Source organism: Pseudophryne corroboree, chromosome 5 (genome assembly GCF_028390025.1).
Source record: "Pseudophryne corroboree isolate aPseCor3 chromosome 5, aPseCor3.hap2, whole genome shotgun sequence".
NCBI lineage: Eukaryota > Metazoa > Chordata > Amphibia > Anura > Myobatrachidae > Pseudophryne > Pseudophryne corroboree.
The window spans coordinates 73,648,197-73,936,554 of NC_086448.1; the positions used below are offsets into that span (position 1 = coordinate 73,648,197).

Consider the following 288,358-nt stretch of genomic DNA (forward strand, 5'->3'; position numbering starts at 1 on the left):
GGAAGATAATCTTCGAGGGGGGAGGCAAGATTCCGCAGGGATTAATTCGGCGCTGGGAGTAGATCAAAAACTCAAAAAAAAAAGGAAAAGTGGAAGTGTTGCCTATAGCAACTGATCAGATTCTAGCTCTTCTATACTGTATTATGTAAATGATAGCCGAAATCTGATTGGCTGCTCAGGGTAACACCTCCATCCCTGCGTTTCAGTTCCTGCATGTTTACCTATCTTAATCTTATATTCAGGTGTAAAAAACTGGGTTTCCATTAAATGATTTTGGAGCACCAGGATCTTTATTGAAAATTTACGTGTAATATTATGTGTATAATGTATATTGTCATTTGGAAATTAAACGTGGAGATGAATAATATGTTTAGATTTGTTAGCAGTATGTGAAACATAACCAAATACGCATCCTGAGCCCAATAGCAGCTGATTGGCTACATGCAGCAGGTAGGACATCCATTATGACATCACAATTTCTACAATTCATTGTGGACAGGATCTCACACCATGATGGGAAGGACTTGAATAGGTTGTGCCTGTACATCAGGGATTAGAAATCGAATGGCTTTAATTATATTTGTTATCGCCGTCATCTTCCTGACTGCACAAATCAATGCCTCAACAGGTAATGGATGCCTTACTTATATGTGTATGTGATTTAGGTATGCTTAACCAGTTCATTTTTAGTATTAGGTTCCTAGTATTTAGCAAGGAGCAAAAGACCCTATTGCCGGGGAGCCCTCTCTATCCAACGTGTTACCCGGGGGTGTTAAGTGTCTTTGCTGTATGAGGAAGCCTATTTATCAAGTACCGCCGCAATTGATAAGGCTATCTCTTTATTGACTTACGGGGGCAAAAGCATTTTAAAATACTTTGGGGCATATGTATCAAAGCTTGGAGAGAGATACAATAGAGCACAGGTTCTCAAACTCGGTCCTCAGGACCCCACACAGTTCATGTTTTGCAGGTCACCTGTAGATTTTTAAAATGTGACAGTTGGTGATACACAGTGCAGCTGCTGGGTGACATGGAAAACGTGAACTGTGTGGGGTCCTGAGGACCGAGTTTGAGAACCACTGCAATAGAGAGAGATAAAGTACCAGCCAATCAGCTTCCTAACTGCCGTGTTACAGGCTGTGTTTGAAAAATGACAGTTATGAGCTGGCTGGTTGGTTGGTAGTATGGGGTAAATGTATGAACATGCGATGCGGGCTGAAGTGGTTACAGCGCACGCTATGTGCGCCGGATACCGCTTCACCCATATGTACGATGGTCACTGTGCTGGTAAATGACCAGGGTGCTTTGCGCCCGGTGTCATTTTCATTGCGCAGTGTGTCTGTAAGGGGTGCGATGCCGCTACCTGATGTACGAATGGCCAGCTGTACAGGTGGCGGTTGGTACAGTCTCCTCTTTCCTTCGGCTCCTCTGTCTGGCAATGTGCTCCCTCTCCTCCCACGTGTCTGTATTTTTTGTTGTTGTTTTAATTAATCAATACACTTATGGGTGGTCATTTCGAGTTGTTCGCTCGCTAGCAGTTTTTAGCAGCCGTGCAAACGCTATGCCGCCTCCCACTGGGAGTGTATTTTAGCTTAGCAGGAGTGCGAACGAATGGATCGCAGAGCGGCTACAAAATAATTTTGTGCAGTTTCAGAGTAGCTTCAAACCTACTCAGCGCTTGCGATCACTTCAGACCATTCAGTTCCTGATTTGACGTCACAAACACGCCCTGCGTTCGCCCAGCCACGCCTGCGTTTTTCCTGACACGCCTGCGTTTTTCTGAACACTCCCTGAAAACGGTCAGTTGACACCCAGAAACGCCCTCTTCCTATCAATCACTCTGCGGCTGCCTGTGCGACTGAAAAGCATCGCTAGACCCTGTGTAAAACTACATCGTTCGTTGTAACAGTACGCCGTGCGTGCGCATTGCACCGCAGACGCATGCGCAGAAGTGGCGTTTTTTTGCCTCATCACTGCACAGCGACTGAATGCAGCTAGCGATCAACTCGGAATGACCACCATTGTTTCAGCTTGCAGTGGGAGCAAGGCAGCCGCCGTTACTAGAGAAGAGTCCCGGAAATCGTATTGCGCATGCGCTAGTAACAGATGAGCAATTCCCCATGGGAGAATATTCTAGCGCATGTGCAGGACTTTGGGGATTAGCCAAAAGGGTGAGGAGGTTCAGTTCTCCCAGAGTGGCGCATAGCGCATACACATATCGGTACAGTACAAGTTAATACATTGCGCCGATGCTCTTTGATCAGGACGAGAAGCGGGACCAGACACATAACGACCGTAGTCAGGAGGATAATACATTTACCCATATATCTCTCTCCAATCTTTGATATGTCTGCTCTTTGGAGTAAAGCTGACACTTTTTTTTTTATATATATATATATATATATATATATATCATAATACAGTTTAGATTATATTGGTTTCATTATTAAGATAGAAGAACCAAAATGTTTAAAATAAAAATGTATATGTTATATATAGACAGTGTTGTATATATGTGTTTTTTTTTATATGTGCTCAATAGTGGCTACATCCAATATGATTTATTTGCAGGAAAAAATATCTCCAACCCTGACTGGAACCGCTCCACTGATGAAGCAAACAGTGAGTCTGTATTGTTTATTAACCTTCCCTCAGCTGGCTGAATACAGGGGCCATTTACAAAAAGCCAATGCTCACTGGCTTTTAGTAAATGTGACAATTATATAGGAATGGGCCGTTGGATGTATTGCATGGTAGGAGTAGCAAAGATGGAGTAAGGGGGGAGGGGGTGGAGTTGTATTGCATGATGTGAAATAAAACTGTCGTTATAATAACCATGACGCAGAAGGTGAGGCCCTGTAACTGGGCCTCTCAGCAAATCCGGGCCTGATGGGGCGTGGGGAGGCAATAATGTTTTCTTTATCAGTTATGACACCTAGGTTTATATTTTTGTTTATTCTAAAGGCTCTGCAGTGTCTTACCGTACTCACGCGCTAGTGAAGCGCAGCTGGGACTCAGGTAGAGCAGGTGTTTTGTCTTTTCCTTGTTCTGAACCAATTGTCTTCATGCTAAAGTCTAAACTAACTTCCATTGCTGGCTTGCAATTGCATTATTACTCTATTAAAATGTACAGAATTCATATATAACGGGGTATTCATATCTCGCTCATTGGGACCCGTAGGACGCTCAAATATAACCGGACGCAACAGGCCAAGTACAGTCATCACCACATCTCCTACACAGTGCCCTGGGGCACGTGGGTAGGTGCAAAGTGCCCGGGCTCTCGGAGGACTTGGGAGTGCGTGGAACAATGCTGTGATCATATTCCCCCTCTGCAAGTGCCATAGAAAAATAGTCCATGATTGGCCACGCCTACTCCCGTGACCATGCTCCCCCAGCACCAGGCCCGTCCAATTCTTTGGCATCCATGACTGTGCCCTATGATGCTTTCAGCCCACCCCTGTGCAATACCAGGCCAACTGCCCCAATTACCATTCATTTTTCCCTTGGCGCACTGTATACAGTGGCTGTGAGCGATTGAGTAAAAAAAAAAAAAAATCAGATAGAACTAGTTATGTGAAAGCGCACACATGAATGCCACAGCATAAAAGGAAAAATCAACTTAAAAACAAAGGTGGAAATAGAAATAAAATAATTAGGAATAGCAATGTACACGTAAATACACTGCAATTGTATCAGGACCTAGTTAGCTTGTGCTCAGCATGGTGGAAAACACTGTGGAGTGCACTAGAGTCTCTCATGAATCCTGCTATCGGGTAAGTAACGGTTTTACCCAAGTTACCCTCAGGTTAACATGTCTACTAGCCAACTATACGGTCGCTTTGCAAACCGAAAGCAGGAAGATACTCTAGCACGCTCCAAAGTGCATTCGACCACGCGTTTCGCCACGGACAGTAACCAGTGAGCAATACTGTTCCAACAGTACTAACTAGATTTCTGTGCCCGGCCGAGCTGGATGCACACTAGGGGCTCTCCTGAGCTCTTAGAAAGAAAGTTTATTTTAGGTTTTTTATTTTACAGTGAGACCTGCTGGCAACAGGCTCACTGCATCGGGGGACTAAGGGGAGAAGAAGCGAACCTACCTGCTTGCAGCTAGCTTGGGCTTCTTAGGCTACTGGACAACATTAGCTCCAGAGGGATCGACCGCATGGAACTGGCCTTGGTGTTCGTTCCCGGAGCCGCGCCGCCGTCCCCCTTACAGAGCCAGAAGCAAGAAGAGGTCCGGAAAATCGGCGGCAGAAGACATCAGTCTTCACCAAGGTAGCGCACAGCACTGCAGCTGTGCGCCATTGCTCCTCATACACACTTCACACTCCGGTCACTGAGGGTGCAGGGCGCTGGGGGGGGGGCGCCCTGAGCAGCAATAAAAACACCTTGGCTGGCAAATATATCACAATATATAGCCCCAGAGGCTATATATGTGATAAATACCCCTGCCAGAATCCATAAAAAAGCGGGAGAAAAGTCCGCGAAAAAGGGGCGGAGCTATCTCCCTCAGCACACTGGCGCCATTTTCTCTTCACAGTGCAGCTGGAAGACAGCTCCCCAGGCTCTCCCCTGTAGTTTGCAGGCTCAAAGGGTTAAAAAGAGAGGGGGGGCACTAAATTTAGGCGCAATATTGTATATACAAGCAGCTATTGGGAAAAATTCACTGAATATAGTGTTAATCCCTAAATTATATAGCGCTCTGGTGTGTGCTGGCATACTCTCTCTCTGTCTCCCCAAAGGGCTGTGTGGGGTCCTGTCCTCAGTCAGAGCATTCCCTGTGTGTGTGCGGTGTGTCGGTACGGCTGTGTCGACACGTTTGATGAGGAGGCTTATGTGGTGGCAGGGCAGATGCCGATAAATGTGATGTCGCCCCCTGTGGGGCCGACACCAGAGTGGATGGATAGGTGGAAGGTATAAACCGACAGTGTCAACTCCTTACATAAAAGGCTGGATGACGTAACAGCTGTGGGACAGCCGGCTTCTCAGCCGCGCCTGCCCAGGCGTCTCAAAGGCCATCAGGGGCTCAAAAACGCCCGCTCCCTCAGATGGCAGACACAGATGTCGACACGGAGTCTGACTCCAGTGTCGACGAGGTTGAGACATATACACAATCCACTAGGAACATCCGTTACATGATCCCGGCAATAAAAAATGTGTTACACATTTCTGACATTAACCCAAGCACCACTAAAAAAGGGTTTTATGTGTGGGGAGAAAAAGCAGGCAGTGTTTTGTTCCCCCATCAAATGAGTGAATGAAGTGTGAAAAAGCGTGGGTTCCCCCGATAAGAAACTGGTAATTTCTAAAAAGTTACTGATGGCGTACCCTTTCCCGCCAGAGGATAAGTTACGCTGGGAGATATCCCCTAGGGTGGATAAGGCGCTCACACGTTTGTCAAAAAAGGTGGCACTGCCGTCTTAGGATACGGCCACTTTGAAGGTACCTGCTGATAAAAAGCAGGAGGCTATCCTGAAGTCTGTATTTACACACTCAGGTACTAGACTGAGACCTGCAGATAGTGCTGCTGCAGCGTGGTCTGTGACCCTGTCAAACAGGGATACTATTTTGCGAACATAAGAGCATATTAAAGACGTCGTCTTATATATGAGGGATGCACAGAGGGATATTTTGCCGGCTGGCATCCAGAATTAATGCAATGTCCATTCTGTCAGGAGGGTATTAGAGACCCGACACTGGACAGGTGATGCTGACTTTAAAAGGCACATAGAGCCTTATAAGGGTGAGGAATTGTTTGGGGATGGTCTCTGGGACCTCATATCCACAGCAACAGCAGGGAAGAAAAATTTTTACCTCAGGTTTCCTCACAGCCTAAGAAAGCACTGTATTATCAGGTACGGTCCTTTCGGCTTCAGAATAGCAAGCGGGTCAAAGGCGCTTCCTTTCTGCACAGAGACGAGGGAAGAGGGAAAAAGTTGCACCAGTCAGCCAGTTCCCAGAATCAGAATTCTTCCCCCGCTTCCTCTGAGTCCACCGCATGACGCGGGGGCTCCACAGGCGTAGCCAGTTACGGTGGGGGGCCGCCTCAAAAATTTCAGCGATCAGTGGTCTCGCTCACAGGTGGATCCCTGGATCCTTCAAGTAGTATCTCAGGGGTACAAGCTGGAATTCGAGGCGTCTCCCCCCCGCCGTTTCCTCAAATCTGCCTTGCCGACAACTCCCTCAGGCAGGGAGGCTGTGCTAGAGGCAATTCACAAGCTGTATTCCCAGCAGGTGATAGTCAAGGTGCCCCTACTTCAACAAGGACGGGGTTACTATTCCACACTGTTTGTGGTACCGAAACCGGACGGTTCAGTGAGACCCATGTTAAATTTGAAATCCTTGAACACATACATAAAAAAATTCAAGTTCAAGATGGAATCGCTCAGGGCGGTTATTGCAAGCCTGGAGGAGGGGGATTACATGGTATCCCTGGACATCAAGGATGCTTACCTACATGTCCCCATTTACCATCCTCACCAGGAGTACCTCAGATTTGTGGTACAGGATTGCCATTACCAATTCCAAACACTGCCGTTTGGACTGTCCACGGCACGAGGGTCTTTACCAAGGTAATGGCAGAAATGATGATACTCCTTCGAAAAAAGGGAGTTTTAATTATCCCGTACTTGGACGATCTCCTTATAAAGGCGAGGTCCAAGGAGCAGTTGTTGGTCGGAGTAGTACTATCTCGGGAAGTGCTACAACAGCACGGATGGATTCTATACATTCCAAAGTCACAGCTGGTTCCTACCACACGCCTACTGTTCCTGGGGATGGTTCTGGACACAGAACAGAAAAAAGTATTTCTCCCGCAGGAGAAAGCCAAGGAGCTGTCATCTCTAGTCAGAGACCTCCTGAAACCAAAACAGGTATCGGTGCATCACTGCACACGAGTCCTGGGAAAAATGATAGCTTCTTACGAAGCAGAATTCCATTCGGCAGGTTCCATGCAAGAACCTTTCAGTGGGACCTCTTGGACAAGTGGTCGGGATCGCATCTTCAGATGCATCGGCTGATAACCCTGTCTCCAAGGACCAGGGTATCTCTACTGTGGTGGCTGCAGAGTGCTCATCTTCAAGAGGGCCGCAGATTCGGCATACAGGACTGGGTCCTGGTAACCACGGATGCCAGCCTTCGAGGCTGGGGGGCAGTCACACAGGGAAGAAATTTCCAAGGACTTTGGTCAAGTCAGGAGTCGTCCCTACACATAAATATTCTGGAACTGAGGGCCATTTACAATGCCCTAAGTCTGGCAAGGCCTCTGCTTCAAAACCAGCCGGTACTGATTCAATCAGACAACATCACGGCAGTCGCCCATGTAAACCGACAGGGCGGCACAAGAAGCAGGATGGCGATGGCAGAAGCCACAAGGATTCTCCGATGGGCGGAAAATCACGTCTTAGCACTGTCAGCAGTGTTCATTCCGGGAGTGGTCAACTGGGAAGCAGACTTCCTCAGCAGACACGACCTACACCCGGGAGAGTGGGGACTTCATCCAGAAGTCTTCCAACTGTTGGTAAACTGTTGGGAAAGACCACAGGTGGACATGATGGCGTCCCGCCTAAACAAAAAACTAGATATTGCGCCAGGTCAAGGGACCCTCAGGCGATAGCTGTGGACGCTCTAGTGACACCGTGGGTGTACCAGTCGGTTTATGTATTCCCTCCTCTGCCTCTCATACCAAAGGTACTGAGAATAATAAGACGAGGAGTAAGAACGATACTCGTGGTTCCGGATGGGCCAAGAAGAGCTTGGTACCCAGAACTTCAAGAAATGATATCAGAGGACCCATGGCCTCTACCGCTCAGACAGGATCTGCTACAGCAGGGGCCCTGTCTGTTCCAAGACTTACCGCGGCTGCGTTTGACGGCATGGCGGTTGAATTCCGGATCCTAAAGGAAAAGGGCATTCCGGAGGAAGTCATTCCTACGCTGATAAAAGCCAGGAAAGAAGTAACCGCAAACCATTATCACCGTATTTTGCGAAAATATGTTGCGTGGTGTGAGGCCAGGAAGGCCCCAACAGAGGAATTTCAGCTGGGTCGTTTTCTGCACTTCCTACAGTCAGGAGTGACTATGGGCATAAACTTGGGTTCCATTAAGGTCCAGATTTCGGCTCTGTCGATTTTCTTCCAGAAAGAACTGGCTTCACTGCCTGGAGTTCAGACATTTGTAAAGGGAGTGCTACATATTCAGCCCCCTTTTGTGCCTCCTGTGGCACCTTGGGATCTCAACGTGGTGTTGAGTTTCCTAAAATCACATTGGTTTGAGCCACTTAAAACTGTGGATTTAAAATATATCTCACGTGGAAAGTGGTCATGTTATTGGCCTTGGCTTTGGCCAGGCGTGTGTCAGAATTGGCGGCTTTGTCATGTAAAAGCCCTTATCTGATTTTCCATATGGATAGGGCAGAATTGAGGACTCGTCCCCAGTTTCTCCCTAAGGTGGTATCAGCTTTTCACTTGAACCAACCTATTGTAGTGCCTGCGGCTACTAGGGACTTGGAAGATTCCAAGTTACTGGACGTAGTCAGGGCCTTAAAAATTTATATTTCCAGGACGGCTGGAGTCAGGAAAATTGACTCGCTTTTTATCCTGCAGGCACCCAACAAAATAGGTGCTCCTGCTTCTAAGCAGACTATTGCTCGCTGAATTTGTAGCACAATTCAGCTGGAGCATTCTGCGGCTGGATTGCCGCATCCTAAATCAGTAAAAGCTCATTCCACGAGGAAAGTGGGCTCATCTTGGGTGGCTGCCCGAGGGGTCTCGGCTTTACAACTTTACCGAGCTGCAACTTGGTCAGGGGCAAACACGTTTGCAAAATTCTACAAATTTGATACCCTGGCTGAGGAGTGCCTTGAGTTCTCTCATTCGGTGCTGCAGAGTCATCCGCACTCTCCCGCCCGTTTGGGAGCTTTGGTATAATCCCCATGGTCCTTACGGAGTTCCCAGCATCCACTAGGACGTCAGAGAAAATAAGATTTTACTCACCGGTAAATCTATTTCTCGTAGTCCGTAGTGGATGCTGGGCGCCCATCCCAAGTGCGGATTGTCTGCAATACTTGTATGAAGTTATTGCCTAACTAAGGGTTATTGTTGAGCCATCTGTTGAGAGGCTCAGTTATATTTCATACTGTTAACTGGGTATAGTATCACAAGTTATACGGTGTGATTGGTGTGGCTGGTATGAGTCTTACCCGGGATTCAAAATCCTTCCTTATTGTGTCAGCTCTTCCGGGCACAGTATCCTAACTGAGGCTTGGAGGAGGGTCATAGTGGGAGGAGCCAGTGCACACCAGGTAGTCTAAAAGCTTTCTTTTAGTTGTGCCCAGTCTCCTGCGGAGCCGCTATTCCCCATGGTCCTTACGGAGTTCCCAGCATCCACTACGGACTACGAGAAATAGATTTACCGGTGAGTAAAATCTTATTATTACGTTTGGATATCTGATACATGAACTATATTGAATGAATGTAAAAGTTTGAACTCTGCCTGTATAATTGCCCTAACATCCTTGTGCTACCACGGCTGGTATATTTATTTAAGAAATAAGTCTACTCTATGTACCACAGAGCCGGATTAAGAGGGGGACAAGGGGGCAGTACCCCAGGACCCCCCTGTCTTAATGTCCCGTCCGTCCCCCGGCTGAAGTTCTGCACTTCTCTAGTGCTGCTGCCTCCATTTTCTAGCCTCCGCTGCCAGCGGCAGCTCTCCTGGCAGCAGCGGAGGCTGGAGATTGTATGGATCAGTCCCCGACCGTGCCTGAGAGAAGGGGGAAGCTGTATGCACAGCCGCATGCGGTACCGCACTCCTTCCCCTGGCAGCGTGGTACCCTTCCTCCCTGGCAGCCTGTAGTCTTCTCTCCCTGCTGCAGCGTGGGGGCCCTCCCCCCGAAGGGCTCCTGTTGCTGGTGGTCGTTGGGGTGGAGAGGGCGAGCAGCGGATGCATCCGGGGTGTGGTTGCTGGTAGGAGGGCGAGAGCCCTGTCTTGGGTGTCCTGGGCCCCCTGAGGGCTTAATCTAGCCCTGACATACCATACCTATAATCAGTGACGTGCGTTGGGGTGAGGCAGAGCCTTTCCTGTCATACTAATGTATACACCAGAGTTTTGACTATATAAAGTATATGGAAAATACAAAGAACATATTAGAAATATATTCTTTGTATTATTCTAATCATTTTTATAGTTTAACTCGAGTAAAAAGTCTATGGCAGGTGAGCCAGAGCCTGACCTGACTACCTTATCCACACATCTCTGATCAATACTCACCAAATTTCCAGCTGTATATACTGCTGCACCTGTGTATTATACCCACATGTACTGTATATACTGCTGCACCTGTGTATAATGCCCACATGTACTGTATATACTGCTGCACCTGTGTATAATGCCCACATGTACTGTATATACTGCTGCACCTGTGTATAATGCCCACATGTATATACTGCTGCACCTGTGTATAATGCCCACATGTATATACTGCTGCATCTGTGTATAATGCTCACATGTATATACTGCTGCACCTGTGTATAATGTCCACATGAATATACTGCTGCACCTGTGTATAATACCCACATGTATATACTGCTGCACCTGTGTATTATGCTCACATGTATATACTGCTGCACCTGTGTATAATGCCCACATGTATATACTGCTGCACCTGTGTATAATGCCCACATGTATATACTGCTGCACCTGTGTATAATGCCCACATGTACTGTATATACTGCTGCACCTGTGTATAATGCCCACATGTTTATACTGCTGCACCTGTGTATAATGCCCACATGTATATACTGCTGCATCTGTGTATAATGCTCACATGTATATACTGCTGCACCTGTGTATAATGTCCACATGAATATACTGCTGCACCTGTGTATAATACCCATATGTATATACTGCTGCACCTGTGTATAATGCCCACATGTATATACTGCTGCACCTGTGTATAATGCCCACATGTACTGTATATACTGCTGCACCTGTGTATAATGCCCACATGTATATACTGCTGCACCTGTGTATAATGTCCACATGAATATACTGCTGCACCTGTGTATAATACCCACATGTATCTACTGCTGCACCTGTGTATTATGCTTACCTGTATATACTGCTGCACCTGTGTATAATGCCCACGTGTATACTGCTGCACCTTTGTATAATGCTCACATGTATATATTGCTGCACCTGTGTATAATGCTTACATGTATATACTGCTGCACCTGTGTATTATGCCGACATGTACTGTATATACTGCTGCACCTGTGTATAATGCCCACATGTATATACTGCTGCACCTGTGTATAATGCTCACATGTATATACCTCTGCACCTGTGTATAATGCCCACATGTATATACTGCTGCACCTGTGTATAATGCCCACATGTATATACTGCTGCATCTGTTTATAATTCCCACGTGTATATACTGCTACACCTGAGTATAATGTCCACGGGTATGGGTCGCTGGGTCGACCCAACTAAGGTCGACAGTCATTAGGTCGACCACTAAAGGTCAACAAGCATTAGGTCAACAGGGACACTAGGTTGACAGGTTAAAAGATCGAAATGAGTTTTTGGACTTTTTTTTGGTGTTGTTTTCTTCGTAAAGTGATGGAGTACCCCAATTAGTGCACCGTGTCCCCTCGCAGCTTGGGGCAAGGTGCCTCACTCTACTACCGCTGCGCTCAGCACAGGTTACCGCTCCCAATTGTAGTCCACGTGGATTGTAAAGTATGAAAAAGTACAAAAAAAACCTAATGTCGACCTTTTGACCTGTCGTCCTAGTACATGTCGACCTAATGATCATGTCGACCTAGTGTCCCTGTCGACCTAATGCATGTCGACATTTAGTGGTCGACCTAATGACTGTCAACCTAACGACCGTATCCCAATGTCCACATGTATATACTGCTGCATCTGTGTATAATGCCCACATGTATATACTGCTGCACCTGTGTATAATGCCCACATGTATATACTGCTGCACCGATGTATAGAGCTCACATGTATATACTGCTGCACCTGTGTATAGAGCTCACATGCATATACTGCTGCACCTGTGTATAATGCCCACATGTATATAATGCTGCACCTGTGTATAATGCCCACATGTATATACTGCTGCACCTGTGTATAATGCCCACATGTATATACTGCTGCACCTGTGTATAATGCCCACATGTATATACTGCTGCACCTGTGTATAATTCCCACGTCTATATACTGCTGCACCTGTGTATAATGCCCACATGTATATACTGCTGCACCTGTGTATAATTCCCACGTCTATATACTGCTGCACCTGTGTATAATGCCCACATGCATATACTGCTGCACCTGTGTATAATGCCCACATGTATATATTGCTGCACTTGTGTATAATGCCCACATGTATATACTGCTGCACCTGTGTATAATGCCCACATGTATATACTGCTGCACCTGTGTATAATGCCCACATGTATATACTGCTGCACCTGTGTATAATTCCCACGTCTATATACTGCTGCACCTGTGTATAATGCCCACATGTATATACTGCTGCACCTGTGTATAGAGCTCACATGTATATACTGCTGCACCTGTGTATAATGCCCACATGTATATACTGCTGCACCTGTGTATAATGCCCACATGTATATACTGCTGCACCTGTGTATAATTCCCACATGTATATACTGCTGCACCTGTGTATAATGCTCACATGTATATACTGCTGCACCTGTGTATCATTCCCACATGTATATACTGCTGCACCTGTGTATAATGCCCACATGTATATACTGCTGCACCTGTGTATAATGCCCACATGTATATACTGCTGCACCTGTGTATAATTCCCACATGACCCCTTGGGCTCATATATTGTGTGTAAATCTAGCTCTGGTACTAGCCAGTGCCTCCTCAGCCATTTACGTCACCGGACATCCCTATATTATTTGTTTCATACTGCAGGCTGTTGGCAGTAAAACATTATATGTATGATACATGGAAAGAACTCTTTTTGTGCAATTACTTGTGAACTTTTATGATCGATATTGCATGATTTGCAGGCATAACATACCTTCCAACTTTGTTCTCCTATGAAGAGGGACACATGCGCAGCGAAGCCATGCACGCTCTCGAAAAGGGGCGTGGTCTATAAAAGGGGGCGTGGCATTGTGCGAGCCATGCCCTGTTTTCGTCACTGAGGGGGCATGCCCAGCGCTCTGTGAGCCGCTGGCATGCCCTCTCTCCCACTGTCTGCACTGAATAGACGCTGTGCGCATGAGCCTCCCAACTGCGCCCCCCCCGCAGGTGGGACAGTGGCACAGCCCCCAAAAAAGGGACTGTCCCGCGAAAATCGGGACAGTTGGGAGGTATGGGCCTATTGCGCCTTTTAGCAAACCTAACTAGACCCTAACGTGATTGCAGTATATTTATTTTATTAATTATTTTTTTATTTTCTTAGTTCCACCTTTGTTTCTATAGCTTCATTTTCTACTATTTCATTAATAAATGTGTTGCACATTTGCATAACTAGTTCTATGTTATTGTGTTTCTCATTGCCCCATTTGCTCAGAGCAGGTTTATACGCATTCATTATGATATCCTGGTTGGCGGGATGCCGACGGTCACATGACTGACACCGGCATCCCGACTTTGAAGATCCCGATGTCGGAGGGGGTGAGTATTATAACTATCACTCCCCCTCCCTTCCCTTAACCCTCTAGGGGGGGAAGGCGGCTAGGGCTAAACCTGCACCCTAGTGCCTAAACCCCCCAAAGGCCCTAACCCTAAAAGTTACCCCGATCCTTACCTTTGGGATGGCGCCGTTCCACGTGTTTTGTCGAATATGCGGTCATTTTCGTTCCTTTTTGGGGGTCATTTTCACCCAATTTTACAAAAAAAAAAAAAAGCAAAAAGGCATGGCCAAAAAGTGATTAAAAAAATGGTCGAAAACGTCCGTAATTTAATACACAAGGTCGAATTAGTGGCATTTTTTCGGCTAGCCAAAAAAAAATTGCACTAATTGAATACCCCCTAGGCATCCAAATATTCCATATCCTTATCCCAGACTATGGGCGGGATGTACTAATGTACATCGCCGCCCTGCGCCACGATGCTGATCGCATATGTACTAACATATGCGATCAGCATTGCGGAGGACAGCTCTTCCGATAAGAGCTGTCCTCCGCGATGCGCAGCGGCAGCCTGACTTCTGGGATTCGGCCCCAGGAGTCAGTCTGCGCATGCGCTGGGTGACGGGGGCGGCCTCAGGGCATGCTGGGAGGGATCTGATCGGATCCCTCACACAGCGCCGCGGAGAGAAGCCCATAGGCTTCTATGGACTATCGCCAGCTAAAGCTGGCGTACCCCGCCGCGGCGCTGTCCTACCGGCCAGGGGTTAGTACATCAGGAAAATGCGGTAAACAGGGAGTTTACCGCATTTTCCGCTTAGTACATCCCGCCCTATAGGAGCAGCGCAGCTGAACACTCTTCTGTACCTCATCTGCCTAATAGCGGCTGTGCTGTGTGGGCACCGTGACACGTGCACACATCCAAATTTGTTCTACATGTTACATGTACCAATATGCTTCTACTCCACACACTTCTCAAGGTTTATCATATTCTTCTTTCTTTATTAATCAGTGATACCAAAACGTACCATTCTGGCGAAAGTCATGGTTGCCGGAACCTGTTTCATCTGCATAGCGCTGGTGGCTGGAGTCTGCATTTTCATTCGTACCTAGTAAGTTGCCAACGTCATCTATTCATTACCGTATATCACACTTTGAAGGACGTTTGACCTCTTACTCAAAGTGAATGGGCCACCTGAGTGTAGCAGAGGCAGCCATTTTGGCTCATGAATAGTTGGTCATCATTGGCCTCAATGAGGTTATTGGTTCCCATGAGAAGAGACATGTTTGTAGTCAGGAGGTGAAGTGAGAGCCTTGTCCCTGGATGGCGCCACCTGAGACGAAGTTCCTCCCTCCCCCCTTAGTCCTTCCTGTTCTCCGCCAGCACTGTTAGTTCGCCGCCCTGGTGGTGCAGTGAAAAGAGTGTGGCAGTGGACAAGCGGAGAAGATGCCCATAGCAACTAACCAGCTTCAAGTGTAGCATTAATTAATACAGGTACTACATTCTATAAAATGATACGTAAATGCTTACTGGTTGCTGGGGGCAACTTCTCTACTTGTCCACTATTTTTTCACTGCTTTATACATTTGCCCAGTAAGTTTGGTGCCGGTTGCATTGTGTACACTGTCATACATTCACAGATTCCCATTTATCTTTGCAATCCAGCTTGAAACATCATAAAGAGTACCAGTACATCCAACAAAAGGTGATGTCTCACATTCCGAAAATTAAACCACGATTTAAAGTCTTGAAGCTTAAGTCGAAAGCACTCCTTAAAGGCCGTAAACAAGGTAATAATCACTATCTTTTATTCAGATCAACAGACATGAGGAAAAAAATGTTTTACCTTTAAATGCGTCATCCTATGGTGGGTCTGTTCACAGATAAGAAATGAATAATAATGCTGATAGCATGTTGTGGTGACCCTACCTCCACATCCTGTGTGACCTAACCTTTGCCTGTATATTGGATGGGTGTAAAGACAAAGCGCACTTTCACAGCACCTGACAGCGGGCACCGTACTTTCACTCTCTATGGGAACCAGTATGCAGCTGGATGCGTGACCGGTCACAGAGTGTGAATCCAGGGCATACGTATAAAATAACAGACGTGTTTGTGTAATAATCCCTACCTACAACACTGTGTATACATTATGCTTGTTTACAGGTTCATTGTTGATCAATGACTTCTCACTAAGGGCCTATTATAAAATGTGTGGAGCCACTGTCCCTGCATGTGCATAATGATACATCCCGACAGCACTTAGGGGGACATTTACTAAGCAGTGATAAGAGCGGAGAAGTGAGCCAGTGGAGAAGTTGCCCCATCAACCAATCAGCAGCTCTGTATCATTTTATAGTATGCAAATTATAGATGTCACTTCTGTGCTGATTGGTTGCCATGGGCAACTTCTCCACTGGCTCACTTCTCCGCTCTTATCACTGCTTAGTAAATGTCACCCTTAATGTCTTATTGCAGCGAATGCTATGCACGACAGGGCTGGTTTCATATACTGTAATGACAAGAGGGGCCCACCTACGTGGTTACGTGTTATACGGTATAGTGCGGCCAGCTCAGCTTGGAATAGTCTGGTGTTGGTCACCAGGTGCACCATGGTCGTTGCCCATATGCTACAAGCCCATTCTTTAGCAATTGTGTCTGTTTAGTTAGCTGGGTGGGGACCATGGGTTTTATTTAATTTTTAGTCACTTATTTTTTAAACAAAGCACCAAGCTGTTAGGACGCAGCTAAAATACGCTTGTTAAGAGTAGTATCTGAAGATGCAGCCAAGTGTGACATCTCCTGTGGTCCTTCTGCACTTATATATGCATGCAGGGCTTCGGGGAGAGCTATCAGGCTCTGGTACTAGGGGTGTGTGGCCACCCCAGGAGTCTCTTTACATTCTCATCCTCCTTGGCAGACCCAGGGCCCCAGATGGTCTTGGGTCCTTTGCACCCACTTCCTCTTTGTCCTGGTACTCCTATATAGGGTGGCCAATCCGGGGACTGGGATCGTCAGGATTCCGGAATTTAGGCCTAAAATTGTCCGGGATTGGAGCTTCCAAACCTTTGGATTTCCGGATTAGTAACCCAATCCCGGGTATCCCAGGAATCCTGGGATTGATAATCTTTCAATCCCGATACACGGGATTGAAAATAAGGCCCAGGATTGGCCACCGTAGCCCTATATGCATGCCATCACTGTGCAGTGCTTTAGCTTGCCCTCTCCACGTCCATTTTTCCAGGGGCTAAGCTTGCCCTCTCCCGATCCATTTCTGCAGGCGCTATAATACGTTGCATCTAATTGTAAATATTGCTGCATTTTTGTGAGTGGGGGTAGAAAGACCTGCAAGTGCAACCAATGAAATCAAGCACACACTGCTTCCACATAAATACTATTAGTAATGTAGAAACGTTAAATGTATTATAACATTTTGTCATTACTCCGTTTGCAGAAGTTGTAAAAATGGAGGAAGGAACGGACATAAATGAGGAAGTTGAAGATGAGGAGCCTGAAGATGATGGAAATGGGAAACAATATGAATCAGAGGAGGAAGCAACAGAGGAGCCGGCAGGAAATGAGGAGGAAGCAACAGAGGAGCCGGCAGGAGATGAGGAAGAATTTGAAGAAAAATTTGAAACAAAAAAAGGCATTTTAGACAAACCGAGGATGGTGGAAGAAAAAACTAAGGCAATGATGGATGAAAATAATGACTATAAAGCAAAAGCAGACACTAAGCAAAGTAAGACAAGTGAAGAAAAGAAACTGAAAAAACCTGTGAAACTGGAAAAACCTGTGAAACTGGAAAAACCTGGGAAAGCTGAAGCAGGGAGCAAAGAGAAAAAGGTTTCAACAAAGTCTGCCAAAACATCTGTGGCAAGTGCGAAGGAGAAAGTCAAATCCATCAAAGTGCCACCCAAAGTGCCACCTAAAGTGCCACCTAAAGTGCAGAAACTGCAGCAAAAAACCATAAAGGTAAAAAAGGTTGAGAAAACAAAATCAAAGAAGGGAAAAACTGGCAAAAAATAGGACATAACTTATACAACACATTAAAAGTGTAAGTTATTATAATGTTTGTGTTTTTATTTCTCATATTGATAAAAACCATAATAATAATAATAATAATAATATATATTTAGAAAGCACTTTTCTACTAATAGGACTCAAAGGGGGTTATCTGGAGAGGAACGCAGATCTGCGTCCATCTACTCACATGCTGGGGGCCACCCAGCACAGGGCAAGGCCTGCCAAGCATGCGTTTGGCGCCTCCCCGCGATGCGTTTGCAATTTAATTGCGAACACATCGAGTAGAGAACAACCGCTGCCTGCACAACCTGGCTGCGCTTGCAGGCGGTCCGACACAATTTTTTTTTTATTCGGATCGGCTGCGTCCGGACACACCTGTGTTGTCCGGACTATACCACAGAACACCGTAACAATGCCCCATCCCCACCCGCAGCTGCCGCTGTCAATCATCTTGCGGACCCATCCTTCTGGGATGCGACTGCATTGTGAATGGTCGCGCACATGTACTTTGGCCAGTACACGTGCGCAGACCTGACGGACTTGCCCGCTGCATGCGAATGCAGCGGCTGCGTCCACTTCTCAATAACCCCCAAGGTGCTTTACATTTGCCTTTACAGCACAAAATACAAAACAAGCTTAACAGTAGATATTAGTTAAATCCATGACTCAACAGGAAAGTCTGGAGTGTATTTTGAAGGATTCTAGAGTGGGGGCCTCTCGCGCTGTGCGAGGAAGTGAGTTCCATAGAGTCTGAGCCACAAAGCTCTCGTCCCCTAGATGACTTAAGGGAGATTCTAGATGCTGCTGAAAGTCCTTCATCTACAGATCGCAGTAAGCGAGTGGGAGTATAAGCAATCAGAAGCTGCTTGAGGTGGATGACAGTCATTAGGTCGACATACATTGGGTCGACATGATCACTAGGTCGACATGTACTAGGTCGACATGGAAAAAGGTCGACATGATTTTTTCACATTTTTTTTCACTTTTTGACCTTTTTCATACTTAACGATCCACGTGTACTACAATTGGGAACGGTAACCTGTGCCGAGCGTGGCGGTAGTGGAGCGAGGCACCTTTCCTGAAGTCGCTCGCCATGCGAGGGGACACGGTGCACTAATTGGGGTTCCCTGTCACTTTTCATAAAACGACACCAAAAAAAGTAAAAAAAAACAATGTCGACCTTTTTCCATGTCTACCTAGCACATGTCGACCCAATATATGTCGACCTAACTCATGTCGACCTAATGAACCACACCCGCTTCAGGTACAGTGGCGTAACTAGGGGCCCGCAGCCCCTGCGATCGTTTGGGGGAGCGCAGGGCTGCGGGGCGCCCTAGCCGCCACTGATCTCTGCTGCCTGGGAAGGAGGGACACAGAGGGCACAGTGCGCGCCTTTCCTGTGTCCCTCCTGCGTCTCCGGCGGCAGCAGCGGGTCTATTAAATGAAGTACCCGTTCGTGAGCTCTGATTGGCTCACGAACCGGCACTTCATTTAATAGACACGCCGGAGACATAGGAGGGACACAGGAGAGGCGCGCGCTGTGCCCTCCGTGTCCCTCCTTCACAAAACAGTGGGGGAGCGGGGAGGGGAAGTTGTACCTGGCACTAGGGGGCATATGTGGCACTGGGGGAGCATATTGGCATAGGAGGGGCATATTGGCACAGGGGGGTATATGTGTGCCTGGCACTGGGGGTATATGTGTACCTGGCACTGTGGGGGAATATCTGGCATTGGGGGCATATGTGGCACTGGGGGTGCATATTTGGCACTGGAGGGGCATATTGGCACAGGGGGGTATATGTGTACCTGGCACTGGGAGAGGGGGCATATTTGGCACTGGGGGTATATGTGTTTCTGGCACTGGGGGGGCGCATGTTTGGCACTGGGGGCATGTGTGTACCTGGCTCTGTGGGGACATATCTGGCACTGGGAGCACAGCCCTAGCAACAAGCATTACCCCCTGGTTACAAGCACAACACCCAGCTCATGAAATCCCTGGCAACAAGCATTAACCCCTAGCAACGAGCATGACACCCAGTGCATGAAACCCCTGGCAACGAATATTACCCCCTGGCAACAAGCTTGAAACCCAGCACATGATACCTCTGGCAACAAGCATAACACCTACTGCATGAAGCCCCTGGCAACGAGCATGGAACCAAGAGCATGAAACACCTGGCAACGAGCAGGTAATTTAAAAGTAATTAGAAGCCTTACTGTAGGACTTAATGTGTATGGGCATTGCGGTGTGTGGCATAATGTATCACGGACATTGTAGTGTGTGTCATAATGTGTCACAGGCATTACGGTGTGTGGCATACTATATCACGGAATTGTATGTGGTATAATGTCTCAGGGGCATTGCAGTGTGTGGCATAATGTATAACAGGTATTGCGGTGTGCGGCATAGGATATATCGGGCATTGCGGTATTTGTCACAGGCATTACGGTGTGTGGCATACTATATCACGGGCATTGTGGTATGTGGTATGTCTCAGGGGTATTGCAGTGTGTGTCATAATGTGTCACAGGCATTACGGTGTGTGGCATACTATATCACGGGCATTGTATGTGGTATAATGTCTCGGGCATTGCAGTGTGTGGCATAATGTATAACGGGCATTGCAGTGTGTAGCATAGGGTATAACGGGCATTGTGGTATGTGTCACAGGCATTACGATGTGTGGTATACTATATCATGGGCATTGTGATATGTGGTATAATGTCTCAGGGTCATTGCAGTGTGTGTCATAATGTGTATCAGACATTGTATGTGCTATAATGTATCAGGGGCATTGCAGTGTGTAGCATAATGTATAACGGGCATTGCGTGGCATAATGTGTCACAGGCATTACGGCGTGTGGCATAATGTGTTGGGGGCATTATGGTGTGTGGCATATTGTGTCACAGGCATTACGGTGTGTGGCATAATGTGTTGGGGGCATTACGGTGTGTGGCATGTTGTGTAATGGGCATTATTGTGTGTGGCATAATGTCTAAGGGCCATTGCAGTATGTGGAATAATGTATACTGGGCAATACTATAAGGAGGAAAAATGACAAATAATGTAAGGGGCATGAATCAGGATTATTTTTTTCCTGTGGTGGCCAACGTCTGGGCGTGCAGGGTGCAAAACTGGGGTATAAGGTAGTCTTTTCCTGCAATGCCACGCCCCTTTATGCAAAGCCACGCCCATTTCAGCAAGGTCACACCCCCTTTTGCGGATTCATCACTGTACTGCTGACACTTATGGGGGGGGGGGGGGGGGCAGAGAATTTTTTGGCTTGGGGGAGAAAAATTTCTAGTTACGCCACTGTTCAGGTACCTTTGGCCCTGGTCATGTAGTGCTTTGAAACTCAGTAAAATGGTTCACCATCTTACCGGCAGCCAGTGAAGGGAGTAGAGGATGTGTGTTATGTGGCTAGAACGGGGCTGGTTGGGTAACAGCCTGGCAGCTGTGTTTTGTACCAGCTGTAAGTGGTGCAATTCTTTTGCTGTGAGACCCAGGTAGAGGGCATTACAGTAGTCTCTTTGAGATGATACAAATGCATGTATGACTTTTAGAAGATCTTCTGTGGGAATGAAATGCTTGATTCTGGCTATGGGGGTAATTCTGAGTTGATCGCAGCAGGAATTTTGGCCCTCATTCCGAGTTGTTCGCTCGCAAGCTGCTTTTAGCAGCATTGCACACGCTAAGCCGCCGCCTACTGGGAGTGAATCTTAGCTTAGCAAAATTGCGAACGAAAGATTCTCTAAATTGCGAATAGAAATTTCTTAGCAGTTTCTGGGTAGCTCGATACTTACTCTGCCACTGCGATCAGTTCAGTCAGTTTCTTTCCTGGTTTGACGTCACAAACACACCCAGCGTTCGCCCAGACACTCCCCCGTTTCTCAAGCCACTCCCGCGTTTTTCCCAGAAACGGCAGCGTTTTTTCACACACACCCATAAAACGGCCAGTTTCCGCCCAGAAACACCCACTTCCTGTCAATCACATTACGATCACCAGAACGAAGAAAAAACATCGTAATGCCGTGAGTAAATTACCAAACTTCTTAGCAAATTTACTTGGCGCAGTCGCAGTGCGAACATTGCGCATGCGCAATTAGCAGAAAATCGCTGCGATGCGAAGAAAATTACCGAGCTAACAACTCGGAATGAGGGCCAAAATTCCTGCTGCGATCAACTCAGAATTACCCCCAATGTTCTCAGATGAAAGAATATAGATTTGATTGTGGCTGAAATTTAAGTGTCATAGGCCCAAATTTATCAAGCCTTGGAGAGTAATAAATTGCACGGTGATAAAGTATCAACCAATCAGCCCATATCTGTCATTTTTTAAACACAGCCTGTAACATGGCAGCTAGAAGCTGATTGGTTGGTACTTTATCCTAGTGCAATTTATCACTCTCCGAGGCTTGATAAATCTGGGCCATAATTAGAAAAAAAACACAAACCTTCCCTAGATAACAATGACTGATCCTGGATTGTGATCATATCGGAGAGCATATTTCTGTAATCTTGTGCCGACCATTCCTCTCTCTCTCAAAAAGACATAAGGACGATGAGGGGACTGTCCTTTCATGCCACGCAAGTGGCATCAACACTTATGGGCGAGTAAAGTGGTCGGAAGATTTTTTCTTCTACGCTACTCCATGGCAGCCATTACTCTGGGATTTTATCCCTACCCCTAGGTTTTAGACAGGAAGTTTTTTCTATTTTAGGCTCCGCCCCTCTGGGAATATAGGTCCGACCGCCCTTGGCTTCCCCAGTCTTTTTTCCGGTCTCCATTAGGTAGTGACAGAGTAGTTGTTTGTTATTTTTTGCAAATATGAGGCTTACCAGGATTGTTCCCGGCCTAATGTGCCTCTGTGAGCCGCGGCTGGAAGGGGTTTGGCACCCGGGGCCCATGGAGGAGCATTGTAATCACTGCCTATGGCAGTACAAATGCTGATTGGCACTACTATAATTACTGCCTGTGGCAGTAGGAATGCTGCCAGCCACTGATAATGGATACTGCCTGTGGCAGTGGAAGTGCTGCTCACCACTGTGAGTTACCTGTAATGGATATATGGCATGTGGAAGTACAGGGCGCCCGCTGCCGCCAGGATGATTATTATGGCCCCGTGAAGTGATAAGTAGTGCCTCCGGCTCCCATTGCTGCTGCTGGCTTCTGAGATGCTGGAGCCTGGAGGGCGGAAGCGGCGCTGGATGCGGTGGGCGGAAGTGCGTGGCCGAATCCCGGAAGTTGCCGCGGATCGGTCTGCGCATGCGCCGCCCGGCAGCTGGGCTCAGAGGCTGATAAAGATGGCGGTCCACAGCTGAGAGTGAGACTGGGATCCTAGTATTAAAGGAAGCTGCAGTAGGAAAAATAAAAGTGCTGCAGGAGGATACAGTGGCTATGGATAAAGAAAGGTCTCCCTCTATGCCTACATGTGCCCAGGAATGGTAAGCAATCTCATTTAGGGCACTGATTATGTTATGTATTTAGGGTGTTTAGGATACTGTTCTGCTTTGGTTGCAGTGTGTCTGAAATTCCTAGAAAGAGAACATGTAAAAAGAAGCATAATTTGGCTTGTTCTGTATATCAAAAGAGCTTCTCTGGAGATAAACATAGCAAATTGTGTGATGATTGTGAAGCATCCCAGGGCCAATCTAAGCAGATCCAAGATTTTATGGAATGGATGAAAAAATCATTTGTAACAAAGGATGAATTAAAGGAGCTTCTGGGGGCTAAGAGGTCCAGGTCACAGACAAGTCTAGACGCTGCAGATGATTCGGATAGTCTTGTTGTATTAGATTATGCTGATAGTCCCTCTCCGGCAGAATCTGAGGAGGCTCAGGAGCCAGAAAGATCGTTTCATTTAGACATAGTTGATAGCTTACTCACGCACATGTATAGGGCTTTAAATCTTAAGGATGAAGCACAGGAGGGTGATGCTCAGGATCCTTTATTTGAAGATAGGATTAAGAAAAAAACGTTCATATGTTTGTAAATCCAGTCATCAGGACACAGAGACATGTGAGTTCACTGCTGTGCTTTTTATTCCATCACCAACTCCAGGCACACTGCACACTGGACCACCCACTTCCCAGCATCCCCCTGGTCCTAGGGACCATCACTAAAGATTCAGGCTTACACATGTTAGTAAGGGAGTATCTACAAATATTAAGCATTCTAATACACTAACATCACATCCTCTTTTTTTTAAAGATAAGCCCTATACACTTCAATGCAACAATTAACAACGTCATATTAAGAACATCATCTAACACGTTTCAATGAGTCTCTCAGGTCTGCGTATTTCCCGTTTGGGTCTTTCATACACAGTCTGTGTTTCATCGACCATGTTGGACCTTTCTAGAATCGTGGTTTGTTCACCATTATGAGGATCATCATACATGTCAGATGAAGGGTATTCTTCAGTCATGTTGTCTTCATTATGGTTAGGTTGAGATCTTAAATCCACCCGATTTCTTCTTACTTCCGTTCCACGCTCTGTACGTATAGTATAAGATCTTGGTGCTACTTGTGCTTGCACAATACCTTTCTGCACCCAAATACCTTTCTCGTGATCTCTGAGATGGACTTGGTCACCCGATTTTAGATCAGATAAGCTTTTTGCTCGCCTATCATGGAACAGTTTCTGTTTCGCCTGTTGACGTTCCTTACTCAGTCTGATCAACGCTGAGTTATGTATGTTAAGCAGTTCTTCATGTATCGGGAGATTTGCTCTAATCCTCCTTCCCATCAGCATTTGTGCAGGAGAAAGTCCATTCTGTAAAGGTGTACTGCGGTAGATTAAAAGACTTTTGTAGAAATCTTCTTTACCTTCTTGAGCTTTTTTCATGAGACTCTTTACAGTTTTTCCTGAACTGTCCACCAACCCATTTGAGCGTGGATAGTGGGGACTTGACGTAGTATGGACAAATTCCCACTCATCAGCAAATTGTCTAAATTCAGCACTGGAAAACTGAGGACCATTGTCAGTGAACACTTTCATAGGAACACCATGCCTTACAAAGATTGACTTCATGCAATTGATTACGGCTATACTAGTAGTTGTATGTAGTGTCTTCACCTCAGGGTAGTTAGAGTAATAATCAGTAATAATCAGTCACGACAATGTACGTTTTCCCATTACAATCAAACAAATCTGCGCCAACTTTCTGGTAGGTCTCTCTGGCACTGCGTGAGGACTCAGTGGCTCGACTTGAGTTGAGAAATAAACTTTTTTAAGTAAGTAATCATTCCTAGGAATCTTCTGACGTCGTCTTTGTTGTTAGGACGTTCCATGTTCACTATGGCTGATATTTTCCTTGGGTCTGGTTTTACACCTTGATCCGAGACCACGTCGCTCATAAAGGTAAGTGTATTCACGCCAAATTCACATTTGTCCTTGTTTAGCTTTAGATTCACTTTCTTGACAAGTTCCATTACTTGTCTCAATCTAGAATCATGTTCTTCCTTTGTAGATCCCCAGACAATAATGTCATCCATCATTGTTTCAACACCTGGAATATGTTAAAAAATCATGTGTATCTTTTTGTGATATACTTCTGGAGCAGACAATATTCCATATGGTAGTCGAAGAAATCTGTATCGACCTTCTGGTGTATTAAATGTACAAAGCTTTGAGCTGGCCTCATTTAGCTTCATTTGCCAGAATCCTGAAGATGCGTCCAATTTACTGAACCATTTTGCTCCCGCAAATTGCGACATGATTTCATCTCTGGTTGGTAGTTTGAAATGTTCTCGTTTAATAGCTTTGTTTACATCTCTGGGGTCTAAACATATTCTGAGTTGTCCATATTTCTTTTCAACAATTACTAAGGAGCTTACCCATTCAGTAAGCTCATCAACTTTCTGTATCACACCCAAGGCTTCCATGCAATTTAACTCTTGTTTCAGTTTTTCTGTCAGCGCAAACGGCACTTTTCTACAGGGGTGTATCACTGAAGAAATTTGCATGTCTATATTTATTTTATGCTCTCCAGGCAAACAGCCTAGACCTTCAAACAAGTCTATGTATTCTGTAAACATTGATTTGCAGTCATCTTCTACTTGTGATGTCACCATAAAAACTTTCTTTAGCAAGCTTAGTTTCTCACAGGAACTTAATTCTAGAATCGGTTGCACATTTTTATCCACAATCAGTAGAGATGTTTTAAACTGTTGTCCCTTATATTTCAGGGTCACTAAGCATGTACCTTTCACAGGAATTTCCTCCCCAGTGTACCCTGTAACTTTCACTTTGGCTGGATGAATTTTAGGTTTTACTCTAAAAGTCTTATACTCTTGAAACGATATTAAATTCACCTGCGCGCCAGTATCATGCTTAAAGGGAATGACAATCTCATTCACAGTTAAAGGGACAATACATTCTTTCTTATCTGCACTGCAACGTTCAATGCAATCCACAAAGAATTCCTCTGTTTGTTTAACAGTATGCACATTGGTTGTTTCCCTTTTCAGTTTACAGCATTTGGCAAAGTGATTAAGTCTATCACATTTCATGCATGTTTTACCATAAACAGGACACATTTTAGTATTGTGAGCATTTCCACATCTACTACACATTTCCTTATTAGACTGTGGCTTAGACTGCTTCATTCTTGAGAATGGAGGTTTGCTTGGCTCTGTTGTCTGCACTACATGTACATCAGCATCAGCTTCCTTGTGTAACGTTTTGGCTTGAAATCTAGTTATTTCTGCATATCTGCACATAGTCACTGCCTTTTCTAGTGTTAGGTCTTGCTCTCTCAGCAATCTCTCTCTGAGTCCATTATCAGGTATTCCACAGACAATACGATCTCTAATCAGTGAATCCTTTAAATCACCAAACTCACAGGTTTTACTGAGTGATTGCAGCTCTGTAACATACTGATCAAATCCATCTACAGACTTCTGATCACATGTGAAAAACTTATGTCTTTCATATGTCACATTTTTCCTTGGCACAAAGTAATCTTCAAACTTTTGCATTATATAAGATAGCACCATATTCTGCCCCTCATCAAACTGAAAACTATTATAAATGTCCAGCACATCCTCTCCTATCACATGGAGGAAAATGGATGCCTTTGTTTTGTCAGCCTCTGTATCAGCTCCACATGCAGCAAGATATATATTAAACCTTTGCTTAAATCTTTTCCAGTTTTCAGACAAGTTACCAGACATCAGCATGCCGGTTGGATGAGCTAGTTTATCCATGGTTACTCACTGTTTGAAGAGAGGAGCACACGGCAGGCTTTGCAGACACAGAGTATCACAGCCTTACAGACTGCTGCAGGATTCTTTCACACTCTGAGAGCACTAGCAGTCCACGTTAAACTTCTTCTGACACCATGTTTTGTTCATATGTTTGTAAATCCAGTCATCAGGACACAGAGACATGTGAGTTCACTGCTGTGCTTTTTATTCCATCACCAACTCCAGGCACACTGCACACTGGACCACCCACTTCCCAGCATCCCCCTGGTCCTAGGGACCATCACTGAAGATTCAGGCTTACACATGTTAGGGAGTGTCTACAAATATTAAGCGTTCTAATACACTAACATCACATGGCCGTACCTGGACGACTTGCTGATCTGTGCAAGTACGAGAGCGACTTTAATAGTAGCAGTACAGAAGACTCTTCAGATTCTTCAAGCTCATGGTTGGCTAGTGAACTGGAAGAAGAGCAAGATAGATCCAATGCAGGGCTTACAGTTCCTAGGAGTTTGGATAGATTCAAAGAAATACACGGTGGCGTTGTCAGAAGACCGATGCAAAAAAATTCAAGATCTCTTGTCCCTAGTTCAGGTAGAGGACAGTATTTCACTCCGCCTAGGTCTGACTCTGCATCTTGTGGGGATGTTGTCTTCTATGATAGAAGTAGTACCCTGGGCCAGGTGGAAAATGAGAACTTTTCAGTGGGACATAATCAGCGCGGTCCGTATAGGCAGAGACCTAGACCACAAGATAAAGCTCACTCGAGGAGCAAAGAAGTCCCTGGATTGGTGGATAGACCAGAGCCTAAGTCAGAGGTCAGTGTCCTTAGTGCAGCCCAAGTACGCTGTCTTGACAAAAGATGCAAGTGCCACAGGTTGGGGAGGTTATCTGTTAAATCACACCTGTCAGGGGTCATGGTCCACCCAGGAAAAACTCATGTCTTCCAACAAGCGAGAAATGAGGGCAGTGTGGAACTCGATACGTTGTTTTCAGACGCTGCTGGTGCAGTCTCATCTGAGAGTATTCTCGGACAATGTGACAGTCGTGGCATATTTAAATCAACAAGGAGGCACCAGAAGTCGAGATCTATGGGTGGAAGTAGCAAAGATTTTGGATTGGGCAGAACAAAACCTAAAGTCCTTAACAGCCCTTCATGTCCCAGGGGAATCCAATTTAGTGGCGGATTACCTGAGCAGACACGATGTATTACCGGGAGAATGGGAGCTAAATCCTCAAGTGTTCCACTTAATAACACAGAGGTTTGGGTACCCTCAGGTGGACCTGATGGCCACATCTCAGAATACAAAAGTGAAGCGATTCTTTTCAAGCTACCAATCCCCAAATTCCAGCGGGACAGATGCTCTCTCCCAGAGATGGAACGTCAGCCTCAGTTATGTGTTCCCTCCACTACCAATGATACCTCGAGTTCTACGAAAAATCAGAGAGGAGAAAGCGGTAGTTATAATAGTTCTACCCCATTGGCCAAACAGAGTGTGGTTTCCCACAATCCTCAGAATGGCGATACAGGGTCCATGGACCTTACCAATAGAACCAGAGTTACTGCGAAAAGGACCAATCTGCCATCCGAACCCGCAGAGTCTTCATTTGACGGCGTGGAAGTTTAACGGTCAATCCTGAGAAGTAAAGGCATTTCAGAGCAGGTTGTTACCTTACTTATGAAAGCAAGGAAGAATATTTCGTCAAAGTCCTATTATAGAGTGTGGAGAAAGTTTGTTGATTGGTTAGGGAATGATGTTGAAATCTCTACGGTTGAAGTCCCGCAGGTACTGCAGTTTCTAAGTGAAGGTTTTCAGATGGGTCTCGCAGTATCAACCATCAAGGTGCAAATATCAGCCTTAAGTATATTGCTGGATAGAAAACTGTCGGAGGATAACCTGGTGCAGAGATTCTGTCAAGCCATCAAGAGGGAACGTCCTAGAGTCAGATCAGTTATACCAACCTGGGATCTGAACCTTGTTCTGAATACGCTGATGGATTCGCCTTTCGAACCTCTGCGGGAAATCTCTTTAAAAATGCTAACCTGGAAGGTAGTTTTCCTCACAGCAATAACTTCAGCGAGAAGGGTTGGAGAACTACAGGCTCTCTGGGCTGAGGAGCCCTACTTGAATATTCTTCCAGATAGAATAATATTAAGGAATAATCCAGAATTTCTGCCAAAGGTAGTTTAAAACTTCCATATGAGCCAAGAGATCATTCTACCATCTTTCTTTTCATATCCAACGGATGATTACGAAGAGAGGCTGCATATGCTGGATGTCTCGCGGGCAGTCTCCATATACTTAGAGAGAGTGAAAGACTTCCGGAAAGTTAAAAATCTGTTCGTTTTACACTCTGGAGTCAAAAAAGGTGAATCGCCTTCTAAAAACACGATTGCTAGATGGATTACGGAATTGATTGCATTCACCTATCAAGAAAATGGCCGACCAGTTCCAGACCACATTAAGGCACACTCTACGAGGGCTGTGGCTACATCCTGGGCAAGAAGAGCGCAGGTGTCGATAAAAGAGATATGTACGGCGGCAACATGGTCGTCCATCCATACATTCACCAGACACTATGGCTTAGATGTCTCTGGTGGTCACTTTGGAGAAGCAGTACTGAAGGAAGCAACTGCATAAAAATTTACTTTAAGCATCATTTGGGCTCTGTGTGGTTTATTTCCCTCCCTACTAGGATGCTTTGGTATATCCCAGAGTAATGGCTGCCATGGAGTAGCGCAGAAGAAAGTAGCAAATTATACTTACCGATAATTTAATTTGTTCGAGATACTCCATGGCAGCCTAGTTTCCCACCTCGATATATCTTTGTTTTTTCTTAGGCTCCATCAAGGAGACACTCAAAAGACTGGGGAAGCCAAGGGCGGTCGGACCTATATTCCCAGAGGGGCAGAGCCTAAAATAGAAAAAACTTCCTGTCTAAAACCATGGGGTAGGTATAAAATCCTAGAGTAATGGCTGCCATGGAGTATCTCGAAGAAATTAAATTATCGGTAAGTATAATTTGCTACTATCTCCAAACAGAGCCGGCCCTAACCAATATGATGCCCTAGGCAAGATTTTGGCTGGTGCCCCCTAGCACCACCGCTAGTTCCACCTCTGACCCTGCACCCCTTTCCCAGCACCATCACCCCCCACCCATAGCAGTCCTTTTTTTTCCCCCCTACCCCCTGTAATTTAAATACAGTGTGCACATTTGGCGCACACCCCAAAAATGTATGTGTTTTTGCTGGCAAGGGGCATGGCCACACAATAGTACCCCCAATTCAAATTATGCCTCACAGTAGTGCAACTGTATGCACAATTTATCATACGATAGTGTCCCTTATTCACATTACATCACACAGTAGTACCACTTTACCTTATATACGTTACTTCTCACAGTAGTGCCCCTTATTCACATAACATCATACTGAATTGCTCCTTATTCACATTACACCACACCATATTGCTCTTTATTCTCATTACACCACACCATATTGCTCCTTATTCACATTACACCACACCATATTGCTCTTTATTCACATTAGGCCACACAGTAGTGCCTTTTTTTTTATACGTTACGCCACACAGTAGAGCACCTTATACACATAATGCCACAAATTGGCAATGCATTTATATAATACCACACAGTAATGCCCCTTACACATATGACACACATTATCAATGTCCTTATAAACATAATGCGCCTTACACATCATGCCAACCCTTGTTAATGCCCTTATACACATCATTTCCCTTACACATATGCCGCACATTATTAGTGCCCTTATACACATAAAGACACACATAGTGCCCCATACAAATATGTTACACATTATTAATGCCCTTATACACATAATGACACATAGTTCCTGGAGTGAGTCAACTGGCAGCTCTACTAACGTCGGGTGCCTATTTTTTTTTAATGAAAATGCATCTTATTTGCATTGCTATGTGGCTAGGATGCACAGGCAGCTAATGCTGATTAAAAGGATATGTGGCATGCCTATATACTGTGTGCGACTGTGGCTGTATCTGCATACGAAATGCTAAACACAGAATGTAGGCATGTTGCATATCATTTTAATCAGCAGAAGCTGCTTGTGCCATTAGGCATACCAGATGCCCTAGGCAATTGCCTAGTTTGCCTATGCCTAGGGCCGGCTCTGTCTCCAAAACATGTATGGTGTAATCTCTTGGTCTCCATGCTCTCTACAAGACGGAATAGAGAGGACAGAGTCTGCTTGGTAAATCTGATAGCATCGTATCTCCCATAGAAAACTATAGGGTCCCCAGCAGCTTTTGTAAATAGAGGTCCCTCCATATTTTGGGGTGATACTATAAATTTGCGGCTATCCTCCAAAACGGGTAATTTTGGGAAATATGCTGCAAATATTTAATGATCAGTAGGCCCCTAAGTGAGCATTAGTCCTGGCAGAAAACTATTGTCCTACAGAAAGTCAGGAGCAGTGGCCCTCATTCCGAGTTGATCGCTCGCAAGGCGATTGTAGCAGTTACACACGCTAAGCCGCCGCCTACTGGGAGTGAATCTTAGCTTCTTAAATGTGCGACCGATGTATGCGCAATATTGCGATTACAAACGAGTTAGCAGTTTTTGAGTAGCTTCAGACTTACTCTGCCTGTGCGATCAGTTCAGTGCTTTTCGGTCCTGGCTGACGTCATAAACACACCCAGCGTTCGCCCAGGCACACCCACCGTTTCCCCGGCCACTCCTGCGTTTTCTCCGGAAACGGTAGCGTTTCCAGCCACACGCCCCTAAAACGCCGTGCATCCGCCCAGTAACACCCATTTCCTGTCAATCACAATGCGAACGTCGGAGCGATGAAAAAGCCGTGAGTAAACTTACTTTCTTCATAGTAAAGTTACTTGGCGCAGTCGCAGTGCGAACATTGCGCATGCGCACTAAGAGAATTCTCACTGCGATGCAATGAAAATCTCCGAGCGAACAACTCGGAATGAGGGCCAGTGTGCAGAGCAGATAAAGCATTGTAGGCTCAGAAGTACAAGGGAGTGTAACAAAGCTCTGTCCAATCTCTCAGATCAGGGATCCTCCCTCCCCCCCAGTCCCAGCTCTCACTGTGTAATCTTTATGTAAGAATCCTATAGCAGATCACAGAGTCAGACTGACATGGGGAAACTGCTCAGTCTCACGCTCATCGGGCTCATCCTGGCCTTTCTAGGAGAACGGATCATACAATTAACGTAAGTTTTACTTTCTCTACAGTTGATGAAGTTCTGATAACCAGAGAACTATACAGGACGTCTTTCTATAGTATTTATATGTTCCCTAAGCAAGAGTAATATGTAGGTGTTTGTACTTTCTATAATCTCCAATAAATGGCTTATATCTCAGATAAAAATATATTAGGGCATATGTATCAAATCTGTTCCTGCGTTAAAAAGCATTTCAGAGGCTTTTTTCCTGCTTTTATTGTGTTTTTTTCCATCGTATGTATCGTATGATTTATCACATTGTTATTGCATTTTTATTGCATGCTTTAGGCGAATGCTAATGTATTCACAACTCTAGATATCACTGTATCAAAGGGGTTAAATCAAAGATGCCTCGTTCAGAGAAGAATGAAATTTAGGGTAACAACGTAGGCCGAGGAATATAATTTACAGTCATGATGAACTTTTTTATTAAATATATAAATATAAAAAATGTCATAACAATGCAAAAACAAATTACAAAAGCAATTGTTTATTGCAAACCAGCTCTACATTGATACATTTGCTGAAAACAAATCAAACTCAAAGACGCGACAATAGGCATTAATATCCTGATATGTACAGGTCTGTTTTGCGAAAAATGATACAACCTGTCCGTAGTGACAATTGCATCTAATACTGTGCATAGAGTTAAACAAATTGTGAAGTTGTTCCTAACTGAGAAATTGGGACATTTACAGCAACTGTAATTTCACACTGTGGGCTGTCCCTGGAAGCTAGAGACGGCAATTATGCAACATGATTATCTAACATACAGGTCTATTCACATTCTCAGTAAAGCTACTGTATTATGGTTATTCAGGTTTGTTAGCAAACCCAAAAAGTTAGCAACTGGCCAATACCATGTTGCACTGCAGGTGGTGCAGTGCAGATGTAACATGTGCAGAGAGAGTTAGATTTGGGTGGGGTGTGTTCAAACTGAAATCTAAATTGCAGTGTAGAAATTAAGCAGCCAGTATTTACCCTGCACAGAAACAATGGGCCTAATTCAGATCTGATCGCAGCAGCAACGGGAACGCAGATGCAAATGCATTTGCGCAAAACTCTGAACCCGGCCCACAATGCATCAGCATTACATTAAATGCACATGATAAGTACCAAAGTGCCCTGAAGTATCTGAATTGCTGCACAAACAAGACGAAGATATTATTTTTTGTTTGTTTGTTTGTTAAACACTGAAACATATGAACAGACTTCCTCAACAGTGTTTGTAGCATACTTTACATGTGTAAAACGGAATACATATGATTTCCCGGCAGACGGATGCCTGCTGTCACGGATGCCTGCTGTCACTATACTGACAGCGACGTCCCCTTCTGTCGGGATCCCGGCAGCACATTCCCTCGGAGGCTCGCTGCGCTAACCACGCTTCAGACCGGTATATTAACTGCATCCTGCGTAAAACAAGTATTCATTGCAATGTAATCTGACGTTTAAAAACTGTTGCTGCTGCTGCCAAGCCCACCATTGTCAGAAAGAGAATAGGGGGTCTTCATGGTAAAGCCGTAAGAGATTAGGGGGAAGGGAAGGTTGAAATGCAAGGTCCCCAAATATAAGGGAGGTCCTGCATTAAACGTGCTGATATTTAAATTTCCTTTTTCCAAAGATCTTGGTGGCAAACTTCACGTGTTGTGTGTGTTGTATTTCTCAGAAAGATTTAGGGGTATTTAGAGTGTACGGCAACCAGATTTTTCAGTGGCTACCAGAATTCTGGGGTCTATGTAATAAGCCTTGGAGAGATATAAAGTGGACAGAGATAAAGTACCAACCAACCAGCTCCTAACTGTCATTTTTCAAACACAGTCCGTAACATGGGTTGGGATTGGGAGAACTGCGTTTGGGTGACAGATTGCTGGCAGGGGAGGGGGGAGCGCAATGAAGCCACTTGCGGGCTCGCTGCACTCGCCACAGGTTCTGTTCCCACTCTATGGGTGTCGTGAACACCCATAGAGTGGGAATAGTCCCTGTTAGTCGGAATGCCGACTGTCGGGCTGGCTAGAGGTTCGGATTCCAGCATCGGAATAGTGACCGTCGGGATCCCGACCACCAGTCACATGATTACATTCCCGTGTAACATGGCAGTTAGGAGCTCATTGGCTTGTATTTTATCTCCGTCCACTTTATCTCCATCTTAAACTGGCCATACACTATACAATTATCTGGCAGATAATCCGTGGTTGGAATGAAAACCTGGTAATGGATGAGAGCAACTAACAATCGACCATTTGCTACCAAACACTGGAAAATAGACAAAACCTGTCCGTGATTTAACCAATTTGTATAAGCGCAGGTTTTGTCTATTTTCCAGTGTTTGGTCGATTGTTAGTTGCTCTCATCCATTACCAGGTTTTCATTCCAACCACGGATTATCTGCCATATACTGTCATTGTATAGTGTATGCCCAGTTTAAGGCTTAGTAAATAGACTCTACAGTCTGTACAAATGGCAGTTAGGAGCTGATTGGCTGGTACTTTATCTCTCTCCACTTTAGCTCTCTCCAAAGCTTAGTACATAGGCCCTCATTCCGAGATGATCGTAGCTGTGCTAATTCACATTGACATGCGGGGGGATGCCCAGCACAGGGCTAGTCCACCCCGCATGTTAGTGCCGCCCCCACCCCCCGCAGAAGTGCAAAGGCATCGCACAGCGGCAATGCCTTTGCACTTCCAGAGTAGCTCCCGACCAGCGCAGCTTTAGCGTGCTGGCCGGGAGCTACTCATCGCTCCCAGGCCCGCAGCAGCTGCGTATGACGTTATGCAGCCGCTGCGGGCCACTCCCCGCACGGTCCGGCCACGCCTGCATTGGTCGGACTGCGCCAACTAAATGGCGGCCAAACGCCGCCTTTCCGCCCCATCCCGTCCAGCGACCGCCTCTGCCTGGCAATCAGGCAGAGGCGATCGCAGCCCCGCTACGGCCCTCCGCTGCCTGGCATGCGCCGGCGCACTACGGCACCGGCGCATGCGCAGTGGGTACCCATTCGCTCGGCTGCGATAATAAGCAGCGAGCGAATGGGTCAGAATGACCCCCATAGACTCTATCTCTATTGTACAGAGGTCACTAAATTGCCCACGCCATGTTCCCAGTGATTTCTTTACTACGCATGCACAGGTCTTTAGGAAAATGGCATCTGCGCCATTTGCTCCTTGATTTCTGCAGCGCTGATGCCAAAGAGGTAAGTATAATTTCTGGGTGCAGAGTGGGGGCCCCCTAGGCCCAGGGGGCCATGGGCACTGCACACGCTGCATCCGTTATAGGCACAGCAATGCTTAATGGGATTTGCGAGAATAATAATAATTTTGAATCTTCAAGAGAGGCATGAAAGTTCATCTGTGAAAGCGCAAGCCCCCAGTGTAAATGGCGTATTGTGTAAATGGCGTATTGTGATGACAGACGCCTACTTCTGTGTAGCTGTACCTGGTTTTACAGGAAAGCGAATGGCCAATATGGCAGCATCTGTCAGGGTGAGCTAAGGGAATGCGGGTGTCCCGTGCTGAGCACAAGAGTACACACAAGGCACATTCATTTCCAGATTAATGGTCGGCAGTGACAATGTTGACAATTAGATGATACCACAATGTCGACAGTATTAAGTCAACATGGTGGTTCAAACTCGGCAGGCACCAGGTCAACATCCTCAAACTGTCGACAGGTTCATAATGTTGATGTCTGAAATGTTACCATGTGAAATGTTGACAGTTTCCGGATGCTGATGGTTAGGGTTAGGCACTGCTTGGTAGGGTTAGGCTACAGGCGAAGGTTAGACTTCTGGGGGGGAGGGGTTAGAGTTACGCACTACGTAGGGGTAGGGATGGGGGAGAAACACTTACCGGGACACTGCAGTGTTACCGAGAGAAAGTAAGTGCCACTAGACCGCCTTGGACGGTTTGACAATAGTTCATCATGTGGATGTGTCATCGGGGACACATGAGGATGTTGAGTTGACATGATCACTATCGACATGGTGAGCATGCTGACATTCTCACGTCAACCTAATGACTGTCGACACATTATACGCACCCAGCACAATTAAGGTAGACTTCCCTGCGTTGCGTAAGGTTACAGAATCATTTTCTCCTACCAAAAAGACAATTTTCCCAGCACCTCTGTGGTGCCAAAGATCAGCTGTCATCCCGGGGGCAAACGCAGGATTTCTACAGGGTCGGGGTACCCTGATGAGGATTTATTAAATTTATCAAAACGTTGGCTGCTGTATGGAATTTTATTACATGAGTGCTGCCGCTTCCTATGTGTATGCACGTGTATATGTGTTTCTCTATATATACACTATATAATAAAAGGCTACGACTGCTCCTAACCTACGTTATGTGCGCTGGTGGCCACTAGAGGCCGCCCCACAGATCAAATCTGCTGCTGCTAATATTAATACTGATCTGACTCCCACTTACTGCATACGGGGAGAGGTGGCCGAGGAGAGAGAAAGTGGGGGCAGGGGCAGATTGAAACTGAGAGAGAAAGAGAGAGGGCAGGAAGGTTGGGGCAGATAGGGACTGTGAGGAGAGAGAGGGGGGTAGTGGCAGATAGGGACTGTGGGGTGAGAGAGGGGGGAGGGGTTGGGATAGATAGGTACTGGGGAGAGAGTGGATATAGGGGCAGATAGGGACAGTGGAGAGAGATGCAGATTTTTTTCAATAAAGATACATCTGTGGTGCTGCCGCCAGCCACCACAGAGACACGGACACAAACACACACACACACACACACACACACACACACACACACACACACACACACACACACACGTACACTGCACCCTTCACCATATACTGCCCCTATATACACTGCAACCACATCCTCTTCCATATTCTGCACCCCCCACTATATACTGCCCCTATATACACACTGCACCCCCATGCCCCTCCATAAATTGCCCCCTATATACAGGGTACTCCCCTCCACCATATACTGCTCCCGCCATATACTGCATACTCTTCACCCCCTCCTCCATATACTATGCTGCAATCCCAGGTTACTTGCCATCCCGGGACTCAGCAACAAGTAGCAGCAGTAACCAGATGCAGGAACCACCAGACTGTCCCGCATCGCTCAGGCCTCTTACCAGTAGGGGGAGAAGGTGAATCAGTCTAGCAGGAAGGGGTCAGACCCTGTGTGGGGTGAGCAGGGAGGAGGAGGGGTCAGTGCTGGGACTGCAGGTGATGTGGGCGATAACCGTCTCAGCTGCTTTATATATACTGCGGACCAGTAAAGGGGCACGGTCCTGTGCTCGCCCCTCCCACACACACACACACACCCCGCACAGGCCATGTCCAGACCCCTCCAGCCACCTGCTGTTGGCTACTATTGCCCTCTACCCCCCGACTGGGTGGGAGCTATGTGGGGGTTGGTGAGCCTACCTACATGCCAGAACTGGTGAATATAGTGCAGCATCATTATAGCCTGCCCATTACAGATATACAGCATCTATCTATCTATCTATCTATATATATATATATATATATATATATATATATCTATATATATATATATATATATATATAAAAGGCTAACGCTACACACATTCACACAAACACACTCAGCATGACAGAGGTCCGAGCAGCAGGACTTCCAGAAACACAGCAGCTCCTGTGTGAGTAGCGGAACCTGTAACAGGACAAAAAAATGGTCACTGACAACAGTCATAATGACCTGTATACACTATACTACCAATGGATCCCCAACCGCTGTACCATGGCACACTAGTGTGCCGCCAGTGGTTACCTGATATGCCGCCAGAGATGCGCTGCCCGGGTGACGGCATGGAGTCTAGGGCTTGGGCAGCACTGACACTAGGGTTACCACCTCATCCCTTTAATTCTGGACACATATTAATTACACAGGTTCTGTGGCTGGCTGACTTCAAGACTCCATTTCACCTGGTTTTAATCAGCCACAGAACCTGTGTAATTAATGTGTCCAGAATTAAAGGGATGAGAATGTAACCCTAGCTGACACTCTTCCAAGGCCCCGCCTGTGACCTATGGCATTACGGCGTGACTCATAAATCAAGCATGCCGCCAACCTGCCAGCGCACCGCCAGCCAAGCCCTGCTCCTCAGAGCTCCGTGCTGCTCACGGATGTGTAAACTCCCACGGGCACTGCTGATGGAGGCAGAAGATAAAAGAAAGTCACGGTAGGGGGCCAGTGTATTTTTATTTAATTGCTGTGGTGGGACCAGGGGCGGATTAGGAACAAAAAGCGGCCCTGGAAAAATTTGTATTAGTGGCCCCACATGGGCAGCACCAGAGGTGTAAGGTCTAGCCATGGGCCATGGCAGCAGCACCCTCCCCCCAAGACTTTCCAGATAGTGGGCATGTCCGGCATCAAGGGGGAAGTTAAAAAGAAATGAAATTAAATTTTATGAGCACATTATATGATACACCTTCAGAATTTAGGAAACTATATAATTCTTTAGAAAGATATATTTTCTTGCTTATTACACCAACCATATCCCAATCACTATTCACTCAATCTTATATGTCAGCCAAGCAGGCAGACAGAGCATACACTAGATCATCTGCAAACACAGGCTAAGTGGCAAAGTAATTGTCATATATGCAAATTATTTAGCATCTTATTCATTATGTCTGTAAAAAGGACCACATGTCCTCAAACAAAACAGGCCCCACGGGGGCGTCGGCCCACCGGGAATCTTCCCTGTAAACCCTATGGCCAATCCGCCTCTGGGTGGGACAGTGTGTGTGGAATTGCTGTTGGAGGCTGTCACGGACCCCGGCCGCCTCACTCTCCGGATACACCAATCCGAGAGTTGCGCCAGCGCCGTGCAAATCTCCGCTGCCACCAGCAAAGACTTTTCAACGTATTGCGGACGTTGCAGGTGTCTTTAGCTTCACCTGTGATCACCAATCTCAATATCTCATGAAAACCATAGGTAACGTACTTCACTTGGCTTGACTTGGGTTCAAGAACACAGCAGTCAGATCTAATTATATGTTTATTATAATCAAGAAATATCTTCGGGTTTACAATGGTAAAAAGATTACAAAGAATATAAGGAGTTTAGAAAAGATATACAGATTACTAGCAGTCTCAAACAAAAAGAGAATAATTTCAGAAGCCTAACTTACTCAACCTTAGTTAGCCTTCTGTGTGGAGGGATCTCACAATGGAAGAGATATATATGGTGCATTCCCAGCTCCTGGCTGCTTCCCTCAGAGAATGAACAAGACAGTGTGTGTGTGAGGGACAGATATAGCCCCCTCATAGCTGCAGGCCCCCCACCCTTTCATTAACTCTCTCAATGCTGGGTACCTGAGCAGTAACAACCAGACTTTACTTGGTTTCACTTTCAACAACTGTCTTCCTTTTAAGTTTCAAGAGGTCAGGTTTCTTGGCCTGGCCTGGCTTGTGGTAATGTCGTTTATAGCTTCTTAGATAAGGTAAGAGCCATAAACTAACCTCTGGCTCTCCCACTATACATCAGTGTCCTCTACTCCCATATCTATGTAACTATGGGTTCATTTAAAGGACAGGTTGGAAACCATTTTGTGTCACAGACTCCATTACAATATACATGTAGACATTACATACAATTCTTATTTCGCTGGATACAAATTAATGTCCTATTTGTCACAGAGGCGGTTTCAGTGTGTGTGGAATTGCTGGTGGGGGCGGTTTCAGTGTGTGTGGAATTGCTGGTGGGGGGGGGGGGGTGTTTCAGTGTGTGTGGAATTGCTGTGGAGAGCCAATGTGTTTGTTTAATTACTGTGGGGGCCAAAGCGTGTGTGTTTTTCCTCATGGGGGACTGATAGTGTGCCTTAAAGTCTTGTTCGGTGTGCCACAAGTTGGAAAAGGTTGAAAATTACTAGTCTACTGTATTGGACAACATTGTACTGTATAGTGGTCACATGATGCAGAATTGTGCACTAGTCAAATGGATTCCATTTACAGGTCACAGGGTTACTGGCAGATGTTAGCTGGGCCAACTATCCACATGGGAATCTATGGTAATGCAATGTATAACATGGATCATCATGGAATGGATAATGTGATGGCTGTGGTGGTAAAGCTAAGATTTATCAAACCTTATAAAGAAGACAAGTGCAGAAGCTGCCAGGGCTGCCGAAAGCCTTGCCGGGCCGCGGTAATGGGGAGTGGGTCGTCAGAGACAGCGGGTGCGCATGCTGCACAGGGAGACACCAGTCCCCTATACGGTGGGCTCCTGGGCGGTGAGTGGCGGGCTGCAGCAGCGGAGGAGGAAGGAGCGGGCGGGTGCGATCGTGATGCGATCTCTCCCCCCCGCACATAACACAAGGGGAGAGAGGACTGACTGACTTCTGCCTCTTTCCCGGAGCCTCCTTTTCCTTGAACCATCTGAACACCCCAGTCTGTCCTCTGGTAACCGTGGCCATTTTGGCACAGAAAATAACTATTTTTATGTAAGTTGATACTTATTTTAACATTGCCTGTGACTCTATGGCCCAAATGTATTAAGCTTTAAAAAGTGATAAAGTGGAGACGGATAAATAGTTATAAATGAGCAGCCAATCAGCTTCGTTCTAACTGCCATGTGACAGGCTGTATTTGAAAAATGACAGGAGCTGATTGGCTGGTACTTTATCACTCTTTATCTGACTCCACTTTATCACTTTTTAAGGCTTAATACATTTGGGCCTATGGGCGGGATGTACTAAATGACATCGCCGCCCAACGCCACGCTTCCAATCGCATATGTACTTACATATGCGATTAGCATTGCGGAGGACAGCTCTTCCGATAAGAGCTGTCTTCCGCAATCCCCAGCGGCTGCTTGACTTTCGGGATTTGGACTCGGGAGTCAGTCTGCGCATGCGCAGGGTGACAGGCACGGGGCATGCCGAGAGGGATCCGATCGGATCCCTCACACAGCGCTGTGAAAAGACGCCAATAGGCTTCTATGGGGTATCGCCAGCAAAATATGGCGAAGCCCTCCGTGGTTCTGACCCGGCGGCTGGGGCTTAGTACATTCCGAAAATGCGGTAAATGGGAGTTTACTGCATTTTCCGTTTAGTACATACTGCCCTATATATGGTAGCTATGTGTTAAAAAATGTGATTCTAACCTTTAAGAAAGTTTTGCAGTTAATAGCTCTTATTGTGTTGACATCAGAGGTTATGTTAGCTGACTGCTAACTATGGGGTTAATTCAGAGTTGATCGTAGATTTGCAAAATTTAGCACATCTACGATCATTTACTCTGATATGCGCGGGCGCCGCCCAGCACAGGGCTAGTCCGCCCCGCATGTCAGGCCCTGCCCCCCCCCCCCTCCCCTCTTCCCCCTGCACAGGTACTAAAAGCATTGCACAGTGGCGATGCTTTTGTACCTGACAAGTAGCTCCCTACCAGCGCAGCTCCTGTGCGCTGGCAGGGGGCTAACCGCCGCGCCCCGGGTTGCAGCGGCTGCATGTGACATGTGACATCATGCAGCCACCGCAGCCCGCCCACCCAACGGTCAGGACACGCCTCCGTTGTCCGAGCCGTGCTCCGCCAACAGCGTTCTAACGCCTTTGTCATGCCCCCTCCCGCCCTGTGTCCACCTCTGCCTGTCAATCAGGCAGAGGCGATCGCAGCCCTGAGATGCTGATAACACCTCACTGGGCTCCTGGGGTGCGCACGCGCAGTACAGCCGCCGCGTGTGTGCACTCCACAAAGTAATTCAGACTGCGATCAGTATGCAACAGTATGTATTTCGGGATATAGTAACATTGCCAGCAGTCGGGATCCCGGCGATCAGGATACCAACGCCGGAATCCCAACCACTGCCAATGCCTACAGCTGGGATCCCAGCTAACAGGGGCTATTGAGAATAGAACCTGTGGCGAGCGCAGCGAGCCCGCATTGGGCTTTGTTGACCTTGCCCCTCTGCCGGCATTTTATCAGCCGGAATCCCAGCATCGGTATGCTGACTGCTGGGATCCCGGCCGACGGCATACCATACCCAGTGCTGCATTACACCTATGCTGACCTTCATTACCTTTAGCAGCTATTGATTGCATCAAGGGGGTCATTCCGAGTTGATCGTAGCTGTCCTAAATTTAGCACAGCTACGATCATGAACTTAAACATGCGGGGGGACGCCCAGCACAGGGCTAGTCCACCCCGCATGTCAGTGCTGCCCCCCCCCCCCCCCTGCAGAAGTGCAAAGGCATCGCACAGCGGCGATGCCTTTGCACTTCAAGAGTAGCTCCCGGCCAGCGCAGCTTTAACGTACTGGCCGGGAGCTACCCATCGCTCCCCGGCCCGCAGTAGCTGCGTGTGACGTCACACAGCCACTGTGGGCCACTACCCGCACGGTCCGGCCACGCCTGCATTGGCCGGACCACGCCCCACGAAATGGCGGCCAAATGCCGCCGTTTCTCCCCCTCCCGCCCATCGACCGCCTCTGCCTGTCAATCACGCAGAGGCGATCGTAGCGCAGCGACGGGCGGCCATGTCCCGGCGCACTGCGGTGCCGGCGCATGCGCAGTTCTGACCCGATCGCTACGCTGCAAAAAACTGCAGCGTGCGATCGAGTCAGAATGACCCCCTAAGTCAGGGCTGGCCAAACCGGTCCTCGAGATCTACCAACAGTTCATGTTTTCCAGGCCTCCTGGAGATCTGTAGAATGGTCAGTTAGGAAGGAATGCAGCACATCTTATTAGTAATGACTACACCTGTGCACCAGCTAGGTGGTCTGGAAAATGTGAATTGTTGGTAGATCTCGAGGACCGGTTTGGCCAGCCCTGCATTAAGTGTTTATACATCTTTGTATAAGGTCATTAGGCTGTTTTCTCTTCTGCTGAACCTGTATACCTTCTGAGGTTATTAGAGCCAATAACAAAGCTTTGTCTTCATCTTATCTGCAGTTTTATGATTTTCCAGATGTAACGCTCTTACACTAGTATAAAGTCTGTTTATATTTGAACATACTGTATAAAGGATTTTAGATCTAAGGTCTAAAATGCGAGGTACTCGATATCCCAGCTGTCGGGATTCTGGCGCTCTGCATACCGGCGCCGGGATACCGACAACTATTCTCCCTCTTGGGGTGTCCATGACACCCCTGGAGGATTAATAAATAGCGTGGCGCGCACCATGCCCGCAGTGTGGTGAGTGCAGTGAGCCCGCAAGGGGCTCTTTTGCGTTTGCCCGCTGCCGGCATTCCATCGATCGGGATCCCGGTGCCGGTATAACGTAGTACACCCGTCTAAAACACCCTTCTAAAACATTGCTTTCTTTAAATTTATCTTTAGCTCACCTGTGGGCTAACCGGCATGTGCATATATTCTCTCTGAGAAGCCTAGACGATCTCTTGCCTTATTAATTAATTTTTTGGCTAAACAAATATATTTCATGTGTGCATATAAGATCATGGATGCCTAATTTATACATTGTCTAAAAATTGGCTTGATGCTTGAGGCAATTTTCTCACTCTTGTTCTGATTTTGTATCATTATTATTATTATATAACAGTTTTCTCAAAAAAAAAAATTCTGATCTGCTACTATCTTTCTGTGGACTCTCATCCACGATTCAGGACGCACAGCGCCACTAAGGTGGCGTCTGTTGCGCCGTGTCTAACGTGGAAAGCAGATCCACATGTTATATCCTTTTTTCTTTCCTATATCCTTTACAATTCTTATATAGGTGCACTCTCATTGGTATACAGATCACATATTCTCCTCTACTATCATACCACGCTGCTAATGCCCGATCTCGTCCGATCTTGGAAGCCAAACAGCGTCGGGCTGGGTTAGTACCTGGAGAGGAGACTTCCTGCGAATACCCGGTGTTGTAGAGCAGGATTTATTTTCCTACTACATGAAATGTGACGCCAACAGCAGTATCACCGCTAATTCTTCCTTCTTTTCTCTCTTTTATTCTTTCTGTCATTAATTCAGCATCAGGCCACGACAATAATAGTTCATCTTTATGTGTGTACATGGTCTAACTGGTGACCAGCAAAGTGTACAGTATTGACCAATTAAAGTGGTCCTTTATAGATACACTAACCATCAATTTGACCCCTCCTCAGAGGCGTATCTAGGGTTTTTGGAGCCCAGGGCAAGATCAATAATGGCGCCCCCCCCCCCCCCCAAAATAAATAAATAAATAAAATAAAAATAATAAATAAATAAAATGATAATAATAAAAAAAAAAATACAAAAGGAAAGTACTGTATGTGCAGACGCCACCGGTGTCACTGTATATAAAGATGTCAGGGTGTGTATGTATAGATGTAGGTGCAGTGGTCGAAGTTGAATTTTTGAAGGCGGAATGAAAGAGTGCAGATAGCAAGTATGCGCGCGCCGAAGGTGCGCGCGCTCCAGAAAAGGGGCGCGGTCACTCAAAAGGGGCGTGTCCTTCAGTGTAGTAGGACCCCTTATACTATCTAGTACTGGTGCCCCTTTCACATTATAGCACACGGTATGAGCCGAAATTCACATTACCCCACACGGTATGAGCCGAAATTCACATTATAGCACACAGTATGAGCCGAAATTCACATTACCCCACACGGTATGAGCCAAAATTCACATTATAGCACACAGTATGAGCCGAAATTCACATTACCCCACATGGTATGAGCCAAAATTCACATTATAGCACACGTTATGAGCCAAAATTCACATTACTCCACATGGTATGAGCCAAAATTCACATTACCCCACACGGTATGAGCCGAAATTCACATTATAGCACACGGTATGAGCCAAAATTCACATTACCCCACACGGTATGAGCCGAAATTCACATTATAGCACACAGTATGAGCCGAAATTCACATTACCCCACACGGTATGAGCCAAAATTCACATTATAGCACATAGTATGAGCCGAAATTCACATTACCCCACATGGTATGAGCCAAAATTCACATTATAGCACACGTTATGAGCCAAAATTCACGTTACAGCACATGATATGAGCCAAAATTCACATTATAGAGTGAGGGGATCCTACCCCCAGAATTAACAAGGCCTGTGGGGCACTATGGTGAGGGGAGCCCACCCCCTTAATAGACTAATTGCAGAGTTTAGCAGCGGAAGGGCTGCAGCGGATTCTCACCCCAAGCTGCGGCGCTTCTGCCACCTCCGACACTCCACATCTTCGGCACCACCCGGGATGCAGAGCACCGCACCGGGTATGCACCCTTTTCAGTGTGGTCTGCTGCGCTCCGAAGGGGTTCTTCTTTCCTGCTGCAGGATCCCGATATGCGCCGTCCTCCCCGCTGTTACTGTCACGGCAAGCATTAGTATCGTTTACCGCAGAGGCCATTTACTGAGGCATATGTGTTAAACCTCGGGAACTGAGATGCCCTTCTCACCATACAGCTGTGTGGCCGAGCCGGGCGGGGGGACAGCCAGCAGCAGCATGGCGGATATCAGCAGCAGAGGGTGCGGGCTGTACATACTTGAGGCAGCTGGATATTCAACAGTGCTGAAAGCCTCCGGAGCCCGCACCCCCGGAGCTGCAGTACACCGGCAGAGGACACCCATCCCCCGAACCCTGCGTAGCCCAAAGCCGGAGATCGGCAGCATGTTGAACGTGGAAGCAGAAGCTGCTTATTGCCGGTCAACATGCTGCTGATCTCCGGCTTTGGGCTCCGCACCGCTCCGCACGTGCCTTACAGCCCCCACCCTCGGCTGCTGATATCCGGCATGCTGCCCCTGCTGCTGACTTTCCACCTGCCCGGCTCGCTCACCCAGCTGGATGGTGAGTGAGAATGGCATCTCCATGCCCGTGGTTTAATACATATCCCTCTTCGGTAAATGGTCATTAGTACATCCCGCCCACACACACAGACTGCCCCTCCCCCTTACTTACACACACACACACACACACACACACACACACACACACACACACACACTGTAGATTACACACACACAGACTGGCCACCCCCAAACACCACACACACCCACTCAGACTACACCCACATTCTCATACTTTCCCCTCCCCCACACACACTGGACTGCAAAAATGTACACACACTCACTGTCCCACACACACACAATTAACACACACGCACACTGTCCCACACACCAGCGGCGTGCGGTGAGGTCAGTGGCTGGTGAGGCACTACAGCCATAATGTCCGCCGAATCCTGCCGATGACCCCTACCGCCACCGAGCCAATGCCCGTTACTGCCTCTGAGCCAATGCCCGCTGCCACCACCAATGGCTTACAAACTTAACACACACGCACACTGTCCCAAACACCAGTGGCGTGCGGTGAGGTCAGTGGCTGGTGAGGCACTACAGCCATAATGTCCGCCGAATCCTGCCGATGACCCCTACCGCCACCGAGCCAATGCCCGTTACTGCCTCTGAGCCAATGCCCGCTGCCACCACCAATGGCTTACAAACTTAACACACACGCACACTGTCCCAAACACCAGTGGCGTGCGGTGAGGTCAGTGGCTGGTGAGGCACTACAGCCATAATGTCCGCCGAATCCTGCCGATGACCCCTACCGCCACCGAGCCAATGCCCGTTACTGCCTCTGAGCCAATGCCCGCTGCCACCACCAATGGCTTACAAACTTAACACACACGCACACTGTCCCACACACCAGTGGCGTGCGGTGAGGTCAGTGGCGTGCGGTGAGGCACTACAGCCATAATGTCTGCCGAATCCTGCCGATGACCCCTACCGCTACCGAGCCAATGCCTGCTACTGCCTCTGAGCCAAAGCCCGCTGCTACCACCAATGGCTTACAAACTCGCCCACCATCAACTGACCCAGCCCTCCGCCACTAATTTGTATCTCAGTCCGATGCCGCCAATGCCCGCTGCCTGCCTGCTCTTCATACTTGTGATATATTGTAAATTTTTATAGAAAAAAATAATTAGTGTTTGGGACTGGGAAGGGAGTGGGAGGAGGACATGAAAGCTATTTTGTTGTCCAGGGCTTCCATTAACTTAACGGAGAAGGGTCTGAATGGGTTAAAAAAATAAAATAAAAAAATGCGTGAGGTCCCCCCTCCTAAGTATAACCAGCATCGGGCTCTTTGAGCCGGTCCTGGTGGTTTAAATACTGGGGAAAAATTGGACAGGGGTTCCCCGTATTTAGACAACCAGCATCGGGCTCTTAGTCCGGTCCTGGTTCCAAAAATACGAGGGACAAAAGATGTAGGGGTCCCCCGTATTTTTAAAACCAGCACCGGGCTCCACTAGCCAGGGACATAATGCCACAGCCGGGGGACACATTTATGTAAGTCCCTGCGGCCGTGGCATTACCTTCCCCCCCCAACTAGTCACCACTGGCCGGGGTTCCCTGGAGGAGTGGGGACCCCTTAAATCAAGGGGTCACCCCCCCTCCAGGCACCCAAGGGCCAGGGGTGAAGCCCGAGGCTGTCCCCCCCATCCGTGGTCGGTGGATGGGAGGCTGATAGCCATGTGTGTAAAAAAAAGAATATTGTTTTTTGTTGTGGAACTACAAGGCACAGCAAGCCTCCCCCGCTTGCAGGTATTTGGAGAACCTCAAGTACCAGCATGCGGGGAAATAACGGGCCCGCTGGTACCTGTAGTTCTACAACAGAAAAAATACCCAAATAAAAACACAACTCACACCGTGACAGTAAAAATTTATTAAAACACACTTACACACTCACACATACTTACCTATATCCCACGCCGGTCACGTCCACTTGTCCAGTAGAATCCAATAGGGGTACCTGTAAAAATGAGAGACAGATTACTTACCTACATCCCACGCCGGTCACTTCCACTTGTCCAGTAGAATCCAATAGGGGCACCTGTAAAAATGAAAATTATACTTACAAACTTCAATCCACAGGAGGAGGGAGAGAGAGAGAGAGGGGAGGGGGAGAGAGAGAGAGAGAGACTAACCTGCTGCTTCTGGGGAGAGCCGCACACACTGCAGGGCCACGCCGGGAGGACGGAGCCGGCGGAGGAGGGGGAGAGCCGCACACCGCCGCTCCTGTCAGCGGGAGGACGGAGCCGGCAGAGGAAAGGGAGAGCCGCACAACACCGCTCCTGTCAGCAGCGGAGGAGGATGGGGGACGGGGCGCACACTGCAGACGCCACTTACCGCCGGGACCCGTCTCCTCCAGCGCCGCGTGTGGGTGATTGGACAAGCGGATCCAGCACTGGATCCGCTGTCCAATCACAGGTGCCTCGCTGACATGGGAGTGGTGTCCCTGTCAGTGGTGTCCCTGGCAATTAACACACACGCACACTGTCCCACACACACACAATTAACACACACGCATACTGTCCCACACACACACAATTAACACACACGCACTGTCCCACACACACACACAATTAACACACACTCACACTGTCCCATACACACAACACACACACACACACAATTAACACACACGCGCACTGTCCCACACACACACAATTAACACACACTCACACTGTCCCACACACACAACACACACACACAATTAACACACGCACACTGTCCCACACACACACACACAATTAACACACACACACAATTAACACACACTCGCACTGTCCCACACACACACAATTAACACACACGCGCACTGTCCCACACACACGCAATTAACACATACTCGCACTGTCCCACACACACACACACACAATTAACACACACGCACACTGTCCCACATACACACACACACAATTAACACACACGCACACTGTCCCACACACTCACACTGTCCCACACACACACACACACACACACACACACACACACAATTAACACACACACACACAATTAACACACACGCACACTGTCCCACACACACAATTAACACACACTCGCACTGTCCCACACACACACAATTAACACACGCACACTGTCCACACACACACACACACACACACACACACACACACACACACACACACAATTAACACACACGCACACTGTCCCACACACACACACACACACACACACACACACACACACACACACAATTAACACACGCACACTGTCCCACACACACATACAATTAACACACTCAAACTGTCCCACACACACACACACAATTAACACACATACACTGTCCCACACACACACAATTAACACACACACTGTCCCGCACACACACACAATTAACACACATGCACACTGTCCCACACACACACAATTAACACACACTCGCACTGTCACACACACACACAATTAACACACACGTACACTGTCCCACACACACATACAATTAACACACACTCAAACTGTCACACACGCACACAATTAACACACACACACTGTCCCACACACACACAATTAACACACAGACTGTCCCGCACGCACACACAATTAACACACACGCACACTGTCCCACACACACACACAATTAACACACACTCGCACTGTCACACACACACACAATTAACACACACGCACACTGTCCCACACACACATACAATTAACACACACTCAAACTGTCCCCCCCCCACACACACACACACACACACACACTGTCCTGCACCCCCCTCCCCTCAGAAAATATAAACCCCGCTCGGCACTCACCTGCACTTCTGAGGCAGCGCACCCCAGTGGTCGCGCACGCGCGACCGCGCAATGTACACTTTGCAGGGGGGGGAGTAGGGGGAGGCTCCTGGCTGCCGCTGCCTGTCCAGTGTGACAGGCACAGCAGCCGGGGAGACAGGGAGAGCGCCGCGGCCCGTGGGTAGCGCCGGCGGAATCCCTGTCCGATGGGGCAAGTGGGCCGTGCAGGTGCCGGTGGCGCCCCCCTCTGTTGGGGCTGCCACGGCGCCCAGGGCACGTGCCCTGCTCGCCCCATGCTAGATACGCCTCTGCCCCTCCTCTGTCCTATTAATACAGAATTTCTGTACTGGTCAGGAGAAACGGGTATTAGACAATCAGGTGTCTACAACCTTTCTAATCACTCCCTGTGAAAAATAGACCAGAACATTTTTTTAAAAATTCAGAATCTTCTTTATTCACATTTGGATGATATATATGGGTAACTGCATTGTATTTTAACGTTAAAAAATAAATAGATGTTTTAAATATTTCCTAACATATCTGAGGAATTTTCCTTTTCTGAATAAAGAGTGCGCCCACACAAGAGCTTTCTTTCTCTCCCCTTGCTAGTACTTGTACTTCCTAGCTCTGGGCGCACCACCAACTAGGACTATAATTGAAAGAGTGAAATTTTCTTTCTACAAATTATAAATCGTCCACTTTTGGTCTTTTCACTAAACCTCCTAATGATAATGTGTGGACCCCTTATTCAAAAGTAAAGCATTCAGTACCTTTAATACCAAGAAATAATGACACGGAGACTTGAATTTGGCAGAAAATTGTTAGCTATTTATTGTACCCTAACCATTAGAAAACCTGTAAAATGAAAATTTAAGTTAACATGCCGATTCAGCCGGCATATGGTGGCAGAAAAAAGAACGGCTATATTCAACTGTCGATAACCTCAAAACATTAAATTTCCAAACTATTCTAATTTTAACACAAACTATAAAATAGGTAATAGGTGCCCGACTCATACCCCCACGGTGACTACCCACCCTGATGGGTGATGACGCTGCCCCCGGACGGGTGGTCAAGCGGCCTTAAAAGTCAATGGAGGTGAGTGCACCTAAACCACACCAAACTGTAAATCACTGCAACTAACAAGACAAACTACAACCTGCCGTTCTTTTCCGCCAACAGCGAAAAGACTCCTCCCCAGAGTCTTCGCACCGCCACCATACCCTCAACCTAACTCATGCAACACGAGAAACAGATCCTCCAGGAAAAGCATCATCCCCTCATTGGACAGATGCACACCATCAGGCCGAAAAAGGTGACTGTCACGAAACCGAATCCTAGGGTGGCGAACCACTTTGCCTCCGTGCGTCAACACCCACTTCGCCACCGCCCCATTCACCTTTTGCCTGGCCTCATCAATCAGGCGACCGTCCACCACACCTCGCCAACTCAACCTTGGCACCATCATAGAGAACACCAAGACACAATTGGTCCACGCTGCGGCCACACTGGCCAGATCCTTCATCATGGCCCACCGCAGCTCCAAAGATGTCCTCTTCCCCAGGTCGTTGCCACCTAAATGGACAACCAGCACCCTAGGGACTCCATGCTCGCTGACCTGACTGACCAATCTACTCTTCAGATCTTTCCACATCATCCCCCGCCAACTAAGCCAACGAACGCCATGAGCCCTAGGAAACATCTGTGCCCCCTCCGAGGCCAAAAACCTAGCTGCCCAGTACACATAAGAGTGTCCAACCACCCAGATTGCCAAATCATCTTCTACCCAACCTGAAGAGAAGGAAAGGGGTAAAAAATCGGTTAATAAGAATCTAAAGCAGAGTTTATTAAACGCATTAACCTGAAGGATCTGCCAAAAGAAAAAATGGGGTTTTCGTGTCTTGCAGAAGTAACGGCCTAGCCGATCTGCACAAGCTTCCAGCCAATTGAAGCAGAACATAAACACACAATGGGAAAAATCAAAATAATATTAGGAAAATAAACGGGGGGGGGGGGAGGGGGGTATAAAATAGAGATGAGCGGGTTCGGTTTCTCTGAATCCGAACCCGCCAGAACTTCATGTTTTTTTTCACGGGTCCGAGCGACTCGGATCTTCCCGCCTTGCTCGGTTAACCCGAGCGCGCCCGAACGTCATCATGACGCTGTCGGATTCTCGCGAGGCTCGGATTCTATCGCGAGACTCGGATTCTATATAAGGAGCCGCGCGTCGCCGCCATTTTCACACGTGCATTGAGATTGATAGGGAGAGGACGTGGCTGGCGTCCTCTCCATTTAGATTATAAGAGACTGAGAGAGATTTACTGGAGCTGACTAGGAGGAGTACTGTTACTGTAGAAGTGTAGAGACTGAGTGGAGAGAGTTTACTAGTGAGGACAGTGCAGTTTACTTTATAATCCGTTCTCTGCCTGAAAAAAGCGATACACAGCACACAGTGACTCAGTCACATACCATATCTGTGTGCACTGCTCAGGCTCAGGCCAGTGTGCTGCATCATCTATTATCTATATATAATATTATATATATCTGTCTGACTGCTCAGCTCACACAGCTTATAATTGTGGGGGAGACTGGGGAGCACTACTGCAGTGCCAGTTATAGGTTATAGCAGGAGCCAGGAGTACATAATATATTATATAGTGAGTGACCACCAGACACACAGTGCAGTTTATTTAATGTATCCGTTCTCTGCCTGAAAAAAGCGATACACACAGTGACTCAGTCAGTCACATACCATATCTGTGTGCACTGCTCAGGCTCAGGCCAGTGTGCTGCATCATCTATATATATTATATATCTGTCTCACTGCTCAGCTCACACAGCTTATAATTGTGGGGGAGACTGGGGAGCACTACTGCAGTGCCAGTTATAGGTTATAGCAGGAGCCAGGAGTACATAATATTATATTAAAATTAAACAGTGCACACTTTTGCTGCAGGAGTGCCACTGCCAGTGTGACTAGTGACCAGTGACCTGACCACCAGTATATATAATATTAGTAGTATACTATCTCTTTATCAACAACCAGTCTATATTAGCAGCAGACACAGTACAGTGCGGTAGTTCACGGCTGTGGCTACCTCTGTGTCGGCACTCGGCAGCCCGTCCATAATTGTATATACCACCTAACCGTGGTTTTTTTTTCTTTCTTTATACATACATACTAGTTACGAGTATACTATCTCTTTATCAACCAGTCTATATTAGCAGCAGACACAGTACAGTGCGGTAGTTCACGGCTGTGGCTACCTCTGTGTCGGCACTCGGCAGCCCGTCCATAATTGTATATACCACCTAACCGTGTTTTTTTTTTCTTTCTTTATACATACATACTAGTTACGAGTATACTATCTCTTTATCAACCAGTCTATATATTAGCAGCAGACACAGTACAGTGCGGTAGTTCACGGCTGTGGCTACCTCTGTGTCGGCACTCGGCAGCCCGTCCATAATTGTATATACCACCTAACCGTGGTTTTTTTTTCTTTCTTTATACATACATACTAGTTACGAGTATACTATCTCTTTATCAACCAGTCTATATATTAGCAGCAGACACAGTACAGTGCGGTAGTTCACGGCTGTGGCTACCTCTGTGTCGGCACTCGGCAGCCCGTCCATAATTGTATATACCACCTAACCGTGGTTTTTTTTTCTTTCTTTATACATACATACTAGTTACGAGTATACTATCTCTTTATCAACCAGTCTATATATTAGCAGCAGACACAGTACAGTGCGGTAGTTCACGGCTGTGGCTACCTCTGTGTCGGCACTCGGCAGCCCGTCCATAATTGTATACTAGTATCCAATCCATCCATCTCCATTGTTTACCTGAGGTGCCTTTTAGTTGTGCCTATTAAAATATGGAGAACAAAAATGTTGAGGTTCCAAAATTAGGGAAAGATCAAGATCCACTTCCACCTCGTGCTGAAGCTGCTGCCACTAGTCATGGCCGAGACGATGAAATGCCAGCAACGTCGTCTGCCAAGGCCGATGCCCAATGTCATAGTACAGAGCATGTCAAATCCAAAACACCAAATATCAGTAAAAAAAGGACTCCAAAACCTAAAATAAAATTGTCGGAGGAGAAGCGTAAACTTGCCAATATGCCATTTACCACACGGAGTGGCAAGGAACGGCTGAGGCCCTGGCCTATGTTCATGGCTAGTGGTTCAGCTTCACATGAGGATGGAAGCACTCAGCCTCTCGCTAGAAAAATGAAAAGACTCAAGCTGGCAAAAGCAGCACAGCAAAGAACTGTGCATTCTTCGAAATCCCAAATCCACAAGGAGAGTCCAATTGTGTCGGTTGCGATGCCTGACCTTCCCAACACTGGACGTGAAGAGCATGCGCCTTCCACCATTTGCACGCCCCCTGCAAGTGCTGGAAGGAGCACCCGCAGTCCAGTTCCTGATAGTCAGATTGAAGATGTCAGTGTTGAAGTACACCAGGATGAGGAGGATATGGGTGTTGCTGGCGCTGGGGAGGAAATTGACCAGGAGGATTCTGATGGTGAGGTGGTTTGTTTAAGTCAGGCACCCGGGGGAGACACCTGTTGTCCGTGGGAGGAATATGGCCGTTGACATGCCAGGTGAAAATACCAAAAAAATCAGCTCTTCGGTGTGGAGGTATTTCACCAGAAATGCGGACAACAGGTGTCAAGCCGTGTGTTCCCTTTGTCAAGCTGTAATAAGTAGGGGTAAGGACGTTAACCACCTCGGAACATCCTCCCTTATACGTCACCTGCAGCGCATTCATAATAAGTCAGTGACAAGTTCAAAAACTTTGGGTGACAGCGGAAGCAGTCCACTGACCAGTAAATCCCTTCCTCTTGTAACCAAGCTCACGCAAACCACCCCACCAACTCCCTCAGTGTCAATTTCCTCCTTCCCCAGGAATGCCAATAGTCCTGCAGGCCATGTCACTGGCAATTCTGACGAGTCCTCTCCTGCCTGGGATTCCTCCGATGCATCCTTGCGTGTAACGCCTACTGCTGCTGGCGCTGCTGTTGTTGCCGCTGGGAGTCGATGGTCATCCCAGAGGAGAAGTCGTAAGCCCACTTGTACTACTTCCAGTAAGCAATTGACTGTTCAACAGTCCTTTGCGAGGAAGATGAAATATCACAGCAGTCATCCTACTGCAAAGCGGATAACTGAGTCCTTGACAACTATGTTGGTGTTAGACGTGCGTCCGGTATCCGCCGTTAGTTCACAGGGAACTAGACAATTTATTGAGGCAGTGTGCCCCCGTTACCAAATACCATCTAGGTTCCACTTCTCTAGGCAGGCGATACCGAGAATGTACACGGACGTCAGAAAAAGACTCACCAGTGTCCTAAAAAATGCAGTTGTACCCAATGTCCACTTAACCACGGACATGTGGACAAGTGGAGCAGGGCAGGGTCAGGACTATATGACTGTGACAGCCCACTGGGTAGATGTATGGACTCCCGCCGCAAGAACAGCAGCGGCGGCACCAGTAGCAGCATCTCGCAAACGCCAACTCTTTCCTAGGCAGGCTACGCTTTGTATCACCGCTTTCCAGAAAACGCACACAGCTGAAAACCTCTTACGGCAACTGAGGAAGATCATCGCGGAATGGCTTACCCCAATTGGACTCTCCTGTGGATTTGTGGCATCGGACAATGCCAGCAATATTGTGTGTGCATTAAATATGGGCAAATTCCAGCACGTCCCATGTTTTGCACATACCTTGAATTTGGTGGTGCAGAATTTTTTAAAAAACGACAGGGGCGTGCAAGAGATGCTGTCGGTGGCCAGAAAAATTGCGGGACACTTTCGGCGTACAGGCACCACGTACAGAAGACTGGAGCACCACCAAAAACTACTGAACCTGCCCTGCCATCATCTGAAGCAAGAAGTGGTAACGAGGTGGAATTCAACCCTCTATATGCTTCAGAGGTTGGAGGAGCAGCAAAAGGCCATTCAAGCCTATACAATTGAGCACGATATAGGAGGTGGAATGCACCTGTCTCAAGTGCAGTGGAGAATGATTTCAACGTTGTGCAAGGTTCTGATGCCCTTTGAACTTGCCACACGTGAAGTCAGTTCAGACACTGCCAGCCTGAGTCAGGTCATTCCCCTCATCAGGCTTTTGCAGAAGAAGCTGGAGGCATTGAAGAAGGAGCTAAAAGGGAGCGATTCCGCTAGGCATGTGGGACTTGTGGATGCAGCCCTTAATTCGCTTAACAAGGATTCACGGGTGGTCAATCTGTTGAAATCAGAGCACTACATTTTGGCCACCGTGCTCGATCCTAGATTTAAAGCCTACCTTGGATCTCTCTTTCCGGCAGACACAGGTCTGCTGGGGTTGAAAGACCTGCTGGTGACAAAATTGTCAAGTCAAGCGGAACGCGACCTGTCAACATCTCCTCCTTCACATTCTCCCGCAACTGGGGGTGCGAGGAAAAGGCTCAGAATTCCGAGCCCACCCGCTGGCGGTGATGCAGGGCAGTCTGGAGCGACTGCTGATGCTGACATCTGGTCCGGACTGAAGGACCTGACAACGATTACGGACATGTCGTCTACTGTCACTGCATATGATTCTCTCAACATTGATAGAATGGTGGAGGATTATATGAGTGACCGCATCCAAGTAGGCACGTCACACAGTCCGTACTTATACTGGCAGGAAAAAGAGGCAATTTGGAGGCCCTTGCACAAACTGGCTTTATTCTACCTAAGTTGCCCTCCCACAAGTGTGTACTCCGAAAGAGTGTTTAGTGCCGCCGCTCACCTTGTCAGCAATCGGCGTACGAGGTTACATCCAGAAAATGTGGAGAAGATGATGTTCATTAAAATGAATTATAATCAATTCCTCCGCGGAGACATTGACCAGCAGCAATTGCCTCCACAAAGTACACAGGGAGCTGAGATGGTGGATTCCAGTGGGGACGAATTGATAATCTGTGAGGAGGGGGATGTACACGGTGATATATCGGAGGGTGAAGATGAGGTGGACATCTTGCCTCTGTAGAGCCAGTTTGTGCAAGGAGAGATTAATTGCTTCTTTTTTGGGGGGGGTCCAAACCAACCCGTCATATCAGTCACAGTCGTGTGGCAGACCCTGTCACTGAAATGATGGGTTGGTTAAAGTGTGCATGTCCTGTTTTGTTTATACAACATAAGGGTGGGTGGGAGGGCCCAAGGACAATTCCATCTTGCACCTCTTTTTTCTTTTCTTTTTCTTTGCATCATGTGCTGATTGGGGAGGGTTTTTTGGAAGGGACATCCTGCGTGACACTGCAGTGCCACTCCTAGATGGGCCCGGTGTTTGTGTCGGCCACTAGGGTCGCTAATCTTACTCACACAGCTACCTCATTGCGCCTCTTTTTTTCTTTGCGTCATGTGCTGTTTGGGGAGGGTTTTTTGGAAGGGACATCCTGCGTGACACTGCAGTGCCACTCCTAGATGGGCCCGGTGTTTGTGTCGGCCACTAGGGTCGCTAATCTTACTCACACAGCTACCTCATTGCGCCTCTTTTTTTCTTTGCGTCATGTGCTGTTTGGGGAGGGTTTTTTGGAAGGGCCATCCTGCGTGACACTGCAGTGCCACTCCTAGATGGGCCCGGTGTTTGTGTCGGCCACTAGGGTCGCTAATCTTACTCACACAGCTACCTCATTGCGCCTCTTTTTTTCTTTGCGTCATGTGCTGTTTGGGGAGGGTTTTTTGGAAGGGACATCCTGCGTGACACTGCAGTGCCACTCCTAGATGGGCCCGGTGTTTGTGTCGGCCACTAGGGTCGCTTATCTTACTCACACAGCGACCTCGGTGCAAATTTTAGGACTAAAAATAATATTGTGAGGTGTGAGGTATTCAGAATAGACTGAAAATGAGTGTAAATTATGGTTTTTGAGGTTAATAATACTTTGGGATCAAAATGACCCCCAAATTCTATGATTTAAGCTGTTTTTTAGTGTTTTTTGAAAAAAACACCCGAATCCAAAACACACCCGAATCCGACAAAAAAAATTCGGTGAGGTTTTGCCAAAACGCGTTCGAACCCAAAACACGGCCGCGGAACCGAACCCAAAACCAAAACACAAAACCCGAAAAATTTCAGGCGCTCATCTCTAGTATAAAATGGGAAAAACATGTAAGAACTCAGCTGGAGGTGAAAGCGTAAAAACCGGCTTAGGGACTTTTATTTGAACTGATCAGCCGAATTGTAGATTAGAATTCAGTCCGTCAAGTCAGGCAAAAAATCGCAAAAGAACTCCAGACCCCCGCTGCCAGCAGCGGCGAGTGGCTAATCCCTGAGTAGGATAAACAGGGGAGACAAACAGACACACAACACAATGACGTACTGAACTTTACAACATGACTTATACAACTACAAATAAACAGAACCGTTAGTCAAACAAACAAATCATGCAACGGGGCGAATATATCGTCTGTAACTCGACGACTTCCATCGCCCCACTGCCTGGATTTCAGCCACGGAAAGCCCTGCCGACGCAGCCGACGTCGCAGCCCCGATGCAGAAGGAATGCGTCCCGAAAGCAGCGGGTGGAAGGCCCAAGCTCGCCAGACAGCGACCCAGCATCCAACGAAACTGATATTTCGTCAAGGGCAGACCGTCATAATGCCGCAACCACGACCCCCGACCACCGGGCCGAACTGCCGCATATTTCACTGCCAACCTCACCGGGCAAATCCTCTCCTCCAGCGCCGAAACCAAGGTGACCCATCGACCTCTACCTACTTGGTCCGTCTTAGAGCGACGCAATCTGCACAGCAAGGACCTCTCACCCACCACCACGTCCTCGAGAAGCATGCGCGAATCTGCCCGCTTAGATGGCGCCACCAGCTCCGAAACCCGAAAGGCTCCGTGGTAAGCCATGGAGAACGCCAAATGGAACAGAAGCGATTCAAAAATAGACGACGCGATACTGCCAACCGCCTTGATGACAGCCGATAGCAAGGCCGCATCAATGGGCCGCCTCCTATCAGGCGGCGTTGGCGCCACACGCGCCCCACCCCTTCATCGCCTTAAGCAGAAGCCCGCTCTTTGTCACGTCAGGGACACCCTTGATTTTGTTAAAGAACGAAATACCAGCTAAGTACCGGGACACCACCGCTCTGGACCTACCCGTAACAAACAGCTGCCAAATAAAAGAAAGCATCATCCGATGCCCGCTCTTACCTTGTTGACTTCGTCCTCAGACAAACTCCTCCCACTCGCTCCAAGCTTGTCCGTAAGCCTTGAGCGTGTTCGGAGCGACTGACCGCATCGCTAGACCCTCCAGTCCGGCCCGATCACCTGCCAGACATAACCGGGACATTGAAACCCTTGCTCATCGGCCTCGGGTGCCAACAAACGAAATCTCTCCCACTGACCTCGTGACAACGCGTCGGCAATTCCGTTCTCCAGACCAGGCACATGTTGCGCGCGGAACCACACATTCCTATGCAAGCATGTCAGCAGCAACTGCCCCAGCACCCTCAGGACCACCAGCGACTTCGCCCTCTGGTTATTGATCGCATGCACCACGCCCAGATTGTCACATCTAAACAAGATGCTGCGATGAGCCAGACGATCGCCCCAAACCTCCAGCGCCACCATAATGGGGAAAAGCTCCAGCAGCAAAAGGTCCTTAGTTAAACCCTCGCGATGCCATTCCTCCGGCCACGAGGCCACGCACCAAGATCCCTCAAGGTAGCAACCGAACCCGGAGGAACCCGCCGTGTCGGTAAACAGCTGCAGCCGAGCGCTGTCGACCGTTGGGGCCTGCCAGATACGCACCCCGTTGAAGTCCCCCAGGAACGAGGCCCATACGGCCAAATCCCTCTTAATCTCGGAGGACAAGCGGATGAAATGATGCGGCCTGGCACACCCCGCAGTCGCCCTCTCCAGCTTCCGGCAGAAAACCCTGCCCATCGGGATTACCCGACAAGCAAAGTTCAAAAGGCCCAGCAAGGACTGCGCCTGCCGCAGCGTGACTTTGCGCGACCTTACGATCTGGCAGATAGCTTCGCGGAGCTTCGCAACCTTGGCCTGAGGCAGGCGACACGATCCTGCAACCGTGTCGATTTCGATCCCCAAGAATGACAAACAGGAAACCGGCCCCTCCGTTTTATCCTCGGCCACAGGAACGCCAAAGTGAAAAAACAGAGCTCGGATGCTGAACAGCAAGTCACGGCAGCGTGGCGAATTGGCCGGACCCACACACAGGAAGTCACCGAGGTAATGTGCAACTCCATGACCCCCTGACGAAGACTCCACGCACCAATGTAAAAATGTGCTAAAACGTTCAAAAAACGAGCAGGAAACGGAACATCCCATCGGCAAACATTTGTCGATGAAAAACTCCGCTCCGATCCGAAAACCCATAAAACGGAATGAGTCCGGATGCAACGGTAGCAACCGAAACGCGGATTCCACATCGATATTACCCATCAGGGCCCCAGGGCCGTATCTATGGACCAACTCTAGCGCCGCATCAAACGACTGGTACACCACCGAGCAATGAGCCGGTGGTATCGCGTCGTTGACCGACGACCCCGACGGGTAAGAAAGATGCTGAATGAGCCGAAAAGCACCTGGAGTCTTCTTGGGAACTACCCCCACTGGGGATATGACCAACCCATCCACCGGGGGTGAGCTAAACGGGCCCTCCATCCTACCCAACCGTAACTCCTTATCAACTTTCTCTCGCAGAACCGACGGCAAGGAGCGAGCAGACTGGAGGTTCCGGTGAGCCCGAACCGATACCTCGCTCGCAACAGGCAAGCGGAAACCAAACTGAAAACCCTGAAACAAAAACTGAGCGTCTACACTATTTGGATACCAATCCAACCATTTGGCCATTGCCTCCAAATTAATTGGCGTTGGCGCCCTGCGGAGCGCTCCCGCTCGCGCCGGGTCTTGTGTAACTTTGCTTACCCCGTGCACCCTGGCGACTGCCTTTAAAACAGGCAGAGGCTGGGTGGGTGCCGCCACATTGCAAGCACAAATGTCGAAACCGACACTGCTTGCCGAAGGAACAGGACGCATTGTTAAATGCGAAGCACTTCCCTTTCGCGGCGGCCTGCCCCCCCCACGGACGGCCAATCTACCTGTCTTGCCCGATCCGCCGTCCGCGCCGGGCCCTTGGGCGGATGACCCCGCGCGGTGCCCGTCCGCCCCCGGATTCCGGGGCTCCCTAGCGGATTGAGAAGTCCGGGTGACCTGGAGCCAGACTTCCACGTCCTTGCAACCAAAGTCAATCACCTGCAAGCAGTCCTGTTTCTCCCGGAATTTCTCGTCATACATCCGCCATTCGATGCCTAACGATGTGCGCTGCATATCGTGTATTAAGTGCAGGTATCTAATGACGTTCATATGTTCGTCAAAGACGCAAAAACCGGCCAGCCAGTTGTCGAAGGTACGGAAAGCCTCAGCTCCGATGCCCTTCTTAGCCGCCGCTGACTTATAGTCCTTCTTGGCGTTTTTCGTCAGGACGAACATATCAACGTAATCGCCCCTGCAGATCTTCCTACGGCAGCTGTCCCGCAACCCCCGCAGCACGGCCGTGTAATCGCAGTGGACTACCTCAGGCAAATCGCGGCGCTTCTTGGCCCTGCGAGCGTCCTCGCTAAGCTGCTTACGTCTCTTCCGCCTCTCCTGCTGCCCCGCCGCCCTCTTGGCGTATTTTGTTGCGCGCTTTTTCGCCCTAGTAGTGCTACTGACTTCGGACGCCTGCGACGACAGGGAAGAAGAAGAGGAAGAACTGAGAGAACTGGAGCGCATGCTGGAGCCAGGCGCCGCCTGCTCAATCTCACCTGATGCTGTCGACTGCTCGGACTGGGAATCCTCCGGTGTGGAAACTGCGAAGTCCTCCTCGTCGCTCCCAACCACCTCAACTTCACCGCGATCACCTGAAGAAGAAGACGGAGCAAAGGACCCAGAAACCACTCGGGGCGCATGCCTAGCACTCCGGGGCGAAGGTGTCCCCACCTTGCGCCCCCGCTCGTCCCGCACGGGATGGTGTCCCAGCTGTGCCGCGGCCGCCCCCAGATCACGGCAAGCGCGAGCAATGTGCTGAGCCGCCGACCCCGGCCGCGCACCGGACACGCGCGCGTGCCGGAACGCCTTGCCGCCCCCGGGGATGCGGCAGCGGCCCCAATGCCGCCACCACCGTTGACAGGGCCGACGCCAACTCCCCGGAGGGGTCCTGACCTCTCCAAAAGTCACTGGCGGCACCCGCGGGATCCCCCGCAGATGCCGGCGCGCGCCTCCCTGCCCGGCACCCAGCGGGCGCCAACAGGGAGCCCGATGGCCGAAGCTCCGACTGGCCCATTGGGGAACCGCTGTCACCCCTGACCACCAGCGGCGCGGTACCCCACCAGTCATTGTCCCCAACTTGCGCCCGCCGGCCGTCGCTAGCGCTGCTCCTGCCGCTATCGGCCCCCCCGCGCGCGCCCTCCCCCCGCAGGCCGGAGCTCCCTCCGCCCGCAGGGAGGGCGCCTCTGCGGGACTCCATGCTGCCTTGATTGCCCCCGTTATGACCCCCCGCCGCCGCTCCCCGCCAGCCTCCAGCTGCAAGGGAGGCAACGGGGGAGAAGAGGACACCAGTGGCGCCACTGCGCGCACACGTGCGCGAACGGCGCCACCTGTTGAGAGCGCGGGCGTGCGCGCACACTGTGCACGCTGCCCGCCGCTTCCCGCCACTGAACCTCCACTACTGGGCCCCGCTGAGAAGACCGTCGGACGAGACCCTGCGACAGGCCTCGCCCGACTCGCCGCCACTGTCCACCCGCTCCGCCCCCCTCGCCCGGCACCACCTTGCGGCCGTGACAAGGGGGAAGAGAGGGGAGACGAAACGGCAGCCTCCGTCGGCCGCCCAACTTGGCGCGCATGCGCGCGCCCGCGGGCGCCCGAACGCAGCCCCGGAGTCGCTAACTCTGCACCCGGAGGTGTGGGCCGATGCCCGCCACCTCCGGGCTTCCTGCCTGCGCCCCCAGCCCTCCCGGCCGTCCGCGCCCGGCCGGCAACACCGGACCGGAAACCCGCGGCACGGAGGACCGAGTTCGCCAAGCCACGGCCGTACCGGCGCCCGCGTCGGCCCCGGAAGACGGGTAGCCGGCAGCAGGGCCAGCCAGCCCATCCTCGGGCCCAGCCCCACCGCCTGATGAGCGGTAGCGAGCTGGGGTCCCGGCAGCACGGCGAGGGCGAGAGGCGGCCATCTCAAGCAGGGTATGAATTGAAGGAGGGTGGCAAAAGAAAAACAATGCAATGCAAAGCTAGAGCAAAACAAGCTAAAATCTAGAGACTCTGCAATGCAGCACTCACCAAAGGCAATTCAGCAGCAAGAGAGACCAAGCTGGCCTAGCAGTCCCTATATATACTGAACCCTCCCCTCTCTACCATGGGCTGTACTTTTCCTCACAGCTAGGTCCACCCCTCACAGGAGGTTTAACTCTCTCTATTCCTATGCAGTCATTTCTCTCTCCTTATAACCTTAACATATTTTTGACCAGTGCCCGGTCGCTCTTCTTTTTGTCACAGCTATAGAGGAACTGTAGCACCAGTCCTCCACATCACATTTCTTTCACATATGTCATAGGGTGTTAGATTAGGTTGGGATTGAAATGCCGGCATTTGGGATGCCGGCAGTCAGAATACCGACCGCAGCATCCCAATGATCAGAATCCCAACTGGCCCCCTAAACCTCCCTTCTAGCAGCCTATCCCTAACCCTCCCTGGTGGTGCCTAAACCTAACACCCCATCCCCGCAGCCTAAACCTACCCCTCTTTCCCCACTGACTAACCCTAACCCTCCCCGGTGGTGCCTAAACCTAACTCACCCTTCCTGCATCCTAGACCCAACCCACCCTGGCCACAGCCTAACCCTAAACCTCCCCCCCACAGCCTAAACCTAACATCCAATCCCCACACCCTGTGGCTTACCTCTCAGGCAGATGACCGTTTGGCATCCTGGCGGTCTGGATTTCCAGTGCCGGGATGCTGGTGTCGGCATTCCGAGTAGTGTCAGGATCCCGACCGCTGGGATCCTTACCGGATCCCATTAGTTTAACCCAGGTGTTTAGGACAGGCTGCTGAAACTAATGGGCCCTACACACTACACTGGAAGATCTGCCGCCGAGCTGCCCGACGACGGATACAGCCGACCCGGCGGCGGGTGGGAGGTGACGGGGAGAGTGAAGTTTCTTCACTCCCCCCGTCACCGGGCGCCATAGCACTGCACGCTAATATGGACAATCTCGTCCATATTGGCCTGCATGCATAAGCGACAGGGCACCAACGATTAACGAGCGCGGGGCCGCGCATCATTCATCGTTGGTGCCTACACACTGCACGATATGAACAAGTTCTCGTTCATTTATGAACGAGAACGTTCATATCGTGCATGTTATCTGCCAGTGTGTAGGGCCCTTTAGTGCAGCACCCCAAATCCCAACATCACCCATATTCACATCTTAAAATGTACCCACATGTGCTAATTCATTTATCATATGGGGTTTTGCGAGGAGATCTGAAAAACACGCACTAGCAGCGCATGTTGTAGATGACTGGGCTCTCCTGGGTTACTATCATAAATTAGTAATTCACTGACACTATGAAATTCACTAAGTGAATGTTGAAGACAATGAAAACCTGTGCCAATGATTTTCTTTGTAATTACAATACAACTTCTAATTACATAAGGAGGAACACTGCTCCCATGGTGTACTCCCAGCTACACACAGCAGATACTTAAGTCTACAACGAGTACTTGTGATCTAGAAAACACTTTTGCTGCCGTCAGCGTAATATCAACAAGAGAATGCAGATGCTGTACTTATGTCATCAAAAGCATATAACCTATGCCAGCATTATTACTTAGTTTAAACATGGTGCTTTACTATTATGTTTAAAGTTTTAATGCCGATATATCGTAGTTACTGCATCACCATTATCCCAATGATATTACAATTAGACAGCATAACTGTTGAATTTTTAACTAAGGGCCCGATTTAGACCAGATTGGTCCTCCGTGAATTTGCAGAGGTTTGCAATCACATAGTTGCCGCTCAAACAGAGTGAATACCTGCTCTGTGCAAGTCTGCATACGCCGTGCGAAAAGCTTTGCGTATGCTGGTCAGCTGCAAATCCGTTCACAACTCAGTTACCATCTAATGTTTTGTTTTTTCCAGTCTGTGCAGTCTGTGCGTAGCCCAGGACTTACTCCTACAGTGCAATAGCAACAGGCTCATCGGTGCCGGAGCTGACGTCACACACCCTCCCTGAAAACGATTGGGAACACCTGCGTTTTTCCTGACGCTCCCAGAAAACGGCCAGTTACCCCCCCCCCCCCCCTAAACATCCGCTTCCTGTCAATCAACTTGCATACACCTAGTGATCAAAAAAGACGCAGGATTATTTTGCAGTTTGGCCTCGCGCGTGCGCATTGCAATCCGTACGCATGCGCAGTCGATAGATAATTGTCTGGCCTGAGAAAACGCACAACAGCAATCAGGTGTCAATCGTGCCCTATATCCGCTCTACAATTCACTTTCCAAGCCTTTCACAACTAGACCATTCCTCAAGTTCCATTCATCCACATGTGCTCTGACCAGAATGGATTTATGCCTTTTTTTTTATTAAGGTTACATTTTAAAATGTGCTCATGTATAACAGCAAGAACTCACCCACAACACGACAAGTCAAGACTTACACACATTACAGGTTACATCGTACTAAGGGCCCGATTCAGTATGAGTTGTAGATATGCGAAAAAACTCACACCTACAACTCTTTACTCTAGCATGCGGGGGGACGCCCAGCACAGGGCAAGTACGCCCCGCAAACGGTCCGGACACGCCACGCTGTGACTCTCTGTGCTGTAAAGTGAGCTGCCACTTCGGAGCATCACTTTGACTTCACCAGGGTCACAGCAGGAGCACAGCGATCCGATGACCAGCTGCCCTCACCAGATCACTGGTCCCTGGGTGCTGAGAAGTATTTTTTTTTTTTAACATAGTGATCTGCCTATGGTCTAACAGACACACATGGCTGATGACAGGACACAGATCTGAGCACAGCTTCCACTGCCAGCAGGAAGAGATGGCCGTGCAGGGGTACTGGAACCAGAGGGAAGCCCTGGATAATGCTATCTCAAGATAGAGTTATTATCACAGGTCTCCCTCCGGTAATTTTTTACAATTTCTTTTCAAGAAATTCAGCCACATAGCAGTTTCCATTACAAGTATGGGAATTGTGATCTGGAATGCAAATTTATGGGCTTGGAAGAGAATTTTGGTAATTCTCCAACTGCCCTTTAGTACATTCCTGTGATACTAAAATATTGTGAAAAGGGTGTGAAAACACCCCTTTTCACATTATTTTAGTAAAAATAATATTGATAGTTATGCCCGTTAGTGTGAGAAGTGACATGGCAAGAGATAGAACTCTTCCGCTCACATGAGAGACCCCAGTGATTACTTGCATGTAGCTGTTCCAGCTTTCTGCACCTATACCTGCAAGCAGCATAAATTCATGGGCTGGTGAGTTATACAGAACCCCACTATGCTGCTTTGATCCAGGAGAACCAATATGTATACAACAGTGAGTACAACTGTACCTGTTATACTTAAATAAACCAACATCACTGGTAAAGTAACAGGGCTGTTCATGGTTTGAGTCATCTTCTGGTGTGTACCTACATAACTTTGCAAACAACAACACCTGCTCACACATCATTCCCAACAAGCATGCATCTGGCTTTCTCTACTAGTGTGCGGTTTGCTCTTTTACTCACACCGGTTTGTTCTAGAATGTAAACAATGGTCAACTGATGCCCAATTTCATGCATTTTTAGGAAGAGTTCTACATTTTTGTTTATATATTCTCCACTATTGTCAGATCATAAGGTCTTTCCTATTGTTAAATTAACTCTGTGACCTCTTTGGTCTAAGACACTGATGGGTTTAAGTTCCTATTTTCAAGCAGGTAGTGACTGTTCCAACTTTTGTAGCAGTACACTCAGCTAATGTGGTGAACCACTCTTCATTGCAGCTGAATGTACGGTTGCACCTGAGTCGATATACCAACAATCTTTTCTGCAGCTGTATGTGACACTCAGTGCCAACTCATCTTTGCTGTTACCCTTTTTATTCTGCATAAGATTTACATTCAAACACTTTGTGACCTACAGTACATATATACCACTTGTACCTTCATTTTCTGACCGTGTATATATATATATATATCTGCACAGTCGAGTCACTTTATTATGACCACCTCCTACAATTGATGTTGGCAGTGCGTAGCCTATGAAGTACGTCACGTGTCGTGTGCTGGCTTGGTGGGTATAAAAGGTGTGCGATAGGCCATCTGCACACATATCACACGTTGCTGTCATGGGTAAAAGAGGCGATTTATCCAAGTTGAAAAAAGGGATGGTTATCAGCTTTTGGGCCAAAGGTGGTAGTATTACTGAAACAGCGAAGTTTGTGAACTGTTCGCATGCTGCTGTGGTGAAGGTGTATCATGACTGGACAAATGGCACAGTTTCAATCCACATGCAGCCACTCTGATAAAAAAAACATGGCAGGCTGTGCTGCCAGGGGTCAACCTTACATCCGCTGCATTCGCAATTAGACTGCGAACACATCAAGAGGTGGCCCCACACATACTGGGTGGCCTTGCTCTGTGCTGGGCGGCCCTCAGCACGTGAGGAGATGGCCACAGATCTTTTTGCGTATGCAGCCATCTGCGTTCATCTCTGAATAACCCCCATAATCTCTAGAAATGGTGAAGGGTGTCAGGTATGATCAGACTGGCGATGTTGGGCAGAGTACAATGGGGGTCATTCCGAGTTGTTCGCTAGCTGCTTTCCGTCGCAGCGTGGCGTACTTTCACACAAAACTATGCAGTTTCACACAAGGTCTAGCGACGCTTTTCAGTCGCACTGCTGATCGGTGAGTGATTGACAGGAAAGGGGCGTTTCAGGGTGGCAACTGACCGTTTTCCGGGAGTGTGCTGAAAAACTAAGGCGTGTCAGGTAAAAACGCAGGCGTGCCTGGGGAAACGGAGTGGCTGGCCGAACGCAGGGCGTGTTTGTGACATCAAAACAGGAACTAAACAGTCTGAAGTGATCGCTAGCTAGGAGTAAGTCTCGAGCTACTCTGAAACTGCACAATCTTTTTTTGTAGTGGTTCTGCGAACCTTTCGGTCGCACTTCTGCTATGCTAAGATACACTCCCAGAGGGCGGCGGCTTAGCGTATGCACTGCTGCTAAAAGCAGCTAGCGAGCGAACAACTCGGAATGAGGGCCCATATACAGAGAAAAGTCCCAACATTTTGTGTGACAGTGGAAATTCTTTTTATGTGAAATGTGCAAAATATTTTTCTCTCCTCCTTTTGCAGTCAACGGTTCAACTTCTTCAGAGAGATAGAGAATATAGACCTTCCTAACTGCCAGTACTTGAAAGGAATAGGTATGTATATGAGAGCTTGTAACCATCTTACATTAAGGGATAGCACGATCGGAGCTATCCAATTAATCAGCATTTTCCTTGCACAGTAAACCATAGGTTAATACGTGCTAACCCATTTATTTCATATAAAATGCTGAATTTATGGGTTTCCCCGCAATCAAATCCAAGCAGGAGAATTTTATTTAACCCAGACTTTTCATCTTAGCTCCTGAGGCTGCAATGAAAGTGCTCCCTTGGGGCTTAATGCACGGGGTAAACCTCGCTAATTATTCTAATGTATTAAAAGTTTTGTAAAAGAAAAAAAAAAACGGTCCAATAAGACTTTCTTCTGAAACTTTTTTTGGCAGGGGGGGTGCAAAATTTGTAGTTACCCCACTGGTACGAGCTGCACTGTGCATGCGTCCAGAGGGTCGCTGCTTAGAGGCACAGATCTGAATTGCATGGAGATCCATGCACTTTTGATAGGTGGTTCCGGGTGGTAACTGGGTAGGGGGGGCTACCACCAGATATGGGCACGTCGCAGGCACCAGTGGCTATTTTCACTCAGACATTCAACAAATGCAATAAGGCAGGTACAGTGTCCAATGGTGCGTCGATAATGCTCCTTTGTACGCACATCGGCCCAGTGGTGAAAGTGTATTTTCTAGACTGTAGAATAAGACGCTTTTGCACAAGCGGCGGCCCCAGCACTTGATCAGCAGATTAGAGCCTGGGTCTACAGAGGGGATGAATAAGCATTGCTGTCCCTACACCAACGTTTGCTGCTAAGCCCATAGATTTTGTGTTGCTCCCCAGCTAGCGAGAATGCGTGCTGTGCCAAACATGGCCTGGGTGCAGATACAGCCAAATAACAATGAATTCATGTATGTGCATTTATATCGTTCCAGAGTTTGGGTCTGAAGATATAGATGTTCTTCCTAATGGACTGGCCTTTATCAGCTCAGTAAGTAATAGATATAGCACTGTAATCATTATTACATAAACATTCCAGGAATGTTCCCAAGAAGGGAGATGCAGAGACACCCTCCCCCACCATCCCATTTCCCCACCCATGGGGGGGTCATTCCGGGAAGATCGCTCGCTAGCTAGTTTTAACAGCCGTGCAAACGCTATGCCGCCTCCCACTGGGAGTGTATTTTAGCTTAGCAGAAGTGCGAATGGGGGTATCACAGAGCGCCTGCAAAAAAAAATTGTGTGGTTTCAGAGTAGCTCAAAACCTACTCAGCGCTTGCAATCACTTCAGCCTATTCAGTTCCGGATTTGACGTCACAAACCCGCCCAGCGTTAGCCCAGCCATGCCTGCGTTATTCCTGGCACGCCTGCGTTTTTCCGCACTTTTCCTGAAAACGGTCAGTTGCCACCCAGAAACGTCCACTTCATGTCAATCACTCTGCGGCAAGCAGTGCGACTCAAATGCATCGCTAGACCCTGTGCAAAATGACATCGTTTGTTGTGCCCGTACGTCGTGCGTGCGCATTGCGCCGCATATGCATGCGCAGAACTGCCGTTTTTTAGCCTGATCGCTGCGCTGCGAACAAATTCAGCTAGCGATCAACTCGGAATGACCCCCATGGTGCATTGGAGTCATCTTGGGACTGTGTGGGAGTGCAGAAAAATGAAAAGAGAAAAATGCAGGTGCACACTATAAGCACTAAGAATACTGATACTGGGGCATATTTAATAGGGTTTGAGCTTTCCAGAGGTGAGGTGTGACGGCCGATCTTGGACATTTACAAGGCCCTGTATCAGAATCAGAATCAGCTTTATTGGCCAGGTATACTTGTGTATACTAGGAATTTGTCTTCGGTTTGCTATACAACAGCCAAGTAGGTAACAGGTAAGCAGGTGTGTGTGTGTGTGTGTGTGTGGGGGGGGGGGGCAAGTAAAGTTACACAGATAGGTATACCATAGGGACACAAGTTAGTTACATGTACGTCTAGTCAGTCAATGTTCAGGAGATCAGCAGGCGGACCGCTTGGGGAAAGAAACTTTTGAGGCTTCTGGTGGACCTGGCGGGGACAGCCCTGTAACGCCTGCCTGAAGGAAGCAAGTTAAACATGCTGTGACCGGGGTGTAGCTGGTCTTTTACTATCTTCATTGCCCGCTTTTTAGCTCTGGACAAGTACAGGTCCTGGACTTAGGGAAGGTCGGCCCGATGATCTTCTCTGCGGTTCTGACCACCTTTTGGAGCCTGCATCTCTCCCTCGTGCTGGCGGAGCTGTACCATACGAGTATCGAGGAGCACAGTACCGACTCCACAATCGCGGAGTAGAAGAGGAGCAGAAGCTTCTGTGGGATGTTGAACTTCCTTAGTTGCCAGAGGAAGAACAACCTCTGATGCGCTTTCCCAACAGTGGCGTCAGCGTTGGACCCCCATTTAAGGTCCCAGGAGATTGTGGTCCCTAGAAACTTGAAGGAGTCCACTAGCGATACCACACTGTCAGCAATCGTTAGCGGAGGTGCACTAGATGACTTCTTCCTGAAGTCCACTATCATCTCGACAGTTTTGAGGGGGTTGAGCTCAAGGTTGTTGTGGATGCACCACTGGGCCAGCCGGTCTACTGATTGCCATTTAAAAAAACGCCCGAGATTGGCCAGCATACCTCACCTTCGGCAAACCGTACCCTATTACATATGCCCCACTGACTGTGTGAGAGTGCCACTTAGCTGGAATGAGACCTGTGATTACTACCTGATCTAAGCGTTGCTCCAGCATCTTGCAACACAACCCGGTACCTACATACAGTCACTGGCTGCTGAGCTGGCTCCATCTAACCAGTGTGTATAACAGTGAGTACGGCAGCACCTTCTTTATCTTCAATTCAGCTACTCCACTGTAAACGCTGGTTTACTTACAGGACTAAAAAGCATATACCTTAAACACACTTGATACACTTTAATATTGAGCCGCTGCGGCCGCTGTAATTAACCTTTCACCTTTATGTTATTCACAAACCTTACGTACACAAAGTCGCACAGTGTACGCACTCCGCGTACGTATGCCTAAAGGGCGTAGTGACTACACAGTTTGCGTACACAGGCCTATAGGCTGTTAGCACAATGCAGCAGCCCGAGTGGCTGTAAATACACTTTAATACCTTAGCAGGGAAAGGAAACACGACGCCAGATTGTATTTAAAATGCCGGGTTCCGACACACCAACATATAATTACTGAAAGGGGGTTACAATAACAATACAATACAATAGAATAATAGCTACAGTCAATGGTACATACGTGTTTGGTTTTCGCCTGCGCTTCCCAGTCTGGTCCTCAGTCATCTGGGTAGATGACCTTTAGAGTCTGTGATAGTGACCTGGCATGCAGCTGGCTCTTCATACAGTGGATTAAAACATAATACAATAGACACTGTGTGCCCTTCTTCCATTGGTTCGGGGGTGGGACATATCCTGAGCACCGGGGATCATTGGTCAGCTCAAGAAGTGGACGATGGCTAAGACTTGAGATGTGATTTCTGTTGTTTGCATCTGAGTTCCCGCCCCATGACCAGTTAAACCCATCACATTAATCATACATAAATCTGGTATTATTAATAACTTAATGTGGTAATATATGATAATATTCTTATTCCCACCAGATTAATGTTTACGTGACTCTGAACAATATGATCCCACACATGATATGATTATCTATTTCCATCCTCAAGATATACATATATCCACATATATCCATATACTCATATATATATATATATATATATATATATATATATACACACACACACACACATACTCCTGCTATTACAATTTGTTAGGAATTATATATATATATATATATAATCCTCCAAGTCAGTCGGCACTCAGGTCCTAAATCAACAGCTTCCTCCGGTGCCCGATTCCTTAAGAAAGTAGCTCTCCAAACACGGCATGAAAGGCACTCACAGGGTTTGATATATGAAAAACGCTGGTACATTTAACCGTGTAACGTTTCGGAGCTGCTGGAAGAAGGAGCAGCAGCTCTGAAACGTTACACGATTAAATGTACCAGCGTTTTTCATATATCAAACCCTGTGAGTGCCGTTCATGCCGTGTTTGGAGAGCTATATATATATATATATATATATATATATATACAGGTTGAGTATCCTTTATCCAAAATGCTTGGGACCAGAGGTATTTTGGATATCGGATTTTTCCGTATTTTGGAATAATTGCATACCATAATGAGATATCATGGTGATGGGACCTAAGTCTAAGCACAGAATGCATTTATGTTACATATACACCTTATACACACAGCTGGAAGGTAATTTTAGACAATATTTTTTGTAACTTTGTGCATTGAACAAAGTGTATCTATATTCACACAATTCATTTATGTTTCATATACACCTTATACACACAGCCTGAAGGTAATTTAATACAATATTTTTAATAACTGTGTGTATTAAACAAAGTTTGTGTACATTGAGCCATCAAAAAACAAAGGTTTCACTATCTCACTCTCACGAAAAAAAAGTCCGTATTTCGGAATATTTGGATATGGGATACTCAACCTGTGTGTATATATATATATATATATATATATATATATATATACAAATATATACATCTTCAAGAGTTTAGACTATGAATGTTATTACCTCAGATTTCTAAATGTCTGGTTTGTATTTTTGTTAGCTATTGCTAATTGAGTTTCTCCTCAGCCTAGGTTCCTGGGTATTGTCTTTTTGTTTGTCTTGTCTTCAGACAAGACAATGACAATCCAGTATTTATTGTTGTCGAAAGAAACTGGGCTACCCTAGAATAATAGGAGTAAACAAAGGTGTTTGCCTTCTTCATAGAATTTCAAAGCTTTGTGTAAATAAGGCCATTGTATTTGAGTCTCTGGGAGTTTAATTTATGTGTGACCGATCTTCATGCTATTAGAAGAGGAAGCAGACAGTTGGGGATTTATGCAATATATGGATTAGATATATGATATGTCTTTGTGGCTTTTCCATGCGAGTACAAATTCCACTGTAATTACTCATACCACGCTCTAATGCGCAGGACCGTGGAAGCGACCATATGCAAATTGCGAATATGTGCACGCACAGCCGAACACGTACGCACACGGAGGCCATCTATGTGGTGTTTGTACGTAATGTGTGTACTGTAATATTTTCTGACTTCGACAGTCCACCCTTTGGCAGTCATCAATAACTGCCACTAACTAATCAATAAACAGGAAAAAAAATATTACCTATACAATATATACAAAAGCTTGGATGATCAGGGGAGAGTTGTAGGTGGGGAATGTATGACCTAGTGGGATAGTAAAAAGCATGTATGTATGAATCCATGTCTGAGGGGCATATATCATTGTGCCGTATATGTTCTAAATAAGCTTCGAGGTATTGCGAAGTATACATTAAATCCTTCTCATCCCGTGTTAAGGGTCTGTAAATGGGCCAACAAACACTACCGAGCTCTTTTCGGCTTCTTGTTCCAACAAATGGGGTGCACATTTAGTTGATGATACATGGAGGAGGAACATATGTGAGTGCTAGTATATGTGGATATCACCTGTCGACTATGTGTGCCATTAACTGGAGGTTGAAGAGATGAGACACATATATAAAAATACATTCACATAAACATTTTGGGTAGGGCTGATGTCTTTTCCAGTTGGATGTATCAGGGCAGACGGGGAGACAAAGAAAAACGGGTGAAAGAAACAGGCCATGAAATTCATTTGCAATCCTTATCATAACACTGTCTCTATGGATGGATCGTAGATTAAATCTGCTGCTATAACAGCGCCCTCGCTCCTTAGACTCATCAAATTTGTGCCGTGCTTGCGCCGCGTTAGAATTTGAACACACCTAAATATCAAACCAATAATTATGATGACTCCCAGGATACAAAGGAGAAACTTCCCCACACTCATAATGACATTTTGAGCCCACTCTCCTAAACCTGAGAACCATTTGTGTGGGTTTAACCATGAGACCCAGCCGGTCAGTTCATTACTCACAGTCGCTAAGGTAAGGTTGTGTTTCCTCCTGAACTCCCACTTCAACTGCAAGATCTTGTCCATCTTCTGATCGATGATCTCCGTTGGGTCGTCAGTGCTGTTCGTAATATATGTACAGCACTTCACACCATATTGAGTTGCCAGAGTAACACAGTACCCACCTGTCACGGCTGTGACATAATTAAGGACCATCCTGTGCTGAATCAGTTCCTTCTTGTAGGCTTGTAACTCCCTTCCTGTGTACCTGAAGGTGTCATCATACATCTCAGTGATATTATCTATCAAGTTCGCTAGCGCATGGATATACCTATAATTTATAGTTCCTCTGGCAGTACGGGTAATGTCTAATGCGAGAAGGAACTGAATCCCGGTGGATTCGTGGATCAAATCAGAGGCTGCGTGCTCTGCCCTATCTATGAGGTGTCTCTTGATGTGTTCATAGTGAGTATGAGTATAAGGAGCCTGAGCACTGTGGTGAACGTCTTTCGTTTTATCATGGGTTATAGTCATGACCTCTGGTAGTACTCTCCCAATATAACACAATCCCTCTGAGCTCAGGGCAAGCCACTTGTACGCCTTCCTCCCACATATGAAATAGGCATCATCTGGGAGAACATAGGGGACAAAATATAACATCACCATATTACAAATTTTCCAAGTAAAGAAACCAATCCCTAGTTCTCCCATCTGCTCAATACAAGTATCGGGCTGGATGATAGGAGCACAATACCCTGACGATACTTTTCCAACCCACATGGGGCAATATTTACTAATATTCGTGTTTTGGCCGTTTTGAAGGGTGTTTGAACTCGAATGGTATCGGGTGCATTTTACTGCAACTTTTTTAATCCTGATACGATCATTCACTAAGCTGCCGAGTTTTGCACAATCGTTTTTTTCCGATGTCGATCTGATTCGTAATATCAGGCAGTGTTTTACGGGAGTGATGAGTAAAACACTGCCTGAAAAAACACAAGGAATCCCGGCCGGATCTGTGAGATCCGTGCAGGGCTTCATTGTGTACCTTAAAAAGTTGATTAAAGTCTTTAAAAATCTGAAAAAAATTGCGTGGGGTCCCCCCTCCTAAGCATAACCAGTCTCGGGCTCTTTGAGGCGGTCCTGGTTGAAAAAATATGGGGGGGGAAATGACAGGGGTCCCCCCATATTTAATCAATTAGCACCGGGCTCTGCGCCTGGTCCTGGTTCCAAAAATACGGGGGACAAAAAGCGTAGGGGTCCCCCGTATTTCTGAAACCAGCACCGGGCTCCACTAGCTGGGGAGATAATGCCACAGGCAGGGGACACTTTGATATCGGTCCCAGCGGCCGTGCCATTAAAACCCCAACTAATCACCCCTGGCCGGGGTACCCTGGAGGAGTGGGGACCCCTTCAATCAAGCGGCCCCCCCCCTCCAGCCACCCAAGGGCCAGGGGTGGAGCCCGAGGCTGTCCTCCCCATCCAAGGGCGGCGGATGGGGGGCTGATAGCCAAGTGTGAAATTGTGAATATTGTTTTTAGTAGCAGTACTACAAGTCCCAGCAAGCCTCCCCCGCAAGCTGGTACTTGGAGAACCACAAGTACCAGCATGCGCTGGAAAACCGGGCCCGCTGGTACCTGTAGTACTACTACTAAAAAAATACCCCAATAAAAACAGGACACACACACCTTGACAGTACAACTTTATTACATACATGCACACCAACATACACACATACTTACCTATGGTCCCACGAGGCTCGGTCCTCTTCTCCATGTAGAATCCTAGGGGTACCTGTGGATAAAATTATACTCACATAATCCAGTGAAGAATCCGGACTTTGAATAATCCACGTACTTGGCAAAAAAAAAAAAAAAACGCGAACCCGACCACACACTTAAAGGGGTCCCATGTTTACACATGGGACCCCTTTCCCCGACTGCCAGGATCCCCCCTGACTCCTGTCAAAGAGGGTCCCTTCAGCCAATCAGGGAGCGCCACGTCGTGGCACCCTCCTGATTGGCTGTGTGCTCCTGTAGTGTCTGTCTGGCAGCACACGGCAGTGATACAATGTAGCGCCTATGCGCTCTATTGTAGCCAATGGTGGGAACTTTGCGGTCAGCGGTGAGGTTACTTTCGGTCAACCGCTGACCGCAAAGTTCCCACCATTGGCTACAATGGAGCGCATAGGCGCTACATTGTATCACTGCCGTGTGCTGCCTGACAGACACTACAGGAGCACACAGCCAATCAGGAGGGTGCCACGACGTGGCGCTCCCTGATTGGCTGAAGGGACCCTCTTTGACAGGAGTCAGGGGGGGTCCTGGCAGTCAGGGAAAGGGGTCCCATGTGTAAACATGGGACCCCTTTCAGTGCGTGGTCGGGTTTGCGTTTTTTTTTTTTTGCCAAGTACGTGGATTATTCAAAGTCCGGATTCTTCACTGGATTATGTGAGTATAATTTTATCCACAGGTACCCCTAGGATTCTACATGGAGAAGAGGACCGAGCCTCATGGGAACATAGGTAAGTAAGTATGTGTGTATGTTGGTGTGCATGTATGTAATAAAGTTGTACTGTCAAGGTGTGTGTGTCCTGTTTTTATTGGGGTATTTTTTTAGTAGTAGTACTACAGGTACCAGCGGGCCCGGTTTTCCACCGCATGCTGGTACGAGTGGTTCTCCAAGTACCAGCTTGCGGGGGAGGCTTGCTGGGACTTGTAGTACTGCTACTAAAAACAATATTCACAATTTCACACTTGGCTATCAGCCCGCCATCCGCCGCCCTTGGATGGGGGGGACAGCCTCGGGCTTCACCCCTGGCCCTTGGGTGGCTGGAGGGGGGGACTCCTTGATTGAAGGGGTCCCCACTCCTCCAGGGTACCCTGGCCAGGGGTGACTAGTTGGGGTTTTAATGGCACGGCCGCAGGGACCGATATCAAAGTGTCCCCCGGCTGTGGCATTATCTCCCCAGCTAGTGGAGCCCGGTGCTGGTTTCAGAAATACGGGGGACCCCTACACTTTTTGTCCCCCGTATTTTTGGAACCAGGACCAGGCGCAGAGCCCGGTGCTGGTTGATTAAATATGGGGGAACCCCTGTCATTTTTTCCCCCATATTTTTTCAACCAGGACCGGCTCAAAGAGCCCGAAGCTGGTTATGCTTAGGAGGGGGGACCCCACGCAATTTTTTTTTCAGATTTTACACTAAACAGACCCTTTCCCATAGATAAACATGCACAGATCTCACTGATCCGTGCATGGTTATCCAAACTCGACTGGAAAAAGCAGGTCTATTTTTTTGCTGCTTTTTTTAACGAATCGAAAAAAAAAACACCCGCACTTGAGCACTCAGAAACTAACACCCAAATACGAATGAATAGTGAATGCCCGTATTCTATGAAATAACAGCCGCGTTTGACCGATGGTCTATTCATTCGTATTTCGGAAGGTTGTCATTCAAACCATTACGAATAGACCAGACACTGCCGAGATTGGTGCTTAGTGAATTCCCAGATTGGGACTTAGAAAAAAAAAACAAATCGGCCAAACTAGGATTTTTAGTAAATACTGGCCCTGGTCTTGCTTCCACTGGTATACCTATACCAAAAATACCTCCCACTGTTGGCTATTTGGCGTAAAAGTTCAGAGTCTATGGGTATCCTATCAGCTCTGTGTGAAAAGGTCATTGTCTGGTTATTCCACGTCACTTCCCAATTTCCCGGTTTTCGGTAATTGGAAATATTAAAACACAATAAGGACCTGTCTACATGATACTGGTAGAGCTTCAAACTAGGGGGCCTAGAGATATTGAATTTCTTGTCCACCGGTCTCCCACCCCGTAATTCGAGTACCTCATCTTTTGCTAAAGGGTATGGTACTAATCCTGACTTACTCTGACCTTTAGGTACCTGTGAGCACACCCAGCATTCTGTCTGGTTTAAGACCTTACCCACTAGTGAGTAGTAATCACTCAACGGATGGCGGTCCATGTCAATATTAAGGTTGGAATGACATCTCTAGATGCACCAATCCTCTACTATATTCTCACAATTCCTACAAATACAATATTCATCAGACAATAACACTTCACAGTGCCTCCGAGCTCCATGACTACTAGAGCGCTTACTGATACCAGCCTTTACTCGAGTGATGTGCTGCTCCTGAGATCCTACAAATTTGTACTCGCCATCAGAACCCATTCCAGATCCCTGCTCGACCTCTCTGGGACCCTCACCAAAACAAATTGTCCTGATCAAAAACAGAATTACTAGTAGAACCCGAAACGCAGTCTCTTGTGATAGATCCATTTCGTTAGGGGAAAGAAGGAAAATAAGAAGGAGAAAAGTAAGGAAAATACAGGGGGAGGTGAAAAAAGAAAATGGTGTGACAACCGTCCTAGATCTTGTTGCTCTCTGTGCTCAGATGCCCTTCAACAGTCCTGCCTCTCAACTTTCCTTGAACAAACACTCCAGTGATACGAGATTCTCTACACTCTGCTCTTTGTCACGAGTTCTCTCCGGGTCAGCGACCTTCTTGCAGTGGGACGAGTGGACCCAAGTCTCTCTTTCGGGGACCATCAATGCTGTCGTGCTGGTTAACAAGACTTGATATGGTCCTTCCCACCTGTCTATGAGGCAACCTGAGCATAAGAAATTTCAAGTCATCACATAATCCCCAGGCTCAATGTCATGACAATTACTGTCCGGTAGGTCAGGAATCACCAGCTTTAAATTTCTTTGTTGATTTCTCAGCTGCTGGCTCATTCCAACCAAAAATTTTACAGTCACTTCATTATTACATTTCAAATCATCCTGGGGGTCTATCATTACATGAGGTTGTCGACCAAAAAGAATTTCAGAGGGTGATAAGTTAAGCGGAGACCTGGGAGTGGTTCTGATGCTGTACAACACTAGTGGCAAAGCTTCTGGCCACAACAATCCAGTTTCAGCCATTAATTTGCTCATCTTCCCATCAGTTTGCACATGACCTGAAAGACTTCACCTGTAAAATGGGTACCCCTATCACTTTCAATCACTCTAGGGATACCATATCTACACACAAATTCCTGCACAATTTTCTTTGCAGTGAACGTAGCAGTATTTGTGGCAGCAGGGAACGCTTCTACCCAGTTGGAAAATACATCAATACAAACTAACACATATTTCAAATTCCTACAGGGTGGTAACTGTATGAAGTTGATTTGTATTACCTGAAAAGGTCCGTCTGTAGGAGGGATATGGAATGGCTCTGTTGGTATTGTCTTTCCAATATTCTTCCTCAAGCAAGTAAAACATGTCATTGCTCTCTTACCTGCATGAGAAGAGAATCCTGGCGCACACCAGTAGGCTCTCATCAGCCTGCACATACCCTCTTTGCTTAGATGAGTCAGACCGTGTGCCACCTCAGCTAGACTTGGAAGGTACGCTCTGGGGGCTACTGGCTTACCGTGTCCACCTGTCCACAGTCCTGAGGACTCCTGGCCATACCCCTTTGTCCTCCAGACTGCCTTTTCCTGTAGGGAACACAAATTTTTCATTTTAATTTACTATCGTGTGTTATCAGTTGTGTGAAGTAAACCGTCTCTGGATGAGAGGAGAGAGAGGGAAAAAAATAGAAAATAAAAAAAGAAAATGTCAGGTTTGGCAATGTCAGGTTTGGCATTTGACACCATTATGCATATCGGTGTCTGTGCACAGTCTCCCTTCACCAGTATTCTCATTCTCCACCCTTTGTGCATGACCAGGCACACTGCATTAATACTGGTGTCCTTATGCTGGTGAGATATATTGGATTTGGGCAGAGCTCTGAAGGACCGAGTAGGCATGTGGCGTTTGAACTGTGATCGGGTCCATGTATTGTACCCTCCTGTCGGTGAACGTAAGAGATGAGGAGGAAACTTTGAAGAAAAATCACATAGAGGTTAGTAACAGATAAGTTTGTAGAGGCAAAAAGGATTTTATAAAATTTGACAACTGGATTGGGCACTATGGGGAAGTGATTCTCTACTGTCTATACCCCTAAAAAAATTCTATGTGTCGTATCTCTACTGGGACTATCCCAGCCATCAATCCAGTGTCCTGTCCATCCTAAGTTCATAGGGAACCCGGTATCTGTGAGATAATTTCCTCTACCTGTGATGGACATGAATCTAGAACCGTGAAATGCAACATTAGTCTTCGTGGGTATCCAACATACTTTGTGCTTCCTGGGCGGAAGCACGCTATATGTATACCATCTCTAACAAAACTCCTGTTAAGTTAATCAGGGGCCATTTCTGCTAGAGAAGGAAGCAAAAGTTTAGAGGCCTCATCTTAACCCCAGCAAGTTTTGTCAAAAGGGTAAAGTTGCATTTATTCCGTTCTTCCCATTAACCGAATCTGTGTTTTCTATGTGGCTCGTGATTCCTTACTACAGGTTGAGTCTCCCTTATCCAAAATGCTTGGGACTAGAGGTATTTTGGATATGGGATTTTTCCGTATTTTGGAATAATTGCATACCTTAATGAGATATCATGGTGATGGGACCCAAGTCTTAGCACAGAATGCATTTATGTTACATATACACCTTATACACACAGCCTGAAGTCATTTTAGCCAATTTTTTTTGTAACTTTGTGCATTGAACAAAGTATATCTACATTCACACAATTCATTTATGTTTCATATACACCTTATACACACAGCCTGAAGGTCATTTAATACAATATTTTTAATAACTTTGTGTATTAAACAAAGTTTGTGTACACTGAGCCATCAGAAAACAAAGGTTTCACTATCTCACTCTCACTCCAAAAAGTCCGTATTTCGGAATATTCCGTATTTCGGAATATTTGGATATGGGATACTCAACCTGTATATGTCCCTTGATCCCATCTATGGGGTAAATTTACTAAGGTGGGAGATTTTTAGAACTGGTGATGTTGCCCATGGCAACCAATCAGATTCTACTTAACATTTATCTAGCTGCTTCTAGCAGATAATAGATATAATCTGATTGGTTGCTATGGGCAACATCACCAGTTCTAAAAATCTCCCACCTTAGTAAATTTACCCCTATGTGTTTAATAATGTGGCTTGATTTCTCTGTCTAGGGGTCTATATTGACTATGTGTTCTACTACTCCTACAGTCTCTGGCAAAATGCCCTTTATTTCTACAAATGCAACATATTATCGGTCGTGATGTACCCCCAGGGGTCTGGGGTTTTGGCTGATGGGGCTAACTGTCAGAGCCTGTAAACTTATTGTCATCAGCTTCTCCTCCTGTTGTTTTCTGCGCCTAGCAATATTCTTATGGTGTTCAATTGCGCACTCTCTAAGACAAGCTACTGTGGCCCCTCTCCAATTAGGCAAAGATGTTTGTACCCTGTCCCTTACTGTCTTATTGAGTCCGTCCATTAGCACAGAGACAGCCACCTCCCTGTAATTCGCATCGTTCCCTGTATCTGATATCCCAATGTATCTATCCATTATTTGCAGGGCCCGATGGAAATATTCAGATGCCATTTCATTTCCCCTCTGTTTTAATTCTTCTCCACTTAACAGTAGTGGGGAAATACAACTCTAGTTGCCTGTTAATTCTTTCCACATTCTCCTGATTGTTTCCGTCAGTCATAGGACTATCCGACTCTAATCTACAATCAGTGATACATTTTTTTGTGTCAATATTAGGGGCTTTCAAAAATATCCGCCAATCTTTGTTAGCTGGTTCATGAGCATTATCCAGATCTCTGATAAACTTCTGACATCTGGCTAAATGCTTCCGGGGATCGGGGAAGTCTGAAATGATTGACCGCAGCTCAGCTCTGGACCACGGGCAATACATTGCATTATTCCTGGGGAGGATTACTCCCTGACTATCGGTTCCCCCATTGGGAGTTACTATTTCTAAGACAGGATGTAATCCTACCATTCCGTTCCTAATCTGTTTGCTGTAAGGTGTTGTTGTCTCTGTGTAATGACCCGTCTCACACTTACCGGTAGCTGTGACCTCACCAGTTCTTTCAGTGGGGAATACTGTTACTGCTCTAACTGGATGGACAGGCCCCACCTAAGTTTCCTGCAAGGCGACTGCCTGAATGAGAGCTGCAATTTGGCTGGGTCCTTCATCTTCTTGTGACCTATAACCTTGAAAAGACTTCAAAACAGGATACATCTTGCAAAAATTAGGGTTAATACATTTCTCTTGCATTAGGCTATCATTCATAGATATACCATTGACTGTAGCCATCTCTTCCCTCTCGACCTATGTCAATAATGGTGTCCTCATTCCTGCTAGGTTTGGAACCTGCTTTGCGGGTTTGTTCCCTTTGCATTTCCCCCTCTTGTTGCCTTAGTTTTAAACAATCGTTATGTCTGATCCTTTGTTTTGGAATCCGGTCTCTAAGTCGACAGTAACTAGGTCGACAATGTCTAGGTCGACCACTATTGGTCGACAGTAACTAGGTCGACAGGGTGTCTAGGTCGACAGGGTCTTTAGGTCACCATGTTCTAGGTCGACAGGTCAAAAGGTCGACATGAGTTTTTCAAATTTTTTTTTGAACCTTTTCCTACTTAACGATCCACGTTTGGAACGGTAATTTGTGCCGAGCGAAGCGGCAGTGGAGCGAAGGCACCATGCCCGAAGCATGGCGAGCGAAGCGAGCCATGCGAGGGGACGCGGTGCACTAATTGGGGTTCCCGGTCACTCTACGAAGAAAACAACACCAAAATAACATTAAAAACTAATGTCGACCTTTTGACCTGTCGACCTAGAACATGTCGACCTAAAGACCCTGTCGACCTAGACACCCTGTCGACCTACTTACTGTCGACCAATAGTGGTCGACCTAGACATTGTCGACCTAGTTACTGTCGACTTTCAATACCACACCCCTTTGTTTTCTGGATTTAATTAGACATATTTTACTACTTACGTTCTGTAGTACCTCTGGTTCAAAGCTGCCCACCCTAGGGAATGATGCCCTATCTTTGTCAGTTATACGTACCCACTCATCACAATAAACTTCAGCGTGTGGACCATATTTTCCACACATAATAAACCTTGCTGACCCTTTTGGTCTTTCTTCTTCAGCCTGAACCCTGCACAAACGTCTCTCACTTGAGCAACTGGCTCCCATATTTGTGGGTCTTTTTAATAACTAAAAATAAATTCCCACAAACACCAAAAAACTCAATGTAAGTAGATGGTGAAAGTTCTTAGAGCGCTTTCACCCACTCCCGCACACGTTGGCCGGTACTACCATACACTGTCGATAGCGAAGGCGATGTACCCAACTTAGGGCTCCTATCAGACCTTACAGCACCGTAATTTCTTTCGGTGGAGGTTCTGTTGGAATATTTTCCTGAGAGAGGCAGCAAAAAATTCCTTTTCAGTATCTTTCTACTGGAATTTTTTTGTAGGGTGAAAAACAGAGAAATTAGATAACTATCCTTCACCCTTTCCAGTGAAAGCCCACCAGGGAGATTTCCCGACGTTATCAAAGAAAAACCCTTTTGTCTATACAATCACATCTGCGTATGATTTTCCACAGCGCATATGACACAATGGTATCACGTTGTGCTGTGTAGAACAAACGGACATGAAATGCAATAGCACAGCCTATAGATAGATACTAGTTATCTATATGCCCTACAATTGCTGTAGACCACCTAGCCTAGACCACTCCAGATCACCTAGTTGTATGGGACACCTAGACCACTTCAGATCACTTAGACCACTTAGTTCTAATCACGCAAGGTAGCGAACTCTACACCACCGGGCCTTTACTAACCCAGTGTTACCACTCCAGCCACTTAGACCACTTCTATTCCTGGGTTCAGCTCCACTCACTCCGCTTTCACTCACTCAAATACGCTTTGATTTTCTGTACAGAAAATTTTCACTCGTTCTGATTGGCAGCTTTACCCCCAGAGGCAATACAGTTTAAACAAAAGTTTTATACTAATTTGCTTTGGAAACCAAGTAGTTATGTGCTATTGTAGCATGGCTACTGTCCCACCTTTTAACTGAACAAACTATCGTGTGGTTTTATTATGCGCACACAACCCTACGCAAGCTTGCATAATTACGCAACCGTGCGTACCTCTATGCCATGTGTGCGGCCTTGCACCACGTGCACGTTTTTGTACGCTGTCCTCATGTTCCGTACCACGTGTACCAATGTGCATATGCAATAAAACAAATCACACAACTCTATAAATGTGAGCAATACTAACTATGCTCGCCTACAAGCACAACCGCTTGTTCTGTGTAAACTTTAATGACCGGGCCAGACCTGCGTGTTGTGCTTTATATTTACTTCCTTAAACACTTTTATTTCAAATTTAACTATATAGCAACAAATGTATCCGATTTCACACAGATCTAAATGAATCTAGCAATCTGAGTCTTGCGGCAACAATGTGAGAGGGTATGCAAAGTATCGGTGCTCTTTGTGTACGCTTTTGGTGCCCCCAAAAAAATTCACAGATTTTTAAATAGCTTTTTTTCCTGTTTTACGGGTTCTATCAGCACCTCTGCAGACCATACAGAGCAGACGCAATCTAACAGCACACAAATAGGGTTTTCAGCATATCCATCGACCAGGAAAAGGTTACGTAGGAAAACTTTCTGCCCTTTGCTGATAGATTAAGTCTGCTATGACCTGTTAGGCTGTGAGCATGTGAAAACCGGACGATGTCCCCAATTGTAAACGCTGGTTTACTTACAGGACTAAAAAGCATATACCTTAAACACACTTGATACACTTTAATATTGAGCCGCTGCGGCAGCGGTAATTAACCTTTCACCTTTATGTTATTCACAAACCTTACGCACTCTGCGTACGTACGCCTAAAGGGCGTAGTGACTACACAGTTTGCGTACACAGTCCTATACACTGTTAGCACAATGCAGCAGTCCGAGTGGCTGTAAATACACTTTAATACCTTAGCAGGGAAAGGAAACACGACGCCAGATTGTATTTAAAATGCCGGGTTCCGACACACCAACATATAATTACTGAAAGGCGGTTACAATAACAATACAATACAATAGAATTATGGCTACAGTCAATGGTACATACGTGTTTGGTTTTCACCTGCACTTCCCAGTCTGGTCCTCAGTCATCTGGGTAGATGACCTTTAGAGTCTGTGATAGTGACCTGGCATGCAGCTGGCTCTTTATACAGTGGATTAAAACATAATACAATAGACACTGTGTGCTCTTCTTCCATTGGTTCATGGGTGGGACATATCCTGTGCACCGGGGATCATTGGTCAGCTCAAGAAGTGGGCGATGGCTAAGACTTGAGATGTGATTTCTGTTGTTTGCATCTGAGTTCCCGCCCCATGACCAGTTAAACCCATCACATTAATCATACATAAATTTGGTATTATTAATAACTTAATGTGGTAATATATGATAATATTCTTATTCCCACCAGATTAATGTGTACGTGACTCTGAACAATATGACCCCACACATGATATGATTATCTATTTCCATCCTCAAGATATACATATATCCACATATATCCATATACTCATATATATATATATATATATATATATATATATATATATAAAACCATTCCATGGTGCGGCACTCATGCTCGTCTCAGAAATAAATGGACTTCAGTCCTTCTTGCTTCAACGTTTCAATTTATTTGTCAAATTGTCATCAGGAAGTAATACAACAATACATACAACACATTTATATAGACATACCACATAAGAAAAAAGCATACATCACGCGGGAAAATCACCCCGAACACCGGTGTGTGAATAATTCTGACATCATCAGCCTCAGACAGAGGTCGATCTCTATGACCTCAGTATAGTTAGTTGTCATGGTAACTGCCCGAGTAAACTTGTCAACCATCACGTATAAATATAATTGACTAACATTTATAAACTATCTAAAAACCTTCACTAACCACCTTCAGTGCAGCACATATTTTAAAAAAAGAGAAAGAGGGTGTATTGTTAAACGGACTAAAGAAGCTTACACTGCATAAACATGAGCGCAATATTAAATAAATGAATGTAACTTTATCCGAGTACAAAACTCGATATATAGTAAATATTCCATGAAATCTATTACTGTTGTTATAATGAGAACGTATCATTTAATGTTAATGACATAAACCATAACAATCTTCTTAATACAAATTATTACAACTCCATATAAATGAGGATAACGTTTACACCTTTTCTGAATCCGAGATTTAATCCATTCTATATGAAACAGCTATTAATGATGAAACAGAATCTGTCACTCCTGAAATTATCTATAGAGACTTGCTACGTCTCAAGAAAAAGGAGATAGACTTTTATCTGCATGGAGTGTCTTTAAGCGATTATTATAGAAGCAAAATGATCCCGAGGGGATTTAGGATTCGCAATTGTCCTACAATAGAACGGTTTGATCCACAATTTTGTAAACGTTGGGTTGGTATTCTCAACCGTTGCTCATTTGATTTGATGATATTAGTGGTGGAACAATCCACAAAAGAGCTTCAATTGGTCAAAGAAAAAATTCTTAAATTTGAAACCAGCAATCTAACCACACTAACCACGGATCAGAGCATTGATTGGTTAGACCGTTTGAAACAACAAATTGCTACATACAAACGTGAACTGCTACAATTTAAGAAAGAGAAACGCACAAAAGTAGAAAATGATTATGATACACATTCTGTATACCGTTGGTTAAGTGGGAAACCACACGCTGAACCTCAACGTCCCTTCTATAGACTAAATAAAAAACCTGCTTATAAGAAACTGACACGTTTTGATACGGATTCGTCATTGGAGAATGAGGGGTCTAATAGTGAAGATGGACAAAGACAACAGCGTAGAAAGTGTGAAAGTCCTTTGGACACTCGCTCCAGAACAGCATCTTCTGGCCCTTTAGGAAAAACAGGAGGAATAGAACGAGACGTGGAGGACAATTCAAAAGGCAGCACCAAACGACGGGGCAGACCCCCCACGAACAAGAAAGCATAATATTCAATCTTTCATCTCATATTCTGAGTAAAAGTGAAATCTCAGTACTTTCAAAGGGTCTGTCTTTTGTCCCTAGTACAGGACTTGATACACTACAATGGAACACCGAAAAATATGAACTGGCAAGGAGTTTACGTCTGAAAGAATTTTTTGGACCTAGTGATAACAGTTCTGGGACTATTCCACAACAACTGAGGCAATTTAAACAAAAGTCAAAGTTTGACCCTGTGTCTCATAACCATAGTATTAAAACTTATATGCGTATATTAGAGCATGAGAAGAATACTGATTTGAAATATAATAAGTATGCACGTCATCCCAATTTAACCCCTTCAGAGAGGGAAGCTTTGAAATCCTTATCACAAAATCAAAACTTGGTATTTAGGCAGGCTGATAAGGGCGGTGCTTTGGTCCTGCAGGATTGGCAGGACTACAATTGTGAAGCATTACGTCAACTTGGTGACGCAGAGGTATATGAGCGACTGCATAGAAATCCTTTAAATTTATGTAGACAACAGTTGTCTGATTTGTTGTACATAGCCTTAGATTGTGGTTTGATTACAGAGGAAGTAAAAGAGCTTCTGATTCCAGCCCACCCGGTTATACCGATTTTTACACTATTCCAAAAGTCCATAAAGGGTTAAACCCTCCTCCGGGGCGTCCGATAGTATCGGCACAAGATTCTTTATTTCAACCAGTGGCGACTTTATTAGATGCTCTTCTGCAACCTCTGATTCAAAAGGAAAGTTCCTTTCTACTTGATACTACAGCATTTCTTAAGAAACTAGGAGGTTTGACAAAATTCGATAGTGATTATTGGTTAGTGTGTCTAGATGTGGTGAACTTATATACCTCGATCCCACATGCTTTAGGGCTCGAGGCGGTTGAAAAATTCTTACGTGCCAAAAGTGATTTTTCTGCAGATAAAGTGATGATTATTCTTCAATTGTTTGATTTCATTTTGAATAATAATTTTTTTCTTATACAATAATGAATTTTATTTGCAAGTAAAAGGCTGTGCCATGGGTAGTTCCATGGCACCGGCGTATGCCAACATCGTTATGTTTATGATTGAAAATGCATTATTCTTTGCTGATAGTAATATAAGTGGACATATTATACAATATTCAAGATTTATAGATGATTTATTTTTGATTTGGCATGGTGATGTATCAATCTTATTATCATTAATTGAAACACATAATTCATCAATTAGTCCAATTAAATTTACACATACAGTGTCTCAGAACACTAACACCTTCTTGGACGTTAAAGTCACAATTATTGAGGGCAGTATCCACACAAGTTTATACGTGAAACCCACAGACAGAAACACGTTTCTGAAAGCACAGAGTTGCCATCCTAGAGCGATGATCAACAGCTTACCTTATTCCCAAATGATCCGCATACATAGGATTAATAGTAATTTTAATACAGCAGAACGAGAAATTGACTCATTAATACAGAAGTTTATTCTCCGGGGGTATAATAAAAAATCCCTATTAAATGATAATCAACGTGTGCTATATATGGATAGATTATCCTTATTAAATAAAAGAACAGATAGAAAACATCTTATCAAAAATCTTCCATGGGTGAGCACATACAATACCTCTTCGGAGAGTATAATTAAAGCGGCTAAAGGGAACTGGCCCATTATCCAGAGTGATCTGAACCTGGGTTTGCAGGATTATAAGATAATGCCTTGTTACAAACGTGGCAGAAGCCTAAAGGATATATTAGTCAAGACTGACACGACATGTTCAACCGGACAAGTGGGCATTTTTGGCCACAAGAAAACTGGTTGCTTTAAATGTACATGTGTGACCTGTCAATTTCTCCTGACAGGGGACATTTTTCACCACCCACATACAGGCGCACCTTATAAGATCAAACACCATTTCACTTGTAATTCTAGTTTCGTGATCTATCAGATTATTTGCCCATGCGGCCTCAGTTATATTGGTAAGACAGAATCGAAATTTAAAGAACGCATGGGTAATCACAGGGCGGCAATCCGCGCAGCAATCACATCGGGCTCTGGTGAACAACCAGTAGCCCGTCATTTTGCAGAAAAAAAACACACACTGTCTAGCCTGAGGTATCGCATGATAGATACCATTCTGCCCAATGTACGAGGTGGCAACAGATCATTAAAACTATTACGTCTGGAGGCTAGATGGATACATAGGTTAAACGTACTATCCCCAAAGGGGATAAATGAATGTATTACATATTCTAATTTACGATAAAAATATTTGTCAGGTTATATTAGTGTGTAAATAATTATTGCTGTTGTGAGTATTCATATGGGAAATCAACAGCTTCTCAAATTCATCTTCTAGATGGTTTAATTTTCTGCTCTTGATTTTTGACAAGTATTGTTAGGATAATTGTTTGCAGGATGGTTAACGTGACACAGCTGAAAGTTTCCTTCTGTTTGACAGCAATGAGCAATGGTGGGACAATGTATATGGAGTTGTAATAATTTGTATTAAGAAGATTGTTATGGTTTATGTCATTAACATTAAATGATACGTTCTCATTATAACAACAGTAATAGATTTCATGGAATATTTACTATATATCGAGTTTTGTACTCGGATAAAGTTACATTCATTTATTTAATATTGCGCTCATGTTTATGCAGTGTAAGCTTCTTTAGTCCGTTTAACAATACACCCTCTTTCTCTTTTTTTAAAATATGTGCTGCACTAAAGGTGGTTAGTGAAGGTTTTTAGATATTTTATAAATGTTAGTCAATTATATTTATACGTGATGGTTGACAAGTTTACTCGGGCAGTTACCATGACAACTAACTATACTGAGGTCATAGAGATCGACCTCTGTCTGAGGCTGATGATGTCAGAATTATTCACACACCGGTGTTCGGGGTGATTTTTCCCGCGTGAGGTATGCTTTTTTCTTATGTGGTATGTCTATATAAATGTGTTGTATGTATTGTTGTATTACTTCCTGATGACAATTTGACAAATAAATTGAAACGTTGAAGCAAGAAGGACTGAAGTCCATTTATTTCTGAGACGAGCATGAGTGCCGCACCATGGAATGGTTATTAAGTTATCTTTTGTGAGGGCACCAGCGACAGCAATTACTAAGGCTAACACGGAGTGCCGGACCACAGCTGCCATATATATATATATATATACACATACTCCTGCTATTACAATTTGTTAGGAATTATTTATATATATATATATATATATATACATACAAATCTATACATCTACAAGAGTTTAGACTATGAATGTTATTACCTCAGATTTCTAAATGTCTGGTTTGTATTTTTGTGAGCTATTGCTAATTGAGTTTCTCCTCAGCCTAGGTTCCTGGGTATTGTCTTTTTGTTTGTCTTGTCTTCAGACAAGACAATGACAATCCAGTATTTATTGTTGTCGAAAGAAACTGGGCTACCCTAGAATAATAGGAGTAAACAAAGGTATTTGCCTTCTTCATAGAATTTCAAAGCTTTGTGTAAATAAGGCCATTGTATTTGAGTCTCTGGGAGTTTAATTTATGTGTGACCGATCTTCATGCTATTAGAAGAGGAAGCAGACAGTTGGGGATTTATGCAATATATGATATGTCTTTGTGGCTTTTCCATGCGAGTACAAATTCCACTGTAATTATTCATACCACGTTCTAATGCGCAGGACTGCGGAAGCGACCATACGCAAAATGCGAATATGTGCACGCACGGCTGAACACGTATGCACACGGAGGCCATCTATGTGGTGTTTGTACGTAATGTGTGTACTGTAATATTTTCTGACTTCGACACCACTGGTTATGTAACTGGGCTGTTCATTGTTGTAAGGCATCCGCTGGTGAGTACTGTGTGGAGTTTGTATATTCTCCCCGTTCTTGCGTGGGTTTCCTCCGGGTGCTCCGTTTTCCTCCCACAATCCAAAAATATACTGGTAGGTTAATTGGCTTCTGACAGAATTAACCCTAGTGTGACTGTGTGCACGTATAAATGTGCTAGGGAATATAGAGTGTAAGCTCCACTGGGGCAGGAACTGATGTTAATGGCCAAAATATCCTCTGTAAAGCGCTGCGGAATATGTGTGCGCTATATAAATAACTGGTAATAAATAATAATAATAAAAAATAATTCCCACATGGGTTTGTGTGTAAAGATAACATTTCTTGTAGCTGTTGCATAATTGTTTTGGAATTCCTGAAATTCTGGCTGGATGAATTAATGTGTCTACGTGGGGGTCATGATGAGAGGGAGAATCAATACAAAGGGGGGGGGGGGGCACGATAAGACTGAGAAACAATACAGAGGAGTTATGATACGGAGGAGAGTTAATATAGAGGCGCCATTCCTGGGTAAGAAGAATGCAGGAAGCCATATGAGGGATAATCAGTAAAGGGGAACAATGTGGTGGCAGTGTAAATTCAAGTGGTATTTATATAAGGTACAGTACTGTAGCTTCAATATATTGGCAGAATCAGTATAGGGGAAAGAGGAATAATAGAAACATGGAGCCATGATAGATGGAGAATTAATGTATAGGGGGTGATTATAAGCGGGATAAAAAATCAAGGGGCCCAGACAGGAGGGAGAATCAGTATAGCATCAATACAAGAGAGTTATGATAAAAGACAGAATCAATAAAGGGGCGCCCTGATCTTACAGACAGGTCCACAACCTTTCATTATTATGTAGAAAACATAAAGGAGAGAGGGCCCTGCTCACAAGAGTTTGCATTCTAGACAGAAGAGGGAAAACGAGCAGAGTAGGAGAGCGCAGAGCTTGGGGAGTTGTTGTAGGAGGATGGGTGGCAGGCCTTTAAGAAAAATTAGTTATTTGGACATTCCAGATGATGGAAGCAACCAAAGAGAATGAATGCAGGTGAGGTGGAAAGTCATGATTAGGAAGGCTAGGCAGCAGTCATTGACAGAGCTAAGAGAACGAGAGGGTGTGTGATAAAAGGAGTCGGCGGTGTAGTACGATATGAGAGATTTGTAGGTGAATGAGAGGAGCTTAAACTTGATTCTGTAGGGGATGGGGAGCCTGTTGAGAAAGTTTGGGGCAGCAGAGACAAAGCTGCAACAGAGGAAAATGAGACAGGCAGCAGTGTTAAGGATAGAAGAGGGGGCGGGGAAAGTGGGAGTTTGGAAGGTTGGAGATGATCCAGTTGAGAGATGATGAGGGTGTGACTGATCATCCAGGGTGAGAAAAGGCCTGTTCCAGGATATATTATGGGGATTGAAATGGCAGGCTTGGGAGAGGGACTGTATATGGAGGGGAAAAGAAAGGGTGAAGTCAAGATAGACACCAGACTGAGGAGAATGAAATGTTGTCAATGGAGAAGGAAACAGGGGGACTTGTGTGAAAACTGGAGGGTTGTCTGACCAGGGCAGGTGTCCCACTGTCTGTGTTTTATGATGCGCAGTAGATTGCTCTCTGTTTGTATTGTGATCATTAGGTACTCTGTATTTTATACCAGTTATTAAGATGCTCTATGTATTGCATGGCGGGCACTAGGAGGTTCTCTGCATTGTATATAGATCCCTAGTATGCTCTCTTTACTGTATGTTGGTCATTGGAATGCTCTCTGTATTGTATAATTATCCATATAATTCTCTGTATTGTAAAAATGATCATTAGAATGCTCTCTGCAATGTATAGCAGTCACTTGGATTGTGTATGTATTTTATAGCAGTCACTAGAAAGCTCTCTGTGTTCCATGGAGCTCACTTGAATGACCAGAAAACGTTCTGTATTGTATATAGGGCCTAATTCAAGGTTTATTGCAAAACAATATTTTCCTCTAATGGGCAAAACCATGTGCACTGCAGGTGGGGCAGATGTAACATGTGCATAGAGAGTTAGGTTTGGGTGGGTTATATTGTTTTTGTGCAGGGTAAATACTGGCTGCTTTATTTTTACACTGCAATCTAGATTTCAGTTTAGACACCCCACCCAAATCTAACTCTCTGCACATGGTATATCTGCCCCACCTGCAGTGCACATGGGGGGTCATTCCGAGTTGTTCGCTCGCAAGCTGCTTTTAGCAGCATTGCACACGCTAAGCCGCCGCCTACTGGGAGTGAATCTTAGCTTATCAAAATTGCGAACGAAAGATTTGCAATATTGCGAAAAGACTTCTCTGTGCAGTTTCTGAGTAGCTCGAGACTTACTCTTCCACTGCGATCAGTTCAGTGCTTGTCGTTCCTGGTTTGACGTCATAAACACACCCAGCATTCGCCCAGACACTCCTCCGTTTCTCCAGCCACTCCCGCGTTTTTCCCAGAAACGGTAGCGTTTTTTCACACACTCCCATAAAACGGACAGTTTCCGCCCATAAACACCCACTTCCTGTCAATCACAGTACGATCACCAGAACGAAGAAAAAACCTTGTAATTCCGTGAGTAAAATACCTAACTGCATAGCAAATTTACTTGGCGCAGTCACACTGCGGACATTGCGCATGCGCATTAGCGACTAATCGCTCCGTTGCGAGAAAAAAATAACGAGCGAACAACTCGGAATGACCCCCATGGTTTTGCCCATTAGAGGAAAATGTTGTTTCGCAATCAACTTTGAATTAGGACCATAGGTCACTAGAATGCTGTAAAATATGGTATATACTGACTGTCAGAATGCTCTCTCTCTGTTATACATGGGTAAGCAGAATGCTCATTGTATTGTACAGAGGCCACTAGAATGCTTTTTATTGTACACAGCTAACTAGAATGCCCACTGAATTGTTGAATGGTCATTAGTAAGCTCTCTGTATTGCTTCCTGACAAGTTGATCACCCCTTCTGACAATATGGGCCACCAAAAACTTAAAGCCACATCAAGTTCCAAAGCCGCCAATGTCACTGAGCACTGATACACATGAGACAAATCAGCCATTAGAACGGTGCCAGAGGATTGATATACAATTTATCTCCCAGAGTGCAGGAGTCCAAAATATCTGATCCCTCCCTTTCTGGTAATTGGTGGGAGCTTACTATTGAAAACATAAATTTTACAGGTAAAGTCAACTTAAATTTGTGTTTAGGTGGACATCAGTGGCGTAACGAGGACAGGGCGTACAGGGTGCGTGCCGTGGGCGCCTCCGAAGGCCCGGCAGAGGGGGGTGCCACCGACCAGCACTGAATCCTGCCTGCCACTATTGTGCCGCACTACCTGCCAGTCGCTGGCCAGCTCTGCGCCTCCAGTAAATAGAATCATAAGCAGCAGCCTGATGCTGAGCTTCTGCTATCACTGTGAGTGCAGTCCGGCCAGAGGGGGGAGGAGGGGCCACGATCCCCTCTCCTTTCCCTCTAACCCTGGTTCCTGTTGAGGCTCTTCTTGCTGTCGGGGATCTGTCATATTAACACCAAAGGAGGAGCCGCACGGTCGCACCGCAGTTCTGAGCCAAGGACCAGGTAAGTAAATTGCAATATAATCGTAATTTACTGCCTGCGCCCGTCACACTCTCCTTCGCGCTTTCACCCTCTCCCTGTCACCCAGTGCTACTGCTGTCACCCTATCCCTGGCATCACCACCAATGTCACCCTCTCCTTGTCACACGCTGATGTCACCCTCTCCATGGCATCACCACCAATGTCATCATCTTTCTAGTGTCACCCACCTTTCCATGGCATCACCACCAATGTCACCATCTTCCTAGCATCACCCTCTCCCTAGTGTCACCCACTGCTGTCACCCTCTCCCTAGTGTCACCCACTGCTGTCACTCACTGCTGTCACCCTCTCCCTGTCACTCACTTCTCCCTGGCATCACCCTCTTCCTGTCACCAACTGCTATCACCTTCTCCCTGGCATCAGTGTCACCATTTCCCTGGCATCAGTGTCACCCTCTCCCTGGCATAAGTGTCACCATTTCCCTGGCATCAGTGTCACCCTCTCCCTGGCATCAGCCACTGCTGTCACCCTCTCCCTGGCGTCACCTTCTCCTTGGTGTCACCCACTGCTGTCAGCCTCTCCATGGTGTCACCCACTACTGTTACCCTCTCCCTGGCATCACCCACTGTTGTCACCCTCTCCCTGGCTTCACCCACTGCTCCCGATTATGGGTTTTATTCAGGTTTGTTAGTAAACCAAAAAAGCACACTAATGGGCAAAACCATGTGCACTGCAGGTGGAGCATATGTAACATGTGCAGAGAGAGATTGGGTGGGGTGTGTTCAAACTGAAATCTAAATTGCAGTGTAAAAATTAAGCAGCCAGTATTTTCCCTGCACAGAAACAATATAACCCACCCAAATCTAACTCTCTCTGCACATGTTATATCTGCCCCACCTGCAGTGCAATGGTTTTGCCCATTAGTGTGCTTTTTTAGTTTGAATATTCCCCTATGTTCTCTAGTTTGATTAGAATATCACATCTCCGCTTGCATACTAATCATTTCTGCTTGCTTTAGGGTGTGAAATTCCCTGGCTTAGTAAGCTTTGCCCCTGACAAACCTGGAGAAATATTTCTGATAGATCTGAATGATGAAAACCTTCAACCGTCTCCACTACGTATCAGCAGAGGGTTCGACGTTTCTTCATTTAACCCTCATGGACTCAGCACGTACATTGATGAGAAGGGTAAGTCATTACTAGCCATGTCTAGGTCATCTCCCATATAACATGTGCATGCTGCTCATTCGTTGCTAATTAGAAACTTATTTTTGTCATCAGTGCTGTGTTATGTGTGTATTTGTGTCACACCATCAATTAAGGGCAATGCAGTGGCTGTAGGGGTGGGGGGCGGGGAGGGCTTAAGGGGGGGGGGGGGCAACTTGGGCTGAGGCATGACAGGTGGGACGTGATGCCGAAACGGAGTCTGGACAGGGGGCATGGCTGAGATTACCAGCATTGTGAGACAGGGGGCAGGACCACAATGATGAGATTCAGCGTGAATCGTGTCATCAGACCGCCCACTTGTGGACAGCTGCAGGGGGGTGGGGGGAGTTTTCAGATGCAGGGTGAAGCTGTGGGCAGGTGGCATCCGTTCTGGAGACTTGCACTATTCTAGAAGACCGGGAGCACCACATGATTTTCGAGAGCCTCCCGGCCGTTCCAGGAGTGTAGGTAAATATGGATGTATGCAGGATCAGATTAACAAAGGGGCGGATGGAGCTACAGTGTATAATCACATATTAAAATTGTGTTTCTAGTTTTCTTTCTCCGAAATTTTCAATTTTTCGAATTTTATGTATTCAGGGAGACATTGGAACAGATAGTGTAGAGTGTACACACCGATATGGCTTTGGCCACACCCACACAACACTTGCCACAGCTCCGCCCCTTCTCAGTATAGACCCTTTAACATTTTCAGCCCCAGTCCCATGTGGCCCTTAATCCAGCCCTGGATGTATGAAACGTCTCCAGGCTATATGGATCTTTGTACTGCACCTACAGTAACTAATCCATGTAACAATAAAACTGTTTGTGATGTTTTTTACTTCCCCCATACTTGCCTACTCTCCTGAAATGGCTGGGAGGCTCCTGAAAATCGGCGTCGCTCCCGACCTCTCGGAAGAGTGGGCAAGTCTCCCAGCTGGACACCCCCCACCTACGTCCCTGCAGTCCCCCACTGTCCTACGGGGGGTCCGATGACGCATTTCGCACTGAGTCGGGTCATCTTGGCCCCCTCCTCTCACTTACAGTGCTGGTAATCTCGGCATTGTGTAGGGGTGGCAGGGCCACAATGAGGTGATCCCGTTATCACTCCCCGCCCCCATTTAGTGTCATAACCCCCGTGCCATGCCTCCTCATGCTGTGCCACGCTCTCCCATTTTGCCGACCTGGCTGCCTCCTCTCAGAGGGAGGGGGGGCAGCCAGAGTTTTGGCATGTATGCCCCCCCCCCCCCCCCCCGCAGGGTTTATTTTCTGTTCACGATTTTCCATTGCATCGAAGCAGTGTCACGGAGCGCTCAGATTTTCAGTCTTCAGGCTGCCCGGCTGAAGGGGGGAGGCGGCAAATTGATACCGCTAGCTGGGATATGTTTTTCATGTTGCTCCGCTCCCAGTAGTGTTGCACTTTGTGCATTTTGACTGTTCCCCCTGGGAGCCATATTGTATAGAAACGTCCCTGCATATAATGTTGGCAAAAGCAGATGCAGTGTTCAAAATATAATCTACTATAGTAATGTGATTTTTTTTAATATATAAATAATTTTCATTTTTAACTAATCTGCACACGGAAACCTGAAACCTGAGACTAGGCTTCCTGTGTGCACCAGCAATGAGTACTGATAGCAAATAGGATGTTCCGATGAGTGACAAACAGACCTTTTTCAAACCTTCCTTTACAAAGGCCAAAGAAAAGTAACCAGTACAGTACCAGTACCTGACCTTTTCTGCATCAATACCATACAAGATTGTAAGCTCTTTGTCTCTTCTCTTTTATTTTCAGACGACACGATCTATCTCTTTGTGGTGAATCATCCTCAGTATAAAACCACCATTGAGATATTTAAATTTGCGGAGGAGGAAAATGTTCTTGTGCACCGGAAAACGATTAAGCACGCTCTTCTGCACAGGTACTGCAGAACTGGGAATGCTCATTATCTTCAGTTATGGAACAAATTAACACAACTGTAGTATACAGTGCAGTATACGAAAAAAGCTTAACTTGTTACAGGGAACTTGCAACTGATATATATATATATATATATATATATACATATATACACATACATATACACATACATATACACACACACACACACACACACACACACACACACACACACACACACACATATTCTCATTTGTTTTCTGTGCCTGCCTAGTGATGTGCCTGGGCCCCTGTGGCATTTTATGTTATGTGGCTAGAGATAGCTTTAGCGGGCATTAAAATACTTTAAATCAGGCAGTGAAAAGATACCAGAGAGCTCAGATTGTTTTTTGAAAGCATTTCTAGGGACCGAATAAAGGGGGTCATTCCGAGTTGTTCGCTAGGTAAATTTCTTCGCATCGCAGCGATTTTCCGCTTAGTGCGCATGCGCAATGTCCGCACTGCGACTGCGCCAAGTAAATTTGCTATGCAGTTAGGAATTTTACTCACGGAATTACGAGGTTTTTTCTTCGTTCTGGTGATCGTAATTAGTGATGAGCGGGTTCGGTTCCTCGGAATCCGAACCCCCCCGAACTTCAGCCTTTTTACACGGATCCGAGGCAGACTCGGATCTTCCCGCCTTGCTCGGCTAACCCGAGCGCGCCCGAACGTCATCATCCCGCTGTCGGATTCTCGCGAGGCTCGGATTCTATTGCGAGACTCGGATTCTATATAAGGAGCCGCGCGTCGCCGCCATTTTCACACGTGCATTGAGATTCATAGGGAGAGGACGTGGCTGGCGTCCTCTCCATTTAGATTAGAAGAGAGAGAGTGAGAGTGAGACACTTGATTTACTGGAGCTTAGGAGTACTCAGAGAGTGCAGAGTTTACTAGTGACTGACCAGTGACCACCAGTGCAGTTTTTTTATTATATTATTATTTAATATAATCCGTTCTCTGCCTGAAAAAAAACGATACACAGTGACACAGTAACAGTATACCATATCTGTGCTCAGCCTCAGTGTGCTGCATCATCTATGTATATCTGACTGTGCTGAGTGCTCAGTGCTCACACAGCTTAATTGTGGGGGAGACTGGGGAGCAGTAGCAGGAGTACATATTATTTAACAGTGCACACTTTTGCTGCCAGAGTGCCACTGCCAGTGTGACTGACCAGTGACCACTGTCTGACCACCAGTATATTGTGATTGTCTGCCTGAAAAAGTTAAACACTCGTCGTGTGGTGTTTTTATTCTATAAACGCATTCTGCTGACAGTGTCCAGCAGGTCCGTCATTAATTATATAATATATACCTGTCCGGCTGCAGTAGTGATATATATATTTTTTATATCATTATCATCCAGTCTATATTAGCAGCAGACGCAGTACGGTAGTCCACGGCTGTAGCTACCTCTGTGTCGGCAGTCGCTCGTCCATCCATAATTGTATACCACCTACCTGTGGTGTTTTTTTTCTTTCTATCTTCTTGATACTAGTAGCTTACTTTAGGAGTCTGCAGTGCTGACAGTGTCCAGCAGGTCCGTCATTATAATATATACCTGTCCGGCTGCAATAGTGATATATATATATTTTTTATATCATTATCATCCAGTCTATATTAGCAGCAGACGCAGTACGGTAGTCCACGGCTGTAGCTACCTCTGTGTCGGCAGTCGCTCGTCCATCCATAATTGTATACCACCTACCTGTGGTGTTTTTTTTTTTCTATCTTCTTGATACTACTAGTAGCTTACTTTAGGAGTCTGCAGTGCTGCTGACAGTGTCCAGCAGGTCCGTCATTATATAATATATACCTGTCCGGCTGCAGTAGTGATATATATATATTTTTTATATCATTATCATCCAGTCTATATTAGCAGCAGACGCAGTACGGTAGTCCACGGCTGTAGCTACCTCTGTGTCGGCAGTCGCTCGTCCATCCATAATTGTATACCACCTACCTGTGGGGGTTTTTTTTTCTATCTTCTTGATACTACTAGTAGCTTACTTTAGGAGTCTGCAGTGCTGCTGACAGTGTCCAGCAGGTCCGTCATTATATAATATATACCTGTCCGGCTGCAGTAGTGATATATATATATTTTTTATATCATTATCATCCAGTCTATATTAGCAGCAGACGCAGTACGGTAGTCCACGGCTGTAGCTACCTCTGTGTCGGCAGTCGCTCGTCCATCCATAATTGTATACCACCTACCTGTGGTGTTTTGTTTTTTTCTATCTTCTTGATACTAGTAGCTTACTTTAGGAGTCTGCAGTGCTGACAGTGTCCAGCAGGTCCGTCATTATATAATATATACCTGTCCGGCTGCAGTAGTGATATATATATATATTTTTTATATCATTATCATCCAGTCTATATTAGCAGCAGACGCAGTACGGTAGTCCACGGCTGTAGCTACCTCTGTGTCAGCAGTCGCTCGTCCATCCATAAGTATACTAGTATCCATCCATCTCCATTGTTTACCTGAGGTGCCTTTTAGTTGTGCCTATTAAAATATGGAGAACAAAAATGTTGAGGTTCCAAAAATAGGGAAAGATCAAGATCGACTTCCACCTCGTGCTGAAGCTGCTGCCACTAGTCATGGCCGAGACGATGAAATGCCAGCAACGTCGTCTGCCAAGGCCGATGCCCAATGTCATAGTACAGAGCATGTAAAATCCAAAACACCAAATATCAGTAAAAAAAGGACTCAAAAATCTAAAATAAAATTGTCGGAGAAGCGTAAACTTGCCAATATGCCATTTACCACACGGAGTGGCAAGGAACGGCTGAGGCCCTGGCCTATGTTCATGGCTAGTGGTTCAGCTTCACATGAGGATGGAAGCACTCAGCCTCTCGCTAGAAAAATGAAAAGACTCAAGCTGGCAAAAGCACAGCAAAGAACTGTGCGTTCTTCGAAATCACAAATCCACAAGGAGAGTCCAATTGTGTCGTTTGCGATGCCTGACCTTCCCAACACTGGACGTGAAGAGCATGCGCCTTCCACCATTTGCACGCCCCCTGCAAGTGCTGGAAGGAGCACCCGCAGTCCAGTTCCTGATAGTCAGATTGAAGATGTCAGTGTTGAAGTACACCAGGATGAGGAGGATATGGGTGTTGCTGGCGCTGGGGAGGAAATTGGCCAGGAGGATTCTGATGGTGAGGTGGTTTGTTTAAGTCAGGCACCCGGGGAGACACCTGTTGTCCGTGGGAGGAATAGGGCCATTGACATGCCTGGTGAAAATACCAAAAAAATCAGCTCTTCAGTGTGGAGGTATTTCAACAGAAAAGCGGACAACAGGTGTCAAGCCGTGTGTTGCCTTTGTCAAGCTGTAATAAGTAGGGGTAAGGACGTTAACCACCTCGGAACATCCTCCCTTATACGTCACCTGCAGCGCATTCATCATAAGTCAGTGACAAGTTCAAAAACTTTGGGCGACAGCGGAAGCAGTCCACTGACCAGTAAATCCCTTCCTCTTGTAACCAAGCTCACGCAAACCACCCCACCAACTCCCTCAGTGTCAATTTCCTCCTTCCCCAGGAATGCCAATAGTCCTGCAGGCCATGTCACTGGCAATTCTGACGAGTCCTCTCCTGCCTGGGATTCCTCCGATGCATCCTTGCGTGTAACGCCTACTGCTGCTGGCGCTGCTGTTGTTGCTGCTGGGAGTCGATGGTCATCCCAGAGGGGAAGTCGTACTCGTAAGACCACTTTTACTACTTCCACCAAGCAATTGACTGTCCAACAGTCCTTTGCGAGGAAGATGAAATATCACAGCAGTCATCCTGCTGCAAAGCGGATAACTGAGGCCTTGGCATCCTGGGCGGTGAGAAACGTGGTTCCGGTATCCATCATTACTGCAGAGCCAACTAGAGACTTGTTGGAGGTACTGTGTCCCCGGTACCAAATACCATCTAGGTTCCATTTCTCTAGGCAGGCGATACCGAAAATGTACACAGACCTCAGAAAAAGACTCACCAGTGTCCTAAAAAATGCAGTTGTACCCAATGTCCACTTAACCACGGACATGTGGACAAGTGGAGCAGGGCAGGCTCAGGACTATATGACTGTGACAGCCCACTGGGTAGATGTATGGACTCCCGCCGCAAGAACAGCAGCGGCGGCACCAGTAGCAGCATCTCGCAAACGCCAACTCTTTCCTAGGCAGGCTACGCTTTGTATCACCGCTTTCCAGAATACGCACACAGCTAAAAACCTCTTACGGCAACTGAGGAAGATCATCGCAGAATGGCTTACCCCAATTGGACTCTCCTGTGGATTTGTGGCATCGGACAACGCCAGCAATATTGTGTGTGCATTAAATCTGGGCAAATTCCAGCACGTCCCATGTTTTGCACATACCTTGAATTTGGTGGTGCAGAATTATTTAAAAAACGAGAGGGGCGTGCAAGAGATGCTGTCGGTGGCCAGAAGAATTGCGGGACACTTTCGGCGTACAGGCACCACGTACAGAAGACTGGAGCACCACCAAAAACGCCTGAACCTGCCCTGCCATCATCTGAAGCAAGAAGTGGTAACGAGGTGGAATTCAACCCTCTATATGCTTCAGAGGTTGGAGGAGCAGCAAAAGGCCATTCAAGCCTATACAACTGAGCACGATATAGGAGGTGGAATGCACCTGTCTCAAGCGCAGTGGAGAATGATTTCAACGTTGTGCAAGGTTCTGCAACCTTTTGAACTTGCCACACGTGAAGTCAGTTCAGACACTGCCAGCCTGAGTCAGGTCATTCCCCTCATCAGGCTTTTGCAGAAGAAGCTGGAGACATTGAAGGAGGAGCTAACACAGAGCGATTCCGCTAGGCATGTGGGACTTGTGGATGGAGCCCTTAATTCGCTTAACAAGGATTCACGGGTGGTCAATCTGTTGAAATCAGAGCACTACATTTTGGCCACCGTGCTCGATCCTATATTTAAAACCTACCTTGGATCTCTCTTTCCGGCAGACACAAGTCTGCTGGGGTTCAAAGACCTGCTGTTGACAAAATTGTCAAGTCAAGCGGAACGCGACCTGTCAACATCTCCTCCTTCACATTCTCCCGCAACTGGGGGTGCGAGGAAAAGGCTCAGAATTCCGAGCCCACCCGCTGGCGGTGATGCAGGGCAGTCTGGAGCGACTGCTGATGCTGACATCTGGTCCGGACTGAAGGACCTGACAACGATTACGGACATGTCGTCTACTGTCACTGCATATGATTCTCTCCCCATTGAAAGAATGGTGGAGGATTATATGAGTGACCGCATCCAAGTAGGCACGTCAGACAGTCCGTACTTATACTGGCAGGAAAAAGAGGCAATTTGGAGGCCCTTGCACAAACTGGCTTTATTCTACCTAAGTTGCCCTCCCACAAGTGTGTACTCCGAAAGAGTGTTTAGTGCCGCCGCTCACCTTGTCAGCAATCGGCGTACGAGGTTACATCCAGAAAATGTGGAGAAGATGATGTTCATTAAAATTAATTATAATCAATTCCTCCGTGGAGACATTCACCAGCAGCAATTGCCTCCACAAAGTACACAGGGAGCTGAGATGGTGGATTCCAGTGGGGACGAATTGATAATCTGTGAGGAGGGGGATGTACACGGTGATATATCGGAGGATGATGATGAGGTGGACATCTTGCCTCTGTAGAGCCAGTTTGTGCAAGGAGAGATTAATTGCTTCTTTTTTGGTGGGGGTCCAAACCAACCCGTCATTTCAGTCACAGTCGTGTGGCAGACCCTGTCACTGAAATGATGGGTTGGTTAAAGTGTGCATGTCCTGTTTATACAACATAAGGGTGGGTGGGAGGGCCCAAGGACAATTCCATCTTGCACCTCTTTTTTCTTTCATTTTTCTTTGCGTCATGTGCTGTTTGGGGGGTGTTTTTTGGAAGGGCCATCCTGCGTGACACTGCAGTGCCACTCCTAGATGGGCCAGGTGTTTGTGTCGGCCACTAGGGTCGCTTAGCTTAGTCACACTGCTACCTCATTGCGCCTCTTTTTTTTCTTCTTTGCGTCATGTGCTGTTTGGGGACTAGTTTTTTGAAGGGCCATCCTGCGTGACACTGCAGTGCCACTCCTAGATGGGCCAGGTGTTTGTGTCGGCCACTTGGGTCGCTTATCTTAGTCACACAGCTACCTCATTGCGCCTCTTTTTTTTTTTCTTTGCGTCATGTGCTGTTTGGGGAGTGTTTTTTGGAAGGGCCATCCTGCGTGACACTGCAGTGCCACTCCTAGATGGGCCAGGTGTTTGTGTCGGCCACTTGGGTCGCTTATCTTAGTCACACAGCTACCTCATTGCGCCTCTTTTTTTTCTTCTTTGCGTCATGTGCTGTTTGGGGAGTGTTTTTTGGAAGGGCCATCCTGCGTGACACTGCAGTGCCACTCCTAGATGGGCCAGGTGTTTGTGTCGGCCACTTGGGTCGCTTATCTTACTCACACAGCTACCTAATTGCGCCTCTTTTTTTCTTTGCGTCATGTGCTGTTTGGGGAGTGTTTTTTGGAAGGGCCATCCTGCGTGACACTGCAGTGCCACTCCTAGATGGGCCAGGTGTTTGTGTCGGCCACTTGGGTCGCTTATCTTACTCACACAGCTACCTAATTGCGCCTCTTTTTTTCTTTGCGTCATGTGCTGTTTGGGGAGTGTTTTTTGGAAGGGCCATCCTGCGTGACACTGCAGTGCCACTCCTAGATGGGCCAGGTGTTTGTGTCTGCCACTTGGGTCGCTGAGCTTAGTCATCCAGCGACCTCGGTGCAAATTTTAGGACTAAAAATAATATTGTGAGGTGTGAGGTGTTCAGAATAGACTGAAAATGAGTGGAAATAATGGTTATTGAGGTTAATAATACTTTGGGATCAAAATGACCCCCAAATTCTATGATTTAAGCTGTTTTTTAGGGTTTTTTGAAAAAAAAAAACCGAATCCAAAACACACCCGAATCCGACAAAAAAAATTCGGTGAGGTTTTGCCAAAACGCGTTCGAACCCAAAACACGGCCGCGGAACCGAACCCAAAACCAAAACACAAAACCCGAAAAATTTCCGGTGCTCATCACTAATCGTAATGTGATTGACAGGAAGTGGGTGTTTCTGGGTGGAAACTGGACGTTTTATGGGTGTGTGTGAAAAAACGCTACCGTTTCTGGGAAAAACGCGGGAGTGGCTGGAGAAACGGAGGAGTGTCTGGGCGAACGCTGGGTGTGTTTGTGACGTCAAACCAGGAACGACAAGCACTGAACTGATCGCAGATGCCGAGTAAGTCTCGAGTTACTCAGAAACTGCACAGAGATGTCTTATCGCAACATTGCGAATCTTTCGTTCGCAATTTTAAGAAGCTAAGATTCACTCCCAGTAGGCGGTGGCTTAGCGTGTGCAAAGCTGCTAAAAGCAGCTTGCGAGCGAACAACTCGGAATGACCCCCAAAGTGCGTGCTCATCTTGACATTAGTTTGGCAATTACCATAGGTGCATTTGTGCAAGTATTGATTAGTTAAATAAGTGAGTCTTATATTCCCCCTTTTACACCGCTGCAATAACCTGGGTTCTTGCCGTTTTATCTTGGGTCACGGCTCAGTGTAAAAGGGTTAACCCAGGTTCAGGGACCTGGGAATCCAACATGGCTAGCTTGCAGGTTTGGTTCCGGGGAAGACCCTGGTTACGGGGCAGTGTGAACAGGGTGTTGGGTATGTGCTGCACTCACCACAGGTTATATTCCCACTCTGTGGGTGTTGTGGACACCCTCGAGTGGGAATAGTCCCTGTTGGTCGGCATGCCGACCATCGGGATTTTCAGATGCCGGGATCGGCATCGGTATTGTGACCGGTGGTCTCATAAACGTAACCCCAAACAGGTAACTCGGGTCATGGCATGACCGTGAGTCTCTGTTGTAGAATTCTTGACCATGGGATCTTTCTTCCATCGAATGATTGGCTACCATTGCATTGCAAGATTCATTGGGGGTTATTCAAATGTCATTGGAGGTGCGCTGTGCGTGCGTGAAATGGGTCCTGCGACGTAGCACGCAGTCCGGCATCAGTCAGTGATTGACAGTCTGATGCCGTCTGGGGGTGGGGACAGCCTCCGTTTCTCCAAGTGAAGGTGTTCTGCCGCCATTTAGGGGGAGAGGCCAGGGATCTCCGTAGTTGCACAGAGATTTCCTGGCCTCTGTGACGGGAAGCATGCATGGCACCGTGGGTTCCGTAAGCCACCTTATGGTGAGTGAGTGATTCGATGCTGCGTCCTAGGATGTAGATTGGATCACTACTGCAGCAGGAGGTGTCTGCTTGTAATAGACGCCTCCTGCTGCGTCACCATACAGCGCTATCACTGCTGCTTCCAGCCACCATTTACAGACCACATTTACTAATAGACTAGGTGCTTCATCGCGCCCTACGGGCGCTCTTCACACCGTCGCAAGGGGCTACGCCCCGTTAACCCCTGCATGCCTTTCTGGGGTTCAATATTTGTATTATATGGAGTATTACCTGCATTCCTTTGTTGGTGGGTAAATATTGCACAATGAAAGGGTGTGCGATGGTGAAGGAGGCGCAGCCCCTTGCGATGGCGTGAACAGCACCTGCAGGGCACGATGTACAGAATGTAGTGGGTGCGGGGGGGACTGCGGATGGGGGAGGGTGTCTGTAGATGCCGCGGGTGGAGGGGGGGGCGGAAGCGGGGGGGGGAGGCCGGATGGGGAAGAGTCGGGAGGTGCAGAGGGGGGGGAGGGGCAGAGGAGTGGGGGCTGCAGATGGGGGAGGGGTCCGGAGGCACTGCAGGTGGGGGAGAGGCAGGGGTGCCATGGGTGGGGGAGGGGCAGGTGCAGGGATGTTGCGGATGGGTGAAGGGTTCCGGAGGTGCTGTGAGATGGGAAGGGGTGGGGTAGGGGGTCCGGAGGCGCCGTGGGTGGGGGAGGGGAAGATGCAGGTGGTGCGGCGGATGGGGAAAGGGGTCTGGAGGTGCTGCAGGTGGTGGAGGGGCAGGTGCAGGGGTGCAATGGGTGGGGGAGGATGGGGGGACCGCGGATGGAGGAGGGTGTCTGCGGGTGGAGGGGGGGCAGGTGTGGGGGGAGACATATATGGGGGTGGATGGTGGAGGGGTCTGGAGGTGCTGTGGGTGGTGGAGGGGTGGCGGAGTGGGAGCCGCCGGTGGTGTAGTGGGTCTGGAGACACAGCGTGTGGGGGAGGGGTGGAGTGCCGCATGTGGTGGTGGGGAAGGTGCGGAGGTGTGGTGCATTGGGGAGGGGTCTGGAGGCGCTGCGGGTACTATACCTGGCAAAAAGGTAGTTGGAGGGTATGCAGTAACAGGGCCAGGACCGGGGTGACGGGGCCAGGACCGGGGTGACGGGGCCAGGACCGGGGTGATGGGGTCAGAACAGGGGTGACGGGGCCAGGACAGGGGTGACGGAGCCAGGACGGGGCGACGGGGCCAGGACAGAAATCACAGGGACAGGATAGGGGTGACAGGGCTAGGGTAGGGGCGGCAGGACCAGGACAGGGGTGACAGGGCCAGGATAAGGGTGACAGGGCCAGGATAAGGGTGAAAGGACCAAGATAAGGGTGACAGGGCAAGGCCAGGGGTGACAGGGACATGACAGAACACAGGGCACGGGAGAGATTGGTATTAGGGACAAAACAGTGGTGACAGACAGATGTGTCTTACCGGAGTCACTGCTGCTGGCTGTTGCTGTTCCACTCCAACCTGTTGGGATCTGCTGCTGGTGGAGACTTGGCATGGCTGACTCTCTCAGGCTGGAGTCCTGCTTCCTCTGTCCGTCCGCATCCCTCCCCCCTCCTCAGTCACACACCGCGGACCTCGCGCGGCTGCCGGGCACTGTGGTAAGGGGAGACTGGGAGTGACTGGTTAGCCCCCAGGAGACGCTGCGGCTGGAGGGAGGAGGGGGTCATAGCATGCACGCGGCGCGTACCTCGCAGCTGCCGGGCACTGTGGTAAGGGGAGACTGGGAGTGACTGGTTAGCCCCCAGTAGACACTGTGGCTGGAGGGAGGAGGGGGTCATAGCATGCACGCGGCGCAGACCTCGCGGCTGCCGGGCACTGTGGTAAGGGGAGACTGGGTGTGACTGGTTAGCCCCCAGGAGACGCTGCGGCTGGAGGGAGGAGGGGTCGGAGCCTGCAAGCTGCGTGGACTTCTGCAGCGCTGCCCGCCGGCTAAAGTGTGAGGAGCTGGGTGCACCTCACTGCAGGTAGCGGTGGGGTTGCTGGGGCTGGAGATAACAGAGGCGGTACGGAACCTGCACAGCGGCAGGTGCCCCACAAAACTGCAGCTAAGAAGCGTGGAGTGTGCCAGAAAGTGACGCTCCTCTGCGCCAGAGAGCCCCTGCTGAGTATGCTGATGTGGGGGGTCAAGCACACAGTGAGCCGGTGCCCGTCTGTCTGTATGGCATACCCCCTCACACAGACCCCCTTACCTCCCAACTGTCCAGATTTTCGCGGGACAGTCCAATTTTTTGGGGTCTGTCCCGCTGTCCCACCTGCGGGCCGCAGTGTCCCACGTGGGGGTGGGGGCAGTTGGGAAGCTCCTGTACTCGCTGTTCTGCTAGTACAGCGAGTACAGGAGTCTATTTAGTGGAGACAGAGGGAGAGGGGGCATCAGGGGGTACGGATTAAGAGGGGGTTCCGGCAGCAGAGCCGTATTAAGGGGGGGGGCAGGGCGTATGTACCGCGGGCCCCACAGTTTTAGGGGGCCCCCAGCTGGAGTAGCTCTGTCCCAGCTCTGAAGCTCCCCCGTCCTGCCAGTAACAGCAGCAGCATTGTCCTACAGTCAGCACACGCTGCTGCGTGTTGGCAGGTCTGTGGTGTTGCAGGGAGGCAGAAGCCTCCCAGCTTTCTTCTGCCTGTGCGTGTGTGTGTGTGTGTGGGGGGGGGGGGGGTGTCTGGATTTACCCCTAGCTGAGGGGCCAAAATCCCTTTAAAAAAAAAAAAACGGAATTTGCATAAGGGGGCGTGGCCACGCGGCACGCGATGAGGCCATGCCCCCAACCCACAGCAGGCACAGCAATGCGATGACTCAAGTGCCCTGGGCCCCCCAGACTCATAATCCGTCCCTGGGGGCATGCCAGCAGCTCACAGAGCGCTGGGCATGCCCCCTCACTGATGAAAATGGTGGCGTGGCTCGCGATCGCGGGTCCTCCCACGAAGCCACACACCCTTTCGTTGACCACGCCCCCTTTCCGCCGTGCGTGTGTCCCTCATTCTGCCTAAAGAAAGCTGGGAGGTATGCACCCCTGCCTATGCCATGCCCATACCATCTGCTTCTGCTCCTAGTCTCCTATAGATTTGCCCAGATCTGTGACTCATTTGACTAACTCCGCCCAGTGTTGTGACTCCGCCCAGCGTTAGCAAATGAAGCACAAAGTCACAGATCTGGGCTATTATATAGGAGATACATTCACAGTAGAGGTTTTATGGGCAATATATAAGCTATGAGTAGTATTGAGCAGAGCCGAATTTCCCACTAGGCACGTGTCTAGTGGCGGCACCTGTTGGGGGCGACATGCAAATCCCCCCCCCCCCCCTCCCCAGTCTAGCTGATGTGTCTCCACCGGGCAGCTGCTGGCTGCTCCGTGTCCTGGGCTGGAAGCGCAGCCCTAGTTAGTAACACAGCAGCGCAGCCGAGCAGCCCTGGTACTAGTGTCAGACTGTGGACAGTGATTGATCCGGCACGGGCGCTCGCTGCTCTGCTCTCTCCTCCGCTCTGCTGTTTATCTCCCCCTGAGGCTGAGGGGCTCTCCTCCTCTGCTGTGTTAATGTGATGCATGATCCCCCTGAGGCTGAGCCTGTGAGCCGCAGCTGCGGCGAGGGGGCTCGCTACTCTCTCTTCCTCTCTGTTGTCAATTTGACAACATGCATCACATTAACACAGCAGAGCACAGAGGACTAGGCTCTGAGAGGAGGAGAGCCGCTCAGCCTCAGGGGGACATTAGGTGTCCAGTCAGTGAGTCATTGGGAATCAAATTGTCAATCAATGAATGACATCACCAGAGGAGAGGAGGAGAGAGCAGCCCGCGCCAACGGTGCCACTCACAGCCTCAGGGGTGGGGGGTGGGGAACGTTAACGGCAGAGCAGAGGAGGAGAGAGCAGCCCGCGCTGGCGGTACCGCTCACAGCTTCAGGGACATAAATAATGAAGTCAGCAGCCAGCAGCAGAGTGATGATCTACAGTATGTTCATTCTGTAATTTATACCTAAAAAGGTTCAGGTTAGTGGTCCATAAATTAGTGCAATTATTGCAAATGTGATATGTTTTCTGTATAAATAATAACTTCTAAATGTGTGGTACATGTAGAGAGTGTGTGTGTGTGTGTGTGTGTGTGGGGGGGGGGGGGGCGCAATAATATTGTGCCTAGGGGCGGCCTGACCCTTGAATTCGGCCCCGGTATTGAGACTAACCAAGACAGTGGCGGCTATGTCATTAATTGACCAGTTTGACAAATGTGTTATAATTTTGACTTTGTCTTTTTTTTAGTGTCAATGATATTGTCGCTGTTGGACCTGAGGCCTTTTATGCTACTAATGATTGTTACTTCACGGATTTCACCATGAAACGAGTGGAAATGTTCTTTGGACCAACGTGGTCAAACGTGGTGTATTACAGTCCTGGCGATGTCAGAGAAGTGGCATCAGGGTTTCACAGAGCCAACGGAATTGCCATATCCAACGATAAGAAGTATTTTATTATGGCTTTGTTGTTACCCAGTAGTCTTTGATATATTGTAGCACATGATCTAACAAAACCTATTGCACAGTGGGGGTCATTCCAAGTTGATCGCTGCCTAGCTACTTTTTGCAGCTGTGCAAACGCATAGTCGCCGCCCACAGTGTATTTTAGCTTTGTAAGTGTGCGAACGCTTGTGCAGCCGAGCAGCACAAAAACAGTTTGTGCAGTTTCTGAGTAGCTCTGAACTTACTCAGCCGCTGCGATCACTTCAGCCTGTCCGGGGCCGGAATTGACGTCAGACACCCGCCCTGCAAACGCTTGAACAGGCCTGCGTTTTTCCAACCACTCCCATAAACACCTTCTTCCTGTCAATCCTCTTGCGACCGGCTGTGTGAATGGATTCTTCGTTAAATCCATCGCCCAGCAACGATCTGCTTTGTACCCGTGCACCTGCGCATTGCGTTGCATACGCATGCGCAGTAGTGACCTCATCACTGCGCTGCGAAAAACAGCAGTCTGCGATCAGGTCGGAATGACCCCCATTGTCAGGGAACACGTAAAAGCTAAAATTATAGAATCGTAAGTAAAAAACTGTCCCAAACAGTTTACTAACATGGAAATTAGTCTTTATGCAACCCAATAAGTACCCAAACACATTGGCTCAATGTTTTAAGTGTCAGCCTCCATCTCTGTATTATTAGATTATGTAACCATCCATCAATGGTGTAAAATAAGATATTACGAATCTTTCATTCAAATAAAATGATTCATCAATTCAACATTTCCATGGAAGGGGGAGAATATTTTCATCCTTATGATCTGTTACCTAACGATTTCCTCATTAGTGAAAAGGGTGATATCTTCGTCACTCAATGTACAGCCAATCGCGCTGATGCATACAAGTAATGGGGCTTTGGGCTCAATAATGTTGGCCAAATAACTTGTTTTACATATAGAAACCATGACTATTTTGACCTGTTACGTTTAGAACTGTAATCAGAATCATGTACCAGCCTTGTCTAAGCAGATTCATACAGCACATACTGTAAATGGAGCTTATGTGGAAATGTAACGCACTGTATACAGTATGCATTGTTTTACAGTATACATTTGTGTCTCCTTGAAGGTTCATCTATGTTGCTGATCTCATCGGTCATACAATTAATGTCTTTGAAAAACATGCGGACTGGTCTCTGTCTCCAGTAAAGGTAATACATTGTATATACTCAAATGCTGGTATATAATTAACAACCTGGGCTCAGTTTAACTTTAAGGTGATTCTAGAACGTGCAGTTGTTGCATCTATCCGTTGGCCCCGCTGAGTGTTATCAATGGGGGAATTATGAGTAATAATATGGGGTTATCTGCATTAATGCTGGTTTGATGGCTCAGAGAGCTTGGAATGGGCTGCGTATGAGTGGTGGTTGGTGGGGAGGTCATTGGGAGATAGTGCAGTGGCTGTTTAGCCTTTTCCCAATCTACTTGTACTGGGATGTACTTGTCATTATAATTCTTATGTAACTCACCTGCAGCATATTGTAGTCCTGGGAACCAGAGATAGAGGCGAGGACACCAGGCGGGTGATGAGTTCCTCATAGGTACCATGGGATGGGAGGCATGGCTGAGAGGAAGCCATATTTCTCTAGGAACCAGGATGGAGGGAGGTGTTTCCAGGTTCTCCTGGTGTTTTGAAATGTGTGGAGGCATGTCCCCATGCCATGAGGGCCACATTACATTTGAAGGGGATTAGTAGTCCCCATATTAGAAACCCCTGTGTGCTGTGAAGGGGGACACTGCCCCTGTGCAGCTTGTCTGCAAGTGATTACCTCACGGTTGTCCCCATATTACCACCAGAGAAGAAGATACATGAAAACTTATGTTATCAAAGGAGGAAGAGCTAATATAAAGGGTGTGGGGTTTGTGTGTGTGCGTGTGTGTGTGGGGGGTGAACACTGGTATAAATGGGAGGCAATCACGTTGCCGGCTGTCGGAATCCCGGCGGTCAGAATACCGATGCCGGAATCCCGACACCCGGTGAAATGCCGACTGTCAAAATCCACCCCCCGGATCCCCACTTGGGTGGTCCACGCCACCACCCGAGGGGGAATAGATTAGTGTGGCTACCGAAGGTTGCCGCTGGGCCCGAAGCATGGCCAGCACAGTGAGCCTGCGAGGGGACATGCTGCGCTCGCTGCCGGTATTCCGGCTGTCGCGATTCTGGCATCGGTCTGCTGACCACCGGGATATTATACTGATTCCGTATAAATAATGGCGATATTGCTAGCTCCTAAAAGTAACAATAGCTCTCCCATCTCGCCTACCGTTTTCTGTCTGCAGCTTTATTAGTATCTGGGCATGCACCCACCTCATGCTGGGGGGCAAAAGATCCATCTGAAACAGGCGCCCGTTATGGAAGTTCGCGTGCAGACTCATAACACTACCACGAGTCAGGTCTGTTCCTGGAGTCAGCATGGTTGCAACGGTATCGGGACTATAGATCTACAATGTTTAGGTCGACAGTCAATAGGTCGACACTATATTGTCAACATGCAGTAGGTCACCATTTTGTTTCGACCAATGATGTTGACATTTTGACCATATCGGCCGTTTGTACGTGTCAACCTTTTCCAGTGTCGACCTTTTGTTAGTGGAGACCTTGTGTATGTTGTCCATATGGGGTCGACCTAATGACTTTAGACCTAGTAACTGTAGATCAGTTGTACCCCACCCGGTCGCAACTTAGTCACCGGCAGAGGAGGATTTATGGGTCAGGCCCTAGGCACAACAATATTGGCGACAAACCCCCCCTGGACCCACCTCCCTATCTCCCCATAGCCTTCTCATTACCCCTTTCATAGCTCTCTTTAGTTCCCTCCATATGTACCCTCCCTCTCCACAGCTCACACTGCTCTCCTCACACCTTTCTGCTCCCCCCAGCTCACAAATTCCTGGTCCCCCCCACTCTAACTCATTACCCCATCACACCTCACTGCCCACATAACTGCTTCCCTAACTTCTCACTGCCCCCCACTGCTCACATTGCTCCCATCACCTCGCCACCTCGCACACTGTCTCCCTACTGCTTACACTGCACACACACACACACACACACACACACACACACACAATGCCCACATACAAACACTGCCCACATACAAACACTGCCCACATACAAACACAGCACACACACACTCTGCACACACACTTTCCTCTTAAGCAGTAGTGTAGTTCTGTCAGTCTCTGGCTAGCCAGGGATCTGCTATTCTGCAGCAGCTCCACTTCTCTCTGACATCAGCCCTGCTCCGTCCCGGGTAGCTCCGTCCGCTGCTCACACTTCACTCTGGTTAAAAAGAAAGGGCCTGTTGCTCAGATGCAGCGGGCGACAGGGGGAAGCATGTACACAGGAGTACCACTTGGTGAGGGCGACACAACAGTCTGACCCGTTGTGTCGCCCTGACCAAGTGGCCCTCCTGTGTACATGCTTCACATGCCTAGTGGGAAATCTGGCATTGGTTACCGCCCAAAAATGGAAGGAGTGGTACATCCATGGGACACCTCCATACTAAAATGTTTTATCAATAATCCTTACGTATTGTAAGAAATAACGCACGCTCATGCTAGAAATGATGCAGATTAGAAGCTGCGGTGAGCTTCCATGTATAAATGCGCTCAATGGCTTCTTACTTATACAGTCCTGGGACTCCTTGGTCAGTAGCGGATCTTGCCACGGGCAAGCAGGACTTTTGCCCGGGGCGCCGCCTTCCGGAGGGCGCCGCACCAGGGCAAGATCCGCTGCTGCTGTGTGCCCCCCGCTGCCCGCCTGCTGCCGCTGGCCGCTGCCGCTGTGAAGGGAAACTAGACGCGTACGCGTCTAGTTTCCCTTCGTGGAGAGGTCCTTTACTGTGCGGTGCGTGATGACGTCATCGCGCACCGCACAGCAAAGGTCCTCTCCACGAAGGGAACTAGACGCTACGCATCTAGTTTCCCTTCGTGGAGAGGACCTTTGCTGTGCGGTGCGCGATGACGTCATCGCGCACCGCACATCATTTCAGTCTGTACAGGGGGCGTAAATGACCACGCCCCCTGTATGAAACCACGCCCCCCATTGCCGCCCGGGGCGCTCAGAGCGCCAGAACCGGCCCTGTCCTTGGTGTCTTCTAATAAGCTTAGATTTTATAGTAGTGACCATAGGGGTAGGTATGGGGATGCGGTCATGTGACCGGCACTCGGGATCCTGATCCATGCCGACGCCGGGATCCATTCTGCGTCCAGGATCCTGTAGTCGGTATGCTGACCTCCAGGATCCCCACTGCCAGTCTCACAGCCCCAACGCTAGGTATAGGTACACTGGGGGTAATTCAGACCTGATCGCACGCTAGTTATTTTTGCAGCGCTGCGATCAGGTCAGAACTGCGCATGCTTATGCACCACAATGCGCAGGTGCATTGCACAGGTACAAAGTGGTTTGTTGCTCTGCGATGCGTTTGTGCGAAGAATCCATTTGCACGGGCGATCGCAGGGTGATTGACAGGAAGAAGGCGTTTGTGGGTGGCAAGTGACCGTTTTCTGGGAGTGGTTGGAAAAACGCAGGCGTGTCCAGGCGTTTGCAGGGCGGGTGTCTGACGTCAATTCCTGTCCCGGACAGGCTGAAGTGATCGCAGCGGCTGAGTAAGTCCAGAGCTACTCAGAAACTGCACAAAATCTTTTTGTACCGCTCGGCTGCACATGCGATCACACACTTGCACAGCTAAAATACACTCCCCGGCGGGCGGCGACTATGCGAACGCAGGACTGCAAAATACAGCTAGCGAGCGATCAGGTCTGAATTAGCCCCACTATACTATAATATATATATATATATATATATTGCGTGTATGGGCGGCACTCGTAAGTCTTTCGACGGACGAATAAAGAGACGAACAGCGTCTGCGTGTCAACGTTTCAGTCTATTTGACTTTTTTCAAGAACAAACTACAACAAGTGAAATCTTACCTTAAATAGTGAAAAGCCGTCCTGGCCGCCATGCCCACCTCTCAGTCGCCGCGTGTCCCCTTCCGATGACGTCATCGCGCTGGTCCCATTCGCTTGCTGCCGCCTTCGGTCCGTCACCTCACTTCCTCCCTACTCGTGACACCTTCCGGCGCCGGCTGCCTGGAACGCAGGCACGTGACCCGTCAACGGAGGGGATAAAGGAAACTGGTGGTCGCCATGGTGACCTGTAAACAGCAACAACAACACGTGATAACTGCTTATTAAAACGCAATACATATACCGTATATCAAAATGACATAAACAGAAAATGAATAAAACATGAATATAGATAGATCAAAAGAAATATGGATGGAAGTGTTGTGTAAAGAAATCTACCAACCGAGCAATATAAGATACAGCGGGCAAAAAACACTTAAGTGCCCCTGTAAAGGTATATTAAAACGTGAGAAAATTAAAAAAAAAATTATGCAAAAATCAAAAGGCAGATCACTGCCTAATAAGTGATAATAAAAAAATTGATGAGATTAAAATCCTCATGGGAGGAGATTCGAGTAGAGATACACGAATCGTAAGTGCTGGTAACTGGTGCATAAATCGAAATGTGTGCAGCCTCAGTTGGCTATGCCAAACATAAAGGTATAACTACTGTATAACTGAAACCTGTATGGAGGCACTGGGTGTTGTGAAGTATACTGATGAGAAATTATTACAGAAAAGATTAAAAAATACGTTACAGATAAAGTATCCAACGGACCTTCTCTTTACTGTGACTCTACTTATGGTCCTGTGATATGCTAAAAGACCACATTCGGGGAAAAGAGAGCATTATGTGGAGAGGAGTCTCATTGGTCACCTATCCTAATGCTATAACTGTGCCGCTGTCTACTGCATATTATGTGTGTCTAATGTACTGCAATACACAAATTATTAGGAACTTCAAAACTGTGCAAAGTTACAAGAAACAGGAGAATGATAGCGACTCATTTAGACCAAAAGGTGTGACTGAGTTCATTCTGTGGATCCATCTCGCCTCTAATTGAAGTAATTTTTTGTCTCGGTCTCCACCACGGATGGACGCAGGTACATGATCAATCAATTTGTACACCAGAGATGATAGCGGATGCTTCCTTTCTTTGAAATGCTGTGCCACTGGTTGGTCTACAGACTTGCCCTCCAGTGCCAACCGTATGGCAGAGCGATGTTGGTTCATCCTTTCTCTTAGGGTGCAGGATGTCTTCCCAATGTACACCAAACTGCAAGGACACCGGATCATGTATACAACGTATCTGGTGGTACACGTGAGAACATATTTGATGGCAATTTTCTTCCCAGAATATGGGTGTGAGACATAATGTCCTGTCTCCAAGTATCTGCACGTTGTGCAGCCGATGCAGCGGTAACAGCCCGCTTTTTTGGTGAGGAAGTGAGAGGTGCTGCCTTCTGTTGGAGTTACAACGTTGTTGTGGACCAGCCAATCCTTCAGATTTTTATTTCTTTTATAGCCCATCATGAGTCTGGAACCTGTGAGAGATGGCAAAGTCTGATCAGTGTTGACAATGGGCCAATATTTTTTGACCACTGAATTGATTGTGCTTGATCCGGTATTATAATTATTGACAAAGATGGTCGTCTTGGTAGCCCTCTTGCCCCTCTGTTCTTGTTTGTTCAGCTGTATCCTATCCAGTTGCATCACTTTTGTTTTGGCGTTGACTAAAGCCATCTTGTCATACCCCCTTGCCCGGAATTTCAGGATCATCTTATCGATCTCCAATGATGCCTGTCCAGCATCCATTGTAATTCTGCGTATGAGTACGGTAACCCCAGTTTTAAAGCTGCGGGATGATGACTCTGCGCATGTAACGCATTGTTTACGTCTGTCGGTTTGATGTATACAGATGTGCTAAGTTCAATTCCATCCCAATGTATTGTTTACATCAAGATAATGAATTTGTTGGTGATTACACTCATACGTAAACTTGATATGTGGATGGATCTCATTGAGCTCTGTCATCATCTGTCTAAAACTGTATTCAGGACCTGTCCATATGAGGAAAAGATCGTCAATGTATCTTGTGAAGAAAAAGGTGTATTGTTGAAACAACCCATGTTCAAAAAATAGGGATTTTTCTATTTGAAACATGAAGATGTTCGCATAGGATGGTGCCACGTGACTGCCCATGGCACACCCCCTCAGCTGGACAAAAAACTCGTTATTAAACAAAAAATAATTGCGAGTGAGCGTTTTCTCTAGTAGATCTACAAAAAACTGCACAGGCGGTCCAGTGTAGTCGGATTTCTGTAATAGATATTCCTTCAGGCAAGTGAGACCTTCACAGTGCGGTATACTTGTGTACAATGACGCAACGTCTATGGTGCATAGTAGGACGTCTTCTGGAAGATTACTCAAACTTTGAAGTTTATACAAGAAGGTGTTCGTATCTTTGAGGTAGGTGTCTTCCAACTGGACCAGAGGTTGAAGAAAATGGTCTAAGTATTTAGACACATTGCTGTAAAGGGAATTTCTGGCCGAAATGATGGGATGGCCCGGAGGTGCCTCCATGGACTTATGAATTTTTGGCAGACAATAGATCAGAGGTACCTCAGGGTGCTGAATGGTCAAGGCTTCACATGTCTTTTGGGATATGAAACCCTCATTGACTGCTGATGTAAGCATCTGTAGCAATTCGTTTTTATAAGTGTTGGTCGGGTCCCCCGGTAATTTCTGATATACATCCGACATGTTGAGTTGCCTATACATTTCTTGAATGTAGGCCTCTACATCTTGAATGACCAGCGCACCCCCTTTATCAGCTGGTCGGAAGACCACTGAGCTGTCCTTACTTAACACCTGGAGTGCTTGAAATTCCTCTTTGGATAAATTGGAATGCGGCCTCCTGGGCCTCTTTTTTTGTGCATCTGTTACTTCTTGATCTACTAGACGTGTGAAGCTTTTTATAGAAGAATTAAATGATTGTGGTTCGAAATTTGAGCTTCTTTTGACAGGCATCTGTGAAAAATTATTAGTGTCATCCGCCTGGGGGAAAAACTCCTTTAATTTAAGAAGGCGATTAAAATTCCATAATTCTTTCTTCCACTCGAATGGGTCAAAATGTGCGGTAGGTATGAAGGTAAGTCCTTTGTTTAATACTTTAGCTTCTATGGGAGAAATGGAGCGTCTTGATAAGTTCACAATCAGGTTTTCTTCTTGCTTGCGTTCCTCCCTTTTGCATTGGCCCCCGCGTCGCGTGCGCGCCCTACGTTTTTGGTGGCGCGAGTGGTAACCCCTAAAGGGGTAGAGTCACAGTAAAGAGAAGGTCCGTTGGATACTTTATCTGTAACGTATTTTTTAATCTTTTCTGTAATAATTTCTCATCAGTATACTTCACAACACTCAGTGCCTCCATACAGGTTTCATTTATACAGTAGTTATACCTTTATGTTTGGCATAGCCAACTGAGGCTGCACACATTTCGATTTATGCACCAGTTACCAGCACTTACGATTCGTGTATCTCTACTCAAATCTCCTCCCATGAGGATTTTAATCTCATCAATTTTTTTATTATCACTTATTAGGCAGTGATCTGCCTTTTGATTTTTGCATACATTTTTTTAAAATTTTCTCACGTTTTAATATACCTTTACAGGGGCACTTAAGTGTTTTTTGCCCGCTGTATCTTATATTGCTCGGTTGGTAGATTTCTTTACACAACACTTCCATCCATATTTCTTTTGATCTATCTATATTCATGTTTTATTCATTTTCTGTTTATGTCATTTTGATATATATGTATTGCGTTTTAATAAGCAGTTATCACGTGGTGTTGTTGTTGCTGTTTACAGGTCACCATGGCGACCACCAGTTTCCTTTATCCCCTCCGTTGACGGGTCACGTGCCTGCGTTCCAGGCAGCCGGCGCCGGAAGGTGTCACGAGTAGGGAGGAAGTGAGGTGACGGACCGAAGGCGGCAGCAAGCGAATGGGACCAGCGCGATGACGTCATCGGAAGGGGACACGCGGCGACTGAGAGGCGGGCATGGCGGCCAGGACGGCTTTTCACTATTTAAGGTAAGATTTCACTTGTTGTAGTTTGTTCTTGAAAAAAGTCAAATAGACTGAAACGTTGACACGCAGACGCTGTTCGTCTCTTTATTCGTCCGTCGAAAGACTTACGAGTGCCGCCCATACACGCAATATACGAGGGTCCAGGAGGCTCAGGGAGGGCACCGGAGCAGCATCGTTTGACAGTATGTGAGTGCCGACTCAACTTCTGTATATATATATATATATATAATTTATTTATTACCAGATATTTATATAGCGCACATGTATTCTGCAGCACTTTACAGAGAATATTTAGCCATTCACATCGGTCCCTGCCCCAGTGGAGCTTACAATCTAAGGGGGTCATTCCGAGTTGATCGTAGCTGTGCTGTCACACTCTGGCTAGCCAGGGATCTGCTATTCTGCAGCAGCTCCACTTCTCCCTGACATCAGCCCTGCTGGGTCCCGGGTAGCTCCGTCCGCTGCTCACACTTCACTCTGGTTAAAAAAAAAGGGCCTGTTGCTCAGATGAAGCGGTCCACACAGTCCGGCCACGCCTTCGTTGGCTGGACCGCGCACCGAAAATGGCAACTAAACGCCGCCGTGCCGCCCCCTCCCACCCAGCGAACACCTCTGCCTGTCAATCAGGCAGAGGCAGTCGCTAGATAACGATGGTCTTCCGCCGTCTGGCATGCGCTGGCGCACTGCGGCGAACAACTGCAGCATGCGATCGGGTCGGAACGACCCCCTATTTTCCCTACCACATGTGCACGCACACATTCATACTAGGGTTAATTTTTGTTGGGATCCAATTGACCTACCAGTATATTTTTGGATTAAATTTATTATTGCATGACATTATAGCCTGTAAAATCCAGTCATCATTAATTGTCACCATGATTTCTACACAAGGTGGTGCAGTTGGATACGCTTGTGGATAACCTGTCGGTGGACCCAGTTACAGGAGATGTTTGGGCAGGAGCTCACCCAAATGTATATAAAGTGTACTTTTACAATGCTGAAGATGCCCCCGGATCAGAGGTCAGTGTATACAATGTAAAAACTCATATTACATAAATGTAATAAGATAACTGAGGTTATAAGCTGAAAATAAAACTGCCTTCTGTTAAAGAAGGGTGTTACTATCTCTCCAGGTGCCAGGGTTGAGGAGATAGAGGATTTTTATTTTTTACTTTACATTGTTGGTGCACATTGACACCGAGGTCATACCTCTGAGACAGACCCCCTGACCCTTGGGACTTCCCATAGGTGATTAGTGCTGGTAACATAGTTACATAGTAACTAAGGTTGAAAAAAGACAATTGTCCATCGAGTTCAACCTATTTGTGGTCTCCTATGCAGTCTTATTATAGGACTAGTTATTTTTGTTAGGACTAGTTATGATAACTTTAATGCGTGACTACGCACCATAACCCTGAATATCTTTATCCAATAGGAATTTATCTAACCCATTCTTAAAGGTGTTGACTGAGTCCGCCATTACTACTCTCTCAGGCAGGGAATTCCAAACACGTATTGTCCTTACTATGAAAAAACCATTTCGCCTCAATGTGCGGAATCTCCTCTCCTCTAACCTAAGCGAGTGTCCACGTGTCCTCTGTGCTGATCTGATAGAAAACAGGTCCCTCCCAAGCTCTGTGTATTGACGCCTTATATATTTGTAGATGTTGATCATGTCCCCTCTTAGTCTCCTCTTTTCCAATGTAAACATGCCTAGCCTTGCAAGCCTTTCCTCGTATTCCAGCATCTCCATGCCCTTGTTTAGTATGGTCGCCCGCCTCTACCCTGGTGCTAGGTAGAAAGTAAGTAAGTGGGGCAGGGGGAAAGGGGGGCATTGGGCATTTTGCTGTGAATAATAAGTGGGACTACTTATCTGCAGCGGAGGGGTTAATTGTCCCTTAATAACTGTTAAGCGCAGGTGCATGTGCAATTAAACAATCATCATCTAGTAATTGTACAGTATGTTGACTAACATTAAATATATTGTACATTATTCCAGGAGACAATTGCTGGTGCTGTTTTCTATTTGGGTAATTTTTGTATGCATTTAATTCTGATTTAAATACCCTACTTCAGCAGTGGTCTGCATCACAGTTTAGGGAGCCACAAGATTTACACCTGCTGACAGGTGTATCTGGAGATGCGGCGTACGTAGGATATGCTGGATCCCCAGAGACGGGACAAACATTAGTGGCACTTGCACATACCCAATCCACAACTCCAGTCATACAGAACCTCACGTGCAGCGTATGTGAGACTGAGGCCCGATTCTGAGTCGCAGGCAAACTACACGCAGTGCCGATGGTCACGTAGTGGAGCAGTTATTTGGAACTTCTATGGTGCAGAGTCTACGCACAAAGGTGCTGCTGTGATCAGGTCAGACGGAATCAGAAATGTGGTGGCAAATTGATGGGTGTTCCAGGACGGTGTATGGTAGGTTGGCCCACACTGCACACCCTGCACCAATTTTCTTGAATACTTAACCTCTGGAGTCTCGTGTTGGGGCCAGTAGCACTGCAGTAATCACAGTGATAACATGGCACGACAGCCATTTCGCACATGAGCAGTAGGAAAATTACTGGAAAATCCTCGCTGCGCCATTTTCCCCTGTAGATTTGCGCATGCGCACTACACACTGGTGCAGCACTAGAGTCTTCTACTGACCCTAGTGCCCCAGTATCTGTACTGTGCTGCTGACTCGAGAGCAGGAGGCCCAAACAGGAGACTGCACACCGGTCTCCTACTAGAGCACGCACAAAATGGTCCATTCAGTTGGAGTATTATGAGAATGTAGTGGGCCTGTCAGTGTAAGTGGCTGTGTTCCCAGTTGCACATAGGAGGCCGTGGTCAGACAGAGACACTGCACCTGCCATAGGTGGAAGTTTCCATGGTGCGACCTATAGTGGCGTATAAGGGAGCACCAATCTGTATTACTACAGGAAGCGTCTGAAGAAAAAAGACGTCTCCTGCCGACATTGCACATGCAAATGCTGTGCCCCGAAGATGCAACATTGGCTCACCATCGCGACCATCGGCCATCTGAGTAAGCCTTAGCTTTCAGACTGTCTGCTGGGGATACGGTCATTAGGTCGACAACACTTAAGTCGACAGTCATTAGGTCGACCGCTATTGGTTGACATGCATTAGGTCGACGTGGTCATTAGGTCGACGTGGAAAAAGGTCAACATGAATTTTTCACCCTTTTTTTCCATTTTTTTTACTTTTACATACTTTACAATCCACGTGGACTACGATTGGGAATAGTAACCTTGCCCGAAGCATGGCGAGCAAACATGGTGCACTAATTGGGGTTCCCGGTCACTTCACGAAGAAAATGACACCAAAAAAGTAAAAAAAGTTCAAAAAACTCATGACGACCTTTTTCCATGTCGACCTAGTGACCATGTCGACCTAATAACTGTCGACCTAATGACCCATACCCGTCTGCTGGAACGTCTGTCTGGGCTTGGAAATCTGAGATGGAAAGCCCTGGCTTCCGCACACCTACAAAACAGGGGCGACACACCCACGGTAGTTGTAAGGGAACCATCGGGTTTGTGTACAACTATGAATCAGGCCCAGAGTTTGCAGAGAAAACTACAATATTATTGGTGAAAAATAATGATAAACTTTTCATATTGGTAAATAACACTCCATTTATCAACGAGTGATAGAACCAGAGCCGGATTAAGGGGGGTGCCATGGGGTTAAGTACCCCAGGCCCCCCTTCCTAAAAGGGCCCCCCCGCCATAGATCGGAGCTCTTACCGATCTGCGGTGCTTCCGTCTCCCCTTTGGTTGCCATGGCAACCTAACAGCCGCGGCGTCACGGCCATCTGACAGTACAGGACAGCTGAGCGACGGCTCAGCTGTCCAATACCGTGTAAAGTAGCAGCCTGCGGCTCAGTCATTATTGGCTGAGCGCGCAGGTTGCAGGACATTGGCAGCGTGTGGATCAGCCGCAAGCGGCTTGCAGGAGACAGAGAAGAGTGATCTCTTACTCTCCTGTCTCCTGTGACAAAGCAACCTGCCAGCAAAAAGTAAGGCTGGCGCTGGATGTATTATGATGGATCTGGTAGAGTGTATTTATATATGTGTACATACGTTTGCGTATATTTGTTTGTCTATATCTGTGTGTGGGTGCATGTATGTGAAATACATATATATATATATATATATATATATATATATATACACACATACACACACACACACAAACATATTTATATATATATATATATATATATATTATATATGTACACACACATATATATATATATATATATATATATATGTGTGTGTCTGTATGTGTATATATATATATATATATATATACATACACACATGCATATACATATATACACATTCATATACATTTCTATATTGATAAAGATATATATATATATATATATATATATATATATATATATATATACTCATCTGCCTCTGTATTAGGGTCCCCTCTATCTGAAGGGCCCCGGGGGCCCCACAGCCTTAATCCGGCTCTGGATAGAACTCATTGTGTATGATAAATGGTGCTCCAGCCAGTCAGCTCCCAACTGTCATTTTTCAAACACACGGCAGGAGATTAACACATGACAGTTAGGAACTGATTGGCTGGAGCACCATTTATCATATGCAACAAGTTTTATCACTTGTTGATAAATGAGCCACTTAAATTAGTAAATAATAGTGAAAAACTTTTCACAGTAGGAAGTATGTGGAAAACCCAACTTTAATCATTCATTATATAGCATCTAAATATGAATTTATCCTGTTTGGAGCCATTTATACACAGATTCTCCACTTTTAAAAGTAAATTGCTGCATATTGGGCCTGATTCTGAGTCGTACACAGAGCGTCCGTAAGTCCGGATGGCCGTTGGAACCACATGCTAATATGACTATACACACATCTACAGGCGTATAGTGACACCGGTATAGTTGCACCGCCCACTGTTTCCCCGTCTGAAGTCACAACCACCGTCGCTCGTATAAGCACTTACACCTGCCCCTTGCTACACGACCGTGGCGGTTCTTTTGCGTGCGTCTGCAGTATTTCCACCAGGTTGACACCCAGAAATGCTCATTTCAGAGAGAGATCCGTCCAACTCTGACTGGCCTGTAGACACACAAAGATGCGTATATCCGCTACAACCTGTGCGCAGTTTGCTAATATTCTCGTTGCGGCCGCGTGCGGAGCTGCGTGCGACTCGGTATCATGTTATTTGTCATTTTCATTCATTATCTTGTGCTCTTGTCACACATGCTGATTAACCTGTATTTGTCTTGTTGCAGGTTGTCCGCGTACAGAACATTCACTCTGATAACCCTATAGTGACCACAGTCTATGCCAACAATGGCTCCGTACTCCAGGCATCCTCATGTGCGACTGTGTATGAGGGGAAACTTGTGGTGGGCACAGTATTCCACAGAGCTCTGTACTGTGATCTGCACTAATGTCACCCATTGCCGGACACTGCCCTAAGTTCTAATGGAAGCTAATTCTTTCTCAGTGACTGGTTTGTGCTTTAGCTAGTAACTGAGTGAGAACCACAGTTCCTGTCTAGGCTTACCACCGAGCCTATTCTGGACATTCCAAGCGGGTGTCGGTGCCTTGTAACACCCGCCATTCAGACAGATCAGGCAGAATTACCTTTTGTTTTGTATTTAATTTTCAATTTGAGTTTTTCTTATGTAAAAGTACATTATTTTTCATTGATAGGGGTTTCCCTACTTTTCACCTTTTCTAGAGCTGCCATAAGTCACAACGAGCAGTATACCTGCCAACTGTCCAGATTTTCGTGGGACAGTCCCATTTTTTGTCCCACCCACGGGCCACAGTGTCCCGCGTTGGGTGGGGCCAGTTGGGAGGCTCAGAGCAGTCACTGATCTGCCTAGCAGAGCAGCAGTGAATAGACGCTGTGCGCACGGGAGACAGAGGGGCTGGGGGCATGCCAGCACCTCACAGAGTGTTGGGCATACCCCCATAGTGATGAAAGTGGGAGGCGTGGCTTGCAAATGCTATTGAAGCCACACACCCTTTCCCCGAGGTTACACTCCCTTTTTGGGTGCAGCACTGCCGCACAGAAGTCCCGAGTCCCACTACGCCAATGTTGGGAGGTATGCAGCAGCTTTTACATGCTGTGTAACCTTGTTCATGGCTTATTCAATCTGCACCTTAACATGTACTGTATACCTACATCAGTGTTTAGTGTGAGTTATATGAGAAATGACTTCTGTGCTTGTACTGTTTACTTTATTATTTTTTTAGGTGTTCTTTAAATGTCATTTAAATATACTATTTACAGCGTAAGTAGGTTAAGCATGTCCCAGCATCCAGTGGTGCAAATAGAAAAAAACTTTTAGTGGTACTGTGTGCGCGTGCCAAAAATTGGGTGTGGCCACATGGTGCGTGGCCAATGAGAATGGGGGCGTGATACACATGACCCCAATAGTGCAGTGCCAGATACACATATGCCCTCACGATGCCATATACACATATGCCCTCACGGTACCAGATACACTTTTGCCCTCACGGTGCTAGATACACCTATGCCCCCACGGTGCCAGATATGCCCATACAGTGCCAAATACACATGCCCTCACAGTGCCAGATACACCTATGCCCCCACGGTGCCAGATATGCCCCCACAGTGCCAAATACGCATGCCCCCCAGTGCCAAATACACATGCCCCCACAGTGCCAGATATGCCCCCATGGTGCCACATTCCCCCACAGTGCCAGATATGCCCCCGCAGTGCCAAATACACATGCTCCCACAGTGCCAGATATGCCCCCACATTGCCAAATACACATGTCCCCACAGTGCCAGACATGCCCCCACAGTGCCAGACATGCCCCCACATTACCAAATAAACATGCCCCCACAGTGCCAGATATGCCCCCATGTTGCCAAATACACATGCCCCCACAGTGCCAGATATGCCCCCACAGTGCCAGATATGCCCCAAGCAGAGCAACTCACCATTTTTGCTGCTGCTATCTGGGGCAGGCTGTGCAGAGTGACTGTCAGGTAGAGGAGAGCGCAGCATGCGCCTCTCCTGCCCGCTTAGTCTTATCTCCTCACCTTCTGCGGCAGCATTGGCGTCCTGTATCTTAGATCTGGCACCGGTCCATGAGCCAATTAGAGTTTGTGGCAGCGGTTCCTGATTAGCTGCCGGTCCACGAGCTCTGATTGGCTCACGAACCGGCGCCAGATCTAAGATACAGGATGCCGCCGCAGGAGGAGGAGAGACCACCAGTCACCTAAGTCACTGGGCAGGCAGGAGAGGAGAGGTGCATGCTGCACTCTCCTCTCCGACACCCAGTGTCTGCAAGGTGGCTGCCCGGCGATACTGCGTACCGGCTGGGAATTTCTTAATGGTACGCAACACTGCCCCGTACCGCCACACTTGCAGCACTGCCAGGCCAGCATCCCTGTAACATGTAAACTATCTCTCCCAGACTTTCTTCCTTTAAAAACAGTCAATTTTATGGGATGGAGTTAATTAGAAACGATTTCATCACTATATGCCGCACTTTCTGATACAGTCGGACCCAAGGATTTTTGTTCACAGCCCAACAGGGCTCGGGCCGAGATCGCCCCCCTTGTGCCTAATCAAACTGACCTCTATTGGTCATGGGTTTATCATTTTTAGTAAAATCTGTTAGGCAAGTATTAGTGGCCATTATACTGAAAGAAGATGAGGTGATGTTCATACATTGAGACCTTTGACCTTATGAGATAAGAGCCACCAATTCACATGTGTAATATGCAATGCGAGGCGCAAGAAGACATGGATAATAAGGGCATGCCCTTTTGCTTTGTGTTCATATGACTCTTGGCAGTGGCGGAACTAGCGAGCAGTGGGCCCATGTGCGACAAAATGGCTTGGGCCCCCCCATCCCATCCCATCCAAGTCCACCCCCTCACCCCTGGAGAGGATCTGGTGAGGGGGGCCTGCTCAGGGAAGTGGATACCTAGCAACAGTGCCGTAACTAGACATTTTAGCACTGTGTGCAAGAAACGGCATCGGAGCCCCACCCCTGCATGCAAAACAGGGGCAGTGCACGCCGTAGGCGCGCGCAAAAATACATAGTGGCGTGGCTTCGTGGGGAAGGGGTGTGGCCACAAAATAATACCAATTCATAAAACGGTGCACAGTAGTCTCCATTATTAAAATTACGCCGCACAGTAGCACCACTACACCAGGTAGAGACCCTTTTACACCTTACAGAGGACAGATTCCTCTTTTTACACATTACAGCAGACAGCGTCCCCTTTTTACACATTACGGCAGACAACGTGCCCTTGTTACACATAGCGGCAGACAGCGTACACTTTTTTCACATAACGGCAGACAGCCTGCCCTTGTTAAACATAGCGGCAGACAGCGTACACTTTTTTCACATAACAGCAGACAGCGTGCCCTTGTTAAACATAGCGGCAGACAGCGTGCCCTTGTTACACATTATGGCAGACAGCGTGCCCTTGTTACACATTACGGCAGACAGCGTGCCCTTGTTACACATTACGGCAGGCAGATTCCCCCTTTTTACACATTGCGGCAGGCAGATTCCCCCTTTTTACACATTGCGGCAAGCAGATTCCCCCTTTTTACACATTGCGGCAGGCAGATTCCCCCTTTTTACACATTGCGGCAAGCAGATTCCCCCTTTTTACACATTGCGGCAGGCAGTCCCCCATTTTTATACATTGCGGCAGGCAGATTCCCCATTTTTATACATTGCAGCAGGCAGTTCCCCCTTTTTACACATTGCGGCAGGCAGTCCCCCATTTTTATACATTGCGGCAGGCAGTCCCCCATTTTCATACATTGCGGCAGGCAGTTCCCCCTTTTCTCTAACGTCCTAAGTGGATGCTGGGGACTCCGTAAGGACCATGGGGAATAGCGGCTCCGCAGGAGACTGGGCACATCTAAAGAAAGCTTTAGGACTAACTGGTGTGCACTGGCTCCTCCCCCTATGACCCTCCTCCAAGCCTCAGTTAGATTTCTGTGCCCGACGAGAAGGGTGCACACTAGGGGCTCTCCTGAGCTTCTTAGTGAAAGTTTTAGTTTAGGTTTGTTATTTTCAGTGAGACCTGCTGGCAACAGGCTCACTGCATCGAGGGACTAAGGGGAGAAGAAGCGAACTCACCTGCGTGCAGAGTGGATTGGGCTTCTTGGCTACTGGACATTAGCTCCAGAGGGACGATCACAGGCCCAGCCTGGATGGGTCCCGGAGCCGCGCCGCCGGCCCCCTTACAGAGCCAGAAGAGCGAAGAGGTCCGGAAAAATCAGCGGCAGAAGACGTTCCTGTCTTCAATAAGGTAGCGCACAGCACTGCAGCTGTGCGCCATTGCTCTCAGCACACTTCATACTCCGGTCACTGAGGGTGCAGGGCGCTGGGGGGGGCGCCCTGAGACGCAATAAAACATGATAAAAATACCTTACATGGCAAAAAATACATCACATATAGCTCCTGGGCTATATGGATGCATTTAACCACTGCCAGAATATACAGAAAAACGGGAGATAAGGCCGCCGAAAAGGGGGCGGAGCCTATCTCCTCAGCACACTGGCGCCATTTTCCCTCACAGCTCAGTTGGAGGGAAGCTCCCTGGCTCTTCCCTGCAGTCACTACACTACAGAAAGGGTTAAAAAAAGAGAGGGGGGCACTAATTAGGCGCAGTATTAAAACATACAGCAGCTATAAGGGGAAAAACACTTATATAAGGTTATCCCTGTATATATATATATAGCGCTCTGGTGTGTGCTGGCATACTCTCCCTCTGTCTCCCCAAAGGGCTAGTGGGGTCCTGTCCTCTATCAGAGCATTCCCTGTGTGTGTGCTGTGTGTCGGTACGTTTGTGTCGACATGTATGAGGAGAAAAATGATGTGGAGACGGAGCAGAGTGTCTGTAACAGTGATGTCACCACCTAGGGGGTCGACACCTGAGTGGATGTACTGTTGAAAATTACGTGACAGTGTCAGCTCTGTATAAAAAAACAGTGGTTGACATGAGACAGCCGGCTACTCAGCTTGTGCCTGTCCAGACGTCTCATAGGCCGTCAGGGGCTCTAAAGCGCCCGTTACCTCAGATGGCAGATACAGACGCCGACACGGATACTGACTCCTGTGTCGACGGTGAAGAGACAACCGTGATTTCCAGTAGGGCCACACGTTACATGATTGAGACAATGGAAAATGTTTTATACATTTCTGATAATACGAGTACCACCAAAAAGGGGTATTATGTTCGGTGAGGGAAAAACTACCTGTAGTTTTCCTGAATCTGAGAAATAAAATGAGGTGTGTGATGATGCGTGGGTTTCCCCCCGATAACAATTGATAATTTCTTAAAAAGTATTGGCTGTATACCCTTTCCCGCCAGAGGTTAGGGTGCGTTGGGAAACACCCCCTAGGGGGGATAAGGCGCTCACACGCTTGTAAGAACAAGGGCTCTACCCTCTCATGAGATGGCCGCCCTTAAGGATCCTGCTGATAGAAAGCAGGAGGGTATCCAAAAATGTATTCACACACATACTGGTGTTATACTGCGACCAGCAATCGCCTCAGCCTGGAGGTGCAGTGCTGGGTTGGCATGGTCGGATTCCCTGACTGGAAATATTGATATCCTAGATAAGGATAGTATATTATTGCCTATAGAGCATTTAAAAGATGCATTTCTATATATGCATGATGCACAGCGGAATATTTGCCGACTGGCATCAAGTATAAGTGCGTTGTCCAATTCTACCAGTAAAATGGTCAGGTGATGCGGATTCCAAACGGCATTTGGAAGTATTGCCTTTGAAAGGGGACATTTGGGGTCGGTCTTTTAGACCTGGTGGCCACGGCAACAACTGGGAAATCCACGTTTGTACCCCAGGTCGCCTCTCAAAATAAGACGCCGTATTATCAGGCGCAGTCCTTTGTTGGCAAGTGGACAAAAGGTTCCTCTTTTCTGCTCGTGACAGAGGGAGAGGAAAAAGGCTGAAGAGATTAGCCAGTTCCCAGGAACAGAAACCCTTTCCCGCCTCTGCCAAGCCCTCAGTATGACGCTAGGGCCTTACAAGCTCAGGCACGGTGGGGGCCCGTTCTCAATTAATTTCAGTGCGCAGTGGGCTCACTCGCAAGTAGACCCCTGGATCCTTCAGGTAATATCTCAAGGGTACATATTGGAATTCGAGACGTCTCCCCCTCGCCGTTTCCAAAAGTCGGCTTTACCGACGTCTCCCTCTGACAGGGAGGCAGTTTTGGAAGCCATTCACAAGCTGTATTCCCAGCAGGTGATAATCAAGGTACCCCTCCTGCAACAGGGAACGGGGTATTATTCCACACTATTGTGGTACCGAAGCCAGACGGCTCGGTGAGACCGATTCTAAATCTAAAATCTTTGAACACTTACATACAGAGGTTCAAATTCAAGATTGAGTCACTCAGAGCAGTGATTGCGAACCTGGAAGAAGGGGACTACATGATGTCTCGGGACATCAAGGATGCTTACCTTCATGTCAAAATTTACCCTTCTCACCAAGGGTACCTCAGGTTATGGTACAGAACTGTCACTATCAGTTCAGACGCTGCCGTAGGGATGGTCCACGGCACCCCGGGTCTTTACCAAGGTAATGGCCGAAATGATATCCCTTCGAAGGAAGGGAATTTTAGTTATCCCTTACTTGGACGATTCCCTGATAAGGGTAAGATCCAGGGAACAGTTGGAAGTCGGTGTAGCACTATCTCAGGTAGTGTTGCGGCAGCACGATTGGATTCTCAATATTCCAAAATCGCAGCTGGTTCCGACGACTTGTCTTCTGTTTCCTAGGGATGTTCCTGGACACAGTCCAGAAAAAAGGTGTTTCTCCCGGAAGAGAAAGCCAGGGAGTTATCCGAGCTAGTCAGGAACCTCCTAAAACCGAACCAAGTCTCAGTGCATCAATGTACAAGGGTTCTGGGTAAAAATGGTGGCTTCCTACGAAGCAATCCCATTCGTTAGATTCCACGCAAGAACTTTCCAGTGGAACCTACTGGACAAATGGTCCGGGTCGCATTTTCAGATGCATCAGCGGATAACCCTGTCACCAAGGACAAGGGTATCCATCCTGTGGTGGTTGCAGAGTGCTCATCTTCTAGAGGGCCGCAGATTCGGCATTCAGGACTGGGTCCTGGTGACCACGGATGCCAGCCTGCGAGGCTGGGGAGCAGTCACACAGGGAAGGAATATCCAGGGCTTAGGGTCAAGCCTGGATACATCACTTCACATAAATATCCTGAAGCTAAGGGCCATTTACAATGCTCTAAGCTTAGCAATACCTCTGCTTCAAGGTCAGCCGGTGTTGATCCAGTCGGACAACATCATGGCAGTCACCCACGTAAACAGACAGGGTGGCACAAGAAGCAGGAGGGCAATGGCAGAAGCTGCAGGGATTCTTCGCTGGGCGGAAAATCATGTGATAGCACTGTCAACAGTATTCATTCCGGGAGTGGACAACTGGGAAGCAGACTTCCTCAGCACGACCTCCACCCGGGAGAGTGGGGACTTCACCCAGAAGTCGTCCACATGATTAAAAAACTCGACAGGTATTGCGCCAGGTCAAGAGACCCTCAGGCAATAGTTGTAGACGCTCTGGTAACACCGTGGGTGTACCAGTCAGTGTATGTGTTCCCTCCTCTGCCTCTCATACCCAAGGTACTGAGATTGATAAGATGGAGAGGAGAAAGCACTAACTTCGTGGCTCCGGATTGGCCAAGAAGGACTTGGTAACCGGAACTTCAAGAGATGCTCACGGAGGATCCGTGGCCTCTACCTCTAAGAAGGGACCTGCTCCAGCAAGGACCCTGTCTGTTCCAAGACTTACCGCGGCTGCGTTTGACGGCATGCCGGTTGAACACCGGATCCTGAAGGAAAAAAGGCATTCCGGATGAAGTCATCCATATCCTGATCTAAAGCCAGGAAGGATGTAACCGCAAAAACATTATCACCGCAATTGGCGAAAATATGTTGCGTAGTGCGAGGCCAGTAAGGCCCGACGGAGGAAATTCAACTGGGTCGATTCCTACATTTCCTGCAAACAGGAGTGTCTATGGGCCTGAAATTGGGGTCCATTAAGGTTCAGATTTCGGCCCTGTCAATTTTCTTCCAAAAAAGAACTAGCTTCAGTCCCTGAAGTTTAGACGTTTGTAAAAGGGGTACTGCATATACAGCCTCCTTTTGTGCCTCCAGTGGCAATTTGGGATCTCAATGTAGTTTGGGTTCCAAAAGTCACATTGGTTTGAACCACTTAAATCTGTGGAGTTAAAATATCTCACATGGAAAGTGGTCATGCTGTTGGCCCTGGCCTGGGCCAGGCGCGTGTCAGAATTGGCGGCTTTATCCTGTAAAAGCCCTTATCTGATTTTCCATTCGGACAGGGCGGAATTGAGGACTCGTCCTCAGTTTCTCCCTAAGGTGGTTCCAGCGTTTTCACCTGAACCAACCTATTGTGGTGCCTGCGGCTACTAGGGACTTGGAGGAATCCAAGTTGCTGGATGTTGTCAGGGCCCTGAAAATATGTTTCCAGGACGGCTGGAGTCAGGAAATCTGACTCGCTGTTTATCCTGTATGCACCCAACAAGCTGGGTGCTCCTGCTTCTAAGCAGACTATTGCTCGTTGGATTTGTAGCACAATTCAGCTTGCACATTCTGTGGCAGGCCTGCCACAGCTAAAATCTGTAAAAGCCCGTTCCACAAGGAAAGTGGGCTCATCTTGGGCGGCTGCCCGAGGGGTCTCGGCTTTACAACTTTGCCGAGCAGCTACTTGGTCAGGGGCAAACACGTTTGCTAAATTCTACAAATTTGATACCCTGGCTGAGGAGGACCTGGAGTTCTCTCATTCGGTGCTGCAGAGTCATCCGCACTCTCCCGCCCGTTTGGGAGCTTTGGTATAATCCCCATGGTCCTTACGGAGTCCCCAGCATCCACTTAGGACGTTAGAGAAAATAAGAATTTACTTACCGATAATTCTATTTCTCATAGTCCGTAGTGGATGCTGGGCGCCCATCCCAAGTGCGGATTGTCTGCAATACTTGTACATAGTTATTGTTACAAAAATCGGGTTATTATTGTTGGGAGCCATCTTTTCAGAGGCTCCTCTGTTATCATACTGTTAACTGGGTTCAGATCACAAGTTATACGGTGTGATTGGTGTGGCTGGTATGAGTCTTACCCGGGATTCAAAATCCTTCCTTATTGTGTACGCTCGTCCGGGCACAGTATCCTAACTGAGGCTTGGAGGAGGGTCATAGGGGGAGGAGCCAGTGCACACCAGTTAGTCCTAAAGCTTTCTTTAGATGTGCCCAGTCTCCTGCGGAGCCGCTATTCCCCATGGTCCTTACGGAGTCCCCAGCATCCACTACGGACTATGAGAAATAGAATTATCGGTAAGTAAATTCTTATTTTTACACATTGCGCCAGGCAGTCCGAACAAAGAAAGAAAGAGACAGAAAGAAAGAAATAAAGAGACAGAAAGAAAGAAGAATTATACTTACCCTCTCCGCTGGCTCAGGCTCCTCGTGCAGCTTGACGATTCCCGGGCAGTAGAGGAGGTGGAGGAGGGAGGTGAAGGAGGGAGCCGCAGCAGCGCTGTATTATTGGTGGAGGCGCTGCTGCTGCTGCCCCTCTGCTTCACTATAGGCTGTTCTCGGAAGACAGCCTATAGTGAAGCAGAGGGGCAGCAGCAGCAGCGCCTCCACCAGTAACAAAGCGCTGCTGCGGCTCCCTCCTTCACCTCCCTCCTCCTTCCCCCGTCCGTGCCGCTGCGCTCCTCTCCTCTACGGGCGGCTGTGCGCTGCGGGCAGCGGTTGCCTGCAGCGCACAGTGGCATGTAATGAGTCACTTTGACTCATTACATGCTTGGGCCCCTGGACAGAGGTGGGCCCCAGTGCAACGCACTGGTTGCACTGGCGGTAGTTCCGCCTCTGACTCTTGGGATTTATGTACTAAGCCTTGGGGGGAAAAGGAATAGGGTCCGAGTTGTCGGAGGTCCGGGATTTCGTCTGAGAATGGCTATATTTTTAAAACAGCAATGATTTACAAGGCAAAACCAATCAACTCGGATCCTATTACATTTACCCCTTGGAGAGAGACAAAGTGGATGGTGAAAGTACCAGTCAATCAAATCCTAATTGCATATTATGCTGGGTACACACTAGGCCGACGGATCGACCATCTGGATTGACCTATCTGACGATCGGTAAGTGCATACACACTTACCGATCGTCGGCGCAATGTGTTGTGAACAACGTTATTCACAGACTTATCGGGGGTACACACCCACGATATGTTGGCCCTTCAATTTAACGGCCAATATGGGGGCTAGTGTGTACCCAGCTTTACAGGCTGTGTGAGTGGACTGAGATAAAGTACCAGCCTATCAGCTCCCAACTGTCATTTTTCAAACCCAGCCTGTAACATGGCAGTTAGAAGCTGATTGGTTGGTAGTTTATCTCCCTCCACTTTATCTCTCTCTGAGGCTTAGTACATAGACCTCTTTATCGCTGCCTACTTTATCTCTCCCAAGGCTTAGTACATAGAACCCTTTGTGCATGGGTGATGTTTTTGTGATAGCTACCAATGATCCCTAATTTTCTAGGTCTCTTTTCTACCTACTGGAAGAAAAATGGGAAGTAAAGCGAGGTAAAACCACCACCTATGTGCACCTACAGTACTCTCAGAAAGTTGGGTGTAGTATGTCTGACCGCCGGTCAGCATACAGACGTCGGGATCCCGGCGGGGAGGGGAGAGTGCAGCAAGCCCCTTGCAGGCTCGCTGCGCTCGCCATGCTGCGGGCTCGGTGGGGACCTGCGGTCGCCACGGGTTCTATTTCAACTCTATGGGTGTCGTGGACACCCATGAGTGGAAATAGTCAGCATGCCGACCATCGGGATAGTGAGGGGATGGGATGTCGGTGGAGGTTATGTGACTGTCGGTCTCCCGACCGCCGGTCACATGAATACCACCCCAGAAAGATCTTAGTTGACTCAAAACATAGGCCCAAATGTATTAAGCCTTTAAAGGTGATAACGTGGAGATGAATAATGAGGGATAAATGACAAGCTAATCAGCTTCTAACTGCCATGTAACTGTGTTGAAAAATGACCATTAGGAGCTGGTTGGCTGGTACTTTATCACTCTTTGGGGTCTATTCATGAAGCAGTAAAAAGTGTGGAGAAGTGAGCCAGTGGAGAAGTTGCCCATGGCAACCAATCAGCTGCTACATATAATTTTATAGAATGTGCTTTATTTATGTTACTTCAATGCTGATTGGTTGCCATGGGCAACTTCTCCAATGGCTCACTTCTCCACTCTTTTCACTGCTTCATGACTAGACCCCTTTATCCGTCTCCACTATATCACTTTTTAAGACTTAATACATTTGGGCCATAAACCTTTGGCACTAATACTGTATATCCAATACCCTGCTAAATGATATTTGTTTGGTGACCAGTCCCCCACACAAATGTATTAGTACTGAAAAGTAATGTTAGTAACGAGAATGTTTTATAAATTAAGTAGTTTCAGCTGGGTAATATAAATCATTGATGTGTTGTTGGGCTAGTTTGCATCTTGCAATATTGTTTTCTTATCTACTTCCTGAAATGTGACTTTTTCTAGTCTGTAATCTAATTGTACATGATGAATAAATGTCTTTTCATAGAATAGTCCAGTCTCTTCATTTATTGTTTGTGCAAAAATATTTGTTATACTACTGAAACAAATGGAACCGTGTTGTACAGAAAATGGTTTGTGGGAGTCACAAAATATATGGATTATATATGCAGTAATAAAACCACTGACACACACTTCAGTGGCGCAGCCAGGGTGGGTTTCTGAGTAACCATCCCCCCCACCCTCGATTATCTGAATTACTTTTTTACAGAGGCAGCTGTGTCTCCGTCTCAATATAAACTGCGATCATGGTCGCAGCTACTACTGCTGCATTGACCTCTGGTCAGCAGAGCTCTCCTCACATTCTGTAAATCCTCCATTTGCCCCTGCACTTGTGGTTTATGGTCCCATCAGTTCTTATTCACAAAGCAGTCTCTGTTAGTTTTTCATGTTGGGTTAGTGAAACGGTTGAAACCAATGTATGTAAAAGGGATTTGCCACCTAAAACTGCTATGTATACGGCATAACCTTGCGATCCTGTAATAAGCTGATGCCTGTTCTTGGTCCCTGGTGGCTGTTTCACAGCTCATTGCAGACACTATTAAATGGTCTTATAGGCAATTTACTACGTAGCAAATCTTTGCGCAATTTGCAAATCTCTACATTTGGTTTTCAGACCCAATTCAAGGGCTTTACATTCGCCCTGCCCATTACTCATGGATACGTGTATCGTGCCCCTTTCTCATGATAGGGGCGGGGGCCTAATGACAGCCCCCTATGACTATATCACCATTGCGCCACACCCCTGGACCCAGTGTATATGTCACCATGCCCCCCCCCGACAGTCCCCAGTGCATATGTTAACCTGACATCACCTCATCTTCTGATGGAAATTATATTTTCCCTATAACCTGCTGCTGTTGGTGACAAACCTGATGGCAGTAAACTTTGGCAGTTTTTCGCCAGTACTTATATCGCCACAATACCTATTCTGTCAGCAAATTAAATTCAATTTAAAAATACCTTATTCCCTGAATAAAGCATTGTTTTGTTTTTGTTCAAAGGTTTTTACATTATTATCCCTAGCTCTAATCCCAACCACTACCCCTAACCCTCACTGTAGTGCCTAACTCTAACACCCTCCATTCCCAACTAAACCCTAATGTTGACATTCATTAATTTGTTGTGTTATTATTATAATTATTATTATTATTATTAATAATAACAACTATTATCTATGGGGTTTTTTTTAGTTTCCACTAGAGATGTGCGCCGGACCATATTTTCGGGTTTTGGTTCTAATACGTCATCCGGTTTTGGTTTTGGATTTACGCCCGTGACTGATTTTGGATTTGTATTTTTTCCAAAAATTTACAATAAAAGCTAAAATCACATAATTTGTGTATTATTAACCTCAATAATATTAATTTCCACTCACTTCCAGTCAATTTTGACCACCTTACAACTCACAATATTGTTTTCATCACCTTTATGCCAAAGGCTGCAGCGAGTTGGCTGGTTACTAAGTGACAGAGCAGCGGCACAAACATACGTCAGTTTATACACATCTATGAAACATTACAACACAGCAGTAGCAGAAATGAAAGTGGTACTAGATGGAATTGTACTTGGGCTCTCCCATCCACCCTTATGTTAGAAATTAAAAAGGACATGCACAGTTTAACAGATCAAGCACTTCAGTGTCAGGAACTGCCACTTTTGTGGCTGAAGTGCTTGGTTTGTTTGGGCCCCCACAAAACTATTTTTTGGAAGGACTACCTCCGATCACTAATAAAGAGATTGATGATAAGGGTTTAATTACATTATAATCTTGTAAAATAAATTTCATGAGCTTGCCGCTAATGATGTAACATGGAGAAGGTGCCTAGATGGCTAATGTCTCTACCTCTACTAACTTTGGCCTCACAAATGGAGCAGATGCATTCACAAAGGTTGTCAGGCTTTGGGTAAAAATAATTCCACACCCAATAGGTGAATTTTTTGTCTTTTTTTGCCCATGCATCACAGTGGCTTTCTTTTTATCATGGGCAAGAACTGCAGTCACTAGTGGCTGACTTACACAAACAACATCATCATCATCATCATCATCATCAGTGTCAGATAGTATTAGTACATACATATCCACCTCATCCTGTTCCACTTCAACACAACCCTCCTCAGTTTCTATTATGTCCTCATCACCATCTTTACTTGTACTGCTCCCCATATGTGCAGATGGTCCAGAAATGGTGGAAGGAGACGAAAGAGGCTTCTCTATGAGGATAGTGTGAGAAATGTCAGACTCACACATAGCTAATGTGGACACACCTAGTCTCTCCTCAGGGATGTGTGACGGTTCTGAACACAAATTTGTTTTTCTGCTTTACTGATTTTTATTTTTTGACACCTCTTATAGAGTGAAAAGCTCTTGCATCATCATGAGAGGCAGAAGAAGATGCCTTATCAACAGTTGCAGGACCACCTGTGCCTTTCCTTGACACCGTGTGTGCTGAATGGCATGTTGCCAATTTTATGTTTTTCTGCACTAAACTTTGTCTTTCTTAGAGGTGTTTTTTTCTTTATCACTGTATATTTTTTTTAGATGTCCTAACTTAGACTCTATAAGTCCTTGAGCATCGGCATTAGTAAATGACGTTGAAGGACTAGCATCATCATCATGACTGGTGGCAGCAGCTGCAGTGCTAGTATTTGGTTGCTCTTCTCTTAACTGATCATTATCCATTTTTTAACTGGCAGCTCAGCTCACACTGTGTGGAGTCATACTGCTTTTATGCATGTGCACTGGGGTACAGAACATACTGGGGTAGGTACAGTGCACAGAACAGTACAAACAACAATATTTTTTGTAACAATATTTTTAAACTGGCAGTTCAGCTCACACTGTGTAGAGTCAGACAGCTTTTCCGCACGCACACAGGGGTACAGCATACTGGGGTACAGCATACTGGGGTGCAGTGCACAGAACAGTACAAACAAATTATACAACAATATATTGTTTTCTTTTTTTTTAACTGGCAGCCCCACTCACACAGTAGGGAGATGGACTAATTTTCATAACATGCACTGTGGTACAGCATACTGGGGTGCAGTGTGCAGAACAGTACAAACAAATTATACAAAAATACATTGTTTTTTTTTTAACTGGCAGTCCCACTCACACTGTGTGGAGATGGACCACTTTTCTGAACAGGCACTGGGGTACAGCATACTGGGGTGCAGTGCACAGAACAGTACAAACAAATTATACAACAATATATTGTTTTCTGTTTTTAACTGGCAGCCCCACTCACACAGTGTGGAGATGGACCACTTTTCTGAACACACACTGGGGTACAGCGTACAGGGGTACAGTGTGCAGAACAGTACAAACAAATTATAGAACAATATATTTTTTTTTTAACTGGCAGCTCAGCTCACACTGTGAGGAGTCAGGCCACTTTTCTGCACGTGCACTGGGGTACACCATACTGGGATGCAGTTCGCAGGACAGTACAAATAAATTATACAACAATATAAATTAGTTTTTCCTTGTTTTTACTGGCAGATCGGTTCACACTATGTGGAGTCAGACTGCTTTTACACACGCGCACTGGGGTACAGAGTGTACTGGACTGCAGTGCCCAGAACAGTACAAACAAATTATACAATATAAATATATTTTTTAACTGCAGGCTCGGCTCACACTGGGTGTAGTCAGTCTGCTTTTCTGCATGCGCACTGCAGTACAGTGTACTGGGGTGCAATGGACTGTCCTTTTATGCCACGCTGGTGGCATTGACCCTTAAAGGCAAGTAAAGTGGTGGAAACATTTTATCTCCCCCTTCCCCACACACACACATACACGTGCCGCATATTATACCAATTTTGTGACCAACACATTCTCCCAATTGGATTAGTGTAATCTCTTTGACTCAGTGCTGTCTACAAGATGAAATAGATAGGACAGAGCCTGCTTGGTAAATCTGATAGCATCGTATCTCCCATAGAAGCCAACAGGGTCTCCAGCTGCTGCTGCAAATTGAGGTCCCTTCTTCATATATTGGGGTGATACTAAATATTTGCAGATATCCCCCCAAAACTTTGGTCACATTGAGGTTTAAAAGGAGGCTAGGGGAATCTGAATTAAGCTTAGCAGTCATGACTGCTGCAATCACAGTGCAGATGCCTTTTACCAAATGTCTGCCCCTATCAAAGTCAAGTTGATGGTCAGCTAGTAACGATAGGAAGGACTGTAAGTGGTCAGCCATTATCTTGGCCATTAATTTGAAATCCACATTGAGACGTTTATGGGACGATAAGAGGAGGGAAGTGTTAAGTTTTTATTTGACTTGGGGATAAGAGTGGTAAAAGCCTGATTAAATTGGGAAATAAAGGTATCTCCATTTGTACGCAATGAAAAAGCTCACGGAGGGCTGGAATTTTGTAATGTTTCAGCATTTTATAATATTTGGCTGAATAGCCATCTGGGCCCGGAGATTTATTAGAGCTGAGAGATGACATAGCAGATGCTATCTCGTTCTCTGTAATTACGGACTCCAATGTCTCCTTTTGATCTGGGGTGAGACAAGGAAGATCTGCCTCATCAAGCAAATTTAGCCATAAGGTCGGGGTCAGAGGGAAAGTCCTGGTAAAGTAAATCACAATAATTTTGAAATACCACAGCAATATCGGTAGTCTTAGTGAAGAGGGTGGTGGATATGGGGTTTGGAATGGCCACATCATGATAACGACGTTTGTATGTTTTGGTCATATTGACCAGGAGAGTACCAGTACGCTGTTTCCCCATGTCATGTGATAAAATTGTCCAAACTCGCAATGCAATTATTGTATACATCGCATGGATGTATCAATAATCGCATGCAGGGGCAGAGCTTGCGAGAAAGCTCTGTGCCTGCGAATACCCTCTGCAGCATTATCGGGGTATTTTTTGCAAATAATACCCCAAGTTCCTACTGCGCATGCGGTAACCCCCCACTGGTTATTATACTTACCAGTCCCAGAAGCCGGTGATCATTGCTCCTGGAAGGCTGTTGGGCATTGGATCCTGTGCGCTGCTGTGATCCCCGATGCTGTAAAGTGAGCTGCCATTTTGCAGCATCACTTTACTGCACTGGGGGTCACAGCAGTGCACAGGAGGACATGATGATTGGCAGCCCCGATCCCTGGCCCCTGGCACTGGTATGTATTTTTTTTTGTCAACTTTTTTTTTTTTTGTTAACTGTGATCAGCCTGTGTTTCCATCGGGGTCGGGTCACTGTCCAGCTTTCTCTGTGGGTTTTTTCACATTTTTTCTTTAATAAATTTGCCCAGATCCCTTTTCCCATTATAAGTATGGTGAATGAGATCTTATTACTAAAAAAAAATGCGAATTAAAGGATTTGGAGCAGTTTTTCACGAAAACTGCTCCAAAAGCACTTTAATACATTTGAGTGAAACTAAAATAATGTGAATAGGGTGTGAAAACACCCTTTTTCACTTTTTTTTGTAACAATTATGTTAATAAATAGGCCCCATAGAAACATAAGGATGATGAGGTCATGCGTCCCAACTGTCCCGATTTTGGCGGGACAGTTCCGCTGTCCCACCCCCGCGTGTTGCAGGTTGCAGTCTTGTGCAGTGGGAAGGGGGTAGGCCGTTGGGAGACCCTCTCTCATTTGCTCCTCTGCTTAGGAGCGGTGAATAGACACTGTGCGCATGCGCACAGCATCTGTTCACTGGGATAGAGTGCATGCCAGCAGCTCATAGAGCGCTGAGCATGCCCTCGCAGTGGTGAAAACGGGGCGTGGCCTACGATCTCTGCACCCTCCGCAAGTGCACGTCTCCTACCAACGAGGCTACGTCCCCTAATTTTGACCACGTGGCTCCGGCACGTGTCTCTGTCCCTCCTCCCAACTTAGAGGTATGATGAGGGGGCTATCATTTCATGCCACACCGGTGGCATCGACCCTTATGGGCGAGTAAACATGTTATCTCTCACGGTGTAATGTCATTGACTTTGTGCTGTCTACAAAATGGAATAGAGATGACAGAGCCTGCTTGGTAAATCTGATAGCATTGTATCTCCCATAGGGCGGGATGTACTAATGTATATCGCCGCCCTGCGCCACGATGCTGATCGCATATGTACTTACATATGCAATCAGCATTGCGGAGGACAGCTCTTCCGATAAGAGCTGTCCTCCGCGATGCACAGCGGCAGCCTGACTTCCGGGATTCGGCCCCAGGAGTCAGTCTGCGCATGCGCAGGGTGACGGGGGTAGCCGCAAGGCATGCTGGGAGGGCTCAGATCGGATCCCTCACACAGCGTCGCGGAGAGAAGCCCATAGGATTCTATGGAATATCGCCAGCTAAAGCTGGCGAACCGCGGCGCTGACCTGGCGGCCGGGGGATAGTACATCAGGGAAATGCGGTAAACGGGGTTTACCGCATTTTCCGCTTAGTACATCCCACCCATAGAATCCTACAGGGTCCCCGGCTGCTGCTGGAAATGGAGGTCCCTCCTTCATATATTGGGGGAGATGTACTAAGCCTGAAAAGTGATACATTTCACAGTGATAAACTGCCAGCCAATCAGCTAACCATGTCACTGGCTGTGTTTGAAAAATGACAGTTAGGAGCCGATTGGCTGGTACTTTATCACTGTGATATTTATCACTTTTCAATGCTTAGTACATCTGGCCCATTGGGGTGATACTATATATTTGCGGATATCATACCTCTCAAATGCTCTGCTCCTGGGCTTCTCTCTTAATTTATGATTGCCATTACTTGTGTTGGCACACCTTTCTGATCCATTAACATGTTCAAAACAGCTATTGGCAATCATAAATTAAGAGAAAAGTCCAGAAGCAGAGCACTGTGTCCCTCCTGGAGAAGGTTATGTTGGGACGTATGGGATATCCCCGCAAAACGGGTAATTTAGAGAAATATGCTGCAAATATTTAATAATCAACAGCAGAGCTGGCAGAACCTGCTCAGCAAAGGGATGTAGTGCAGGGAGGCGCATGCCTGGAGAGGCGCTCTCACTGCTCTGCATCCCTTTGATGAGCGCAGTTGCTGGCGCTGCCGGCCGCGCCTATCACGGTAAATGCATACCGGCTCTTCAAGTCCCCACTCCCACGCCGCTGATGTAATCTCCTCCCGTCCTGTGCCAGCGCAGTGGCGCTAGCAGTAGGAGGTGTGTGGGCGGGACTGATGGACAAAGGACGGCGTCGGGAACAGAGAGCTGCAGTGACTACTGTACTTGACTGCAGTACTGCCAGGAGCCACTAGATGCCCCCATATCCATGGAGCCATCTCATCACCTACCAGGACTGAGGAACAATAGAGACTGCTCGGGAGGTTGTGTCTATCAGAGGAACTGTGAGTATTTTGTATGTTTGATTATTTATCTATCTATCTATCTATCTATCTATCTATCTATCTATCTATCTATCTATCTATCTATCTATCTATCTATCTATCTATCTATCTATGTGTCTGTCTGTCTGTCTGTCTGTCTGTCTGTCTGTCTGTCTATCTATCTATCTATCTATCTATCTATCTATCTATCTATCCATGGGGTATATTTACTAAGGTCCCGATTTTGACCGAGATGCCGTTTTTTCTTCAAAGTGTCATCTCGGTAATTTACTAAACTCAAATCACGGCAGTGATGAGGGCATTCGTATTTTTTGGGTAGTCCATGAAAATAATTACGAATGAATACACCATCGGTCAAAACGTAGCTGTTTAAGTATGAATCTCGGTCATTTACTAAGAAGTGCAAAGCAAAAAAAAATAAAACACTGCCGTGAAAAATTACAACTCGTAAAAAAGTGCTAAAAAAAAACAGACCTGCTTTTTTAATCCGTGATTGTATAGGCATGCAGGGATCCATGAGATCCGTGCATGTATATCAGTGGGAAGGGGTGGGAAAGTGGTTATTTTCTTTAAAAAAATTGCGTGGGGTCCCCCCTCCTAAGCATAACCAGCCTCGGGCTCTTTGAGCCGATCCTGGTTGCAGAAATATGTGGAAAAAATTGACAGGGGTTCCCCCATATTTAAGCAACCAGCATCGGGCTCTGCGCCTGGTCCTGGTTCCAAAAATACGGGGGACAAAAAGCGTAGGGGTCCCCCGTATTTTTAAAACTAGCACCGGGCTCCACTAGCTGGACAGATAATGCCACAGCCGGGGGTCACTTTTATATAGTGCCCTGCGGCCGTGGCATCAAATATCCAACTAGTCACCCCTGGCCGGGGTACCCTAGGGGAGTGGGGACCCCTTCAATCAAGGGGTCCCCCCCTCCCAGCCACCCAAGGGCCAGGGGTGAAGCCCGAGGCTGTCCCCCCCATCCAATTGGCTGCGGATGGGGGGCTGATAGCCTTTTGTGAAAATGAAAAGATATTGTTTTTAGTAGCAGTACTACAAGGCCCAGCAAGCCTCCCCCGCATGCTGGTACTTGGAGAACCACAAGTACCAGCATGCGGCGGAAAAACAGGCCCGCTGGTACCTGTAGTACTACTACTAAAAAAATACCCAAAAAAAGACAAGACACACACACCTTGAAAGTAAAGATTTATTACATACATCCACACAAACCATACTTGCCTACTTTTGAAAACTAAAATCAGGGAGATTACAGTAGCATGAGCCGTGCAAAGCGCGGCGTGCAGCCATGGGGGCGTGTCAAACTCTACCCAAAGGGCGTGTCTAGTTCCACAAATGGGCGTGCCTATGCTTAAATGCTTGTTGTTGCAAGATATTTCTATATAACATTAGTATATAGACATTAGTAACAATATATATTTTGGGAAGTTTTGCAAGTATTGATACTAACATTACTGCCTGAAATACAGGGTTTCTTATTTGCAATATGTTTTCGCTGTGATATTTCTTTTCTTCTCACTCAGCACAATATTCATGGTAAATGTGATGCCTACTGTATGCAATAAAAGATGTTATTTTTATTGGGAACACTGGATTGTCTGCATCTTGTAGGCACGACCTATATTTATTGGATGTGCTATTTTCCATTCCATTACAGCATTAACCAAATCATTACAGATACCAGCTGCTCTAATTAAACAAATGTGTTTAACTACAGAAAGATTATACTAACAATAATTCTTACACCAGCAGCAGCAGAGTTATGCTATGGGTCAGTGCACACCAGCACAGATAAGAGGAGAGTGTGATCAGGTACTGCTATCTCTCTCTCTCTCTCTCTCAGGGGATACACAAGGGGTTTAATGAGAGCCGTCAGCAGTGATTCCTGAGCATCTATAGCAACTCAATGTTCTTGCAAAGAAACTCCTTAGTGTCACCCCTGACAGAATCTGAAGAATCCGGGAGAATTGACCTATAAAGCAGGGGATCAGGAGATTTATGGCTGAAACGGGAGGCTCCCGCAGGATGCAGGAGGGTAGGCAACTATGACACAAACATACATACATACTTACCTTATGTTCACACGCAGGTCGGTCCTCTTCTCCAGTAGAATCCAAGGGGTACCTGTTGAATAAATTATACTCACCAGCTCCAGGGTCCCAGGCTCCTCGTAGCATCCATTTGTAATCCACGTACTTGAATAAAATAAAAAAACGGACACCCGAGCCACGCACTGAAAGGGGACCCATGTTTGCACATGGGCCCCCTTTCCACGAATGCCAGAAACCCACTCTGACTTCTGTCTAAGTGGGTTTCTTCAGCCAATCAGGGAGCGCCACGTTGTAGCACCCTCCTGATCGGCTGTGTGCTCCTGTACTGACTGACAGGCAGCACGCGGCAGTGTTACAATGTAGCGCCTATGCGCTCCATTGTAACCAATGGTGGGAACTTTCTGCCCTGCGGTTGACCGAAAGTGACCTCACCGCTGAGCAGAAAGTTCCCACCATTGGTTACAATGGAGCGCATAGGCGCTACATTGTAACACTGCCGTGTGCCGCCTGTCAGTCAGTACAGGAGCACACAGCCGATCAGGAGGGTGCTACAACGTGGCGCTCCCTGATTGGCTGAAGAAACCCACTTAGACATCAGTCAGAGTGGGTTTCTGGCAGTCGGGGAAAGGGGACCCATGTGCAAACATGGGTCCCCTTTCAGTGCGTGGCTCGGGTGTCCGTTTTTTTATTTTATTCAAGTACGTGGATTACAAATGGATGCTACAAGGAGCCTGGGACCCTGGAGCTGGTGAGTATAATTTATTCAACAGGTACCCCTTGGATTCTACTGGAGAAGAGGACCGACCTGCGTGTGAACATAAGGTAAGTATGTATGTATGTTTGTGTGGATGTATGTAATAAACCTTTACTTTCAAGGTGTGTGTGTCTTGTCTTTTTTTGGGTATTTTTTTAGTAGTAGTACTACAGGTACCAGCGGGCCCGTTTTTCCGCCGCATGCTGGTACTTGTGGTTCTCCAAGTACCAGCATGCGGGGGAGGCTTGCTGGGCCTTGTAGTACTGCTACTAAAAACAATATCTTTTTATTTTCACAAAAGGCTATCAGCCCCCCATCCGCAGCCAATTGGATGGGGGGGACAGCCTCGGGCTTCACCCCTGGCCCTTGGGTGGCTGGGGGGGGGGGGGCCCTTGATTGAAGGGGTCCCCACTCCCCCAGGGTACCCCGGCCAGGGGTGACTAGTTGGATATTTGATGCCACGGCCGCAGGGCACTATATAAAAGTGACCCCCGGCTGTGGCATTATCTGTCCAGCTAGTGGAGCCCGGTGCTGGTTTTAGAAATACGGGGGACCCCTACGCTTTTTGTCCCCCGTATTTTTGGAACCAGGACCAGGCGCAGAGCCCGATGCTGGTTGCTTAAATATGGGGGAACCCATGTCATTTTTTTCCCCATATTTCTGCAACCAGGATCGGCTCAAAGAGCCCGAGGCTGGTTATGCTTAGGAGGGGGGACCCCACGCAATTTTTTTTTCTCTATCGTCCTAAGTGGATGCTGGGGTTCCTGAAAGGACCATGGGGAATAGCGGCTCCGCAGGAGACAGGGCACAAAAGTAAAGCTTTTACAGGTCAGGTGGTGTGTACTGGCTCCTCCCCCTATGACCCTCCTCCAGACTCCAGTTAGATTTTTGTGCCCGGCCGAGAAGGGTGCAATTCTAGGTGGCTCTCATAAAGAGCTGCTTAGAGAGTTTAGCTTAGGTTTTTTATTTTACAGTGAGTCCTGCTGGCAACAGGATCACTGCAACGAGGGACAGAGGGGAGAAGAAGTGAACTCACCTGCGTGCAGGATGGATTGGCTTCTTGGCTACTGGACATGAAGCTCCAGAGGGACGATCACAGGTACAGCCTGGATGGTCACCGGAGCCACGCCGCCGGCCCCCTCACAGATGCTGAAGCAAGAAGAGGTCCAGAATCGGCGGCTGAAGACTCCTGCAGTCTTCTTAAGGTAGCGCACAGCACTGCAGCTGTGCGCCATTTTCCTCTCAGCACACTTCACACGGCAGTCACTGAGGGTGCAGGGCGCTGGGGGGGGGCGCCCTGGGAGGCAAATGAAAACCTTTAAAAAGGCTAAAAATACCTCACATATAGCCCCAGAGGCTATATGGAGATATTTACCCCTGCCTAAATGTACTAAATAGCGGGAGACGAGCCCGCCGAAAAAGGGGCGGGGCCTATCTCCTCAGCACACGGCGCCATTTTCTGTCACAGCTCCGCTGGTCAGGAAGGCTCCCAGGTCTCTCCCCTGCACTGCACTACAGAAACAGGGTATAACAGAGAGGGGGGGCAAAATAAATGGCAATATATTAATATAAAAGCAGCTATAAGGGAGCACTTAATCATAAGGCTATCCCTGTCATATATAGCGCTTTTTGGTGTGTGCTGGCAGACTCTCCCTCTGTCTCCCCAAAGGGCTAGTGGGTCCTGTCTTCGTATAGAGCATTCCCTGTGTGTCTGCTGTGTGTCGGTACGTGTGTGTCGACATGTATGAGGACGTTATTGGTGTGGAGGCGGAGCAATTGCCAAATATGAGGATGTCACCTCCTAGGGGGTCGACACCAGAATGGATGCCTTTATTTGTGGAATTACGGGATAGCGTCAACTCGCTTAAGCAGTCGTTTGCCGACATGAGGCGGCCGGACACTCAATTAGTGCCTGTCCAGGCGCCTCAAACACCGTCAGGGGCTGTAAAACGCCCCTTGCCTCAGTCGGTCGACACAGACCCAGACACAGGCACTGATTCCGGTGGTGAAGGTGACGAATCAACCGTATTTTCCAGTAGGGCCACACGTTATATGATTTTGGCAATAAAGGAGATGTTACATTTAGCTGATACTACAGGTACCACTAAACAGGGTATTATGTGGGGTGTGAAAAAACTACCAGTAGTTTTTACCGAATCAGAAGAATTAAATGACGTGTGTGATGAAGCGTGGGGTGCCCGATAAAAAACTGCTAATTTCAAAGAAGTTATTGGCTTTATACCCTTTCCCGCCAGAGGTTAGGGAGCGCTGGGAAACACCTCCTAGGGTGGACAAAGCGCTAACACGCTTATCAAAACAAGTGGCGTTACCCTCTCCTGAGACGGCCGCACTTAAAGATCCATCAGATAGGAGGATGGAAAATATCCAAAAAGGTATATACACACATGCAGGTGTTATACTACGACCAGCTATTGCGACTGCCTGGATGTGCAGTGCTGGGGTAGTTTGGTCAGAGTCCCTGATCGAAAATATTGATACCCTGGACAGGGACAATATTTTACTGTCGTTAGAACAAATAAAGGATGCATTTCTTTATATGCGTGATGCACAGAGAGATATCTGCACACTGGCATCACGGGTAAGTGCTATGTCCATTTCGGCCAGAAGAGCTTTATGGACACGACAGTGGACAGGCGATGCGTAGAGGAGTTATTTGGGGTCGGTCTATCGGATTTGGTGGCCACGGCTACGGCCGGGAAATCCACCTTTCTACCTCAAGTCACTCCCCAACAGAAAAAGGCACCGACCTTTCAACCGCAGCCCTTTCGTTCCTTTAAAAATAAGAGAGCAAAGGGCTATTCATATCTGCCACGAGGCAGAGGACGAGGGAAGAGACAGCAACAGGCAGCTCCTTCCCAGGAACAGAAGCCCTCCCCGGCTTCTACAAAAGCCTCAGCATGACGCTGGGGCTTCGCAAGCGGACTCGGGGGCGGTAGGCGGTCGTCTCAAGAATTACAGCGCGCAGTGGGCTCACTCGCAGGTAAATCCCTGGATCCTGCAGATAATATCTCAGGGGTACAGGTTGAAATTAGAGACAGAGCCACCTCGCCGTTTCCTGAAGTCTGCTTTACCAACGTCCCCCTCAGAAAGGGAGACGGTTTTGGAAGCCATTCACAAGCTGTATTCTCAGCAGGTGATAGTCAAGGTACCTCTTCTACAACAAGGGAAGGGGTATTATTCCACTCTTTTTGTGGTACCGAAGCCGGATGGCTCGGTAAGGCCTATTCTAAATCTGAAGTCCTTGAACCTGTACATAAAGAAGTTCAAGTTCAAGATGGAGTCACTCAGAGCAGTGATAGCGAACCTGGAAGAAGGGGACTTTATGGTATCCTTGGACATCAAGGATGCGTATCTCCACGTTCCAATTACCCCTCACACCAGGGGTACCTCAGGTTCGTTGTACAAAACTGTCACTATCAGTTTCAGACGCTGCCGTTTGGTTTGTCCACGGCACCTCGGGTCTTTACAAAGGTAATGGCCGAGATAATATTTCTTCTTCGAAGAAAAGGCGTATTAATTATCCCATACTTGGACGATCTCCTAATAAGGGCAAGGTCCAGAGAACAGCTAGAGATGGGTTTAGCACTATCTCAAGAGGTGCTAAAGCAGCACGGATGGATTCTGAATATTCCAAAATCCCAATTAATGCCGACAACTCGTCTGCTGTTCCTGGGGATGATTCTGGACACAGTTCAGAAAAAGGTTTTTCTTCCCGAAGAAAAAGCCAAGGAGTTATCTGACCTGGTCAGGAACCTCCTAAAACCAGGAAAGGTGTCTGTACATCAATGCACAAGAGTCCTGGGAAAAAAAATGGTAGCTTCTTACGAAGCAATCCCTTTCGGCAGATTCCATGCAAAGGGATCTGTTGGACAAATGGTCAGGGTCGCATCTTCAGATGCACCTGCGGATAACCCTGTCGCCGAGGACAAGGGTATCCCTTCTGTGGTGGTTGCAGGAGGCTCATCTATTGGAGGGCCGCAGATTCGGCATGCAGGATTGGATCCTGGTGACCACGGATGCCAGCCTGAGAGGCTGGGGAGCAGTCACACAGGGAAGAAATTTCCAGGGAGTGTGGTCGAGCCTGAAAAAGTCTCTTCACATAAGCATTCTGGAACTAAGAGCAATCTACAATGCTCTAAGCCAGGCGGAACCTCTGCTTCAAGGAAGACCGGTGTTGATCCAGTCGGACAACATCACGGCAGTCGCCCATGTAAACAGACAGGGCGGCACAAGAAGCAGGAGGGCAATGGCAGAAGCTGCCAGGATCCTTCGCTGGGCGGAGAATCACGTGATAGCACTGTCAGCAGTATTCATCCCGGGCGTGGACAACTGGGAAGCAGACTTCCTCAGCAGACACGACCTTCACCCGGGAGAGTGGGGACTTCATCCAGAAGTTTTCCACATGCTATTAAACCGTTGGGTAAAACCAATGGTGGACATGATGGCGTCTCGCCTCAACAAAACACTGGACAGGTATTGCGCCAGGTCAAGAGATCCGCAGGCAATAGCTGTGGACGCGCTGGTAACACCTTGGGTGTACCAGTCGGTATATGTGTTTCCTCCTCTGCCTCTCATACCAAAGGTATTGAGGATTATACGGCAAAGAGGAGTAAGACTAGTGGCTCCGGATTGGCCAAGAAGGACTTGGTACCCGGAACTTCAAGAGATGGTCACGGACGATCCGTGGCCTCTACTTCTGAGAAGGGACCTGCTTCAGCAGGGTCCTTGTCTTTTTCAAGACTTACCGCGGCTGCGTTTGACGGCATGGCGTTTGAATGCCAGATCCTAAAAGGAAAAGGCATTCCAGAAGAAGTCATTCCTACCTTGATAAAGGCAAGGAAGGAAGTCACCGCGAAGCATTATCGCCGTATTTGGCAAAAATATGTTGCGTGGTGCGAGCAGCGGAGTGCTCCGATGGAGGAATTTCAACTGGGTCGTTTTCCTACATTTCCTGCAATCAGGATTGTCTATGGGTCTCAAATTGGGATCTATTAAGGTTCAAATTTCGGCCCTATCAATATTCTTCCAAAAAGAATTGGCCTCAGTCCCTGAGGTCCAGATTTTTATCAAAGGAGTACTGCATATACAGCCTCCTGTGGTGCCTAAGGTGGCACCGTGGGATCTAAATGTAGTTTTAGATTTCCTCAAATCCAATTGGTTTGAACCACTAAAGAATGTGGATTTGAAATATCTCACATGGAAAGTGACTATGTTACTGGCCCTGGCTTCGGCCGGGAGAGTATCTGAACTGGCGGCTTTGTTTTATAAAAGCCCTTATTTAATTTTCCATTCGACATAGGGCAGAGCTGCGGACGCGTCCGCATTTTCTCCCTAAGGTGGTATCGGCGTTTCACCTGAACCAGCCTATTGTAGTGCCTGCGGCTACAGACGACTTGAAGGACTCCAAGTTGTTTGGACGTTGTCAGAGCCTTAAAAATATACATTTAAAGGACGGCTGGAGTCAGAAAATCTGACTCGCTGTTTATACTGTATGCACCCAACAAGTTGGGTGCACCTGCTTCTAAGCAGTCGATTGCTCGTTGGATTTGTAACAAAATTCAACTTGTACATTCTGTGGCAGGCCTGCCACAGCCTAAATCTGTTAAGGCCCATTCCGCAAGGAAGGTGGGCTCATCTTGGGCGGCTGCCCGAGGGGTCTCGGCATTACAACTCTGCCGAGCAGCTACGTGGTCAGGGGAGAACACGTTTGTAAATTTTTACAAATTTGATACCCTGGCAAAGGAGGACCTGGAGTTCTCTCATTCGGTGCTGCAGAGTCATCCGCACTCTCCCGCCCGTTTGGGAGCTTTGGTATAATCCCCATGGTCCTTTCAGGAACCCCAGCATCCACTTAGGACGATAGAGAAAATAAGAATTTACTTACCGATAATTCTATTTCTCGGAGTCCGTAGTGGATGCTGGGCGCCCATCCCAAGTGCGGATTATCTGCAATACTTGTACATAGTTATTGTTAACTAATTCGGGTTATTGTTTAGGAAGCCATCTTTCAGAGGCTCCTCTGTTATCATACTGTTAACTGGGTTTAGATCACAAGTTGTACGGTGTGATTGGTGTGGCTGGTATGAGTCTTACCCGGGATTCAAAATCCTCCCTTATTGTGTACGCTCGTCCGGGCACAGTACCTAACTGGAGTCTGGAGGAGGGTCATAGGGGGAGGAGCCAGTACACACCACCTGACCTGTAAAAGCTTTACTTTTGTGCCCTGTCTCCTGCGGAGCCGCTATTCCCCATGGTCCTTTCAGGAACCCCAGCATCCACTACGGACTCCGAGAAATAGAATTATCGGTAAGTAAATTCTTATTTTAAGTTTTACAGTGTTTATTTAAAAAAAAAAAAAAAATGAACCCCAGCACGGATCACACAGATCCGGCCGAGATTCATTTTGAAAAAGTCGGCAGTGTTTTGCAAATCACTGCCGTAAAAAACAGAAAAAAAAGACGAATGACATCGACATCGGAAAACCCGAAAAGGCAAAATACGGCAGCTTAGTAAATTAGTCATAATCAAGTCAAAAAGTTGCAATTTTACACTGTCGATGTCATTCGTGATTGAACTTTGACCTTTTTCCGAAAATTACGAATGTTAGTAAATATACCCCCATGTGTCTGTCTGGTTTTTTTTCACTGTCTCTCATTGTTGAAGGGGTCTCTGCCTGCTATAATGTGTAAAATGGGGACACTGTCTGCTATAATGTGTAAAATGGGGACACTGCTACAATGTGTAAAATGGGGGGGGGCGTGGCCTGGAGGCTGATCGGGCAGGCTGCACTTTATATGAGTTCCCAGGGGCCTTGGAGTTTTTACAGCTTAACACAGCCTCCTCACGCCTGTTCTTTACATTAAATGCCCTGGCCAGCAATATCTACTAATGGTGCTAGCAGTGAGTTGGTGCTGCGGAGTCGGGGAGCCGGTTTCCTGGCTCCCACGGATTGCGGCCTACTCACTGCCCTGAAGCTGGGGCCTCAATTTCGGATCATCCCCTCGCCGTGTGGTTAGCTCCCCCAAGACGCCTGAGTAAACTTCCTGGACCTTGCCCCCTGCCAGGGGCTCCCTGCAGCCAGCACAGTAGACCCTGTTGAGCAGCAGAGGCGACCCAGTACCTGACCGGAGCCGGGCCGGGTGCTCCGTAGCCCCGGTGGCGGCCATCTTTGTTCCTGGGCGACATTTGGGTGTACTTAGCCCGCCGCCCCAGCCTGCCTAGGGTGACTACCCCTCCCCTCTACCCCTCCTCACGAGTTGTGTGCGGGCGGATGTTTCCTGCTGCTGCGGGCGGACCGCCGGCTCGGCCGCGGCCCCCTGTCCGTGTTCAGCGGCTCTCTGGGGTTGCACCCCCCATGCCCCTGGGGTCTCCCCCCGCTGCTCCGCTGATCCCACTGCACCCCGCACAGCACCTTCCCGCCCCCTGTGGCGAATATTGTCGGCTCGGCAGTGGCCCCTCCTGTCTGAATTCAGCGGCTCTCTGGGGTTGCCCCCCGTGCCTCCGGGGTCTCCCCCCGCTGCTTCGCTGATCTCACCACTCCCCGCACAGCATCTTCCTGCCCCCTGTGGCGAATACTGTCTGGCCGGGGGCCTTTCAGCTACCGCCCTCGGCCCATTTAAAACACATCTCACTCCTCCGGGCACTGATAAGGCCCCATCCGGATCTGCATAAGCCGGATCTGCATAAGCCGGATTTGCGGGGGTCCTTCTGCTTTGCCCCGTGCTGGGCTGGTCGACCTCCCGGGGTCGCGCTATGGACCCCCCCCCCGAGTGGATCATACTTAGGCAGCCCACTCTAGCTCCCAACTGCCGGACCCCTCCCCGTTTGTAGAGGCCCCCTGCCTCCCTCGTTTCTCCCCTTTACTGATTGACGCCCCGTTCCCTCACAGTACTTCCTGCGGCTCTACCACTGGCTGCCCACGCTATTGCTCCGTACCAAAATGCTCCGCCCTGAGCTCTCGTTCTCTATTCTACCCGGGGCCACCTGATGGCCCGTCTGATGCCATGTCACGGGGAGTGACCGCTCCCCAGGACCTATGCTGTTGTATATATCTTACTGATCCTGACACATCCTGAGCTAATTGCAAACATCGTCCCTGCTGTCTTACCTGGAGTATGGGGCGTACCTCGAAATCCTCTAGGCGGAGCAACAACAACCAACCTCAAAAAGTCACGGGGTCTCAAGCGGACATGAGGCCTTTCCTCCACCCTACGACCTCCCCACAGATGGAGAACCGCTCCTCCCCCCATCCCCCGACTTCTCCCTCTGCTTCCTCGATCTCGAATCCGGCTGTCAATATGACTGACCCTGTTTCAGCAGGCGGTCGTGATCTCCGGGAAATCCTAACCTTCATGAGGTCCCTTCCTACCAAACAAGACCTTCAAGACACTATCCGGAACGAACTCGCCTCCATTAAAAGCGATATCTCACAGCGGTCGGACCGCTTAGTGACCCTGAAAGAAGACCAAGAGGCTAGTGCTTCCTGTATGTCCTTGTTGAGGGACTCCGTCCTTGCTCAATGCATAGAAATCCGTGCCTTGCAGTCCAGAATGACGGATATCGACAACAGGGGCAGGCAGAACAACATCCACGTCCGTGATCTCCAGGAGGAGGTTCCCCAATCTGGGCAGGTGGAGGCTCTGACCAAGATATTTAACGAACTCTTGAAAAAGGATTCAGACAACGTTATCACTTTTGACAGAGCCCAGAGCCCTCAGACGAGACGCCTCTCCGCCGATCGCCCTAGCGACGTCATCTGCCGGCTCCATTACTTCGCCCAGAAAGAGGAGATTATGTCCAAAGCCCGGCAATTGGACGGTATCGACTTCAATGGCTCTGATATCAGCCTCTATCAAGATCTCTCCTGTTACACGTTCCAGCGACGGAAATCCCTGAGACCCCTAACGGACGAATTACGAAAACGTCAGCTACGTTACCGTTGGTGTTTCCCTTTTAACCTTCAAGTCTGTTCCTCAGGAAAATGGTACACCCTGTCTTCCCATGCAGACCTCTCCCCGTGTTGCTCTTCACTAGGCATACCTCCGTTGACTATTCCGGACTGGGAATTCCCTCTTTCTGAGATTCCTCTCCCGAAACGGGCTTCTAGCTCACAACCATGGCACGAGGTCCGAGGCGCCAAGAAAAGAGCCCAGCCGACTGCGTCTCCCTCCAAGACTGACTTACTGTGAAGGACCCTTCTGTTTGACATTGTTGTTCATGCTGATAACGTAATGTTGCTTAGTGTTAACTCCTAGATGTTTACGGAGGTTATTGATAACTAGTTAATTTGTTCGCCTATGCCGGCCGGTGGGGGGTGAGGGCTGCGGATTCTCCTGCTGCCCTTGTCTCCCACCGGCTACTATACTTTTCTTAGTGTAGGATTTTTTCCTTTCTTTTTGTGTCAGTTTCAAACATGCTTTTGTTTTTCACCATGGTTCATGTTGCGGTTCACTCCCGCTCCCCCCCATTAAACCCGCCTTTGGCTCTATGCCGGTAGGGAGGCTGAAGGTGATATGGTTCAGTCTCTCTCCTGCGGGTTTTTCGCTGATGTTATTACATTGTTTTTGTATTTCTTTCTTCTTTGCCTCTTTTTCCATGTTTGCTCTTCCTTCTCCCCCTTTTCCTTCCATCCACTTTCAGTTTTATGGGAATTTGCTCTACTTCATTCCACCATGAGTACCCCGGGGAAGATTAAAGTGCTGTCCCTCAATGCGCGTGGTCTCAACACACCGGAGAAGAGATCTAGCCTTTTGCGTCTACTGAGATCTGAAAGAGCAGATGTTGCATTAGTGCAGGAGACTCATTTTAAGGTTGGAATCTGTAACCCCTCTCTTACCAGTCGCTACTTCCCCACAGCATACTACTGTAACACCTCAGGTAGCAAGTCTAAGGGAGTGGCTATTGTTTTCTCCAGGGAATTACGCATCTCGGATGTTTCCGTACACAGGGTAGTACTGGGTAGGCTCCTCCTTTTGACTTGTAAAATCTTTGAGCAATTGTTCACTTTTGCAGTGATTTATGTCCCGAACCAAGCCCAATTGTCTTTCCGTAACTCTCATCTCCTGAGGTTAGACTCTCTGCTCCAGGGTGTCACTGTTTTCGGTGGAGATTTTAACTGGACACTAGACCCCAGCATTGACACGTCATCCCAAACCTCTAGATTTGTTGCATCCAAATATCGCCGTGTCAGTTTTTCACACACAACAACTAGCTGACTCTTGGAGGACCCTTAACCTCTCAGGACGTGACTACTCCTTTTATTCACATCCTCACCGGGTTTATTCCCGTATTGATTACTTGCTACTTAGCCATAGACATCTCACGCTTCTCATAGATGCCACTATTGGCTCTATCACCTGGTCTGACCACGCCCCAGTAACTTTGACTTTGGCCCTTCCTCACAGTCCCCATAAACAATGGACCTGGAGACTCAATGATTCTCTTCTCTACGATGCACTCTGTAAGGACGCCTTAGACAAGGCACTGGACAATTATATTGCCATGAATATCATGGATGATGTCTCCCACCTTACTGTCTGGGAAGCACATAAATGTGTTCTCCGTGGCAAACTGATACAACTGGACACTTCTAAAAAGAAACAGAGGCAGTCTCTGATCTCAGGTCTCTACTACATAAGATTCATGCCCTCGAGACCTCTCACAAGGCCTCGTTGTCAGATGAGACTCTTGTGGAATTGTCGGAAGCCCGCTCACAACTGAATAAACTCCTCTCTGATAATATAATCTACTCCATCCGTAAATGTAAATGTAAATATTATCAATGGGGCAATAAGCCTGGCCGAGTCCTGGCTCACGCTATACGTGCCCAACACTCTGCTTCGTTTATTAGTTCAGTGAAGGATGCTGGAGGGATCCCCAAATTCAAATCGCCTGAGATTGGGGCTTGCTTTGCACGATTTTATGCCTTGCTTTATAACCTCGAGAGTGCTTCCTCTCCCCCACCTTTCACTCCAAAAAGTAAGGGACTATTTAAAGTTCATTGATTATCCCGTTCTCCCGCCTTCTAAACTTAGTTTGTTAGAAGCCCCTTTCACTGCCCAAGAGCTTGACCATGCCATCTCCTCTATGCCGTCGGGAAAAAGCCCTGGCCCTGATGGATTCACCATTGCATATTATAAGGTGTTTAAGGACAGGTTGCTCCCCCTTCGAGCATTTAACTCAATTGCATCTGGCGCTCGGGTCTCCCGTGACTCTCTGGAGGCCCATGTTTCGGTGATGACGAAGCAGGGCAAAGACCCTTCGATCTGCTCCAGCTATAGACCCATTTCCCTCCTCAATGTAGACCTCAAAATCTACGCGAAGATTTTGGCAAATAGATTGGGTGCGCTGGTCCCTCTCTTGGTTCACAATGATCAGGTTGGTTTTGTTGTAGGCCGAGAGGCTAAAGACAACACAACCAAAATCCTCAACCTCATCCATTTAGCATCCCACAGTTCTACCCCTACTATTCTACTCTCTACTGATGCCGAAAAGGCGTTTGATAGGGTCAGTTGGCAATTTATGGAATCAATTTTGGGGCATATAGGCTTAGGTCCCAATGCACTTACTCGGATCATGGCCTTGTACAACTCCCCGACAGCAAGGGTCCGCGTAAATGGCACCTTATCTGACCCATTCACCATAAGCAATGGCACTAGGCAAGGTTGCCCGTTATCTCCATTGATCTTTGTGCTATGTATTGAGGCGTTGGCCAGAGCTATACGGGCTAATCACGCCATCAGGGGTTTTACCATAGGTGATGGAGAATATAAGTTAGCCCTGTTTGCCGACGACCTCTTAGCCATAGTGTCCCATACCACTGACTCCCTACCGCACTTAATGAAAGAACTCGAACTATTTGGACAGCTTTCCAATTTTAAAATTAAATATTCTAAATCTAGTGCTCTTAATATCTCAGCCTCTGCAGATTCCGTCACAGACCTTAAACGCTCCTTCCCTTTCTCGTGGCAATCCTCCCACATAACTTACCTTGACGTTAAGTTGTCCGCCAACGAATCCCAGTTGTTCCCATTGAATTATTTGCCTCTTTTGCAAATGATCCGGAATGACTACTCTAGGTGGAATATGAAGTATCTATCCTGGTTTGGGAGGATAAACATAGTCAAGATGAATACCCTCCCTAAATTGTTATACATAATGCAGGCCCTCCCTATCCGCATCCCAGAATCCTGGTTCCGATCTGTTTCACTTTTGATCCAGCAGTTTGTCTGGCAGAGGAGGAGAACTAGGCTTAAACGCTCCCAGTTAACCAGATCGATTGAGAGTGGCGGCCTCCAACTTCCTGATATAAAATATTATTACCATGCCATCCTTCTGAGTAGAATTATAGACTGGATGAGACACCGTGCGCTTAAACAATGGGTGGAGCTAGAGGGCCTGTACGTACAGCAATTCCCAGAAATATTCCCTTGGCTCCCCTCTCCCCCTAAGTTACTCCTCCCTTACCCCACTATAACTCCTACACTAGCCGCCTTGAAGTCACTACGGGACCTTCCTTATATCTCTTCTAAATTCGGTTCCCTGACATCCTGCCCACTTCTCACGCTGGGCGCTAACAGGACTGTTCAGGGTCGGTCAGATGGTATCACCGACTGAAAACAGTTTTCAGACCTAAGGGCGAAGTGGGACGTCCCCCAGCAGGACTTTTGGAAGTTCCTACAAATAAGACACTTTTTGATGACTGGCTCTAGACTTCGGAGCGCCGCTAAAGAACTGACCCCATTTGAGAAACTCTGTGTTGCTGTCCTTGACCCGACCCACACTATCTCCACACTCTATAAGATTGTTTGTCACTCCCAACCTACCGTTACTCCATCCTTTGCTGCAGCTTGGGATAGGGACCTGGGCATTTCCTTGTCGCCTAGAGACTGGGAAACATTTCCTTAAAAACCCACACGAGCTCTGTTTGTGTCCAGGTTAGAGAGACTCAATATAAAGTTGTGACGAGGTGGTATAGGCACCCCTATCTTCTCCATGTTATGTATCCCTCCTCATCAGCCCTCTGCTGGCGTTGCTCCTCGTCATCGGACACTCTCCTTCATATTTGGTGGACATGTCCACGGATCCAACCCTTCTGGCGAGAGGTTATACACACCTCTCAGGTCATCCTTAAGACTCAAATCCCGCGTGACCCGGAATTCTGGCTTATTAATCACTCCGATATCCCACTGTCCCAACACAAACACTCCCTATTGCGACATTTAAGTAACGCAGCGCGTGCTGTAATACCGTCCATGTGGAGGTCACATCTCCCTCCTACGAGTCGTGCATGGTTCTCTAAATTAGATTACTTCATGGGAATGGAGGACCTGTTCCTCTCATCGATAGGCAAGTCTCGGGAATTTGATTCCACATGGTCCCCTTTGTTAGGCGCGGCGGTGCGCCCGCTCTCTGACAGAGCAGCGGTCACGGCCGCCGCGCCTCTCTTCTTGTTTCTTCTGCACGGCGCCTAGCAACGCCGGGACGCTAGGCGCGCGCTAGCTGCCGGCTCCCTGGCAACGCTAGGACGCCGTGCGTGCAGGGCCGCTGGGTCCTTAGCAACGGGGACGCCACAGGCGGACCGCGTTCCCCGTTGCACTAATCAGCATTCACTTGTTTTCCCCTGCTCGTGCAGCAAAGCAGCTGCACGACATTTGTTCATTAGGCTCTGTGTTCCTATTGGAGGGTTCCCTGTTATATGCCTCCTCAGTGCCTCACACTAACGCCGGTGATAGCTTCCTGCATGCTGCTCATGTTTGGTGAACGTCTGTTCTTGGTCTGCCGTATCCGGTCCGTCCTGCTCCCTGAGTTCCTGTATCTTGGAGTTCGTTAGCCGGTCCCGGGAATCCTTCTGGTCCTCATTTACCTGTGGCTGTCGGTTGGGGTTCTCACCCGGTTTCGTGAGTGGCGGCCTTGCCGCGTGTTGCGGCCTAGGCCGCTTTAGTATTGTTTTTTGTACTGGAGCATTTGCGGAGGTTTCCGCTTCCATTGTCCTCCCCGGAACTCGGCGGTGCCGTGTAGGGGAGTGGAAAAGTGGTATCTTTTGGTTGTTCTTTTCCTTGGCGGTAAGCCGCGCATACTTTTAGTTTTAGGTTAGCCAGTAGCCCCTGGCCTTGTTGTTTCAGTTAGAGGGCCCCTTGTTATTACCCTGTCTCAGTTCACTCTTTGTCTCTCCTTAAGACCTGAGGGGGCATCGGAGTTGGGCAGACTTAATCCGCCCTTCAAACGCGGCTGCCATGGGCCCAAGAAACCATAGTCTCGCAAGAGTGAATTGACAGCACGGGTAAAACAACGGAGGTAGGGTGCCAGGGGCTATTCCCATTTCGTTTCCCTTTCCCAGCATTACGTCCTGCTGCTCTGGACTACTATATAAGATCTCCCTGGTCCTGAGCATCCGGGTCGTAACACCCTTGGCTGGAATACAAGGCTTCCCAGGCCTACTTAGCCACTCCCTTGGATAGTAACTAATACTCCCATTTCTCTGTCTCACATAGGCTGTAAAGTGGTACCCTTTACTTCGTTCACACCCTCTTCTTTCTCTCTCTCTTTCTTCCTTCCTACTTCTTCCTGCTCCTATCCATGTTGCCAACCAGCGTTTCTATTCTGTTTTCCTTTTAGTTTTTATGTTCCTTATGTTTGAGAACACCTATAACTTCCGCAATACACCGTAGCCCTTTCGCAGACATAGCTAGATTTCCCTGCGATATTTCTATGGAATATCCCCTGCCCCTCGAGTGTTAAACTCTGCCACCTGCCTACTTGCTATATTTTGCCTTTTACGGTTTCACTCTCCTCTGCAGGTTTGCCATCTCACCATCAGACATGTATTCATTCAGATCTGTGTATATTTGCCTTATTTGTATCAGTGTTTATGTATTTGTAACTGTATAGGTGTCTTTCTTTCTTTGTTTATGTCTTTTAAAATCTTTTACTAAAAATTGATTATACTAATAAAAAAATGTGTAAAATGGGGACACCTGCCTGCTATAATGTGTAAAATGGGGACTCTTGCCTTTCCGTAATGCGTAAAATGGGGACACCTGCCTGCCGTAATGCGTAAAATGGGGACACCTGCCTGCCCTAATGTGTAAAATGGGGACACCTGCCTGGCGTAATGTATAAAATGGGGACTCTTGCCTGCCGTGATGTATAAAATGGGGACACTTGCCTACCGTAATGTATAAAATGGAGACTCTTGCCTGCCGTAATGTATAAAATGGGGACACTTGCCTACCGTAATGTGTAAAGTGGGGACTCTTGCCTGCCATAATGTATAAAATGGGGACTCTTGCCTGCCGAAATGTGTAAAATGGGGACACTTGCCTACCGTAATGTGTAAAGTGGGGACTCTTGCCTGCCGTAATGTGTAAAGTGGGGACTCTTGCCTGCCGTAATGTGTAAAATGGGGACTCTTGCCTGCCGTAATGTGTAAAGTGGGGACTCTTGCCTGCCGTAAAGTGTAAAATGACAGTCGGAGTACCAACAGAGGTGAATCGAGTTCCCTCTGTGCGCTATGAGCGGTGTAAATGTGAACAAGATTGTGCTACTGCATGGAGTAATTTGAATTGGTACTATTGTGTGACCACGCCCCACCTGTTTTTTTGCGGCGTGAGACTTCATACTGCATTGTCTCTTTATTAAGTATGGTAGAGAGGGCGCCGAACACCCTTGCACCGGCCTTGATCAATAGGCCCCTAAAGGCCAGTACTCACTGGCCGACGCGGGAGAGATGTGTGCTGAGCGAACCGCTCAGCACACATCTCTCCCGCCGCTCAGCACAGCGCGATCTGTGCTGAGCGTGCGGGGGGAGACGGAGGCGCTGCTCATTTCACCCAGCGGGTGAACGGGGCTGCGCATCGCTATCGCTGTAGGAGCTACACAAGGAGCGATCAGACTTGAAATCTAAGCAATCTGGTCAGATTGCTTAGATTTTAAGCAGCGATCGCTCCGTGAGTACCCCCCTTTAGTGAGCATTAGTCCTGGCAGAAAACTATTGTCCTACAGAAAGTCAGGAGCAGTGTGCAGAGCAGATAAAGCATTGTAGGCTCAGAAGTACAAGGGAGTGTACACAAAGCTCTGTCCAATCTCTCAGATCAGGGATCCTCCCTCCCCCCAGTCCCAGCTCTCACTGTGTAATCTTTATGTAAGAATCCTATAGCAGATCACAGAGTCAGACTGACATGGGGAAACTGCTCAGTCTCACGCTCATCGGGCTCATCCTGGCCTTTCTAGGAGAAAGGATCATACAATTAACGTAAGTTTTACTTTCTCTACAGTTGATGAAGTTCTGATAACCAGAGAACTATACAGGACGTCTTTCTATAGTATTTATATGTTCCCTAAGCAAGAGTAATACAATATGTAGGTGTTTGTACTTTCTATAATCTCCAATAAATGGCTTATATCTCAGATAAAAATATATTAGGGCATATGTATCAAATCTGTTCCTGCGTTAAAAAGTATTTCAGAGGCTTTTTTCCTGCTTTTATTGTGTGTTTTCCCATCGTATGTATCGTATGATTTATCACATTGTTATTGCATTTTTATTGCATGCTTTAGGCGAATGCTAATGTGTTCATATGTCCACTACGAATGGCTGGTGGTCGGTATGTCTGCAGCCAGCATACCGGCGCCGGGATCCCGACCGCCGGAATGCCGGCAGCGGGGCAAGCACAAAAGAGCTCCTTGCGGGCTCGCTGCACTCACTACGCGCGCCACACTATTTATTCTCTCTCCAGGGGTGTTGTGGACACCCCAAGAGGAAAAAATAGTTGTCAGTATCCCGGCAGTCAGGAACCCGGCGCTGGTATGCTGAGAGCAGGGTTCCCGACCACCGGTATATCGAGTGCCACCCTGTATTCACCCCTCTATATATCACTGTATCAAAGGCAGGGGTGTAGCGAGGGTGGCTCAGGTGGAGGGCGAGCTGCGGGCGCAAGAAAAAGTATGGCACCCACCACCCCCCCTTCCCGTGGGCCACTGTACAGGAGGCAATCAGTTTACTGACATTGGAATTCTGACAACCAGAGAAATGCCGGCGATCGGAATCCCATACACGCCACCACCCGAGGGGGAATAATTTGGTCGCCACCGTGCCCGCATCGTGGCAAGCGCAGCGAGCCCGCAAGGGGACATGCTGCGCTTGCCGCTGGTATTCCGACTTTCGATCTGCTAACCAATGGGACCCTAACAGCTGGCATATCATACTGATACCCACTGTACTGGCAGCCACAGAGCAGGAGGAGGAGAAGCAGAGGGGGCGCACACTGACTCGGAGACTAGGCAGGGAGCAGGGTAGGCCAGAGACGACAGCACTGCACGCCCTCTTTATATGTCTCACTGTCTACTTGTAGCTGTGCATCAGGGCCCCTTCTGTCCTGCAGCACCACTCCCTGCCCCCGCTGCTGCAGCACCTCCCTCTTTTCTGGAAGCTGCAGCACATGTCTCTACTTCAGTGTTGCTGCAGCTGCAGCAGCTCTATCTGCCTTAGCTTCTGCAGCTCCTCTCTCTGCCCCAGCTGCTGCTGCTGCACAACCTCTATCTGCAGTAGCTGCTGCAGCACCTCTTTCTGGCCCGGCTGCTGCAGCACTTCTCTCTACATTGATGCTGCAGCACCTCTCTCTGCCCCCTCATGCTGCTGCGGCACAGCAGGGTTAATTTTTGTTGGGAGCCAATTACCCTACCAGTATATTTTTGTATTGTGGGAGGAAATCGGAATACCAAGAGGAAACCCACACAAGCATGGGGAGAATATACAAAATCCAAACAGTTAGGGCCATGATGGGACTCAAACCCATGACCTCAGTGCTGTGAGGCAGTAATGCTAACCATTACACCCTCCAAGCTGCCATACCCGTATATTGGGGGTCATTCCGAGTTGTTCGCTCGTTGCCGATTTTCGCTATGCTGCGATTTGTTGCTAACTGCGTAGCTTTGCTGGTGTTCGTGCGGCGCTTTTCAGTCGCACTGCTGATCGGTGAGTGATTGACAGGAAAGGGGCGTTTTTGGGTGGTAACAGCGTTTTCCGGAGTGTGCTAAAAAACGCAGGCGTGTCAGGGAAAAACACGGGAGTGTCTGGAAAAATGGGGGAGTGGCTGGCTGAACGCAGGGCGTGTTTGTGACGTCAAACCAGGAACTAAACGGACTGAGCTGATCGCAATCTAGGAGTAGGTCTGGAGCTACTCAGAAACTGCAAGAAAATATTTAGTAGCAAATCTGCTAATCTTTCGTTCGCACTTCTGCTAAGATAAGATACACTCCCAGAGGGCGGCGGCCTAGCGTGTGCAATGCTGCTAAAAGCAGCCAGCTAGCGAGCGAACAAACTCGGAATGAGGGCCATTGTCGTTTCAATCCTTCGCACTGACCCTATTTTAAACATGGGGGGCAGCCAAAGGAAACTTTCTCCCTGAGCTCCACAAGGTCTAGAACCGGCCCTGTCACATTGTTATTGTTTCTTTTCAAATGTAACATGCCATTACATGTTGGCTAGGCCCATATTCGGTACAGGGGAGAGGGGCACCAAAACATACCCTTGCTACGGGCACCATGGCGCCTAGCTACACCTCTGATCAAAGGGGTTAAATCAAAGATGCCTCATCCAGAAAATAATGAAATTTGGGGGTAACAACGGAGGCCGAGGAATATAATTTACAGTCACGATAAACCTTTGTATTAAAAATATATATTAAAAAATGTGATGATAATGCAAAAACAAAACAAAAGCAATTATTTACTGCAAGCCAGCTCTACATAGGTACATTTGCCGAAAACAAATCAAATTCAAAGACGCGACAATAGGCATTAATATCCCAATATGTACAGGTCTGTGGGTGTGGATCATAGGATCGACCCTGGCTAGGTTGATAGTCACTAGGTCGACCAGCGAAGGTCCACAGTGACTAGGTCGATATTGACTGAAGATCGACGCATGAATAGGTTGACAGGCATGGAAGGTCAACCTGCTCATTATGTCGACGTGGGCAAGGTCGACACTCAAAAGGTTGACACAGGTTTTAAGGGATTTTGTTTTGTTTTTCACTTAAATTACCACCTGATACCACCAACAGTTGAAACGCATCCCCTCGCGGGGCACGCTTCGGGCATGATGGCTCGCTACGTCCGCAAGGTTTATAACCAACTCTATGCCCACTTGGATAGAGGAGGTATGAAAAGGTCCTGAAACCCCCCAAAACCCCTTAAAAACTGTGTCGACATTTTGAGTGTCGACCTTGCCCATGTCCCTTCTATACCTGTCAACCTAATTATGTGTCGACCTTCAGTGAGTGTCGACCTAGACACTGTCGACCTAGACATGGTCGACCTAAAGACCGGATACCCAGGTCTGTTTTGCAAAAATGATTAAAGCCGTCTGTAGTGAGAATTGCATCTAATACTGGGGGTAATTCCAAGTTGATCGCAGCAGGAAATTTTTTAGCAGTTGGGCAAAACCATGGGCCTAATTCCAAGTTGATCGCAGCAGGAAATTTTGTAGCAGTTGGGCAAAACCATGTGCACTGCAGGAGGGGCAGATATAACATGTGCAGAGAGAGATAGATTTGGGTGTGGTGAGTTCAATCTGCAATCTAATTTGCAATGTAAAAATAAAGCATCCAGTATTTACCCTGCACAGAAACAAAATAACCCACCCAAATCTGACTCTCTCTGCAAATGTTATATCTGGCCCCGCTGCAGTGCACATGGTTTTGCCCAACTGCTAAAAAATTTCCTGCTGCGATCAACTTGGAATTACCCCCCATGTGCACTGCAGAGAGGGCAGATATAACATGTGCAGAGAGAGTTAGATTTGGGTGGGTTATTTTGTTTCTGTGCAGGGTAAATACTGGCTGCTTTATTTTTACACTGCAATTTAGATTGCAGATTGAACACACCACACCCAAATCTAACTCTCTCTGCACATGTTATATCTGCCTCCCCTGCAGTGGTTTTTCCCAACTGCTACCAAAAATCCTGCTGCGATCAACTCAGAATTACCCCCTCTGTGCATAGAGTTAAACAAATTGGGAAGTTGTTCCTAACTGAGAAATTGGGACATTTACAGAGACTGTAATTTCACACCAGGGGCTGTCCCTGGAAGCTAGAGACGGCAATTATGCAACATGACTATCTCTAACATGCAGGTCTATTCACATTCTTGGTAAAGCTACAGTATTATTCTAGGTAAGGGTGGGGAGAGGGGCCAAAAGCTTCAGATAGACCTTTGTGAATATATGAAATGAAGGTTTGGAAGATTTCTTGGCGCAAATGGTGGAACACAAATGCTATAGCTGCTCCCTCCTGATCCTGGAAATACCCCAATAACCGAGCTAGACTATGAGTAATGGATGTGGAGCAAGAGAGTGCGCTTTTGTGATATAACGGAGAGTCAAGTGGAATATTGCTACTTAGTGGTGCAATAAAAGGAAATAAAATGAAATAAAATAACTTTCCTTTAAGCTATGGTCATCTTTGTGTGCCTCTTTGCCTCATTCACAGCATATGTCCAGTCAGTGGTTCATATGTTAACATAATTAATGGGAAAGCATAGTGTGAGTCCGTAAAAAATGATGATTTATTATTATAACAAGGTTAATTGAAAATATAGTAAACAAGTGTTTGCTACAATAAAGTGGTATACTGGCAAAGAGTCAACAACAGTAGCCAGATTAGAACAATACACAACTTCAATACAATCATGTAGCATCAGGGTGGGTGAAAATCAGGCCTCTCAAGGTGTAAATGCTGAAACCGCATCCGAAACCGGTTTAGAAGCAATTTAGAAAGCCTGGAATTATAAACTTCCACTACAGGTGCAGAATCTGCAGGCCTTGTTTTCTTCTCCCTTGGAGGGAGCTGATTCCACAATAATGGGTTATTGTGGTGAGACACAAGCCCTCTCACCGCAATGTTTACTATGCTGTGGAAGTAAACGGTCTGCATTTCTTTCATACAACTGTGTCAGCGTCTTATCTGGTGGAAGGTCGCTTGTTACAAATTGGCACCCAAACAAGGACCCTCTTCTGGATGCACCAAGCGCAGCGGGAACCCAGCGGCTGCAGGAGCCGCTGGAGCCGTGACAGTCTCCACAGACTCTGCAAACTTCCTCTGGTCAGGTTAGTAACCAGCCAGCAAGGGGTGTCAATTCGTTTACAAAAAAAAAAGTTGTGGTTTTATTTTGTGTTGAATTGTGGTTTAGTGGTGTATGTTAGGGGACGTGAGATTCATATATCGTGCATCCATCCCGTCCACCATGGAGGAGTTGTTACGGGCCCTAACTAATGTGGCTGCAGAGCAACAATCCCAGATGCAGCTTCTCCAAATACAGGTACAGGCTCAGCAGGAAACCCTGCGCCTGATTCGTGATGCAGTGGGTGAGCCTAGGCCGTTGCAAAAGATGTGTCCCTCAGATGATGTGGAAGCCTACTTGGGGACCTTTGAGCGCGCGGCCGCACGCCTGGGATGGCCAGAGGATAGCTGGGCGAATAAGCTGATTTGACGGGGGATCCCCAGAAAATGTACCACGACCTCCTGGCGGACAAGACATCCACCTATTTGCAGCTTAAAGCTGGCATATTGGGTCGCATCGGTGTAACCAAGGCCCAGCGGTTCCAGGACTGGCGTTGGACCTCGACAGATGATTCTCAAATCCAGCTGGCTGAACTTCTAAAAATGGCGAGGTCTTGGCTTCAGCCGAAAAGGAATACGGCTGCCCAAGTGGTGGAGACTGTAGCCATAGACCACTGTGTCTTAGACAGAGGCATACAGAGGTGGATTCTCCAGGCTGACCCTCAAAATATGGAGGACCTAGCCACTGCAATGGTGTGATATGCTGCACTGGGGAAAATGGCTAAGCCCTCAGACCGAGAGACTCGACCAGTCCCAAGACCCCGGACCCGTCAACCTCCAGAAATGGGGGCCCAGACCAATCCGGTCATCTGCTATGAGTGCGGGGAACAGGGCGATATCCGAAAGGACTGTACCAAACAACCTGAGCCTATGGAGTGCGGAGCAGGGAAATCAGGGCAACCAGTCTACAGCTGCGTCAGAAGCAAGGGTTCGTCTGTGCCCTCCCGGGTCCAGGTGACCCTCTAGATTGCAGCACGGCCAATCCAGGCGCTTGTCGATACCGGGAGTGAGTTGTCAATTATCTCCGCGGGGTCGGTCCCTGAAGGCGCTGATCAGGTCTTACCTGCGGTTGAGGTGCTCTGCATCCATGGTGCCACTCGCAAGTACTCCAGAGTGCAGTTTCCAGTGCAACATCGGGGGCGGACAATCCAGCTTGTGGCAGCCGTCGCCCCGCTCTCACCCTATCCTTTGATCCTGGGGCGAGGTTTCCCTGGCCTATCGGAACTGCTGGCATTTCAACTCGAGGAGCAGCCTTCCTCTCCCAGCTTCGTGGCTCGAAGATCAATAAGTCTTCAGTAAACCGAGTGTGTGTGTGTGTTTGTGTGTGGAGTCGGTACGTCTATGCCAGAAAAGCTGACTGATCCGGAGGAGGCGAGTGACGAAAGGACATTGACAACTGTCATGTCGTTTCAGGATTTCGGACGAGACCAGCGGGAAGACCCAAACCTCGCGAATGCTTTCCAGAACATTTGTACTTATAATGGGAAAATGTATTCACCCTTACCCAGGGGCGCAGGCCTTATTTCATAGTAGAGAAGGATTTACTATATCAGGTTGTCGAGGAACGGAGTAAGAAAGTACCACAGGTCCATCAGCCTCTGTTCCTGGAAGCTGCCCATTCACAGTTGTGGGGAGGACATTTGGGGGAGGAGAAAACTCTGCAGATGATACAGAAGCGTTTTTTTCCGGCCGGCAATCCGAGCGTTGTTAGCAAAGTACTGTCAGGAGTTTCCCATCTGTCAGCGTACCGCACCAAAGCCCCAGTACAGAGCTCCTCTCATCCCTCTTCCAATAATTTCCGTTCCTTTTGAAAGGATTGGGATGGATATTGTGGGTCCAGTAGAAAAATCAGCAAGGGGACATCAGTATATCTTAGTCCTCCTTGATTATGCCACACGATACCCTTAAGCCATCCCTCTAAGAAATATGAAGACATTGGCAAAGAACTATTGTTGATCTTCTCCCACCTGGGCATACCCAAGGAGGTCCTCACTGACCAGGAGACCCCCTTTATGTCCCGGCTGATGAGCGACTTATATCAGCTGCTGGGGGTTAAGAAGATTTGCTCCTCAGTGTATCATCCCCAGACTGATGGCTTGGTGGAGCGTTTTAACCGCACACTCAAGCAGATGCTCAGGAGGGCAGTCGCCCAGGACAAAAGGGATTGGGATCAGCTCCTACCTTTTCTGATGCTCGCCATCCGAGAGGTTCCCCAGTCCTCTACGGGCTTCATCTGGCCAAAGTGGAAGCCGTATTAAAGACTCTGCACTTCCACGGCTTCACGGCCAACCCAGAGAAGTGTGCTATAGGTATGTTGGAGGCTAAGTACTTGGGGTACGTGGTGGGCCGGGGCCAAATCAAAGCTCAGGTCAATAAGGTGGAGGCGGTTGCTGCCTGGCCAAAGCCTGAGAGGAAAACCCAACTCAGGGCCTTTTTAGGCCTGGTGGGATATTACCGCAAGTTTATCCCAAACTTTGACACCAGAGCAGCCCCACTCACTGCTTGAAAAAGCAAAGTCCGGACAAGCTTGTGTGGACGTCTAAGTACATGAGGCCTGGAAAGACTTAAAAAGTGCCCTGTGTAAAGCACCAGTGTTGATAGCCCTGGACTTCGGTAAAAGGTTCATCCTGCAGACGGATGCTTCAGGAACAGGCCTCGGTGCAGTGTTGTCTCAAGAGGTAGGTGGGGAAGAGAAGCCAGTCCTCTATCTCAACAAGAAACTACTGCCTAGGGAACAGTGATATGCTATGGTAGAGCAGGAATGTCTGTCTATCAAGTGGGCAGTAGAGACTCTGAGGTACTATATCCTAAGAAAGGAGTTTACCTTAATCACCGATCATGCTCCACTCCAATGGATGTGCCTAAATAAGGAGACCAACGCCCGGGTAACACGGTGGTTCCTTGTCCTCCAGCCGTACCGCTTCAAGGTCCAGCACAGAGCAGGAGGATTACAGGACAACGCGGATGCCCTTTCAAGGTAGTTCCTCTCCTCAAAAGGTGCAAAGCTCTGTGGGGTGAAGCTAGAGGGGGGGGAGGAGGACTCGGAGAGAGACCGACCCGAAAAGGGGTATGCTTGCTGAGATTGGCGAGCAGGTATGTGCGCCGAAGAAGGACTCAGCTTCACCAGTAGGCTCGAAGCTTAGGAGGAGGATATGTGGCAGTCCAGTCCGGATGCCACCCCAGGTGTTTGCAGGACAGGGCACAACAGTTCGGGTTCCCCGGGGTAAGGCGGCCTGGGTTTAGGGCTGGACCAAGAGGAAGCCCAGGGAGGTGTTGGGACACAGCAGGTTGTCTCTTTAATCTTGTGTCAAAGATTATCTGGCAGTTTGAAATGATAAAACTCTGTACAGCAGCAGATACAGTAGCCAACATTTCAATTAATTTAATTCATCGTCATTAGGGTACCCTGATTTAATCCAATGCACCAGCATATAGAGACCTGGACATAAAAATAAACAGAGATGAGCCTGCAATATACTAAGGGATTTTATTAAATACAGTAAAACCATAAAATGTACTATGGCAGGCGTATTTATCAGAAAAATAAAAGATTGTGAATGATAGCTGGTCCTCACCTCAGCACCTCATATTGCTTGTCACCTGAAAGCAAAACACATCTCTTTTACATGTTTGAAAACAAAGTATGATCTGTGTGGGAACCCCTGCACCCACTATAGTTACACATCCGCCTGTCACGCTGCCGCAGGAATCAGCAGGAAAGAATAAGCCGCTGCCCTACACATATATGTGCAACCCAAAAATATAATTTTTACACATTGATGTTTTCTGATGGTAGCCTGTCATTAATGGCTAGTAATGATAGCACCATCGATGGTGACCATGGATGGCCACTCCTTCAGTGTACAACCTTACTTGGTCTACTGTATTTTAAAATTAATCACTGAGCTCTGTGGAAGAGGACTGGATGGTTTGCAGATTGAAGCACATCGGTTAGAGCTGCAGTGGTGTATCACTGAAAATAAATAGGGCATGCATGATCCAGCTCTCAGCTTCAGGTATCAGGAATAAGAGGGAGGTGTCATGAGGGACCACGTGCTCGCCTGAAAAAGGGACAAGAAAATGTAGGTGCACACTCTAAGCACTAAGAAAACCGGTAATCAGAACAGTTATAATAAACTCTACAATTTAACATGGAGTAAAATATATGTTCTTAGCACATTTTGGCCAAATATGTCGGCCCACCTACCACGTCACGGTGGCCTCATCAGGTGGGTCCCTAACATTCCTAATACTGACACATTATATAAATGTATCCAGGTCTTAGCATTTATAGTGCCCATTCTAATACGTAGACAGCAAATGTAAGATTACTAGTTTTCTTAGCGATTAGAGTGTGCACCTGCATTTTCTTTTTTATCTGAATGATACAAGACTTGTTAACAGATCAGTGTACAAGGTCAGCTATGCCGGGTGTAAAGGTTGCTGTAATATTAGAAAACACTGAGTAGAAAATATCTAATCAAATGCACCTGAAATATTTATTGCATCCACAGAACAAGCAATAGAATTTGTATTTTGTCATTTGTCATTCACAGTAAAGTCCTCACTGCAAGCTCACCTTCTCCCCACCATTGGGAAGTCCCTAGCATCAGTGGGGCTGTCATTTTAAAGTTAAAAATAAAAAATATTGCCAAAATAGGAGGAGGAACTTTAAGTCCCAACCCTGGCACCTAGAGTGATGGAGGCACCCTGGTTTAAAGGAGGGAAGTCCTCTTTTTCAAACTATATGACCCCCATAGAGATTATTTCCTGGTGATCAGTGTGCACACCAGGTAATACCCCCCTGCACTACAGGAAAGGTCTTCCCTAACCTGGCATTTATAAAATCAGGGGCACTCATTTTGTAAAGTACTGATGTACAGATGGGTTCATGTTTATCTTGGCCTTTAATAGGATTAATTGAGACTGGGCAGTTGAACTTAATCCCCTGCTGTAATAATTTAGGGGCAGATTTATTAACCTGGAGAAGGCATAAGGAAGTGATAAACCAGTGATAAAGGCAAGGTGATAAACATACCAGCCAATCAGCTCCCATATGTAAATTAACAGTTAGGAGCTAATTGGCTGGTGCATTATCACCTTGCACTTAACACTGCTTTATCACTGGTTTATTACTTCCTTATGCCTTCTCCTGGTTAATACATCTACCCCTTAATCCCCTGCTGTATTGTTCTCTGTATTGTATTGCAGCTGAGAATAATAGATGAAGGGTTTATGTAAAAAACCATGGTGTGCCTAGGCGCAGCAAAGAAGCCAAGATAACCGTGGATCTATCTGCATGCACAGAGAATTTGTAAAGCACTTGGGGGTAACGGGGGAATGGCTACATAAAAACGCCATAGTCAGCCACTGTGAAGCTGGAGAGGCCCAAGCATCTTAAGTGAGACAGCATACTGTTGCTTAGAGGTTTAGTGGTGCGACCGATATGCCTCCAATGTTCCCGATGGTTTCACTTTTATATGTAAGCGACGATAGTGGGCCTCTCTATACACAAGTTGGCGTATGAGTCATTAGCATAATGTATCAAGTCCACTCGCAGCTGTGCATGCAACTGAGTGCACCTCTGAATCAAAAATAATTTTCCATCGATAGGGCACGGTATGCCCTTACCCCATCTCCTTAATACTGCCGTGCACACACATGGGGCACCCTGTCTTGAAAGAGGGGAGTCTCCTCTTTCAAACTATGTGCTCCTATAGTAGTTGCTAATTGATCATTTGTTCTCTGAAAAGTGTTGAAGTTCTATTGTTAGAGCAAGTATGGTTAATTGATTATTTATGTACTCTGTAATTGGGCGCTGCGGAACCCGTGTGGCGCCATATAAATAAAGGATAATAATAATAATAATAATAGGCTGCCCTTAACCTTCCCGTAATTAGGGCTCTGCCGGCCCTAGATTTGGGACAGTTGGGATGTATGCTTCATGTTATTTGAAATTAAAATGGCAAAATCTATTCCTTGCTAATATTACACCATACATACATTGTGTTATGTCTTTGACATTTTTTATTTGATTGACTAAAATACTCAGTAAAACAGTAAAATTACATTTGGACTCTGCACACGTATATGCGTAGCTGAACGATTATTTGTTATTGTTCATGGACAAAATAATCCGAACTAGCAACGACTGTTATTTCTTTGACTTGCTTCACTAGAATCACCACTGCTCGGCTCACTTTTGTCATAGATTAATGTTGAAAAAAAGGGGGGTGGGGATGGAGTCAAACAAAGCTGTGGGCAGTGTGCCTGTGTCTCTGATTATTCAGGGGCACACAGCCGCCATTTTAGTAAACTTTCAGACACACACAGGGCCGGTGCTAGGGTGTTCAGCGCCCCCCCCTGCAAACTATAAATTTGCGCCCTCCCATACTTTACAAAGGGACAGCGCACGTCGAAAAAGGAATGTGGTCTCACAAGGAAGGGGCATGGCCACACAATTGTACCCCCATTTAAAACGCCACCAGTAGTGGCGCTGCTTACACATAACACCGCAGTTGTAGCACAGCTTACACATAACACCACTGTAGTAGCGCCGCTTACACATAACGCCACTGTAGTAACGCCACTTACACATAACAACCCCGGTAGTAGCACTGCTTACACATAATGACCCCAGTAGTAGCGCAGCTTACATGTAATGCCCCAGTAGTAGCGCCACTTACACATAACAACCCCAGTAGTAGCGCCGCTTACACATAATAAACCCAGTAGTAGCGCAGCTTACATGTAATGCCCCAGTAGTAGCGCCGCTTAAACATAACGACCCCAGTAGTAGCGCTGCTTACACATAATTACCCCAGTAGTAGCGCCGCTTACACATAAGGACCCCAGTAGTAGCGCTGCTTACACATAAGGACCCCAGTAGTAGCGCTGCTTACACATAACGACCCCAGTAGTAGCACCGCTTACACACATAATGACCCCAGTAGTAGCGCCGCTTACACATAAGGACCCCAGTAGTAGCGCTGCTTACACATAACGACCCCAGTAGTAGCACCGCTTACACACATAATGACCCCAGTAGTAGCGCCGCTTGCACATAAGGACCCCAGTAGTAGCGCCGCTTACACATAACGACCCCAGTAGTAGCACCGCTTACACATAATGACCCCAGTAGTAGCGCCGCTTACACATAAGGACCCCAGTAGTAGCGCCGCTTGCACATAATGACCCCAGTAGTAGCGCCGCTTAAACATATTGACCCCAGTAGTAGCACAGCTTACACATAATGACCCCAGTAGTAGCGCCGCTTACACATAACGACCCCAGTAGTAGTGCCGCTTACACATAACGACCCCAGTAGTAGCGCCGCTTAAACATAACGACCCCAGTAGTAGTGCCGCTTACACATAATGACCGCAGTAGCAATGCAGCTTACACGTAACACCCCAGTAGTAGCGCAGCTTACACGTAACACCCCAGTAGTAGCGCAGCTTACATGTAATGCCCCAGTAGAAGCGCAGCTTACAGGTAACGCCCCAGTAGTAGCGCAGCTTACACGTAACGCCCCAGTAGTAGCACAACTTATATGTAACGCCCCAGTAGTAGCGCAGCTTACACGTAACGCCCCAGTAGTAGCGCAACTTACACGTAACGCCCCAGTAGTAGCGCAGCTTACACATAACTTCCCAGTAGTAACGCCCCAGTAGTAGCGCAGCTTACATGTAACGCCCCAGTACTAGCGCAGCTTACATGTAACGCCCACAGAAGTGCAGTTTATTCACATCCCCCGCACACATACACATACATAAATACACTTACATACATATACACACACACATACATATACACACACACATATAAACACACACACACACAGACTTTCTCACTTAAGGTGGGTACACACTGATAGATATATCTGCAGATCAATTGATCTGCAGATATATCTATGGACGGATCGAGCAGTGTGCTGTGCATACACACTGCCCGATCCGTCGGGGACTGACGTCATGAACTGGACGGGCCAGTTCAGCTGTCAATCACCGCTGGCTGCCGCAGCATGTGTACGGGAATACACACACAGCGATGCGCCAATATATCGGTAGATATATTGGCCGTTGGCTGTGCTGCGGGGCCGACGCGATATGTCTGTGAACGATGGAGTTCACAGACATATCGCCCGTACACATTGGCCGACGGACCCGCGATATATCGGCCGTTCAATAGAACGGCCGTTATATCGGCCAGTGTGTACCCATCTTTACTCTCCCTGGCTGGCAGGATCTGGAGCAGCATGTCCTCCTCTGTGGCACTGCAGTCTGATGGTCCTGTGTAGCTCCACCCCTCCATCCATTTAGCCCCGCCCCTCCACCCATGTAACTCCGCCCCCTCCATCCGATCTGTCACAGAAGGGGAGGGGGAGAGGAGGCTTTCAGATGCCAGTGCCGCTACCTGTCATTTAGTGACAGGCACAGCGGCTTGCAGCAGGGGGCCCATGCTCAGCACAGGGATGCAGAGCAGGTACAGCACCTCTCCTGCCTGGCACCTACGTGCTCTGCATCCCTTTGCTGAGCAGGTAGCACCTGGCCTGGACACACAGTTCGGGCTACTGGGACCCTGTCAGTCCTGGAGGTCTCGCATTAGTACCACACTAGTGCACAAGGGAAAGACTTAAACTAACAATTGCATATTATCGGACCCACGATTACTGCAACAGAGGTGTTAGAGGCGATGCAGCAGCTTCCACCTCAGGCCCTTAGTGGGTAATTAAGTGACTGCATACCTCCCAACTGTACCGATTTTCGCGGGACTGTCCCGCTGCCCCACCCGCAGTGTCCCGCGGTGGGGGGCAGTCGGGAGGCTCCTGTACTCGCTGCTCTGCTAGGCAGGGCAGTGGTGAGACAGGAGGAGAGGGGGCATCCCAACAGCTCACGGAGCGCTAGGCATGCCCCCTCACTGACGAAAATGGGGCGTGGCTCGCGATCACGGATCCCACTGCGAAGCCTCGACCCCTTTTCATAGGCCATGTCCCCTTTTCGGGAGCACGAAGCCGCGTGTGTGTCCCTCTTTACTGCAGAAGAAAGTTGGGAGGTATGTGACTGTGAAATGCAAGTAATTAAATATATATGATAAATGACCTGGTACTTTATCCTTCAGATGTCAGATTAGGCATGAGTCTTTATAAAATAATATAAGGGGGGTACACATGGAGCGATTTTTGCTTAATGTCTAAGCTATCTGACTAGATTGCTTAGAAATTAAGCACGGATCTCTACGTGTGTATGCCCATAGCGATAGGGCCACACATCGCTATAGCTGACTTTAGATTGACCTGCATGCATGCACAATCTAGCCAGATTGCTCACTTCGCTCACTTCACCGCTGGGTGAAGTCAGTGTCCCCCTCTGCCCCCCCTCGCTCAGCACACATTGTGCTGAGTGCTGAGCGGGGGGGACAGATGTGTGCTGAGTGGGCTGCATATCCATATCTAACAAGCTGAGAAAGAACTGGATGTGGCTTGGGTTTGTACAGTCAGCTCTGACAGAAAAACTTTATATGACCCTACACAGGTCTGATTACCAAACAGTCATTTGCTGGCAGTGCATGAACAGGGGAGAAGGCAGAATTCATTCAGCCACAGAACAAAAGTTGTACTGGGGTTCGTTTTCTCATTACAATAACATCTATGTAAAACCACCATACAGTCATTGTTTTTTTCCTTAATATCAAAGTTGGTCATTCTGAGTTGCTCACTCGCTAGCTGCTTTTAGCAGCATTGCACACGCTAGGCCGCCACCCTCTGGGAGTGTATCTTAGCTTAGCAGAATAGCGAACTGCTACTAAATAATTCCGTGCAGTTTCTGAGTAGCTACAGACCTACTCCTAGATTGCGATCACCTCAGTCCGTTTAGTTCCTGGTTTGACGTCACAAACAAGCCCTGTGTTCGGCCAGCCACTCCCCCGTTTCCCCAGACACTCCTGCGTTTTTACCTGGCACGCCTGCTTTTTTTAGCATACTCCCTGAAAACGGCCAGTTTCCGCCCAGAAATACCCACTTCCTGTCAATCACACAACGATCACTCGAGCGATGAAAAAACGTCGCTCGAACTTGTGCAAATCTCCAAAGTTTTGTGTTAAATTACTGAATGCATGCCCGCTGCGTACCATGCGTATGCACATTTTACCCCTAATCGCTCCGTTGCGAAAAACGGCAACGAGCGAACAACTCGGAATGACCACCAAAGTGCCCACATTTACTATTGCCTTTTTGCAGCATTTAAAGTAATTTATGGTGCACTGATTTCTGGCCACGCTGAGTTTTGCAGCTGTACCTCATGATTAACAAAAATAAATTGAGCCCCTAGCCTAGTTAGAGGTTGCACAGTAGTGATGTCAGATACTGATATGTTTCCATACCACTACAGTCTTTCTAAAGCAGTAGTTATTAGCCCGTGGGAAAGCATCATTTGCCGATGTCCTAACAGAAATGTACAGTATAAGAAACACATCCTAAAATATATGTGAAAAAAATTTGGTGTGGAGGATTAGCGCTACCTTTACAGTCATGTTTTAGACCATGTATGTTGTACTTAATATCTACAGATCTTTATAAGTGCAAATATAAACAGACTTTATACTAGTGTCAATCAGTGTTACATTTGGAAAACCATCAAACTGCAGATAAGATGAAGACAAAGCTTTGTTATTGGCTCTAATAACCTTAGAAGGCATACAAGTTCAGCAAAAGAAAGATTAGCCTAATGACCTTAAAGTTAAAACTACCTCTGAAGGCACAAAGTTGTATAAACCAGGGCTGTAACTAAGGGTGTGCGACTGGTGCCACTGCACAGAGTGCAGGGCTCCGTGGGCAGCACTAAATTGGCAGTTGATGGCTCTGCCCCTACTACATGACATTGTTACATCATACATTAGGGGGCGTGAGTGGCACAGGGTGCTGTAACTCGAAGTTATGGCACTGGTGTTATCAGCCGCAGCATGGCTTGTGGAGGAGGCAGGTTCCGGCCGTTGCCAAGCTACTGGGACGCTGCACTTCCTCCATCACCCGGCGCTTCCGGGTCCCGTCCTGTTCTTAGCAACGCTATCGCAGTGGAGACTGGGAGCCGCCGAGCGCCTAGCAACTGGGACACTAGACACAGGCAGTGTTCCCGGTTGCAGGGCAACTAGTCTGGCAGTGACCTGTGGACGTGCAGCAACACAGCTGCACGTCCTTTCATTTATCTCATCTTTGGGGCTGATCGGAGCAGCTGCATAGAGTTTATTTGTTAAGAAGTCCACTGGGTTCTGATTGGTGCAGCACCATTTATATTCCCTTCCTGGCCTCTCCCAAATCGCTGGGGATAGTTCCTGCTTTTGAGAGAACCTGTCAGCTCGTGTGAGAACCTGTCAGCCTGTTTAACACCCGTGATTCTGAGACCTTGCCTGATTGATCCCTGATCTGATCCAGCTTGCCGTATACTCAGGTTTTGGTGGGAAGTTTCCACACAGGCACTGTCTTGCCAACATTTCTTTATTATAATATCCTGTGCATTGTTGCATTACAAATCATTAGTATTTACCATCTTGTTGTTCATAACACCCTGTGCATTGTTGCATGTACATTGTTATTGTCTTAATATTATATTCCAACCTGTGCATTAGGTTATCTCTCTCTGTCCGCAAATAGTGCAACGGCATCTAGCCAGGGTTCTGTGTACGTCTCACCATACTGCAACCTACTCTTGCCCAACCTCCAATAGCCGCCTTGTCTTTACATAAAACCTGGGGGCATCTGAGTACGACCTAATCTGTCCTGGATAGGCAGCTGCTATAGGCGAAGTCTTTGGCTGCAGGAGGCTAAAAGACTGCTGGGCAAGGGTAGTTGTGTGAGTGTCACCAAGAACCATAGAATAGCCCATAGCACACTGTAGTCCACGTAACAGTATCACCAGCCTAAAAAGCGTAGCTTCGTGGGTCGTTCGTCTCCAGATGGATCCACCTCAAAATCCGGCTTAGATTCTGGCAGGCCAGATCCAGGGTTTGACCCAGCAGCTACGGGATCTTACCCTTTGTGTGGACACTCAGGAGGAAAATCGTAGAACCCAGACTGTCTCATCACCTGCGCCAAGGGAACCTAAATTAAACCTCCCAGATAGGTTCTCTGGGGACCGTAAACAGTTTGTGAACTTCTGGGAGAGTTGTAAACTGTATTTCAAGCTCAGGCCTTACTCTTCAGGTTCTAAGACCAAGCTAGTGGGAATCGTAATTTCCCTGTTGCAAGGTGACCCACAATCTTGGGCCTTTGGCCTTTCAGCAGATCACCCCAGTCTGCATTCCGTGGATTCCTTCTTTAAAGCCTTAGGGGTCCTCTATGATGACACAGATCGGGAGGCATCCGCAGAGGCCCATCTTCGTTCCCTTAAGCAAAGGAGAAATTCTGCCGAGGTATATTGTACCGAATTTCGCTGATGGGCCAATGACTGTGGGTGGAATGACAGAGCAAATTAAGGATTTTCTCGTTCAATATCCTTCTCCAGCCACTCTGGATGCACTTATGGAGTTAGCCATCAAAACAGATAGGCGGATCCGAGAGCGGTGAATGGAGAAAGAGGTTCCCATACTTACATCTCATTGGATGGTGCCAGAGGTTACAGGGAATACTGAGGAACCCATGCAGATTGGAGCTGTCCGCTTGACGCCTCAAGAGAAGGCGAGATGTCGCAGTCTAGGACTGTGTCTCTATTGCGGGATCAAGGGGCATCTGGCGAACACTTGTCCGCAGAAGGCGGGAAACTCGCAGACCCGAGAAATTCAGGCAGTATTTTTTCGGGTCTCTGTTCCATCTCCCCAAATAATTCTTTATTATTACCTATTAGGTTAATTACCCCTTCTGGGCCAAGTCAGATAACTGCTTTTGTTGACTCCGGGGCTGCTGGAAATGTTATGGATTTGAAATTTGCTTGTGCCCGAGGAATTCCTATGGAGACTCTTTGCCCACCAATTTCCGTCTGTGGATTAGATGGCAATCCTCTTCAAAATGGTCGGGTGAGCACCCGGACTCCAGACCTCCAGTTTTGTGTTGGAATATGCCATTGTGAAGAGTTGCCTTTCTTCCTTGTACATTGCCCTTTACCTCAAGTAGTTCTGGGCCTGCCCTGGCTAAAAGCTCATAACCCAGTAGTCAACTGGAGTACAGGAGATCTTGTTTCCTGGGTCATGGAATGTGTAGCCAAATGCCTGACCATGCCAGTCCGCTCAGCACTTCCAATCCCTGAAGGATTGCCAACCCAGTACATGTCTTTCATGGATGTTTTTTTCAAACAACAAGCTGAATCTTTGCCTCCTCACCGTCCTAATGATTGTGCAATCAATCTTATACCTGAAGCTAGACTCCCTAAAGGCCGCCGTCTTTGCCTAAGATGAAAGCTATGGAGGAATACATCCGGGAGAGTTTAGAAAAAGGCTTTATCATGCCTTCTAAGTCACCAGTGGGAGCCGGATTTTTCTTTGTCGGGATAAAGGACAGCTCATTATGGCCATGCATCGATTACAGGGGACTGAATAAAATGCCGGTCAAAAATTCATATCCATTACCTCTGATCTCCGTCTTATTTGATTAGCTTAGAAATGCTACAGTTTTTTCTAAGATAGATTTGAGAGGAGCATACAATCTCATTTGGATCTGGCAGGGGGACGAGTGGAAAACCGCATTCAATACCCACTCAGGCCCCTACGAGTATTTGGTGATGCCTTTTGGACTTTCTAACACCCCTGCCGTCTTCCAGGATCTTATAACTGACATTCTTCGAGAATTCCTTGGAAGATTTGTGGTCATCTATCTTGATGATATTTTGATTTACTCCGCCTCACTCAATGAACATCGAGCTCACGTGAAAGCGGTCCTCACCAAGCTCAGGGAGAATCATCTCTATGCAAAATTGGAAAAATGTGAATTTGAGATGGAGAAGGTGGGCTTCCTAGGATACATCATCACCTCCAAGGGGTTTTCTATGGACCCTAAGAAACTTCAGGTAATTGTGGAATGGATTCGACCCTCTAATCTAAAAGCCACTCAACGTTTCCTCGGTTTTGCAAACTACTACAGAAGATTTTTTGATTAATTTTCTTCAATTGTAGCCCCAATTGTAAGTCTAACCAAAAAAGGTGCGGATCCTGCTCATTGGTCACCACAGGCGGTAAAGGCATTTGCGGACCTTAAAAAAGCATTTATCTTTGCTTCCCGATCCAGATCTGCCTTTCATAGTAGAAGTGGATACCTCCGAAGTAGGCGCTGGAGCCATTCTTTCACAAGAGGATCCAGTCAGTCATAAACTCCACCCCTGTGCCTTTTTCTCTCGGAAATTTTCCCCTGCTGAAGTCAACTATGATGTAGGAAATCGAGAGCTCTTAGCAGTCAAATGTGCTTTGGAGGAATGGAGGCACTGGCTGGATGGAGCAAGACATACAGTAACCGTATTTACAGACAACAAAATCTAGTCTATCTTGAATCTGCTAAAAGATTGAACTCTCGGCAAGCCATATGGGCGTTATTCTTTGCTAGGTTCAATTTCATAATTACCTATAGGCCCGGCTCCAAAAACATCAAAGCTGACGCTTTATCCTGGAATTCTCTGTCTAGCCATGAAGTTGTTACGCTTCTGGAGCCGATTCACACTCAAGGATGTATTCTTGCTGGTCTAACCATGAATCTTGCCTCCCAAGTCCAGTCAGCACAGATGCAGGCCTCATCTGAGACTCCTTCAGGACTCCTGTTTTGTTCCAGCGAAACTGAGAGCGGCCGTGTTATCTGAGTTCCATTTCAACAAGACCTCAGGACATCCAGGGGTTAATAAGGCTTTACACCTTCTCTCGCGCTCAGTATGGTGGCCAAATATCAAGACAGACGTTCAAGAGTTTGTTAGGGCCTGTCATGTCAGTGCCAAAAACAAGTCTCCTCGTGTACTTCCTTCTGGACAATTACTTCCTCTGTCTGTACCCTCCAAGCCATGGACCCATTTGTCAATGGATTTTATTGGGTACCTGCCAAGATCTTCCAAATGCTCGATCATCTGGGTAGTAGTTAACATTTCAGTAAAATGGCTCATTTCATTCCACTGTCTAATCTGTCTACTGCAAAGGACCTTGCCTCATTGTTCATTCAACACATATTCCGTATTCATGGCCTACCACAAGAAATTGTCTCAGCTAGAGGCTCTCAATACATAGCCCGTTTCTGGAGGTCTTTTTGTTGCGGAACTGGGGAATCAATATCAGTCTCTCATCAGGTTATCATCCACAGTCCAATGGCAGACAGAACGGGTTAATCAATCGTTGGAGCAATATCTATGGTGTTACATCTCTAAATACCAGGATGATTGGGTTGACCACTTACCTGAATTCTGAACACTCTTCAACTTCCAAGTCTCCTTTCTTTTATGTTTCCAGTATTTATCCTAAATTTAATACTTTCACTCCATCACAACAGATTAGTTCTTCTTTTTCTCCCGTGTCTCGTCTCAGGAGGATTTGGAGGTAAGTACATCAAGCCTTGGAGATGTGGCAGCCCGGTCTAAGAGATTTGCTGACAGTTTCGGAAACCTTGTTCTTTCATAGTAGGGAGACATGGTGTGGTTATCTGCCCGAAACATCAAACTGCGCCACACATCTCAGAAACTGGGTCCCCATTACATTGGACCATTTTAAATCATCCAGAAAATCAATCTTGTTGCTTTCCATCTTCAATTACCCAGATCTTTGAGAATCAATAATTCCTTCTATTGTTCTCTGTTTAAACCGGCATTTGTTTCTAAAAAATAAGTAAGAAGTTTCAGGAGACCTTCTCCGGTCATGATTCGGGGATGTCAAGAGTTTGTTGTTGAGAGAATCCTGCACTCCAAGTTTGTGCGGGGTCAAGTACATTGTTTAGTTAATTGGAAAGTCTACGGTCCTGAGAAGAGAGCTTGGGTGCCTGGGAGGTTCATCCATGCTCCTGAATTAAAAAAAGGATTTTTTAAGAAATATCCCCAGAAACCAGGTTCTAGGGCTTCTTAACCCCTCTTCAAGGAGGGGGGTACTGTTATCAGCCGCAGCGTGGCTCATGGAGGAGGCAGGTCCCGGCCGTTGACAAGCGACGGAGATGCTGCACTTCCTCCGTCAGGCGGCGTTTCCGGGTCCCGCCCTGTGCTTAGCAATGCTATCGCAGGGGCGACTGGGAGCCACCGAGCACCTAGCAACTGGGAGACTAAACGCAGGCAGCATTCCGGGTTACTGGGCAACTAGTCTGGCAGTGGATGTACAGCAGCGCAGCTGCACGTCCTTTTATTTATTACCTCATCTTTGGGGCTGATGGGAGCATTTGCAGAGAGTTTATTTGTTAAGACCACTGGGTCATACCCTCCAACATTTTACACATAAAAATCGGTACAAATTCGAAAAGGGGTGTGGTCACTGGTAAAGGGGGCGTATACTTTCAATGGAAGTTTGGAGAGCCAAAAATCGGTACAGTCCATAAAAAAGGTACTTTACCTGCCAAAAGGTACAGTTGGAGGGTATTCTGGGTTCTGATTGGTGCAGCACCATTTATATTCCCTTCCTGGCCTCTCCCAAATCGCTGGGGATAGTTCCTGATTTTGTGAGAACCTGTCAGCATGGCTTGTGGAGGAGGCAGGTTCCGGCCGTTGCCAAGCTACTGGGACGCTGCACTCCCTCATTCACCGGCGCTTCCGGGTCCCGTCCTGTGCTTAGCAACGCTATCGCAGTGGAGACTGGGAGCCGCCGAGCGCCTAGCAACTGGGACACTAGACGCAGGCAGTGTTCCCGGATGCAGGGCAACTAGTCTGGCAGTGACCTGTGGACGTGCAGCAACACAGCTGCACGTCCTTTCATTTATCTCATCTTTGGGGCTGATCGGAGCAGCTGCATAGAGTTTATTTGTTAAGAAGTCCACTGGGTTCTGATTGGTGCAGCACCATTTATATTCCCTTCCTGGCCTCTCCCAAATCGCTGGGGATAGTTCCTGCTTTTGAGAGAACCTGTCAGCTCGTGTGAGATTCTGTCAGCCTGTTTAACACCCGTGATTCTGAAACCTTGCCTGATTGATTCCTGATCTGATCCTGCTTGCCGTATACTCAGGTTTTGGTGGGGAGCTTCCACACAGACACTGTCTTGCCAACATTTCTTTATTATAATATCCTGTGCATTGTTGCATTACAAATCATTAGTATTTACCATCTTGTTGTTCATAACATCCTGTGCATTGTTGCATGTACATAGTTATCGTCTTAATATTATATTCCAACCTGTGCATTAGGTTATCTCTCTCTGTCCGCAAATAGTGCAACGGCATCTAGCCAGGGTTCTGTGTACGTCTCACCGTACTGCAACCTACTCTTGCCCAGCCTCCAATAGCCACCTTGTCTTTACATAAAACCTGGGGGCATCTGAGTACGGGGCGGACCTAATCTGCCCTGGAAAGGCGGCTGCTATAGGCAAAGTCTTTGGCTGCAGGAGGCTAAAAGACTGCTGGGCAAGTGTAACTGCATGAGCGTCACCAAGAACCATCGGATAGCCCATAGCACACTGTAGTCCATATAACAGGTGTAAACACTTGAATAATGTAAGCAATAGCCTCTAAAGGCAATGAAGGTCAGCATAGGTGTTATGAAAACTGAGAAGTTTAGCAATCAGCTAACATTACCTCTGTGGACAAAACAATAAGAACTATTAACTGCAAAACTTTATGAGAGGTTAATATCACATATTATTAATGCATAGCTGCATTTTTGTGTGCCAAAATGGCCACTGTTACCAGGGGACAGACTGGGGCGTTTAGTTGGTTTAAGGAAAAGGAGGCTCTGGAAACATCTTTTTGGTGCCTCCAAATCTGCAGACTGGACTGGAGGTGTATGGCTCCTTCCTCCCACAGACGGATGTCAAGAGCCATCCCAGATGAAGACTATAGGCCTAATTTAGACCGTATTGTTAGGCTGCGTTTTCTCACAGCCTGTGATCAGGTCTGTACTGCGCATGCATATGCATCGCAATGCGCATTCTGGTCAGACAACAACGGGGATCATCGGACAGCGATGAGTTTGTGCGAAGGATCCATTCGCAAATGCAAGGAGATTGACAGGAAGAGGGCATTTGTGGGTGGCAACTGACCGTTTTCAGGGAGTGTCCAGGAAAACGCAGGAGGGACCAGGCATTTGGAGAGAGGTATTCTGATGTCAGCAACGGCCCCTATCATCGCAGCGGCTGAGTAAGTCCTGGGCTGAGCAGAAATTGCACAAAAACAGTTTGTGCAGCTCTGCTACACATGCGATCGCACACTTGCACAGCGAAAATACACTCCCCCTGTCGGCGGTGACTACAGTATCTGATCGCAGGGCTGCAAAAATCGCTGTCCAGCGATCAGATCTGAATTACCGCCTATATATAAGTGATGGCTAACCTTGACACTCCAGCTGTTGTTGAACTACACATCCCAGCATGCCCTGCATCAGTTTTAGCATGGCCAAATAACAAAACTGTAGCAGGGCATGCTGGGATATGTTTTTCAACAACAGCTGGAGTGTCAAGGTTAGCTATCACTGGCCTATATCATCTATGTATCGATACCATAAGACTTAATTTATAGTATCATTACATAGACGATGTTGCGTTCATATAGGGGTGGTAAGGAAAATAAAATTCTTGGAGATAACCAGCGGCGGCTGTAGTGCAGAATACCTAGTGAACACCTCAGTCTGTCCTCTGGTAACAGGGGCCATTTTGGCACATAAAAAACAATTTTTATTTAATTTTATACTTATATCAACGTTGCTTGTGATTCTATATATGCAGCTGTGCATTGGAAAAAAAATAAAAGTAAAGTTTTGCAGTTAATAGCTCTTATTGCTTTGCCTTTAGAGGTAAATGTTAGCTGACCCTAACATAAATTTATCACAACAGTTTGCAGTTTTAGAAGCTATTGATTGCATCTTTGTGCCTTCAGAGGTTATTTTAACTTTAAGGTCATTAGGCTAATATTTATTTTGCTCAACTTCTATGCCTTAGAGCAAGAGAATTGTCGCCCTGCCCCCCATTTTACCAATAGAGACATAAGGCGCATGTCCTTGTGGAGAAGGGGCATGACAAACTTGATCCCAGATAAAGCCCAAGCTATAATACCCATTCCCTTATTTTTTCATATATATATATCTCCTATATAATAGCCCTATTCTGGGACCTTGTGATTCATTTGCTAACGCTGGGCGGAGTCACAACACTGGGCGGAGTTAGTCAAATGAGTCACAGAGATCTGGCCAAATCTACAGGAGACTAGGAGCAGAAGCAGATAGCATGGGCATTGGGCATGGCACAGGCAGGGGTGCAGACCTCCCAGCTTTCTGCCGGAGCTTTCTCCAGGCAGAAGGAGGGAAACACACTCGGCGAAAAGGGGGCGTGGCTTCACGGGAGGGTCCCCGTTTTCGTCAGTGAGGGAGCATGCCCAGCGCTCTGTGAGCTGCTGGCATGCCCCCAGGGGCTGATTATGAGTCCGGGGGGCCCAGGGCACTTGATACAGGGGAGACCTATATCATTGCTGTGCCTGCTGTGGGTCGGGGGCGTGGCCTAATCGCGGCCCGCGCGGCCACGCCCCCTTATGCAAATTCCGGTTTTTATTTTTTTTTATGGGATCTTGGCCCCTCAGCTAGGGCTAAATCCAGAGGAGGTGGCCGCTCCCCCCCACACACCCGCACAGGCAGAAGAAAGCAGGGAGACTGCTGCCTCCCTGCAACACCACAGACCTGCCAATATGCAGCAGCGTGTGCTGACTGTAGCACAATGCTGCCGCTGTTGCTGGCAGGACGGGGGGGGGGAGCTTCTGAGCTGGGACAGAGCTACTCCAGCAGGGGGGCCCCCTAAAACTGTGGGGCCAACGGTACGTATCCCCTGCCCCCCCACCTTAATCCGGCTCTGCTGCTGGAACCCCCCCATTAATCCGTACCCCCTGATGCCCCCTCTCCCTCTCTCCACTATTCACCGCTGCTCTGCTAAGCAGAACAGCGAGTACAGGATCTTTCCAACTGCCCCCCCCACCGCCGGACACTGCGACCCGCGGGTGGGACAGCGGGACAGACCCCAAAAAATGGGACTGTCCCGCGAAAATCGGGACATTTGGGAGGGGTATGTCATACAGACAGACGGGCACCGGCTCACTGTGTGCTTGACCCCCCACATCGGCATACTCAGCAGGGGCTCTCTGGTGCGGAGGAGCGTCACTTTCTGGCACACTCCACGCTTCTTAGCTGCAGTTTAGTGGGGCACCTGCCGCTGTGCAGGTTCCATACTGCCTCTGTTATCTCCAGCCCTGGCAACCCCACCGCTAGCTGCAGCGCTGCCACCCGCAGTGGAGTGCGCCCAGCTCATTCACACACTTTAGCTGGCGGGTAGCGCTGCAGAAATCCGAGCTGCTTGCAGGCTCTGACCCACTCCTCCCTCCAGCCGCAGCGTCTCCTGGGAGCTAACCAGTCACTCCCAGTCTCCCCACAGTGCCCGGAAGCCGTGAGGTCCGCGCCACGTGCATGCTATGACCCCCTCCTCCCTCCAGCCGCAGCATCTCCTGGGGGCTAACCAGTCATTTCCAGTCTCACCTTACCACAGTGCCCGGCAGCTGCGCGAGGTCTGCGGTGTGTGACTGAGGAGGGGGGGAGGGATGCGGACGGGCAGAGGAAGCAGGACTCCAGCCTGAGAGAGTCAGCCATGCCAAGTCTCCAGCAGCAGCAGATCCCAACAGGTTGGAGTGGAACAGCAGCAGTGACTCCGGTAAGACATATCTGTCTGTCACCACAGTTTTGTCCCTAATACCAATCTCTCCCGTGCCCTGTGTTCTGTCATGTCCCTGTCACCCCTGGCCTTGCCCTGCCACCCTTATCCTTGCCCTTTCACCCTTATCCTGGCCATGTCACCCTTATGCTGGCCCTGTTACCCCTATCCTGGCCCTGTCACCCCTGTGCTTGCCCTGTCAACCCTATACTGGCCCCGTCACCCCTGTCCTGGTCCTGCCGCCCCTACCCTGGCCCTGTCACCCCTATCCTGTCCCTATCATTTCTGTCCTGGCCCTGTCACCCCTGTCCTGGCCCCGTCACCCCTGTCCTGGCCCCGTCACCCCTGTTCTGACCCTGTCACCCCTGTCCTGGCCCCGTCACCCCTGTACTGACCCTGTCACCCCTGTCCTGGCCCTGTTACTGCATACCCTCCAACTACCTTTTATGGCATGTACAGTACCCGCAGCGCCTCCAGACCTCTCCCCAATGCACCACACCTCCGCACCTTCCCCTCCACCACATGCGGCACTCCACCCCTCCCCCACATGCTGTGCCTCCAGACCCCCTACACCACCCGTGGCTCCCACTCCTCCACCCCTTCACCACCCACAGCACCTCCAGGCCCCTTCCACCATTCACCCCCCTTATATGTCTCCCCCCACACCTGCCCCCCTCCACCCGCAGCATCTGCAGACACCCTCCTCCATCAGCGGTCCCCCCATCACCCACCCCTCCCCCACCAATGGCACCCCCGCACCTGCCCCTCCACCACCTGCAGCACCTCCGGACCTCCTTTCCCATCCGCCGCAACACCCGTACCTGCCCCTACCCTACCCCACCCCCGGCACTCCCGTCCCTTCCCATCCCACAGCACCTCCGGAACCCTTCACCCATCCACAACATCCCCACACCTGCCGCTCTCCCACCCGTGGCACCCCTGCCCCTCCCCCACCTGCAGTGCCTCTGGACCCCTCCCCCATCTGCATCCCCCACTCCTCTGCCCCTCCCCCACGCGCAGCACCTCCCGAACCTTCCCCATCCGGGCCCCACCCCCACTTCTGCCTCCCCTCCACCCGCAGCATCTACAGACACCATCCGCAGTCCCCCCCGCACCCGCTACATTCTGTACATCGTGCCCTGCAGGTGCTGTTCACGCCGTCGCAAGGGGCTGCGCCTCCTTCACCATCGCACGCCCTTTCATTGTGCAATATTTAACCACTAACAAAGGAATGCAGGTAATACTCCATATAATACAAATATTAAACCCCAGAAAGGCATGCAAGGGTTAAGGGGGCGTAGCCCCTTGCGACGGTGTGAAGAGCGCCCGTAGGGCGCGATGAAGCACCTAGTATATATATATATATATATATACCAAACCAATAAACGTACCACAGTTGGTGTACCTCCAAAATATATTGTTTGTTACAGTATGGTAACATTTTATCACAGATCCAATAAACAAATAAACATTTTAATGGTAAGTATGCTGAAATGCAAACTTAATCGCGTCATCTGACCCCAGCACTGGCCACTTTTACGAGAAGCTGAAGGGGGGTGCGGGCAAGATTCGGGACATTTGCCTGCCTTTGTCCCGGAGGGTAACCCGATTTCTGGGAGTCTCCTGGCCATTCCAGGTGGTAGGCAAGTCTGCTCTTAGGAAGTGAAGCTGAGAATGGGTGCTCAGGGTTTATGCATGTGGGTCATCTGTGCTCCTTCTCCTCTCCCCCTCCATCTAAACATGGTCTATTTTGTGGTCTATTTTTGGACCCTTGTGCATTCGGTTTTGTAGTCCGTTTTCATAGGATTTGTCAAAATCGACCACTAAACTGTCGGTTTTCAATTGACACTGCAAATCATCTGATAGTAAATACAGATTTTTAGGCCAAAACACATGGTTTCAATTCAGCTGTATTTGAAATAGAACTAATAGTAAATTTATACCCCAAACCATAGCTTAGTGAATGCTATTAATTAGTCATAGAAACCTCCGTCAGTTTCCAACGGTTTCTAAATGATGTCAAAACCACTGCTTAATAAATTTAGACCTTGAACTTCATAACTGTATGGATTTGGCAGAATCATACCTGCTGGGAATCATGATTCTTGTTGGCAAAATTGGGCATTACCACTGCTATCCCAGCAGGTGTCCCTGAACCTCTCATTAGCTATGACATATAGGTATGTATATACACTGCTCAAAAAAATAAAGGGAACACTTAAACAACACAATGTAACTCCAAGTCAATCACACTTCTGTGAAATCAAATTGTCCACTTAGGAAGCAACACTGATTGACAATCAATTTCACATGCTGTTGTGCAAATGGAATAGACAACAGGTGGAAATTATAAGCAATTACCAAGACACCCCCAATAAAGGAGTTGTTCTGCAGGTGGTGACTACAGACCACTTCTCAGCTCCTATGCTTTCTGGCTGATGTTTTGGTCACTTTTGAAAGCTGGCAGTGCTTTCACTCTAGTGGTAGCATGAGACGGAGTCTACAACCCACACAAGTGGCTCAGGTAGTGCAGCTCATCCAGGATGGCACATCAATGCGAGCTGTGGCAAGAAGGTTTGCTGTGTCTGTCAGCGTAGTGTCCAGAGCATGGAGGCGCTACCAGGAGACAGGCCAGTACATCAGGAGATGTGGAGGAGGCCGTAGGAGGGCAACAACCCAGCAGCAGGACCGCTACCTCTGCCTTTGTGCAAGGAGGAACAGGAGGAGCACTGCCAGTGCCCTGCAAAATGACCTCCAGCAAGCCACAAATGTGCATGTGTCTACTCAAACAATCAGAAACAGACTCCATGAGGGTGGTATGAGAGCCCGACGTCCACAGGTGGAGGTTGTGCTTACAGCCCAACACCGTGCAGGACGTCTGGCATTTGCCAGAGAACACCAAGATTGACAAATTCGCCACTGACGCCCTGTGCTCTTCACAGATGAAAGCAAGTTCTCACTGAGCACATGTGACAGACATGACAGATTCTGGAGATGCCAAGGAGAACGTTCTGCTGCCTGCAACATCCTCCAGCATGACCGGTTTGGCAGTTGGTCAGTAATGGTGTGGGGTGGCATTTCTTTGTGGGGCCGTACAGCCCTCCATGTGCTCGCCAGAGGTAGCCTGACTGCCATTAGGTACTGAGATGAGATCCTCAGACCCCTTGTGAGACCATATGCTGGTGCGTTTGGCCCTGGGTTCCTCCTAATGCAAGACAATGCTAGACCTCATGTGGCTGGAGTGTCAGCAGTTCCTGCAAGACGAAGGCATTGATGCTATGGACTGGCCCGCCCGTTCCCCAGACCTGAATCCAATTGAGCACATCTGGGACATCATGTCTTGCTCCATCCACCAACTTTGCACCACAGACTGTCCAGGAATTGGTGGATGCTTTAGTCCAGGTCTGGGAGAAGATTCCTCAGGAGACCATCCGCCACCTCATCAGGAGCATGCCCAGGCGTTGTAGGGATGTCATACAGGCACGTGGAGGCTAGAGATGAGCGGGTTCGGTTCCTCTGAATCCGAACCCGCCCGAACTTCAGGTTTTTTACACGGGTCCGAGCAGGCTCGGATCTTCCCGCCTTGCTCGGCTAACCCGAGCGCGCCCGAACGTCATGATCACGCTGTCGGATTCTCGCGAGGCTCGGATTCTATCGCGAGACTCGGATTCTATATAAGGAGCCGCGCGTCGCCGCCATTTTCACACGTGCATTGAGAGTCATAGGGAAAGGACGTGGCTGGCGTCCTCTCCGTTTAGAGAAGAGAGAGACACAGTATTTTGGGGAGCATTATTAGGAGGAGTACTACTATACTGTATACTACTATACTACTTGCTGAAGTGATATTTATAGATTAGATAGTGTGACTGTAAGTGTATTATCTGACTTGTGGGGGAGACACTGACAGTGGGGAGCAGTTAGAGTCTGAGAGCAGGACTCAGGAGTACATATAACGTACAGTGCACACTTTTGCTGCCAGAGTCAGTGCCACACTGCCATTGTTGTGACCACACTGACCACCAGTATAATAATATATTTTGTGATTGTCTGCTTAGGCCTCGGAGTACTAGTTGCAAGTTGCAACGTGACCTGAAGTGACCACCAGTTTAATAATCAATCACCACCAGTTTAATATATATATATATATATATATATATAATTGTATATAATACATATATATATATATATATATATATAATATTGTATACCACCTACCCGTGGTTTTTTTTTTTTTCATTCTTCTTTATACATACTACTATAGTAGCTTACTGTAGCAGTCTGCGGTGCTGTGCTGACCTGACAGTGTCCAGCAGGTCCGTCATCAGTCATTACATAATAAATATATATAGTACCTGTCCGGCTGCAGTACTAGTGATATTATATTGATTTCATCTCATTATCAATAATTTATCATCCAGTCTAGACTCTATATTAGCAGCAGACACAGTACGTTAGTCCACGGCTGTAGCTACCTCTGTGTCGGCACTCGGCAGTCCATCCATAATTGTATACCACCTACCCGTGGTTTTTTTTTTTCTTTCTTCTTTGTACATACTACTATAGAGTATAGTAGCTTACTGTAGCAGTCTGCGGTGCTGCTGAGCTGACAGTGTCCAGCAGGTCCGTCATCAGTCATCATTACCTAATAAATATATTATCTACCTGTCCGGCTGCAGTACTAGTGATATTATATATACATACATATATATATTGATTTCATCTCATTATCAATCATCCAGTCTATATTAGCAGCAGACACAGTACGTTAGTCCACGGCTGTAGCTACCTCTGTGTCGGCACTCGGCAGTCCATCCATAATTGTATACCACCTACCCGTGGTTTTTTTTTTCCTTTCTTCTTTGTACATACTACTATAGAGTATAGTAGCTTACTGTAGCAGTCTGCGGTGCTGCTGAGCTGACAGTGTCCAGCAGGTCCGTCATCAGTCATCATTACCTAATAAATATATTATCTACCTGTCCGGCTGCAGTACTAGTGATATTATATATACATACATATATATATTGATTTCATCTCATTATCAATCATCCAGTCTATATTAGCAGCAGACACAGTACGTTAGTCCACGGCTGTAGCTACCTCTGTGTCGGCACTCAGCAGTCCATCCATAATTGTATACCACCTACCCGTGGTTTTTTTTTTTCTTTCTTCTTTGTACATACTACTATAGTATAGTAGCTTACTGTAGCAGTCTGCGGTGCTGCTGAGCTGACAGTGTCCAGCAGGTCCGTCATCAGTCATCATTACCTAATAAATATATTATCTACCTGTCCGGCTGCAGTACTAGTGATATTATATATACATACATATATATATTGATTTCATCTCATTATCAATCATCCAGTCTATATTAGCAGCAGACACAGTACGTTAGTCCACGGCTGTAGCTACCTCTGTGTCGGCACTCGGCAGTCCATCCATAATTGTATACCACCTACCCGTGGTTTTTTTTTTTTCTTTCTTCTTTGTACATACTACTATAGTATAGTAGCTTACTGTAGCAGTCTGCGGTGCTGCTGAGCTGACAGTGTCCAGCAGGTCCGTCATCAGTCATCATTACCTAATAAATATATTATCTACCTGTCCGGCTGCAGTACTAGTGATATTATATATACATACATATATATATATATTGATTTCATCTCATTATCATCCAGTCTATATTAGCAGCAGACACAGTACGGTAGTCCACGGCTGTAGCTACCTCTGTGTCGGCACTCGGCAGTCCATCCATAAGTATACTAGTATCCATCCATCTCCATTGTTTACCTGAGGTGCCTTTTAGTTGTGCCTATTAAAATATGGAGAACAAAAATGTTGAGGTTCCAAAATTAGGGAAAGATCAAGATCCACTTCCACCTCGTGCTGAAGCTGCTGCCACTAGTCATGGCCGAGACGATGAAATGCCAGCAACGTCGTCTGCCAAGGCCGATGCCCAATGTCATAGTACAGAGCATGTCAAATCCAAAACACCAAATATCAGTAAAAAAAGGACTCCAAAACCTAAAATAAAATTGTCGGAGGAGAAGCGTAAACTTGCCAATATGCCATTTACCACACGGAGTGGCAAGGAACGGCTGAGGCCCTGGCCTATGTTCATGGCTAGTGGTTCAGCTTCACATGAGGATGGAAGCACTCAGCCTCTCGCTAGAAAACTGAAAAGACTCAAGCTGGCAAAAGCACCGCAAAGAACTGTGCGTTCTTCGAAATCCCAAATCCACAAGGAGAGTCCAATTGTGTCGGTTGCGATGCCTGACCTTCCCAACACTGGACGTGAAGAGCATGCGCCTTCCACCATTTGCACGCCCCCTGCAAGTGCTGGAAGGAGCACCCGCAGTCCAGTTCCTGATAGTCAGATTGAAGATGTCAGTGTTGAAGTACACCAGGATGAGGAGGATATGGGTGTTGCTGGCGCTGGGGAGGAAATTGACCAGGAGGATTCTGATGGTGAGGTGGTTTGTTTAAGTCAGGCACCCGGGGAGACACCTGTTGTCCGTGGGAGGAATATGGCCGTTGACATGCCTGGTGAAAATACCAAAAAAATCAGCTCTTCAGTGTGGAGGTATTTCAACAGAAAAGCGGACAACAGGTGTCAAGCCGTGTGTTGCCTTTGTCAAGCTGTAATAAGTAGGGGTAAGGACGTTAACCACCTCGGAACATCCTCCCTTATACGTCACCTGCAGCGCATTCATAATAAGTCAGTGACAAGTTCAAAAACTTTGGGTGACAGCGGAAGCAGTCCACTGACCAGTAAATCCCTTCCTCTTGTAACCAAGCTCACGCAAACCACCCCACCAACTCCCTCAGTGTCAATTTCCTCCTTCCCCAGGAATGCCAATAGTCCTGCAGGCCATGTCACTGGCAATTCTGACGATTCCTCTCCTGCCTGGGATTCCTCCGATGCATCCTTGCGTGTAACGCCTACTGCTGCTGGCGCTGCTGTTGTTGCTGCTGGGAGTCGATGGTCATCCCAGAGGGGAAGTCGGAAGACCACTTGTACTACTTCCAGTAAGCAATTGACTGTCCAACAGTCCTTTGCGAGGAAGATGAAATATCACAGCAGTCATCCTGCTGCAAAGCGGATAACTGAGGCCTTGACAACTATGTTGGTGTTAGACGTGCGTCCGGTATCCGCCGTTAGTTCACAGGGAACTACACAATTTCTTGAGGTAGTGTGCCCCCGTTACCAAATACCATCTAGGTTCCACTTCTCTAGGCAGGCGATACCGAAAATGTACACAGACCTCAGAAAAAGACTCACCAGTGTCCTAAAAAATGCAGTTGTACCCAATGTCCACTTAACCACTGACATGTGGACAAGTGGAGCAGGGCAGGGTCAGGACTATATGACTGTGACAGCCCACTGGGTAGATGTATGGACTCCCGCCGCAAGAACAGCAGCAGCGGCACCAGTAGCAGCATCTCGCAAACGCCAACTCTTTCCTAGGCAGGCTACGCTTTGTATCACCGCTTTCCAGAATACGCACACAGCTGAAAACCTCTTACGGCAACTGAGGAAGATCATCGCGGAATGGCTTACCCCAATTGGACTCTCCTGTGGATTTGTGGCATCGGACAACGCCAGCAATATTGTGTGTGCATTAAATATGGGCAAATTCCAGCACGTCCCATGTTTTGCACATACCTTGAATTTGGTGGTGCAGAATTTTTTAAAAAACGACAGGGGCGTGCAAGAGATGCTGTCGGTGGCCAGAAGAATTGCGGGACACTTTCGGCGTACAGGCACCACGTACAGAAGACTGGAGCACCACCAAAAACTACTGAACCTGCCCTGCCATCATCTGAAGCAAGAAGTGGTAACGAGGTGGAATTCAACCCTCTATATGCTTCAGAGGTTGGAGGAGCAGCAAAAGGCCATTCAAGCCTATACAATTGAGCACGATATAGGAGGTGGAATGCACCTGTCTCAAGCGCAGTGGAGAATGATTTCAACGTTGTGCAAGGTTCTGATGCCCTTTGAACTTGCCACACGTGAAGTCAGTTCAGACACTGCCAGCCTGAGTCAGGTCATTCCCCTCATCAGGCTTTTGCAGAAGAAGCTGGAGACATTGAAGGAGGAGCTAACACGGAGCGATTCCGCTAGGCATGTGGGACTTGTGGATGGAGCCCTTAATTCGCTTAACAAGGATTCACGGGTGGTCAATCTGTTGAAATCAGAGCACTACATTTTGGCCACCGTGCTCGATCCTAGATTTAAAGCCTACCTTGGATCTCTCTTTCCGGCAGAGACAAGTCTGCTGGGGTTGAAAGACCTGCTGGTGAGAAAATTGTCAAGTCAAGCGGAACGCGACCTGTCAACATCTCCTCCTTCACATTCTCCCGCAACTGGGGGTGCGAGGAAAAGGCTCAGAATTCCGAGCCCACCCGCTGGCGGTGATGCAGGGCAGTCTGGAGCGACTGCTGATGCTGACATCTGGTCCGGACTGAAGGACCTGACAACGATTACGGACATGTCGTCTACTGTCACTGCATATGATTCTCTCACCATTGAAAGAATGGTGGAGGATTATATGAGTGACCGCATCCAAGTAGGCACGTCACACAGTCCGTACTTATACTGGCAGGAAAAAGAGGCAATTTGGAGGCCCTTGCACAAACTGGCTTTATTCTACCTAAGTTGCCCTCCCACAAGTGTGTACTCCGAAAGAGTGTTTAGTGCCGCCGCTTACCTTGTCAGCAATCGGCGTACGAGGTTACATCCAGAAAATGTGGAGAAGATGATGTTCATTAAAATGAATTATAATCAATTCCTCCGTGGAGACATTGACCAGCAGCAATTGCCTCCACAAAGTACACAGGGAGCTGAGATGGTGGATTCCAGTGGGGACGAATTGATAATCTGTGAGGAGGGGGATGTACACGGTGATATATCGGAGGATGATGATGAGGTGGACATCTTGCCTCTGTAGAGCCAGTTTGTGCAAGGAGAGATTAATTGCTTCTTTTTTGGTGGGGGTCCAAACCAACCCGTCATTTCAGTCACAGTCGTGTGGCAGACCCTGTCACTGAAATGATGGGTTGGTTAAAGTGTGCATGTCCTGTTTATACAACATAAGGGTGGGTCGGAGGGCCCAAGGACAATTCCATCTTGCACCTCTTTTTTCTTTAATTTTTCTTTGCGTCATGTGCTGTTTGGGGAGGGTTTTTTGGAAGGGACATCCTGCGTGACACTGCAGTGCCACTCCTAGATGGGCCCGGTGTTTGTGTCGGCCACTAGGGTCGCTTATCTTACTCACACAGCTACCTCATTGCGCCTCTTTTTTTCTTTGCGTCATGTGCTGTTTGGGGAGGGTTTTTTGGAAGGGACATCCTGCGTGACACTGCAGTGACACTCCTAGATGGGCCCGGTGTTTGTGTCGGCCACTAGGGTCGCTTATCTTACTCACACAGCTACCTCATTGCGCCTCTTTTTTTCTTTGCGTCATGTGCTGTTTGGGGAGGGTTTTTTGGAAGGGACATCCTGCGTGACACTGCAGTGACACTCCTAGATGGGCCCGGTGTTTGTGTCGGCCACTAGGGTCGCTTATCTTACTCACACAGCTACCTCATTGCGCCTCTTTTTTTCTTTGCGTCATGTGCTGTTTGGGGAGGGTTTTTTGGAAGGGACATCCTGCGTGACACTGCAGTGACACTCCTAGATGGGCCCGGTGTTTGTGTCGGCCACTAGGGTCGCTTATCTTACTCACACAGCTACCTCATTGCGCCTCTTTTTTTCTTTGCGTCATGTGCTGTTTGGGGAGGGTTTTTTGGAAGGGACATCCTGCGTGACACTGCAGTGACACTCCTAGATGGGCCCGGTGTTTGTGTCGGCCACTAGGGTCGCTTATCTTACTCACACAGCTACCTCATTGCGCCTCTTTTTTTCTTTGCGTCATGTGCTGTTTGGGGAGGGTTTTTTGGAAGGGACATCCTGCGTGACACTGCAGTGACACTCCTAGATGGGCCCGGTGTTTGTGTCGGCCACTAGGGTCGCTTATCTTACTCACACAGCTACCTCATTGCGCCTCTTTTTTTCTTTGCGTCATGTGCTGTTTGGGGAGGGTTTTTTGGAAGGGACATCCTGCGTGACACTGCAGTGACACTCCTAGATGGGCCCGGTGTTTGTGTCGGCCACTAGGGTCGCTTATCTTACTCACACAGCTACCTCATTGCGCCTCTTTTTTTCTTTGCGTCATGTGCTGTTTGGGGAGGGTTTTTTGGAAGGGACATCCTGCGTGACACTGCAGTGCCACTCCTAGATGGGCCCGGTGTTTGTGTCGGCCACTAGGGTCGCTTATCTTACTCACACAGCTACCTCATTGCGCCTCTTTTTTTCTTTGCGTCATGTGCTGTTTGGGGAGGGTTTTTTGGAAGGGACATCCTGCGTGACACTGCAGTGACACTCCTAGATGGGCCCGGTGTTTGTGTCGGCCACTAGGGTCGCTTAGCTTAGTCATCCAGCGACCTAGGTGCAAATTTTAGGACTAAAAATAATATTGTGAGGTGTGAGGTATTCAGAATAGACTGAAAATGAGTGTAAATTATGGTTTTTGAGGTTAATAATACTTTGGGATCAAAATGACCCCCAAATTCTATGATTTAAGCTGTCTTTTAGTGTTTTTTGAAAAAAACACCCGAATCCAAAACACACCCGAATCCGACAAAAAAAATTCGGTGAGGTTTTGCCAAAACGCGGTCGAACCCAAAACACGGCCGCGGAACCGAACCCAAAACCAAAACACAAAACCCGAAAAATTTCCGGCGCTCATCTCTAGAGGAGGCCACACGCACTACTAAGCCTCATTTTGACTTGTTTTAAGGACATTACATCAAAGTTGGATCAGCCTGCAGTGTGTTTTTTCACTTTAATTGTGAGTGTGACTCCAAATCCAGACCTCCATGGGTTAATAAATTTGATTTCCATTGATAATTATTGTGTGATTTTGTTGTCAGCACATTCAACTATGTACAGAACAAAGTATTTGATAAGAATATTTCATTCATTCAGATCTAGGAAGTGCTATTTTAGTGTTGCCTTTATTCATTTGAGCAGTGTGTATGTATGTAAATATATATATATATATTAGCGATGAGCGCCGGAAATTTTTCGGGTTTTGTGTTTTGGTTTTGGGTTCGGTTCCGCGGCCGTGTTTTGGGTTCGACCGCGTTTTGGCAAAACCTCACCGAATTTTTTTTGTCGGATTCGGGTGTGTTTTGGATTCGGGTGTTTTTTTCAAAAAACCCTAAAAAACAGCTTAAATCATAGAATTTGGGGGTCATTTTGATCCCAAAGTATTATTAACCTCAAAAACCATAATTTCCACTCATTTTCAGTCTATTCTGAATACCTCACACCTCACAATATTATTTTTAGTCCTAAAATTTGCACCGAGGTCGCTGTGTGAGTAAGATAAGCGACCCTAGTGGCCGACACAAACACCGGGCCCATCTAGGAGTGGCACTGCAGTGTCACGCAGGATGTCCCTTCCAAAAAACCCTCCCCAAACAGCACATGACGCAAAGAAAAAAAGAGGCGCAATGAGGTAGCTGTGTGAGTAAGATAAGCGACCCTAGTGGCCGACACAAACACCGGGCCCATCTAGGAGTGGCACTGCAGTGTCACGCAGGATGTCCCTTCCAAAAAACCCTCCCCAAACAGCACATGACGCAAAGAAAAAAAGAGGCGCAATGAGGTAGCTGACTGTGTGAGTAAGATAAGCGACCCTAGTGGCCGACACAAACACCGGGCCCATCTAGGAGTGGCACTGCAGTGTCACGCAGGATGTCCCTTCCAAAAAACCCTCCCCAAACAGCACATGACGCAAAGAAAAAAAGAGGCGCAATGAGGTAGCTGACTGTGTGAGTAAGATAAGCGACCCTAGTGGCCGACACAAACACCGGGCCCATCTAGGAGTGGCACTGCAGTGTCACGCAGGATGGCCCTTCCAAAAAACCCTCCCCAAACAGCACATGACGCAAAGAAAAATAAAAGAAAAAAGAGGTGCAAGATGGAATTGTCCTTGGGCCCTCCCACCCACCCTTATGTTGTATAAACAAAACAGGACATGCACACTTTAACCAACCCATCATTTCAGTGACAGGGTCTGCCACACGACTGTGACTGATATGACGGGTTGGTTTGGGACCCCCCCAAAAAAGAAGCAATTAATCTCTCCTTGCACAAACTGGCTCTACAGAGGCAAGATGTCCACCTCATCATCATCCTCCGATATATCACCGTGTACATCCCCCTCCTCACAGATTATCAATTCGTCCCCACTGGAATCCACCATCTCAGCTCCCTGTGTACTTTGTGGAGGCAATTGCTGCTGGTCAATGTCTCCGCGGAGGAATTGATTATAATTCATTTTAATGAACATCATCTTCTCCACATTTTCTGGATGTAACCTCGTACGCCGATTGCTGACAAGGTGAGCGGCGGCACTAAACACTCTTTCGGAGTACACACTTGTGGGAGGGCAACTTAGGTAGAATAAAGCCAGTTTGTGCAAGGGCCTCCAAATTGCCTCTTTTTCCTGCCAGTATAAGTACGGACTGTGTGACGTGCCTACTTGGATGCGGTCACTCATATAATCCTCCACCATTCTTTCAATGTTGAGAGAATCATATGCAGTGACAGTAGACGACATGTCCGTAATCGTTGTCAGGTCCTTCAGTCCGGACCAGATGTCAGCATCAGCAGTCGCTCCAGACTGCCCTGCATCACCGCCAGCGGGTGGGCTCGGAATTCTGAGCCTTTTCCTCGCACCCCCAGTTGCGGGAGAATGTGAAGGAGGAGATGTTGACAGGTCGCGTTCCGCTTGACTTGACAATTTTCTCACCAGCAGGTCTTTCAACCCCAGCAGACTTGTGTCTGCCGGAAAGAGAGATCCAAGGTAGGCTTTAAATCTAGGATCGAGCATGGTGGCCAAAATGTAGTGCTCTGATTTCAACAGATTGACCACCCGTGAATCCTTGTTAAGCGAATTAAGGGCTCCATCCACAAGTCCCACATGCCTAGCGGAATCGCTCCGTGTTAGCTCCTCCTTCAATGTCTCCAGCTTCTTCTGCAAAAGCCTGATGAGGGGAATGACCTGACTCAGGCTGGCAGTGTCTGAACTGACTTCACGTGTGGCAAGTTCAAAGGGCATCAGAACCTTGCACAACGTTGAAATCATTCTCCACTGCGCTTGAGACAGGTGCATTCCACCTCCTATATCGTGCTCAATTGTATAGGCTTGAATGGCCTTTTGCTGCTCCTCCAACCTCTGAAGCATATAGAGGGTTGAATTCCACCTCGTTACCACTTCTTGCTTCAGATGATGGCAGGGCAGGTTCAGTAGTTTTTGGTGGTGCTCCAGTCTTCTGTACGTGGTGCCTGTACGCCGAAAGTGTCCCGCAATTCTTCTGGCCACCGACAGCATCTCTTGCACGCCCCTGTCGTTTTTTAAAAAATTCTGCACCACCAAATTCAAAGGTATGTGCAAAACATGGGACGTGCTGGAATTTGCCCATATTTAATGCACACACAATATTGCTGGCGTTGTCCGATGCCACAAATCCACAGGAGAGTCCAATTGGGGTAAGCCATTCCGCGATGATCTTCCTCAGTTGCCGTAAGAGGTTTTCAGCTGTGTGCGTATTCTGGAAACCGGTGATACAAAGCGTAGCCTGCCTAGGAAAGAGTTGGCGTTTGCGAGATGCTGCTACTGGTGCCGCCGCTGCTGTTCTTGCGGCGGGAGTCCATACATCTACCCAGTGGGCTGTCACAGTCATATAGTCCTGACCCTGCCCTGCTCCACTTGTCCACATGTCCGTGGTTAAGTGGACATTGGGTACAGCTGCATTTTTTAGGACACTGGTGACTCTTTTTCTGAGGTCTGTGTACATTTTCGGTATCGCCTGCCTAGAGAAATGGAACCTAGATGGTATTTGGTACCGGGGACACAGTACCTCCAACAAGTCTCTAGTTGGCTCTGCAGTAATGATGGATACCGGAACCACGTTTCTCACCACCCAGGATGCCAAGGCCTCAGTTATCCGCTTTGCAGTAGGATGACTGCTGTGATATTTCATCTTCCTCGCAAAGGACTGTTGGACAGTCAATTGCTTGGTGGAAGTAGTAAAAGTGGTCTTACGACTTCCCCTCTGGGATGACCATCGACTCCCAGCAGCAACAACAGCAGCGCCAGCAGCAGTAGGCGTTACACGCAAGGATGCATCGGAGGAATCCCAGGCAGGAGAGGAATCATCAGAATTGCCAGTGACATGGCCTGCAGGACTATTGGCATTCCTGGGGAAGGAGGAAATTGACACTGAGGGAGTTGGTGGGGTGGTTTGCGTGAGCTTGGTTACAAGAGGAAGGGATTTACTGGTCAGTGGACTGCTTCCGCTGTCGGCCAAAGTTTTTGAACTTGTCACTGACTTATTATGAATGCGCTGCAGGTGACGTATAAGGGAGGATGTTCCGAGGTGGTTAACGTCCTTACCCCTACTTATTACAGCTTGACAAAGGGAACACACGGCTTGACAAATGTTGTCCGCATTTCTGGTGAAATACTTCCACACCGAAGAGCTGATTTTTTTGGTATTTTCACCAGGCATGTCAACGGCCATATTCCTCCCATGGACAACAGGTGTCTCCCCGGGTGCCTGACTTAAACAAACCACCTCACCATCAGAATCCTCCTGGTCAATTTCCTCCCCAGCGCCAGCAACACCCATATCCTCCTCATCCTGGTGTACTTCAACACTGACATCTTCAATCTGACTATCAGGAACTGGACTGCGGGTGCTCCTTCCAGCACTTGCAGGGGGCGTGCAAATGGTGGAAGGCGCATGCTCTTCACGTCCAGTGTTGGGAAGGTCAGGCATCGCAACCGACACAATTGGACTCTCCTTGTGGATTTGGGATTTCGAAGAATGCACAGTTCTTTGCTGTGCTTTTTCCAGCTTGAGTCTTTTCATTTTTCTAGCGAGAGGCTGAGTGCTTCCATCCTCATGTGAAGCTGAACCACTAGCCATGAACATAGGCCAGGGCCTCAGCCGTTCCTTGCCACTCCGTGTGGTAAATGGCATATTGGCAAGTTTACGCTTCTCCTCCGACAATTTTATTTTAGGTTTTGGAGTCCTTTTTTTACTGATATTTGGTGTTTTGGATTTGACATGCTCTGTACTATGACATTGGGCATCGGCCTTGGCAGACGACGTTGCTGGCATTTCATCGTCTCGGCCATGACTAGTGGCAGCAGCTTCAGCACGAGGTGGAAGTGGATCTTGATCTTTCCCTAATTTTGGAACCTCAACATTTTTGTTCTCCATATTTTAATAGGCACAACTAAAAGGCACCTCAGGTAAACAATGGAGATGGATGGATACTAGTATACAATTATGGATGGACTGCCGAGTGCCGACACAGAGGTAGCTACAGCCGTGGACTACCGTACTGTACTGTGTCTGCTGCTAATATAGACTGGTTGATAAAGAGATGTAGTATGTATGTATAAAGAAGAAAGAAAAAAAAACCACGGGTCGGTGGTATACAATTATGGACGGACTGCCGAGTGCCGACACAGAGGTAGCTACAGCCGTGGACTACCGTACTGTGTCTGCTGCTAATATAGACTGGTTGATAAAGAGATGTAGTATGTATGTATAAAGAAGAAAGAAAAAAAACCACGGGTAGGTGGTATACAATTATGGATGGACTGCCAAGTGCCGACACAGAGGTAGCTACAGCCGTGGACTACCGTACTGTACTGTGTCTGCTGCTAATATAGACTGGATGATAATGAGATGTAGTATGTATAAAGAAGAAAAAAAAAACCACGGGTAGGTGGTATACAATTATGGATGGACTGCCGAGTGCCGACACAGAGGTAGCTACAGCCGTGGACTACCGTACTGTACTGTGTCTGCTGCTAATATAGACTGGTTGATAATGAGATGTAGTATGTATGTATAAAGAAGAAAGAAAAAAAAACCACGGGTAGGTGGTATACAATTATGGACGGACTGCCGAGTGCCGACACAGAGGTAGCTACAGCCGTGGACTACCGTACTGTACTGTGTCTGCTGCTAATATAGACTGGATGATAATGAGATGTAGTATGTATAAAGAAGAAAGAAAAAAAAACCACGGGTAGGTGGTATACAATTATGGATGGACTGCCGAGTGCCGACACAGAGGTAGCTACAGCCGTGGACTACCGTACTGTACTGTGTCTGCTGCTAATATAGACTGGATGATAATGAGATGTAGTATGTATAAAGAAGAAAAAAAAAACCACGGGTAGGTGGTATACAATTATGGATGGACTGCCGAGTGCCGACACAGAGGTAGCTACAGCCGTGGACTACCGTACTGTACTGTGTCTGCTGCTAATATAGACTGGATGATAATGAGATGTAGTATGTATAAAGAAGAAAGAAAAAAAAACCACGGGTAGGTGGTATACAATTATGGACGGACTGCCGAGTGCCGACACAGAGGTAGCTACAGCCGTGGACTACCGTACTGTACTGTGTCTGCTGCTAATATAGACTGGTTGATAATGAGATGTAGTATGTATAAAGAAGAAAGAAAAAAAAACCACGGGTAGGTGGTATACAATTATGGATGGACTGCCGAGTGCCGACACAGAGGTAGCTACAGCCGTGGACTACCGTACTGTACTGTGTCTGCTGCTAATATAGACTGGATGATAATGAGATGTAGTATGTATAAAGAAGGAAAAAAAAACCACGGGTAGGTGGTATACAATTATGGATGGACTGCCGAGTGCCGACACAGAGGTAGCTACAGCCGTGGACTACCGTACTGTACTGTGTCTGCTGCTAATATAGACTGGATGATAATGAGATGTAGTATGTATAAAGAAGAAAGAAAAAAAAACCACGGGTAGGTGGTATACAATTATGGACGGACTGCTGAGTGCCGACACAGAGGTAGCTACAGCCGTGGACTACCGTACTGTACTGTGTCTGCTGCTAATATAGACTGGTTGATAATGAGATGTAGTATGTATAAAGAAGAAAGAAAAAAAAACCACGGGTAGGTGGTATACAATTATGGATGGACTGCCGAGTGCCGACACAGAGGTAGCTACAGCCGTGGACTACCGTACTGTACTGTGTCTGCTGCTAATATAGACTGGATGATAATGAGATGTAGTATGTATAAAGAAGAAAAAAAAAACACGGGTAGGTGGTATACAATTATGGATGGACTGCTGAGTGCCGACACAGAGGTAGCTACAGCCGTGGACTACCGTACTGTACTGTGTCTGCTGCTAATATAGACTGGATGATAATGAGATGTAGTATGTATAAAGAAGAAAGAAAAAAAAACCACGGGTAGGTGGTATACAATTATGGATGGACTGCCGAGTGCCGACACAGAGGTAGCTACAGCCGTGAACTACCGTACTGTGTCTGCTGCGACTGGATGATAAATAATGATATAAAAAATATATATATATCACTACTGCAGCCGGACAGGTATATATTATATAATGACGGACCTGCTGGACACTGTCTGTCAGCAGAATGAGTTTTTTATAGAATAAAAAAACACCACACAAGTCACACGACGAGTGTTTAACTTTTTCAGGCAATCACAATATAGTATACTATACTGGTGGTCAGTGTGGTCAGGTCACTGGTCAGTCACACTGGCAGTGGCACTCCTGCAGCAAAAGTGTGCACTGTTTAATTTTAATAATATGTACTCCTGGCTCCTGCTATAACCTATAACTGCTCCCCAGTCTCCCCCACAATTAAGCTGTGTGAGCACAGTCAGATATTATACATAGATGATGCAGCACACTGGGCTGAGCACAGATATGGTATGTGACTGAGTCACTGTGTATCGTTTTTTTCAGGCAGAGAACGGATTATATTAAATAAAACTGCACTGGTGGTCACTGGTCAGTGGTCAGTCACTAGTAAACTCTGCACTCTCTAGTACTCCTAAGCTCCAGTAAATCAAGTGTCTCTGTCTCAATCTCACTCTCTCTCTTCTAATCTAAATGGAGAGGACGCCAGCCACGTCCTCTCCCTATCAATCTCAATGCACGTGTGAAAATGGCGGCGACGCGCGGCTCCTTATATAGAATCCGAGTCTCGCGATAGAATCCGAGCCTCGCGAGAATCCGACAGCGTCATGATGACGTTCGGGCGCGCTCGGGTTAACCGAGCAAGGCGGGAAGATCCGAGTCGCTCGGATCCGTGTAAAAAAAGCTGAAGTTCGGGCGGGTTCGGATTCCGAGGAACCGAACCCGCTCATCTCTAATATATATATATATACCTATTCCTCCAGAAAAAATGAAGGGGGTCAGGTATAATCAGCCTGTACAATATACAGAGAAAAGTCCCAACATTTTGTGTGACAGTGGAAATTCTTTTATTGTGAAATGTGCAAAATATTTTTCTCTCTTCCATTTGCAGTCATCGGATCACCTTCTTCAGAGAGATAGAGAATATAGACCTTCCTAACTGTCAGTACTTGAAGGGAATAGGTATGTATATGAGAGCTTGTAACCATCTTACATTAAGGGAAGAATTCAATTACAGTAGGTGCGGGGTTTTCCACGCGGGGCATAGCTCCAGTAAAACCATGGGTTAACACCCGCTAACCCATGCATTTCACGTCAAATGCAGAATTTATGAGTTTCCCTTACATCAAATCCAAGCAGGAGAATTTTAACCCAGACTTTTCCTCGTAGCTCCTGAGGCTCCAATGAAAGTGTTCCCTCGGGACTTAACGCACAGAGTAAACCCTGCTAACTATTAATGTATTCAAATTTTTGTAAAATAAAAAATATAAAAAAATATATATATATGTTTTAACTTTGGGTAGTGAAGAGTACAAGCGCTAATGAGTGTAGTGACGATTATACTGGGAATGATAGGTGGATTAAAAGATTATTAAAAAAAAAAAAAAAAATTTAATTATTATAAATGGCCTTAGGCACTTATCTGATAAGATTAAAACTTCAATCCGGTATTCATCATTTTAGGAATCATGTAAAAGAAGAAACAGCAAACATAGTGTGTATCGTTCACAGGTAAAAATAGAGCAATTCTGCTATATAAGGTGCAAATTTTTAGGGAATTTTGGCTATTCCCAATAAAATTATAATCTGTAGCTTCACAACATAAAATACAGATTTTAATGAACAATACAAAACACGGCTAGACAACACACGTACAAGATTTAAAATCTTAAAAGCTTATCTGTCCGTTTTATGCACAAGGGAATCAGTAACCAATTGTTCCGTGGACACAGGATAGCCAAAGTTTATGCGTACAGGATAAAAGTAGTTCAAATGCTTATCTGTCCATCAATAGGAGTTTCAGCAGCAAACGGTCCCAACGCGTTTCGTCCTTCAAGGTATATATGTATATATATATGTTTTAACCTCTGCTGCAAATTGTAAGAGGCTCTTTGGGTTGCAATCTATTTTCCACAAATAGGGCCGGATGTGCTGTGTTGGCTAAAAGCTAAAATAATACTTCATTGTGCAGTGAAGCCAAGAAAACCATTGGGGGTGCGGCTGGTTGTGTGTGGGGCGTGGCCATGTCTCATTGCGTATATGTAGATTCTGTGCAGCTGTAGGGGGCGTGGCTGAGCTTTTCTGGCAGTACTGATCCCACAAACAAGCTCCTTTCACTGTAGGGGTGATGCAGGGAATCCATCAGACACATGTTGCCATCTGCATATGTGTCTGAGCTGCACTGCGCATGCGTCCAGAGGGTCACTGCTTAGAGGCGCAGATCCATGCAATTTCGATAGCTGGTTCTGGGTGATAACTGGGGAAGGGGGGGGGGGGGAGCCATGTTCACCCAGACATTCTGCAAATTCAATAAGACAGGTACAGTGGCTGATGGTGCGGCCATTGGGGCGCCGATAATACTCCTATGTATGTAAATCGGCAGATTCGGCTGCAGCCAGTGGAAATCTCAATAGGATGCACATTGGCCAAGGCAATAGTGTAAGGAGAAGTAGCGGCTGCAACCAAAGACACAGCTGCTACTGCAATAGCGTCCACGTCTGAATTCGCCCCCTCTGTGAGCAGACTAGCGGCTTCTGCAAAGGATGGATGAGCCACCTCCCCTCCCCAAAGTGGCGGCCCCAGCACTTGATCAGCAGATTAGAGCCTGGGTCTACAGAGGGGATGAATAAGCATTGCTGTCCCTACACCAACGTTTGCTGCTAAGCCCATAGATTTTGTGTTGCTCCCCAGCTAGCGAGAATGCGTGCGGTGCCAAACATGGCCTGGGTGCAGATACAGCCAAATAACAATGAATTCATGTATGTGCATTTATATCGTTCCAGAGTTTGGGTCTGAAGATATAGATGTTCTTCCTAATGGACTGGCCTTTATCAGCTCGGTAAGTAATAGATATAGCACTGTAATCATTATTACATAAACATCACATAGAACTATCTACTATTCCCAGGAAGGGAGGTGCTATGCATTCTGGAAGCCGCCCGGCGCCTAGCAATGGGGATGCCAGAGGCAAACGGCGTTCCCCGTTGCTAAGTAGTTAATAGCTGATACATTCAGCAGGGCAGCTGCATAGGGTATCCGGTCTCTAGGTCGACCACACTTAGGTCGACATGCATTAGGTCAACCACCATTGGTCGACATGCATTAGGTCGGCATGGTTTCTAGGTCGACGTGGTTACTAGGTCGACATGTTCTAGGTTGACATGGCAAAAGGTCGACATGAGCTTTTCACAATTTTTTCAGTTTTTAGAACTTTTTCATATTTTACGATCCACTACATGGACTACAATTGGGAACGGTAACCTGTGCCAAGCACAGCAGTAGCGGAGCGTGGGACCTTGCCCGAAGCTCGCTCGCCATGCAAGGGTACATGGTGCACTAATTGGGGTTCACGGTCACTCTATGAAAAAAACAACACCACATTTTTTTTTTAAACCATGTCGACCTTTTGTCATGGTGACCTAGAACACGTTGACCTAATGCTTTTGTCGACCTATTTTAGGTGTCGACTTAGTTACTGTCGACCAATAGTGGTCGACCTAGACACTTTCGACACAACTGTGGTCGCCCTATGAACCACACCCCTGCATAGAGTTTTATTAATTAGACAGCAGGCTTCTGATTGGTGCAAGCACCATTTATATTCCCTCCCTGGTCACTCCCAAATCGCTGGTTATAGTTCCTGCTTCCTGTGTGAAACTACCAGCCCTACAAACTCTTGTATTCTGAAACTCTGCCTATATCGCAGTGCTGTCTGGATCCAGTCAGCTTTGACATCAGATGCAGTGTGGATTTTTCCACACAGATATTTATCCTTCATCTTGTTTGTATCTTTTTGGCTTTCTCCTGTCATTATTATTTCATATAGCTGCTCCACACAACCACCACATTTACCTCTTCACCACAGTCCCTTTCCATTACATGCCCTCTACCCTGCTCCTTCTTTACAGTTTACATTGCCGTAGTCCTATTAGTCTGTCCCCAGACCCATTGCTGGTTTAACCTTTCTCTTTCTGTCTTTTCCACCGTCAGATAACTCTGGTCATCTAGGCAGTAAGCCCAGGGCCGGAGCTTCCACTAGGCAGCTTTAGGCAGCTGCCTAGGGGCGCCGGGACCAGAGGGGGGCGGCCTGCTACAGTTGCCTGAAAAAGGTTGCATGGTCCTACCTTTCACAGCCGCTGCAATCCCCCAAAACTCTTATCTTACAGTAGCCGTGACTGCTAAGCTCCCGTATTGCAGCCTCCAGCTCCACCTCCACCCGGCACAGGCAGTAACTTTGACAGCTCCTGGAGTCCTGGCTGGGGGTGTCATGCAGCACTGCTCTTCATTCCAGGCTCTTTCACAGACTACTCAGGGGAAGATTTATTAATCTCGGTGAAGTGATAAACTGGAAGGTGATAAAGGACCAGCCAATCAGATTTTAACTTCCATGTCACAGGCTGGGTTTGAAAAATGACAGTTAGGAGCTGAATGGCTGGTCCTTTATCACCTTCCACTTTATCACTTCACCCACAGTCCCAACTCTGCACTGCAGCATGCAGGTATGGTGGCTGTACAGTGCATTCTCTGCATTGATAAAGAAAGAGGGCGAGAGCAGCAGTGTGGTGGTGGTGGTGGTGGTGGGGGGGGGGGGGAGATGAGGAGCAGGCATGCACACAGTCTGGGAGGATGAGCAGCACCATGCACACAGATGGTGGGGCGGGATAGAACAGCAGACTTTTATCAGAGTAAGGGGGAGGGGGTGAGAGAGCAGCATGCCTTTCATCTGAAGGGTGGGTAGGGGGAAGGGGCAGTAGGCAGAAGTTTTGCCTAGGGTGCCGAGAAACCTTGCACCGGCCCTGAGTAAGCCCGTATTGTCACCAGTGGCCTGGTGGACATCAGAGCACCGGTAGGCGCATCAAGCGTAAAGGGAAAAATGGCTCTTATAGGTGAGAAGACCTGCTGGTGCACTCTATGCTATTACTGTCGGGTGACTGGGGTTATTGTCTAGAACACAGGTTCTCAAACTCGGTCCTCAGGACCCCACACGGTTCATGTTTTGCAGGTCACCTGTAGATTTTTAAAATGTGACAGTTGGTGATACACAGTGCAGCTGCTGGGTGACATGGAAAACGTGAACTGTGTGGGGTCCTGAGGATCGAGTTTGAGAACCACTGGTCTAGAAGATAGACTACGTGCCAAGTTCACCTCACTCATCACCTTCCATCACCCAGTTCTCCACATCATCCTGTCCAAGTACATCCCGCAGATCGTAACAACATTCTTCTATACATGGCCTTTGGAGAATTACACTTCAGTGTACGTCATGAATCAAAAGTGAAGTGCACTACTGCATAGACTCCATGTTGCCACTTCTCCGGGAAAGCTTCATTCTCTGTGTTCATGTGTGGAGCCATCTTGGGACTGTGTGAGAGTGCAGAAAAGAGAAAAATGCTGGCTCACACTCTTAGCGCTAAGAATATTGATAGTGATGCTGACTGTGTGGTCACTAGGATGTTCCCTGCATTGTATATAGGCGATAATTCAGACTTGATCGTTGCTGTGCATTTTCGCACAGCGGGTGATCAGGTCTGAACTGCGCATGCATATGCACCGCAATGCGCAGGCGCGACGGTTAGCAGCGACGAGATGGTGCGAAAAATACAAACGCACCTGCGATCGCAAGAAGATTGACAGAAAGAGGGCGTTTGTGGGTGGAAATTGACCTTTCTAGGGAGTGTCCGGAAAAACACAGGAGGACCCGGCGTTTTGTGGGAGGATTCATGATGTCAGCTCCGGCCCCCAATCATCGCACTGGAAAGTAAGTCCTGGGCTGTGCAGAGACTGCACAATCTGTTTTTGCAGGTCTCCTGCACATGCGATTGCACACCTGCACACAAAAACGCACCCTAGCGATCAGGTCTGAATCCCTAGAATGCTCTCTTTACTGTATGTTAGTCTTTGGAATGCTCTCTGTATTGTATAATTATCCATAAAATTCACTGCATTGTAAAAATATCAAGACTGCTCTGTGCAATATATAGCAGTCACTTTTATTTTATAGCAGTCACTAGAATGCTCATGTGTTCCATGGAGGTCACTTGAATCACCAGAAAGCGCTCTGTATTACATATAGGGCCTGATTCAACTTGAGTTGTAGTTTTGCGAAACATCATGAAACTACAACTCTTTTCTTTAACATGAGGGGGGCCGCCCAGCACAGGGCAATGCCGCCCCGCATGCCGGGTCCTGCCCCCCCCCCCCGCTGACATGCGAGCACATCGCTATACAGCGATGCACTCGCATGATTAAAGTAGCCCCCTGCTGCAGTCGGGGGGAAGCCATTTTTTGGGTCACAGCCTCTGCGTGTAACATCACGCCTGGGTTGTCTGGACCACTCCCCTTAAACGGAATGTTGACGCCCATAAAACACGACATAGTCGCCCCGTTCCCGCCCCCCTCCAGGTCTTAGACTGCGATTGCAGTTTAAGACCTTGCACATGAGCGTACCAACCTGTGCGCATGTGCAGAAGTGCGGAAATTGCCAAATAGCGATTTCTGCACTTCTGCGGGCCTTACTGAATTAGACACGTAGGCCACTAGAATGCTGTAAACTATGGTATATACTGAATGTCAGGAGAAAGCTCTTTCTGTTTTACTGTACATGTGTAAGCAGAATGCTCATTGTATTGTACAGAGGCCACTAGAATGCTTTTTATTGTACACAGATCACACTAGAATGCCCACTGAATTGTTGAATGGTCATTAGTAAGCTCTCTGTATTGCTTCCTGACAATTTGATCACCCCTTCTGACAATATGGGCCACCAAAAACTTAAGACCACTTTAAGTTCCAGAGCTGCCAATGACACTGAGCACTGATACACAGCAGACAAATCAACCATTAGAACGGTGCCAGAGGATTGATATACAATACAGGTTGAGTATCCCTTATCCAAATATTCCGAAATACGGAATATTCCGAAATACGGACTTTTTTGAGTGAGAGTGAGATAGTGAAACCTTTGTTTTTTGATGGCTCAATGTACACAAACTTTGTTTAATACACAAAGTTATTTTATTGTATTAAATGACCTTCAGGCTGTGTGTATAAGGTGTATATGAAACATAAATGAATTGTGTGAATGTAGACACACTTTGTTTAATGCACAAAGTTATAAAAAATATTGGCTATAATGACCTTCAGGCTGTGTGTATAAGGTGTATATGTAACATACATGCATTCTGTGCTTAGATTTAGGTCCCATCACCATGATATCTCATTATGGTATGCAATTATTCCAAAATACGGAAAAATCCGATATCCAAAATACCTCTGGTCCCAAGCATTTTGGATAAGGGATACTCAACCTGTATATCTCCCAGAGTGCAGGAGTCCAAAATATTTGATCCCTCCCATTCTGGTAATTGGTGGGAGCTTACTATTGAAAACATACATTTTACAGGTAAAGTCAACTTAAATGTGTGTTTAGCTGGGCGTTTCCTGGAAAATCCCACTTTCTGTCTTGTAGTTTAATAGAAAGGTCTGTTCTCTAATTCGATTAGAATATCACATCTCAGCTTACATACTAATCATTTCTGCTTGCTTTAGGGTTTGAAATTCCCTGGCTTCGTAAGCTTTGCCCCTGACAAACCTGGAGAAATATTTCTGATAGATCTGAATGATGAAAACCTTCAACCGTCTCCACTACGTATCAGCAGAGGTTTCGACGTTTCTTCATTTAACCCTCATGGACTCAGCACGTACATTGATGAGAAGGGTAAGTCATTAGCCGTGTCTAGGTCATCTCCCATATACCATGCGCTCATTCATTGCTAATAGCAACTTATTTTTGTCATCAATGACATATGATGCCCAGGAATGCTTGGCTGCTGTGTTAGGGGATGTATTTATGTCACGCCATCAGTTATGGACAATGCAGTGTCGTGTCTATAATGGATGTAGGATGTGTGTTGCACACTGGCTCCTGGGTCCAGGGGTTCCCACACTGCACACCCTGCACCCATTTTGTATACTCTCTTTGGAGTCTCATGTCGATGCTACACAAGTCTCCGGGAAAATGGTGCTGCCGCCATTTTCCTACAGGTTTAAAGATACGCAGTAGAGTTTTCTCCGGATGCTCTGGTTTTTTCCCGCCATCTATAAACATACGGGTAGGTTAATTGGATTCTTACCAATCATAATTAACCCTACTGTTCATGCGGCTGGAAATATAGATTGTAAGCTCCATTGTACAGCACTGCAGAATATGTGTGTGCTATATAAATAACTGATAATAAATAATAAACATTGGGCCAGATGTGGAGATGGACGCTAGTGCCACCGCTGCTGTGAACGTGTACGCAGCGCCCGTGAGAAAATATGCAAATGTGTCATCCAGCGGGATTTGTGTACAACCATGAAGCATCGGATGCAGATCAGTCGATTATCTGGGTAATGATATGGTTACTCAGAATGGCTTCCGTAAACCTGAGATGCCGGGGCATTGAGTGCATCTGAGCGCTATTGTGAGTACTGCACCAGCAGGGGTGCTAAGGGGATGGGGGGGGGGGGTTATTAATTACCTGGGCTTGGTTTATCTGGGGAAGGAGGGATGCCCCTCTCCTCACTGCCACACACATGCTATTTTTAACGAGTGGGCATAGCCATGCTCTTGTGTTTGGCCGTGCCCCATCTAGCCCCTGGCCGCACAAGGCCTGCAGTATTTCTCAGTGGCCAAGTGCAAAGGTGCAGTTATTGCCCCCGTCAAACAGAGGATGGAGGTGAATAATTGTCTAGCCCATTGCTTCACATTAGAGATCTCTTTCATACCGAGAATTGTGCCAAGTTCAGTGGCACATATAGACCACTTCCCGGCCTTTACATATATACTTTTCTCGTCACATAGTGGCATTAACCAGAATTATACAAGGAGTGTGCTTCAAGCAGGCTTGGACTGGCCCACAGGGGTACAGGGGAAACCACCGGTGGGTCCCACAGCATGGGGGGCCCACCTCCTGCTCTAAGGATCAGGTTCTAGACTGTGCACTTGAATTATACATTATACATTTTCTACAGTGCATTGCTGTTATTAATCTGGAACATTATCATGCATGCAGCAGCTGAATTTACTGTATATATTTATGAATGGGCCCAGACGTTGCACTCTCTAATGGTTAGTCAAACCAATGAGGTGGCAGGCCACACCCGCTCAGCGGACTGGCCACACCCCTACACATGGGCCCCTACCACTGCATTTCCCCGGTGGGCCCTACATGCCCCAGTCCGACACTGGCTTCAAGTGCCATCCAACCTATAGCATTCATCACACCACCCAGAGCAGTAAGAACAGAAGTACATAACCATGGTGCTATGTAGGGTTTCCTAAGAAACTTTCCACCAGGTAGAGGCCAAAGAGACAGGTGCTGGGACATACTATAGATGGGAACAGCAAGAAACATATTTCTTATAACCTCTCAGAGTTTATAAACACCCGACAGTTCCACGGCAGCAGCGATGTATGTAGGGTCAGATTAACAATGGGGTGGATGGAGCTGCAGCTGCAGACCTCCATATAAAAATAGGCCCACAATCATAAGTGATAAAATTGTGGGGATGATTTAACAACGAGTGATATTCTTGTTATGATTTACGAATGATACGTTGTGCTCCATCAATTAGCTCCTGTAATTTTCTTAGGAACCGATTGGCTGGAGCACAATTTATAATTCGTAACGAGTGATAATAAGAATATACCCCGTTAAATCTGCCCCTATGTTTCTAGTTTTCCCCAATTTTTGGAAATTTTTCTATTTTTTTTATGTCTCTAGATAGTGTAGAGGATGTACAAACCGATATGGCTTTGGCCACACCCACAGTACTGGCCACAGCTCCACCCCTTCTCAGTGTAGGCCCTTTAACTTTTTCAGCCCCGGGCCCATGTGACCCTTTATCCAGCCATGGATGTATGAAGTATCTCCAGGCTACAGTTTATTGGTCTTTTTACTGCACCTACAGTAAGTACTCCATCTGTATAAAACCATCAAATTGTGATGTTTCATACTTCACCCTGCAGGGTTTATTTTCTGTTTACAGTTTTCCATTGCATCTAAGCAGGGTCATGAGGCACTCAGGACCCCAGGCTCCCCCTGGAGAGTCTCCTAAAGCTTTCAGTATTCAGGCTGCATGGCTGAAGGGGAGAGGTGGTGAATTGATACAGCTAGTTGGGATATTTCTTACATGTTGCTCCGCCTCCCAGAAGTGTTGCACTATGGGGGGAGGGGGGGCGGGCACATATAACATGTGCAGAGAAAGTTAGATTTGGGTGGGGTGTGTTCAATCTAAAATCTAAATTGGAGTATAAAAATAAAGCAGCCAGTATTTACCCTGCACAGAAACAATATAACCCACCCAACTCTAACTCTCTGCACATGTTATATCTGCTCCCCCTGCAGCGCACATAGGGGGTCATTCCGAGTTGATCGCTCGCTAGCTAGTTTTAGGAGCCGTGCAAACGCTATGCCGCTGCCCAGGGCTGCCATCAGAAATTGTGGGGCCCGGACTGACAAAATAGGCAGGGCCCCCCCCTCCAATTTTTTTAATATATATATATATATATATATATATATATATATATATATATATATATATGTATTTATGAACCAGAGAAATGTCCGGCACTCCAATAAATTATACACCAGGGAGATGAGCCACACTCGAAGACTTGTAAATGAGATTCCGACGTTTTATGTCTATTTACGACATTTTATCAAGGATAAAAAAAATGTCGTAAATAGACATGAAACGTCGAAATCTCATCCTAGCTGTTTGACTCTTTGTCCTCGCCGGTGATTCATTAACTTTACAAGTCTGTGAGTGCGGCTCATCTCCCTGGTGTGTGTGTATATATATATATATATATATATATATCCAAAAAATGGTCGCACTCACATCTTCAAAGGAGACAACGACTGGGGTGATCACTCCAGAATGCAAAGGCATTCAAATTATAGAACAGACAGTAGAGGCACTCTCCAGAATTCATAAAGATGCAAAAAGGTGAATTTATTTATACGTTACACAATACACTCGAATGGTATTCCTTGATATGTCCTCAAGCGCTTTCGGCCCACAGAGGGCCTTCCTCAGGAGGCAGTATGTAATAATTCCATCAGAACATAAGACCAAACACAGGGTCTACCCGGATATCCAGCAGTAAGCTGGGTTATGCCTGACAGGCTCTATATACACCAGTGATCAATTAGAATTTGGCGCTAAACACGCCCCTAATATGACCTCATATCAAATGCGACATAATTATACAAACTAACATCTAAAGCAATCAGTACAAAATAAATACCAAAATTTCCCAACCAAGAAGGGGTAATGCAGGACACACTTATACTTAGCGGCCAGGCTCCATGTGACACAAGTGGGCAAAGCCCGTCCGTTGTAAACACTAATAGCGGACATTCCCCGTCCACAGCTGCTGAGTACAGACGGACCGCAGTGACGTGCGTAACTAGGCAACAAGCCGCACTTCCTGTCTGTGAAACGCACGTGTCACAAAGACGGAAGTAAAGCTGGAACGCATATCGGAACTCTCTTAGACAGAATAAAGACATCCAGTCTGTCAAATCCAAGTAAATTCTGAATTAATTCACTCCAATACGGAATCTATATTAAATAACATGGGACCTAGCCAGTTTAGTGTGTACCTCATTCCCCGGTGTAAAGAGCCAATCAGCTGCAGTTAAAAACCCCAAAGTTAAAGATAATAAACACACAATATACAAACCATAAGGGAATATACAAAAAATACACAAAAGAATTTAGTATTGATCAGACCATACAATGGGTACCCACTATTGCTGTATTATCTCTATGCAAAACTTGATATATAAATAAATAAATAGGATACCTCTTCATACAAAGATGAAGAAAATCTTATGATCCAATTAGTGGGTAACCCCAGTCGACCAATATTAAATCAAAAAAAACAAAAGAAACAGCCTTAGCTATAAAATATCATAATCACCACATATCCAGACAATAAAAATTCCTACATATGTATATACATATACCTATAGGTGTCGGTCAGAGCATATCACTACCCCTAATCAAAGATTTTTTTCTCATTTTCAAGTTTACCTGTTGGGATATCTTGAGCCGTATGAGTGGGCTCTACGGCAGTTATCTCTTTCCCCAATTTTAACAATTTTAATTATGTTTATGGTCTAATTTTGCTTTTTTTGATGTTTTGTGTATTTATATACACTTTTTTTGTAGGTGTCGGTCAGAAGATTCAGTGTCGTCCCATAGTATGCTCAGGCTCTTTGCTTTGAGATATGTGATTGTATTTTGTCTGTAAAAGATCTAGGTGTTTTGGGGCTATACTTCAGAGTCTAGTCCCCTTAGCCACCATATGTTGTTAGGTTATTGAGAATGACCCAATCAGGTACTCCTTCTTTTGATGAAGGCCTCCTTTTAGCAGCTGAAAATCAAGTAGTTTCATTAACAGATGATGACGCAGAAAAAGTGTATTTTGATCACCTTGAATTTAAATCATTACCTGCTGAGAAGTCCATTGATTTATTCCATAGAATTACTCGTTTGAAACGTCGGGAGGTTGAGCTTACGCTCCATGGCCAGTTCCTTTCAGAATATCACCGCTCCAAAAAAATACCACGAGGATTTCGGGTGAGCAATACTCCCACCATTGGTAGAACCAACGCTGCTTTTTGCACCAAATGGTGTGGAGTATTAAATAAGTGCTCACTCGATCTCATCTTATTAGTTATTGAAGAGGTTGGTTTGGAGTTGGTGAAAATTCGTGAAGAAATTGTCAAATTTGAAAAAACCCATCACCAGACTTTGAAATCGGATAAAACCGATACCTGGTGTGAAAAGATTCAAACACAGGTTGATACGTTTAAAGACGAATTGGTAACATTTAAAAGGAAAAAGCTACAGGCGGTGAATCATGACTATGCTACCCATCAGGTATACAGATGGTTAACGGGTGGAACAGGTAATTCTAGACGGTTTAGACAAAATAGACCTTTCCGTAATAGATACCAACCGGGTGCAGACTCATCGACATCCCACTCAGCTTCAGATTCAGATTCCCTGGGATCTAGACCTCCAAGTGGTTTTTTAGGCAGAGGCAGACCGGTGGCGGCAGCAAAAAACCGAGTAGAAATAGAAGACCCCACCCAAGAAGAGGCGGTTTTAAAGAGAAGCGGGAGAAGGAAGAAAGTTTAACCAATATTTTTAATCTCTCTGATTATAATCTCACTACTAATGAGACCTCCCTCTTGGCTCTCGGTTTATCTTTTGTGCCAACAGCCAGACATGATGACTTTAACCTGGCAGTCGACCAATATAAATTTGGCCGGAAGCTAAGGTTGAGAGAGTTTTTCAGTGACAAAACAGGGAATCTTGAGATAGGGACAACTAGATCTGCTGTTCTGAAGAAACCTAGTAGCTTTGATCCACCGACCTGTAGCGCTAGCATACGGACGTTCCTGAGAATGACTGAGAACGATTTCAATAACATGCCTGATAGAACATTTGGGAATCTGACGCCTGAGCAACGCAAGGCTCTGAATGATCTACGTAACAATGATAGTATCGTCATCAGGCCCGCCGATAAAGGTGGGGCCGTAGTCATTCAGAATTTTCAGAGCTATGATGCTGAGGTCAGGCGCCAGTTATCCGATGTGAATACTTATACTAAATGTGATACCAATCCGATGCCATTTATTAAAAAGAAGGTTGACTCTCTGGTTGATAGATCGGTCAGCCAGGGGTGGCTGACTGAACAGATATCCCTTTTTTTGAAGGTTGAACAGCCCATCTGTCCTATACTATACACTCTACCCAAGATTCATAAGTCCTTGATCAGCCCCCCGGGAAGGCCGATTATATCAGCCAGAGGGTCTCTCTTACAACCATTAGCGATGTTTGTAGACTCTTTTTTACAGGAACTGACCCCATTTATCCCTAGCTACTTAAAAGACACTGGGGATTTCCTTATTAAAATCATGGAACTTGGTGACCTAGACGAAGGAACTCTGTTGGCGACACTTGATGTGTCATCATTATATACTATAATTCCCCATGATCTGGGTCTTGAAGCAGTAAGGGAGCTACTTATTACAGTAGGGACTTTGTCAATCCCCATTGAGGGGTTATTGGAATTCTTGGAATTGATTTTGCTGAATAATCATTTCATGTACCAAAATGATTATTTCATACAGTGCTCAGGAACTGCTATGGGTTCCAATGTGGCCCCTATCTATGCAGGCATTTTTATGCATCAATATGAGATGATTAATATCTTACCTACATATGGCAGTAAAATCATTTATTATAAGCGTTTTATAGACGATATATTTATGCTATGGGACGGCACTGAGTTTGAATTTAACTGTATGTTGGAACACTTAAACAGTTTAGAATCCACAGTACGCTTCACTGGTCAGATTAGTGGGGATTCTATCAATTTTTTGGACCTCACAATCTTTCGTAAGGGGAATAAATTAGGAACCACCCTATTCAGAAAGGAGACGGATCGGAATACGATCTTACACGCAACAAGTAACCACCCACCGGCATTAAAATCAAGCTTACCCATCTCCCAGTTCATGCGGGTATTGAGGAACAATACTGATCCAGTAAAAGCTGAAACACAGATTCTGGAGATGAAGAGCCGCTTTTTGGAAAGGGGGTACAAAAAGAGTACTATTGATACCTGCTTGATGAGGGCACGAACAAAATGCATAAGGTCTGCACCACCGAAGGAGGCACGTATGATATACGTTACACAATTTGATGGTAAATCCACCAACATTGGATCATCATTAAGACGACATTGGCCAATATTGAAGTCTGACCCTAAATTAAAGGGACTGTTTGAACAACCGCCCATGATGGCATACAGACGTGGCCGTAGTCTGAAACAGCTCCTCATGCACCCAGCGAAGCGACTCACCAAGGAAGAAAGTGGTTGGCTGCAACCACAAAAGAAGGGTTGTGTAAAATGTCTTGGATGCGTGACATGTCGTTCCATGTTGGCTGGAGATAAATTTCCGCATCCCCGAAGTGGGAAAATGATTAATATTAGATTTCGGCTGCATTGCCGACTCGATCATGTAATTTACATGCTCCTCTGCCCTTGTGGCCTCCCCTATGTGGGAATGACCACATGCACCTTTAGGGAGAGGATGGCGAACCATCGGAGTTCAATTCACAAGGCATTGTTGACAGGACAGACTGACAAACCGGTGGCCCAACATTTCCTTACATTAGGACATCAAGTGGCGTCCTTGAAGTGCCGGATCATTGACTGGGTTCCGGTTCCTAAGAGGGGTGGGGATCGATCACTCCTATTAAAGAAGTTGGAAGCGAGGTGGATCCACAGACTGGGTTCAGTGTCCCCCTATGGACTTAATGAATCTAACCCTCTTAATTTTTTTCTACGTTGACTATGGTGGATATAGATTGTGCAATAGCACTTTTGATACATATCTTCCCGTATAGATGTTTGTTTTAAAAAAAAAAAAATATCTTTGATTAGGGGTAGTGATATGCTCTGACCGACACCTATAGGTATATGTATATACATATGTAGGAATTTTTATTGTCTGGATATGTGGTGATTATGATATTTTATAGCTAAGGCTGTTTCTTTTGTTTTTTTTGATTTAATATTGGTCGACTGGGGTTACCCACTAATTGGATCATAAGATTTTCTTCATCTTTGTATGAAGAGGTATCCTATTTATTTATTTATATATCAAGTTTTGCATAGAGATAATACAGCAATAGTGGGTACCCATTGTATGGTCTGATCAATACTAAATTCTTTTGTGTATTTTTTGTATATTCCCTTATGGTTTGTATATTGTGTGTTTATTATCTTTAACTTTGGGGTTTTTAACTGCAGCTGATTGGCTCTTTACACCGGGGAATGAGGTACACACTAAACTGGCTAGGTCCCATGTTATTTAATATAGATTCCGTATTGGAGTGAATTAATTCAGAATTTACTTGGATTTGACAGACTGGATGTCTTTATTCTGTCTAAGAGAGTTCCGATATGCGTTCCAGCTTTACTTCCGTCTTTGTGACACGTGCGTTTCACAGACAGGAAGTGCGGCTTGTTGCCTAGTTACGCACGTCACTGCGGTCCGTCTGTACTCAGCAGCTGTGGACGGGGAATGTCCGCTATTAGTGTTTACAACGGACGGGCTTTGCCCACTTGTGTCACATGGAGCCTGGCCGCTAAGTATAAGTGTGTCCTGCATTACCCCTTCTTGGTTGGGAAATTTTGGTATTTATTTTGTACTGATTGCTTTAGATGTTAGTTTGTATAATTATGTCGCATTTGATATGAGGTCATATTAGGGGCGTGTTTAGCGCCAAATTCTAATTGATCACTGGTGTATATAGAGCCTGTCAGGCATAACCCAGCTTACTGCTGGATATCCGGGTAGACCCTGTGTTTGGTCTTATGTTCTGATGGAATTATTACATACTGCCTCCTGAGGAAGGCCCTCTGTGGGCCGAAAGCGCTTGAGGACATATCAAGGAATACCATTCGAGTGTATTGTGTAACGTATAAATAAATTCACCTTTTTGCATCTTTATGAATTCTGGAGAGTGCCTCTACTGTCTGTTCTATATATATATATATATATATATATATTAGAGATGAGCGGGTTCGGTTCCTCTGAATCCGAACCCGCCCGAACTTCAGGTTTTTTACACGGGTCCGAGCAGGCTCGGATCTTCACGCCTTGCTCGGCTAACCCGAGCGCGCCCGAACGTCATCATCACGCTGTCGGATTCTCGCGAGGCTCGGATTCTATCGCGAGACTCGGATTCTATATAAGGAGCCGCGCGTCGCCGCCATTTTCACACGTGCATTGAGAGTGTCAAAGTCAGAAAAATATCTCTATGCACACTACCATATTTGCACCTCACACAGGTCCGTGCTGCGCATGCGTACGCTCTCCCGTACGTGCGCATACTCACAGTCGCGGGCACCCGCAGGCGCATGGTATGCGTATTTACGGTAGAGTTTATGCGATCATAGCGTGCGACTCAATCATTACATATTTTCACTAATAATGTATTTTGTAGATCATGGTCCCTTTGATAGATTCTGAAAGTTTGGTTAATATAGAATGTTTATGAACAGAGGAATCCCTCTTTGTTTGATACGAAGGGTCAGACAGGAGTAATACAGTGGTGTTTAGTATCCATCGGAAGAATATTTAATTAGAAATATTCCGGTGTTGGTTTGAAGCAGATCAATCGCTCGTGCGAATAGTTATGGACATAAGAAGTTTATGAACATTTACTTTATTTGCACTTTATTACCCATGCGGCGGGAAACCCAGTTTCCCTCCCACCTGAGCAGTTGGAAATAGTCACAGCCCACCTGTATGAATCAACCTATGACCTTTTGTTATAATGCGAAGCCGAATTCCTGTGTCCAATGAACAATGAGATTGTAGGGACCATTGAATAGTATTGTGTGTGGGGCATAAATAGCGGGCCGACCATATCCAACTTCACTCTCTTCAACGGTTCTCATTGCTGATAATCGGGAGCTGGATATCGAGGCGCATGCGATCGTTCCCCTTGTGCGTAAGTTCTCTCCGTAATCATATTGTCTTACTGTGAGCCATCTCTCTCTCTCTCTCTCTCTACTCTTTCTCTCGTATTTTCCTTTAATTGTATTGTATTGTATTTCCTGTGTAGTTTATCTGGTTAGTTGGTTTATGTTATATTGTAGTGTATCATTTGTACTGTGATTCCTTTTGCAAGTATAATAGTCATAATACACATAATAGGTTTCGGACCCTAAGCCCAGGTATCTGTGTATTCTTTATAGTGTTAAGTATTCCCTGAGCATCGGTGACGCTCAAGCAGCTTTGTAGTTAATCAGGTTACACAAGGTTGCACTTACACTTTATCTCTACATTAAGGTTTGCTGTGTATTTCATTACTAAAGGTATAGATATAAAGGTTTAACGTTGTGAGCGTCTGCATCGCTGGTGATCTCCTCGTGGTCCCGAGCGCCGCTACGCTATAGCGAATCATTACGATAAGTCAACAGCCAATAGTCTGCCTGCCTGCGGTCACTTGGCCGTGAGTGAACGTGACGCCTGAGCGTCTCGATCACGGCTAAGCGATCGATACGCAACTTGCGTACCCTTACGGTACTTCTCACGTAGATAGCGTACAGTGTTCTTAGACCTCATAAAGGGATAAGTAACGATAAATATTTAGCTTTATCAATTGGCGGCTCGTCCTGTCCTTCACATATCTGCACTAGGTAGATCAGCAGACATTATCCCTCAGCAAAGGGCGGGAGGTTGTCTCGTAGTGCTGACGGGATAAGCGTCTGCTTCGCTTAGATAAAAGAGTGCTGAAGGAATCCGGGAACCGGAGGTAAGAACAAAACGCTAGTGTCTTTTAAAACTGTATTTTTCTGTCTTGCGTACACACGCACGCACACATATATATCTGCATTTCTTTTTCTTTTTCATTTTCGTATATCACTCTCCTGTCTGCCAGTTTTATAGTCGATAGAAGTGCTAAAAAAAGATTTGCCGTTATTTCATAGTTTAAGAGTAAAGGTAATATAGTTAAAAGATAGACAAACACACAGTTTTGCCTGGGAGATAAGGTGAAGTCAGTGTGTTGTGTGGTAGATGACCAGGGATCATCTACATTGATAAAAATATAAATTGTGTTACGGTGGATCTTTGCTTTGCGTACACGTGTCCCTAACAAAAGACTTGTGTACGCAATCCAAAGGCAGACGCACGCAGCGTACATTACGCAACGGAGCGTCCGGTTACGCCCACGTAGCTCAAGTCACGATAAGTTGATTTTTAACGCAACGCGGTAAGTAACGCAACGCGATAAGTAACGCAAAGCGGTAAATAGCGCCACAGGCGATAAATAACGCAAGTCTATTTTTGGAAATCCAAAATTTAAATTAACAGATCCTGCTCCTAATTGGTAACACAGCTGGGCTAAAGAAAAAAAAATTTCTGCGCAGAAATAGAAATAGAAGCAAAAGTGTACATGTGATGAGTGAGTGTTTTTGTATTACATAAGTTTATATAACTTAGAGGTTGAACCAAAAAAAGAAATCGAGTACTCGTGAAGGGACATACGTGTAAGTGACGTGCACGGTGGCTAGGGAGGCATCCTTGGTTAAACATAATATTTGAGCATTAGAGTATAGCGGACCAGTACAGTAACAAGACCAGGAGGTCGTACAGAACAAGACCAGGAGGTCATAGTAGACCAGCAGGTCCAGGTACAGTAAACAGGGAAGTCCGCTATACAGTTTAGAGGCACAACACCAAAAGAAGGGTTGGTGCAAGACCCATATAGGCCGTACAAGCTCTGGCTGAAGGAATTCGCAGTCGTAAGTTTCGATTCCATTAGTCTTTCCGTACATAAGCTTAGTTGTTTGTGTACTGAACGACTGGACCGCACGTAAGTGTGTGCAGTAGTTAGTAATCTGACCTAATACCATTAGAGTAAAGGGGTCACAAACGCTATTTGTACATTCTGACGTGATTTGTGTAATTTTTTATTTTTACGAAGGGAAGTTCGCTGGTCACTCAGGAACTATCTAACAACCCCACCTTTACTGGAAAGAGTAAGTGTTCTGCGGATAACCCTCGCATGTTCCAGTAAACAGAAGGTTTTTATAGGTGCCCTGTGTCGAGTACGCCAGCACCATATCGGTGTGATCAGGTCGTATTGGTCGGCGTGGGCGAGTGAGTGGGGTACTCGGTAAACCGCCACCGTCGGCCTATTGTGAACAATCTGGTTTTCTGTAAGGGTTCGCTGAAGACCTTGATATAGAGATCAGAGGTAGAGCAAGCAACGCCTGCAGAGTTATGGGGGCCAGTTGTTCAGGTAGGGGGCGATCAACCTCGGTTCGGGTTGATTCAGTGGTCCGACCAATTGGGTCGGCCAGGTATATCATGTGTGAGAAATATGGAAGTCACACAGAGGTTTTATGTGATGAATGGGAGAGAATGACTGTACAAGACCGGGAGAAATTCCCAAGAATAGGTAGCTTCAGCCCAGAGGTGTTACAAAATTTAAGGAGGAGGATATGTCTCATAAAATCAACAAAGAGACAAATCAAACATTATGATTATTTGCAGTTATGGCAACAGGAAAGTGAATTACAAAGAGATTTAATTGACTTTTCTGACTCTTATCTTGAGAGGAGAGACATGGCAACAGGGAGGATTGTGGTTGCGGAGAGAAGCACAAGGTTGAACAATAAAAACGCTCTTAGCAACTGTAGTATAGATTATAAGAATAAGTGTAATAAATGTAACAATGATTATTGTAATGTTGTTGAATGTACAACTATTAACCTATGCAAGTTGCACCCCATGTCAAACTTCCCTCAGGAATACAAACAAGAAAGTGAGCCCAGAACAATGTCGGCACCTCTTCCAGAAGCCATCCTACAAGACATCCAGGTGGACACGATCAAATCGGTAAAGGCAATAATCAAACCCCCTAACGGAGGGTCAGGTGAGGTCGTGTCCACAGGTACGTACAATGTTTTATATCACGCACCAACAGATGAACCACAAGACCAACTCAACAAAAGCCCCACACCACTGCGAAAAATTCAAATATGAAAGTCTGTTATAACTGCCAGGAGGAAGGTCATTATGCAAGAGATTGCAGGCCTAGAAGCACACACAAGGTATATGCACCCCCTAGACAACAACATAACCATGATATCCAAGGAAGCAGGGAGGTACAGGGAAAGCGGTTGATGGTGATGAGCATCCAAGCGTTTGAGGAGGCATCAATTCAGCCAAGACCCCAGTTCACTGACACTTGGAGAAAGCCAAGGGTTTGTTACCATTGTAGAAGAGAAGGGCATTACGCCAGCAACTGTAATAACCCACATAAAGTTAGACCCCCTAGACCAAGAAATGAACAAAATCACAACACACACAATTATAATCAAGGATCATATAGTAAGGATTTTGAGCCACACCCATGATAAGTAGTCAAGAAAGGTGATCATTAGGACTGGAGGTAAGCCTGAGGTAACGGTTAATAAATTGGGAGGTCATTCACTGAAGACACAGGAATGACCAGGTGAAACGTTGTAAATGTATTTGTGAAGAAAAATGTTTTTCTCTCTCTCTCTCTATCCCCATCTTTGACGATTATTGGTAAGAATTCACACATTGCATATCCACTTGGTCCTTGCAGAAGTCTACCAAACCCCAGCATGACCTCCGCCACAATGTATTTCTGGCCAGATACAGACAGTGGAGTAATGCAGGTGCTGGTGGGGAGGGACTGCTCAAGGAGACCATTAGACACGTAGATATGACAGCCTGATAATCTGACAATGTTTTTCTAATGCTAACAATGTTTTCTTAATGTTGACAATGTTTTAAAAATGCTTTGTTTCTCTTTTCCTATTGATGGTTAATGTCGAGTTATGTAATATATATATGCATATGAATTGTTCTCTATCTCTTTTGTTTTTTTTTTTGTTTTCTCTCTCTTCTCACTCATGTTTTCATGGTTTAAAGATGGTATGTCACCCCTCAGTTGGACCAATGGTAATGCCAGATTTTTGCTCCTTACAGAAAGATCGCCGGTTAGGAAGGAATATTGCATCACCAGAATGTTCGTTTGGAAGACTGAGAGACAGCACCTTTGAGAGGACAGCAGAACAAGAAGAACAACAAGACGAGAGAACTTATTATCGTAACAAGTTCTCTCCCCCTCAAACTGTTTTCTTATACCCCCTCTACAAATTTCTTCTTTTCTCCTCCTGTAAGATGGACTTGCCCCAAGAGACTGTGATATGGATTTTCCTGTTGACCATGATGTTGACCAGAGCAGTCTGTTTCGGTGAGAGTACCAGCGAGGTCGAGAAAGGATCCAGAAAGGTCCTGATGACTGAGACGGAGGTGTAAATTTCCAATAGCAACCCAATCACCAAGCAAAGGCGAGTACCGGGCACGATCTAACAACCATGTTATTTGTAAACAATTGTGAAGGATTGTTAGTTCAAAAAGAAAATTGTATCTGTAGGCTCTGTGACAATCTGGTAGAGGATGGATGCATAAAGAAATGCCAATCCAGTTTTAATATCCATATGGACCGGCATCCATTGAGTGACTATCACTCCTTAGTGGGTAGTGTGTTAAATAAAACAGATTGTTGGGTATGCTCTCAAGTACCTCAGGGTCATAGTAAATCAGGGCTAGTACCATTTCCTTTAACGGTAGGGGAGGTACTTGAGCTAAAGGGTGGGAGACCGGTGGACAGGAGGTTTAATATCTCCAGCCCTCCTAGTTTGAAGCTCCACCAATACCATGTGGATAGGTCCCTATTATGTTTTAACATCTCCAATCCCAGAAAGCCGGGAAATTGGGAAGTATCATGGAGTAACCACACCATGACCTTTTCACATAGAGCAGATAGAATGCCTACAGATACAGAGCTTGTACGCCACATAGCCAGTAGAGGAAAATCTTTCCGGTATAGATACACCCTAGGAAATAGGATTACTAGAGTTGGAGAAGTATCACCAGGATACTGTGCACATATCGTACAACCTGATACGTGCATTAAGCAGATGGAAGAATTAGGGCTAGGAGATTTCACCTGGAAGGTGTGTAATATGGTAATGTTTTTCTCCGTCCCATATGTTCTCCCCGATGATGCATATTTCATATGCGGGAGAAAGGCGTACAAGTGGCTTGCCCCAAACTCTGAAGGATTGTGTTATATTGGAAGAGTATTGCCTGAAGTAATGACTGTAACTCATGATAAAATGAAAGACATACACCGTGGTGCCCAAGCTCCTTATACTCACACTCATTACGAGCACCTCGTTAAAAGACAACTGTCAGAAAGGTTAGAGCATCCGGCCTCTGATCTGATCCATGAATCCACCGGGATTCAGGTTCTGGTGGCGTTAGATTTCACTCGCACCGCTCGAGAAGTGATGAATTATAGATACATTTCCGCACTCGCCAATTTGTTAGATAATATCACTGAAATGTATGATGACACGTTTAGATACACTGGAAGAGAACTTCAAGCTTATAAAACAGAACTGGTACAGCATAGAATGGTTCTTAATTACCTCACAGCAGTGACAGGCGGATATTGTGTTACATTGGCAACACAGTACGGCGTGAAGTGTTGCACGTATATCACGAATAGCACCGAGGATCCGGTAGAGGTCATAGACCAAAAGATGGACGATATTCTCCAATTAAAGTGGGAATTTCGCCGAAAACACAATCTCACTCTTGCTGCTGTAGGTAATGAGCTGACTGGTTGGGTGTCATGGTTGAACCCGCGAAACTGGTTCTCCGGTTTGGGAGACTGGGCTCAAGGAGTCATAATGGATGTTGGGAAGTTTCTACTATGTATCTTAGGTGTCGTTATATCGATTGGATTGATATTTAGATGCGGGCAGGCTTTAATAAGGTGCAAACAAAGTACCAGAGTGATGAGTTTGAGGAGTGAGGAAACTGTAATTAACCTGGATTTGATTTATGACCCAATGATAGAAACAATAATGTGATGAAAATGCGATTTCTACGGTCCGTTTCTTTCACCTGTTTTTCTGGTTTTTCTCCAAGATAACAAGACCCCCTTGGACGAGGAAGTTGATGAGACGCTATACAGACAACGGATAGACCAAAGAAGAAGTTTTGACCACTTGAGATATGGACACTTGATGAACTTTGCCATGGATCCCCAGTTTCCCTAGAATTCTTAAAATTACGCTAGCCCAACATTTTTTGTAAATCTAATGGCATTGACAAAGCTTATTGCTCACGCCTAATGAGCAAAACAGCGCAAAGAAGACGACTTTCAACTGATACCGAACAAAACTTCAACCGACAGATGTACATTAACCTGACATAGAATACCACCGCATTTACCGTAATTATGTCTTTTCTTCATTTCTACAACCCTCAGGTAATGACACACATAGTATAGGGAATACAGGCACAGATATCAGCAATCACATATTCCCCCATTCATGTATCATCAACTAAAATGTGCTCCCCATTTTGTTCAAAATCCGAAAAGAGCTCGGTAAAGTTTGACAGCCCATCCACAGACCTGTACCACGGGATAAGAAGGAATTCAAATGTATACTTCGCAATACCTCGAAGCTTGATTTACAACACGTACGGCACGATGATACATGACCCCCCAAACATGGACTCATACACACATGCTTCTGCTATCACACTAGGTCATACCCTCTTCACACCTACTCCTCTCTCCTCCCTCACCCAACCATGGAAATGAATTAACCCCTGACATATATTTTTCTCCTTTTGAAATGTTTTAGAAGGTGGCAGTTATTATTGACTGCCAAAGGGTGGACTGTCAAAGTCAGAAAAATATCTCTATGCACACTACCATATTTGCACCTCACACAGGTCCGTGCTGCGCATGCGTACGCTCTCCCGTACGTGCGCATACTCACAGTCGCGGGCACCCGCAGGCGCATGGTATGCGTATTTACGGTAGAGTTTATGCGATCATAGCGTGCGACTCAATCATTACATATTTTCACTAATAATGTATTTTGTAGATCATGGTCCCTTTGATAGATTCTGAAAGTTTGGTTAATATAGAATGTTTATGAACAGAGGAATCCCTCTTTGTTTGATACGAAGGGTCAGACAGGAGTAATACAGTGGTGTTTAGTATCCATCGGAAGAATATTTAATTAGAAATATTCCGGTGTTGGTTTGAAGCAGATCAATCGCTCGTGCGAATAGTTATGGACATAAGAAGTTTATGAACATTTACTTTATTTGCACTTTATTACCCATGCGGCGGGAAACCCAGTTTCCCTCCCACCTGAGCAGTTGGAAATAGTCACAGCCCACCTGTATGAATCAACCTATGACCTTTTGTTATAATGCGAAGCCGAATTCCTGTGTCCAATGAACAATGAGATTGTAGGGACCATTGAATTGTATTGTGTGTGGGACATAAATAGCGGGCCGACCATATCCAACTTCACTCTCTTCAACGGTTCTCATTGCTGATAATCGGGAGCTGGATATCGAGGCGCATGCGATCGTTCCCCTTGTGCGTAAGTTCTCTCCGTAATCATATTGTCTTACTGTGAGCCATCTCTCTCTCTCTCTCTCTCTACTCTTTCTCTCGTATTTTCCTTTAATTGTATTGTATTGTATTGTATTTCCTGTGTAGTTTATCTGGTTAGTTGGTTTATGTTATATTGTAGTGTATCATTTGTACTGTGATTCCCTTTGCAAGTATAATAGTCATAATACACATAATAGGTTTCGGACCCTAAGCCCAGGTATCTGTGTATTCTTTATAGTGTTAAGTATTCCCTGAGCATCGGTGACGCTCAAGCAGCTTTGTAGTTAATCAGGTTACACAAGGTTGCACTTACACTTTATCTCTACATTAAGGTTTGCTGTGTATTTCATTACTAAAGGTATAGATATAAAGGTTTAACGTTGTGAGCGTCTGCATCGCTGGTGATCTCCTCGTGGTCCCGAGCGCCGCTACGCTATAGCGAATCATTACGATAAGTCAACAGCCAATAGTCTGCCTGCCTGCGGTCACTTGGCCGTGAGTGAACGTGACGCCTGAGCGTCTCGATCACGGCTACGCGATCGATACGCAACTTGCGTACCCTTACGGTACTTCTCACGTAGATAGCGTACAGTGTTCTTAGACCTCATAAAGGGATAAGTAACGATAAATATTTAGCTTTATCAAGAGTCATAGGGAGAGGACGTGGCTGGCGTCCTCTCCGTTTAGAGAAGAGAGAGACACAGTATTTTGGGGAGCATTATTAGGAGGAGTACTACTATACTGTATACTACTATACTACTTGCTGAAGTGATATTTATAGATTAGATAGTGTGACTGTAAGTGTATTATCTGACTTGTGGGGGAGACACTGACAGTGGGGAGCAGTTAGAGTCTGAGAGCAGGACTCAGGAGTACATATAACGTACAGTGCACACTTTTGCTGCCAGAGTCAGTGCCACACTGCCATTGTTGTGACCACACTGACCACCAGTATAATAATATATTTTGTGATTGTCTGCTTAGGCCTCGGAGTACTAGTTGCAAGTTGCAACGTGACCTGAAGTGACCACCAGTTTAATAATCAATCACCACCAGTTTAATATATATATATATATATATATAATATATATATATATATAATATTGTATACCACCTACCCGTGGTTTTTTTTTTTTCATTCTTCTTTATACATACTACTATAGTAGCTTACTGTAGCAGTCTGTGGTGCTGTGCTGACCTGACAGTGTCCAGCAGGTCCGTCATCAGTCATTACATAATAAATATATATAGTACCTGTCCGGCTGCAGTACTAGTGATATTATATTGATTTCATCTCATTATCAATAATTTATCATCCAGTCTAGACTCTATATTAGCAGCAGACACAGTACGTTAGTCCACGGCTGTAGCTACCTCTGTGTCGGCACTCGGCAGTCCATCCATAATTGTATACCACCTACCCGTGGTTTTTTTTTTTTTTCTTTCTTCTTTGTACATACTACTATAGAGTATAGTAGCTTACTGTAGCAGTCTGCGGTGCTGCTGAGCTGACAGTGTCCAGCAGGTCCGTCATCAGTCATCATTACCTAATAAATATATTATCTACCTGTCCGGCTGCAGTACTAGTGATATTATATATACATACATATATATATTGATTTCATCTCATTATCAATCATCCAGTCTATATTAGCAGCAGGCACAGTACGTTAGTCCACGGCTGTAGCTACCTCTGTGTCGGCACTCGGCAGTCCATCCATAATTGTATACCACCTACCCGTGGTTTTTTTTTTTCTTTCTTCTTTGTACATACTACTATAGTATAGTAGCTTACTGTAGCAGTCTGCGGTGCTGCTGAGCTGACAGTGTCCAGCAGGTCCGTCATCAGTCATCATTACCTAATAAATATATTATCTACCTGTCCGGCTGCAGTACTAGTGATATTATATATACATACATATATATATTGATTTCATCTCATTATCAATCATCCAGTCTATATTAGCAGCAGACACAGTACGTTAGTCCACGGCTGTAGCTACCTCTGTGTCGGCACTCGGCAGTCCATCCATAATTGTATACCACCTACCCGTGGTTTTTTTTTTTCTTTCTTCTTTGTACATACTACTATAGAGTATAGTAGCTTACTGTAGCAGTCTGCGGTGCTGCTGAGCTGACAGTGTCCAGCAGGTCCGTCATCAGTCATCATTACCTAATAAATATATTATCTACCTGTCCGGCTGCAGTACTAGTGATATTATATATACATACATACATATATATATTGATTTCATCTCATTATCAATCATCCAGTCTATATTAGCAGCAGACACAGTACGTTAGTCCACGGCTGTAGCTACCTCTGTGTCGGCACTCGGCAGTCCATCCATAATTGTATACCACCTACCCGTGGTTTTTTTTTTTCTTTCTTCTTTGTACATACTACTATAGTATAGTAGCTTACTGTAGCAGTCTGCGGTGCTGCTGAGCTGACAGTGTCCAGCAGGTCCGTCATCAGTCATCATTACCTAATAAATATATTATCTACCTGTCCAGCTGCAGTACTAGTGATATTATATATACATACATATATATATATTGATTTCATCTCATTATCATCCAGTCTATATTAGCAGCAGACACAGTACGGTAGTCCACGGCTGTAGCTACCTCTGTGTCGGCACTCGGCAGTCCATCCATAAGTATACTAGTATCCATCCATCTCCATTGTTTACCTGAGGTGCCTTTTAGTTGTGCCTATTAAAATATGGAGAACAAAAATGTTGAGGTTCCAAAATTAGGGAAAGATCAAGATCCACTTCCACCTCGTGCTGAAGCTGCTGCCACTAGTCATGGCCGAGACGATGAAATGCCAGCAACGTCGTCTGCCAAGGCCGATGCCCAATGTCATAGTACAGAGCATGTCAAATCCAAAACACCAAATATCAGTAAAAAAAGGACTCCAAAACCTAAAATAAAATTGTCGGAGGAGAAGAGTAAACTTGCCAATATGCCATTTACCACACGGAGTGGCAAGGAACGGCTGAGGCCCTGGCCTATGTTCATGGCTAGTGGTTCAGCTTCACATGAGGATGGAAGCACTCAGCCTCTCGCTAGAAAACTGAAAAGACTCAAGCTGGCAAAAGCACCGCAAAGAACTGTGCGTTCTTCGAAATCCCAAATCCACAAGGAGAGTCCAATTGTGTCGGTTGCGATGCCTGACCTTCCCAACACTGGACGTGAAGAGCATGCGCCTTCCACCATTTGCACGCCCCCTGCAAGTGCTGGAAGGAGCACCCGCAGTCCAGTTCCTGATAGTCAGATTGAAGATGTCAGTGTTGAAGTACACCAGGATGAGGAGGATATGGGTGTTGCTGGCGCTGGGGAGGAAATTGACCAGGAGGATTCTGATGGTGAGGTGGTTTGTTTAAGTCAGGCACCCGGGGAGACACCTGTTGTCCGTGGGAGGAATATGGCCGTTGACATGCCTGGTGAAAATACCAAAAAAATCAGCTCTTCAGTGTGGAGGTATTTCAACAGAAAAGCGGACAACAGGTGTCAAGCCGTGTGTTGCCTTTGTCAAGCTGTAATAAGTAGGGGTAAGGACGTTAACCACCTCGGAACATCCTCCCTTATACGTCACCTGCAGCGCATTCATAATAAGTCAGTGACAAGTTCAAAAACTTTGGGTGACAGCGGAAGCAGTCCACTGACCAGTAAATCCCTTCCTCTTGTAACCAAGCTCACGCAAACCACCCCACCAACTCCCTCAGTGTCAATTTCCTCCTTCCCCAGGAATGCCAATAGTCCTGCAGGCCATGTCACTGGCAATTCTGACGATTCCTCTCCTGCCTGGGATTCCTCCGATGCATCCTTGCGTGTAACGCCTACTGCTGCTGGCGCTGCTGTTGTTGCTGCTGGGAGTCGATGGTCATCCCAGAGGGGAAGTCGGAAGACCACTTGTACTACTTCCAGTAAGCAATTGACTGTCCAACAGTCCTTTGCGAGGAAGATGAAATATCACAGCAGTCATCCTGCTGCAAAGCGGATAACTGAGGCCTTGACAACTATGTTGGTGTTAGACGTGCGTCCGGTATCCGCCGTTAGTTCACAGGGAACTACACAATTTCTTGAGGTAGTGTGCCCCCGTTACCAAATACCATCTAGGTTCCACTTCTCTAGGCAGGCGATACCGAAAATGTACACAGACCTCAGAAAAAGACTCACCAGTGTCCTAAAAAATGCAGCTGTACCCAATGTCCACTTAACCACGGACATGTGGACAAGTGGAGCAGGGCAGGGTCAGGACTATATGACTGTGACAGCCCACTGGGTAGATGTATGGACTCCCGCCGCAAGAACAGCAGCAGCGGCACCAGTAGCAGCATCTCGCAAACGCCAACTCTTTCCTAGGCAGGCTACGCTTTGTATCACCGCTTTCCAGAATACGCACACAGCTGAAAACCTCTTACGGCAACTGAGGAAGATCATCGCGGAATGGCTTACCCCAATTGGACTCTCCTGTGGATTTGTGGCATCGGACAACGCCAGCAATATTGTGTGTGCATTAAATATGGGCAAATTCCAGCACGTCCCATGTTTTGCACATACCTTGAATTTGGTGGTGCAGAATTTTTTTAAAAACGACAGGGGCGTGCAAGAGATGCTGTCGGTGGCCAGAAGAATTGCGGGACACTTTCGGCGTACAGGCACCACGTACAGAAGACTGGAGCACCACCAAAAACTACTGAACCTGCCCTGCCATCATCTGAAGCAAGAAGTGGTAACGAGGTGGAATTCAACCCTCTATATGCTTCAGAGGTTGGAGGAGCAGCAAAAGGCCATTCAAGCCTATACAATTGAGCACGATATAGGAGGTGGAATGCACCTGTCTCAAGCGCAGTGGAGAATGATTTCAACGTTGTGCAAGGTTCTGATGCCCTTTGAACTTGCCACACGTGAAGTCAGTTCAGACACTGCCAGCCTGAGTCAGGTCATTCCCCTCATCAGGCTTTTGCAGAAGAAGCTGGAGACATTGAAGGAGGAGCTAACACGGAGCGATTCCGCTAGGCATGTGGGACTTGTGGATGGAGCCCTTAATTCGCTTAACAAGGATTCACGGGTGGTCAATCTGTTGAAATCAGAGCACTACATTTTGGCCACCGTGCTCGATCCTAGATTTAAAGCCTACCTTGGATCTCTCTTTCCGGCAGACACAAGTCTGCTGGGGTTGAAAGACCTGCTGGTGAGAAAATTGTCAAGTCAAGCGGAACGCGACCTGTCAACATCTCCTCCTTCACATTCTCCCGCAACTGGGGGTGCGAGGAAAAGGCTCAGAATTCCGAGCCCACCCGCTGGCGGTGATGCAGGGCAGTCTGGAGCGACTGCTGATGCTGACATCTGGTCCGGACTGAAGGACCTGACAACGATTACGGACATGTCGTCTACTGTCACTGCATATGATTCTCTCACCATTGAAAGAATGGTGGAGGATTATATGAGTGACCGCATCCAAGTAGGCACGTCACACAGTCCGTACTTATACTGGCAGGAAAAAGAGGCAATTTGGAGGCCCTTGCACAAACTGGCTTTATTCTACCTAAGTTGCCCTCCCACAAGTGTGTACTCCGAAAGAGTGTTTAGTGCCGCCGCTCACCTTGTCAGCAATCGGCGTACGAGGTTACATCCAGAAAATGTGGAGAAGATGATGTTCATTAAAATGAATTATAATCAATTCCTCCGTGGAGACATTGACCAGCAGCAATTGCCTCCACAAAGTACACAGGGAGCTGAGATGGTGGATTCCAGTGGGGACGAATTGATAATCTGTGAGGAGGGGGATGTACACGGTGATATATCGGAGGATGATGATGAGGTGGACATCTTGCCTCTGTAGAGCCAGTTTGTGCAAGGAGAGATTAATTGCTTCTTTTTTGGTGGGGGTCCAAACCAACCCGTCATTTCAGTCACAGTCGTGTGGCAGACCCTGTCACTGAAATGATGGGTTGGTTAAAGTGTGCATGTCCTGTTTATACAACATAAGGGTGGGTGGGAGGGCCCAAGGACAATTCCATCTTGCACCTCTTTTTTCTTTAATTTTTCTTTGCGTCATGTGCTGTTTGGGGAGGGTTTTTTGGAAGGGACATCCTGCGTGACACTGCAGTGCCACTCCTAGATGGGCCCGGTGTTTGTGTCGGCTACTAGGGTCGCTTATCTTACTCACACAGCTACCTCATTGCGCCTCTTTTTTTCTTTGCGTCATGTGCTGTTTGGGGAGGGTTTTTTGGAAGGGACATCCTGCGTGACACTGCAGTGACACTCCTAGATGGGCCCGGTGTTTGTGTCGGCCACTAGGGTCGCTTATCTTACTCACACAGCTACCTCATTGCGCCTCTTTTTTTCTTTGCGTCATGTGCTGTTTGGGGAGGGTTTTTTGGAAGGGACATCCTGCGTGACACTGCAGTGACACTCCTAGATGGGCCCGGTGTTTGTGTCGGCCACTAGGGTCGCTTATCTTACTCACACAGCTACCTCATTGCGCCTCTTTTTTTCTTTGCGTCATGTGCTGTTTGGGGAGGGTTTTTTGGAAGGGACATCCTGCGTGACACTGCAGTGACACTCCTAGATGGGCCCGGTGTTTGTGTCGGCCACTAGGGTCGCTTATCTTACTCACACAGCTACCTCATTGCGCCTCTTTTTTTCTTTGCGTCATGTGCTGTTTGGGGAGGGTTTTTTGGAAGGGACATCCTACGTGACACTGCAGTGACACTCCTAGATGGGCCCGGTGTTTGTGTCGGCCACTAGGGTCGCTTATCTTACTCACACAGCTACCTCATTGCGCCTCTTTTTTTCTTTGCGTCATGTGCTGTTTGGGGAGGGTTTTTTGGAAGGGACATCCTGCGTGACACTGCAGTGACACTCCTAGATGGGCCCGGTGTTTGTGTCGGCCACTAGGGTCGCTTATCTTACTCACACAGCTACCTCATTGCGCCTCTTTTTTTCTTTGCGTCATGTGCTGTTTGGGGAGGGTTTTTTGGAAGGGACATCCTGCGTGATACTGCAGTGACACTCCTAGATGGGCCCGGTGTTTGTGTCGGCCACTAGGGTCGCTTATCTTACTCACACAGCTACCTCATTGCGCCTCTTTTTTTCTTTGCGTCATGTGCTGTTTGGGGAGGGTTTTTTGGAAGGGACATCCTGCGTGACACTGCAGTGACACTCCTAGATGGGCCCGGTGTTTGTGTCGGCCACTAGGGTCGCTTATCTTACTCACACAGCTACCTCATTGCGCCTCTTTTTTTCTTTGCGTCATGTGCTGTTTGGGGAGGGTTTTTTGGAAGGGACATCCTGCGTGACACTGCAGTGACACTCCTAGATGGGCCCGGTGTTTGTGTCGGCCACTAGGGTCGCTTATCTTACTCACACAGCTACCTCATTGCGCCTCTTTTTTTCTTTGCGTCATGTGCTGTTTGGGGAGGGTTTTTTGGAAGGGACATCCTGCGTGACACTGCAGTGACACTCCTAGATGGGCCCGGTGTTTGTGTCGGCCACTAGGGTCGCTTATCTTACTCACACAGCTACCTCATTGCGCCTCTTTTTTTCTTTGCGTCATGTGCTGTTTGGGGAGGGTTTTTTGGAAGGGACATCCTGCGTGACACTGCAGTGACACTCCTAGATGGGCCCGGTGTTTGTGTCGGCCACTAGGGTCGCTTAGCTTAGTCATCCAGCGACCTAGGTGCAAATTTTAGGACTAAAAATAATATTGTGAGGTGTGAGGTATTCAGAATAGACTGAAAATGAGTGTAAATTATGGTTTTTGAGGTTAATAATACTTTGGGATCAAAATGACCCCCAAATTCTATGATTTAAGCTGTTTTTTAGTGTTTTTTGAAAAAAACACCCGAATCCAAAACACACCCGAATCCGACAAAAAAAATTCGGTGAGGTTTTGCCAAAACGCGGTCGAACCCAAAACACGGCCGCGGAACCGAACCCAAAACCAAAACACAAAACCCGAAAAATTTCCGGCGCTCATCTCTAATATATATATATATATAAATCATAAGCAGATATGGAGCAACACCATAGCCCCTGTCACCATATTATGCCCCACAGTAATGCCCCTGACAACATAATATACCCCCAACATTAATGCCCTTGTCCCTATAATATGACCCCCCCCCTTTAATTATTCAGTACCTGCTTGTTGTGAAGGTCTTGCTTCTTGTGAGGGTTCTGCTCTTTCAGTGGGTTCTCCCCCCACCCCCCGGCCGCCACTGCTTCAGCCGCTGCAGAGCAGACTGTTCGCGCCTGCCTGCTTAAATTGAAAAGGTCCCTCCCAAAATGGCCGCCGCCTCAGAGGAGATTGTTATTAAAGATACTGGAGCCTCCTCTAGTATCTTTAATAACTGTCTTCTCTTAGGCGGCGGCCATTTTGAAAAGGACAATTCCATTAGATTGCTGCGGACGGCGGTGGCGGAAGACGGGGATGGGAGGCTGTGGCAGAAGACGGGGATGAGTGGCGTCAGGCGAACGGAGGTACAGGCAGCCCGGGCCCTCTCCTCTCTGTTAGAGAGGCCAGGCCCGGGACTGCTGTGCCCACGGCACCCCCCTGATGGCGGGCCTGCCGCTGCCCACTGGGAGTGTATTTTAGCTTAGCAGAAATGTGAACGGTTGTATCGCAGAGCGCCTGCAAAAAAAAATTGTGTCGTTTCAGAGTAGCTCTAAACCTACTCAGCGCTTGCGATCACTTCAGACTATTCAATTCCGGATTTGACGTCACAAACCCACCCAGCGTTCGCCCAGCCACGCCTGTGTTTTTCCCGGCACGCCTGTGTTTTTCCGCACACTCCCTGAAAACGGTCAGTTGCCACCCAGAAACGCCCACTTCATCTCAATTACTCTGCGGCCAGCAGTGCGACTGAAATGCATCGCTAGACCCTGTGCAAAACTACATCGTTTGTTGTGCCTGTACGTCGCACATGCGCATTTTTAGCCTGATCGCTGCTCTGAATGACCCCCATGGTTTTGCCCAACTGCTAACAAATTTGCTGCTGCGATCAGATCTGAATTACCCCCTAGGCTTTCTGTGTGAACCAACAATGAGTGCTGATAGAATATAGGACATTTTGATAAGTGATAAATAGACCTCTACAACTTTTTCAAATCCTTCTTTACAAGGGCCAAAGAAATTTAACTAGTACCAGTCACACTAAGGCTTATTCCGGACTGGTCGCAAAGCGGCTAGTGGGGGTCATTCCGAGTTGTTCGCTCGTTGACCAGTGCCAGATTAAGATCCACATGGGCCTGGAGCTGAAATTTATAAAAGGCCTATTTTAGCCGCCGCAGGGGATGCGAAAACGCAGAGGGAGTGTGACTAGTAACGTGGGGGGTGTGGTTGATGTGAGGGTGTGGTCTGCACAGGGGATGTGTGACTAGCGCCTACATTGAAGAACCTCAACATCCCTCCCTTTTTCGCTTATATCAATAGTGTAATGTCAGAATCTACAAATGAACAAAGGGAAACATCTCTTGTTAACATGACCATAATATGAATAATGGTGCTTAGTGATGACGTAAGTATGAAATCTCTCAACGAAAGGGGTTACAGGTCGCTTAGTGATGTCATGAATGTGAAATCTTTCTATATGTAAAAAAAATAAAAAGACTTTACCTTTTTCATAATAGCTATACTGAAAAGGTATATCAGGAGTGGTGGATAGAGGGGGTGGGGTTGAAGAGAGAGTGTCGCCTGGACAGGGCAGAACAGGGGGAAGACCTAGGTGACCCAGCATATAGTAGTATGTGTGTGTATATAACACACACAGATACATACACAGACATAGGTGGTCATTCGGAGTTGATCGCTCGCTGCCGATTTTCGCAGCATAGCGATCAGGCTAAAATCCGGCTTTTCTGTGCATGCGTATGAGCCGCAGGGCGCATGCGCTAAGTACTTTCACGCAAAACTATGCAATTTTACACAGGGCCGAGCGACGTTTTTCAGTCGCACTGCTGATCGGTGAGTGATTGACAGGAAAGGGGCGTTTCTGGGAGGTAACTGAGCGTTTTCCGCGAGTGTGCTAAAAAACGCAGGCGTGCCTGGGGAAACGGGGGAGTGGCTGGCCGAACGCAGGGCGTGTTTGTGACGTCAAACCAGGAACTAAACAGTCTGCAGTGATAGCAATCTAGGAGTAGGTCTGGAGTTACTCAGAAACTGCAGGGAAATATTTAATAGCAGAACTGCTAATCTTTCGTTCGCAATTCTGCTAAGTGAAGATACACTCCCAGAGGACGGCGGCCTAGCGTGTGCATTGCTGCTAAAATCAGCTAGCGAGCGAACAACTCGTTATGAGGGCCATAGTTAGATATAGATAGATAGATAGATAGATAGATAGATAGATAGATAGATAGATAGATAGATAGATAGGAGATACAAACCCAAATTGCTCATCTCTAATACATAGCTAAGGTAAAATGTATTGGGGGTTCCTGGGCAGTGACTGGGGGATTCACCCTCTTATGGAGATGTTATAGGAATGTCACTGAAGTGGTAGCAGAATCAGATGATTAATTGCTAATATTGGAGGCCGTAGTCTGATAGAGGTCTGCACCTAGCATGGGGCAGGTGCAGGTTTTGAAAGATGCACCAAGAGGAATTACAATGTCTAAAGAAGCTGAAAGTGGACATGTCACAGCTTGCGTATTTACACGCATGGCTTTACACCAGGGAAGGGCTTGTACCAATATTAGCATAAAGTCGCACACGCTACAGCAGCAAAAGATGCACACACGGCCGTACCCGAGTCCAACTTGGAAGCGCTTTGGCTTTTATTGAGGGGGGTTGGCAATACACAAAAAAGGGCCCACAAACAGTATATAAAATACGACAGGCAGCACACTCTGTTTGCTCCCTTTTCCCCCCAAACAAACAGTATTTACTATACACAAGTATTTTCTATATCCAGCCCTTACATGTACTGTGGGGTAGTAAGATCCCGGCAGCCATCCGCTGCCATTGGCTTAAGGTGGATGCCTTTTCTCCTACTCCTTGCGCTGGTGATGCTATGGCTGTGCCGAACTCTCGCACAGATGACACCTGACGCCTCTGCAGCTGCTGACTTACTGCCAGCTACTGGGGGGTGGGGTGGAGACGTGGCAGAAACCTATTAGCAGTAGCGCAGAGCAGCATTTTAGGATAAGCTGCAGTGCGTCATGGGGTGATAGAGGCTGGCCACAGTCACAGCCAGGCAGTGATTACCTGTACGTAGAGCGCAACTCCCGAGACCCACTTGTTTTATAAAATCGAGTTCTCGATCCTAATTTCAGGGTAAAATACACTCTTAAATAAATACATCTATATGTATGAAAAGTTATTTAAAGCAATATGCACTCCTCCCACAGTCTCATCAGTGGGGTGCTATCTATAATGTCAGAAACGGGGGAGGTATTCATGTGACTGGCGGTCAGCAGACCGACGGTCACATGACCTCCACCAAAATCCCACCCCCCTCACTATCCCAATGGTCGGCATGCCGACCAACAGGTGCTTTTTCTACTCGTGGGTGTCCACGACACCCATAGAGTGGGAATAGAACCCGTGGCGACCACCGAGCCCGCAGCGCGGCGAGCCCGTAAAGGGGCTTGCTGCACTCGCCCCTCCCTACCGGGATCCCGGAGTCGGTATGCTGCCGGGATCCCGGCATCAGTATGCTGACCTGCGGGCAGGAGACCATCAGTCAGCCATACCACACAACACAAATGGTATAACCACGTTTTAACTAGAGATGAGCGGATTCGGTTTTACTCGGTTTTACTCGGTTCTCAAAACCGAATCTTATTGGCTATCCAAAACACGTGACATCCGTGAGCCAATAAGATGTCGTTTTGAGAACCGAGTAAAACCGAGTAAAACCGAATCCGCTCATCTCTAGTTTTAACACCATGAGAAATCTCCAGTTATGAGAAAACAGCGGACTTTCATATTTATACCACTGAGCTGGTTGTCAATCTCAAGACACATTGGCATCCAACAGGAATATACAAACAAAAACATTGGTCTCAAAGGGTGAAATAAAACACGCTAGACCCCAAAGGAGAGGGGGAAGGGGGGACTTAATGGCCTCAATAGGAAAACACATTGGCCCCGTACTCACTCCCACCGCGGCCTGTGCTCTATCACACTGACGCACTCCCTGTCCCCGCTGTCTGCCCTCTATCACACTGACACACTCCCTCCCCCCCCCCCCCCGCAGCCTACACTATCACACTGACACACTGCCTCCAACCGCGGCCTGTGCACTATCACACTGACACACTCCCTGCCCCTGCTGCCTGCGCTCTATTACACTCACACACTCCGCCCTTACCGTAGCCTGCACTATATCACACTCATACACTACCTGCCCCCGCTGCCTGCAATCTATCACACTGACACACTGCCTGAGCTCTATCACACTCACACACTCCCTCCCCCCGTGCCCTATCACACTGACACACTCCCTGCCTCCACTGCCCACACAGAGCGTCACACTGACACACTCCATCCCACCGCGGACCGCTCTCTATCACACTGACACACTCCCTCCCCCGCGCGGCCCGCGCTCTATCACACTGACACACTCCCTCCCACGCGGCCCGCTCTCTCACACTGACACACTCTCTGCCCCTGCTGCCTGTGCTCTATTACACTCACACACTCCGCCGTTAACGTGGCCTGCACTTTATCACACTCATACACTACCTGCCCCCCGCTGCCTGCACTCTATCACACTAACACACTGTCTGAGCTCTGTCACACTCATACACTCCCACCCCCTGTGCTCTATCACACTCACACAATCCCTCCCCCCGTGATCTATCACACTGACACACTCCCTCCCACCGCGGCCCACTTTCTATCACACTCCCTCCCACCGCGGCCCGCACTCCATCACACTGACACACTCCCTGCCTCCACTGCCCACACAGAGCGTCACACTGACACACTCCCTCCCACCGCGGACCGCTCTCTATCACACTGGCACACTCCCTCCCCCCCGCAGCCCGCGCTTTATCACACTGACACACTCCCTCCCACGCGGCCAGCTCTCTCACACTGACACACTCCCTGACCCTGCTGCCTGTGCTCTATTACACTCACACACTCCGCCCTTACCGTGGCCTGCACTATATCACACTCATACACTACGTGCCCCCCGCTGCCTGCACTCTATCACACTGACACACTGCCTGAGCTCTATCACACTCACACACTCCCTCCCCCCGTGCTCTATCACACTCACACACTCCCTGCCTCCACTGCCCACACAGAGCGCCACACTGACACACTCCCTCCCACCGCGGCCCGCTCTCTATCATACTGACACACTCCCTCCCACCGCGGCCCGCTCTCTATCATACTGACACACTCCCTCCCACCGCGGCCTGCTCTCAATCACACTGACACACTCCCGCCCCCCCCCCCCCCACGGCCTGCGCTCTATCACACTGACACAATCCCACCCACCGTGGCCCACTCTCTATCACACTCCCTCCCCCCTGCGGCCTGCGCTCTATTACACTGACACACTCCCTGCCCACTATCTCACACACTGCCCCCTACCGCGGCCAGCACTCTATCACACTCATACACTCCCTCCCCCAGCAGCACGCTGTTTATCACACTCTTCTTGCCCCAGCGGCCTGCGCTCTATCACACTCAAACACTCCCTGCCACCATGCAGTGTCACACTCACATACTTTCTCACCCTTGCTCTATATTAAACTCTACCCCCTGCAGAAGCTCACACTCACTCACAATCCCCTCTACTCACTCGGTCTTCGGTGCAGTCACTGTCTCACTGGCTGGGCCGGACATGGATGTGCAGCAGCTTCTCTCCCTCTCAACAGCAGCAGCAACAGCGGCAGCCATGTTAGCAGCAGGCAGCCTGGGTCCCGTGTAGCTCCGCCCCCTGGGTCCCGTGTAGCCCCGCCCCCTGCTGAGTTCCTGCATCAATGGATCCCCTGCCCAAGCGGCTTCCTACTAGTATGTTGAGCGCTCGGTGAGAAATGGACCAATAGAGGTCCATCTGTACTATTTTTACGTCTACACTGCGGGCAGGAGGGAGCAGTGCTTCAGACTGTCACTGGCATGCTGCTGCTGTAGCAGGAAAAAATAATTCCTGGCTGCAGCAGCAAATCAGATGCTGTGGGCCTAGTTTGATGGGAGGGCCTGGAGCTGCAGCTCCACCCGCCCCATTGTTAATCCGGCCCTGTCGTTGACGATTTTCGCAATGGAGCGATTAAGGTAAAAATGTGCATGGTACGCAGAGCACATCCGGTTAGTATTTTAGCACAAAACTTAGTAGAAAGCACAAAACTTAGTAGATTTACTCACGTCTGAACAAAGAATTTTCATTGTTGAAGTGATCGGAGTGTGATTGAGATTGCGGTCGCACCAAGGAATTAGTCGCAAAGTGAGTGACAGGAAAACAGTGTTTGGGGGTGGTAACAGGGTGTGGTGGGGTAAACGCAGATGTGTCATGGCTGTGCAGATGGCATTTTCTTGGCGTTTATAAATTAGCAGTTGTGATCTTACTTGATACTGGAGAGCCTCAGCATCTCGAGAGAACAGCTCTCTGCGACATGACCCAATTTGCGATGATGGTACCGATGTATCAGCAATTATATATACGCTGTTGGGTGGAAATTATGTGATAGCAGTGCGGTCCCTATGCTCAGGTTAGCTTCTGCCCATATTAGCATAAAATCGCAATTGTGTACAGCAAAAGATAGCAACAGCAGCAGCAAGAACATCCATATCTGAATGAGCCTCAATGACCATTTCTGCATCAATACCATACAAGATTGTAAGCTCTTTGTCTCTTCTCTTTTATTTTCAGACGACACGGTCTATCTCTTTGTGGTGAATCATCCTCAGTATAAAACCACCATTGAGATATTTAAATTTGCGGAGGAGGAAAATGTTCTTGTGCACCGGAAAACGATTAAGCACGCGCTTCTGCACAGGTACTGCAGAAATGGGGATGCTCATTATCTTCAGTTATGGAACAAATTAACACAACTGTTAATTGGTGCAGTATATACAGTGAACTTGCAACTACTCTTTTTTTCTCATTAGTTTTGTGCGCCTGCCTAGTGACATGCCTGTGGCATTCTATGCTATGGGGCTAGAGACAGATTTAGCGGGCATTAAAATAGTTTAAATCAGAAAGTGAAAAGATGACCGATCGCTCAGATTGTTTTTTGAAAGCCGTTCCAAGGACTGAAAAATGTGTGCTCATCTTGACAAGAGCTTGGCAATTACCATAGGTGCACTTGTGCAAGTATTGATTAGTTAAGTTCCTTTTACACAGCCGCAATAACTTGGGTTCTTGCCGTTTTATCCTGGGTTGCAGCTCGGGGTTAACGGAATGCAACCTGGCTAGCATGCATGTTTGGTCCTGGGAAGGACCCTTAGTTACGGGGGAGTGTGAACAGGTAATCCGGGTCTTCCGACCTGGGTCTCATTCTCTGTATAGGGAGAGCAGCAGCCCAGGTGCTTGGAGATTATGTCATTTCCAAGCACTGGCAGAGGTAAGCCTCGGCAATATCCCCATTCCAACCAGCGGTTTGAACGGGTTTTAAGCCACTGTGACCGGTTTGAAGTTTAAACTCGTATTCAGTAACACGGGTTGGCCCTGGGAATGCGGTTTAAAAGGGGGTATAAGTTTGTGTATTTTATTTCTCTTTCATCCACTCGGGGACACTGGAGTCCTATACAGTAGGGGTGTGAAGCCTTGAACCGGAGGTGTGGCACAATCTAAAATTAGCATTGTCTGCACAGCCGGCTCCTCCCCCTTCACATCCCTCCTCCCTCAGTTTGAAAAATTGTGCTTGAGGTGAAGAACGTGGGAGCACTGAGCTCCTGACAAAAGATACTAAAAGGGGCTGCGTAACCCTAATAAAAGGGGGACAAGGCTGCCTAATATCAGAGAGACAAAGATCCCTATTAAAGGGACCTGCATCTCCCCACGGGAGATCCTCCAAGACTTCTAACAGTGAGTACTGGTAGAAGGAAGAGTTAAGGCCCGTACACACTGGTCGATGTATCGGCCGTTCTCTTGAACGGCCGATACATCGCGGGACCGTCGGCCAGTGTGTACGGGCGATACGTCTGTGAACTCCGTCGTTCACAGACGTATCGCGTCGGCCGCGCAGCACAGCCGACAGCCAATATATCTAACGATATATTGGCCCGTCGCTGTGTGTGTACGGGGCGGTCGTCCGACCGCCCGTACACATGCTGCGGCGGCCGGCGGTGATTGACAGGTGAACTGGGCGGGCGCGAGCGCCCGCCCAGTTCATGACGTCAGTCCCCCGACGGATCGGGCTGTGTGTATGCACAGCACACTGCCCGATCCGTACATAGATATATCTGCAGATCAATTGATCTGCAGATATATCTAATAGTGTGTACCCACCTTTAGGGTCTTTCATGTATTTATTTTTTTATATTTTTATAGTGAGCAGGGAGAGACCTTCCTTACTAAAATATCACTGAGATCCTGTAATTGATCTCTGTTGTATGCTGCCTCCTGTAATATATCACTGTACAAGAGCTGCCCCCTGTAATAGCTCAATGTAATGCTGCCTCCGGTATATATAGCCCCTCACATTGCAGTAACAGCGGCGGGCGCGGGAACAGAGTGCGGCGCGGGACTTGGCCTTTCCTCCCTGTGAGCAGGGAGGGACGGCAGAGCGGCGCGCTGCACAGCGAGAGAGCTGACAGCCGAAGTGGAGCTCAGGCGCCGCTGCGGGAAGCTGTCCAGGCGCGCGCCGGCCAGCGGGTCCGGAGCGCGCCAAAATAGTGTCCGCACAGAGCGCCAGAGAGTGGACTCGGCGCGCGCCGGCCAGCGGAAGGGGGCTAGTATAAAAGTTCATCCGAGGCAGCAGCAAGTGGAACTCATATAGCCTAATGGCTAGGGTTCCTTTACAGCAGCATATATTTTCAAAAGTCTTGCAAGACATCAGTGAGGGCCATGTTTAATGATTATGGCGCCAGGCTGAGGTAATGGGTGGGTCCTCCCCCTCATCCCAGTAGATACATAGGGGAAGTTGTTTAATAAAGAATTAGCTCCCCCTGCTGCACTGCCTGCATAGTGCATAGTATAAGATAGCAGGGAGATCGTTAGGTAACTGCTCCCTCTGCTGGTGGATAATATATATACAGATGAGGATCTCCTGAAAAGTAATCAACTTTACAATTTATATTTTCAAGGGACTTCTGTTTCAAAGATCCTGCAGAAAATACACGGAAGCAAGCGAATACCAACTCTAACATCGTAGCTGATTACAGTTGGGGTGTGAGAATTGCGAGTCGGCTGGTGTTTTAATTTTTTTTTTTCCTTTAATTTTTTATTATTGTTAATTAAAGTAAAGTTATTGACCTGCTCCTTTTATATACGAAAAGGACAGGTAATTCCAGCCGGATCCAATACCTTCGCTTCCGTCATCTCCCAGTCTTTCTCTTCCTAGTTTAAAGGGTGAAAGCGCGGCGGGCTACCCTGGTACAGGGTTTTCAAAACAACATGTCTAAGGCAGCCAAGACCTCCAAGACCTGTTATGTTTGTACGAAATGTAACAAGAAGAGCACGCGGGTTGGCAGCTCCGGGGTGTGCGACTCCTGCTTAAACAAGGACGCTCCACCTGGGAGCAGTGCTCTGGCCAAGGTATGGGAAGACAACCTTGCTAATAGAATCTCCATGGAGATGGCTGAGTCGCGCAAGCAACAATCAGAATGGGCTGCGGGATTCTCAAAGACAATGGAGGAATTTCTCATCAGGTTAACGCCGCCCGCACCCGCAGAAACGAGTGTGCGCAAAGCGGTTAAAAGAACTCTCCCTATGATACAAGAATCAGAGGAGGAAGAGGGTTTTCTTCCTGATACGGAGGAAGGTGAGTTAATTGAACATAACCTAGACGCCGACTTTCCAGAGGAGGACTCGGCAATCTCAGGTCTAGACTCCTTAATTGACGCGGTAAAAGAGATCCTAAGTTTTAAGGACGAGCAAATACGGGAGCCGGAGGATTTCGATTTGTTCGAATCCCAGAAGCCGCGTTCAGCAGTGTTTCCTATTCCTAAATCCCTCCAATCTCAGATAGAGGAGGCTTGGAAACAACCTGACAAACGGTTTCAATTTCCAAAACGGTTTCAAGTAACTTATCCCCTACCTAAGGGTGTAATGGACAAGTGGGAGACTCCGCCGGTAGTGGATGCTTCCCTAGGAAGGTTGTCAAAAAAGACAATTTTACCAATTCCTAACGTAACTACTTTAAAGGATGCATCAGACCGTAAAGTTGATACTGCGTTAATTATTGTTGCAGCTGGTGCAGCGCAGAGACCTGCGATCGTCTGTGCTTGGGTCAACAAGGCCATGGGTGCATGGTCCGGGCGTATTGTACAAGCTATTGAGGAGGAAAATAGCTTAGAAGAGATTACCCAACTGGCAGAACACATTCGAGAATCTGCATCGTACTTGTGTCAAGCTTCTAAGGATATTAGCAGAATAGCATCGCGCATATCTGCATCGGCCATATCGGCTAGAAGGATTTTATGGCTCAGAGAATGGTAGGGAGACTCTGAGACCAAGAAGGCGGTAGAATCCATCCCCTTTGGGGGTGAAATGCTGTTCGGACCAGAATTAGACAAGTGGATTTCGCAGGCTACAGCGGGGAAGTCCACTTTTCTGCCTACTCCGTATACGAGAACCGCTCCACAAACTAGGAGAAGTTATTCGGGACCAGCATTTACTTCATTTAGATCTCAGTCCTTTCGAGCCAGAGGAAGGGGTTTCGGTACACAAGCACGTGGGGGCAGAGGTAGAGGCCGCTCACAAGCAACAACCAGAAAGCAGGATAAACCCGCTGACAAGACCGTGGCATGACGGCCTCCCAGCTCACCTGGGGTCCCCTTTGGTGGGCGGCCGACTGGAAGGTTTTCAGGACATCTGGGCCAAAACCTCACCAGAACTTTGGGTGAGCAACTTTATATCTCAGGGATACACACTGGAATTTCAACAGAGGCCTCACAGTCAGTTTTTTACAACAGGATTGCCTCACTGCCCTCAGAAGGCAAGGGCACTACGGGCAGCAATTCTCAAATTGCTACAAGCAGAGGTCATTATTCCGGTTCCCGCTTCTCAGAGAGGAACGGGGTTCTATTCCAATCTTTTTGTCGTGCCAAAGCCAGACGGGACGGTCAGACCAATACTCAATTTAAAAGTTTTCAACCAGTTTTTAAGAGTCTACAGATTCAAGATGGAATCAATCCAATCAGTCATTGCAGGCTTAGAACAGGGCGAGTTCATGGTATCCATGGACATAAAGGATGCATATCTGCATATTCCAATCTGGAGTCCTCACCAGGCTTACTTAAGGTTCGCATTGGTGGCGGATCACTACCAATTCCGGGCATTGCCGTTCGGCCTAGCATCAGCCCCACAAATTTTCACAAAGATCATGGCGATCATGGTTGCAGGACTGAGACTGTTGGGGGTCACGATTATACCTTATCTGGACGATTTATTGATCAAGGCTCCATCTCAGAATCGACTGCTCCAGGATGTTCAGACATCCCATCTATTCCTAATTCAACATGGATGGATTATCAATTTCCAAAAGTCCAACCTCGTACCGACTCAACGGATTCAATTCCTCGGTCTCATCTTGGACACGGTCCTATTACGGGTGTTCCTGCCAGAGAACAAGATCCAGGACCTACAGAGATTAGTGGCTCAGGTACTGAGGACGCAAACCGTTTCTCTGCACCTCTGTGTGCAACTTCTCGGGAAGATGGTGGCGTCGTTTGAAGCTCTCCAGTACGGCAGACTTCATTCACGACCATTCCAAATGAACCTTATTACTCAGGGAGCAGGCTCGCACTGGCTTCTACATCGGAGAATCCGACTTCACCCACAGGTACGGGTCTCCCTGATATGGTGGTCGTTACACAAGAACCTTGCAGCCGGAAAAAAAATGCGGCATTTGGGATTGGAGGATCCTGACGACGGATGCCAGTCTCAGAGGTTGGGGAGCTGTCCTAAACGACCATCAGTTTCAAGGACGGTGGACCCTACAGGAGAGCAAACTACCCATAAATATCCTCGAACTAAGGGCAGTTTACAATGCACTTCTCTTAGCAGAAGACCTGGTCGTGAATAAACACATCAGGATTCAGTCAGACAATGTCACGACGACGGCTTACATAAACCGGCAAGGAGGAACAAAGAGCAGGATGGCGTTAAAGGAAGCCACAAAGATCTTGTTGTGGGCGGAAAAAAGAGACATCATTCTCTCGGCAGTGTTCATTCCAGGTGTGGAGAACTGGGAAGCAGATTACCTCAGTCGTCAGGACATGAACCCGGGAGAGTGGTGCCTTCACCCACAGATTTTCAACATGATTGTGAGAAGATGGGGTCTACCTCAGGTGGACCTAATGGCGTCTCGGCAAAACCATCAGCTGCCCAGATATGTGTCAAGGACGCAAGATCCAGCAGCAGAAGGAGTGGACGCATTAACACTCCCTTGGTGTTACAGGAGGGTTTACATATTTCCACCATTCCCACTCATACCCAGGGTTCTGAAAAGGGTAAAGCGGGAACGAGTGTGGGCCATTCTAATCGCACCAGATTGGCCCCGCAGGAGTTGGTACTCCGACCTGAGAGGATTACTTGCGGAAGATCCTTGGAGGTTACCTCAGAGAGAGGACCTGCTATCTCAGGGACCGTTCCTACACCGCGACCTGAACAGGCTGCGTTTGACGGCGTGGCTATTGAAACCCGGATCTTAAGAAACAGAGGGATTCCACGAACGGCCATCCCTACGATGATTGCCGCAAGAAAAACGGTCACAGACAGGCACTACTACAGGATTTGAAGACGGTACATGGCTTGGTGTCAGCAGCGGGGATGGAATTCAACGAACTTCCATTTATCTCGACTTCTACTTTTCCTTCAGGCTGGTCTAGAGGGAGGCCTCAGACTGGGCTCTCTGAAGGTTCAGATTTCGGCTCTCTCCATCCTTTTTCAACAGCGGTTAGCATCCTTGCCAGAGATTCAAACCTTTTTACAGGGGGTTCTGAGGATTCAACCCCCTTTTCGTCCTCCCACGGCACCATGGGACTTGAATTTGGTGTTAGAATATTTGAAGTCACCGACTTTTGAGCCATTGACAAGAACAGACCTGAAATATCTCTCTTGGAAGGTTACGTTATTACTTGCCTTGGCTTCGGCTAGGCGAGTTTCTGAGTTGGGAGCCTTATCCTGTAAGAGTCCTTTCTTAGTTTTTCATGAGGATAGGGCGGAACTCCGTACAAGGGCGGACTTCCTTCCGAAGGTGGTTTCGGGGTTTCATGTAAACCAGCCAATAGTGGTTCCATCTTTCCAGGGTCTCACAGATGAGGACGTGTCCTTGGATGTTGTCCGAGCTTTAAGGGTATACGTACAAGTTACGTCGTCCTTCAGAAAGTCGGACCATTTGTTTGTCCTTTATGATGGGCCAAAGAAGGGTTGGCCAGCATCTAAGCAGTCTTTGGCTAGATGGATTAGACTTACCATTCGGCAAGCTTATGTTTCCTGTGGCAAACAGGTTCCGGTTCAGACGGGTGCTCATACTACCCGATCAGTGGGTGCCTCGTGGGCGGCTGCCAGGGGTGCTTCCACTACTCAACTTTGCAGGGCGGCGACGTGGTCTTCAGCCCACACGTTCGCGAAATTTTACAAGTTTGATACTTTTGCGTCCGGAGAATCTAAGTTCGGACGTTTCGTTTTGCAGGTCACCGACAGCACTCCCACCCTGGGGGTAAACTTTGGGATGTCCCCTACTGTATAGGACTCCAGTGTCCCCTAGTGGATGAAAGAGAAAAGAGGATTTTGGTACTTACCGATAAATCCATTTCTCTGAATCCTCTAGGGGACACTGGACGCCCGCCTCGGTGCTGTCAACCTGCTGTGTTCTAAGTTCTTGTTTTAAAACAGTTCGTATAAACAGCGTTCCTTTTTTTCGGTTAAGAGTTCTTGGCCGCTGTTTGATATGTTGTACGGTTCGGTTCCTCGCCATGTGCTATAGTGTCATATCCTATTCTCTCAGTCAAATTTTTCAAACTGAGGGAGGAGGGATGTGAAGGGGGAGGAGCCGGCTGTGCAGACAATGCTAATTTTAGATTGTGCCACATCTCCGGTTCAAGGCTTCACACCCCTACTGTATAGGACTCCAGTGTCCCCTAGAGGATTCAGATAAATGGATTTATCGGTAAGTACCAAAATCCTCTTTTTTATTTTGTGAGCAGGAGAAGCATTATCATAGTCCTACTATAATGCTGTAGCATTGTGCGCACCCGCTATGTGATCTTACCCTGTAAATGTGAAGTATTGCTCTGATAGCGGAACATAAATGTCATAGAACAGAGGAAGCACAAACAGACCCTTACTGGCGCTGCACAGGCTGTGTTCTCTAGGAAGAATGCCTATAACTCAGATGCCGATGTGTAGTATCCACAGGAATGGGTAGTTCTTCAATCCTGGACCACGTAGTTAAACAGTATTCAAATGAGCGAGTCACAATCGTGTTATACAGTCTATAGCGTCAATTCAATTATGGACGATGCCCTCAATGTGCCAGATGACACCGTTCCCCAAATCTACCCCAACTCACCCCAAATTTGTGGATTTTTGTTTCAAGCTCAATAGTGGTGCAAACATAATATGTGACTGCCTGGTGTATATATTAGTTGAAATGCAAGTATATGTGTCACTATCACATTTCTTTGAATATCGGAAAGCCTTCAGTAGGACATCTAGCTCCTTTGAACGTCTCTAGTGTGCGGTACATAAGAGGATGAAATGCACAGTAGTGTAATACTGTAATAGATGCCTCCTGCTGATACAGCACCAGTGGCGCACGCAGGGGGGGTTTCCGAGTACCTGGAAACCCCCCACTAATGAGCCGAATTTTCTATTTTTGAGACGGAGACACAGCTGTCTCCTTCTCAGCTAAAAGCTGTGATCGCGTACGTGATTACGACCGTGAAGCTGCTGCCTTGCTGCAGCAACGGAGAGCTACTGTATGTACAGTAGCTCTCCTCTTCTTACAGAATGCCCGGCGGGGAGCTGCTGACTGCACATGCTCAGTGACAGCAGCTCCCTCCATCCTCACACTGCTGCCCATCTGCTCCCAGCCCCTGGTGAGGAAAACAGTATTCATACAACGTGTGTATGTATATATTTGTAGTTATGTATGTATGTGTGTTTGTGCTTGTGTATGTATGTATGTGCGTGTTAGTGTATATATGTATGAATGTATATATATATGTGTGTGTGTATATATATATATGTGTATATATGTACGTTTGTGTGTGTGTGTGTGTATATATATATATATATATATATAAATATATATGTGTGTGTACCAAGGAAGCTGTCAGCGCCACAGATGCAGTATCTCAAATATCAACACTAGTATTGGGACCAAACCATAAAAATGACTAAAAAGAACTGCTTAGCGGGCACTCCCTATAGTTTATTAGGGCGTCAGCCTATTTACCTCAGGTAAGATAAGGCACTGGTATAGATGCCTAGAATAAAAGTGTGTGGACAGGGAGTGAGGTACTAGAGGCGACCGCTGGTGCCAGACAGTATTATAAAACTAGGCAGTTTAGTAAAAAAGGAAAAACATTTATTTATGAAGCACTAAAACAAACCCAAGTCTTAAAAAAGGTGGGAATTTATACAGTAAAAATACATACACAAAAACGCATAAAATACTCGAAAAAAGACTCCAATGAAAAAAGAACATAAAAAGTAGGACATAAAATATACAGGAATAAAACGATCAAATTTCAAAAAAAGAGAGGAGTAAATATCTTAACTTAGTGTTTGAGGTTAGATCAAGGTAGCATCCAACGCGTTTCGTCCTGTGTGGACTTCATCAAGACCCCTTGATGAAGTCCACACAGGACGAAACGCATTGGGTGCTACCTTGAGCTAACCTCAAACACTAAGTTAAGATATTTACTCCTCTCTTTTTTTGAAATTTGATCGTTTTATTCCTGTATATTTTATGTCCTACTTTTTATGTTCTTTTTTCCTTGGAGTCTTTTTTTCGAGTATTTTATGCATTTTTGTGTATGTATTTTTACTGTATAAATTCCCACCTTTTTTGAGACTTGGGTTTGTTTTAGTGCTTCATAAATAAATGTTTTTCCTTTTTTACTAAGCTGCCTAGTTTTATAATACTGTCTGGCACCAGCGGTCGCCTCTAGTACCTCACTCCCTGTCCACACATATATATATATATATATATATATATACATGCACACATACATATACCCCCCCTCACAGAAACCCCCCTCACTAAATCCTGCGTTTGCCCCTGCGCGCTATCACTGCTGCTTCCAGCCACCATTTACAGACCACATTTACTAACAGATACATTCACAGTACAGGTTTTATGAGCACTAGATAAGCTATGAGTAGTACTGAGACTAAACAAGTGATTGGTGCCTTTGTCATTAATTGACCAGTTTGACAGATGTGTTATAATTTTGACTTTATGTCTTTTTTTAGTGTCAATGATATTGTTGCTGTTGGACCTGAGAACTTTTATGCTACTAATGATTTTTACTTCACGGATTTCACCATGAAACAAATGGAAATGTTCTTGGGACCAAGGTGGACAAACGTGGTGTATTACAGTCCCGGCGATGTCAGAGAAGCGGCATCAGGGTTTCATGGTGCCAACGGAATTGCCATGTCCAACGATAAGAAGTATTTTATTATGGCTTTGCCTTTTTGTTTTATGTTGTATACAATACTGGTGAAAGGGATCATGTGCGCCGGCGCATGACAGCCGTCGTAGCCTAGTGATCGCCTCTGAGGCAGAGATGGTCGCTGGGCGGGAGGGGGCTGGACGGCGGCATTAAGCCGCCGTTTAGGGGGAGCGGTCCGGCCAACGCAGGCGTGGCTGGACCATTGGGGGGGCGGGCCGCGGCAGCTGCGTGACATCACATGCAGTTGCTGCGGGCCGGGGAGCGAAGAGTGGATCCCGGCCAGCTCGCTAAAGCTGCGCTGGTCGGGAGCTACTCTTGAAGTGCAAAGGCATCACCGCTGACATGCGGGGCGGACTAGCCCTGTGCTGGGCGTACCCCCGCATGTCTGAGTGCCTGATAGTAGCTGTGCTAAATTTAGCACAGCTATGACCAACTCGGAATGACACCCCATGACTATTTTGACCTGATACGTTTAGAACTGTAATCAGAATCATGTACCAGCCTCGTCTAAGCAGATTCATACAGCACATACTGTAAATGGAGCTTATGTGGAAATGTGACGTATATGCATTGTTTTACAGTATACATTTGTGTCTCTTTGAAGGTTCATCTATGTTGCTGATCTCACCGGTCATACAATTAATGTCTTTGAAAAACATGCGGACTGGTCTCTCTCTCCAGTAAAGGTAATACATTGTATATAATGGTAATCCATGCTGGTATAGAGCAGCCTGGGCTCAGTTAACCTTTAAGGTGATTCTAGAATGTGCAGTTGTTGCATTTATTTGTTGGCCCCGCTGAGTGTTATTAATGGGGGAATATGAGTAATAATATTGGGTTAGCCGCATAACTGACATAAATGCTGATTTTGTTGCTCACAGAGCTTTGAATGGGCTGTGTATGGGTGGGAGGTGGGGGGTGGGTTATTGGGAGAGAGTGCAGTGGCTGTTCAGCATTTCCCTGGCTGTAAAGCTACTCAGCTTTTTCCCAATCTATTTGTACTGGGATTTAGGGGGAGATGTACTAATAAGCAGGGATAAAAGTGGAGAAGTGAGCCAGTGGAGAAGTTGCCCATGGCATCCAATTAGCATTGACGTAACATTTATAATTTGCATACTATAAAAGTATACAGAGCAGCTGATTGGTTGCCATGTGCAACTTCTTCATAGGCTCGCTTCTACACTTTTATCACTGCTTAATACATGTCCCCCTAACTTGTCATTATAATTCTTATGTAACTCACCTGCAGCATATTGTAGGGTGATGCGTTTCTCATTGGTGCCACGGGATCAGAGGCATGGCTGAGAGGCAGGGTCACTAAGCCAGTCACATGGGTACCCGAGTATAAATATACTCAGGTTTCCCAGCCGAGGGTGGCGGCCATTTTCTCTAGGACCTAGGGTGGAGGGAGGTGTTTCCGGTTTCTCCAGGTGTTATGAGAGGTGTGGATGGATGTCCCCATGCCATGAGGGCCACATTACACTTGGTGAGGATTAGCAGTCCCTGTATTAGAAAGCGGGACCCTGAGGAAACCCCTTTGCGGTGTGAAGGGGGACACTGTCCCTGTGCAGCTTGTCTGCAAGTGATTGATGAAAGAAAGTACTCCACGTGGCAGGTTGTCTCCATATTACCACCAGAGAAGAGGATACATGAAAACTCATATTGTGAAGGGAGGAAGAGCCCATATATAAGGGGGTACTAGAGGGTGGTCGGCAGAGCGCCATTGTGATTGGGGATGTGTATATGGAAGATGTGAGTATCCTGGGTTTATGGGTGCACTTTGACTGTCATTATGGCTGACCCCACCTTGAAATCATAGCTGGTAGATACACCGAAACCATTATAGGTGCATGGAGTATAAGGTAAGGGCAGCAGCTAGGATACAATGGTATCTCTATTACACAGCACACAGGGGATTAGGCAATACAGTAACAGGACTAAGGGCCTAATTCAGAGTTGTATGCAGTTGAGATTTTGAAGGCTACGGAACTGCTAATGTTAGCAAGTGAAGCTGTCACCCAGGAATGAGGAAGAGACCCCCACCGGAGTGATCGCAACCATTCGCAACAGCGTACATATTTACAGCCTACATGCAACAATGGAGAACATCGACTGCTCAAGTTGGTCTATGGCTATGCAGTTTGGCTATGACAGTAGCGTCACAGGCGCCATGTTTCTCTGCGTACATGATCATAGCTGACATCAGATACACGCCCTGAGAACAGCAATGACACGTCTGCATTTTTGCCATGCCCCACCATTACCACCCGCAAATGCCCACTTCCTGTCAATCACTCTGCAAATAAATCCTCACTGTGAGCGGAATTGTAAAGGCTCCTTTACACATGCTCAGTGTGATCGCAGCACATGCGCAGCCTGCTGATAGTCGCTCAATTGCAAAAACATAGGCATCGGATACAACTCTGAATTAGGCCCAATGTACAGATTTGCTACCAACTCACACAGAACACCCTCAAACCCGCCCCCCCCCTCCATCAAACCTGATATCACTATAGTGGAAGCAATGCGAGTCCAAACTACTTGTTCCCCTGGAGAATACTTTGTGGCATATGGCTTTGTGAATGTCCAGGTGACATCCTACTAATTCCAGCTGTATTGCAAATACTGCCCTCTACTAACATTTCGAGGCTTGGCTACGAGTCAGTCCAGATGCATCAGGCTCACCAGTCTGTGGGTCTTCTATCTATGGTGAATGGTATTGCAGCATTGAAGCTGTCAAAGGCAAATGTCAATCAACCAGGCTATCTGTAAAATAAAGAGTTAATTTCACAGCCAGAGAGTAATGGACACACACAATAGTGTATTAGACATTTATTAAAACCACTGGGCTTTATAAAGCGTTTCTGAGTAGGTGTCATCTCATATTCTGAGCATGTGCAAATTATTTCCAATCATGATAAGAATGTCACGTACACACTTTAAGATCAATTTTGTATTAACAGCAGGGAGCAGTATTGTCTAAATTATTAATAAGCAAATTACGAATTTGTAAACTATTCTGCTACCCTTGAAAAAGAACATTCAGCCGCATTTGATGCAACATTGTATAGCCTCCTTACACCTGTGAACAATGGCTCATAGAAACTTAGCTGAGAAATATGTGGGAATTGAAACTAAACAACTCTGAGAAATCATCTGAGGATATGAGCTTTAAAGGCAAATCCTAAAACTACCCAGATTAAACCCCTCGCATGCATTTGTGATGTTAAAGCATGGTTGGACTGGCCATATGGCACTACTGGCCAATGCCAAAAGGGCTAATTGCCTGATGGGCCGATCCGGCACGAATGCCAGGCCAAGCAGCTCCACCTCCCTGCGTTCTGCTCAGCTGGAATACAGCGATCCTGCACTGCATCCATATTAGGACACTTCAAAGAATTGCTGTCTGAAAGAAGATGTAAGCTCTATCTTCCCTCCTTGTAAATTCATTATTGAGACATAAAGTTATTGCACAATTGCACTGAATTGTGATGTATATATTGCTTTTTTTATGTATGTTATGTGAGACATATGAAGACATGATTATATGATTATTCAGAGGACGATCCTCCTTATGCTTGATCAATTGGTGATAACCAGTACCTATATGGGAACATAGAGACCCTTAATACCTTATTTGTAAGGTATTTTGTATTACCAATGAAACATGTGATTATCTAATCTCTAGGTCTTCACTTTACAGATTTTTTGCTCATCAACTTGTCTATACTTGTGCTACTTATTGTGTAACGCACAGGTTCTCAAACTCGGTCCTCAGGACCCCACACAGTGCATGTTTTGCAGGTAACCCAGTAGGTGCACAGGTGTATTAATTACTCACTGACACATTTTAAAAAGTCCACAGGTGGAGCTCATTATTTAACTTACAATCCTGTGAGGAGACCTGGAAAACATGCACCGTGTGGGGTCCTGAGGACCGAGTTTGAGAACCTGTGGTGTAACATATCTAGCTAGATCAGATCTTTGACATTTCCAGCAAAGGGGAATATGCCGGTAACGACATCTATAGATGGTGTAATCGGTGCAGAATTAGGCCCAGCATCTTTCCATAAGCCCTACGGCGTCTCGCCTTGCTTCTTTTGTTCCTCCATGTTAGTTACCTCAGCCATAGTAAGCCAAAGTGTCATTTAGTCAGATGAAAAAAAAATGCTGAAATGTTTTATCAATACTACTTACGTATTGTAAGAAATCATGCAACTCAAAGCTACAAATTATGCAGATTAGAAGGTGCGGTAATCTTCCATATATAAATGCACACGATGGCTTCTTACTTATACAGTCCTGAGACACCTTGGTGTCTTCTAATAAGCTTAGATTTTATAGCAGTGACCATTGGGGTAGGTATCGGTACAGTGGTGGTCATTTCGAGTTGTTCGCTCGTTGCCGTTTTTCACAACGGAGCGATTAGGTGGAAAATGCGCATGCGTTCACTAATTTAACACAAAAATTTGGAGATTTGCTCAAGCCTGAGCGACGTTTTTCATCGCTCGAGTGATCGTAGTGTGATTGACAGGAAGTGGGTGTTTCTGGGCGGAAACTGCCTGTTTTCCGGGAGTGTGCTAAAAAACGCAGGCATGCCTGGAAAAAACGCAGGAGTGGCTGGAGAAACGGGGGAGTGGCTGTCCGAAAGCAGGGCGTGTTTGTGACGTCAAACCAGGAACTAAACTGTCTGCAGTGATCGCAATCTAGGAGTAGGTCTGGGGCTACTCAGAAACTGCATGAAAATTTTTAGTAGCAGTTCTGCTAATCTTTTGTTCGCACTTCTGCTAAGCTAAGATACACTCCCAGAGGGCGGCGGCCTAGCGTGTGCAATGCTGCTAAAAGCAGCTAGCGAGCGAACAACTTGGAATAACCACCAGTATCCCATATATATTATTGTATGACATTATAGTTTGTAGAATCCAATTATCATTAATTGTCACCATGATTTCTACACAAGGTGGTGCAGTTGGATACGCTTGTGGATAACCTGTCGGTGGACCCAGTTACAGGAGATGTTTGGGCAGGAGCTCACCCAAATGTATATAAAGTGTACTTTTACAATGCTGAAGATGCCCCCGGATCAGAGGTCAGTGTATACAATATAAAAACTCATATTACATAAATGTAATAAGATAGCTGAGGTTATAAACTCACTATCACTCCAGGTGCCAGGGTTAGGGAGATAGATTTCTTTATTTTTGTACTTTAAAATGTTGGTGCACATTGACACCGAGGTCACACCTCTGAGACAGGCCCCCTGACCCTTGGGACTTCCCATAGGTGATTAGTGCTGGTGGGGAGAAGGTAAGTAAGCGGGGCATGGGGGTGAGGGAGGGGGGATTTACTGTGGATGACGAGTGGGACTCATCAGCAGCAGCAGAGGGGTTAATCGTCCCTTAGTAACTGTTATGCCCAGGAGCGTGTGCAGTTAAACAATCATCTAGTAATTGTATGTTGTCTAACATTAAGGCCCAGATTTATCAAGCCTTGGAGAGTGATTAATTGCACGGTGATAAAGTACCAACCAATCAGCTTGTGTCATTTTTCAAACCGTCTGTAGCATGACAGTTAGGAGCTGATTGGTTGGCATTTTATCACAGTGCAATTTATCACTCTCCGAGGCTTGATAAATCTGGGAATAAATGTGTTTTACATTATTCCAGGATACAATCGCTGGTGCTGGTTTCTGTTTGGGTGATTTTTATTTATTTAATCCAGCTTTAAATACCCTTCTTCAGCCATGGACTTCTGCATCACAGTTTAAGGAGTCACAAATTTACACCTGCTGACAGGTCTATCTGGATATGCGGCCTATATAGGATATGCTGAATCTCCAGAGGCGGGACAGACTTGTGTGCGAGAGCCTTTACTCTCCTTTAGTGGCACTTGCACATACCCAATCCACATCTCCAGTCACCTCAAGTGCAGTGTATATGAGACTAGGAGGACATGTGTAACGGGGTGAACAGCGATGCAGTGCCTGCTACCATGCAGGTGTAGTCCCACTGCTTACCTGTGGCCGCATCCTCTCACTGGCAGGACGCCAAAGTTTTAATGAACCAAGACCTCCGGACAAATCCAGAGCACGGATACCTCCTCCCAAAGCGGTCATCGGTCAATCTAGGAAGGAGAGTGAGCTGATTAAGAAGTATCGACCCTTTTTCTCAGCAGTTGGGTGAAAGGTCATCACTGGCTAGAAGCCTCAGCTAGCCAATTTTCACACACTCGCACTCTTGCGCGTGGTGTAACAAACAGACACGGAGCAATACTCACTTACGACTTACTGGTCACCTTGATTGTAGCGGATCTCTGCTTCTGTAGAGGAAAGAAGAGCAGCCTCCCTAACTGCAGGCTTATCTAACAGCTAACAACTAACTTCTGCCTAACTTCACCTGACGAACAATACAACAAATACAACTGGGACTACTGTTCTAGCTCTAATTGACAGAGATCACACCATCAATGTACAACCACAATGCAACGAATCAGACTGAATAATAACCCTGCGTGATGATATATGATAACCCTGTATGGCCGGCTTCGCTCACAGGTTAACAGGCACTGTGGGTGCTCCCCCCTTTACGCGAGCGCGACTAGGGTTCTCTGTTGTGGATAGCCATCCTCTCCAGGTTAACGGTAAGTTGAGGTGTGTGGGACGGGTCCGTTACTCCACAGCCCCTCCTATCCCTTACAGTGTGCACAGCGCGGGAACCAGCCAGTCCCTCACACCCAGCCAGACACAGATCCCCAGTAAGCTACCGCACAGACCCACTCCCTGTGGAGCCTCGTCTGGGCCGGTCCCTGTGTGTTGCAACCCTTTATCCTGAACCGTCAATGGGTGTGGGCACAGGCTGGAGGCCTGGGTGTGGACACAGGCTGGAGGCCTGGGTGTGGACACAGGCCAGGGGGGCCTGAATGAGGACACAGGCCAGGGGGGCCTGAATGAGGGCACAGGCCAGGGGAACCTGAATGAGGGTACAGGCCAGAGGGGCCTGAATGAGGACACAGGCCAGGGGGGCCTGAATGAGGGCACAGGCCAGGGGGGACTGAATGAGGGCACAGGCCAGGGGGGCCTGAATGAGGGCAGAGACCAGAGGGGCCTGAATGAGGGCACAGGTCAGAGGGGCCTGAATGTGGGCACAGGCCAGGGGGGCCTGAATGTGGGCACAGGCCAGCGGGGCCTGAATGTGGGCACAGGCCGGAGGGGCCTGAATGTGGGCACAGGCCGGAGGGGCCTGACTATTCCCACAGGCCTAACGCCTGAACTCTGGTGCTCTAGGGAGGATTGAATATAGGTACTCGTGGCCCAAGGCCGCCTACCCGACTCGGTGGGAGAGGACTCTCCGCCGGTCCTTCGCCGCTGGGCTCCTTTCTCCGATTCTTCAGCCTTCTCCTCCGCCACCACTTCTTCTTCTATCTTCTCTGCCGCCGCTTCTTCTGTCTTCTCCGCCGCCGCTTCTTCTGTCTTCTTCCTCTGGAGCTCTTCTTGCTTCAGCGTCTGGTGCCCGACTGTGCTCTCACGCTCCGCAGCATCTATTATATGATGCTGGGAGGGGGTGGCACTATGATGCGGCGAGCCCTAATTGGCTCACCGCGGCCTTTCCCCATTGACTGCCAATGCGCGAGCCCCGATTGGTTCGCGCTTGGCGCGCCATTCAAATTGCCGCGATCTGATTGGAGGGACTTGAATCCTAACGCAAGTCCCTCCATGCCGGAACCCTGCCACCGCGCCAAAGCCCGCCGTGGGATGCCGCCCGCCGGTGGGGAACGGAGGTAAGTACCCTCCACTCTGTCCCCGGCATGGCACCCACATGGACCACTATTCACACATGTACTAAGCAGTAATAAAGGTGGAGAAGTGGGTCAGTGGAGAAGTTGCCCATGGCAACCAATCAGCATTGACGTAACATGTATAATTTGCGTACTATAAAAGTATACAGAGCAGCTGATTGGTTGCTATGGGCAGCTTCTCCATAGGCTCACTTCTCCACTTTTATCATTGCTAAGTACATGTCCCCCTAAGGGCCTGATTCAGTCTGCGCGCAGTGCTGATGGTCACGTAGTGGAGCGGTTATTTGGAACTGCGCATGCGCAAAAAGTTCTGAAATCCTTTATGGTGCAGTATGTACACGCAGAGACGCTGTTGCGATCGGGTCAGACAAAAATGTGGCGGCAAATAGATGGGTGTTCCAGGGCGGTGACTGGGAGGTGGCTACTAGTAGTGCACACAACAATGGTCCAGTGGCATATTAGGAGAATGTAGTGGGCGTGTCAGTGCAAGTGGCTGCGTTCCCAGTTACACATAGGAGGCCGTGGTCAGACAGAGACACTGGACCTGCCATAGGACTGCTGGAAGTTTCCATGGTGCGACCTATAGTGGAGCATAGGATGCACAAATCCGTATGCACAGACACTAAAAGTGGGCGTCTCAGTACTTGCATGTTTGGGCAAACGGATATACACAAGGCAAGGGGTTTGTAGCAGCATTTGCAGATGGGCAATCGCCAATTGTGCCTTTGTGTTCAACTCCATGGAGGTCATTCCGAGTTGTTCGCTCGCAAGGCGATTTTAGCAGAGTTGCTCACGCTAAGCCGCCGCCTACTGGGAGTGAATCTTAGCATCTTAAAATTGCGAACGAAGTAATCGCAATATTGCGATTACACACCTCGTAGCAGTTTCTGAGTAGCTTCAGACTTACTCGGCATCTGCGATCAGTTCAGTGCTTGTCGTTCCTGGTTTGACGTCACAAACACTCCCAGCGTTCGCCCAGACACTCCTCCGTTTCTCCGGCCACTCCTGCGTTTTTTCCGGAAACTGTAGCATTTTTTCCCACACGCCCATAAAACGGCCTGTTTCCGCCCAGTAACACCCATTTCCTGTCAATCACATTACGATCGCCAGACCGATGAAAAAGCCGTGAGTAAAATTACTAAGAGCATAGCAAATTTACTTGGCGCAGTCGCAGTGCGGACATTGCGCATGCGCATTAAGCGGAAAATCGCTGCGATGCGAAGATTTTTACCGAGCGATCAACTCGGAATGAGGGCCCATGTTGATTTACTCTGTCACTCAAAAACCTGAATGCAGCATTTTCTTTGTTAATGTGTGAGGCGGATAGTTTCATGACATGTGCTGTACCTGCTCTCCTGGGGGTCTGTGGCAATCTTGTAATACCACAGGAGGCATCTTAAGAAAAAAGACGTCTCTTGCTAGCATTGCAGATCTGAGTGCTGCGCCTCGAAGATGCAGCATCGAATCACCATCGTGACCATCGGCCATCTGAGTAAGCCTAAGCTTTCTCAGACTGGTTGCTAGATCTTCGCTGCCTGGGCCAAGAAAATTGCATCGGAAAGATGCAGGACCCAGCTTCCACACACCTACAAAACAGGGGCGACACACCCATCGTAGTTGTAAGCGAACCATTGGGTTTGTGTACAACTATGAATCAGGCCCAGTGTTTGCAGAGGAAACTACAATGTTTTTATATTGGTGAAAAATAGTGATAAACTTTTCAAATAACAATTATATCATTTTTAGGGGCCCATTTATCAACGAGTGATAGAACTCGTTGTAAATGATAAATGGTGCTCCAGCCAATCAGCTCCAAACTGTCATTTTTTTAAACACATGACAGGAGCTGAACACACGACAGTTGGGAGCTGATTGGCTGGAGCACCATTTATCACTCCCAATGATTTTTATCACTCATTGATGAATGAGACCCTTACACTGGTAAATAATAGTGAAAAACTTTTCACAGTAGGAAGTATGTGAAAATCGTCCTTTAATCATTCATCTGTAGCATCTAAAGATGAATTTATCCTATTTGGAGCCATTTATACACAGATTCTCCTCTTTTAAAAGTAAATTGCTGCATATTGGGCCTCATTCTGATCGCAAACAGAGCGACCGTAAGTCCCGACAATTGCTGCAACCACAGTTGGAACCAGGGCCGTCTTAACAGCAGTGTAGGCCCCTGGGCACAGCAATGCACTGGGCCCCCTACCCATCCTCCAGCGGTAGGGGTGGGGGTGCTATCAGTGGCTGCTTTGATGTCTCGTGGGTGGTAGGGGGTGTTCTATCTTCCACTCAGCATGTAGGACCTGGAGCAGTAATTTCTGCTAATTACTCCTTTACTGACAGATGGGGGCATTGGGCTGAATGAAGAAGCCCTGGTACATGACTTCCAGGGTGGTAGGGGGTGTTTAATACGTAGGGGAGGGGTGGATAGTGGAGTGGGCTTAATATTTATCATTTTCTGGTGGGAGGGCAGATTGCTTGACTGCAGATATCTCAAGTTTCTGAAAATATATTTCTTAGCTTTGAATGGGATAAAAGCCTAGAGAGTCCCACCTTTCAGAAGGTTCTGGGGACTTGGGGATCTAAAACTGCTTATTAGGCATGTGGAGCTGGAGCAGGGACCAGCTGCTTGAAGGCTGATATCTCTATTTCTGGGCATAGTATAGACAAGCTCAGTAGCGGATCTTGCCACGGGCAAGCAGGACTTTTGCCCGGGGCGCCGCCTTCCGGAGGGCGCCGGCGCCATCCGGAGGGCGCCGCACCATGGCAAGATCCGCTGCTGCTGTGGTGCCCCCCGCTGCCGTGGCCCGCTGTCCGCTGTTCGTGGGCTGCCCGCTGTGAAGGGAAACTAGACGCTACGCGTCTAGTTTCCCTTCCTGGAGAGGACCTTCACTGTAATGATGTGCGGTGCGCGTTGACGTCATCGCGCACCGCACAGCTAAGGTCCTCTCCACGAAGGGAACTAGACGCTTAGCGTCTAGTTTACCTTCGTGGAGAGGACCTTTGCTGTGCGGTGCGCGATGACGTCATCGCGCACCGCACATCCTACAACAGTACAGGGGGCGTAACTGACCACGCGCCTGTATGAAGTCACGCCCCATAATGCCACCCGTGGCGCCAGAAGCCCCAGAACCGGCCCTGGACAAGCTGCAAGTGTCCACCAAAAGGGGAGAGTCACAGCTTTTGGATTATAGCCTCAGAAAATCTCTAAGTCAGAAAGAATCCGAGATATCTGGCTGGAAAGAGCAATTAATAGGCTTAGATGGGGACCACTGCTTTCAAGTCGGATATCTCTGGTTCCCCAAGGCCGATTTTCAAAAATCTGGTACCCCTGGAAAGAGGGGACCCTCAGCTATCAGTCTAGGGCCCTTATACTCCTGGGGCCCTTGGGCAAGAGCCCATTGAGCCCATACGAAAAGACGGCCCTGGTTGGAACCACATAGTAATGCGACTACATACACTTCTACAGGCGTATAGTGACACCGGTATAGTCGCACCACCCACTGTTTCCCCGTCAGTAGTCACAAACACCATTGCACGTATAATCACTTACACCTGCCTCAAGCTACACAACCATGACAAACCCATGATACTCCCACGTGGCGGTTCTTTTGCATGCGTCTGCAGTAGGGTTCAGTATGGTATGCCGGCGGTCGGGCTCCCGGCGACCAGCATACCGCCGCCGGGAGCCCGACCGCCAGCTTACCGACAGTTTGGCGAGCGCAAATGAGACCCTTGCGGGCTCGCTGCGCTCGCCACGCTACGGGCACCGTGGCGCGCCACGCTATTTTATTCTCCCTCCAGGGGGGTCGCGGACCCCCACAAGGGAGAATAAGTGTCGGTATGCCGGCTGTCGGGATTCCGGCGCCGGTATACTGTGCGCCGGGATCCCGTCAGTCAGCATACTGAAGACCACCCTCTGCAGTATTTCCACCAGGTTGACAACCAAAAATGCTCATTTCACAAAGAGATCCGTCCAACTCTGACTGGCCTGTAGACACACAAAGATGCGTATATCCGCTACAACCTGTGCGCAGTTTGCTAATATTCTTTTGTTGCGGCTGCATACGGAGCTGCGTGCGACTCGGTATCATGTTATTTGTCATTTTCATTCATTATCTAGTGCTCTTGTCACACATGCTGCTTAACCTGTATTTGTCTTGTTGCAGGTTGTCCGCGTACAGAACATTCACTCTGATAACCCTATAGTGACCACAGTGTATGCCAACAATGGCTCCGTGCTCCAGTCATCCTCATGTGCGGCTGTGTATGAGGGGAAACTTGTGGTGGGCACAGTATTCCACAGAGCCCTGTACTGTGATCTGCACTAATGTCACCCACTGCCGGACACTGCCCTAACTTCTAATGGAAGCTATTTCTTTCTCAGTGACTGGTATGTGCATTCGCCTATTCCGGACAGGCCAAACGGGTGTCGGTGACCTTTCTTCGTAACACCCGCCATTCAGACAGGCCATGTGGGAGTGAGTGCCCATTCCTCGTAACACCCGCCAGTCAGACAGATCAGGCGAAGTTACCTTTTCTTTGTATTGAATTTTGAATTTTAGTTTTTCTAATGTAAAGTCCTCTAAGTACCATGTGGGTTATTCAGAGTTATTAGCAAACCAAAAAAGTTAGCAATTGGGCAAAACCATGCTGCACTGCAGGTGGGGCAGATATAACATGTGCAGAGAGAGTTAGATTTGGGTGGGGTGTGTTCAAAATGAAATCTAAATTGCAGTGTAAAAATAAAGCAGCCAGTATTTACCCTGCACAGAAACAATATAAAGAAACAATGCAAATGGGTAAAAGAATGAGGCGCTATTTACCATAAATGTTACTCACAAAATATTTTTTGTTTTTTTGGAACAAAGTGATGAAGAATAAAGTGTATGTGCCAGCACTTAAATTACATTATCAGACAAACATTAAAAACATTTAAAATATATAAAATACACTCCATAAAGTGCAGGTCTTTGATGTAAATTTATCTCACCATCAATATGGGATGCGGTGGGCTAAGCTTATTAAGCAAAGAAGAGGTCCCGGGCTGATAGCACGGCACCACCGCAGATGGTTTGAAAGCCCCAAAGGTAAGTCTTTCCTGCATGGAGTCTCTCCTGGTCCACAGCAAACAGGTCCGTACAACGCGTTTCGGTCCAAAGGACCTTTCTCAAGAACGGACACCATCTGAGAAAGGTCCTTTGGACCGAAACGCGGCTTTTACCAGCTGTTTGTGGCAAGTTCGTGGCTTATTCAATCTGCCCCTTAAAATGTACACCTATCTCAGTGTTTAGTGTGAATTATGGTCCTAATTCAGGTTAGAGCGCCCACATTTTCTGCGGAGGGGGGGGTGCAGAAAATGCGATTGCCTCTGCCTGCCTGTCAGTCAGGCAGTGGCAGGCGGGGGATGGGGGCGGGCAACGCTCCGTTTCCAGGGAGGAGACGGAGCATTGCTGGGGCGGTGCGGCGTGAACGGGGGTGGAGGCGGCCAAACGGGGGGGGGGTGTTGTCGGTGGCATGATCACGGCGGCTGCACGATGTCACACGCAGCCGCCGTGATTGCGAACATGGCGGCGGGACTCCTGCGGGTGCAGCTAAACTGCGATGGCAGGGGGCTTCCACAGTTTCTGCTAATAAGATGTTCTTTGAATGTAATTTAAATATACTATTGACAGCTCAAGTGGGTTTAGCATGTCCCAGCATGCCTGTGAATGCACAAATTATCTCTCCCAGACTCTCTGCCTTTAAAAACAGCCCATTATTGGATCAAGTTAATTAGACATGACTTAATCGCCCTAAAGGTTTGCATACTAAAATCCACGAGTCCGGGAGAGATGGGCTGAGATTGCCCCCCTCGTGTCTAATCAAACTGACCTCTATTGGTCATGGGTTTATCATTTTTAGTGAAATCTTTTAGGGCAAGTATTAGTGGCCATTATACTGAAAGATGATGAAGAGGTGGTGTTTATACATTGGGACCTTTGACCCTATGAGATAATAGCCACCAATTCACATGTGTAATATGCAATGCGAGGGGCAAGAAGGCATGGAAAATAAGGGCATGTCCTTTTGCTTTGTGTCCGTATGACTCTTGGGGTCTATGTACTAAGGCAAAAGGAATATGATCTGAGTTGCTGGAGGTCTGGGATTTCGTCCCAGCTATATCGTTAAAGCAGCAATCATTTACAAGGCAAAACCAACCTGGTTTTGCCTTGTAAATGATTACTGCTTTAAAAATATGGGCATTCTCGTACGACATCCCATACCATCGACAACTCGAACCCTATTACATTAACCCCTTGGAGAGAGATAAAGTGGACGGAGATAAAGTACCAGCCAATCACCTCCTAACTGCCATGTTATGCTGGGTTCATCTGATTCAACCTGTAACGATCGTCAGCCCAATGTGTTGTGAACGACAATATTCACAGACATATCGGGGGTACACACCCACTATATATTGGCCATTCAATTGAACAGCCAATATACCAGCCAGTGTGTACCCAGCTTTACAAGCTGTGTTTGAAACATGCCAGTTAGGAGCTGGTTGGTTGGTACTTTGGGATCTATGGGGTCTATTCATGAAGCAGTGAAAAGTGTGGAGAAATGAGCCAGTGGAGAAGTTGCCCATGGCCATGGCAACCAATCAGTGTTGAGGTAACATATATAAAATGCATTTTATAAAATGATACGTAGTAGCTCTCCACAGGCTCACTTCTCCACTCTTTTCACTGCTTCATGAATAGACCCCATGTGCTATTTTTTTAAAGGGTCAATCATGTACAAGGCTACACCATGCTTTGTTAATGATTGCCCCTTTAAAAAAAGTTTGAGTTTGGCCAGCATCCGGTACGGCTGACAAATTCGGACATCATTACAACCCAGCCCAAGGCTTAATACATAGAACCCTTTGTGCATGGGTGACGTTTTTCTCATAGGGACCAATGATCCCTAATTTTCTAGGTCTCTTTTCTGCCTACTGGAAGAAAAATGGGAAGCAGCGAGTTAAAACACCACCTATACCCATACTCTCAGAAAGTTCTCAGTTGACTCAAAACATAAAACTTTGCCACTAGTATACCCAATGCCCTGCTAAATTATATTTGTTTGATGGCCAATCCCCCACCTCGAATGTATTGGTGCTGAAAAGTAATGTTCGTAACCAGAATGTTTTCTAAATTAATTTTTTGTCAAGTAGTTTCAGCTGGGTAATATAAATCATTGATGTATTTTGGGCTATTATGTATCTTGCAATATTGTTTTCTTATCTGCTTCCAGAAAGGTGACTTTTTCTAATTTATAATCTGAGCCAAGATTGTACAGTGATGAATAAATGTGCATTTCATATAATACTCCAGTCTCTTCATTTATTGTTTGTTCAAAAATGTTGGTTATACTGTTGAACCAGATGAAACAATATTTAGAAAGTAAACCAGACTGTAATGTCTGACAAATTCTTTTATTGAAACACATTACTAAACTCTTGCAAACCTAACAATTTATCAAATTCCATTATATATATATATTCTTAGTCATCATTCTATCATTCTGATCTGCGTTGTAACACTTTCTTCATTTTCTTTATACCTAATGATGAAAAAAAAATACATAAGATGGATCATGATATCTTGCTGAGGTGACTCAGGTAGTGTAGTGACTTGGGTAACAGGTAAGCAACTTTTCCATTAAATGGTCTAAGAGTCATCAGGAATAAATACTAATATAGCATTACCATGCATGGCTCTTAAAATTGTAATCAAAATTAAGACTATTAAAAGGACAGATCCATATTTGTTGACGTACTTGGCCCTTTAAATTAAATGCAATGGGCCTATGGGGTGAATCTTAGATGCAATCACAAGCAGTGCCAATCTAATGGTACCTGATACTGCAGAAATTGGAGAACATTCTTTATCTAGGAGGGGACAGGAGACACCATACATGTCCTCTCCCTATTTCTGTGTCACCTAGAGATTGTATCTAACCAACAATATATGTAAGGATATGGCTCTATTATATCTAATTGACAAAAAGTTTCCATAAAAGGCAGACATGTCCTTTAAAGACTAACTCAAATGAGAAGTAATTTTCCTTTGTTTAAAACCACTGTGTTCGTTGCAAAAATTTACTGTAATCAGGGCCGGTAACGGGGCTTCTGGCGGCCCGGGCGGCATTAGGGGGCGTGGCTTCGTACAGGGGAGCGTGGTCATTTACGCCCCCTGTACAGACTGAAATGATGTGCGGTGCGTGATGACGTCATCGCGCACCGCACAGCAAAGGTCCTCTCCACGAAGGGAAACTAGACGCGTAGCGTCTAGTTCCCTTCGTGGAGAGGACCTTTGTTGTGCGGTGCGCGATGACGTCATCGCGCACCGCACAGTAAAGGACCTCTCCACGTAGGGAAACTGTACGCGTCTAGTTTCCCTTCCCAGCGGCAGCGGGGGGGCAGCGGCAGCAGGGGGGCAGCGGGTGGCACACAGCAGCAGCGGATCTTGCCCTGGTGCAGCGCCCTCCGGAAGGCGGCGCCCCGGGCAAAAGTCCTGCTTGCCAGTGGCAAGATCCGCTACTGACTGTAATAACTGTAAAATGTTTGGATTTTTTTTGCCTACAATTACCACCTGAAGCCTCAGAAACCTGCTCTTATCGCAATTTGACAACTATGTTGTGAATAACTGCTTTCCTTAGAAACCCCTGCTACTGTGGAAACAATTATTGTGATCTACAGTTTTTTTCCACAGTTAACGATGTTGCTGCGAAAGGTCAATTATCAAACCTGCTCTGTCAAATTGCAACATCAGTGTGTTTCTGATACGTTAGGAAGCATTTTCATGCAGAAGTCCTACTTCAAAAATCATATTTTACCCCAGTAAACTATATTATGAAAATTGGAATTAGACAGAATTACTATTATTTGTTGCTCTACAACACCATGTTTAGAATATTTTTTTCATTTGTGTTTTCTAGGTATTCACATGTGATTTCCCTTTAGTTCTAAGGTGATTTACTTACACAGGAGTAAAATCTCGCTTGTGTCAGACGTGGTGACACGGAACCAGCCAGGCTCACAGCATTTAAAGGCTTGTCCGGGCGTGATGTAAAGTTTCTCATCAATAAATTTTTGCCATAATTCCATCTCGGCTTCAAATGTCTGGGAAGCTAAAAACTAAACGTAGAAGACATATTTGTGTGGGTGCCAAATGTTTTTCGAAGGACTTAAAAAAAAAAAAAGAGATTTATGGTAAGAACTTACCGTATGTTAAATCTTTTTCTGCGAGGTACACTGGGCTCCACAGGGATTAACATCGGGGTGTAGAGTAGGATCTTGATCCAAGGCACCAACGGGCTCAAAGCTTTGACTGTTCCGAAGATGCACAGCGCCGCCTGCTCTATAACCCCGCCTCCGTGCACAGGAGCTCAGTTTTGGTAACAAGCCCAATGCAGTAGCAGGTACTAGAGACGACAATCGCTCGTAGCCAATTACACCACACACCGCAGGAGAAGTGTCAGCAGCTATGCCACACCAACCCAAAGAAGCTAAGTGTGTCAGGGTGGGCGCCCTGTGGAGCCTAGTGTACCTCGCAGAAAGAGATTTAACAACAGTAAGTTCTTACCATAAATCTTGTTTTCTGCTGCGGGGTACACTGTGCTCCACAAGGATTAACATCGGGGATGTCCTAAAGCAGTTCCTTATGGGAGGGGACGCACTGTAGCGGGCACAAGAATCCGGCGTCCAAAGGAAGCATCCTGGGAGGCGGAAGTATCAAAGCATAGAACCTTATAAACGTGTTCCCTGAGGACCACGTAGCTGCCTTGTACAATTGTTCAAGGGTCGCACCACGGTGGGCCACCCAAGAAGGTCCAACCGACCGAGTAGAATGGGCTTTGATGGTAGCAGGAGCTGGACGACCAGCCTGTACATAAGCATGTGCAATCACCATTATAATCCATCTGGCCAGAGTCTGCTTGGAAGCAGGCCAGCCACGTTTGTGAAAACCAAACAGTACAAACAGAGAATCAGATTTCCTAATGGAGGATGTTCTCTTCACATAGATACAGAGAGCCCGTACCACATCCAAAGACCGCTCTTTGGAAGACAACTCAGGACAATTAAAGGCCGGAACCACAATCTCCTGGTTAAGGTGGAAGGAAGATACCACCTTTGGTAAATAACCCGGTCGCGTTCTAAGAACCGCCCGGTCACGGTGAAAAATCAAATGGGGGAACTTACAGGATAAGTCCGAGACCCTTCTAGCTGAGGCGATAGCCAGCAGAAATATCACCTTAAGGGAAAGCCACTTAAGGTCAGCAGAGGCAAGAGGTTCAAATGGAGACTCTTGCAAGGCCTCCATTACCAACGACAGATCCCAAGGGGCCACAGGAGGTACATAAGGAAGCTGAATCCGCAGCACGCCCTGATTGAAAGTATGAACATCAGGAAGGGCAGCAATCTTTCTCTGAAACCAAACCGACAAGGCAGAAATGTGTACCTTGAGGGAGGCCAGATGCAGGCCTAGGTCCAGGCCCTGTTGTAGGAAGGCCAACAGTTTGGCCGTGCTTAATTTGAAAACGTCATGATTGTAAGACGCACACCAAGTAAAGTAAGCATTCCAGACCATATGGTAAATCCGAGCAGAAGCCGGCTTACGGGCCTTCAACATAGTTTGAACGACCGCTTCAGAAAAACCCTTGGCCCTCAGGACGGAAGCTTCAAGAGCCATGCCGTCAAAGCCAGACGGGCCAAGTCCTGGTAAACACAAGGGCCCTGAACGAGGAGGTCTGGTCGTTGTGGAAGTAGAAGGGGACGATCTAGCGAGAGGGCCTGTAGATCGGAGAACCAGTGCCATCTGGACCACGCTGGAGCGATCAGAGGAAGGTTTCCTCCTTCTTTCTTGAACTTCCGTATTACTCTGGGCAGGAGTGACACCGGAGGGAAAACGTACGGCAGCCGAAAGTTCCATGGGATTGACAGAGCATCCACGAACGCTGCTTGAGGATCCCTTGTCCTTGCTCCGAAGACCGGAACCTTGTGATTGTGTCGAGACGCCATCAGGTCCACATCTGGAAGGCCCCACGAGAAGTTGAAACACCTCTGGATGGAGGCTCCATTCTCTGGCGTATACGTCCTGACGACTTAGAAAGTCCGCTTCCCAGTTTAGGACCCCCAGAATGAACACTGCGGATATGGCCGGCAGATGGCGTTCTGCCCACTGAAGAATCCTTGATACTTCCCTCATTGCCATGTGGCTTCGAGTGCTGCCTTGATGATTTATGTACGCCACCGTGGTGCCGTTGTCCGATTGTACTTGAACAGGACTGTTCTGTATTAGATGCTGGGCCATTGTCAACGCATTGAACACTGCCCGCAGTTCCAGAATATTTATCGGGAGTAGAGACTCCTCCTTGGTCTACCGACCCTGAAGAGAGTGTTGTTACAACACCGCGCCCCAACTTCTCAGACTGGCGTCCGTCGTCAGAAGGACCCAGTTGGATATCCAGAAGGGACAGCCCCTGCTCAATCGTTGGTCCCGAAGCCACCAACTCAGTGACAGGTGGACCTCCGGAGACAAGGAGATCACGTGAGATCTGATCCGGTGAGGCAGGCTGTCCCACTTGGTCAGAATTAACTTCTGCAGAGGGCGAGAATGGAATACTCCACTATGTCGAAAGCCGACACCATGAGACCTAATACTTGCATTGCCGAATGTATCGACACTTGCGGACGAGATAAAAAGCATCGAATCCTGTCCTGAAGCTTCAGGACTTTCTCCTGAGACAAGAACAACCGTTGGTTGTGAGTGTCCAATACCGCTCCCAGATGTAACATGCTCCAAGCAGGAACCAGGGAGAATTTCTTCCAGTTGATCAGCCACCCGTGGGCTTTCATGCACTGGACTGTCAGATCGAGATGATACAGGAGAAGTTCTGGGGAATTTGCCAGGATCAACAAATCATCCAAGTACGATAGGATCCTGACCCCTTGACGGCGGAGTGTAGCCGTCATGACCGCTATTACTTTGGTGAAAACTCGGGGAGCCGTTGTCAAACCAAAGAGTAACGCCCGAAATTTGTAATGAAGGTTGCCAACCGCAAACCACAGGTACTGCTGATGAGACACTGCAATAGGAATATGCAGGTAGGCATCCTGTATGTCCAGGGAGACCATATAGTCCCCAGGCTCCAAGGCCAGAACAATAGAGCGCAGAGTTTCCATACGAAACTTGGAGACCCGCACATGCTTGTTCAAGGACCTCAGATTGAGAATGGGCCGCGATGACCTTTTCGGTTTCAGGACTAGAAACAGTTGTGAATAGTACCCCTTGCCTCTCTGAGCCAGAGGCACCTGTACTACCACTCCTGTGGTCAGGAGGGAATGTACCACTGAATGCAGATTGTTTGCCTTTGTCGGGTCCAAAGGAACATCTGTCAGGCAAAATCGATGAGGGGGACCATTCTTGAAGGGTACGGCGTAACCTAGAGTGATGACTTCCCTAACCCAGGCTTCGGAAGTGGTCTTCAACCATTCCTGGGCAAACCCTAGAAGTCGGCCCCCACCCTGGGATCCCCCAGAGGGAGGCCCGCCCCATCATGCGGCAGGTTTGTCAATTTTGGAAGAAGGCTGACGGGCAGCCCAGGCTCGTTTCGGTCTGGGCTTGGCAGGTCTGGAAGCACGAGCTTTGCTTTGGGTTCTTTTATTTTATCTGTATTGTTCATGCAGTGTATTTAGTGCTGCCTTTCTATGGCTCTGTACTAACGGTTATTGTTTTATGGTATTAATATAATAATACTCTTGCTTTATTCACGAATGTTTGTGTCTGCTCCAAAGTAAAGGAGCCTAAAATATCACACCTAACCTGATGATTCAGAATGGCTGAGTCCAATTATTGATAATTAGTTTCACCTGTGGAGCAGGTATAAGGACTGAACACTCCTACTCCCAGGTATACCTGCCTTTTGAAAAAGACGCCCTGCTGGCGTTGAAATGCGTTAAGGATACAGGTGTTATACCTCAAGGATCACTACTGCTGTGTACTCTAAATCTTCCTTCAGAGCCGTGCATAGGAGCCCAGTCTGATTACTGCGGCCCGGAGAACTCAGCCTGCAGTTTCCCACCCCTACAGCCCCAGCCGCTCATCTCCTGTCTGGGCGGTAGAAGTAGCAATTGCCATTCCCACTTAGGTCCGGTGCGGACCTGCGCACGGAAACTACATTGGGTGCTCATCTAACCACAGACAGGTCGGCTGCCGGCCAGTACACCCGGCCTGACCATCGCTACAGCTCCGGCTACACCAGTCATCTGTCCCCGCTTGGGAAACACGGAGCTACCGGAGGTAGCATTGATCGGGTGAGGACAGACAACCAGGGCTCCCCGCACTGTGCGGCCTCATTTCCATCTACCACTGAGGCTATGGTGTATACATCTCCCTGGCCAACGGGACAGCACCAGGGAGCAGGCATCGAAAGCTCCTGTCCAGCGCTACAGGTGCATACAAATTCATTTGTCAGTTCACCAATTCTGCACCAGCTGAACAATGCCATTTATTTGTGCTACATGCAATATCTTTCAAGCACACAGCCGTGAGTGATCCTTTATTTGACAAGTACCTATTAGCCATATATCTCAGTGCATACATTGAACTCTGCACGTTCCATGACCCCTCTGGTGGTATTAGTAATTGAATTTCTATGATATTGTTTTCAATTGGTGCTCTAATTACATTTTGGATACTTAGTCATAACATATTGTACATTGACATTCTTGTGATGTTTTAATATTGTAATATACCCCCGGGAGGTTGTTGTATTTCATTTATATTTTAAAATAAATATTTTCAATTATCTGATTGTCAAGCGCCACTTGGTTTTTGTTTGGTACTTTTGTGTTTTAAGGGACTGGCAATTCCCTTTTACAAGAGGCTGCTGACAATCATATCGCAGTACTACTCACCAGAGCGCTTAGTGCTCTCTTTTGCTTTGGGTACGCCTGACCTTTTGCTTTACCTGGAGGATGAAAGTACTTTTAGCTTTCTGTGCGGAAGGAGCCGTACTAGGTAGGCAAGCTGTTTTAGCAGTAGCCAGATCAGCCACAATCTTATTGAGGTCTTCTCCAAAGAGGATGTCTCCCTTGAAAGAAAGCACCTCCAGGGTTTATTTGGAATCCATATCCACCGACCACGATCTCAACCAAAGGATACATCTGGCCAAGACGGACGTAGTAGCAGCCTTGGCTGAGAGCACCCCGGCATCAGAGGCCGCCTCCTTAAGGTACAGAGAAGCTGTGGTAATATAAGAGAGACATTGTCAAGCATGTTCAGATGCGTTGGAAGGCAGCTCCGCCTTAAGCTCCTGAGCCCATGCCTCAACAGCTTCAGCAGCCCATGTTGCTGCAATGGTTGGCCTATGCACAGCCCCCGTTAGGGTTTAAATCACTTTCAAACAACCCTCCACACGTCTATCCGTCGGTTCCTTCAGAGAGGTGACGGTAGTTACTGGCAGAGCAGAGGAAACTACCATGCGCGCCACATGAGAATCTACAGGTGGAGGAGTTTCCCAATTCTTACATATCTCCGCAGAGAGAGGATAGCGAGCCAACAATCTCTTATTAGGTGTGAATTTTGTCCCCGGATTTTCCCAGAATGCCTGACGTATGTCAACCAAGTGTTCAGAATGTGGTAAAACATGTTTAACCACCTTCTTACGTTTAAACCTATCCGGCTTTTTAGAGACAGGCTCAGGATCATCATACACCTGAAGAATGAGCCTAATTGCCTCAATCAGATCAGGGACATCCACCAATGACTTCCCTTCCCCATCAGAAACATCTGAGTCAGTGTCTGTGGGATCAGTATACGCACCATCCTCAGAGGACGTGGATTGGGAGGAGGTAATGGCCCATTTAGAAGACGACTTAGGCGGGCGAGAGTGACGCTTATATTTAGTCAGTGACCGGTTCAAATGCTGTAACTGAGTGGAGATTTGATCTGCCCATGGCGGATTAATAGCAGGGACCATAAACTGCTGCAATGGCACAATTTAGTTACAAGCGTGTTTAAAAGCGTGGAAAAGGTAGCCCAAGGTAGGTCATTTGTTGCCCCCGGTGCTACGGACCCACTGGGGGGTAAGGAACCCCCTGAACCTGAACTCTCTGCTGCCAAATTTTCCTCCAAGACATCTGCAGCATCATCGCCACGCAGTGTGGGAGAAGCCCCAGCTATAGTAGCTGACAATAGAAAGCACAATATTGGGCAACCTGGTACAATTTGTAGCAGCGATATACCTAGCAAGAACCCCCCATGAAGTGTGACTGTGGCAGCACAATTACCGGGAATCCAAGAGATATACAGGGTGATTATAAATAACAAGTAAAAATACACAGCAAGTATATCTTGTGAAAAAAATCCTATAAGGCAGCCACGCAGCAGCTACATGCACACACACACACACACACACACACACACACACACACACACACACACACACACACACACATATATAGTCACAAGCGTACTATGCAGAAATTATGCACCATAAAATTGCACTGGACTTGCAATACAAAGTAATACTCAGTAAAGCTATATGTGTCACCAATAGATATAACAAAGCACAGTAGATACTGGATGTATATCACAGGGTGTTTGTACCACACAACCCTAAATGTATGCACTCTTTGTTAACTAACACTGTCCCAGTGACAGGTAGAATACTTAAGTGTCCTGTAAAATGCACAGCACTGGCGATCAGGTGGCTTTACAGAGGAGGATTTGCCCCAACGGTCCCAGGAACAGCTCAGCTCTGTTTGTAATGGCTGCTGACAGGGAGTGAGGGCGAGATGCAGCTGCAGGGCGGGAGCATTCACAGAAATGGCGCCCTGGGGCTGGGGGAGGGGCTACAGGTTAGGCCTTCTCCCCCTGCTGGCATCCCCACCGGGCGCTGCGGGCTCTGAAAACGGGGCTTTTCAGAGAGTAAAAACCCCCACACCTGTGCCCAATGTCCCTGGTGGCTAGTGGAGCGCCTGCCCAATAACAGTGTCCATGCCAGCGCGCTCGGCCGCACCGGATCGCGGTACAGAGCGGCCAAAGAGACCCCTTTCCTCCCCTGTACCTGCAGCCACGCGATCCTGGAGGACAGCGGCGTGTGTGTGACTGACGCTGGAAAGACACCGGAGCTTCCGCTGCAGTGACCCGACAACCAGGGCGCGGGAGTATACAGCGCCGCTGGGGGTGATGAAGCTGCAGCAAAGAAAGTCTATGTGACTTTACACGCTGCAGCCCTTGAAGTCTGTAAAAGTATTCTTCTTTCTTCAAATAAAGCTATCAAATGGGCTGCAAAAGGCAGCCCCCCTGTTAAGTGCCTGCTTACTGCATGGCACCAACTTACAAACTGAGCTCCTGTGCACGGAGGTGGGGTTATAGAGGAGGCGGCGCTGTGCATCTTGGAAACAGTCAAAGCTTTGAGCCTGTTGGTGCCTCGGATCAAGATCCTACTCTACACCCCGATGTTAATCCCTGTGGAGCCCTGTGGCCGGAGAGACCCCCAGCCCACGTGGACAATGGGCGCTGCAGCACTGAAGGGGTTAACCCCTAGTGCCCGGCGCCATGTTGCGGACAATAGGCGCTTGGCGTCACTGTTAAATGTACTTACGGCGCTGGGCGCAGACTGTTTAAAAATATGTTTAATGATGTGTCTTAACATGTCATATGTAGTGCTCTGTGCACAATTGCAGGAATGCATGTTTAAATGTATTTATATTTAAGATGTGGTCACCTGTATATTTAAAGGAAAAATGCACTTACTATAGATGTCTGAATAATCATCTCCTGTCAGTAGGAAGTGGCATGCTAATGGCCCTGTCCTAGCAGAGAGGTGTGAATGACAAAACCTTTTGATGTGTAAGTTCCTTAGAGAAAGATGCTAATCACGGGGTCTATGGGCTTGGAACCTGTTTCATGTACCTGATTTAATTAATATACGAACCCTGAATGGCAGATGCAGGAAGGAAGACTGTTTGATGTGTTGTATAGCCTTTCCTGTTGTAATCCCAAACACTGGGTTTGCCTGAAGATGTGAATTACCAGAAACATTTGTATTTTGAAGCTATGTGATACATTTATCAATAGTGAATGTTAATCTGATACCAAACGTTGTCTGGGTGACAGGAAGGAGGATATTGTTTTTTGCACTTACTGACATCCTTGTAAAATGTAATTTATTTATATTTTGTGCGATAACCTGATTGGTTGGAGAAGATCGGGAGGGCTTACCCCCCTGTGGTACTGTGTGGAAAATTGACATAAAAAGGAGGCCTGCGTGCCTCAAGATTGTAATTGTACCATCTTTATTCTGCTGGAACATCTTGCTGTATGCTGTTGCCCCTAGCAATAGGGAAGAGTCTTTTTTAAGGCTATTATTGAGCAAATAAACATCTCATCTGCCTCAAGAAGATTGCTTCATCTTGTGACCTACAGGGTTATGCCGAACATAGCCCCGTCCTGCGGCTGTCCAGGGAAGCACCTAACGTCTCCAAGTTCCGCCTTCCGCCAGCTACCGGTAGAGGCCTAGCAAGTGGCTAGTGGGGATTCTTCAACACCACACAGGTGTGGTAAGGCAGTGCGTCGGCACATACAGAGCAGAACCGTGGTTCCAAACGCCACTGCAGGTTAGGAGTTTGGTGGTGGCAGCATAAACCCGCCCACAGCGCAGTGGGTGGAGTCAGTAACAGGAGGTTACTGACGGTAAGCGGGAATCCCCTATGTGGCCAGGTCCCGTGTGACCTGACCTTCCATTCTGTGCGCAGGAGACGGGACGCGAAAGCGGTGAGTGCTTTCGTACGGAACCGTTCTGTCACAGAAATTGGTGGCATAGCGGTGGGATAATCCCAGGCGGCTTTCATCACCCGATTGGAGAAGCCGAGTTACTCAGGGGAGGAGTAACTGCAGCACAGGAGAACGCACAAGATGGCGGAATTCAGCGGAATGTCCAAGGATGATCTGGAGATCGTGTGCCAGGAGAAGGGTGTGGATATCCCTTTCAACGCGTCCAGAAGCGTCATGAAGGCGGCGCTTATGAGCGTGGAGGAGTCCCATCGGGCGGAGGTGGAAAGCACTGACGGCGTCAGCATCGCAGAGGACGGCCCAACAGTGGACCTTCGTAAGGAACCGGTGAGACCCACAAGCCCCGCCCTCTCTCACAGCAGCAATGTTTCCCAGCAATCCCTAGCAGGGCCAGGATACCAACGTCCCAGGGGGGGCGGCCCGGATACCCTAGCAGATCGGCTAGCGGAATTGGGGGAAAGGGCAACGGAGCAAGAACGCATGCTTGTCATTCGGATGTGGCATGCGGAGCGGGCACCACAGGCCGTGGTACCCCGGGAGCCGTTGTCAGCTGTTGTAAACAGATCAGGACGCATTCAGTTTGCCAAGTTTGCAGACAGTGATGGGGACATTGATGGACATTTACAAGTTTTTGAAAGGACGTGTAAACTACACGATTTACCCAAGTCGGAGTGGGTGAGACACCTTGTGCCCACTCTGCATGGAGAGGCCTTGGAGGCCTATCGAGGAGTGGCCACGGAGGACTGTGGGGACTACGACGAAGTCTCACGGGCCCTCTTCCAGCGATTCTTCATCACGCCAGAGTCTTACAGGAAGAAGTTCAGAGACTTGCCCAAGAATCCTAGCAGCACCCATGAGCAGTTCGCCACCCAGCTGCGGCAGTATGTGGTGAAGTGGGTGAAGGATTCTGAAGCCACTACATGGGACGCACTGATTGACCTGATCTGCAGGGAGCAGTTCTATCGCAGGTGCGCCCCAGAAGTGAAGGAGTGGGTGCGAGACCGGGAGCCAAAGATGGCATAAAAGATGGCTGCCCAGTTAGCAGACAAGTATGTGGCAATTCGGCCACAGGGCCAGAAGCGCCCAGCCAGCAGCCAGCTCCAAAAGACTGTACCACCAAGGGGACACCCCTCTTCAGCTCAACACCCCCAAAGACAAGCATCTTCCAACCCGGGTGCTCTTGGCCAGCAACCGCAGCGTCCCTGCAACTGATCAGAGATCATCGGTGCCACGACTGGAGAAGAAGTGCTACGGCTGTGGGAAAATTGGACATCTGAGGATGAACTGTCCTGCATCCCAAGCACCCCAGACTCGTGCCCCAAATCCGAGTGCTGGAGCCCGGATCGCTTGTTTGACGAGAGGAGATGAGCCTACAGAGACTGTTCCCCCTCCAGTCAGTCTGATGGAGTATGGCGAGAGACAGGTGCACTCTGCGGAGAGAGTCACCTGCATGGCCAAACAGCCCCTACACAACATGTGGAGGCACCTGCAGTCGGTCCACGTGGGACCCCTGCAGGGGGAAGGCCTAAGAGACTCTGGGGCCTCAATCACTGTGGTGAGCCCCCACCTTATAGATCCTGCTGCAGTATTGCAGGGTCGCACTGCCAAGGTCACCCTGGCAGATGGAACAGAGAAAGAGGTTCCCATGGCAAGAGTCTACCTGGACTGGGGAGCTGGACCAGAGTTGCAAGAAGTTGCCGTCATGGATGGTCTCCCAACTGATGTGGTCCTAGGAAGTGATCTGGGTGGTGGGATCGTCACTACGTTTGTTGGCGCCATTCCCCGGAGTCAAGTTCCACAACCACCGTTGACATCAGCTGCTCCAGCACAGCCCAGCCCAGAGGAAAAGACTACAGCTGCTAGACAACTGCCAGCACAGCCAACCACAGCTTGAACCAGCCCAGAGGAAAAGATTACAGCGGCTAAATCAGCACATCGACCCCGCATGCCTTTTGCCTCTGGTATGCCTATGTCCACTAGCAACGCAGAGGATGTTGGGTCCAGCTCGTTTGATCCTGTGGGGGTGCCCAATGATGCTCCTGACCCAAGTGGTTTGCCAACTCCGGCGGTGAGTATGAGAAACCACACTGACTTTTCCATGACTGACCCCTACCAGACTGACCCTCGTAGTCCCCACCTAGATCCCCCTGTAGAGTGTCCCAATTTAGGAGAGATTGAGGGCCACAGGCAGGAGTTTAGGGAGGCTCAACTCTCTGACCCATCCCCGAAAGGCATGAGGCGCCACTCTGGCAGCGGCCATGACAGGGTTGGGGCAGGAAGTTTGACCTGGCGGGAAGGGTTAAGGTACAGGGTAGACAGGAAAGTGGGAAGGGACAGACCAGATAGGGAATGTGTCCAACTGGTCCCCCCAGGGAACTTTCCTGCGCAACCGGTGTCGGTTGGGCAGTAACCCTGAGATAGACCGTACCCTGAAGTGCCTGACACAGTGCTTACCCTGGTCTGGAATGTCGGATGACGCCCAGACCAACTGTAAGGCTGGTGCCATGCGTTGGCAGCTGGGGCACTCCAGCGGTTGTGTTGTCTCTGGGCCTCTGCCCATAGGGGAACCCTTGCAGCAAGTTGCTGTGGACATAGCAGGTCCCCTGCCTGTGCGCCGTAGATCGGGGAAGACACGTCGCAACCCTGTAGTGGATGCCACACAGGATCCAGAGGCTGGTGATCTGGCCGCCATCACTGTGGCACAGGTAGCGGATGAGGAGGAAGGAGTAGGCCTAGGTGACAGGGTAGGTTTCCCGAGTCATAGGTCGACAGAGGAGGATTGGAGGGCAGACAGTTGCCAGATAGAAATGACGGAGGTGCAGTGCCTGGGGCACCATGTGGGAGGAGACAGGGGTAGGCCCAAAGCAGAGGCCACCAGAGGCTGTCCCCGACCCACATCACCCAGACAGGTACTGACCTTAGAACCTGTAAGGCCCTATGGACACGTTGTCCTTGACTTTAGTCCTGTAGTGAACCCCTGTACAGAGATGGCTAGGAAGGGCATTCCCAAGTCAGTGGACTTTGCACCTGCTTGCGAGTTGGCATTCCAGTCATTGAAGGAGGCTCTGGTACCCGCTCCAGTGCTGATGGCGCACATTCTTGACCAGGACTGTGTTTTAAGAACTACTGCGCCACTGCACGGACTGGGAGTAGTACTGAGCCAGGAGGAGCCATATGGGCAGGAGCACCCTGTGGCCTATTTGAGCAGAAAGCTGCTACCGCTGGAGGTGGGTTATGCCACAATTGAAAAGGAGTGTTTGGCTATTGTTTGGGCTGTGAAGAAGCTTCAGCCCTATTTGTATGGCCGCCATTTTACGGTGGAAACGGACCACAATCCATTACGGTGGCTCCAGCACACCACGGGGGAAAACGGCAGACTGTTGCGGTGGAGCCTTGCTTTTCAGGTTTATGACTTTCATATTATCCACAAGCAAGGCAAGGCTCATAGCAATGCGGATGGACTGTCACGTCAGGAGGAGCCTGAACCCCCAAAGAACTCCCGGTAACCTCATTAAGGACTGCGGGACCAGGGACCAAATCGTTGGGACATGGGTCCCTGGTTGATCCGCTTGAATGGGGGGGGGGGGGGGGGGGGGGAGTGTGGCCGGAGAGACCCCCAGCCCACGTGGACAATGGGCGCTGCAGCACTGAAGGGGTTAACCCCTAGTGCCCGGCGCCATGTTGCGGACAATAGGCGCTTGGCATCACTGTTAAATGTACTTACAGCGCTGGGCGCAGACTGTTTAAAAATATGTTTAATGATGTGTCTTAACATGTCATATGTAGTGCTCTGTGCACAATTGCAGTAATGCATGTTTGAATGTATTTATATTTAAGATGTGGTCACCTGTATATTTAAAGGAAAAATGCACTTACTATAGATGTCTGAATAATCATCTCCTGTCAGTAGGAAGTGGCATGCTAATGGCCCTGTCCTAGCAGAGAGGTGTGAATGACAAAACCTTTTGATGTGTAAGTTCCTTAGAGAAAGATGCTAATCACGGGGTCTATGGGCTTGGAACCTGTTTCATGTACCTGATTTAATTGATATACGAACCCTGAATGGCAGATGCAGGAAGGAAGACTGTTTGATGTGTTGTATAGCCTTTCCTGTTGTAATCCCAAACACTGGGTTTGCCTGAAGATGTGAATGACCAGAAACATTTGTATTTTGAAGCTATGTGATAAATTTATCAATAGTGAATGTTAATCTGATACCAAACGTTGTCTGGGTGACAGGAAGGAGGATATTGTTTTTTGCACTTACTGACATTCTTGTAAAATGTAATTTATTTATATTTTGTGCGATAACCTGATTGGTTGGAGAAGACAGGGAGGGCTTACCCCCCTGTGGTACTGTGTGGAAAATTGACATAAAAAGGAGGCCTGCGTGCCTCCAGATTGTAATTGTACCATCTTTATTCTGCTGGAACATCTTGCTGTATGCTGTTGCCCCTAGCAATAGGGAAGAGTCTTTTTTAAGGCTATTATTGAGCAAATAAACATCTCATCTGCCTCAAGAAGATTGCTTCATCTTGTGACCTACAGGTTTATGCCGAACATAGCCCCGTCCTGCGGCTGTCCAGGGAAGCACCTAACGTCTCCAAGTTCCGCCTTCCGCCAGCTACCGGTAGAGGCCTAGCAAGTGGCTAGTGGGGATTCTTCAACACCACACAGGTGTGGTAAGGCAGTGCGTCGGCACATACAGAGCAGAACCGTGGTTCCAAACGCCACGGCAGGTTAGGAGTTTGGTGGTGGCAGCATAAACCCGCCCACAGCGCAGTGGGTGGAGTCAGTAACAGGCGGTTACTGACGGTAAGCGGGAATCCCCTATGTGGCCAGGTCCCGTGTGACCTGATCTTCCATTCTATGTGCAGGAGACGGGACGCGAAAGCGGTGAGTGCTTTCGTACGGAACCGTCCTGTCACAAGCCCAGTGTACCCCGCAGAAGAAAATGTCATAAACCTCAACCGTCCAAATTTTGGTGACTGGGATGTTTGTCCCAATTTGCGGAAGAGTTGGGAGGTATTCACCTGCTAAAAATGCAGATCACTCACCATGATGCGTAAACGTTCCCTTCTTTATACAAATGTTGTGTGGTATCTCCTATATAATAGCCCAGATCTGTCACTCTGTGACTGTGTGGCTAACGCAGGGCGGAATCACAGTCATAGACTCACGGATCTGGTCAAATACCTCTCCGCCATGATGGGACGCCATCAGGTGGGTGCTGGGGGCCCAACTGTCCCGCGTCTGGCCACTCTGACAGAGAGTGGACGGCTCAGGCCGCCTGCCACCACCCACTACTGAAAACAAGTGTGGTGGGGACAGGGGATGGTCACATGCTTACAGAGTTCCCATCCCCGGCCACACACTTGCGGTAACCCACGGAGTTCCCCCACCGCCGCCAGCACTACAGGGACTGAGCACCATTTCCTTCCTCCGCAATGGTGTGATCCAAGCTCGGCCAGTCCTCCCTGATGGAGCGGAGGGATCATCACGTAGGCTGACCACCATCGCGCACAACCTCCGCATTGCTGAGAGGCCGCCATCAGAACATCGCTGTCGGCCCTCCTCCTGCATCCACCGCCGGACCCTCTGGTGGCTGTGCCGGGTATGGGGAAATGAACAGCTCAGACAGACATGCAGCGCGGCACACCATCCTGCCGCCCACACTCCCTCCCAGCCACCTCCCCTGTTCTGGAGCTGCTCCGTCTGCCAGGTGATCCGACGAGTGCTCAGAGCTTGGGGATCGGTTCTATTCCAGCTCAGGGCCTACCCCTCCAGTGGAGACCACCAGGACTGGACTATTATTTACCTCTGCATATATAATCTGTATATGGCCGCTTCCTCAGGTGTGGACCTTCCCCTCCAGGTGAGTAGGGAGCCGTGGGGGGAGAGTGTAGGGATCAGACCGTGGCCTTCATCTTGCTGTCTGAAATACTGCCTTCCTGCTGAGGGGCCACCATATCGTTACCCTGGGTAATCCTACATATATATTTATTAAATATGATTTTTGCCTGGGGGCGTGGCCTAGCGGGACATGGAATAGCAGCTCGGTGCGAGTGCTCTCCACTCTAGTACATCCGTTCATCCCATCCTGTGGTGTCCCCCCGAGCCCAATCTACCTCGTCTGGTGGGGGAGGGAGCCAAGCCGCCGTGGAGCTGTAGCGGGCCGCCAGACGGGCGCTGACTGCCGAGGATCTGGGCGCCGCATCTCCTCTCCCCTGGCCCGGTCTCCCCCAGTCAATCATCCTCCTCTGGTGAAGCTTCTGATGATGTGCTGCAGAAAGTGTTGGATGCCCTGGCGGCTAGCGAATCCCGTCTCTCTGATATGATAGGCCAGGTGCAGGCTGACCTGACCATAATCCATTACGATATCCAGAAGGTTAGAGAACGGGTCGGGGAAGTCCAGACCCGAACCTCTACGTTGGAGGATAAGATCTCACCGCTTAGCTCCCGTGTTACTGCCATTGATGGCCAGCTGTCCGATATAAAAGGCAAAATGCTAGATATGGAAGGCAGACTGAGGAGGAATAATGTCCGCTTTGTGGGGCTTCTGGAGAAAGAGGAGGGCACTAACCCGGAGCAGTTCGTTGAATCTTGGCTGAAAAATTCCTTTGGTGCTGACTCCTTTACGCCTTTCTTCACAGTTGAACTGGCTCATAGAATCCCTTTCAGGCCACTGCCGCCGGGTGCGCCACCGCGCACACTAATAGCGAAATTTATCCACTACCGAGACCGGGACGCTGTTTTATCCTTGGTGCGCACTAAGGGCCCTTGTTTATGGAACGGTTCCAAAGTTTCTGTGTTTCCTGACTTTGCGCTGGAGGTGCAAAAGGACCGTGCACAATTTGTTCCAATTAAAAGACGTCTCAGGGAACTTAATCTACAGTATGCAATGCTTTTTCCTTCTAGGCTAAGGGTGGTGGTGGACGGAGAAACGAAATTCTTTGCTACACCTCTGGACGCTGCCCTATGGCTGGATCGCTGGACCCCGCCTAGATGGGCGCTTGCGGCTGATCCTTAATGTCTGGTATATCTTTATATATATATATATATATATATATACTAATGTTTATTGCTGATATACATGTTGCAGTATGTTACCCGGATGACGCTACGTTGACTCTGTTGCTGTTTATTTTCTCACTCCACTGATGTTTCAGAAATTTTTGTTTTCTATATTTAGGGCTCGGGGTGGTGTCTCCACACTTTTCTTATGTGAGGGTGGGAGACCTACGCTTTTGTCT

General features: G+C 47.3%; 3 protein-coding genes and 1 pseudogene across 5 annotated transcripts; all 4 read left to right on the plus strand.

Annotated features, from left to right (window-relative positions):
* Positions 1–489: 489 nt before the first annotated feature.
* On the plus strand, positions 490–17,708 carry LOC134928788 (probable serine/threonine-protein kinase kinX). 3 transcript variants are annotated; one of them, XM_063924780.1, is made up of 6 exons: positions 490–628; positions 2,572–2,622; positions 2,965–3,027; positions 14,649–14,748; positions 15,303–15,427; positions 17,092–17,708. In XM_063924780.1, the coding sequence occupies exons 1-6, from the start codon at positions 565–567 to the stop codon at positions 17,664–17,666; spliced, it is 978 nt and encodes a 325-aa protein (XP_063780850.1). In that variant the 5' UTR covers positions 490–564; the 3' UTR covers positions 17,667–17,708. The 3 variants fall into 3 exon arrangements, with proteins under 3 accessions (XP_063780850.1, XP_063780851.1, XP_063780852.1); XM_063924781.1 differs by having other exon boundaries at positions 2,965–3,018; XM_063924782.1 differs by lacking the exon at positions 2,965–3,027.
* A 14,314-nt stretch (positions 17,709–32,022) lies between these two features.
* LOC134929554 (serum paraoxonase/arylesterase 2-like) lies at positions 32,023–126,335 on the plus strand. Its single transcript, XM_063925148.1, has 9 exons — positions 32,023–32,101; positions 67,984–68,054; positions 68,942–68,997; positions 95,403–95,571; positions 97,385–97,511; positions 110,009–110,209; positions 111,327–111,408; positions 120,147–120,275; positions 124,552–126,335. Exons 1-9 carry the CDS (start codon positions 32,028–32,030, stop codon positions 124,711–124,713), a joined length of 1,071 nt encoding a protein of 356 aa, XP_063781218.1. The 5' UTR covers positions 32,023–32,027; the 3' UTR covers positions 124,714–126,335.
* On the plus strand, positions 43,807–43,925 carry LOC134931466 (5S ribosomal RNA; annotated as a pseudogene).
* Positions 126,336–162,229: 35,894 nt separating the features above from the next.
* On the plus strand, positions 162,230–268,673 carry LOC134928789 (serum paraoxonase/arylesterase 2-like). The gene is made up of 9 exons (XM_063924783.1): positions 162,230–162,376; positions 206,476–206,546; positions 208,367–208,422; positions 213,132–213,300; positions 245,552–245,678; positions 255,272–255,472; positions 256,079–256,160; positions 260,435–260,563; positions 267,447–268,673. The coding sequence occupies exons 1-9, from the start codon at positions 162,303–162,305 to the stop codon at positions 267,606–267,608; spliced, it is 1,071 nt and encodes a 356-aa protein (XP_063780853.1). The 5' UTR covers positions 162,230–162,302; the 3' UTR covers positions 267,609–268,673.
* Positions 268,674–288,358: the final 19,685 nt, after the last annotated feature.

Coding starts and splice junctions, on each gene's coding strand:
- LOC134928788 (XM_063924780.1), top strand. CDS start 565: ATGGCTTTAATTATATTTGTTATCGCCGTCATCTTCCTGACTGCACAA. Junction 14,749..15,302: donor TGCATTTTCATTCGTACCTA/GTAAGTTGCCAA, acceptor TTTGCAATCCAG/CTTGAAACATCATAAAGAGT. Junction 15,428..17,091: donor CCTTAAAGGCCGTAAACAAG/GTAATAATCACT, acceptor CTCCGTTTGCAG/AAGTTGTAAAAATGGAGGAA.
- LOC134929554 (XM_063925148.1), top strand. CDS start 32,028: ATGGGGAAACTGCTCAGTCTCACGCTCATCGGGCTCATCCTGGCCTTT. Junction 68,998..95,402: donor GACTGGCCTTTATCAGCTCA/GTAAGTAATAGA, acceptor TGCTTGCTTTAG/GGTGTGAAATTCCCTGGCTT. Junction 95,572..97,384: donor CACGTACATTGATGAGAAGG/GTAAGTCATTAC, acceptor TTTTATTTTCAG/ACGACACGATCTATCTCTTT.
- LOC134928789 (XM_063924783.1), top strand. CDS start 162,303: ATGGGGAAACTGCTCAGTCTCACGCTCATCGGGCTCATCCTGGCCTTT. Junction 206,547..208,366: donor TCAGTACTTGAAGGGAATAG/GTATGTATATGA, acceptor ATATCGTTCCAG/AGTTTGGGTCTGAAGATATA. Junction 260,564..267,446: donor AAGATGCCCCCGGATCAGAG/GTCAGTGTATAC, acceptor GTCTTGTTGCAG/GTTGTCCGCGTACAGAACAT.